This window comes from Peromyscus eremicus, chromosome 19 (genome assembly GCF_949786415.1).
Source record: "Peromyscus eremicus chromosome 19, PerEre_H2_v1, whole genome shotgun sequence".
Taxonomy (NCBI): Eukaryota; Metazoa; Chordata; class Mammalia; order Rodentia; family Cricetidae; genus Peromyscus; species Peromyscus eremicus.
This window is the reverse complement of record NC_081435.1, coordinates 52,127,197-52,408,097: the sequence shown is the minus strand read 5'-3', so window position 1 is coordinate 52,408,097 and position 280,901 is coordinate 52,127,197. Positions and strand designations below refer to the sequence as shown.

The 280,901-nt window shown below is 44.3% G+C and overlaps 3 protein-coding genes across 4 annotated transcripts; all 3 read left to right on the top strand.

The window, feature by feature from the left end:
• Nucleotides 1-37,310: 37,310 nt before the first annotated feature.
• Atp8b1 (ATPase phospholipid transporting 8B1) lies at nt 37,311-165,491 on the top strand. The gene is made up of 28 exons (XM_059246503.1): nt 37,311-37,636; nt 95,309-95,511; nt 115,906-116,003; nt 117,795-117,908; nt 119,982-120,080; nt 120,188-120,249; nt 123,929-124,001; nt 124,122-124,192; nt 125,357-125,439; nt 125,556-125,714; nt 125,997-126,085; nt 129,923-130,113; nt 133,831-134,039; nt 135,569-135,612; nt 136,675-136,831; nt 141,577-141,765; nt 143,389-143,501; nt 144,562-144,726; nt 145,755-145,866; nt 147,101-147,176; nt 150,931-151,063; nt 151,467-151,755; nt 155,979-156,202; nt 157,482-157,565; nt 158,281-158,526; nt 158,797-158,935; nt 162,945-163,075; nt 165,241-165,491. The coding sequence occupies exons 2-28, from the start codon at nt 95,331-95,333 to the stop codon at nt 165,463-165,465; spliced, it is 3,756 nt and encodes a 1,251-aa protein (XP_059102486.1). The 5' UTR covers nt 37,311-37,636; nt 95,309-95,330; the 3' UTR covers nt 165,466-165,491.
• A 12,167-nt stretch (nt 165,492-177,658) lies between these two features.
• Nars1 (asparaginyl-tRNA synthetase 1) lies at nt 177,659-194,081 on the top strand. 2 transcript variants are annotated; one of them, XM_059246346.1, is made up of 15 exons: nt 177,659-177,829; nt 178,859-178,938; nt 181,968-182,033; nt 182,143-182,235; nt 182,323-182,412; nt 183,724-183,802; nt 184,812-184,882; nt 186,044-186,130; nt 188,050-188,271; nt 188,372-188,571; nt 188,976-189,111; nt 190,019-190,132; nt 192,070-192,201; nt 192,536-192,667; nt 193,620-194,081. In XM_059246346.1, the coding sequence occupies exons 1-15, from the start codon at nt 177,787-177,789 to the stop codon at nt 193,749-193,751; spliced, it is 1,677 nt and encodes a 558-aa protein (XP_059102329.1). In that variant the 5' UTR covers nt 177,659-177,786; the 3' UTR covers nt 193,752-194,081. The 2 variants fall into 2 exon arrangements, with proteins under 2 accessions (XP_059102329.1, XP_059102328.1); XM_059246345.1 differs by having other exon boundaries at nt 177,660-177,829; nt 178,856-178,938.
• Nucleotides 194,082-203,941: 9,860 nt separating this feature from the next.
• Nucleotides 203,942-238,418, top strand: Fech (ferrochelatase). Its single transcript, XM_059246267.1, has 11 exons — nt 203,942-204,070; nt 209,403-209,526; nt 217,204-217,323; nt 220,548-220,696; nt 225,128-225,262; nt 228,189-228,295; nt 231,889-231,987; nt 234,342-234,449; nt 234,893-235,057; nt 237,747-237,806; nt 238,246-238,418. The coding sequence occupies exons 1-11, from the start codon at nt 204,004-204,006 to the stop codon at nt 238,378-238,380; spliced, it is 1,269 nt and encodes a 422-aa protein (XP_059102250.1). The 5' UTR covers nt 203,942-204,003; the 3' UTR covers nt 238,381-238,418.
• Nucleotides 238,419-280,901: the final 42,483 nt, after the last annotated feature.

Genomic DNA, 280,901 nt, shown 5'->3' with positions numbered 1-280,901 from the left:
GTCAAAGTCCTGACAGATCTGCTATTTGGGAAAGGCTGGCTCTCATCCTTCAAAGATGTGCCTTGTAGCTGGGTCTTCACATTGTACAAGGGGACAAACCAGCCAAGCAGTCTCCCTCAAGCTCCTTTTATAAGGGTAGTAGTACCAGCCCAGAGACTGAGCACTCCCAAGTCAACCATCTTCTGCAGAGTCTACCTCCTAACAAGGTTGCACTAGGATTGTTCCTCAGCACGAGTTCAAAACACAATAACATAAATGATAAAACAGAGCAGGAAGCAATGCCTGGGAAGGAAAAACTAAGGATAGACAAATGAGAGACAGAAAAATGAAAGGCCCACTGGGAGTGTCTCTGGCTGCTGTGGGGTGATCCTTCTGTATGCTGTGAATATGTATTACTCTCATTGGTTAATAATAAAGCTGTTTGGCCTATAGCATGGCAGGATAAAGTTATATGGGACAATCTAGCTGAGGACTGGGATGAAGTAGGGTAGAGTCAAGAGAAGTGTGAGTGAGCCGCCCAAGAAGCAAGATGCCAGAGGACTGGTAATACATGGGCCGTGTGGCAATACATAGATTAATAAAAATGGATTAATTTAAGTGTAAGAGCCAGTTAATAATAAGCCTGAGCTGTTGGACAAATATTTTGTAATTAATATAAGCCTTTGTGTGTGTGTGTGTGTGTGTGTGTGTGTGTGTGTGTGTGTGTGTGAGTGTGTGTGTGTTTTTTTTTTTTTTGGATTGAGTGGTCGGGACAGGAAAACTCCGACTCCATTTACAACTGGCAGTAGTAATATTTTATTGTAGAAGATGGCAATGGGGGTGTGGATGTTTGGTAGAGTACCCATCTATACCCCTTTACAAATGTCTTTCTTCTGATGCTGAAGATGGAATCCCAAATCTAGCGCATGTCAGGCAAGTACTCCACAAATGAGCTACATCCCTCGGCTTATGAATATTTTAAGTACAGTATTTTAAGTGCCAAAAATTCCCAAAGAATGTGAAAAACAATACCTTACTGGGTATTGCTGTTACAAGTGCTATTTTGGAATAGCTGACTGTAATGGTTAGCATTATTTATCAACTTGATATCTAGAATCGCTGGGGGAAAAGGCCTCTGGGCATGTCTCTGGGGATGGTGGGAAGACACCAGTGTCTGGTTGGGATCCTGGACCATAAATATGGAGAAAGAGCTGAGCTGGAGCATTGCTCTCTGCTTCCTGATCGTGATGACAGGATGCTTCCAACTCCTTTAGTTTTGGTTTTTCTGACATACTGGACTAGACCCTCGAACTCTGAGACTTCCTCCCTTAGGTTGCCTTTGCCAATATGTCTTACCACAGCAAGAAGGAAGGTTAATAAAATTCCCACCAAGCTCATTCAACTAGGCAGGTCAGAGAGAACACTTTAGCAGATGAAGGAAATAGGGAGAGGTGCAATCTCAAAGCAGACAATTCGGCAGCTCCCAGAGTTCAGGAGCTGCCACTGGACCTGTGGATCTCTCCTCCTGCTGCTGAGAGAGGCCTGATGCTTTAGTTTTTCTTATAAGAGATTGGTTAAAGAACCTGGAAAGTCAGTAGGTATCATTCCCCCCACCCTGACAGTCAGGCTAAGCAGTCTCCCACACGCTCATTTTATGAGAGTAGTGATTCCATCACAAAGACAGAGCTTTCACAAGCCGACCACTTTCTAAAGGGTCTACCTCTTCATGTGGGCAGTGGGGGAACTGTGCTTCAGCAAGAATTCAAGGCTCGTCTGTGCTCTGTGATGACAAGATGCCTCAAACAGGCCATTCAAACCCCCTGTGGTAAGTGTGGAAGTCTGGTTCCTCAGCTCTCACTGGTTACGACAATGCCCCACCACGTGGAACACAAATTCCAACTTGGTAAAGTCTCAGGTAGGCCATTCACTTGCAACTCACCCCTGAAAAGAAACATGAGGATTCATACAGAAAGGCTGCATAACAAGGCTTGTGGGCTCTGTCAGGTGATTACATACACAGTCGTGGAGAATCTACTCTCCCGTGGTAATCCAGGAATCTGCCCTGGAGCCTGTGAAATTCACTGGCTGGGGAATCCCTTATGTTGAGATTAAAGGATATGATTGCCACAGTCTAACCTGACAATTGATGTCAGTGTCTTGAGATACCCATCAGGTCACGTAGCTGAATGTTGCTCCCGCCAGCCACAAAAGAAGAAAGGAAACTGAAAGCAGTTACCACTTGAAAAAAAAATGTATTTTTCTGTATTCATTGTGGTTATTGATGCCTGGTTTTGCACGTTCAAAGTTGCTTTTGATGGAACTCTGAATGAGTAAAATTTGGCCTTTGTCCCTCCACCCATCATTCCCTTCCTTAATACTTATTTTCTCTAGGTACAAATTAGTAAGAATACTAGGTTTGCTGCTATGACAGAGAGGACCAATAATACATTGTGTAATATGGAAGTACATTTCTCTGATAGTTAAAAATCCAAGCCAGTGTGGCAATATTAGACACATTATGGATGATTTTAAGGCCTGTAGCTCTTAGCTAGTTCTTCTGCATCTTCTAATATGGGTGAGTTTTCCCCATCTTCTAGTGACCCAGCATCGCCTCCCTTGATCCTGTCAACTCCTCTGTATTCCACCCTGGGTAAAGAATTACAGGGACAAGAAGCATAGTCAGAAAGTTGCACCCATCACTGAATCCAGAATTTTATCATCTGTCCACACAAAGCCACAAGAAAGGGCTGGCTTAAAGCGATGGGCAGAGTTCAGCTTCAGCCAGAAGAGTAATGCAGAGTAATGTGAAGAAGATCGTGTCTGCTCTCTAGATTCATGCAAGGCTGTGCTGTGGAGGGGATCCAGAGGACACGCGTGCACCAGGAAGATGCTGGCAGAGTCAGCAGTGACAGGAAGTGGCCCTCTGACGTGGACAAGGTAAAGTCGTAAGTAAAAGAACTAAGGGATGCCCAGGAATACTCTCTGTTCTATTGACTTCTGACTCACCAGACCTATCCCAAGAGTCTCCACGTGCAAGTGAAATCTGGGATGTTTACATGGCGAGGGAATTGCCTACCATGTTGAGTTCGACCATGTCACGCAGCAGCTCAAACCCCACACTCCAAGCAAAATCCCAGATTCTCACGTTGGTTGTTGAGTTAGAATCGGCTACTCTGCCTGTGTCTGTATCCTGTCTTTTGTGGCCCTATGCCTTCCTTACTCTCGAGGGAAACCACAAGGTGCTCTTTAGTATTCTAAAGCAAGGAGTGCGTATTTCTGCTGGAGAGTTGCACCTGCTGGGTCTTTTGTCTAGCCTATTCTTCCCCAAATATGCGCCATCTGGCTGCCTTCTTCTTTCAAGTCTCCCCTTAGTTACCACCTCTGCGAAGAGCCAAATCCTGACCCATCCAGCCACACTGATGCTACCCAGAGTGAACAGACTATAAAGCTGGGGCACCCCACACTGGCCCCAGGATTTCTATTGCTGTGACAATATCATGACAGAAAACTTGGGGAGCAAAGCGTTTATTTCAGCTTACAGTTCCACATCACAGTCCATCACTGAGGAAAGTCAGGGTGGGGACTCAAGGGGAGGAGCCTAGAGGCCGGAACTGAAGAAGCCAGGAGGAGTGCTGCTTACCGGCTTGCTTCTCATACCTTGCTAAGCCTGATTTCTTATACACTCCAGGACTACTTGCCCATCATTGGCACCATCCACAATGGTGGCTGGGCCCTCCCACATCAATCACTAACTATGAAAATGCCCCAGAGGTTTGCCTACAGGTTGATCTGGTGGGGGCATTTTCTCAGTTGAGGTTCTCTCTTCCTGAATGACTCTAGCCTATGTTGAGTTGACATAAAAACTAACCAAGACAACATCCAAAGGTACAGACAAGTACCATGTTGCTGAGTTCAGGTGATGAATCATGTGGCCTGTATCTTAGTCACGCATGCATGGGAGGGCCACTACTATGCTTTTATAACCTGTTACATCATCATAATCATCATAATTTAAGCTCTCAATCAAGCCCATGTTTTCTTTTCTTGTTTTCTCTGTGCTGGGGATGCAACCCAGGGCCTTGTACGTAATAGGAGCAAGCATGTGTTCTACCGCTGAGCTACGTCTCCAGCACAAACCTTTTTTTAAAATTTTTGCGTGCAGTAATTGCCCAGAGTCTCACTGTGATAAAGCACCAGGACCAAAAGCAACTTGGAGAGCAAAAGGTTTATTTCCGCTTACAGTTTGTACTCCATCATGAAAGGAAGTCAGGGCAGGAATTCAAAATAGTATCCTAGAGTCAGGAACTGAAGAGAAGCCATGGAGGAGCACTACTTACTGGCTTGCTCCTCCTGGCTTGCTCAGTTTGCTTGCTTATACACCCCAGGACTACCTGCCCAGGGGTGGTAACACCCACAGTGGCCTGGGCCCTTCCATTGATCATCAGTTAATAAAATGCACTATGGACTTGACCAATCCGATGGAGGAATTTTTTCAGTTGAGGGTCCCTCTTCTCATATGACTCTAGCTTGTGTCAAGTTGAAAAAAAAAATTCACCCAGGAAGGGAGGGGATTATTTTTGAAACCTTGTGGGGGAATCAGAGCCCTCCTCCCTCAAGATAAGTCAAAGAGCGTGACTTACTCAGGCAGTGCTCAGTGCTACAGTCACCTGCCTTAACTATAGCTGATGTGTTTCTGTAGGTGTTTGATCACGTGCTTCTGGCCTCTGTAATCACACTGTGATTCCATGAGGACAGAAGCACAGGCCTGCCTTCAGATCATCAATATATACTGGTGTTTAGGACACCATGCTGTTTGTCTTTGTGGAGAAAGAACTTCCTTCTTAGATGTGACAAGTGAGGTGACAGCCGGCCAGTGGAAGTTGACCAGATCCCTTCAGTCTCCTGTTTCCAAGTTTCCAATCAGTGAGCACTGCTGGTGCAGCTCGATGATCACACGTGTCCTTACCTATGTGGTTTTGTTTGCATGGTTTTGTTTTGTTTTCTCCCAGAAATCCTGGTAAGAGAAACCATTTCACCCTAAACACAGCATGACACTCACAAATGACTGGATGAGCCGCAGAACTGCTGTTTAAGAATCAGGAAACACAGGTCCGTTTCAGATACAGCTTCATCCAGATTTTGTTTTACAGTGATCTAGAAAACAGCAATCTAAAGTTGTTCATTCTTTCAAGATGTGCGCAACTAAACCAGTCTCTGGGCATCGCTAGAGTGTACTTGCACTACGCCAAAGAGAAAACAAGAGAACGACATTAGTGAGCAGAGCTTCAGAGTGCTCCACACTTCTGAACAGAAATTCAAAAGTAGTAGTCCAGAAAATAATTGTGTAGTGAGGTGGTTTTGATGTAGGTCTGTCAATCCCAGTGTTCACTGGTCACTCAGTGAAGCAGTTGTAAATCCTGATGCCTGGCCAAACTTACTCGTTCAAGTCAGTGAGTTTTCAAAACCTTGACTGTTCATCATTGGTCCAGAGCAGCCCTCCACCAACTTAAACCTGTGTATGTAGCATGTAGGTGTATTGTTAAATGGGAGTTCCAATAAACAGGGCTGGGTGAGCCTAAGGCTACATTTCCTTATACATACATACATACATACATACATACATACATACATACATACATACATATAGTGTGTGTGTGTGTGTGTGTGTGTGTGTGTGTAATGTTACGTATACATGCATGTGCGTATATGCAATGTTTGTGTGCAGGTGAGCATGTATACATGTGCATGGATGTGTAGAGGTCAAAAGTCAACACTGAGTGTTTTCCTCAGCTGTTCTCCACCTTATTTTTTGAGACAGGGTCTCTTGCTGAACCTGAAGCTTGTCAATTTAGCTAGTCTAGGTGGCCAGGGAATTCCAGACATTCACCTGTCTCTGAGTCATTTCTGGTGTGTGTGTGTGTGTGTGTGTGTGTGTGTGTGTGTGTGTGTGTGTTATGTGCGGGTGGGGGCTATAGATACTTGCTGTCATGCCTGGCTTTTATGTGGGTGCTGGAGATCTTAGATCCCCATGCTTGTGTTGCAAAAACTTTACCAGCAGAACCATCTCATAGTCCCAGAGTCTGTATTTCTCACAAGCTGTTCAAGTTGCTGCTGCCACTGGTCTACAGACCACATTTGAGGAACAAAGGTCAAAACTGCACATGGTTGCATAAAGTAGTGATGGTGAGCAAGCAGGTCAGCAGGTGGGGCTTGAAAAGTATCTTCAGACCTACTTATTTTTAGGATTTATTGTTTTATTTTCTGTGTATGAGTATTTCCTATATGTATGTATGTATGTATGTATGTGCGTGCACCATGTGCATGCTCGGTGCCCAAGAAGGCCAGAATAGGGCAATCAAACCCAGGTCTCCCATTGGGCAGTCAGTGCTCTTAACCACTCTGTCATCCACCCCTCCAGCCACTTTAGTCACATTCTTTATTGTGATTAAACAAACATGGCATAGTTTACCACTTGTATCATTCTTAAGTTCTAGTTCGTGGCCATCATACACACTCATGGGGTCGCACAGCCCCATCCATCTCCAGAACTTTTTTTTATCTTCCCAAATGAAACCCTGCCCATTAAACCATTCCCTATATTCCTTTCACCCAAGCCTGGCAGCCGCCACACCATTTTGGCCTCTGTAGATTTGTCTGTTCTAGGTAGAATCCTGCAGGATGCGTCATCCTGTGTTTTGTCTTACTCACTTAGGGTAAAAGTTCAAAGTTCATTCATATGTTGGAATTCCACACCTTTGTGTGTATGTGTCTCTGTGTGTGTGTGTGTGTGTGTGCTCATGTGTGCACACCCCCATGTGTTCGTGCATATGTGGAGGCCAAAGGTCAACCTTAGATGTCATTCCTCAGAAGCCATCCAACTTGTTATTTATTTTTGTCCATAGTGAAAACTTCGAAATACTGCCAACAAAATAGGAGGTCATTGTCATACGCTTTATATAATCAAACGTAATCATATAGTCTTAGCAGAGTAACTGAACTTGCTAAGGCTTTCTGTGAGAGGACACGAACTTGAGACGTTGTAGAGACCATTAGTGTGGCTTGCTTCTAAGTGAACAGCCTTCTGGGGGTCTGGCCTTTCCTCCCATTCAACATAGCTGAAGACTGTGGTGATCGTGTAGCAACCTGGACATTTACATCCGTGAAGTAAGAATTTGGACTTCGCACGGGGCAGTTTCTGTTTGGGTTTTTTTCCTTCTCTCCTTTCCCAGCCAGCTAAAGGCAGGGAGAGCATGGCTCCTCGGGTCCCTGAGGTGAAGAGTGCGGAGCAGCTACTTCTCCATCTTGCTATTATTTTTTTTTATTATTTTTTATTATTTTTATATATTTATATTATTATTATTTGTTTGAAGAAAGGCATTTATTGAGGGGTGAGGAAACATACACATGCAGCAGACACAGAGAAAGGGGGGACTTGGAAAGCCAAAACATCCCCCCCACCTTATTTTGTTTCTGTGGCTAGTACATTTTTTTAATTGAAAATAGGTTTTTATTCATATAATATACTCTGATTACAGTTTCCCCTCCTCCAGCTCCTCCCAGACCCCACCTCCCCTCCCATCTGAATCCACACCCTTTCTCTCTCCCTTTCATTAGAACACAGACATCTAAAAAGTTAAAATAAAATGAAAAATGAAAAACAACAACCCAGAACCTGATAGAACAAAACAAACAGAAAAAACAGAGGTAAAGAAAAAGCACAAGAAAGACATACAGACGCAGACCCACACATTCACATACACACAAATCCTGTAAAAATAGAAAATCAGAAATAATAATACATAAGCAAAAGACCTGTAAGGTCATAAAAATACCCAGACAAAGCATTATGAAGGAAAAAAAGACCCTCCAAAAATACCATTGAGTTCATTTTGTGGTGGCCATCTACTGCTGGACATGGGGCCTGCTCTTAACAGTGGTTTCTATGCCCAGAAAGACTCCATTGGAGAAAACTAGGTTTTTGTTATGTTTTGTTTTGAATACATACCATATCTTGTCTTTTTGGGTCTGGGTTCCTCACTCAGGATGACTTTTTCTATCTCTATCCATTTACTTGTGAATTTCATGATTTTGTTTTTTTTTAACAGCTAAATAATATTCCATTAAGTAGCAGTAGTGATATTGTATAATGTTCCACATTTTCTTTATCCCATTCTAATGTTGAAGGACATCTAGGCTGTTTCTGATTTCTGAATATTATGACTAGAGCAAAAAAGAACATTGTTGGGCAAGTGTGTTTGCAGTAGGATGAAGCATCCTTTGGGTATATGCCCAAGAGTGGTATAGCTGGGTCTTGAGGTAGATATATTCCAGCTTCCTGAGGAACCGCCACACCAATATCCACAGTGGCTATAAATGTTCCCTTTACCCCATATTCTTGCCAGCATGAGCTGTCATTTGTTTTATTGATCTTGGCCATTCTGATTGATGTAAGAGTAAATCTCAATGTAGTTTTGGTTTGCATTTGCCTGATGACTAAGAATGTTGAACATTTCTTTGAGTGTTTCTCAGGCATTTGTGTTTCACAATTGAAAACTCTCTATTTAGATCTATACTCCATTTTTAATTGGGTAATTTTTCTTGATGTCCAGTTTTTTGAGTTATCTATACATTTTAGATATTAGCCCTCCATTAGATGTGTAGTTGGTAAAAAAAAAAAAAAAAATCCCATTGTGTAGCCTGCTGCTTTGTCTGAATGCTGGTGTCCTTTGCCGTTCTGAAGCTTTTCAGTTCATGAGGTCCCATTTATTAATTGTTGTTCTTAGTGCCTGTGCTGTTGGTATCTGTTCAGAGAGTCTTCCTGTGCCAATGAGTTCAAGGCTATTTCCTACTTTCTCTTCTATCAGGTTCAGTGTATCTGGCCTTATTTTGAGGTCTTTGATTCATTTAGAGTTGAGTTTTGTGCAGGGTGATAAGTATGGATATATTTGCATTCTTCTACATGCAGACATCCAGTTTGACCAGCACTATTTGTAAAATGCTATCTTTTTAACAGTATGAATTTCTGGCTTCTTTATAAAAAAAATCAGTTGTCCATAGATCTGTTAACTGTCATAGATCTGGGTCTTCAGTTCCATTAATCAGCTTGCCTATTTTTATGCCAATACCATGCTGTTTTTATTACTATAGCTCTGTAGTACAATTTGAAATTGTACTTTGATTGTTCAGAATTGTTTTAGCTATCCTGGTTTTTTTTTTTTTTTTTTGTGTGTGTGTGTGTGTGTGTGTGCTTCCATATGAAGCTAAAAATTGTCCTTTCAAGTTCTGTGAAGAACTGTGTTGGGATTTTGATGGGGACTGCATTGAATCTGTAGATTGATTTTGGTAGGATGGGCATTTTTATTTTACTAATCCTACCAATTCATGAGCATGGGAAATCTTTTCATGTTGTGATATCTTCTTTAAGTTCTTTCTTCAATGTTTTAAAGTTTTTAATTACACAGGTTTTTTTTTTTCACTTGCTTACTTCAAGTTACCCCAAGTTTTGGTTTTTGTTTGTTTTTGAGGCTATTGTGGAAGATACTGTTCCCCTGCCTTATTTTTGAGACAGACTATCCCATTGGTCTAGGGCTCACTGAATAGGCTCAGCTGGGTAGACACTAAGCCTTAGGAGCTGCTTGTCTCTGCCTCAATGGGACTGGAGTTATAAATGCATGCTACCATGTCTGACTTTATTTCTTCATTTGCATGGAGTGTGAGGATTGAATTCAGGTCATGCTTGTAACTGCAAGCACTTTACTGACTGGGCTTTTTCCTCAGCTTAGAACTTGACCCTTTTACAGACTTTCTAAAGCATTTTATAAAAAAAAAAAAAAAGGTAGGTGTGTGTGTGTGTGCATGTGCATGCGTGCCTCTGTGTGTGTGTGTGTGTGTGTGTGTGTGCATGCCCCCCTCTCTGTGTGTGCACGTGTGTGTGTGTGTGTGTGTGTGTGTGTGTGTGTGTGCAAATGCCTTTAGAGGCCAGAAGGTATCCCCTAAAGTTGGATTTATAGGTAGTTGGTGGTGATCCACCCAACCTGGATGCTAGGAACTGAATTCAGGTCGTCTGTAAGAGCAGTATATACTCTTAACCACTGAGCACCTTCTAGCCCTGAATTCTCCCCTTTTAAAAAGGTTAAACAGCCGGGCGGTGGTGGTGCACACCTTTAATCCCAGCACTTGGAAGGCAGAGGCAGGCGGATTTCTGTGAGTTCTAGGCTAGCCTGGTCTCCAAAGCAAGTTCCAGGAAAGGCGCAAAGCTACACAGAGAAACCCTGTCTCAAATAAATAAATAAATAAATAAATAAATAAATAAATATAAAAGGTTAAATAGATCTTTTTTGTAGTGCCTCCACGGCAGTTATCTGCGCCAAGAGGAAGCTGAATACCTTGTTCCTGGCCACTGGCTGTCAGAAACTCACTAAAGTGGACGAAGAATTGAAGCTTCGTATATTCTGTAAGAAGCACATGGCCACATAAGTAGCTGCTGATACTTTGGGTGAAGAAAGGAAGGATTATGTGGTCCAAATCCATAATGGTAATAACAAACAAGGTTTTTGCCTGAAGCAAGACACCTTGACTCACGGCAGAGTGCACCTACTGTTGAATGAAGAGCATCTTGTTATAGAACGAGGGGAACCTGGAAGGGGAAGGAAGGAGTGCGTGTCTGTTTGAAGATGTATTTTGGATGCCAATCTGAGTGTTCTCAACTTGGCTATTCTCAGCTTTTAAAAAATAAAAGAGAGAAGGATATTCCTGGACTGACAGATACTACTGTGCCTCTTTGGTTGGGGCCTCAAAGAGCTAGCAGGATCAGAATGTATTTCAATCTCTCTAAAGAAGATGATGCCCGCCAGTATCTTGTCAGAAAGCCCTGAAACCAAGAAGGTAAGAAGCCCAAGACCAAAGCACCCAAGATTCAGTGCCTTGTCGCTTCGCGTGTCCTGTAACACGAACGCTGACACATTGCTCTGAAGAAACAACACGCTCGGGAAAAACGAGGAGGAGGCAGCAGAATGTGCTAAACTTTGGGCTCAGAGGATGAAGGAAGCCGAAGAAAAACACCAGGAACAGATTGCCAAGAGATGTAGGCTGTCCTCACGGAGAGCGTCTACTTCTAAGGCTGAGTCCAGTCAAAAATAAGACTTAAGCAAATAAATAATCAGACACTGAAAACAAATAAAGGCTGAGTAATATTCCATTGTGTGTGTAGTATATTACTTCATAGTAAACATGTCTCTGTAAGAAAACAAACTTGGACCATCTGTTTCAATTATAAAAACTTATTCTACCCCACAGCAAAAGGAACCTATTACATAGGACAAAGGCCACTCTTGTAGAAGGCTGTTCTTTGTCATACACAGGTGACCTACAGCCAGGACCCATAACTGGCCATTCCTTTTCCCATTTGGCATTAACTGGGAATACCCTAATTTGTAAAAGAATTATTAATGGCTTAGCTGCATTAGTCAGGAGCCAGCCACACTCAGTGATGAAACTTGAAGCTGTTGGATCAGATCCAGAGGCATGAGGTCACGGATGACTGTGGCTCACGTGCTCTTGTGACCTCAAAATGATAGAGAAGCTTTATATGGAAACGCCTTGGTGACAGCGGAGCAAAGATAGCTGGGCTTTTGGGGACAGCTCTGTGACCAGTTTTTCCTGATAGAGGTGCTGCCTTAAAAAGGAAAAAAAAAATCCCCAAAAGGAAATGAACAGTAAGTGGTTTGCTGGACAAAAATAGAAAGGTTGACACCCAAAAATAAAACAATGTAAGAAAATTCCAGAGGAAGTCCTGAGCTCTCTTTGGCAATTTGAGTGTGGCCTCAACCAAGCCAATGAAAGTGCAGCAACGACCTTACATGTTTCAGTCAGGAAGACCCTCCCACCCAAGGGGCACAGACTTTATGATCTTATACACCTAAGCACTTGAGGGAGACTCTCCCTGGAGAAAACTGCCCCACAGCTTGCTTTCCACGTCTACTCAGGATCAGTGAATCAATAAATCCCCGTGGGAGACTATCTTGATTATATGTTAATTGATATGGGAAGAGCCATCTGAAAGTGGGTAGCCTTGTTTCCTGGGCTGGACCCCAGACTGAGTGAACAAGAGAGAGCAAGCTGACTACTAGCATTGCAGGCATTACATCATAGCTCTCTGCTCCTCTGTTCTTGGAGCTAAAGTGTGTGTGTGTGTGTGTGTGTGTGTGTGTGTGTGTGTGTGTGTGTGTTTAATGCTATGCATGACTGAAATAGTCCAGTGGGTGTGACTTCCAAGGTGCCAAGATAGACATCTTCAGACCCAGCCTCCTCAGGGGAGGAAAGTACCCCTGGCCCTGATCTCTGACCCTGTCCATAGCAAATGAGACAGCAGTGCAGGCAGAGCTCTAAGAAGGGAAGAGAGGGGGCAACTGATTTTTCTAACCGTCTCATTGACACTTCCTTGCTCTATGAATCCGGAAGCAAGATCTGTCTTGTGGCATCAGTCACCTAAAGTACCTGAAGGTGGGACAGAAACTTCTCCTCCTCCTCCTCCAGGTCTCTATTTAGATGTCACATTCTCAAAGAAACCTTCAGGAACTTCCAGGAGCAGTGAGTCGAGTCAGGTCAGGCCCCACTCCTCTGTCTCCTCACAGGCCCGCCCCACAGCAGCTCCTGTGGGGCAGTGACAGCCTGCTCTTGGATCTTGCTCCCTGTGAGTTGCCACTCCTCCCCTGTGAACTCAGAAGCTGGTTCCTCTCTTCTGTCCCCAGCTTTACCACAGGATGAGTGCCACAGAGGCTGGCCAGAGGGAGGTGTGACAGAGCAAGTGGTCACAGGAGACAGAGAACAGGAATCGGGTGCCTGCCCTCAGATGACGTCATGCTTCCCTGGGGCAGGCATCACTTTCGCATTGCTCAACCTTTGGGCATCTCACTTCCTTCCCAGATGACTCCGAGTCGTGCACAGGAGTCACATCCTAACCAGCCAACTCCTCGGCTTCTGCTTGTGTGGGAGGAACAATAATCCACAGGCTGATACTCAGTTATTTTTCTTGTTTTCAAACGAGAGCTTTAGGCTGGTTGAGAATGTCAACTCGACAGGATCTAGAATCACTTAGACAAACTTCTGGGGGGAGTTTCTAGATTATCTTAATTAGGGGGAAGACGCACCCTAAATATGAGCAGTGCCATTCCATGTGCTGGACTAAAGATGAGAAAGTGAGCCGATTGCAGTCAGAACTCATCTTTCTGTGGACCCAATGTGACCGGCTCAACCTCACACTCCTTGACGCCATGGCTTCCCCATGGACCCAGCATGGTACACTGACTCTCAAACTGTGAGCCAAAGCAAACCCTCCTTTCCCTAAATTGTTTCTGAAGGGTATTCTTGTCATGGCAATGAGACAGGTAACTAATACAGGGCATAAATTTCAAGACCCCCCCACCCCCCACCAAGAGATACCTGAAGTCATGGATGTATAAACTATATATACACTGGTATTTCTCTGCATGTTTTTGGTAATGCTTAATACATAAATTAGGCACTGTAAGAGACTAACAGTAATAGGTAATAATAAAACAGAATGATGTTAATAATTAATAATAATAATGTTAATAATGTCTGTAATAAAAGTTATCTAAATGTGGTCTCTGTCTCTCTTGCTCTCCAAATATAATTCCTTATTGTACTATGAGAATATTTTAGACTGCTATTGATGGAGGACATCTGACCATGGAAGGTGAAGCAGTGGGTGGGGAGGGCACTGTGCATTGTCTGCCTCTCTGGGAAGCAGAGTTTACATGAATGTTGTCTTGGGTAGGTCCTTATTAAGTATATAATTATAGTGCACACGTGAGTGCGCCAGTGTGTGTGTGTGTGTGTGTGTGTGTGTGTGTGTGTGTAAAATGCACACATCATTCTATCTGGGAACCAGGGTGCTTTCTGGCCTCATCTGGTTTCCCTTAAGCTCCAAGTGTTCTTAATGCTCACCATCTGTTACAGGGTGTTATTTGGTGTCCTCAGTTGCTAAGAAGCATTTACCCTGACCTGGGACCAGCCACACTCCCTGGTGTTTTAGTAAGGCAGCTGTACCGAGGCCGCAGTGGCTTAAACATATGAATTTTTTCTTCCACAGAAAGTAAGCATAGCAGGAGGTAGTCTGGGCTGATGGAAGGGACCATGATGTCACTAGGTGCACCTGTTTATCTCTGGTACTGTCTCCATAGTACTGGCTTGATGTTTAAAGTCCCCTCAGATCCAAGATGGCTGCCAGCTCAGCAGGTGCCATGCTCACATTGCTGACATGAAAGAGGAAGGAAAAGGATGTATTTCTTACTTTTAGAGTACTCTTGAAATCTTCTGGAACATTCTGCTTACACCTATCTCATTGGTCAGAACTTGGCCATGCGATCATATTCAACTAGCCAGAGATACGGATGTGTGATTCTTTAGCTAAGCACAGTCTTGTTTCTAATAACACTGGGGTCATGACCAGAGAAGGAGTGTGGAACAGATGTCATGGCAGGCAAGGACAGTTCCACCACTGCCACGATTCCCACTGGACAGCTGTGTAGTACAGATGACATTCCAAGTGAGTCAAATTTTCCCTTGTGCCCATGATGCTAGGCCTGGGGGTTGGGGGTTGGTGTCTCTTGCCTCAGAACAATAGACAGTGGCTGCTGGTACCTCAAGGAACTCTGAAAGAACTCCAGCTTCAGGACCTGGCAGGGACTTCTGCTCTGCACACTTGACCCTGCTACCTGGAGAGACACTTAAGAGCTCCACAATCAGGCAGAACAGTAGCTTCTGTTTAAAACAAAGCCACTGAAGAAATGATACCACACAGGGATACAACCTGCCATTGCTTTTGTCTAATGTGAGAGGAGACCGGGGAAGCATAGGCATGGGACACAGGAGGCCCCTGAGGTCCTCTGTGAGAACCAGAGCTCCAACAGGGCCTGCGAAGGTTGTGGGATGCCAGAGGATTTCTAGAGAGAAGGGACAAGCCCAGGATTGTAAACTGTTGTGAAAGTGTAGGATGGGCCCTGGTTTGGGGTGAGGGGAGGGGTATAGGAACATCAGTTGGTTTGGACAGAGACCTCGGTGTGAAGTGGATAATGGCTCCAGCATGGCAGCAGCTGGAAGCAGGCCCGTGCCTCAGACCTGTATCCGGGGCCTGTTTTCAGAATCGTGCCAACCTGCCGATTGTTTCCATGTTCATTCTATAAAGGTCAAGGGTGCCTGAGAGAAGAGAAAAGAAGAAAGGAGGGGAGGGGAGGAGAGGGGAGGGGAGGGGAGGGGAGGGGAGGAGGGGAGGGGAGGGGAGGAGAGGAGAGGAGAGGAGAGGAGAGGAGAGGAGAGGAGAGGGGAGGGGGGGAAGGGGAGGGAAGGGGAGGAGAGAAGAGCAATAGGGGGTGGGACTCTGCAGCAAGTATGAAGCCAACTTTCACCGAGACCAAGGATTACAGAAATGGGGAAGAGGGAGTTCTGTCAGGAAAGAAAGAGAATTTACAAACTTAAGAACATAAAACTAGAGTCAGGCAGATCCCTGAGTTTGAGGCCAGCCTGGTCTACAAAGCAAATACAGCCAGAGCTACACAGAGAAATCTGTCTCAAAAAAACAAAACAGAAGAACATAAAACCAGGCGCAGGCCTTAGAAGGGTCTTAACATTTAAGTGTCATTGTGTTTATGAAAAACTCACCCCTGGGGATGCTCATTGCTGTAAACACACTCATTTCTCCAACGACCATTTCACACGTTTCTTCTGTTTTTAGGCACTGAAGATTTTAAATCATCAACCAAAGATTGAATATAAAAGTGCTTTAAAAACCACTGTTGCTGCCAGGCTCAATGGCACACACCTATAATACCAGCACTCTGGAGACAGGGGGATCTCAAATTCTAAATCAGCCTGGACTAAATAGTGTGACCCTGTGAAAAGAAAAAGGAAGGAAGGAAGAAAGGAAGGAAGGACGTAAGAAGAAAGAAAGGTAAAAAAAAAAAAAAAAGCATGCAAGCCACCGCTCCCAAGAGATTGTTATCTGCCAGCATTCAATCAACCAGTGTTTGAAATGAATTGATTTCAAGTGAGTCATAGAGAATATACTTGCCTAGGACGTAAGTGCTGGGCTCTGGGAAGCATAGTAAGCTGAGACTCACAGATGGGATTAGAGCACTTCTTGGTCACATGTTTCATAGGAAAGTGTCATAGATGTTTAGACTTGAATACAAGTGGATTTTCAATGGATTTAGAATGAAGCAGACTTTACAGAGTGGGGAGGGGGAACCAGGAAGAGAACATGCCGTGGTGCTAGGGATCAAACACTGGGAGGGTCTCATGCAAGCGCTGCTCCCTGAGTTACGTTTGAGCACGCATGTATGCATTTTAAAAGATGGAATTGAAATTTCATTCCATTAGCATATAGAAGCCTTGGAAAGAATTTTTGACATGTGAAAATATTTAAAATGTCTTCATCCTAGGGGAAGAATTAAAGCAATGATTTTGATGTCTGAGCAAATTCTTAATAAGCCAGAAGTTAAATTTCTTCTAGATACAATCAGTATAGGTCTTATTTGTTAGATACCTTTGGACATGTGCTGTTCTTGATTTCTAAATGCCCTGTCCTGAGATTAGGATGTGATTTGTCTCTGCCAAGATTCCTATTGATTTTGGGAGGGAGCTTGAGTTTGAGGCCCTCTTGCTGTCCTGGGATTAAGCTCTGTACCACTATGTGCAGCTTCGTGCTGAAATTTGCCAGTGTGCTGCTATAAAGAGACGGTGGGGCCTTCGAGAGTGTTTGGATGGGTTGTGGTGCTCTACCCTCAGGAAGGCTAGTGTGGTTCACTCAAGATGGCTTCGCTAGCTTCAGGACACGTTGTTATAACAAACCTGTCTCCTATTGTTCGCTCCTCTTTCACTCAGGACTGCTTGGCGGTGCCCCCTGCCAAGAGCTGAAGAAGCATGAGGCCCTCACCAGGTGCAGTTGCCCAACCCAAACTCTCCAGCCTCCACAAGAAGCATGGGCCCGAATAACCTTTGGTTCTTTATAAATGGCTCAGTGCCAGGTGTTCTTAAAGAACAACAGTCAATTCCCAAGGCGCTGGGTAAGATATAGAGCCCACATGCCCCGGCTCTGGACCCTCTTGGCAGAGTATGAAGTAAAGACTTCAAGGCATTTCTCCCGAAATAACCTGTTCTTGATCCTTGCAGACAAAAGGACAGATTTCTCTACTTGGAAGCCCCACAGAGCTGGGACAGCAGTGTCTGGTCCAAGAGTGTGGAAGCTGGTAGAAAGAGCCACATTTGGTTGCTGGAAGAAGAAACAGGCTCCTAGTGTGTGCTCACGAGGTGGTTTCTGGGGATTGTCTGGCTTCCCTGGGGTGGACTTTGGGGCACTCTGTTGTAGATGAATCTTAAAAAGTCTTATTATAAAAAAAAACAAACAAACTAGGGAGCCAGGTATTGGGTGAATTCTGAAAGATCAGAGAAGCAGAACAAGCCACAGCTAACCTCACCTCACCAACTTCTCAGCCGAACCTGTTTCCTCAAACTGGAAGCCTCTGGGTCCTCATCCGAATGGATCTCAGCTGAACCGCTGCCAAAAGCCTAAAAGCTTAAAAGCCCCTAGTTCCTGGTCCTCACGGCTTATATATCTTTTCTGATTCCTGCCATCACTTCCTGGTATTAAAGATGTGTGCCATCACGCCTGGCTGTTTCCAGTATGGCCTTGAACTCGTAGAGATCCGGATGGATCTCTGTCTTCCAAGTGACAGGATTAAAGGTGTGTGTGTGCCACCATTTTCTGGCCTCTATGTCTGTCTAGTGGCTGTTCTGTTCTCTGACCCCAGATATGTTTATTAGGGTGCATAATATATTGGGGGACACAATATCACCACACTCTGTGCTCTGAGCTGAGGAGCCAGGCCAGAGAAGCACAGGAGAGAGGGTTGTATCTTGCTGGAGACTCCAGTCTGCAGTACTAGTTAAGTCCTGTTCCCCAGGGAAAAGACGAAGGAACATTTGAGGGTGTGGCCGCGGGTGGGGTTCCCACGCTCCCGTGGAGACCCGGCATGGAAGTATGTATGGGCAGCGCCAACTGGACTGGGTTAGAAGAAGATAAAACAAAGATACAAAGGAGGTTGGGGGGAGGAGGCTGCATTGGGGCAGAAGAGAAGAGCTGGATGGGGAAGTGGGGTGGCTACGGTCACACTCTGTTGTATATATGTATGGAAGACACTTTTTACAATGAAGAAAAAGGAAGCATCTCTAAAAACATGATAGTCATGTGCCATCAAGAGAAAGAACAGAACCAAGTGCTCTTTAAGAAGCAATTCCTGCTCATCCGGGGACTGGGGACTGTCAAGCATTTCAAGCATAAATAGTTCATCAGAGCACAAAGATATGTTAAACATACATCAAATTAGCTCCTGGGAATTGTTCCACAACTAGGAAAAAGAAGGTGAGTTTTGTATGACTTCTTTCCCCAGTAGCTTTGGATAAAGCTATGGGAAGTGTTTCAACCAACTCTAACCAGAACTGACAAGAGGGGTCATAATTGGACTAGGCAAGGAGAGCGGCGTGCTAAAAAATTCAGAATGATGGATGGATCATCCCTTACTCCTTTGTAATTCCTGTCTTGGAAAATGTGAGCAAATGTCCATGTGTGTGGTTAAGGAAAGCTCCTGAGGTGTTGTGAGTTGTCACCACCTGCTGTGAACTAATTCATCAGACTAGCTGCTTGCCTTCAGAGGTAAGCAATGTTTTCTGATGAGTTTAACCCTGAAAATGAGAGGGAGGGAGAGAAGTTAGGGCCAGGTACCTAGTGGTAGGCTGCTAAGTCTAAAACTCCAGAAAACATAGATAATTCCAAAGGGAGACAGCCTGAGAGGTGTGTCTCTGCTCTCAAGGTCGTCTTGGGCTCACTGCAGTCAGACAGAAGTAAACGGAACTGAGAAACACTAGCCTTTTCGGTGTTCTTAAAATATTCAGTGTAAAAATAATTTTGCTTTGAAATTTTAATACATACCCATCCCGAGGCCCCATTTCAGTAAAATTTTAGAGTCAGAGGAAAAGCTTCCAGGCAGTAGGAAGGTGGTCACTGTATGAATTGCTTTTTAATTGCTGTGACCCAAAACCAGAGCAGAAGCATTTAGGGGAGGAAGGGTGTGATGTGGCTCACAGTCTGAGGAGAGGCCATCTGTTGTGATGTAGAAGGCATGGTTCTGGGAGTATGGTGTAACTGGCCATATATTTCCTCCGCTGTCAGGAAGGAGAGAGAGAGAGAGAGAGAGAGAGAGAGAGAGAGAGAGAGAGAGAGAGAGAGAGAGAGAGAAACTCTGATAAACTTATTATCTCTTTTCTGTTCAATCTGGAGCCCCACCCCAGGGAATGGTATTGCTTACTTTCAGGATTTTGTTTCCTGGGTATGGTGGTTTGAATGGCCCCCACAGGGAGTGGCACTTTTAGGAGGTGTGATCTTGTTCAAGGAAGTGTGTCACTGTGGAGGTAGGCCTTGAGATCTCATATATGCTCAAGCCACTCCCAGTGAGACAGACTACTACCTGTGAGTCAAGATGTAGGACTCTCAGCTACTTCTGCATTGTGTCTACCTGCATGCTACCATGTTACACCATGATGATAATGGACTAAATCTCTGAAAATGTAAGCTACTGCAATGAAATGTTTTTCCTTTATAAGAGTTGTCATGGTCATGGCATCTCTTCATAACAACAGAAACCTTAACTAAGACAGAAATTGATACCAGGGACTGCAGTATTGCCATGATAGGCCAGACCATGTTTAAGTTTGGAGGAATTTGGACTTTGGTACTTTGGGTTAGGAAAGCAGTGGAATGCTTTAAGCACTGCTTAATGGGCCATACTCATAGGAGCATGGAAGACAGTGGTGCTGAGAATGATTTGAATTCATTGATGGCTCAAAAGGTTTCAGGGAAGAATTTCAGTATGCTGCCTAGAAATCGTTTTGTTGTTGTTGTTGTTGTTGTTTTGTGATATTTTGGTGAAGAATGTGACTGCTTTTTGCCCTTGTCTGAATAGTGCCAGAAGCTAAAGTGAAGCGTTTTGGATTAATTCCCTTGTCAGAGGAAATTTCAAAACAGCCTAGTATAGACTCTGTTGTGTGGTTACTAGTGTTAACTCTAATGAGAATATATAGTGAAAAGGAGCAAGCTGAACAGGGAAAAATATTTGAGGAGAAAAGGAGCACCAGGAAGTGGAATGGAGCTAAGTCCTATATTCAAGGAAATAAACAAATTAAGAAATTGGATAAAGGGAGTGGTAACCTCAGGGGAAGATCTCACCCAGCTAAATTTCCAACTTGTGAAAAGGAATTAAAGAAAAATTTAGAGCTGGGTGTGGTAGTGCACATCTTTAATCCCAGCACTTGGAAGGCAGAGGCTGGGGGATCTTTTAGTTTGAGACCAGCCTGGTCTACATATGCAGTTTCAGGATAGCCAAGCTTAGGCAGTGAGGAAAACTAGGGAAGACAGAAAGCTGGTAAAGATGTAATTGAACAAGGAGGGCATGTTCCAGCTCCAGCAAGCCGCAGAACTTGGCAGCTCCGGCCCTGTGGTTCTCGCTTTAGAGTTAAGGATAGAAAAAAGAGGTTATGGAATTTGCCTCTGCACTAAAGAAAACCACTGAGGCCAGGCATGTGTCAGGGTGCTCCTGAATGGAGGCCTAGTAGAGAGGCCATTTCAGGAAGCTGTGAAGTCAAAGTCTGGATTGCCTTGGAGACCCCAAAATGTTGGATATGCCAGAACGGTAGGATATCTGCCGAGGAAAGCTGCTAATAGAGAGTAAAACCAGCCCAAGAGAAAGAAGTGTGTTGCAGTCAACAAAGCTGAAAGGAGTTGGAGATCTGAAGAGCGTTTTGACACCAGGCATGGAGATGCAGAGTATGGAGTTTGCCCAGGTGCTTTTCAGTCTTGCTTTAGTCCTGTATTTCCTCAAAATGCTCCCTTCCCTATGTTTTGGAATGGTAATGTATATCCTGTGCCATTGTATGTTGGAAGTATAAGACACTAGGTATAAGTAAGTATAACTAAGTAACACTTAGTATAACTAAGACACTAGGTGATTCTAGAGCCTGTCAAGTTGACAGTCACTACTAACCACAACAGCCACATGCAAAGGGTTGAGAATCAGAGTATCATCACTCATTTGCTGCAACATCAGAATCTATATCTATCATACAGTGGAATTTAGCCTTCAGAATTCTGAGGACAAAATTCTTTCTGGTCTAGAATTCTATTTCCAGTCAAAATTTAAAGATAGAACTAAGACATTTCCAAATATGCACAAGGCATGACAAGCGCTATCATTGGCTGCCATTCTCCCAGCTTTTTCTTCCATGTTGACAGAGATCAGTTCCCTAATAGATGCTGAAAAGGTGGCATCCTCACTCTCCCAGCCTTCCACACTAGATGCCACTTCTGTCATCATCACAAAAGTAGAGAAAAGGAATGATAAGTTCTTGGGACCTGATCACATCTTGGAGTCACTAACTGGGACTAGAACTCAGAGTTGGAGATGAGACAATAGTAATAATAATAGAAATAACAATAAAAAATAATATTTGGGCTGGCAAGATGGCTTGGTGGATAATGACCTGAATTTGATCCCCAGAACTCCACATGGTGGAGAAAGAGAACTAATTCAGCCAAGTTGTTCTGGGACCTTCACATTCATGCCCATACCCATACACAGACACACACACACACACACACACACACACACACACACACACACAAAATGAATAAACGTAAAATTTTAAAACACTAATGAAATGTTGCTAACAATAGTGATCTCATAAGCACTTGAGAACACTGTTGTCTCCAGTAAAAGATATCATAAGCAACATAGTAGGCCTCAGAAATGTTGCCTCAAGTTCCCTCTTTCAAATGCACCCCCATCAGAATTAATAAACACAACAAGGAAGGGATGAGAAGGAGAGAGGTAGGAATTGCCAGAGGAAGGTGAAGGGTCCTGTATAGCACTCTATGTACAACAGGAAGACAGGAGGCCATAGCTGAAAGTCAGTCTCAAGAGAACCAAATGTAAAGTGATAAATTCCATGTTTGATATACTAAGAAAAATTGTATGATTAGATGAGGAATTTTGTGACTAATGACAAAATCCTGAAAGGTAAAATAAATGAAAAAAAAAAGGGAAATTTTTACTTCAAGATAAAGTCCAAACCTTTATGAGAAAGAAAATGCAATTATAATACACTCCACGGATTAGCCATGGATTAGTATTTCATACTCCTAGTGAAAGTGATCATGAATACTGATCTAATTGTATATATCACTCTAGTTGTTGGAAAACAGAGAGTGCAGCATCCTTGCATGGCTTGTATCCTGGAACCCTGACTAGGGGTGGTAATGGAAAGAAGAAAGGACAGACACAAGGATACAGAAAAGCTGGGATCAGGTGACCTGAGCTCTCAAAATAAGTCACAGCACCCAGGAACCTCAGTGTTTATTATACACAGTTGCACGGGTAGACAAGTGCATACAGCTGAACAGGAAGCAGGTTATTGCACACAGATAGGCAAGGGGTCGGGGTTTGTGGTATACAGATGAATCCAGGAATGGTTTAGCTAATGAAGGACTCTGTGAAAAGGTCTTGAGGCTGTAAACATGTGCAGGGTGGAGAGAAAGCTTTGGTGGACACTTTCTGAACATCCTCTCAGCGTCCACACTCAGACTATGAGAAAGGCTTTGCCATTTCCCATGGGTCTAAGGCATTGGGGTCCTTAGAATAGGTGTGCCCATATCAACAGCACACATTCACTCAGGATTTCACTCTTTCAGGACTTCTACTACCCACAGGAGAGAGAGGAAGAATGTGTGCCTATCAGTCGTCATGAGTGGGATACGTCACTCAGTTCTATGATAGGAAATCCAATGATCTAAGGACATATATAAGCACATTATTCATATGTGAAAGTAAATGTAAGAGCCAACAGAGCTGAAAAAAATGATTTCCTCAATACCATTTGACCATGAGGCTTGGTGGTGGAGACCGTTTCCCATCAGAAACTCTGTAATGCTGTGTGAGTATATACATATACATTGCCAAAATTAATATTTAAAAGGTTTTAAGGCAGCATGGTGAGAAAAAGTTTTAACTGAACAAATATATAGATGAAAATTAGTTTCCTTCATAAAGATGAGTACTGCTATCAATTTCTTATTTATTCTTTCAGTCTCTCTCTCCATACATACATATATAACATTACATAGGATGTTTTGGTTTTTTATTTTAAACAACTTAAGATTTATTTTATTATTTTCTGTATATGAGTGTTTTGCCTGGGGGAGGGCGTGTACCACATGCATGCCTGATGCCTGTAGAGGGAGTTAGATCCCCCCAAACTGGAGCCACTGTGTGGGTACTGGGAATCAACCCAGGTCTTAGCTTTTTTACTCTTTGAGGGCCCAACACAAAGTTCATGCAAATAAATCACACACACACACACACACACACACACACACACACACACACACACACACACAGGCTTATTCTTTCTTATGAATGCCCAGCCTAGGTTGGCTTCTTTCTAGCCAGGTTTTCTTAACTTAAATTATTCTGTCTACCTTTTGTTTCTGGGCTTTTACCTTTCTCTATTTCTGTGTATCTTTTCTGTCCTTATTCTGTGGCTTGCTGTGTAATTGGGAGGCTGGCCCCTGGAATCCTCCTCCTTCTTCTCTTGCTCCTCAGTCTCTTATCCTCCTGTTTATTTTCTCTGCCCACCAGCCCCGCCTATCCTTTCTCCTGCCTTACTATTGACCATTCAGCTCTTTATTAGACCAATCAGGTGTTTTAGACAGACAAAGTAACACAGCTTACAGAGTTAAACAAATGCAACATAAAAGAATGCAACACATCTTTGCATCATGAAACAAATGTTCCACAGCAAAAACAAATGTAACACATCTTAAAATAATATTCTACAATCCAGGTCATTTGCTAGAACTATAAGTGCTCTTCCACATTGAGTCATTCTCCAGCCTCACAGTTGATGCTTTAATGTATATTACATAATGCACATATTTATTTTATATAAGCAGAAACAACAAATATTTAACAAATATTTTTATCTAAACACATACTTTCTGTACTTGGCATTATCATATAACAATCTATCTTGGAGATGGTACAAACATCAGTATCACTAGATCTTCCTAGTATACAAAATGCTGAATTGGCATATCATTATATAGATGGAACCCCTGTAAAATGGGCATTGAGGTCTCTGACAGTGAAAAACCAACATGATACAGTGAACATATGTGTCCATTCACTTATGCATACACGTTCAACTGATTCTTGGGATTAACTTTTGGGACATATTGAACTTTTGATATTTGTTTCTTATCTTTCTTCCAAATAAGTTGCATAATTTACGTACCTGTTACAATGATTAGTTTTCACCTGCTTGACACAAACCTAGACATTTCTGGGAAGAAGGAACCTCAGTCGAGGAATTCTCTCTCTCTGACTGGCCTGTGTGCGTGTCTGTGGGGGCGTTTTCTGAACTAATTGATGTGGAGAGCCCAGCGGTGGTCCCACCTCTGGGAAGGTATGCTATATGGCAGTTTCCTCTTAGATTAAAGCCTTCCTTTTTGGAGAGAAGCTTGTTAAGACAGAGGATGTTTAAAATGAGGTGAAACAACAAGATTTCTAAGGCAGTGGTCCTCACCCTTCCTACTGCTGTGACCCTTTAATACAGTTCCTCATGTGGTGGGGACCCCCAACCACAAAATTATTTTTGTTGATACTTTGTAACTGTGATTTTGCTACTGTTGTGAATCATAATTTGAATATCTGATATGCAAACCCTGTGAAAGGGTCATTCAACCCCAAAGCAGTCCTGACCCACAGGTTGAGAACCACTGTTCTAAGGGGAAGTGAAATATTCCATCTTGCTCATTAAACCCATGAACTAAACCCTCAAAATAGCTTCAGGAAGTCCCTAAAACTGAGCAGGCTCACTAGGCCTCCTCTATCCCCAAGCATATATAGGAAGTAAGTACTACTGAGAGACAAGACAAGCTGCCTAGAAGACTCTTAAACAAGCTGAGCTGTCTGGAATAGGCTCGGTCCAATTGAGCCACCTGGAAATGATGCTCTCCAACCTGTAGAGTTACCCGCAGGTTGTGCAGTATGGTCCAGTTTTCCCAGCTTGGGTGAGCCATCACCAATGCTGGTGTGGGCTTTGGTGATGCATCTGTCTTGAGTCATTTCTGTAATAAGTAATCCCTCAGCCATATTCCTGTACAGAACACCAATAAAGCTCATTGGTTCACCAATTAGAATCCGGTAGTCTCCTTACTTTGGTATGTCATTGGCTCTCTATCTGGGGCGAGGAGATGTTTGTTCTTGTCTTCCCATGAACAGCATCACACAACCAGGTTGACCTGGGAAGTAGAAGGCACACAGTGAATGTGTGCCTGGAGACAACCATTAAGTATTTTCCCCATGGTTCCTGCCTCTTCTCCTGCTTGGGTTCCCGCCTTGACTTGCCTCAATGATTGAATTTAATCAGACTGTATGAACCAAATAAAACTTTCCCTCCAGTCGGGCGGTGGTGGCGCACGCCTTTAATCCCAGCACTCGGGAGGCAGAGCCAGGCGGATCTCTGTGAGTTCGAGGCCAGCCTGGGCTACCAAGTGAGTTCCAGGACAGGCGCAAAGCTACACAGAGAAACCCTGTCTCGAAAAACCAAAAAAAAAAAAAAAAAAAAAAAAAAAAACTTTCCCTCCAAAGTTGGTTTTTGTCAGCGTTTAATCTCAGCAACAGAAAGCAAACTAAGATGGCTGTCAATACTATACAAATGCTTGCTCTCCCACACACATGGGCAATGTGTGGCATACTATGACATATATCACAAACATGTAGCAATTGTATATATATGTATGTATGTATATCTATATTACATATATATGATTTACGAGTATTTGTTCTGTTGTCATCCATGGTTTCTGGCTCTTAACTTTTCGCCCAAAGCAAACCCTTAAAATTACAAGTTTGCTCTGCCAACTTGGGTCATAGAAAGTAATCTTCCCCTACATTTCGGTCTTACAGCTGGCTCTACAGACTGGCCTGGGGCGACTGTAGAACATGAGACCCTCCCACTTCTTGATGCAAACAGGAACCCAGGACCATGGCTGGGAGGAAGACGTACATCACAGAGATGCTAAGAAGGCTGTGGACGGACAGGTCTGGCTGGGCTTCTCCGTCTGCATTAGCATCAGCATGCACGCTTTTGTCCAGTCACCTTTCTACACAGTTGTCCAGTTCTGCTTATGCAGAGGTCTCCATAAGAACCCAAAAGGACAGTGCTCATAAAATTCCTAGATAGCAGAACCCATGGAGGCTCCTGGAGAGTGCCCTAAGACCCTCCCCGCTCACCTTGCCCTATGTATCTCTTTCTTTGTATCATTTCTATTAATAATATCCTCTATAATAAACCAGTCAATTTGAGCTAGCTCTGAAATCTGTTTAGTGAACTCAGTGGAACTCGAAGAATGGGTTGTGAGGCCCCTGATTTACTAGGGCCTGGTCAGAAGCACAGGTAAAACTAAGAGTGTGTGGAGGTATCTCAGGGACCGAGCTCCCATACACTGTCAGAACTGAACTGGATTAGGGGACATCTGACTGATATCCGCTACAGAACTGATAGCTTGTTTGATATTGGGGGGTGAGACCCACACAGTTGGTGTTAAGTCTGATCTGTGCTAAAAGTACAGGAGGAGAAACTGAATTTAAGTTTGCATTAATTTTTCCTTTGCTATCTTTATTTTTACTTATTTGTTATTATATATTTAAATTTTACTTTTTTGAGATAGGGTCTCACCACATAGCTCTGACTGGCTGAGAACCTCCTGCATAGACAAGGCTAACCTTGAACTAGCCATGACCTTTCTGCCTTTAACTCCTGAGTTCTGGGCTTGCAAGCATGTCCCACTGAACCTGATTTCTTTTGCTATCTTTAGAATAATACTAAACTTAAAAACCAAACCAATCAACCAATCAAACAAACAAAAAATCCCAAATGTTGCCAATGTGACAAGTGAAAAAATGGCTTCCTGTTTTTTCTAAAGAGTTATTTCTTTTTATGTGTATGTGTGTCTTGCCTGCATCTATGTGTGTCCATCAAATGAGTACCTGGTGCCCACAGAAGTCAGAAGAAGGTGAGGGATTGCCTGGAACTGGAATTACAGGCAGCTTGTGGGTGCTGGGAACTGAATTGGGATCCTCATCAAGAGCAGCAGTAAGGACTCTTAATTGCTGAGACATCTCTCCAGACCCTACTGTTTTACTTTGCCCTTAATTTGCCTTTCTGTAGATAGGAAAGCCAATCAGTCATCAGACTGTGCGTTTAGGAAAATAGAAAAGGCAGTGTTCTCATGCACACGCTTCTTTCAGAAGCTCCTGGATGCCTTTCTCTGAACTGCTCCAATAATGGCAGCAAGTCTTCCTTGTGTTCCAGTTCTAGTCACACAAAGTCAAACTGGGAACGTCAGTTCTACCTAGAACGAAGTGAAGGGGGGCAAATCACTAGTGAACTAACAGGAACCAGAATGAGATAAGACCTCAAAAACGCCTTCACATAGTGGTGGGTGGTAATTGATTCCAGAGGCCAATCTGGTAAATGAAAAAATAGCCCAAACCAGCAGACGATTAAAGGATGTGAAGGATGGTGGGATGCCCTTCCCAGCAGAGGGGAATATAGCAAGTATTATTCAGAATCCTTCAGTTTTAGGCTAGGCATAATTGTTATTTATTAAGTGGTGCAATGTTAAGCGGTGCAATGTTATTTAAGCAGCGCTGTTTATTGTGCAAGAAAAGCCATGAGGTAAACAAAACCTACTATAAGAGTTTATTAAGGGAATAGATGGGGTGTGCATAGGCCTGTGGAATGATCATTCGAGAAGAGAGGGAAAGAATGGGTGGAACCTGCTTTTATAGGTCTCCCCTCCCCATCGCTCCGCACATGCACATATGGGCTTACATACCTATGCGCATAGATTACATGACCACGCAGTGCATGGATTAGGTAGCATGTAAGGCCCTAAGATTACTAAGCATCTTGCCTGGCTACTGGACAGCTCATGCACGGTCATGTAGCCAGGGGAATGGCTGGGAATTCTAACAATAATAAAAGATGAAGTTGGAAAGATCAAGGTGTGCTGTGAATATGTATTACTTACTCTCACTGGTTAATAAAAAGCTGACAGGCTTGTATCTGTAATTCTAAATGGTCTTATTAAATAAGAAACACAGAGCCAAATGCAGAGTTAAAAGCCCAGAGATCAGAGAGCAATAGCCAAGAGATGAGACCACCTTCTTATCACCCGCTGCCGTCCTTCCCCTGAGAAAGAGACCTACTTCCTGTGTGTCTGTCTTTTTTATTGACTTTATGTTCTGCCTTGTCATTGGTTGTAAACTCAACCACATGACCTCCTCGTCACTGCTTGTCTATATAGGTTGTATTAACCATGTCTCTACGGTTGGTATTAAGATTAAAGGCGTGTGTCTCCAAGCTGGCTATGTCCTTGAACACACAGACTCTGCCTGCCATGTGATCATATTAAGGGCGTGTGCTACCACTGCCAGACTTCTGCTAAATGGCTTGCTATTAGCTCTGACCCCCCAGGCAACTTTATTTATTAACATACAAATAAAATCACATTTCAGCACAAATAAAATATCACCATACAGGCTGGTAGCCAGGCAGGAAGTACAGGTGGGACAGCTAGACCCAGAGAACTCTGGGAGGAAGAAAGGAGGAGTCAGGGGAGATGCCAGTCAGCCACCAGCCGCCCAGGGAACAGGCCATGTAGAAAATGAGGTAACAAGTCATGAGCCATGTGGCAGAGGGTAAATAAGAAATACTGGTTAATTTAAGTGTAAGAGTTAGCTAGTAAAAAGTCAGAGCCATCGTCTAACCGTTAATAAGTAATATTTAGCCTCTAAGTCGGTTATTTGGAACCGGGTGGTTGGGACAGGAAAATGTCCACTTACAAAAGTGTTTTCACTCATCGGTGGGAAGTGATGAAAATGGACCCTAAGATGACAGATTTCTTAAAACTGTATGAGAGCATTGTAACAGGGCAGGCAAGATGGTTCATCAGGTAAAAGTGCTTGCCATGAAGTCTGAGGACCTGAGTTCAATCCCTGGGACCTACATAGTAGAGAAGGAAAGAAGAAACTCTTATAAATTGTCTTCTGGCTTCCTCATGCATGCCATGGCCTAAATACACACACACACACACACACACACACACACACACACACACACACAGCCTACCACCACCACTACCACCACCATCACCACCACACAGATAAACAGATAAATGTGAGAGAACATGACAACATGTAATAACAATGATCATAAGACAACCTGGAGTTTTTTGCTTTGCTTTGTGGTATGTGGATCTCAGAGCATGACATGTATTATGCAAGGGCTCTATCACCGAGCCACACCTCCAGCCCTGAAAACGGCTACTTGGCTATGTAAATTAATTATACCAATTAAGTTTAACTAGTGTTATGTTATCAACACTAGGTCAGCATAACGTTCATCAAGTGTCTATATAAATAGGCACTCACAATTTTTTAAAATCTCTTCCTTATAGAAAAGAAATATAGATGAATACTACACACACAATCACGAACATGAAAGGAAAGGAGGCCTATTTTTAAATACTAATTGTTTTTTATCTTTAATTTTTAATTTAAATATAATTATGTCACCTCCCTCTTTGCCTTTCCTGCCTCCATCCCCACCCATGTCTCCCCCTAGCATTTCCTCTCCTCTCAAACAGATGGCCTCTTTTTTTTTAATTATTCTTGTTATATATGCGTATGTGTGTTTACATGCATAAATAGATAAATATAAGCTGCTGAGTCTGTTTAGTGTTGTGTGTATATTATTTCAGGGATGACCATTTTACATTAGATAGCCAATTAAGGGGCTCACCCCTGGGGCACTGGACAACTCATTAGGGGGCTCATCCCTGCAAGAGACCAATTCTCTCTCTCTTAGCAGTCATTGGCTGTTTGTAGTTCTTTGTCTACAGGTGGGGTCCCGAGAGATTTCTCCACTCTCTAAGAGCATGTCTGTTTGGTCATTGTTTATGTCTTGTTTGGGCAGCCATATTTTTTAGGTATCTTGGATGTAGCTTCTCTGTCTTTCTAGGAGACATGTTCTCCCAGCTGTAAGACAAAGTGCTAAACGGTCTTATTAATAAAAAAAAACCCAGAGCCAGATATAGGGGTTAAAACCTGAGAGATCAGAGGAATAGGAAAAGCCACCGCTAACCTCACCTCACCAACTCCACAGCTTCCAAAGAGACCTACTTCCTGTATACCCTCACCTCTGTCTTTTTGTTCTGCCCTCTCATTTCCTCTCCCCGCCCAGCTACATCACTTCCTCTTTCCGCCTAGCTCTGTCATTTCCTGTCTATCTGTCCAGACCTCCAGACCTTTATGGTTAGTGGTGGGATTAAAGGTATGTACCACCATGCCTGGCTCTGTTCCCAGTGTGGCCTTGAACTCACAGATCTCCAGATGGATCTCTGCCTCCCGAGTGATAGGATTAAAGGCGTGTGCTACCACTGCCTGACCTCTATGTTTACTACAGTGGCTGGCTTTTTCCTCTGATTTTCAGATAAACTTTATCGGGGTGCACAGATTAAATATCACATACCCGGCAGACTTCCCGGGCCCCTGGCTCTTACACTCGTTCCTCCCTGTCTTCTGCAATGTTTCCTGGGCTTTAGGTGTAAGATTTGTGTCGTACATTCATTGGGACTGAGTTCTTCATGATCCGTTGATCCCTGTGTTACAACCACTTATCTCTGCCTCATGGCCAGTTGTGGTTTTCTGTGATGGTCTCCATCTACTGCAAAGAGAGGCTCCTTGGATGAAAGGTGAGAGCCACACTTACCTGTAGTATAAGGATAAGTATTTAGAACGTAGTCGAACATTATGCTGGTCTAGTAAAGAGTCATTTAGGAAGTTCTCCTCTAAGATCCATGACCTCCTTAGCCCCAGGTAGCTGGTTGGGTTTCTAGAAACAGGCATAGTCTTCTTCCTGTTGAGCAGGCCTTAAGTCCAATTAGACAGATGTTGGGTTGCCACCAAGATATATGAGCACCACTGTTTCACCTTGAGAAGTGTTTTGCTGGTTAGTGTTGTGGTTCACAGGCATCACAGCTGAATGGAACTATTGGTTGTGCCCCTCCACTGGCTGCTTACATAGCACCTTCTGGTTTTGTGAAAGCCAGACCACGGGAAGCTTTTCAGAAGGAGATCTGAATAACACACCCGTGTGGTGGTATTGTGTTCCCCAAAATATTGTGCATGCTAATAAACTTATCTGGGGTCAGAGAACAGGATAGCCACAATATTAAACATAGAGGATAGGCAGTGGTAGCACACGCCTTTAATCCTAGCATTCCAGAGGCAGAAATCCAAGGATACAGCCAAGCATGGTGACTCATGCCTTTAATCCCAGAAAGCGAGTCTTTAATCCCAGGGAGTGAGGGTAGAAAGGAAAGATATATAAGGCGTGAAGCCCAGAAACTAGAAGCATTTGGCCTAGTTAAGCTTTCAGGCTTTCAAGCAGCAGTTCAGCTGAGATTCATTTTGGATGAGGACTCAGAAGCTTCCAGTTTAAGGAAACAGGATCAGCTGAGGAACTGGCAAGGTGAGGTAGCTGTGGCTTGTTCTGCTTCTCTGATCTTCCAGCATTCACCCCAATAACTGGCCTCAGGTTTGATTTTATTAATAAGACCTTCTAAGATTCCTGCTATACACCCGGACCTAATATTCTCATCTCACACATTCTATGCCTCCCTACAATCACCAAAATAACTGAGACACATTTAGTTAGCTAATTTCTAGTTTTCTGTTGAGAAGAACGAGGAGATGGGGAGGAGCCAAGAAATTCGAAAGAAAGCAGAAAGCTTTATAACTCAGGAAGTAATAGAACTTTATTTGTGCCAGAGAAGACAACAGAACATATCATCTAGGGCTGGCGAGATGTCTCTGCTGGTTGAAAGCACTCGCTGCCAATCCTGACAACCCGACTTCAGTCTCTGGGACCCACATGGTGGAAAGAGAGAACCGATTCTGGCAAGTTGTCTGTTGTTAGAGTTTTCCTGCCTGGCCCACAGTCAGGACAAATCTCTATCACCTGCCAGTCCCACAGCCGCTCAAACCCGACCAAGTAAACACAGAGACTTATATTGATTACAAACTGTATGGCCATGGCAGGCTTCTTGCTAACTGTCCTTATAGCTTAAATTAATCCATTTCCATTAATCTATACCTTGCCACATGGCTCGTGGCTTACCGGCATCTTCATATGCTATTTGTCATCGTGGCGGCTGGCAGTGTCTCTCTGACTCAGCCTTCCACTTCCCAGCTTTTTTCTCCTCCTTGTCCCGCCTATACTTCCTGCCTAGCCAATGGCCAATCAGTGTTTTATTTATTGACAAATCAGCAACACATTTGCCATACAGAACATCCCACAGCACTCCCCCCCTTTTTTTCAAAAAGGAAGGTTTTAACCTTAACAAAGTAAAATTACATATAATTTGGGAATTTGGGTGTAGCTTCTCTTACTACTTTCTGTTGGAGGGGGGCGCTGTATCTTATGGGGACACAAAGAAAATTTTAGAATTATGGAATAGTCCATGAGGCTGTATTGTCTGAGCCAGTTGCCTTTAAACCATTCTGGATGTTGGATCATCTGGGCCATGGTGTCATCGGAGACCTTTTAGGGGGTCTTGGCTGGTTAAACCTGATGTATCTTAATCTGGAACAAATCCATAGCCTCTGGCTTTCTGTGGGAACAAAAGAGACTCTTTTCCAAAGCAACATATCCTTATATCCAAATTTTGAAGTCAAGGTATCTTTAAAATATGTATATTGGTTTAACTCAACAGCTTTTACAATCAAATTTTTTTTGTAGTTAAAAATCCCAAAGACAACACAATCCAGATTCTCTATGTAATATTTATCTTTATTTTTTTTATATTAATTTTACTGTCTCTTTAAAGACTTTATTTTTTAAAACTATGTATTTATTTATATAACTGTATATATCACCTTTTTGTCTCTTTCAAGCCTACGTATATTTTACACACATTGTAAACTATTATATTTGAATCTATCTTATTGTGAATCTATTGCTTTAAACTGCAGCAGCTGTGGCTGCTGGCTCCGCCCACCTTAGCTTCCCAACATGGCGGTGGTTTACCGCCAGCTCTGGGAGCTATCGTGGATCTATACTTTTATCCAAGCAGCACGTAGCCCAGAAACCTCTTTTTTTGTTTTCTACTAGCAAAGGCTAAATCCACCATGACTAGCTCAGTCGGTAGAGCATGAGACTCTTAATCTCAGGGTCGTGGGTTCGTGCCCCACATTGGGCGCCATTTGTTGCTAGAGTTTTCCTGCCTGGCCCACAGTCAGGACAAATCTCTATCACCTGCCAGTCCCACAGCCGCTCAAACCCGACCAAGTAAACACAGAGACTTATATTGGTTACAAACTGTATGGCCATGGCAGGCTTCTTGTTAACTGTTTTTACAGCTTAAATTAATCCATTTCCATTTATCTATACCTTGCCACATGGCTCGTGGCTTACCGGCATCTTCATATGCTGTTTGTCATCGTGGCGGCTGGCAGTGTCTCTCTGACTCAGCCTTCCACTTCCCAGCTTTATTCTCCTCCTTGTCCCACCTATACTTCCTGCCTAGCCAATGGCCAATCAGTGTTTTATTTATTGACAAATCAGCAACACATTTGCCATACAGAACATCCCACAGCATTGTCCTCTGGCCTCCACATGCAAGCTTGCTGTGTGTGGTCCTCTGCCTCGTCCCTCACAACAAATACATATGTATAAAAAGAAAAAAAAGAATGTGTCATGTGTATTTGCTGTTCAAAATACCATTTAAAGGAAATAGGCAGGTGTTTGAAGTTTCTGCCATTAGGCATTGCAAAGATAAGTTTACATCAAGGTATCTGTGCTTAAAGCATGTTGTCCTAACATGCTGGGTACAGGCTCCTTCACCCTGACGATACCCTCCCTCCAAAAATAAAATTCTGGAGCATGGTTGTGTAGAAATCACCTTCCAGCTGAGTTCATCTTGACTGTGCTCAATGTGGCCTCTATACCTGTCTGTTGTTGAGAATACATGAACTTAAATGCCTCCTGGAGCTAGTAGAGTGAATTCAGGTGGTTTTACCTCCTTTTAAGATGATATTTCACCCCTAAATTTTTACCTTGTAGAAAAAAGAACTATTCTAGAAAAGGATTTTTCAGTCAAATCGAGCTGGTTCTCCTGACACTGTCCCCTTGCGGGTACACGGTGATGTACAAAGGGTAGGAAGAAGTGTGATTTACCAAGGCAAGAATTGGAAAGCCTTACCAGTCTGTTTTCATCACTCTGCCCCCCACCACCTTCAGTGTGCTCAGTGCAGGCCCTGGTTGCGGGGTGAGAGTTCTAAACAACACAGCATACTTGTTCAATGCTACCAGAGCCTGAGGAAAGATGGGAAGACAGGGGGAAATTATGAGGAAGAAGGAAAGGAAAGGACCCTCACCCCAGCATCTAGCTGAAGAGCCTCTGGCCAGCTGAAAAGCTAGGATTCCAGCAACTATACTGTTTAAGCCTTTCTCCCTTTCCTGCTATGAACTTACAAGTTTCTAGGAAACACACACACACACACACACACACACACACACACACACACACACACCCTTTTTGATAAAAGAGAACATGCTCTAAATCCTTGTTCAACCCTAGTGGCTCCTAGGTTTTCTTCATCAGATAATAATCCCATCCAAGGCATCTCCAGAGACAGCCTCACTTACTAAAAAGAGAGGAAAAGGTTTGTATATTGGGTATTCATGTCAATCCTTTGAGATTTATCTGGAGAGCCACCAAAAGGGCATATATAGGCACTGCTGTAACTTAATTGTAACTCTCACTGAGAAGCCCATACACACACTTGGGGGTTATGTTTTGTTCTCTGGACATCTCTCTTGCTCTTTTTAAAGCTTCCATGTTTAAGGTCACCGTTAAAATATCCTTTAATTAACTGCAGCTTATTGGGAAGCCCATAGCCATGCTCAGGTGTGTTTTATCACTTTCCTCGGTGTTTTTGTTTTCCCATTAAAAATTTGTTAACCTTTATTTTACATGTATTGGTGTCTTGGCCTGCCTGCATGTCTGTGCACTAAGTATGTACAGTGCCCATGAGGCCAGAAGAGGGCATCAGATTCCTTGGAACCGGAGTTGTGAGCCACCATTTGGGTGCTGGGAATCTAACCAGGGTTCTCTGGAAAGCAGTCAGTGCTCTTAAACACAGCCATCTCTCCAGCCCCTCTTTCCATTTTTATTTTATTTGGTTTGTTGAGACAGGGTTTCTCCGTGTAGTTTTGGTGCCTGTCCTGGATCTCGCTCTGTAGACCGGGCTGGCCTCGAACTTACAGAGATCTGCTTGGCTCTGCCTCCCGAGTGCTGGGATTAAAGGTGTGTGCCACCGCCGCCCGGAACCTCTTTCCATTTTTAATAAAGCCTGACCACTTCATGTTGGCTCAGCCTGAAATTAGTTTCTGTGTTGAAGCCAAGGGTGTACTTTCTTTTAAGTCCAAGTCTCTAAGAGATTAAGGGAACCCTTTAGGCTGTTGTGGGCAATGGAGTGGAGCTAGGCAGATTTCAAAATTAATCTTTGTTACACGCATGAGACACTCGCAGTGGTTGACCAAATGCATTGAAATGGTTCTGTCAGAAAGGATGAAAGCCAGGATTTCAAGGCGAGGACTCCTTCATCAGCAACATCGGCTCCCCAAGACCCTCCTCCCCAAGGAATAAGGGCTTGCAGGAGGACCAGCACTCTGATCATATTCTCCCCTCACCTGATGGTTTCCAGACAAAACAGACTTTCATTCAGTGTCTCATCTAGGTTGAAAGCCAGCTTTCCTGCAAGTCCTTTTCAGTTGTTTTTGTTTTTGTTTTCCCATAAAGCTTATCATGATTGTCAGTGGCAGCAGAGAAACTCCACACTGCCATCAGCAACTTGAAGAGTTTCTCTTTTAGGGGACCCTCACTTAGGTAAAGTTGGGTCCTTGACTATGAAAGCCATGAATCCAACAAGGTTAGTGAGCTTTTTAAGCAGAGGTAAGAGGTAGTTCGTGCTTCATATTTAAGCGCTGGAGAGGAGGAAGGAAAGGAGGAGAACAAAGACCTCCATGGTTGTCTTCCCTATGCTCTATGTACGTGAGTCTATGGTTGGGTTTTTTTTTGTTTTGTTTTGTTTGTTACATTGCCCAAAGGATGTAATTTACAATGAGACTGAAAGATTAAAGTTTTTAAATTAAATAAAAACACAAGCTAGTTTATTGTTCTTACATTACAGAATTATTTTGCAAAGGAAATTGTAAGGTGGTTTTATGAGGTGCGTTGTTTAGATTTAGGGATGGGAGGGGAGTGCTGAGAGTTAACAGTTAAACGCAGGCAAGCGCCCTACCCCAGCTACCTTTTAAATAAATGCTCCTGTAGACCTTTGCTTGCCCCCCTTCTGACCCCAGCGAATCGACTCGGTAGTTAGGTAAGCTCCGAGAGCCTAAAGGAACAGCACCTCACATAGGTGCCATTCATGCTCCAAACAGCCGCCAGCAACGCTGCACGCAGGTCTGAATCTTGCAACCATAACACAGTTAGCCAGTTACACCATCGCTCCTTCTGGTCCCAAGGTCCTAAACGTGTGCGACTCAGCAGAACGTGTGCTTGCTGCAATTAGTTTCTCGAAGTCTTACAAGTCTTAGCGCCGTCTGTTCCGCCGCCTTTGGTGACTGATCCCGAAACGTGACTTGGCCCCGAGCGAGAGCGGCTCCTCTTACCGAAGGAGTTCAGGTCCCCGGCTCTCACTAACCCCGCCAGCTTTCCAGGCTGGCCCGGTCACCGACCCCGGCCTGCAGCCAAGCCCACAGTGGGCGGGAAAGTGACGCGAGGCTCGTGGGGTGCGCGACTGTGAAGCAGGGAGCAAGAGTGACCCGGGGAGCCAACTGCGGCTGAAAAGGCAGGGTCACAGGATAGACTAAGATCGGTCACGGTCAGGGGTGGCCACCTGCCTCTGGGGCCCTAGGACGTCGCACTAGAGCAGGGCTACGTAAGCCAACCCCAGGCCGGGCTGCCCAGCCCCTCTCCACCCGGGGGAGGGATCGAGGGAGGGCAGACGGCGGGGCCCGCCCCCGGCCCCAGCTCCAGCTTGGTCCCCAAGCCGCGCGCGGCCACGGCCGCTGCCAGGGGGAGGCGAGAGGCTCCTCCCTGGAGCAGAGAAACCAGTTTGTCCGGTCGGGCAGAGCGGAGGGAAAAGGACGGCCGCCGAGGAAGGGCGCACTGACGCGGGGCGGGGGAAGGCGGGGAGCCCTTGGCGAGCCACGAGAGCCGGAGGAGTCGCGGCCAACTGGACAGGCTTCCCGGGGCCCCCGGCCAGCCCCTGTGTGCCATGCAGCGCTAGCGCAGCCGCAGCGCTGGGGCCGGGCGGGAGGCGGCCAGGTGCGCACAAGCCTTGGAGCGGCGCGCACCCCGCGGATGCCCCAGCCGGGGCCCAGTGAGCACTAGGTAAGAGGGGCGAGGCGCTGGTGTTCCCCGACCTCCCGGATCCAACCAGCCGGGCAGGGTCCCCTGGCTCCTTTGGTGGTCCACTGGCTAGTGGAATCCACGCATCCGCGATGCGGTGGCAGCAGCTGTCTGAGCCCTCCGGCCCCTGAGCCTGGACAAGTGGTATTTGGGGGCGGGGGTGGGGGTACGGGAAGCCTTTGCCCCCGCCACGGTCCGCGGTTGGCGGAAGGACAAGCTGAGCGATGATTCCCAGTTCTTTAAGGTTTTCACCTGTTGGGGGTAGGGAGGCGGGGAATCTCCCGGGAGCTGTTTGGGTATTTTGCTATATTTTTCATTGGTTTGCGACACACATGTCTGGAGTTAAGATCCCAGAGTTAAATCAAGAACGGATTGGGGATCTTTGAAGAGTGTCGCTGGCTGTCACGCGAGGACCACCGCCCTTCTGGGAATCTTCCACTGACAGGTTTGGGGCAAAGGCGATCCAGTGCGCCCGAAAATGACCTTAGGGAGGAATGTTTCTGGCCGCGGCGCACCTGCTGGGAAGGATGGAGGGGGTGAGACCCATTGCCTCCAAAGCTCTTTCTGTGCGCATCGGTGAAGGAGGAGTGGGGGAAAACAGTTTTCCGGGTGACTGTGGGGTCGTGCTCACTAGCTCCGACGCACTGCCGCCGGCTGGCTGTCCTTAATCCCCAGTTTGACGCCTGGAGCTGTCACTTCTGGGCGTTTGTTGAAGGAAAACGCGGCAGGAGGCGGGAGATGTGGCATGGAACGGGGCCGGTACTTTAAATCATCTCTTGGCTAACTCTCTCAGCCCAAAGTGAAAGAAATGTCTGGCCAGCTCCTCCGAGGGAGTTGTAGGCGTGTATGTCTCTGCCCCTAGAGGCATAGAACGTAGATCTCTAGACCGCTCTGGGAAGAGCACTAGGGTTCCAGGAGGATGCAGCACAGGAAAGCAAAGGCTCCATTTGAGTCCCAGCAACCTCACTGGACCCCTAGGCCTGCGCTCGGTGCTTTAGGCTGTTCCTCTTCTTCTAGCCCTTCTCTAGTGGCTAGCTCTGTGGAGTCCCCCACGCTCCGCAAATGGCACGCTCTGTTGGAGTGAAGAAAAGATTCCCTCCCATCTTTCTAGTCGTGTTGCCTTCAAAATTCTTCCCCTTAACCACCTAGAAAATTAAACCAGATAACACCAGTGAAGTATGGGAAGACACCATGCACTCCTTGGTCACGGGGGAAGGCTCACTGCCTCGAGGAAGAAAGCCTATTAAAGGATGTATGATGTTTCAAGGTCTCCATGGATAGTAAATAGAGGTCCGTATCAAAAGAGGAAAACCACACAAAGCACGAGGTCAAAGCTCTCTGGTTTTCACCGTCTAAGCAATACCCTCGTGTTAGGTCTAAAGTGCCATTCATTACTCTGCCTTTTGTTAAGACCTTATTAAAACCTATTACAAATGCATAGACTGTGCGAAGGATGATGAGTGGTTATTAGCTGATTAATTTCTGGGGAGCAGTCACATCTGCCTACAATTACTCCTCCGAAGCTGCTAATGGTTTTCTTTGTGTAGAGACTCCCTTGTTCTTTTGAGTGAGAATCCGTAACGCCGTGTTCTTTTTATCATCTTCTAACAGCTGTACTTGGATAATTTTCACTGGTTCTTTGGGTAGGGCCCCAAGAGGGGCCAAAACACTCGGGTGGGTTACTTAGTACCAACCAACACATCTGACATCCATGCCAGCTCCGTGCCCACCACCTTCAAACACTCCTTCTGATTTTTAAGGATAATTCACACCCAAGATTACTTGTCATCTCTTCCTAGTGAGGGGACTTGGGGGAATTTTTCCTTTTCTGTTGAAGATGGTGAATCTTTGGATATAAGTCAAGATCAGGGCTAGCTCCATGGTCAGCCTCACTCACTTCAGGTGTTGGGATCTTGGAGCTGAGGGAAAGCAACACCTGAGCATCCTGAGTGGCAGGCCTTGATCTCACCTTCCTGTCCCTCTTCTCCCCTGCTTTAAAGCGAAGGGTAGTAGGAAACACGTGGTTTTTAGAGTCCATCCGATTTCAGGTATATCACTAATTGAATTGCCAGTTTGCTCATCTGTTAAGGGGGAAAGAGACTAATGTTGTTTTTTGGGGGGTGGGGTGGGGTGGGGGATGGTTGGTGAGAAGGGAGAGGACACGTGTGTCCTTTACAAAAAGTCGATGTTCGAATGTTGTTTTATTTTCTTTATTAGAAGAATGCTGTTTTTATTTTTTATTATCTGTCTTTATTATCATGGTTATCTCGAGGCAGGGTCTCCTTTGTTTATGTTGGCCTCAAGCTTGCTAGTAGCTGACAGTGACCTTGAATTCCTGATCCCCACCCCCTCCTTGGCTTCCCAAGTGCTGAAACGAGTGTACCCCCACACCTGGCTTATTTTATTATGTAATTCTTAATTTTTTCAGAGCTGGGGATAAGCTAACCAAGTACTTACCACCTAGCTTTTCTCCCGGCCTTTGGCAAGGCTTTAGAAAGCCAGCACCAGGGACGCAAGTATTTGGTATTTACTCATTATAATCACTTGATACTGGAGTCTGAACATGTAAAGAGGCACATTAGGTATATTAACATTTTATCATCTTACTAGTTTAAATTCTGTGTTAGTTTTTCTGAAGCAATACTCATGGCCCACAGGCGATCGATCTTTATAACTCCAGAGAGCTTTTAATTCTCCTGTTGGCTTTGCTCTTTCATTTTTAGTTGGTTAGAGAAACCTTTGGACCTTCTGATACAGAGGAATTGGCTCTCTAGGGGCAAGTACAAGTTTTGCTGCGTCCATTCCTGACCCGGGCTCCTACCAAGAGGACCTTTAAGGTTTAAGAACTTGCTTTTAGAATTTGCCTCTACATCTGCTTCTAGATTTATCTCCTAGGAAGTTTTCTTTGTGTGTGTGTGTGTTGGGGGGGAGGGTCTTTGGATATCTTGAGAGAGTGTGTGTCATTTTTATGTCATTCTATTAGATCCAGTGTTTGTTAATAGTTTTTTTTTTAAATGTAACAACTTGCTTCCCAAAGAGGTTGAATTAAGACACATACACAAACAGTTTATCTTTTTCAGCCTATCACCTGTTCTATTCCTGAATCCCATCCCAGGGCCCACCTAAAAGCAATGCCAAATCTAAGACCTTTTGTAGCTCTCCATGTCAAGAAGGCCCTCGTTTTATGAAGGATGATTATAGAAAAGATGCCTATGTGTATATACATGGTTGTGGTACATATGCCTTCTTTCTCATTTTTATTCCTAGAAACGAGGGGACTTATCAGCTCACACTTAGGCACAGATTAGTAAGCCTCCTGACACTTCTGAGTGAACTGCACTTTTAAATAAATTATCACCCAACCTGCCCACAGTGGGGACTATTTTGATAACTGGTCCCAGGAAAGAGTCCGGCAGCAGCTGTAAAGCAGAGATGCTGGGTTCTACTGCCTCGGACCCAGGTTGGTGTCTACACTGCTCCGTTGCTCCCCAGCTGCACAACCCAGGGAACTTATGGCAGCCGGGCCTCTTCGCCTGCAAAGCTGTGATGTAATGAGTCTCAAATGAAGCACTTGGGAAAGCAGAGCGCTTAAGAAAGGGTGGCCGGTCATTGGCATAGCTGTGCGGTTGCTGGTGCTCTGGGTGTGGTGTTCTTCCGCCCATCGCCTTTCTCCTGGGCTGGGGAGGGGAGGGGGAGGGACACGGGATTCATTTTACATGTTAGCATTTGTTTAGCAAACACAGGTGCCCATCTGCACCTGGACATGGAAAGAAAGTTTCTAAGGCTTCAAATCCTCGTCATTGTTCTGGAGTGCTTCCACAACTAGGGAGCTCATTTGACGTCTAACCTTTCAGGAGGATGAGTTCAGTCAGTGACAGCCACAGGGACTCCGGATGTCCTCAACTGGGTGCTTCCCTCCTCCTGCCCAGCAGAGGCTCTTGGGACACTCAGCACACTCGAATGCCTTCTGTACCCCTGGGTTTTGCTTATCACTCATCTCCTTCCTCCTCTTTACTCCCAGTTTAATACTGAGTAGTGTGTTAACGTCATGGTTTGTGGAGCCGGGGTATGTGTTGCTAGTGAAAACTTGATGCAACCTCATTCATTCATTCACGTTCAATTGTGCCAATGGATTACCTCCCTGTTTTAGGGAAGATTGGCAGGTTTATTAAGAGTCTGAGTTAGTTTTCTTCTGTGATAAGAGATCTGGTCAGGAGTGGAGAGATGGATTGACAGCTAAGAGCGCTTGCTGTACTTGCAGAGGACCCAAGTTTGGTTCAGAGCATGGGCGTGGCAGTTCACAAGCCTCTGTAGCTTCACTCAGGTGGTCCGATGCTCTTTTCTGGCCACCAAGGGTACTGCATGCATGTGGTGCACAAACAGGCAAAAACATACATACACAAAATAAAAATAATGAGTTCCAGGACAGCCAGGTCTATACAGTGAAACCCTGTCTTGAAAAACCAGTCAACTAACCAACCAACCAACCAACCAACCAACCAACCAACCAACCAACCCAATCAATCAATCAATCAATCAGGAAAAAAAAAAGAGTTGACCAGGTTCTACACAGTGAAACCCTGTCTCAAAAAACAAACCAACTAGATAGATAGATAGATAGATAGATAGATAGATAGATAGATAGATAGACAGATAGATAAATCTGGAGGGGGGGTGCGGAGGCGGGGAGAGTCGACCAGGTTCTCTCTCCTGCTCTGGACACTGTCTCTACATGGGAAGAGGGTGGTCTTGGATTTGAGGTCTGTATGGCTGTGTGGGGACTCTTCCAGCTCTGTGGGCATGGTTTATCATCAATCTCCAAGTCTAGCCTTTCAAGTGTGAGAGCTGGGCCTGGCCATGATAGCGGAGGTGTCATGCTGGGCCAAGGACTGGACTCCTGGGGGAAGACTGCCCTAAATACTGTCAATGGTGAAGGCTATTCCCTCCCTACTAACACGGTTGAGGAGTTAGCTTCTGCACTGTGTATGTATAGTGCCTGACCTTTGCCTGGTAGCCTGGCTTTCTATTTGCAGGACTGTTGTTTTATGGCTTTGTTTCTTTACTGAGTGGCTTTTGTTCCACCAGAGTTGAGGTTTGTTTGATTTAGGGTACGCTGTGTTTGAAATCAGTTTTCTAACCTTCACCCACACTGAGTTGAGCTGGAAAATCCCAAACAGAGATTCTCTGACACCAGATATTATCCCCACATGCTCCCTGGCAGTCTACCTTGCTCATGAGGACATGTGCCCATGAGCTGGATACGTGATTTCTTTGATCAAATGTGCTGTGATGTACACGTATTCTTACTTTGCCCTCTTGGGACCCAGTGAGCTGAGACCTCTGTGCTCCATCTCCATTCTCCGTGAGAAAGTGGATATTGAGACCGCTCAAGTGCTTTAAATAGTCACTCCCCAGTGAGATGGCATGGGTACTGTCCACTTCCTGGTGGGAAACACTGGCCTTGTCTTTGCATTGGAAACTGAGTGCATGGGTCCTCGAAGGCTTGAGCTAGCGGCTGACAACAAACTTCTAGAACTTGTGGCTCCACATGGAAATCATGCGTAACGGGGCAGCGGGGTAGGCTGCAGAGACAGGATTAGATGAACTCCTGCTTTTGGTAGCAGGATGACTTTGGGAGAAAAAGGGACCTTTGTGATCTCCTTCATAGTGCAAAAACTGATTTCATGGACATTTTAGAAAATGGTTAAATGTACAAAACATCCAATGTGGCCATGTTAGCCACCTTCAGAGTGTGGATCAGTGGCACTAAATACATCCTTATTATTGGGTAGCAAACACCAACATCAGTCCATAAAGTCGTTCAATGTCTCACACAACTCTTTCCATGTCTCTCTATCCCAGAGCCCCTGTCTCTATTCCACTTCCTGTCACTTTGAACCTGATTAGTCTATGGCATCTGATGTCGAGTATAATCATACTTATCCTTCTGTGGCTGGCTCATTTTTTTTAAGCATCGTAGCTTCCGGGTTTGTCCACAGTATGGCTGCCTTCTGCTGTTAGGGGGAATAATACTCCATTATCCGTCTCCACAGTGTGTTTACCCACCTAAGCCATTTGACAAATCCATTGTATTTGGATTGTCTCCACCTCTGACTTGTGAATAATGTTGCTGTGGGCTTGTTTATGTTCTTGTTTATTCATGTAGGGTTTGGAGTGCTTGCTTGGTTAAAATCTTTCTTCCTAAGTAAGGCTGAGGACATGGCACATGAGTGCCATGCTTCCCTCCAGAACCACTGTGGGGAAATCCTAGGGTGCAGGGGGTGATATCAAAAATGCAAGGTAACAACCACCCCCTTCTCCCAGAAATCTACAGCTGCCCTTTCTAAGCGAAGGTCATTTGCTATTGTCTCCCAGCTGGCCTGCTGTGGCGCTGTGGTTGACTGCACTCTATGCCATCCTGGGTGTCCAAGCTCAGGATCTGTGGCACCATGACTGAAATTGCCTGTTAGACATGACATTCTGGGTGGAGAAAAGAATCCTAGCTTCCTTCATCAATTGAAACAAGATTTTTTTTAAAAAATCACTCAATTAAAAAAAATCTTTTAATTGAATATTCAAGTGTCAGATGGTTTTCTACCTTTGGGTGGAATGGGCAGCCTTCAGTAAAAGCTCTAAGGCAGAGGGTCATTTGTATTGTAAAGTATGACAGGTCACTAACTGCTCATCTACTGACCGTAAGAAGATGTTCAGATGGGTCAGGCATGGTCCAGAGTGCCTATAATCCCAGCATTCGAGGAGGCTGAGGGAGGCTGAGAATCACAAGTTTCAGACCAACCTGAGCTATATAGCAAGAGTCTTTCCTAAAAAAAGGGGGGGGGGGGCGATAAGGGGGTATGTGTATGCTGCTCAGTGGAAGAGCACTTGCCTAGCACATACAAAGCCTTGGGTTCAGTCCTTAGTGTAAAGGTGAGAGTGGGGTTAGAGAGTGAATTTATCTCTGTGTTGTGTGTGCCTGTAATCCTAGTATTGAGGGGGGAGGCAAGAAGATCAAGTTCAAGGCTAGCTTCAGCTACCTATCCCAGGCTACATGGGAGCCTGTCTCAAGAAAACCGAACAAATCAACACTCAGAAAGAGGGAAATGTGAACATTCTAGTACGAGACTGTCAAACCACTTTACAGGGAGCTGTGTGCATCTAACATGTCATGGGTCTTTAAGATCATCGAGACCAGGGCATTGAGACAGGACGAGTTTGGCTAAGCTTCAGGGACAAATTAGTCCTGTTTCTTGCGTTTTGACTTCAGTAGCTAAAGTTCTGTGACTGGAGCTTTCTGTCTCCTGCATCATCTCCCAGAGAAGCCTCTTGGATGTGTACAAAGTTTAGAGATCCCACAGAATCAGAGGGTGAGTCCGACACCCCACAGGTCTGTGTGCCAAGCCTTGGCCATGTGTGCCAAGCCTTGGCCATGTGTCAGTGAATTATCAGAGAAACGTGTCCTTCGGGAACTCGAATTCAAGAGGCGACAGATGGTAGTTGTTAAGTATACATAACAAATAGGGTGATTATATATTGCACACCAAGATACCTGCTTTGTGATAGCGGGAGAAAAGGCTGGCAAGGACATGAGTTACCATTGAAAGTGGAGTGCCCTTACCGAGAAGGTGACCCGTGAGCAAAGACTTGAGGGGAGAAGGGAGAGGAGGACCTATGGAGTGTCTGAGGCAGGAGGCAAGGGTCATATAGTGCAGGGCAGAGGTCTTGAAGAAGGAGTGCCTGGCTGGTCTGATAAAAACAAAAACAAAAAAAACAAACGGTACTGTGGGAGTGAATGAGTGAGTAGAGAGGGAGAGAGAAAGTGATGAGCCAGATGGAGCTATGTCCACCTGTAACTCCTCACTCACCTGTGTGCCTGCATTTGACTGAGGCGAGAGGCTATGACTTTTAAGCGGGTCTGCACTATAAGCAGAAGCCTATCAAAAGAAACAAAAATGAGAAAACAAACTAGCAATGTGAAGGTGACAGTCGAGGGCTAGAGGAAGACTTTGCAGGGCCTGCCAGGCTTTGTAAGGACTTTGGCTTTGACTTGTATGAGATAGAGGATCAGTGCAGCATGTCACTCACTGAAGGGGTGTGATCTGACCTGGGTCAGTCAGGTTGCTGTTTATAGACCAGACCAGGGTGGAAGGTCCTAAGCCAAGAAACCAGGCAGTAGGGCTATGTCCACAAGGTGAGATAGAATCCATAATGATTAGATGTCAGAGAGAGAGAGAGAGAGAGAGAGAGAGAGAGAGAGAGAGAGAGAGAGAGAGAGAGAGAGAATGGGATTAATGAGGTGTAGATATATGGATGTAGATGTAAGTTTTAACTTGATAGATTGAAAGGCAATAGGATAGAATTTCTGGGCACATCGGTGTGTGTGCATGCATGCATGCGTGCCTGTGTGTGTATGTGTGTGTGTGTGTGTGTGTGTGTGTGTGTGTGTGTGTAGGTAAGTGTGTAGCAGAAGAGGAGGGGGCAAAGATAACTTCTGTGGCTGAGCCTGAGCTGCAGAAGAAGTGTGAGTTTCTAAGGGGCCGCATCCCCAATGAGCTGTGCTGAGATGGCTGCTTAGAGAGTCTAAAGTCAACTCCTCAGAAATATGTCCATCTGGCCGTGTTCAGAGGACCTGTGTTTACCACCAGTGTGTGTTCCCAGGTCGGTGAGAAAGGAGTGTGTTCAGAAAAGGGGATGGAGCATAGGAAACATTGGTGGAAGCTGATCCATGAGTCATCCAAGAACACCAATGCTACAAAAAGAGCCATTCCTTCCAGCCATCCACCCCTGACCCACCTCTACCCCATATGCCAAACCTTGTGTCCGCTCATGAACAAGGCAAGCATGGTGTTCCTTGGCTGTAGAACTCACAGGGCCACTGGGATCGGGAAAGAAGAGTAAATATAAACAAAATACTGAGATGGTGCCCACCTGTAATCCCAGCACTCTAGAGGCAGAGGCAGGAGAATTGCCCCAAGTTGGAGGTTAGTCTGCCTCTCAGAGTGAGGCCTTATTTCAAAACAAATTTTTGTACAAAGGAGGTATGAAACAGGTTGATATTGTAGTTATAATCTATAGTAACAGTAGGTTACTTGCCTAAGGAGAAAGGAATTCATGTAGAAGGAAGAGTCTTGCAGATGAGAACTATTTTGAGACATGTCTGGGAACCCAGCCTTCACTTATCCTCATCTCTGTCCATAAGACAAGACTTGTGCATTTTTGCTTCACTTTGCACACTTTGTTGCTCAAAAATTATATGCATATTTCACAAATATCAATCCAGTGTCCAAGGCTGATGGCAGTGTCAAGGATTGCCACAATGTCAAGGAGCACCACAGTGTCAAGGATTGCCACAATGTCAAGGAGCACCACAATGTCAGGGAGCACCACAGTGTCAGGGGACACCACAGTGTCAGGGGGCACCACAGTGTCAGGGGGCACCACAGTGTCAAGGGGCACCACAGTGTCAGGGGGCACCACAGTGTCAGGGGCACCACAGTGTCAGGGGCACCACAGTGTCAAGGGGCACCACAGTGTCAGAGAGCATCACAGTGTCAAGAAGTGCTTTCATGGGTTTTCTTGGTGTATCCTTGGAGCACTCAAACCAAATTTGATGTTTTCTAAAAATGTATCTCCAGCCTCAGCTTGTGGCTCCGTCAAAGTGTGACCTTGGCCATGTTCTTGTGTCCCAGGAGAGCAAACTGAACAGGCCCAAAGTAAGATTCTCTATCTTTTAAACCCACTTGTCTGCCTAAGTAACACTGTCATGAGCCATTTGAGTCAGAAGTCAGTCATCAGAAACATCTTTTAGGTTCTCAGAGCTAACCTGTCACTAAGACCAAGAGTCTATTGAGAAGAGACAGCTCTTACCCTCCACTTCTCACCCGACCCTGCTTTCCTGGTTCAAGCCTCCAGGAGCTCTGACCCTGTGGTAGCATCCTAACTGGCCTCCCTGCTTCCACTCTTGTTTCCATCCCTGCCCATTCTCAGCGTCGTGGTCTGGCTTATCAGCTGAAGACAGAAATCAAGTCATGTACCTCTACTTAAAAATCTGATAATGGCTTCTATCAGGTCCTTTACATCTTGGCTTGGCCTGCTCTATCCACGTTTCCCAGACCTGTGCCCCTTTCTCCCAATTCTACTCTCACTATTCACAGACCCCAGAACATAACCCTAAGTTCCTCCCCAGCAGGGTCTTGGCACATGCTATCCTGGTTGACTGGAACATTCTTTACCCTGACTGTGGCCTTCTCCTCCTTCAAGGACAGCCTCCTCCAGGAGACCCTCTTGGGCCTGTTCTCTGTCTCTTTTTGTAAATTGTGGCAAGACACAGAACATAAAACTGGCTGTGGTGCATACTTACGGTCCCAGCACTCTAGAGCTTGAGACAGGACAATCGCTATGAGTTTGAGGCTGCCTGACTGTACTTAATAAGTACCAGATCAGCTGGGGCTACGTAGTGAGACCTTGTCTCAACAACAACAACAACAATAACAAAATAATAAAACAATCCAGCCAAACAGCACTGGCAAAAACCCATAACATTTCTGTAAGTTAAGACTTGGAGTGAATAATTTAAAGGTATTGGGCTGCTCCCACTGACACACAATTACAGCCAGATCTTTACTGCTACTCAACTGCTCAAGGTGACAGAAGTAAAGGATTTTAACAAATGTGTTCTTGCTGTGTCTGGATGTGATCCCAGAGTCCTACTCATCCAAAATCTTCAGGCCAGTCCTTGTGGCAGAGTTGACATTGAAGCAGCAAAATATTTGCTTATGAAAATGTCTTTAGTAGGGGAGGGGAACATAGCTCAGTGGTTGGCGTGCAGCTCTTCAGAGGACCCGAGTTCAGCTTCTGGCACCTACGTTGGTTGGCCCAGAACCGCTTGTCACTCCAATGGCTGTGCTTTGCAAACGCCACAACTTGGCAATGTCTCCCTTCCTTTCTCTCTTTCCAAAAGTTAGTTCCCATTCTGGGAAATTGGATTCTTTTGACATCCTGGTCTGGGTTATGGATCTCTTGACAAGTAGTATTTGGAAATTCTTAGATTGGTCTGTAATTCTGAACTATGGAACATTTGCAAGCAGGGATGAAGACAGCTCTATCCCTCACCGTTGCGAGCATCGTACTGTCAGAAGACAAGGGACAAAGAGTTTTAAGATCATACAGTTATCTTGGGGCCAGTCTAACTCTAATGGGATGGGGCAAAGTGAAGCTCGGTGCTTGATCTGACTTCAGTCAATCAATTTTATGTGCTTGTCCGTAAGAACATTGGAGTAATTTATATAAATTATCTTTATTTTGCTGTAAATCCTTTTAGATTGAGGTTTATCAAGGATTACTGGTATCATGTCCCCAACCTCATCTGAGTAAATTTTGCCCTCAAGGAATACATCAGGCCATCACAACTCAGGGAATGTGAGTAGACTCTATTAGTAGAGGCCAGAGATACTGATAAGCATCCCCCCATGCCACACCCCCAACACTGAAGCACCCTACTCAAAATTGCAGTGGTGTTGGGTTGAGAACTCTTATTCTGACCCACAGATAGGAATTCTCTTCTAGTATTGGGGTCCCTAGGGTGCAGTCCCAGATACCTCTTGCTCCTATTCCTGGCCCCTTTGGACCTGTCAAGAGGCACCTTAAGGAGGAAGGTGGTGTTTTGCTCGTAATTTTACCATCATGCCGGGGAAGGCATGGTGCGGGACTGTGAGGTAGCTATAACATTGTATCTATAGCCAGGAAGCAGAGAGAGCTAGAAAAATGCCGGTATTCACTTGCTTTTACACTTGGACCCGGGCCCATGAAATGGTGCATCCCATGTTCAGGGTGGATCTTCCTTTCCCAGTGAAATCTGGAAACACCACAGCATTCATGCCCAGAGGTGTGTTTCCATGGTGTTTCTTAATCTCATCAAGGTGATACTGTCACTGATCCATCACACCCCCTGACATCCCAAGCCTAGCCTATGGAGAATTGAACTCTGACAATTTTGGAAAATAATGACTCTCTAGCTGATGCTTAAGCCAGAAACCTGGACTTGAATTATTCTAAACTATCCCTAACTCTCTTTGCAGCCCAATGTCCTTTGCAGCTTCTATGTCCAAATGGTCTTGACGCCAATCGGCTACCTCTTTGTCCACTGGTACCTGCTCCATTCAAGCCGGCCTCCTTCCTCCTTGGGATTGCCGCAATAGCATCCTGACTGATGCATACATTTCACCCCACTCCCTCCAACCGAACCACTCAGATCCCGGGACTTTTCTACACCTAGAGGAAAACCTTTTAGTATTGTGGGATGAGGATAGCCACCTCCTCTCCTGTGCTTACCAGGCTTACTCCCATTCCTCCCCTCTTCCTAGTTGCGTCTTTATCCTCTGCAGCTTCAGTGTTTGGAGCGTGACAAATCACTTCCTGTACCAGGACTTTCACATGGTTGTTTTATCCCCCGAAACCGGCTTCCTCAGCACGGCTCCTTCTCACAAGCTTCTGGCCCAAGCATGGTTTCCTTATACTCCTCACAGGGCACTTCAGTGAAAGGAGTCCCCTCCCACACTGTGCTCGTCCCTCTTCCGCTCTGCCGCTGCTGGATGGTTTTAACTATGTGGTAGTACAGACCAAATGGGCCGCAACTCTCCAGGTGGACACAATCCAGTCTCACGAATAAACACGGAGTTACCACTTGTTGGCGAGACCAAAACTTCCCATGATACCTCAACTAAGTAAGCCAGGAGTCCAGTGCTGTCCATTGTCCTTTGAAGTCACCTTAGGAGCTTTTAAAATGGAAGAAATTGGGCGAGTGAGATGACTCAGTAGCTAAAAGCGCTTGCTGAAGACCTGGGTTCGATCCCCAGGATGTACACGGTGGAAGGAAAGAACCAATTCCCTCAAGTTGGCCTCATGTGTCCATTGTCACAGGTACACCCACACACATACACATAGAGAGACACACATGCACACAGTAAATAAATAAATAATTTAAAAATAAGTAAAATAAAGTTGAAGTCACTGAGCATAGTCATGTCTCATGTCATGTATAATCTGAGTACTTGGGAGGTAGAGGGAGGCAAGAGGACCAGGAATTCAAAGCCAACTTTGGCCACACAGTGAGTTTGAAGCCAGCTTGGGCTATATGAAAAATTTTGTCTCAGAGAACCAAAAAACAAACTGGTAGGTAGGTAGGTAGATAGGTAGATGGATGGATGATAGATAGATAGATAGATAGATAGATAGATAGATAGATAGATAGATGATAGATAGATAGATAGATAGATAGATAGATAGATAGATGGAAGCAGAAGTTCCCATACTCTGTGTCTTCTCTTCCTGAGGTTTCCCAGATGACTTCAAGCAGGTGGCTGTACTCAGAGGCCTGCCTTCTGATGTTCTCAGAGATTATTCATATCTCATCAGCTGTGGTTGTGTCTTCAACCCTGTTTTTATGGCCTGTAAATAGCTGGCTGACCCCAAATCATCCTTTGGGCCGTCAGCATCTCCCAGGCCACAGTGCTACAGGTCAGAAACATCGCCGAGAGAAGGAAGTAGTCATCAGTGTGAATCACGTAAAATCAGGGATGTGGCTGTTGAGATTGGACTCTTGACCACTTGGAAGTCATTTCCTAATCACTTAGGGTGCAAGGGAGCCTGGGTAGGCTGGGAAACGAACTCGAGGAAGAAATCTGGACCCACTTCTTCCTTTTGTTTGGATGAATCCATCCGTAAGATAAACAAAAATTTCTCCACATTATGTACAATATTATTTCTACCAGATAATCCCTTCTGGCTAAAGCCAATTAAGAGATTCTGAGAGCTGTGAACAGTAAAAGATCAAGCAATCATATTTCTTGGAGTTGATACAAAATCCCTCTGGCTTTGAGTAGAACTGGCAAACTCCAGAATCCCCCTTTGCCAAGTCATTGTGATTTCCCCTCCCTACATCTTCCCAGAAGCTGCCGGTTTTTTTTCTTCTCCCACCGGCTCTGCAGCGGAAGCCAGCCCATCACAGCTTTAATTGTTAAATTCCCGAAGCATGAATATATGTAAACATACAACAGGATATTCTTCACAGCTGTGCAGAGGGAGCTGGGAGCCAGGCACACTGTGTCTTTGTCAAATCCAGCCTGTCCTATAAAACCTTTGACTACATTTGCAGCAAGAACTTTCACATGTTAAATCTATTTTAGCATTTTCAAGGACTTATACTAGTGTGTAATAGATTTAAAAATTATCTTTAGTCTGGCCTTTCCAACTTCAGCTTTAAAAAATTTTCTCTATGCTTATTGACATCTACCAAAACAAATTTACATTTACAGACAAACTTGTGAAATCTTTAACTGTGTTTACCTGTTTGGCGTGTGTGTATGGGGGGCAAAGGAAGTATAAGCAAATATACATGCGTGTGGAAGCTGGACAACTAGGATTATGTTTCCGCCTTTTGTGTGGGTCCCAGGGATGGAACTCAGGTTTATTGGGCTTATTGGAAAGTGCTTTTAACCCACTGAGAACCATCTCCTCCAGCCCTTGTGAAACTTAAGATTTATAATGATCACTATGTTATGAGAACCATAAGCAAAGGTTTTAGTTAGTTGCTGCTTTATCTGGCTTCTGATGCCAATATTTATAGTAGATTCAGCAGAAAAAGTTTAACATTACTCTCAAATATTTCCTTTTATTATACAAATTGAGGTTTATTATTCATTACCACAACAGGAAATAGTAACGCCATGTCCAACATTGCCAGGATTTAAAAAGTGAACACGAGGCCCTAGCTACTGCTAATTCCAAATTTCACCATCCAGCCTAGATTTAACTTTGCCTCTCAGCAACCTCCCAGTCTGTGAGTTTCTGCACCTCCGGAAACCAGTTTGGGTGACGTGATTTCTCTGTGGTTTTATTTTCTCTGCTAGACTTCTTAGAGTTGTTCCAGAAAAGCCTTCTCGGACTCCTTTTGACCATATTTGGGCCCCACTAAAGCTTCTGAGGATCCTTATGTAATTTCTCTGGCTTTTGTTTTACTCCCAGACCTCTCAGCCTTGTTCTCTGAAGCCTCCGTGACCAAATTTGGATTCTGATAAAGAGTCTACTGGCTCATGCTTCTGTGGTTTCTTGTGTTTCTGGGTAACCTTGAAATGAGTGGAGGTTAGACCTAGTGAGCCAGTCTCATGAAGAGACTGTGGCCAGAGAGGAGGGGTCACATTGTAATCTAATACAATCGATTTATAGCTGGATGAATACAAAGTCACAGTAAGCACAGCTGTGGCATCAAAGAGAAGAGAAATATCTATTGCCTTCAACAGGCAAGAGAACACAGGGGTATTTCCAAAGCAATGCTCTCCCTCAGTAGAAGAAGCGAGGGATTTCACTCAGCGACCCCACACATGTTCATATAGGGGTTGGCCCTTTCCCAAGATGCCCAGTTAAGGAATGCGATAGAGAGCACATTTAGTTAAAAGTCATGGAGCACACGTATACAGATAGGGGATGAGGGCATGCTCAGCCTGTACAACAGCCTTTTAGCCAAATATAAGGGAAGGGACATTGATATAGGAGTCTGCCCCTGAAATGTCTCTCTTATGCGTTAGCTGTTCCTCTGAAGATAGGCTATAGAAAGGAAGCCATTTCTTTTCCTCAAATCCCCTGGCATTCTTTGAGAGAAGGCAGCTGCCATATTGGATCTGCCAGATGGGAGGGATGACGTGGCAAAGACTGGAGTGGCCTCCAGCCAGGTGTCCATGAGGAACTGAATCCTGACGGCCGCCCAGAGGGTAAACTTGTAGTTGGAGCCTCCCTGACTGACCCTTCACGTGACTGCCACCCAGACAGCACCTTGACCGTACCCTGGGCTACGCCCAGCTTTCTGCGTCCGTTCCGGAAACTGACATATGAATTTCTCATTTAGGGAAATTTTGTTAGTCAGCCATCGATAACTAACATCAGGTCAAAGATTAACAAGAAAACTAAAGGGTCCCCCAGCTTTGGAGAGTTCCCTGACTGGCTACAAGCTCTTCAGATGCCAATTATCACTCTCAGCTAAGATGCAACACTGTGGCCCCTTATTATTTCCTGATAAAGGGTTCCGACAAAAACAGTTTCTGACCTTCAGTTTTTAATCTCGTGTTATTTGTTTTTGTTTGCATAAGTTTTATCTATCACCTGTCTGTCTGTCTGTCTGTCTATGTCTTGCTGTCCAGCCAAGGCTAGCCTCAATTTATCTTCCTGCTTCAGCCTTCTGAGTGCTAGAATTATAGTTGCATGGCACGTCATCTAGCCTAATGTTTAGTATAAGCAATACATGGAATGGTACACCCTTCAGAGGCCGGAAGTGGGAAATGAAACGATGTCTCTTTATCATCCTTCTCACCCTGCCTACCCAGCTCCTTTGCCCAAGATCCGCAGCCATCCCACGTCTGTGGGCTAAACTTCTAAAGGCAGTCTTTACATCTCTAAATCTGTCTAGATGCTCCCCAAGGAAATGAGAGTGGACCATGATGGTCACTTTTGCCCTTTTCCGGAGTCTGGCAACTACAGAACAGACTGAAGTCTGGGTAGTTTCTCATATTGGATTCTGCTCTCAAATTACTACATAAGGAGATCGATAGAGGAAGCAGCCTGAAGACCGTCCACAGAAAAGCAGGTAACATGTAGCCTCCCAGGGCTGGAGTGCAGCCAGGAAAGCTAGCTGTTCCCCACTGGTTTGGGCCCTATCTTTGAGCAACTTCTGCAAAAAGATCAGGAGTTCAAGGCCATCCTTAGATCTATAGAGAGTTTGAGGCCAACCTGGTCTACATGAGAGACCCGACCTCAAAAAACAAAAGGCAGAGAGCCATCAGTATTAATGAAAAATTGCTTACTTTTGTATTACAGGGGATGGGGTCCTAGAGCCTTGCTCATGCTAGGCAAGGATTTGAGTTCTGAGCCACAACCCAAGCACCCCATTGTATTGGTTTTCTTGTGACTATCTTCTGGTCACCTGTAAAGACCTAAAGTGACTCCAGTTAGCGGAGAATGAGAAGATAAAGAGAGAACGTAGGTCTTCTGGTGTCAATCATGTTGGCATACCCTGGGCTGCTGAATCAGGATTTGGTCTCTCTCTGACTGGCCCAGAGACTCATGCCACACCTTCTACTCTCTTCTGGCTTGCTTTACTTTCTACAAAGGGAAGATAATTAAGCCTGATTATTAAAATGACTCAAGAATGGCAGAGCTTCGCCATGTGGTGTATGAAAACTAATAAATGCCCAAGGAGAAAGTAACAGAAGAACTGAGGTGGTATCTTTATGGAAATCATTACCTTTATAATTGTAGGTGGTGTGCCGCCCCAGCCACGCTGGAGGGAAGACGTACCTGGGTGGCCCTTGGTGATTACAAATGGCAGTTTTGTTTCCCAGTGTTCAGTATCATCTCTCGGTTGAGTTGAACCTTCGAGTATACTCAACCTGGTTTGATATAACGAAGTAAGTTCAACCAATCCCTTTTCCTTATTGTTCAGAAAACTCTAGAAGAAAGCAGCCTGCAAATAATAACAACCGCTGTTTTTCAGTGACTCACGCTCCCTTTGATGGCATTCCAGGGCCTGTCTACTGCTCTGATTCGGTTGCAGCAACATAGGAGTGGACATGTCTGAAGTGATTGCTTAATTGCTCCATGCCTGACAGACTCTTATTATAGAACCAGATAATCGTGTGTATTCGTGTCTATTTTGGGGACACTCATTTATAATCCTGTTAATATAGAGTAAGAATTTTTCTCTCCCTTCCCTTCCTCTCCCCTTCTTTCCTTCCTCTTCTTTCTACTCCCCCTCCTCTCTACTCCCTCCCTTTTTTCCTCCCCCCCTGTACTCCCCCCCCATTTCTTCTCCCTTTCCAACTATTTGAGTTCCTACCCTTTAGTCATCCCTAGGCATTCTGAATACAACAGCTAATGTTCAGTTTCATGTGGACAGATAGCAGAAACACACTATAGGAGGTGTAGCTCAGTGGTAGAGCACTTGCCCAGTATACACAAGGCCCTGGGTTCAATCCCAATACCATAGAAGGTAAATTACCCAACTATTAATGATAGATGCTGTGGGAGGAATAATGTAAGAGATAGAAAAGAGGCCAGGACTGGTGACTTGATTCTGGTTGCTAGGGGAGGCCTTAATAAGGTGACCTTTCAGCCAGTGGGCAAATATCCTGATGTTTGCTGTGTTTGGGGTCTGTTCTTGGCCTGGGTATGCATCTGAAGGGTAGACAGAAGCAAAGTCTTAACCTCCAAAAGTGTGCATCCTGCAGGGGGAGAGACAGATCATCAAGGCATTTTAAGTTTGGTAGAGGGTGGGAAGTAATACTGTAGTAACATGCTTGCTGTGTAAGCAGGAGCGCCTGCGTTAGGTCCCCAGAAGCCATGGCATCACAGCCCTATAATCCCAATGCTATGGCGGCGGAAACAGGAGGGTCCCTGGGACTTGCTGGCCAATCAGTCTAGCTGAGTCAGCCCTAGGCTCAATGAGAAACGTTGCCTCCAAAAATAAGTTGGAAAGCAATTAAGCCACTTGTTGACCTCTGGCCTCTATATCCACACATCCATTCCCCTAAAACATACATGGGGATGGAGGTGGGAGAGAATAACTTTAAAAAAAAAGAGAGAGATAAATAGCTAGGTGGTGGTGGTGCACGCCTTTAATCCCAGTACTCGGGAGGCAAAGGCAGGCAGATCTCTGTGAGTTCGAAGCCAACCTGGTCTACAGAGTGAGTTCCAGGACAGGCTCCAAATCTACACAGAGAAACCCTGTCTCGAAAAACTAAAAATAAATAAATAAATGAATGAATGAATGAATGAATGAATGAATAAATAAATAAATAAATAAATAAATAAATAAATAAATAATAAGAGATATACAAAAGGGATAGGCAAGAAGGGTTCCTTAAAAGTGTTGTTTATAGTAAGGTTATGGGATTGGGAGACATTGAGCCCCCTGTGGTCACTGGGGAAAGTGGGTTCAGGGACTGATGTTACAGAGCCCCAAGAAACCAACAAGCCAGAGGCTTCTCAAACCAAGCAGGAGGAACTTGTGGTGGGATCAACGAGAGTGTGGGTGAAGGGGATGAGTGGGGAAGAGTGGGTAGACTCGAGGCTGTCCTAGAGAGAAATGGAACTATGGCAGGGCTTTGGGCAGGGGCATATCCCATCCACATCACATCCTGGAAGAGTCCCGTGCCTTCCGTGCTGAAGTTGGACTACAGATGAGGACAGAGGGAAGAGAGTAAAAGCCTACCTTGATGCCATGCGAGACACCTGAGCTTTACCCAGGTGGGGAGCAAGACAGAGTTAGGCTTAAATTCTGGAACTATTGGAAGGCAGAGCTAGTGGGCAGGAGAAGGGTAGAAAGAAGCACACACAGCTCTGAATGTTTGTCTGGAGCACGTGGAAGGATAGTGTTGCCTCCTACTGAATGGAGGAAGTAGTTTTAAAATGATCTTCCTTTGGGAATGTGGGCACAGCAGGAACCACCCTCCTCTAACAAAATGCCCTGTGTACAAAGAATGGGGACACCAAAGGCTTACTGAGGGAGAGGGGGAAGTCTCAGAACTCACAACGTTCAGCTGGAGAATACTCCCTTAGCTCTAGAAACAGGGATCTTTATGTCCTGTTCCCGCCCCATGGAATGATCTGGGAAAGGTGTTGCCTTGTGGAGTGTCTGCCTGCCATGCCCTGTTGCTCTCTTGCGGCATCCTACCTGCAGAGGGCAAGGGGAACTTTCAGTCTTGTTTTAGCCACAGATTAACACTCCTCGTCTGGAGTGGCTGGTCAGGGTGATCATTTTCAAAATGCGTATCTGATTAGGACAGTGCCAGTTTGGATGGCCTCAGGCTCTTTGCACAGAGAATTCCTAGTCATCCTCGTGCCCTGCCTCTCTCATCTCTAAAAGGCTTCAGACATCCACATGTGACTTGCTTGTCCCAGGGAATCTTCTAAGATTCTTTCCTCGTGCTTTGGGTCCTCATTTTCCTGTTACTTCTTAATCACAGTGTAAATAAATATTTCCTTGGGGTTTGAGAGATGGCTTAGGGGTTAAGAGTGTATCCCGCTCTTGCAGAGGACCGGAGTCCATATTTGGTTTCCTAGAACCTACATTGGAAGGTTCACAACTGCCTGTAACTCCAGTTCAGGGGCTATCCAACACCTTCCTCTGAGGGCACATGTACACATACACACAAATGCATGTACACACACACACACACACACACACACACACACACATACACGCAAGCACCCATGCACTCGTTCATGCACACATACATATACACACAATAAAAAATAAAATAAATATCCTTGAGCTAGGTACAGGTCTTCCCTTAGTGTTAAGGATTTAAGACCCATAGAGGCCAGAGCTGTGTTGCTCACTAGCAGCTGATAACCTATCTAATAGGCAGAAGACATTTGTCCCAATCAGGAGAAGACTCTCATGGCTCCCAATTGCTTCCACACCCAAGTTACGAGTGCTTCTAGCCCTTAACACATTCCTAGCCTTGACTGGCTCACTTTCCAGCCCCCTCTTCCCACACTCATCATTTTACCCACAACTAATTACACTTCAGCCACTCTGAGAGCAAGCCCATGTTGTCCACCTTGTGCTCCTAGGGTGTGTCTGCCCAAACTCTCTTCTACATTCTTTCTAGACATGGTGCGTCTTGGCCACTCTTCGCGTATAGACTCCAGGTGCATGAGGATTTGGCTCACATTCCATTTGTCTTTACATATTTAGCTATAGAGACTTTAAAATTTTTAAATACGGGTACTTTCAATGTATAATTTATCTTTTATATATTTATCTTTACTTTAGACATACTTTATATAATTTACCTTTCATATATGTATCTTTATATATTTATATATAATTTGTATACTACTTATAGCTTATCCTTTATAGATTTATCTCTATATAGTTATCTCTAGACACTTTATATACTTACCTATTATTTACAGACTGTATAGTCTCCATCCTTTCTATGTCTCTGTAAACTTCTCACATGATGACCACTTGCTTATCACATTGATTTGCGGGTAGTGGAGGAACACTGGACGTTTGCCTCTGAGAGGCTTCTTTATAAGAGTTCTCTTGTCAAGCACTGATGTAAGGAGTTTGAGCTAGGCTTGGGAAGGCTTTGGTTTGGGGTTTGTTTTTGGATTTTGCATCACTTTAGGGGAGCTTAAGTACCCAGTAGGTAGGTTCAAGAAAATCCATGTCCCACTGTGTGCTTGCCAAATATCCTGTGGTGTTGATGATTGGACTTTTGTTTGTTTGTTTGACTTTTGAGATAGGGCTTCCCCCCTGTAGCCCAGGCTGATCTCTAACTTGTGATCCTCCTGCCTCAGTTCCTCATATGCTGGGATAATAGGCATGTGCCACAGTGCTCGGCTCCTATTACTACGCTGTCATGAACTTTGCAGTAAGAACTCACTGACTGTAAGATCAGACTGCTGTGCCTCTGTGCTGGGATAGAACTCTGGTTTCTTTCTAGAAGTTTCTCCTGAGGTTCTTTGCTTCAAGCTGTGATGCCTGCCATTAGGAATATGGGTATTGTTTATTTGTTTCCTCCTTGTTCCAACCACACTGCTAAACATGCCCATGAACTTACTGGAGCTCATTTATCTAGTTTATTAATATTCTTTTGTTGTTACTGTTTTGCTCATAAGATTCAGCTGTCCTGGAACTCACTATATAGACCAGACTGACCTTAAACTTACAGAGATCCACCTGCTTCTGCTTCCTGAGTGCTGGGATTAAGGGTGGATGCCACTGACCCTGCTATTTTTGTTACTATTCTTTTCTTTGAAAATTGAGTGCATTCTGAGCAGCTCATCAGTTTGGTAGATCGGGGTCACGGTAAGATTTGGACCCGAGGCTCTCCCAGGAGCACACTGCCTCCTTATATGGACTGAATGTATCTCGGCCCTGAGGAAGTTCATCATTTTTCAGCCAGGAAATGGCAATTGGCTTTTGAATTACACTTGTCTAAAAACAGCTCTTCTGCCTGTCTTTTGGAAGCTTGCCTAAGGGAAATTTGGTCAGGTCCTGTCATTTGAGAATTAAAAAGAGGGCGGAACTAAAGGATCCGCACGTCTAGAAGGCAGAAGGAGGGGGATTGGGTGGTAATAATATGCTGCACCATTCCTGAGTGCCAGCTAGCCAGTATGGAGCTTAATAAGACCCCCTGAATGAGGGAGGGAAGGCTGCCCTAACTTGTAAAGTAAGCGTCTCATCCCCACCAGAAATAGCTTTATTCATTTATTTTTGTCTCCACCAGAAACAGCTCCGTTTTGCTGTGATCCAAGATTTCCTGAGTTAATTGTCTTGTCGGTTGCAGCCATCACTCGGCCCCTCCCTCCTTCTGCTAAGAAGTCGAAGTCCACATCTCTAGTCATAGCAAGATGCTAAGTTGCTCCTGCCAGTTGTCTTTTCGTGTTCTACTTGTTGGGATATAGCTTGTACACAGCCGTGATGGGGAGAACTGATTAGATGCTGAGGTCCTGGCAGGGCGGACTCAGGAGGAGACAGGCAATGAGGAGCGAGGAGTTTAGAAGCAGGCAGGACACAAGGCTGTGAGGAAGGGGGATGGCGTGGTCAGGCCCGGCTCATTGGTCGTGGGGATGGGGGTTGGGGGTTGACCAGTGCAGACACTGGATCTTCCTTCTTGTTGAACTTTCCTTCCCCTTAACCTGCCTAGTCCAGAGACTTTTGAATTAGGAAGCTGTTTCCGGCCTGCCTCTGTCTATACCTCCCAAAGCTACCTGTCCTTCACCATCAGGACCGGAGCACACAGCCTGTGGAGGACAGCCCATGCTACTTTCTGGGAGTCTACCCACTGGATTCTTCAGAAGGGCGAAGAGCAGGCTCTCTCTATTAGGACCCTCCCTCCCTTCCTTCCCTTCCTGGGGGACTGGGATGGCAAACCCATGTCTGAGTAGTTGTCTGTGGGAACCGTCACCCACTTTTGCTTCTTGGGCTTTGGAACTGGTCGGAATGATAGCTGCTTGTGGTAAGCCCCCGGTGAAACTTTCCTCTGGGGTGTGTGTTCCACATAACTCATTTCCTCCTTGCATCAATGTCCACTTGTGTCCTTGGCACAGGGCTTGTTCCCAGCTTGGCATGCAACCATTTCTTGCCCTTTATATTTAGAACTTGGGAGTAAGGATTGGCTAATGTAATGTCAGCCCTGCACACTAACTCGGGCAAGTTAAATGCACAATAGAGAAAGCTTTGAAAGCTTAGCTAACACATGGACAATAAACGCGGCCTTTCAGAATTTTAATCTGAGATATGTTTTCCCTCTCTCAATTCATGTGGGGAGCTATTTTTAGGATTTGGGGATAGCTTTGCAGAAAAAGTAAGATTCTAGGATTTTTCTTAGTGGCTTGAAAAAGTGTCTTTCCTTATAAAAGATGGATGAAGATATTTGGAGAGAGAGAGAGAGAGAGAGAGAGAGAGAGAGAGAGAGAGAGAGAGAGAATGAGGAATTGATAATTAGCTTTAGACTTTTTTCTTGTAAGTATAGGAGTACGTGTTGTATTGTGTCTATGTAGTATGTGAAAACCTATTGCTTTCAGCTTTCATACACTAAAACCAAAATGCCGGAGGAGCCTTGGCTCCAACCCTGTAACTACCGCTTCCTGAACCAGAATTATCCAGTAGGGCTTATGTGGTAGAGTGTCCTGTGTGTAGCCACTAGCCACACATGGCTGCTAAGCCCTTGAAATGTGCCGATGCAGCTGAGGAACTGGCTTTTAACTGAGTCTCTGCTAATTATGTTAACACAGCCCCACGTGGCTAGTGGCTACTGCGTTGGACAGTCCCACAGGCCTTGCCTAGAAGAGTGCACAGCTCAAGCCGCAGGGGAGTTGATGGAAACCCAGAACTTACATTTACCTGATTCTAGAATCAGGTGAGAATGTCACCTTCCTAAGCTCCTCAGGCCCTGGGCTTTCCCAAGGACAGCCTAGCTCTAGTCCTTCAGTGTTTTATTGGCATTAGAGGCTGACGGAGCCTGGCTCCCCTTTGTCCTTGGGTAAAGTCTAATCTCCTTAAACCCCTTCATGACCTGCTTCACCTGTCTCTTACCTCAGTCATAACGTTCACCCCATCACCCTCAAGCTCCCCTGACTTGGAAAGACTCAGCTCCCAGAACAAGGGCTATGTGGTCTCCTTTCTAGACCTTTGCAAGCACTGTGCCCGATGTCTGAAATGCCTGTCTCTTCCTCCACCAGGCTCCCGCATGCTCATCTCAGTTCAGATCTCGGTCCCCATGACACCTCTGCTGGGGACAGATGGGTTCTGGGCTGGGATACATCTCCAAATGAATCCCCGTCATGGCTATGAGCTCTTCTTCCTTTACTCACATTTCCTGCTACATCAGAACTTCTCTTATAGTTTTCATTGTGAGCCTAGCCTTTACCAGCTGAGCCATCCTTCCAGCCCACAGGAACGTCCCAAAGGGTGTTTGGGGCAGTAACAATCTGCGTTACACAAGGACTTGCCAGATGTGGGCATTCCCAGGCTCATCCCTGAACTTCTGAATCCAAACTGCTAAGGGAAAGGGTCCAGTAATTTACATTTAAAAGCCTCCCAGTGGGTTCTGAGGTACATAAATGTTTGAGAACCATTGACCTTCCCTGCCCCTAAGCCATGAAGGTAGGGGGTTATGACTCCTGTCTGCTGCCCTATTCCTAGCCAGACACATGCAGCCTGGACTCAGGGAACAGATGCTTAGGAACACATGTAGGCAGAAAATCTGTTACTTTTTAAGCAGTCTCTCTGATCTGGATATTTTTTTAAAATGCTAAAATCAATGTTAATCTCGTCTCTTTTCTCTAGAAATGGCAAAAACAACTAACTTTAAAAATGCTTATATATTATTGAGCCAGTGTGGTGATAGAGGCCTGCAACCTTGGCTGAACATGGAAATAATAAGTTCTAGGATAGCCAGGTCCACATAGCAAGTTCCAGGCTAACCAGGGACACATAGTGAGACTGTCTCAAAAACTAACTAAATAAAATTGTACAGATACCTGCAAACAAATAACTAAAGTCATCATGTGGTAATATATGCATAATATAAAATCAATTCACTTAAATTTTTTATTTTATGTGTAGGGTGTTTTGCTGGCATGCGTGTCTGTGTACCACATGTGTCCAGTGCCCAAAGAGACCAGAAGTGTTGGATCCCATGGAACAGATGGCTGTGGGCTGCCATGTTGGTGCTGAGGATTGAACCCGGGTCCTCTAGAAGGGGGGCCAGTGCTCTTCGGTGCTCAGCCTTCTCTCTGGCCCCCATTTAAATAACTCGAAGTGTGTGGTTCAGTGGTATTAAGTGTGTCCTCACTGTTGTACGACTGTCACCATCATAGAACATTTTTTGTTTTCTCTAATTTGAAACTCCATATCCCTGGAGCAGCTTCTCTGTCCCATCCTTAGTCCTCAACAGTGGTCATTCAACTTTCTGTCTCCAAGTTCGACTGCTCTGGATCTTCATGGAGATGGACTCTGCCGTATCTGCCCTTTGGTGGCTGGCTTGTTTGGCTTCCTATGATGTCTTTGGTTACCTGTGTTATAGCTTGCTTAGGAGATTCCTTTTTTTGAGACGGAACAGTATCTCATTGCATATACCCTGCACTTTCCTATCAAGTCATCAGGGGGACCTTTGGTTGTCTCTGTTGTTTGGCGACTGTGAGCAATGCTGCTCAGCACGTGGCTGAACGAGTATCTGCTCTGCTCACTGCTCCAGGTTTGAGGGTGAATGCCTCCCTCTAAGTGGGGCTGAGAGATGATGTGACAAGTCTATGCTTAATTTTTCCCTGGAACTCTCACCCGTTTTCCATAATGCCCATACTGTTGTCAGATTCCCATCAGCAGTGAGCAAGGGCTCCAACTTTTCCACATCTTCACCAGCATGTAGCTTCCACTTTTTGACATCTAGACACTTGGAAAAGAAAGCTTCATTCAAGGGTAATGTCAGAGGAAGGTAAAGGTCTCCAAATCCTCTTCAAAACATGTCTGGGCTTACTGAAAACCTGTATAGTGAGTACCTATTACACAGTACTCCATCATACTGAAAGAAACAAAGCCAGCAGTACTTATTTTGTTGATTCCATTTGATTCTAACAAAATTGAAAACGTGTATAAAATGCATGTAAAAACACAAATGTTCAAATGTTGCCACTAGCTCTGATATTACTTGTAGACGTGGAGCTCTATCTCGAGGGAGAGTTTTGGATAATGATCCCATTTTTGGAATGTAGGCCATGGAAATAGCTAGGAAGCTGCAGACATGTATGTTCAGGAAGCTACCTTTTTCTCAGTCTGTCTCATTTCATTAACCCCTGATTTTAATGGAACCTGAGGTGTTCATTATCTCTATATAATGAGTTGTAATCTCTGTTGACATCTGGCTTCCATCTTTTAAACTATACTACAAAAAAAAAGTACTATATGAGGCTACAAAGCCACAGAATCTGTGACTCATTGTGTTCTGGAAGAACATTACATCATCAGGGAATAGTTACGAGTTTGGAAGTTTAAATAACAGAGAAAGCATATTTATGTGTTCATAGGGAAAATCAGAATAGGGGGGAAAAAGCATGTTTTCCTGTCTTTGATATTTGGCCATCTTACTGCTGCTCAATGTGAGCAGTTCTGGCTTATGCTCACTTTAGGATCAGTTGGCATAAATAGCCTTCTCCTCACTCCTACTGTCTTTCTGGACACTCCACCCCTCTGTGCACCGTGTTCTTTAGTGGGAAAATACACAGTCACTACAGATTTGTCAAACTGCAGAATGTATAACATCACTGGCAAAACCCACTGTCAACCACGGGCTTTAGTTAATAATCGACCCATCAGTTGTAGTAATTATAGTAACTCGGGCTGCCATTGATAGGGAATACTAAGGGAGGGGCCACAGGAGGTGGTGGCTACATTTATGTCAACTTGATCGAAGCTACAGTTACCTGAAAGGAGGGAATCTCAATTGAGAAAATGTTCCCATAAAATCTATCTGTAGGACGTTTTCTTAATTTGTGAGTGATGGGGAGGGCCCAGTCCATTGTGGGTGGTGCCATCCCTGGGCTGGTGGTCCCGGGTTTTATAAGAAAGCAGGCTGAGCAAGCCAGTAAGCAGCTCCCCTCCATGGCCTCTGCATCAGCTCCTGCCTCCAGGTTCCTGCCCTGTTTGGGTTCCTGTCTTGACTTCCTTCGGTGATGTACTACAATGTGGAAGTATAAAGCCAAACAAACCCTGTCTCCCCCAACTTGCTTTTGGTTGTAGTGTTTCATCATAGCAATAGAAACCCTAGTTAAGACATAGGGGAATCCTCTGTACTTCTTAAGTTTTTTTTGTAAACTGAAACTACAAAAATCAAGCAAACTAACCAACAAAAACCTGGCCTATTGACTTTTAAAGGATAGAAAAAGAAAGAAAATAAGGAAGGGAGGGAGGGAAAGAGAGAGAAGAAATGGAAAGAGGGAGGGAGGGAGCCTTGTAGAATTGAAATTGGGTGCCAGAAGGGGCCTTGGGCATCTTTTGGAGACACGTGGGAACAGAAGCGCCCTGCCCCAGGCCATGTGCAGGGAGGCCGGGGCTCCGCAGTCCACTGTGACCTTGTGTGGGCACCCTTTGGAACCACCGGTCAGGTCAAGAGCCCTCAGAGACTGTGATAACCAGAGCACAGCCAGGAGTGTGGCCAGGTTCAGGAGGCATGCTAGACTACTGCTGTTCCTTCAGGGACACGCCTCCCGCCCTTCCCTCCCTCCCTGTCTGTACCCCTCTCTCCAAGGTCTCCCTGTGTGGACCTGGTGGCCTCAAACTCCGTGGCAGGTATGCCGCCATGCCCAGGTCCTAGTCCTTTGTCCCTCTTACTTTGAGAAATCCTCTTTGGAGTATTGCCTGCCAGTGGAGGGGACAATATTCTGTGACTCCGTGTACTTTTAGCAAAGGCATTCGTTCAGTAATGGTGTTCCTAGGGTTCCACATTTCAAAGTGGCCCTTTTAACTGTTCTTTCTAGAGTTTGAATCCAAGTACTGACTTGGAGAATGTGGCTTATTTCTGTTTCTGTGGGGCCCATGTTCCTTTTCTAGACACAGTTTTTGGACCTCCCAAGTTTGGATTTCACCGTTTTGTTCCCCTTGGTGAACAAAGAGGAGGGGATCGGGTAGCTGTGTTTTCCTGTCACACGCTGTGGCACAGTGAGCTGCATGGGAGCAAAGTCCAGATGGGCATGCCTCCGGGCTGGCTTTTGTGGAAGCCACTGGCTTCCCCTGAATGGAGACCAGTGTTCCATTTAGGGAAATCTAAAGGGAAGGGAAGGGTGGTGATAGACTGTTCATGGGAGGAGTCTCCTCAGACATTGCTGGAGCTGACAGCCCCTGTTGCTAGGCAAGGACCTGGGATCAGGACTTTTCCTCTGCCTGTCCTCCGAAAATGTGTCGGTCAGTTTTCCATCGCTCAGGTAACAAAACACTCAAGGGGGAAAAAATAGTAAAGTAACAAATCACTCGAGTGGGAAAAAATATTAAAGAAGGAACAATTTCCTTCTGCTCACTTGCCTCCATTAATTTGGGCCTGAGACAAGGCCACAGATCACAGGGAAGAGCGTACAGTGGAACAAAACAGGTCATCTATGGCTGCTGATGTCACGGTGGATGGAGGAAGAAGAAATGGAAGGAGAGAGGGAGGATGAGAGAGGGGGAGAGGGGGGAGGGAAGAGAGAAAAGGGAGAAGAGAGGAAAGGAGCAAGAAATAAGCCACCACCTTCAAAAAGATGCCATCAGGTTATGAACGCATCGGAGTCCTTGTGAACCAGTCATTTCCCAAATGCCCACCAGCCGACAGCGGAACCTTTACCACATGCCTTCGGGGGTGTTTGAGATGCAAACTTAACCAACAGTCATGGAGTCAGAAGCCGCTCTGGCCTCGCCTCTGTCTCTGTGTTACTCCGGGGTGATGATGTTCATGAAAAGACTTGGTTAATTATGGTATCATTATTCCTGAATTCATCATTCAGCTTTCTCCCACTGGGGCTGGGGCTGATTAAAACCACTCTGGAACCACATGTGGTGGTAGTACACATCTGTAATCCCTGCACTCGAGGAGTAGAGGCAGGAGGATGACAACTTTGAAGCTACTGTGGGCTATACAAGGAGACCCAATCTCATTATATATATATCACTCAGTGGTCTGGGTAGATAAATTTTAGCTGTTTATTTCCCTGGGAATTTTGTGTATGGGAGAGATTAAGAAAAACCTAGTACCACAGCATCTTCCCCCTTCTTGTTGGCGTTAAGGGGTTTGGAATGTTTGCCCTTTGCTGGCACCTTTGAACTTGGGTGCTGGTGACAAATTGAGAAGACCTCCTGGCAGCTCTCCTCTGTGTGGGGAAGTGTGGGAGAATGGGAGCAAACGGCCCTGAACTGTGGCTGGATTGTAAAGGGCAGGGCAGGGCTGGGAACGAATTACCAGCAGGACAGGTAGATGATTCTGAGTCATCCAGATGGCTTTTTCCCTGCCTGGTTCCTTTTATGACCACTTGATATGGCTTGCCAATTATCTGTCAGGGGGTAAAGGTTCACTGAATGATCCTTTTACTCTATTCCCTGCATGTGAATATTTACTTAGCTGTTGTTATTGCGTATCATATCATAAAACGTTCACTACCTCTGATAGAAATGTTTCCTGGGGAAGGGCCCTGGTTAGTAAATTCTTAGTAATATAATATCAGTCTTGGCTAACTTGAACCCTTGAAGGAAAGCTAGACTTGAATCATATGGAAGTGTAGGTGAGGACTTATTTCTTGGAGAACAGAGAAGGGATGGGAGCAAAATATGGTGGGATTTATAGATTTCTTTAAAAAGTATTTCTAAAATGGCATGGTGGCACATGCTTCTAATCTGAGCACTCTAGAGGACAAGGCAAAAGAATTGAGTGTCTCAAGCTAGGCAGAGATTCAAAGCAAGACTGTGTATAAAGAAAATGATGTCTATAGACATAGACACTTTCTTCTCATAAACAGTTCTTCAAACAATGGCATCTAGTGATTTCCAGAAGTTAATTGAGAAAAGGGAAGTGTAGAGAGTGTGTATGATCTGTATTTGTGAAGGAGACATAAGAAAAAAAACCCACTTCTCTGCTGGCCTTCATATAAAACACAGGAAGGATGAACAGAGCCATCAGTCTCCACACAGAACGGGTGGGATCCAGAGGTAGGACGAGAAGGACCGCTTTTCTAGGTCCTTTTCTTTGCACATCTTTGGTTTCATGGGGAGCGTTTTGTTCCACATTTAAAAGATGGCCTAAATCTGCCAGGTGGTGTGGCTCATGCCTTTAATCCCATCACTGGGAGGCAGAGCCAGGCAGATCTCTGTGAGTTCGAGGCCAGCCTGGTCTATAAAGTGAGATCCAGGACAGGCACCAAAACTACACAGAAAAACCCTGTCACAAACAAACAAACAAACAAACAAACAAACAACAACAACAAAAGATGGTCTAAATCAATGAGAATAGAAAGGGGAGACCCCAAAGCTAAAAGCAAAAGGAAGTAAACGAACCTATTTGTACAGTCAGTGGCACTGTTTGGGGGAAGTGAAGTCATGGGACCTGTGGAGACATAGGTCCTAGCTGACTGCTAGAGACTGCTAGGGACTGGCCTTGGTTGTTGGAACCTGATCCTGTTTGGACCCAAGTTCTGTCTGATCCATGAAGATGTGACACACTATACGTGATTCCTACTGCCATGCATCTCTAGTCACTCCAGGCGCCATGTATTCCTAGCCATGATGGACCCTATTCCCTAACCCATGGGCCTGAGTAAGCCTTTCCCCTTCAGTTTGCTTCTGTTGGGTGGTGTTCTAGTTAGGTTTCTATTGCTGTGATAACTGCCATGACCTAAAGCAATCTGGGAAGGAAGCAGAGAGTTTATTTCATCTTACAGCCTACAGTCCATCAGGAAGAGAAATCGTGGTGATTAGCTCAAACAGGAGCCTGCAGGCAGGACCTGAAGCAGAGGCCACATAGAAATGTTGCCTACTGGCTCTTCCTCATGGCTTGCTCAGCCTGCTTTCTTATAGAACCCAGGGGTAGGACCACCCACAGTCAGCTGGCCTCTGCCACATCAAACATCAGTCACGAAAATGTTCCCACAGGCTTCCAACAGGCCAGTCTGTTGAGACATTTTCTCAGTTGAGATTTCCTCTTCCCAGGTGACCCTAGCTTATATGAGTTGACATAAAAACTAGCCAGGATAAGTGTTTAGTCACAGTGGTGAGAAAAATAGCTAGTCCAAGTGACAAGGAAGAATTGCAAAGAAATACCAACTGTTTTAGGGTGTTACATAGTAATATTGGTAAAGCAATTTGAAAAAAAAATTAAATCCATTTTAGCACTGACCAGATGAGGTTGGTTTGGGGGAGCCATTTTAGCACTGACTAGATGAGGTTGGTTTGGGGGAGCCAAGGAGCTCATTGAATAAGACACAAAGTACGAGAGGGGTAAGAGGATGTTGTAGAGATCAGTGGAATTTAAGTACAGTTGTGAACTCATTTCTGTAAATATGTGTGTATAAAAGCGTTCCAAATATTATATGTTCATACACAGCACATCTGTATAACTGCATATAGTACTTAACCCTGCTCACCACAGGGTGAAGAAGGAATATACTTTGTACTGGCTGGTTTTGTGTGTCAACTTGACACAAGCTAGAGTCATCAGAGAGGAAGGAGCCTCAGCTGAGGGAATGCCTCCATGAGATCCAGATGTAAGGCATTTACCAATTAGTGATCCATTGGGGAGGACCCAGCCCATGGAAGGTGGTGCCATCCCTGGGCTGGTGGTCCCAGGTTCTATAAGAAAGCAGGCTGAGCATGGGAAGCAAGCCGGTAAGCAGCATCCCTCCATGGCCTCTGCATCAGCTCTTGTCCTGACTTCCTTCAGTGATGAACAGAAATGTGAAAGTGTAAGCCAACTTGCTTTTTGGTCATGGTGTTTCATCGCAGCAGTAGAGACCCTAACTAGACAGACTGCCACTAACAGTAGGCACATCTCTCACTGAGATCCTGTCTTCTATTATCGTTTTCCTTTTTAAAGAACCAAGCACACCTAGATTAAGTCCAGAACACAGGGCTGGGGGTATAACTGGAGGCTGGAAAAATCTTGTTAGTGTCCCAAAGTATAGAAATTCTCAAAGAACGATAACAATCTGTTATAGGGCGCACCTTAAAGGAACTCTTACTGACCAAACCTGGGTTGGTTGGAACACCCATGGGCCATAAGGGATTATAAACCATAAGAAAAAGTGGAAACATGTACATTCATAGTGATGGACAAGAGCTGAATAAATACATGGGAAGAAGGGGATTGTGCTTCCAGTGTGGTCCAAGCAGATGAATGTGGAAGGGTGTTTGGGTTGGGTAGTCATCCTCTGTAGCCTTGTTAATACAGATCGGCTCAGGAGAGAGCCACCGATGGATGCCACATGTAATAGGCAATTCTGGAGGCAGAGAGAGGGCTCAGTTGTTAAGAGCATGTACTGCTCTTGAGAGGACGAGAGTTCAGCACCCATGTCAGGTGACTCACAACCACCTGTGATTCCAGCTCCAGGGGTCCCAAGGCCCCCTAGTGCCCCCTTCTGGCTTCTATGGGCTCCTGCACATATGGGCACATACACATACATACACATAAATAAAAATGATTTTTAAAAAAAATTAAGGAAGAATGTGGGGCCGGATGGATGGCTCAGTGGGTAAAGGTGCTTGCCATCAAGCCTGATGACCTGAGCCTGATCTCTGGAACCCACGTACATGGTAGGAGGGGAAAACTGACTTCTGCAGGCTTTCCTCTGACCTCCATGTGCACACATAAATAAAAATAAGTAAATATAATTTTAAAAATTAAAAAATGAAGAAAGGGCTTGGGTGTGGCTCAGTGGCGGTGTATTTATTGTCTAGTATAATGAATACCCTGGGTTTGATCCCCAGTACATTGAAGAAAAGAAAAAGAGAATGAAGCTACTCTTCATTCAAGTGAATGTAAAATTAAATATTTGTGGAAGTTGTAAAAAAAAATTAAAGATGGAACAGTAAAGCTACTGTATTGAAGTGAATGTAAAATTAAATATTTGTGGAAGTTGTAAAACAAGGTAAAGATGAAACAGGGTAGCCAATTGAAGAAATACCCGATTATAGAATGGATCTTGTACTAAAGGAAATTAGCAATACAGATGGCATTATTGGGTACAGGACAAAGTAGAGGTCTTATTAATGTCATCATACCATGTTGAATTGGCTAAAGTTGGTAATTATACCATGCTTATATAAAAGAATGGAAGAGACTACCTGGAAGTCTTTAGGCATAGAAGGGTGTGACTTGACTTAACCTAAAGCCCAGGTGGTCCAGGGAGGAATGTGCAAATGTGTGTGCTGGACAGATCACACAGGACAGGGCAGCCAGAATGGGGCCTGTATTTCTGTGTGTGTTTGTGTGTGTGTGTATGTGTGTGTGTGTGTGTGTGTGTGTGTGTGTGTGTGTGTAATATGTATGTGTATATGCATATATTACACATGCATACAAGTATAAAACAAATAGGGAAATAGTAACAGCAGGTGAATCTAAGAGAATGATCCTTTTTTTTCCTCTCAGAACTTCTAATGTGGAAATGGTCTGGTTACATAGTTCTTCCTGTTCTCTTACCTTTGCAAGAACTTGTGGCTATTTGTAGTTATTACCCACATGCTAACTCGACATACCCTGTGTTCACTACAGTGATCTAGAAGGCACCTTCTCTCTTGCAGATAGACTTTGAAAATTACCAGTGTGTGTGTGTGTGTGTGTGTGTGTGTGTGTGTGTGTGTGTGTGTGTTCTCTCACTAGTAGAGGACAAGTAAGCCACAAAATGTGGGCACCAACACCACCAATTTGGGGGCAAAACAGAGCTCAACTGCAATTCTAGCTGCTACCTACTGGTTGTATGACATCAAGACGTTGTTTTTAACTCCCTAGATGCCTGGTTCTTTGACTTTCAGTTGGGAACAGTAATGGTGCTTGTCTGGGCTTCCTAAATTTAGATCCCTGACAGGACTGAGGAAAATTCAGGCTGGCTGCAGAAGCTCGTGGTCTCTCCAGTACAGCCCTGCCTTAGCTTCCAGGGATGGCTGCCATGAGTGAGTGATGGCGACGTTCCCAATTTAAGAATATTTTGACATCTGGATTCTCAATTTCAAACTGAGCAGACTGTGTTTTAGGACTGATGGCATTAGGATGGCTATATTTCTATGGAATTCATATCATTTCTGAAATATGACTGATGCATCCATATATGTGTATATTTCAAAACAACATTACTTAATGGTAATTAAGTTCCCATATTGTTTATTTTTATAAGGCTTCCAAAATTACATTGATTGCTTATGCATGTTTTTGTGTGCAGCTTGGGTATGTGGAAATCAGAGGACAATCTGAGGGAGTTGGTTTTCTCCTTTCATGAAGTGGGTCCTGGGAATTGAATAAGGTCATCAGGCTTGGCAGCGATTATTTTTCCACACCAAGCCATCTTGCTCCACCCCCTATTTTATATTTACAAATATTGTATTTTATCTGTGTGGGTGCTTTGCTTGCATGCATGTCTGTACACATTTGTGTAGACCCAAAAAAAGGGCATTAGATATCCTGGAAATGGAGTTACAGATGGTTGTGAGCTACCATGTAGATGCTGAGACTCTAACCCAGGTCTCCTGGAAGAGCAGCAAGTGTTCTTAACCTCTGTGCCATCTCTCCAGCCTCAGCGTCCGACTCCCATGCCATGCTACTTTTGAAAATAAGTTTTTTCTTTGTTGTCAATGTCATACATGTCTATGATGTTATTTTAGTCATATTTATACAGTCATGCCCTGCTCTCTTTGACAAGATTTTTAACTGAAGTTAAAACTTAGATAAGAAACACTTTGGTGAGATTACAGTATGCAGCTGCAGGTTTTGTTCACCTGCCGGGTGATGCATGTGTGTGTGTGTGTGTGTGTGTGTGTGTGTGTGTGTGTGTGTACACACGCCCGTATACACGCACACTCGAGTGCAAGGCCCCTGTGTGGGGCAGAGACAGCATCTGGGCACCTGTGAGTTCCATGTAGCTGTCTGTACCTGGAAGTGCCTTCTGTTCCATCATAGCTGGAGATAGGTAAGATTCAAACAGTGCTGTTGTGACTCCAGAGATCTGGGAAAATGCAGGATTCACTATGGTGTGCAAGGGGTTAGATGTTTACCTCTGCCAGCCTTCTAAGGAGCCAGGAGTTCAACTTCCCTTTGGGAGCTGGCCTGTGTAAACAGGTGAGGCGAACACCTGACCAGGGAGGGTCCCTGGCTTGAGAGCAGCAGATAATGAATTAATCAATCATTAAACATGCAGATAATCAAAAATGAGCTTGATTAAGTCATGGATGTGAAGTTGCCAAATCATGGGATATGATATCAAAGACTTTTTTTTCTCAGCTAGATAAAAAAACTGGACAGTCCAGTTTCTTTATAAAAATCTTTACACCCAAAATGTGAACGTGATTATATAATATACAAATTTTAGTCTATAAATGGATGCTGGCCAAAGACAGCTCTGTAAGGCAGTCCTTATAGGAATGTGCTGCATGAATATATAAACACATCCAGCACTGCGTTCTCCTATTTACAATTACACTTTGTTGATAAACAACCAAGGACTATTTTTGTCTGGCCAGTGTAGTGTGTCTCACGCTGGCAAGGTCCACACAGTATATCATGGCAGAGGTGTCACATGTAAAGCCAGTTTCTAGTGCTAAAAAATAATACTTTGTCTTTCTGAAAATGAGTTTATTATGCGAAGATACTCTTAAGATGCATTGCTGGTGTTACACGTTAGGTTCTTGAGTCTAGGTTTTCTGACACATTGCAGAGATCTAAAGGAGGTAGTAATGGATCTGCTGAAGGCAGCTTTGTTCTGAGCAGCTGCTCACCTGAAATATTTAATGTCTCTCTCACTACTAGGGTGACACTTTCCTGCAGCCAGAGCACACAGGTTACTAGTGAGGCATTCCCTTGGCTATTAATGATTCAACAGGCGCAGGGCCATTTGAGCCCGGTGAGGGCTGGAGTAACTTAGCCATTCTAAGGTGTCAATTGGCAATCGGTTTGTCTCTCCTGGTATCCACTCCTCCCGTGTAAGAACAGCAAGAGCTGATATTAACTGCGCCTCTCTTTGAATGCAGCTCTATCTCATGAGCTTCACGTGCATCAGATCATTCCCCCTCATTTCTCCCTTTCAACAGCAAGAGGCAGGTGTATTGTGCTGGGTCTGATGGTGAACACATGTAATTCTAGTGCTCAAGAAGCAGAGGCAGAGGCATCCAGGATAACAGCCCAGCCTGGGCTAATGAGTGAGCCTAACAAAAAGGACAGAGAGACAGAGAGGGGTCCGGGGCGAGGGAGAACATTATCATTTGCTCATTTTGGAGATGGAAATGGAGGATAGCAATGCCAGTTCTCTTGGGACCACACAGCTTTCTGGGGCCTGTATTTCTTTGCTCGGGAGCTCTCATGCTGACCCTGGGAAATGAAAGAGCTTGGACTTGGTTCCAGATTCAGACTCATAACACAGGCCACCGTGTGACCTTGAGACATCCACAGAGCCCCTTCTCAGCCTCAGTCTGGTCCAGTGATCATTTATATGTCACGTTTTGGGGTGGAGTTTCATGTGATAAAAAGTGGGAGCAGTGTGTGAGCTGAAGTGAATTAGTCAACAGAAAATGAACCGCATACAACATCAAGGCCACGCAGAAGGTTCCAGCTGGCTCAAAGTGCGAATGTGCTTCCTGGGAACCACATGGCTCAAGTAACCCTGGTTTGCAAACACTGCTGCTTCCTGTCTTCCTGTGATGTTTGCACTTGGTGAAATGTTCGAATGTGGCTTACTTTAAAAAAAAAAAAAAGGGGAGAGAACCTTTTTTTAGTTCTTTATGAACAGCTCTATTATTTAGTACCCAATTTCTCAAGGTAAGTCTGTGGCTACACAAAGCATGTGGCACTTTCTAAGCTTGTGTCATGAGAAATACACATGTGCCATGTACGGTGATCTAATATTGATAGGATCATGTATGCTGAAAATGGTGTGTTTCAGTGCTTATATGCAGGAAGACTTCAGACATGGAGACAATTAAAAACAACAGTATCTGCCCTCCCTTAGCCATGGCCATGGCCAAACTCTGTTCATCCATATTGTGCCTCTACCCACTTTCTCCCCTCCCCCAAAGCAAACAGAGTCAATGCCTCTTTCTGTTTAATCTGGTTTTGAAATTCGACATGTTTCACTTTTTCAGTCCTTGATGTAACTATGAAAGGTCACTTGCTAAGCAGACTTTGAGGAAAGCAAAAATCCAGCTTCAGTAACTGGGTCACTAGCTGCAACTTTCCCCTCAATGATGCAAGAGTGACCCTGTTCGGTCTGTTTTAACTAGAGTCTTCTGGGTGCTTTACTCTTTTGCAGCCTGGAGGTTGATTTGTATAGGACATGTATAAGGAGACTTAGATGGCCACGATTTTCAGAAAGCTCTCACAGCGGGCTCATAGCGTGATGACGGGGTTTGGGTAGAGCTCAAGAACTGGTTGTTTGGTTTTCTCTGTATGTCAAGAGCTCCAAGAACAGGATACACCACTGAATTCTAAACTCAAAAGTTCTTTATTGATGTCTTTGGCTCAACAGAGTAGAGACATTGCAGAGAATCAAATGTCAATCAAACCATTGCTTTTCAGTGACGTCAAATAGATCAAGGGTTTTGATAGGAGGGGAGTATAATATAAAGGCTACTATTTGATTTTCTGACTCCATTTTGCTTGAAAACTACCAAGTATTCTAAGCTTACAATAAATGGTTCACAATAAACTAAGGTCTACTGAGAGAGAAAACGTTATGAACTCTCTGGTATCATGTCTTACTTCCTCTTTGATTATATTCATCACTTGATTCCTCCCACAGGAGATATCCGAGTATCAGGTTCTATTTATTTTGTTAATTTTCCATGGGGTCAAGATTGATTTTCCAAAGGACCCCACAGAGCAGGCACCATGTCTCATAAATGAGCAGTTGGAGACTTAATAAGGACATTTTGCCCTAAGTCCTGCAGGTGATTAAACAGATGAGCAGAGATTTTTAGCTCCTGCCTAGCTCTTCACCTATCTCCAAATAATCTAGCCCATGCCTAGATGCTCTATTGGGAAGACTAGTGGGATACACATGGCTCTTAGTCTCAGGCTGTGGCAACCACAGTACAAGAAAGAAAAGAATTTTCCCACCTAACCTTATCCTGTCCAGCTATTGGCCAGTCAGCTTCTTTATTAAACCAATCACAGCATAATTTACACAATGTACAGAAGGATTATTTCACAGCATTTCCCCTTTCTTGTCTAAATAAAAAGGAAGGTTTTTAACTTTAACATAGTAAAATTGGGCAGGGCGAGAGGAGTTGCCAGAGAGACACAGAAAGGAAACAGGAGGTATAAGATAAAAGAGGTAATGCCACATGGCAGAATGTAGATTAATATAAATGGGTTAATTCAAGTTGTAACAGCTAGTTAGTAATAAGCCTGAGCTACTGGGTCTTGAGTAGATCAGCTGTTCACTGATGAATATACCCAGAAAGTAGGAGTAACAACTACAGTATTTGAAGGCATGCCATCACAAGTTTAGGCCACAATTTATTTATGTGCTTTTAAAACATGCTTTGAAAATATTTTAATTAAATATGTATATATGAAGTAAAGTTCAAATCCAGGAGACATTGGAGGGCTTTTTCGGCTGTTTCCTTGATTTACATAGTATGCAGTCACCTTGGATTTATTTCTGGCTCCTGTGTCCTGCTACATGGAATACTTAAACCCTTTAATTATTTTTGAGATTCTTCTGTTTATCTTTTTTATTTTTTGAGTCCAGGTCTCATGTAGCTAGTCATACAGAATGGCTTTAAACTTTCTGTATATAGCCAAGGCTGGCCTGGAATTCTTGATCCTCCTGCATTCACTTCTGGAGTGCATGAGCTGTAGGTGTGCACCATACAACCAACTCTTTTCTTTCTGTTCTTATACTAATTCCATTTTCTAACTTGTTTTCAAAAAAGGACTTTGTGCAATCAAAGGGATTAATATATAGAAATATCAAGTTCAGACCTAATTGGAGTTCCTCCTTGTTTGTTTTTTTTTTTTTTTTTTTTTTTTCGGTTTTTTTGAGACAGGGGTTCTCTGTGTAGCTTTGCGCCTTTCCTGAAACTCACTTGGTAGTCCAGGCTGGCCTCGAACTCACAGAGATCCACCTGGCTCTGCCTCCCGAGTGCTGGGATTAAAGGCGTGCGCCACCACCGCCCGGCGGAGTTCCTCCTTGTTAAGCATATATTCCTGGTACTGACTTTTTAAAAATATTTTTCAAAAGATTTATTTATTTCATGTGTATGAATGTTTTGCTCACATGCATGTCTGTGTACCATATGCTGCCTGGTTTTCTTGGAGGTCAGAAGACCACCTTAGATTCTCTGGAACTGGAATTATAGACAGTTGTGAACTGCCACATGGGTGCTGGGCATCATACCCATGTCCTTCACAAGAACAAGTGCTCTTAATCTCTAAGCCCATCTGTCCATCTCCCTGGCACTCATTTTTTTTTTTTTTTAATGGATGGCTGGGGATTTACACATCAGAGTGGAGGTAGGTGGATATAACGGCAATTAACGAGGCAATTCCACATAGTTTATCTGGTAATTAAAAGAGGTTTATTTCAGGGGTAGCTTACAGCCAATAAGGGGTCGGTTACAGGATGGGGGGAGGGGGAGGTGCAGTCCAGCATGGGTCTCTGGAGAACTCTGAAATCCAGCATCCAGGATCACAAGGTGTTAAGAGAGCAAGCACATATGTATCTCGGGTCTCAAGAGGTCTCCTCTCGGCCACGCCCCAGGGGCAGGTCATAGGCAGATGTGGCAGTTACTTGTTGCCACACTAGGGGCAGTGCTTCGAGGTCAGAGCTGGGATGGTTACCCACCACAGGTGGGTAGTCCTTGTGTTGGCAGGAGAACCCAGACCTCCAGACAATCCTGCCAGGACCTGACTCCTCCCCATCTACACACAATGCTAATGAGCCGTGTCTCCTAAATAAAAGAAAGGCCGAGCTTCCTGACTCAGTTTAGAATTCTACTGCATGCCTTCACCAGAATCAGATTCATTGGGGGGCGGGGGGGGGGGGGGGGCAGTATTTTAAGTTAGTTTCACATTCTACAATATTATAAAGACTTATGTAATGGCATTAGTAATAGTAGGATCAGCGTTCTGAATCATTTTAGGATAACAAGAGGGTTAAAGAAATAACTTTTCGCCGGGCGGCGGTGGCGCACGCCTTTAATCCCAGCACTCGGGAGGCAGAGCCAGGCGGATCTCTGTGAGTTCGAGGCCAGCCTGGGCTACCAAGTGAGATCCAGGAAAGGCGCAAAGCTACACAGAGAAACCCTGTCTCGAAAAACCAAAAAAAAAAAAAAAAAAAAAAAAAAAAAGAAAGAAATAACTTTTCAGCTAGGCAGTGGTGGCCTTTAATTCCAGCACTCTGGAGGCAGAGGCAGGAGAATCTGAGTTCGAGGCCAGCCTGGTCTGCAGAGCAAGTTCCAGGTTCATTAGAATTACACAGAGAAACCCTGTCTCAAATCTGCTCCCCCACCAATGACTCTTCCTTGTTGTTTTAGTTACATTCAAGAAAGTCATATTCATTTTTAACCCAGCTGAGTGCTGGGTCTGTCTGTGGAGACAGGGGAGTATGAAAGAATAAAAACCAAAGTCAAACATATTATACATGATTTACAGATTCCTTCAGAGTTTAAAAAACTATATATTCTCTCTATACTTCTGAGTTGAGGTTGGGCACTGCTACATCAAAGGCAAGCCCTCATCACCCCATATAATTGCCTCCCCAAATTAGCACACAGAAATTTAAAGGGGAAGTAGATACTGATTGACAGGAAGAACTACCACAGTAGAAGAAAATTCTAGAATAAACTTGCATTTTTTTTTTTTTGCTATGACCATGTTTTGTTTTGTGTTTTAAGAGGTGGCATAGAAACTGATTCAATTGGCAAGTCTTTGAGCTCTCCAAATATTTGGAAGCCATTTTAACAAATATTGGCTAGTTTTATGGATACATATTTTTCTGTGAGAATGCAAATCAGAATTCGTGCCTGTGCAAGTCCTGCGTTTGTCATCTGGATTTGAGTAACCAGTCATTATTCGCACTAAATATTACTTTTTCCGCTATTTCCTACAAATAACACGTCTAAGGGGGGAAACATGTTTCGGCATCAGTTCGTTAAAAGAGAGAAAAGAAAGCATCGTTGTTTAGATCTTGTTGTAGCATTAGACGAGCTGGGAGTGTTTCCATCTGGGTACATAGCCATGGGGGAAAGTGGACTCCCAATCCAGGGACCCAGACTGACAAACCTGTAGCTGTCACATCCTCTGCTAGCTGGAATTGAGGCATTTTTAAAGCTTCTTGAAATTGGAAGTGACACATTGGAGCTGTGTGTGTGTGTTTTTGAGGCCTCTGAGAAGCAGGCAACTGAGCGGCCTCAGCAATGAAAACGTACTGTCTCAGTTCTCAAGGCTGGGGCATTGGTACACCCCTGATGATTCGGTTGGCTTGTGCTACATCATTCCAGTCTTCACAAGTTTACTCTGTGTCTGTCTGTCCAGTCCTGCCATCCTGGATCACATCCCATCATAATGACCTCATCTTTACCTGATTACATCCGTTACAACCTTATTTCTTTTTCTTCTTTCTTGGTCTGTTTTGGTTTCTGTGGCAGGGTCTTGTGTGCTCAGGCTATGGACTCTGGTGTTCACTTTAGCAATTTTCTCATTTGAAGAACCTTACACGTGGTTGAACCCAAGCTGTGACTAAGCCTAGTGGAGAGACTTCTCCAGGGAGTTGCGCACGTGCCCAGGAATCACCTGACACCCCCTGTATAGTCTCCCCTCTTCCTCAGTTCTGAACAGGTAAACTCTTGAGGGGAGAAATGGGGAAGTGTCAGGGTCACTGGGAAGCATTTCTACCCCTAACACAGACACAACTGTGTGTCTCTGTGTTGCTTGTCTTCCAAGCTATAAACTGGATTAATTATGTTTTATATAGCTTACTCCAAAGTGGTATCATTAGGTACAATTAAAGCGGCAAATGCAGTGATTAAAATCATAGGCTCTGACAAGGAACTGCATACCATGATCAACTGTATGTCCTTGAGCAAAGACTTGGCCCTCTTGTAATGTTAGCTTCTTATCTGTAAAATGGAGACACTAATTCTGATCCCTTCTAAACTAAATAAGATGATTCATGTCAAGCACAGTGCAGAGCCTGACGCATAGACTATGCAGTCAACCCTGTGAAAATGCTCAATACTCCATCACAGGAGAATATCGAGAGCTTGGGAAGCCCTCTCTTGGAAGCATTACCAAACCCCTTCAGTCTGTCAGATGCACAGGAGACACTTAGAAACATTCCTGTTAGTTGCTCCAAACCTAAAAGCCCGGTTTAGGATGGGTAGGAGACTCAGTAGCTCTTTCAAATCAAAGTATTTCTAAGAGACACACAAAGAGCCAACTCTGCGTTTGCAGTGGGATCAGGTGCGGAAGCTAAGGTGTGGATCCTGCTGTTGGAGATGCAACTGTAATCGAAACGGAGTCAGGTACAGCAGATGAGGTGGCAATGCCTATCAGATGTGGCCCTCATCCCTTAGACGTCTGGGATCTGGAATTTCTGAAGGTGCTAACTTTTGATCGAAGAGAGAAATGAGGTCCACAAACGGGGTCCCATGGGCATCTCAGAGAGGCCTCAAGGACGTACACGATTGTGCTTGCCATGTTGATGGTCAGTGGTCATTTACATTCTATGTGTATCTGTATTTTCAGGTTTTTGGTTTTTTTTTTTTTGGTTTTTTTTTTTTGGTTTTTCGAGACAGGGTTTCTCTGTGTAGCTTTGTGCCTTTCCTGGGATTCACTTGGTAGCCTAGGCTGGCCTTGAACTCACAGAGATCCACCTGGCTCTGCCTCCCGAGTGCTGGGATTAAAGGCGTGCGCCACCACCGCCCGGCTGTATTTTCAGTTTTAAGCCACAGTTTGGATGTGAGACACTAAAGAAAGTTGGGTGGGATCACTAAGGAAAAAAAAAATGGTAACTATGTGTATGTGACAGAGAAAGAAGGCGGGCAGTGAACAACCTCAGATGTTATCCCTCAGGCTCATCTACCTTGTAAAAATAATTGTATTACATTTATTTATTTATTTATTTATTTATTTATTTATTTATTTATTTATTTATTTGTGTGTGTGTGTGTGTGTGTGTGTGTGTGTGTGTGTGTGTGTAGAGGTTACGCAAGTACCATTGTGTGTGTGGAGATTAGAGGACGATCTGTAGGTGTCTTTCTCTCTACCATGGAGGTCCTGGGAATGGAACTTAGACTATCCGAGCTGAAGGCTAGTACCTTGACCCACTGAGCCATCAATCATTCCCCACTCCCAATTTTTGCAACAGAGATTCTTACTTGCTCTTGTTACTTACCGAGTCACCTAGGCTGGCTGGCTGATGAGCACCCCTCCCCCCAGCTCTGGGGGTCGAACACAGCATAGTCATTGAGTGGAGGTCAATGGTTTAGGTTCCTCATTGGGCCAGCAAGGTCTCAGGGAGGAAGAGCTGGTACAGATTGGATTTCTATAGCTTGTGATCCTTGGAGGGAGACTTGGATGCTCACGAAGGCACCAGGAAGGTGCAGTACAGAACACAAAGTCTCTTTTCTCCCTCGCCGACCTGCAAGCCAGCCACGATCTGAACACAGAGGCCATCTCTAGATGCTGTTGTTAACCTCCTCTACCACTGTTTCTACTTCAGTATCTGTTTGCAAAGAGGATGATGCTAAGAGAGTTTGGGTGAGCATATGATCCTAATACTCTGGGAGGACTTTGTCCTTGCCTAGAAAAGCACTGGCTTAGTTAGGGTTTCTATTGCCGTGAAGAGACACCATGACCACGGCCATTCTTATAAAGGAAAAACATTTAATTGAGGTGGCTCTCTTACATTTTCAGAGGTTTAGTCCATTATCATTATGGTGGGACATGGTGGCATGCAGGCAGACGTGGTGCTGGAGAAGGAGGTAAGAGTCCTACATCTTGACCCGCAGGCAATAGGAAGTGGTTTCAGTGTCATGCTGAGTGAAGCTTGAGTTAAGCTTCACTTGAGCTAAGCTACCCTCTCACAGTGACACACTTCCTCCAACAAGGTCACACCTACTCCCAACAGAGTCACACCTTCTAATAATGCCACTCCCTATGAATTTACGAGGGCCAATTATATTCAAACTGCCACAAACCCTATGGTGGACTATGAGGGTTTAGGGGACAAACAGACCTATTTGAAATCTCACTATGTGACCCTGGAGAAATCAGTCACCTAGTTTCTCACCACACATGTATTATTCAAAAAGTTACAGTCATACAACACAACTTTGGGCTTTACCCCCCCCACCCCAAATTTAATACTAGTAAGCATTTCCTGTATTTCGACTGCTGTAATTGTTAATGACTATTTAAAAATAATAAGTGTCTAAACACCTGTCCTTTCCCAAGGAGCTCTTGGTAATTAATGTTTTCAGGGAGAGGGAGAGAGATTCTCTTCAGTGGTTTAGCCACTGGTCAGTTGGCAGCGCCCGTATGAATAACCTATCACCTATGCCCATGTAAGCAACTCCAGGTAAACTGAGTCACACACATAAATGTGTGACAATAGAAGAGAGGCTGGCTGGGAAGAGGAAGGAGACAAGAGAGGGTAATGGGAGGTCAATATGACCCAAGTATATTATACACAAACATGAAAAATGTCATAGTGAACTCATTATTATGTATAATTAATATATGCTAATAAAAAGGAAAACTACTGGGAGTAGGAGTTGAGTGCGTACTGATATTGGAGAGGACCTGAGTTTTATTCCCAGCAGCTCACAAAAGACTGTGACTCCATCTGCAGAGGGATCCAACGCCTCTAGGGTCCGTGGGCATCTGGGCTCATAACCTATGCAACTTCCAAGCGGCTGGCTTCTTTTCCTGCTTTTCCACCAACAAAAAATACTTCACACGAGTTGAGTTCTTTTGTCGAACTGTTAGAAGTGTCTCTGAATGACATTCTTGGTGCAAATATATCTTTAGGGTTCCTGATAAAAGAGCGTTGTATTGTTTTACATAAGGGCGGCGCAGATTTCGTTGTGAATAGCCTGGTATATGAGAGAGAGAGAGAGAGACAGACAGAGACAGAGAGAGAGACAGAGACACAGAGACAGAGAGAGACACAGAGACACAGAGACAGAGACACAGAGACAGAGACACAGAGAGAGACAGAGAGAGAGAGAGGGAGAGTTTTCATCTTTACCTGAGAGAGACAGAGAGAGAGAGAGAGAGTTTTCATCTTTACCTGAGCCAGCACTAGACAGCATTGTTAAATATTCAGCATAAAACGGTGTCCCTTGTGGTCATTAGCTTGCCTTCCTGTCATTACTAGCGAGAAGAATCTTTTCCTTGTCTGTTTGTTATTCCTGTTTACATACCACGTCTGCCCTTTTATTGAAACAAGCTGTTCCTGTTGAACCTGGATGGGGAGTGTAAACGCTCTCTGTGCAGATGGAAAGTGTTACAGCTTATGCTTGGAAATCCATGCCAATGATTACATCTTTCTATTGTACTTGCGGCTCAGTGACTTCCAACATCACAGTTTAGCAAACTCCACAGCTCCGTTTCCCCCCCCCCCCAGGTCTTTCTTCCCTATAGCTGCCAATTAGAACCTCCCTTGGACTTTCTATTATTGAAACAGGAATATGATTTTAGAACCTAATTTCAGTGGCACTTAGTAACACATTTAAAAAATGAAACTGTCTTGCCTAGTCAGAAGGACAAAGCCAAAATGCAAAAATCGCAGTGCTTCTCTCCAGATAACTTTTATCATTTATCATAAAAGTGCATCCTGGATTGAGGCTGAGTCTCCAAAATAAACATTTGGGAGAAGTTTAACACCATTGCCTTCTGGGAAGCAGGTCTAGTCTTTTGTATACTTTTCCTCCTTAGTTTCCCAGACAAAGGAATGGCAGCCCCACCCTGTCTTGATTTTTAAACACATTTTTTTTTTTCTAGCTGCCACCACCCTAGCTTGGGCCTTGTTCCCTTTTGTTACAGAGTCAGCTTCCCACACTGAATGTTTTGGCTGATCTCTGCTGCTCAGGTCATTGGTAATAATTGTTAACTGTTACAGACGAAAAAATCTGGGACCAGGGGCTGTTCAGTGTCCTGTGACTTGAACACGCGCCCTGCCAGCCGGCCTTCCCCACCCTCAGCCAGCCCTAGCAGATGGGTGATGGGAGGAGGATCGAATTCCCGCCCTTGGCAGCCCATCCCCAAAGTGAGGCATCATCAAGGCCACATGGGAGGTGATTCCAGCCAACCTCTGAACCTCCTCTGGCTCTCGCCCGAGGCGGATACCTGGCCTTTCCACTGTACTTTCCTGCCTCTGCCTTTCTGTGCTGGTTCGTCCTCATTCCTAAAAAATCCCCCTGCCCCTCCTTCCTACCAAGTTCCTCAGCACTTCTGTGACTCCCATGTTGTCCAGCTCAAACACCGTCAGCATACAGCATGTAAAAGGGACAGCATTTTAACTCTTTCAGCTCGATGGCAGGGGACATGCCTGCTGCAGGTTGGAAAGTCCGGTGCGTTTTTGTTATGTCCTTCATTTCTTTTGCCTTGGCCTTCCTTGTGTCTCATGATGCTCTGTGTAGGGCTGTAGTTTGGCTCTTGAATATCTCTCAAAAGCCGGTATGTGGAAGGCTTGGTTCCCCAGCCTGTGGCAGTATTGGGAAATGGTTGAAACTTTAGAAGGTGGAGCCCTGTAGAAGGAAGTTAGGCCTTTGTAACTATGTCCTGAAAGGGATATTGGGACCATATTCTCTCTCTCTCTCTCTCTCTCTCTCTCTCTCTCTCTCTCTCTCTCTCTCTCTCTCTCTCTCTGTTTTTCGAGACAGGGTTTCTCCATGTAGTTTTGGTTCCTGTCCTGGATCTCGCTCTGTAGACCAGGCTGGCCTCGAACTCACAGAGATCCGCCTGGCTCTGCCTCCCTAGTGCTGGGATCAAAGGCGTGCGCCACCACCTCCTGGCGGGACCACATTTTCTTCCTGTCTGTCTCTTTCACTTCCTGGCTGCCATGATGTGAATGAACCTCCTCTACCCTGTATTGCGGCCACAACGTTCGGCTCACCACGGGTCCAAAAGAAACAAGCTGATCACTGTGGATGGAAACAAACCTTTCTTCTTCCTCAGTTAATTCTCTCAGGCATTTCGTCATAGTAACAGAAAGCTGACTAACCGTTGAGGCTTGGAGTCCTCGTGTGGTAGAGAAGCTCCAGTACTTCCTGGGCAGAGCTTGAATTGCAGTGACTCCTCTCTGCTCACTGTGTCACCCTCTACTGCACAACTCGGGTCTGTGGGGAGAGGACTGAAGTCCAGATGGCCCTACCACTAGGAGCTCAGTCACCTTTGGCAAGTTACTTGGCACTGCCCTTATCTCATTGGTAAAATAACCGTGCTAACGCCTAGCATCGTGCCTCAGAATATTTCCAACACAGCTGCAGGAGTCAATGCATGTGGGATGACACTTGGCGAACTGTCAGAGGCTACCCAAGAAGGAATCGTCAGTATAAGGGTATGGAGGGGAACCAATGACAGAGCTGGACAAAGACTCCTCCCACTGCAACCAGGGGGTGAAGACAACCTGTCTTCTGTGAAAGGCCTGAGTGTGCAGGATTTCCACACCCATTTTTTCCACAGCTGTGACTCAGGGTGAGAGTAGGAAATTGAATCAGATCAGGGGTGGGCTTCTGAGCAATGAGATGGAGCTCCAGCACAGAGAAGCCTTTTTATCGTGAGTGAGGATTGTGGCTGAATTGTGTCCACAGTGGTGATGTCATGGTGCCTTTGTTTTATGTTGGCCCTTTTGGCTTCTAGGTTCCTGGGCTTTGGCTTGGAAAGAAAATAAATGCAATCCCGTGTGTGCTGGTAACTGTAGTCAGATTGTTTTCCTAATAGCATAAAGTTTAATTTTAATCTCTATCTTACATCTATTTTATTACCGTTGCCTCATGTGATTCCTTGTCTAATTATGTCTGTCAATAGGCTTGTCAGCGTCTACTTTCAAGAACGTTAGACATATTCCAAACAGAGTATAATATGTGTCCTGGCTCACCGGGATAAAAAGAGGTTTCTACTTCCCTGTTGATGAAGGCTTGTGATGCTGTTTAATTAATTAATTAATTAATTTTCTTTGGTTTTTCAAGACAGGGTTTCTCTGTGTGGCATTGGCTATCTTGGAACTCTCTCTCTGTAGACCAGAATAGCCTAAACTCAGAGATCTGCCTGCCTCTCGGGTTCTGGGATTAAAGTCATGCACCACCATGCCTGGCTGATGGTTAGTTTTAAATGGCAACTTGCCACAGCCTAGAATCACGTGAGAAGAGAGGTTCATTTGAATTGTCTAGATCAAGTCAGCCTGTGCACATGTCTACGGGGATTGTCTTGGTTGTTAATTGATGTGGGTAATGCCTTTCTGTATGAAGGTGGCCTTGAGCTCTATAGGACAGGAGAATACTAAATGAAAGCAAGTAGGCAAAGATCCAGATGTTTCTTCTCCCTGTTCTGCATGTGATATGATACTTTAAGTTCCTTTCTTGACTTCCCTGAAATGATGGATTGTGACTTGGAACTGTGAGCCAAATGAATCCCTTCTTCTGCTGAAGCCGTATTCTCGGGAATGACTCAGGAACAATGTTGACCAACTAGGCACCCTATTGGGGAGCTGTGACTATCAAGATTTAATAGCCTGTGTTTTCATGGCTGCATGACACTTTACTCCCAAATGTGGCCATTTAAGCAAATACAGGTCAACCATCTCCCAGGTTATGGACAGGTGTCTGGTAGAGCTTAGCTGAATCCTCTGATTCAAGGTGTCTCACAAGACTGCAATGAAGGTGCCATCTTGACCTAGGGTCTCACTTGAAGGCAAGACTATGGAAGGGCGTGGCTACAAGTTCACATGGCTGTTGGCTAACTGCATTTCCTTGGGGATTCCAGCACTTGCTGGCTGTTGGTGATGCCTACTTCATTTCTTGCTCCTGAGCATCTCCATTGGGTGGCCGCTCCATCAAAGCCAGGAAGGGTAAAAAGTTACTGGGCAAAAAGGAGGGCACTGGTTTCCTAACCCGATAATAACAATGACTTTCCATCACCTGTTGCTATATTCTATTGTTTGGAGGCAAGGCACCATGTCCATCTCCCAGTCAGAGAGAAGGGATTATACAGGTGTGGGCACCAGCAGGTGGGGTCTTTGGAGACCATCTTAAGCTGTGTGTTTTGAGATAAAATCCATCCTCTTTAGAATAGAACACATGACAAAGAACACGTGGTGTAGGACACAAAAATACAAAGTGTATACTTATATATCATGATGAATGTTATGTTAAGCAGTCAGCACCGTTATCTTTGGTAACCAAGTGAAGCCAACCCTGGGCTACACAGTGAGCTTCAGGCCAGCTAGGGCTGTGGAGTAGGACTGTCGCAACTATTCCCCCTGTTTTAAAACAAGAAAAAAAGAGACCTTTTCTTTCTGAAAGCTTTATTTTTTAATCCATGAGAAAGACAACTGTGAGTAAGTAAAAAAAAATGAATGTTCTGAGTCTTCCTGTCTGAGCTTGGGTCTCCCTGGACACGAACCAAGTTCTACAATAACGATGTAATCGAGTGGGGCCATGGACCTTCCCTGCATCTAGGTTCCCATCACTACTATGAATGCACACAGCCCATCTTGTCTAGTGCTGGTGAAACCTGACTTTGGTTTGTGCCTGTTTTTCCCCTGTTTAAATCAAGATGCCCGTGACAGCATCAGAAATGCCTGTTTTTATTAAGTCAACTCCGGGGAATTTTTGTCATGAAGGCACAATACTAATCTCTCCTGTCTCGATTTTCTTTTCTGCCCTTCAGCCCCTCCTCCCCTGTAAACAGTAGTGATTTTATCCATTTATTCACACCACAGGTGTATATGTAGTCAAGTGCTTGAGTGCTGGGCTGTTAGAGGGGTGACTATAGAAATCCTGTTGTTTAGCCCTCCTGCCTTCTGGGCTTCGTGACCTCAATGGCTGGATAATTCACAGAGACACGTGGAAGATCTGGAAAACAAGTCTTGGTATCAGTGTAGCAGCTCAGTTTCGACCCCCCCACTCCCCCAGCCCCCAACCCCTGCCTCTCTTTTTGTTTTCTGCAGGTGTCTTAGTTACTTTTCTATTGCTGTGTCGAGACACCATGACGATTTATAGAAGAAAGTATTTCATTTGGGCTTACGGTTTTAGAAGGTCAGAGTCCTTGACGGTAGAACAAAGGCATGGTGGCAGGAAGAGCTGAGAGCTCAGACCTTGTTCTACAAGTAGGAGGTAGAGAGAAGGAGAAAGACATAGGGAATGGCATCCACCCCCGGTGATGTACTTCCAGTGACATATCTCCTCCAACCAGGTCACACCTCTTAATTAGTCCCAAACAGTTCCACCAACTGGGGACCACATATTAAAACGTGTGAGCCTATGGGGCCATTCTCAATCAAACCACCACAACAGGTCTGCAGGCAAGTACAGAGTCAAGTAATCAGCAAGGGCCATTCCAGGTGAGAGGAAGAAGGCTGTCCCTGAGGAAGGCAAGTTCATCTTGGGGGTACTTCCCACATGAAGAAGATAAGGGAGACAGAAACTCCCAAAGAAAGTCCTGAGCATTAAGGGTACACAGAAACCTGTTCACAGTCAACTTTCTATTACAATGATGTAATACTCTGAGTCAGGCTAACTTGTAAGGTAGACAGGTTTATTCAGTATACAGTTCTTGAGGCCAAAAGTCCAAATGGCAAGGTGTAGGTTCTGCTGGAGGCTCCCCAGTGGTCACATGAGTTCATAGTGGATCACACTGTTGATGACTCATGTGATGTCAATGTTCGTATCTCAAGTAGGAAGCCAGAGAGAGGCTGGGTGGCCCAGACTCAGGCCTTCCCAACAATCCTCTTCAGAGAGCTAACTTTAGTCCTATATGAGGACCCAGTGCTCCTGCTAGACCCAGACTCTTAATGGTCTCAGGCTCTCCCACACATGCGTCCTTGGGGAAATGAAAACCCTATCTAAACCACAGCATCTGGTAGGCCTGCACCACCAGACATACTAAGGTCCCTCTCTCAGGAAGCCGCATGGTGCTAAGAGACTGAGCCTTTTGTGGTAGATTTGGGCTTTGTCTTAGAAGTCTTTATCCTTCAAGAACAAGGAAAAGCAGGGAATGAAATTTAGCATTCATACTCCCTGGGGTTTCACAAGCATTAGTTATCTACATTAACTCTTATAGCATTTGAAAGACAACATTGTCCACTCCCCTTTTCTATGGGAAATGTGACCTTCCAAAATGTTAAATTATGCACTGAGTTACAAGCTGGTGAATACTGGATTCAGGTGAAGTCTGAATCCAGGCCCATGCTTCTTCCTTCCCTCCCTACCACTCTGTCTTCTCCCCTCCCTTCTGGTCTTCTTTTTTTTTTTTTTTTTCTTGAAAAAGCCCTCACAGTTTAGCGCAGGCTAGGCTCAAATCTGTGTAGCCTTAGCCTTAAGTGCTGGGATTATAGCCATGTACCACTGAGCCTAGCCCCCATTCTGGCATGGGGTGGAGGATGGTGGTGGGGAGGGAGGGCTATGGCATAAACCTGAAGATCAGTACTTGGCTCGGGAGTATATTTACTGTGGTGTGGTCCACAGCATCTGTCTCCATTCCCCGACACTCAGCTATTTCCAGATGGCCTATTGGAGATCCAGGACATCTCACACTGAGCCTTGCCTTTTGAAAGTGGACATGCCATATACTTCCTGTCATGCCAGTTGGGTATCCTTCATTCTGTGGGAACCAGTGCATCAGGATTTAAACACTCTACTACTGTTCTAACCATTCAGTCCCTTGAGATGGTGACTTTCCGCCACATCTCTGCCTGTCCTGTTGGTATCTGGAATAAGAATTCCAAGGAGCAGGAGGAGGATTTAGGTAGATTTGATCTTAATTAAGTCAGTGTGTATTACTAGTCAGGAAGATTAATTTTTTCCAATGTGCAGTAACTTTGATTTTATAAAATCATAGTGTTTATTACAATGCTGAAATCAACCAACCTTCCCTTATATTTTTGGTTGTGAGCCTAGCCTTTAACGGCTGAGCCATCTCTCCAGCCCACAATCTTCCCTTTTAAGGTGCATATAGTGTGCATTTTAAGCAGTGATGTATTGACGTAGCAATATGAAGCCTGCCCAAAAGACTGTGAATGATTTAGTGGCTCCTTACAGCTAAGCTGAGGGCAGTTTCTAAGGATAGGTGTCCAGAAAATCCCTTGAATGCTACAGCTTATTGATGAGTTAGAAAACAAAGTATAAATTATGTCTATTTGCTGTTTCCATTCTTCCCGTGTGTGTGTGTGTGTGTGTGTGTGTGTGTGTGTGTGTGTGTGTGTGTGTATTTGAGACAGGGTCCCATAAGGCACAGGCTGGCCCTCACTGCTCTAGCTGAAGCTGCCCCTGAATTATTGATGCCCTTGCCCTCTCCTCCTCAGTGTGCTTAGAATAGAGTTGTGTGCCATCACACCCATTTATGTGGTCTTGCTTGTTAGGCAAGCACTCTATCTATACATCTTTAGCCTTCTTGTTTGCTTTTTAAACTAAGTTCCACATAGTGTAGATTAGCCCCAAGCACTATGTAGCAGCCCAAACTAGCCTTGAACTCTTTCTGTGTGCACATGTTCCTGTGTGTGTTCATTTGCTCTCCGTCTTCTTTTGTGGGACAGAGCCTCTCGGTGAACCCAGAACTAATTAATTTGGCTAGACTGGCTTAACCAGTGAGCCCCAGGTGTCTGTTTGTGTCTGCCTCTCCAGCACTGGGAATCTAGGAGCTTACTACTGTTGTATTGGACTGGATTTTAACATGTGTACTGAGAATCTGCACTCAAGTCCTTGAACTTGCTTGGCAAGTCCTTTGTCAACTAAGTCAGCTCCTTGGCCTTGAACTCTTGAGCCTCTGTCTCTACCTCACAGATGCTGAGGTGACAGGTGTGTGTCCCCACACCAAGCTCGGTTTTTCCTTTTAGTCCATGATTGTAATATACAGATTAAGGGGGGAAATGCCATCTTGAGAGGTAACCAGATGAGCTCATTGGTTAAGAATGCTTGTCATCAAAGCTGACAAGCTGAGTTCTATCCCTAGAAGTCACGTGATAGAAGGAGAGAACTGACTCCTGAAGTTGTCCTCTGGCTTCTATATGTGAGCCCAAGTGCACACACACACACACACATACACACACACACACACACACACACACACACACACACACCAATGCTTGTTAATAAAAATATCGCCTTACCGTCTTATTTGGTCGTGGGTATGCGGGAAGGTTCACAACCACAGCATCCTCACTTCAAGGGGAGATGCTAGTGTGCCATCCTGTTGGCTGTCTGCTGTACATCTTTTCTGGTTTACATACCTGTGAAATAGCGAGGGAAATAATACCCCCCAAATCAAAATGGCAATTCTTGTTATTAAAGGACCTTTTCCACCACTTCACCTGGTAGTTTATTTCACATTCCCAAAGTGTGTGCTATTTACCCAGTTCATTGTGAATTTTATTTGGCTTTGGACATTCAATGTTGTCCAGTTGTTTTATTGACTTTATTTGCTTTCGTTACAGTTTCAGGGTCAGCAGACTTTTTCTATAAAGGGCCAAAGAGTAAATACTTTAGGATTCGAGTCCTCATCATCTCCATAGTGAATACTGTAGTTTGCATGTCTCCTGTAGTACTAATGTAGCCATACACAATACTATCTAGATGAATGAGCAAAGATGTTTTAATAGGACTTGCAGAAAACAGGCAATGTGCCAACCCGAGCCCCCGGGCTATAATTTACCAACTGCTGTCTAGACTACTAGCCCTATAAGGACAGAGCCAAATTGCATCCTCTGTGGCACACAGCGAACCTGGCCTGGGATATTGTGATGAGCACGAAAGGTTGGTCCTTCCATGCAGTGTCTTCAGAACCTTACTACACACCCTGCTGTATTTACTATGCATGCTAAAGTCTTGAAGGAACCAGCCTCTAGAAAAGCTCCATCTTTCTGGGCTTGTGAACTTGGCTATTTTGTTGATTTGTTTTCCTCTTTACGGAGCTTCAAGTTTTGAGCCTTCATCCAGTATTGTTGGAATCTGATACCAGGCAGTAGGTATGAACTAGGAGGAGGGGGTGATAGCCAAGGATGTTGATAGCAGGAACTTCTCAAAGCACTCTTTGTCTCCAGATCTTTGAATGTCAGATACGTGGCTCTGGGTTCCTGTAGACTGTGGTCTAGTCAGGTTCCTGTGTGTTCATAACTGTGAAAATGCCAGGCAGGAACAAATGATAATGGTAGCGGCAGAGGTGGACAGCTACCGCCTGTTCTATGTCATCAGCAGATGGGGACTTCGATGTTACAGTATAAAGAGTGAGAACTGCTCATGCTTAGACCAAGGGGAGAGCATTTCAGCAGCAGGAAGAACATGATCAGAGGCACTGAGGCAGGGAAGGTGTGTTTGATTAAGAAACTGAACAGCCCTGTGATGTGGATATTGTTATCCCATCTTACAGAGGAGGGGACTGAAGTTTAGCTGCTGAGTGTCAGTCAGGACCAAACTCTCCTTCAGGGAGTGTATAATACTAAAAAGTGGGAAACCACCATCTAGAAACATTTTTAGGTGGTGAGATATAACAAATGTTTCCACTTCAACCATTGCCATGTACAAGTTGATTAGTAATGGATACAGGAGTAGGTAGCTCACCCAGAACAGAGAGCATATTATGCTTCTGTACTAACTAAAGCATAGATGTTACTGTAGTGTAAAACCAAATAAGGTTAATTAAAGTACAAGTAACATCCCAGGCATTGATAAACCTACAGAAATCTAAAAAGAAGAAACCACGAACTCCACAATGAACATCAAAACCAACCCAAACCAAGAGCTGTTGTGTCTGCTGGCCATTGACATGTGTACCAAAGAAGGAAGAAAGCATGCTCAGTGGACCCAGAGAGGAAAGGGTCATACCCGTGCTTGACCGTACCAAGCAGACTCCGTTTTTAAGGGAAATGGTAGTCTCCAAGTTTTACTTCCCAATGAGAGACGGATACATTTTAGAGATAATTTGGGGCCAGGAAGAGCTTGAAGTCTAGATGGGCCCTTCTATTTGCTGTTGTAAATAACACTTATCTAGTGATGAAAATAATCGCTAACAGCAGTACCAGCTAATGTTTACGAAGTTGTTGCTTTAAGTGTTCTGCCAACTTGAATGCTTGGCATGCATCATCCACTTACAGATTTATTTTTAGCTATCTATGTGTATATGAAGACATGCTTGAGGGTGCTCTTGGAGGCCAGAAGAGGGCATCTGACTCCCTGGAGCTGGAGTAACAGGAAGCTGTGAGTTACCCGATGTAGGTTCTAGGAACCAAACTTGGATCCTCTGGAAGGGAAGCCAGGGCTCTTAACCACTGAGCCTTCTCTCCAGCCCCAGTCTTCATACTTAAAATGGTGCATGCCAGGTGTTGACATTTGTGTGAATAACTATTCTGCATATATGGACTTAAGCTCACTTTTCCCCCACAGTGCATTGTGGTATCACTCAATGCTTTCTCTGCTTGTCACGGTCTATATTGATGTACACTATTCCACAGAAGGAGGACCCTGATTTATTTGTATAATTGACACTCTTTAGATAGACACTGGTTTGCTTCCAGTTTTTATTGTTTTAAGCCACACTAGACAAAAATCTCCATATAAAATTTGAAATTTTTTTTATACCTGTTGTTGTAAATACTAGTCTAGGTATCTAAGATGCTGGGCTTTGTGTAAAACATTCACTCATGCTGGGCTGTGGTGGCACACGCCTTTAATCCCAGCACTCGGGAGGCAGAGGCAGGTGGATCTTTGTGAGTTCGAGGCCAGCCTGGCCTACAGAGCGAGGTCCAGGAAAGGCGCAAAGCTACACAGAGAAACCCTGTCTCGGAAAACAAAAAAAAAAAAAATGCACTCATATAAAGAGTTCCTCTGCAAATAATTTGTACCCAATTAAAGTACATAATAAGCAGCTGGCTGATAGTGGCCATGCCTTTAATCCCAGCAGTTGGGAGACAAAGGTAGGCAGATCTCTCTGAGTTCGATGCCAGCCTGGTCTACAGAGTGAGTTCCAGGACAGCTAGGGGTACACAGAGAAACTCTGTCTCAGAAAAACAGGGGGAAAAAGTACGTAATAAGCTATACCACAGAAGTAGAGTCTAAGAGCTAGTTCTTGGAAAGCAATTGTTTTAGTCCCAAGGTTTTTAATGTTCAGGATTTTGGTTTCTTCTCCATAGAGAACTAGCAATAACACTTTCATCAAGCTGCTATGAAACTTTCAAAGGAGCAGTGTTTCTAGAACCCTTAGTCCAGGGTCTGGTGTATAATTAATACTAAGTGAATGTGGGCTGCTTCTGCTCACAATGCTAAGCACATGACAGAGTGACACATAGGTAAATGTCAGGTTGTATGACTGTCTTCAAGTAACCTGAGGAATTTGTGTCAATATTTTCCCAATGTAAATATAGCCCAGGGTGTCCTTGTTCCTGGTGTACTCACTTTATGTAATGACATACTCACAAACAGATTCTAGGTGGAGAAAGTGGGTGGTGGTAGGGGGTAGGAGATCGAAGGAGTGTTTGCTCCCTGAAAACTTGGTCCGAGGTTATATTTAAAGTGTGCCACTGATTAAAGGCTCAAAGTATCAGCATTCAGGAAATAGTCCTCTTGAGGGAGCGGTGTTCCAGCTCTTCCAACAATCTAAAGTAAGACATAAAATTCCATGAATACACATTAATATAATGCAAATCAATGTGTGATTCTCGGTACTATAAAGCCTTTTTTTTTAACCAGAGAGCACTTATTCTTGCTACATGAATCATTACTGTTTAGCCTATTTCATTTTTATTTTAACATTATGACCCCCCTAAATTTATTATGCTGGGTAGAGTTGAACAATTTGAAATATTACTTTAAGGTTTGTGCGGCCTTCCAGAAAGAAAGTAGGATTGAGAGAGATTGAGTCTTACGGTTACATTTTTTTTTCTTTATGTGTATTATATGTGGGTACATGTGTAGGTGCAGGTACATGTACATGCGAGGGGACCAGAAGTGGCAGTGGGTGTCCTCCTTAGGTCCCCACGCTCTTGCCTTTATAAACTGAGTCATGTCCCTCGCCTCCTTTATTTCTTAGTCCTTGTCCAGCACTTTACTGATAATGTGTTTGTTCTCATTGCATGTCAAGTTAAACTTTCAGATCATTATTTGTGGATAGTTGGCATGTCGGTGAGGAGGTGTTCTGGAAAAGGGGTCTTAGGACAGGATTCATCAAGATACAGCCCAACCTAGGAAAGTCCCCATTCACTCTTGCCTCTTCTCTTTCTCTCCAGGTAGTTCCAATCTGCCAGCAGAATGACCTCAGAAAGAGACTCAGAAACAACATTCGATGAGGACTCCCAGCCCAATGATGAAGTGGTTCCTTACAGTGATGACGAAACTGAAGATGAACTCGATGATCAGGGACCTGCACTTGAACCCGAACAGAACCGTATGAACAGAGAAGTAGAGGACAAGAGGGAGACATTCCGGAAAGGTGACTGGGTGAAGGGTCTGCTGGTGCTGTATCTGTGTGGATGCTTTATGGGCCATGGGAAATGTACCAAAGTCGACTGGTCCATTTTGTGTGGTCCAGGAGGGTATCTTTCTTCTTTGACGCCCTCCTAGGATGGGACTCAGCAAGACCCATCATTCCCCATGTGGTAAGGCTGGGAGAACATATTTGACAAGTTCTGTCATGAAATTAGAAGGTTTGGCTAGTGCATATATTTTAAAATGGAATTGTGTGTAGGAAGAATTGGCTTGCTGCTACATTCAGGAATCTAAAACGTATACATGCCAATCATAATAATAAACACGTTTTTTATTTAAAAGATTTGCCTTGCTAAATTGTCAGCATAAAGTCAGTAATAACCAGTGGATGGATATGTGATACACACGTGTGTAGGAACTGATGTGGCTCCATTAAGAATTTATACCTGAGGCTGGGGAGATGGCTCAGTGGGTAAAAGCACTTTGCTGCATAAACATTAGGACTTGAGTTCAAATCCACAGCACCCTTGTAAAAAGCAGGGTATGGCCACTCGCATGCCTGTAACCCTAGTTCAATGTTGGGCAGAAGAGCTGGGGGCTTGCTGGCTGCTAGCCTAGCTCCAGGTTCAGTAAGAGACTTTGTCTCAAGGAAATAAGGCAGAGAGTGATTGAGTAAGACACCTGATGCCTTCCCCTGGCCTCTGCATACCTGTACACGCACACCCGTTGATCATACACCATACACTTATGTGTCAATGTGTGTTGGCTCACGGCCCACAAATAGATTCACAAGAGCAATATCCACGTGCTGTTTTTACACTGTGCTGAAATAAATGTGCTTTGGTGAATCTTCAGCCTGTGGGTACCACTCTTTGAAATGCTTTTTTTTTCCTCTGCTCATCAGAGGTCAAGTGAGGGCAGCTTCCCAAAGAGCTCTCAGAGTCAAGGTCCTTTCGGAGGAGTGGTGTTGGAATATCTCATCACCTGTACATTTTGGGGGATCAGGACATAACTCTGAACCTCTTATAGTCCTCATCAACTTATTCTTTCTATTGCTTCCTGTCACTTTTAGGGGACCTTGAAGTCCCTATCCCTTTTCTTCAGTTACTTTGGCTCTCCAGAAAGAATTTATGTTGATTACGTTTGCATGTTTGTTTTATTAATTCTTTGAGAATTTTATACAATGCTTTTTAACTATATTTACCCCCAGTTCCTTCTTTTAATTCCTCCCAGTTCTACCCCCACTTCCCTACTCCCTCAGTTTTATATCTTCTTTTTCTTCAATTTAATAATCCTGTGACTCCAACTTGTGCTATCCACATACCACTGGGCATGGTGCCATCCACTGGCACATGCATGGTTGGTCGATCTACCAGGAATCACACTTAAAGAAAACTGACTCTCTATCCCTCAGAAGTCATCAGCTGTTTGTAGCTCCTCAGTTAAGGGCAGGAGCTTCTAAATCCATTCCCATTCCTTGCTTGAATTTGGACTGGCTTGACTCTACGCCAGCAGCCATAGCTGCTGGGAGTTAATGAGCACCTTGGTCCTGTCAAATCTAGAAGATTCTTTTTGCTCTGGTCCTTTCCAACCTCTGGCTTTTCCAATCTTTCTGCCATCTCTTCCTTGGTGATCCCTGAGCTTTTGGGAGGAATGTGATATGGATGTCACATTTGTGGATGAGCACTCTTCACTGCATTTAGCAGCAATTAATGAGGCAATTCCACGTAGTTTATCTGGTAATTAAAAGAGGTTTATTTCAGGGTAACTTACAACCAATAAAGGAGTTGGTTACAGGATCTGGGAGAGGTGAGGTGCAGTCCAGCGTGGGTCTCTGGAGAACTCTGACTTGGTCTGCAATCCAGCATCCAGAATCACAAGGAGCCAAGAGAGCTGGCATGTATGCATCTCAGGTCTTGAGGGCTCCGGTCTTGGCCACACCCAAGGGCCAGGTCATAGGCAGGTGTGGCAGTTACCTGCTGCCTCACTAGGGGCAGTGCTTCAAGGTCAAAGCTGGAACAGCTACCCACTACAACTGCATTTGGACCAGTTGTAAATTTCTGCACTAACTGCCATCCATTGCCTGAAACGTCTCTAATGAGCTGAGGGAGCTGCACTAAACAATGGGTAAAGAGATACAGATTTAGAAAACAGTTTCATCACTGTGTCCATTCGGGAAAATAATAATAATAATAATAATAATAATAATAATAATAAATTCACCCCTGTAGGCTGTAAACTCTTCAACCAATGGTTCTTGGTTTGATTTGCAGTTCCAGACACACATTTCCATCTGTGGAGTCGGGCCTTAAATTCAAGCAGAAAGTGGTTGGTTACCAGCACAACATTCATGCCACTATTACATCCTTGGTCCTATCTTGCCACGCTGGCCATTATTGCAGTTCAGAGTTCACAGCTGAGTAAGACTATGGAAGGCTTTCCCTACCCAGCAGCCTTCAGAGCACCTTCTAGTATTAAGAGAGCTAGCCAGTAGGGAGGAAGCTTCCTGTTCAGTCCCAACCTGATTTCTCCGTGTCCTGTAAGCAATGTGTGTTAGTATCATAAGGAATTTTTTAATAGGTCTCTGCTTGCCACGAGGGGCCAGTCTGCAGCAGCCTAGGCCTCTTGCCTGAACCAGGCCAGCTTCAGACACAGGCGTGCAGATGGGGAGCTTTTCACACGGAAGGACAGACAGGAAACATTTCAGGCTTTGCAGGCCACACAGTCCTTGTGGCAACTGCTCTACTCTGTCTGTAAAGTGGACAGTGGTCACTTGGGGCTGCAGAATGTGGCTTACTTTCATCCTTATACTTTGCCCTGTGGCTTTATTGGTTCCTGCTGCTTGCCCCACCCTGACAAGCAAATGTGATCTTCTTTTGTGGCTTGTCTGCTCCTGAAAAAAACTGGGTCTTTGGAACCCAGGCTTCTCCGGGATTCAGATTAATTTTTTTTCCCTCTCTGGCCACCCAGATGCTAGCAGGAACAACAATTTTTCATGGCTGAGTGTGCCTCGCTATGACTTCCAGCCTTCCAGATGGTCTCCCAGCTCAGCACAAGAACCTCTGCTTCCCCTGAAGTCTTGCCCATTTCACCCTCCAGGTTTCCCACAAGCCCTTGTTTTCTCCTCTGCCACTCTCTGGCCCCTACTTTCCTTTTTTGTGGTCTGTACCTATTTAAGCCTCCCCAGCCCCACCCCCAGCAGTTCTCACCTGTAGAAAGTAACAGATGCTGGGGGCAGCAGCCCATATCTATAATCCCAGAACTCAAGAGGCCAAGGTAGGAGAATCACAAATCCAAAGCCAGTCAGTCCCAGGTCAGCTTGGGCTGCATACCGAGATCCTGTGTCCAATCAAAGAAAATAAAGGGGTGAGCCTGTGATCCCACTTCTATAATGGTATTTCTTCCTAATTCTAGTGAGACTGGGTCACTCTCCATCCCCTACTCACCAACTGTGGTGGAGTACAGTCTCAGGGGTGTGTGTGCGTGTGTGTGTGTGTGTGTGTGTGTGTGTGTGTGTGTGTGTGCTGTCTGTCTGTCTGTCCATGTCTGTGTACAAAGGGATTGAAAGAGGCCTCTCCCACCACAGCCTCTGAGACCCAGGGAGGCCATCTGCTCCTGTGGGTTACCAGCTCTCCCGCTTTCACATCACTTGAATGGGTTGGATCTGTGGGATCTCCCCATCATTTTACACTCAAGCACAATGGGCTTGCTGCCCCAAGTAGAAAGTCTGAAACTCAGAATCTTGATCGAAATTAAGATGAAATCACATTGACCCGAACAGGAAGGTGGCCTCTTGTTTCAACAGGTCCAAACTGGTACTGGTGGAATGGGGACAAAGCTGAAGTAGCCGGACAAGTTCACAGGGAGTTCTAGCTGATTGCCCCGTGTGAATAAAAACATGCTTCTTCCTCATTCCTTCCCCTACTGCCTAGCCTGGTATCCTAGTCTCGGAGTCTGTGGTGTGTAGATAGATATCTTGGGAGTTGGCAGGAGTTTGGTATCTGTAGGGTGAAGGGCAAATGCTTGCAGTTTGTGCCTGGGGCCACACAATCAGATAAATGGTCCAGTGAAGGGACTGGGGTTGGATGCCCACAGAAATGTTGGGAAAGCACATCAGGGCTACAAACATCTCCTCTGGTTTTTTCCAACTCAGCCTGTCCTTTGTGGTGGTTAGAGCCCTTTACTGATCATTTGATGACGGATAATCTTTTTCATAGATTCCTTTCCTTGTTCTATGGGCATTGATGGAGCTTGGTCTTCTAAAAATAAAAATTGTTTTAACATTTAGTGTATGTGTGTGGTATGTGTGTATGTATGTATGCGTGTGTGTGTGTGTGTGTGTGTGTGTGTGTGTGTGTGTGGTATGTGTGTGTGTGGTGTGTGTGTGTGTGTGTGTATGTATGTATTGGTGTGGTGTGTGTTCATGTGGGTATGTGTACATGTGTGTCCACATGGTATGTGTGTTTGTGTGTGTGTGTGTGTGTGTGGTGTGTGTGTATATTGGTGTGGTGTGCGTACGTGCGTGCGTGGGGTATGTGTATTTGTGTGCATGTGGTGTGTGTGTGTGATGTGTGGGTATGTGTGTATTGGTGTGGTGTGTGTTCATGTGGGTATGTGTACATGTGTGTCCACATGGTGTGTGTGTTTATGTGTGTGTATGTGGTGTGTGTGTGTGTGTGTGTGTGTGTGTGTGTATGTGTGATATGATGTATAATCATGTCACAGCATACCTGTGGAAGTCAGAGAATAACTTGTGGTAGTCAGTTCTCTCGTTCTCTCACATGGGTCCAGGGGTTCGAGCTCAGATGGCCAAACTCACTCAGTTGCCTCTACCTACCGAGCCATCTCTCTGGTTCTTGGTTTTTCATAGTCTGGTTTATATTCCTAGGGGGATTTTATTGGTTCTCGTTTTTCAAAACTTCTTTCAAATGACTTTACCTGTGAATTGTAAAACTTGCCTGCCCTTTGTAAGCACAAAGGGACCTTCAGTAGATGCCAGATCTCTTTGTGGCCATTTCATGGCTGCCCTGCACCCCTATAACTAGCCAGCTCCCCCTCTTCCCTTCCTCGTCTCTGCCCCCCCTCCTTTTTTTCAATTCTTTCTAGGGCATTTTCTCAGTCACATTAATGTACCTCTGACCTTCCTTCTCTGTTGTGGCTTTGTTTTTCAACTCCCATCTGTCTTCCTTGACATTGTACCTCATGGGTTATTTACCACAAACAATTCAGTTCTTAAGGACACATGAGTAAACTGTGACCCTCCAGAGAGCCGAGTGGCACCACAGCCCAACTCCAGTGGACCAGCACCTCAGTGTGCATGAGCCAAGGTTATTTCTTTAATGACATCACGGTCACACAGTCTGCTTTCTTGTTTGGAATCAAGAGAATGCCACAGCTGCCCAAGCCTTCGTGTTAAACTCATGTTAAACAAGGGTTTTAAGAGACCCATTGAAAGCTCCTTTTCTTTGAAGAGCCATTCTTGTGCGCTGCAGAAATGGGGAACAAGTGCTAACGGCTGCTGGAATGTGCCAGGAGGGGAGATAAGCTCGCAGTCCTCACTGAGGTTCACTCTTGTTCACCTTGGGCAAGCATAGACAGCAGCCAGTGGATGCTTGCTGACGAATGCATGAGGACACCAGATTCTGGGGGACAGAGTGTCAGGACCCCAGCCAGGCCTTGGTTGCCTCTGATACTGGAAAGATGGGAACTCTTATTCCCTCTGAGGTTTCGGCTTCTTCGTTAGCAAAAGCGGAAAACAATTTAACTTTGTGGAGCCAGAGATTTCTACCATTCCTTGGCTGCAGGATGCTGGGTTTTAGCTGACCAGCTTAATAGTCCTGATGTCCCCAGACCGACTCTTTGGGTAATAATTCTTTCCCTTCTGGAAGTGCCTCAGAGAGAGCCTCGGGAAAGAAGATGCTCTGGAGAGAATTTCTGGGTTGATGCAAATGTAGGCTTTCTGAGTCTAGGAATAGGGTGTGAACACCGCCTCCTGCCTCCTTTATAGCTGACTTACTTATCTAGTAAAAGCTGTCTTGCCTTCCAGCTCTGATGGCTGCCCCAGCTACACAGCATCTATGCCTCAGGCCACATTCCGACTAAACTCCACCTTCTGCATGGGACGCTCCAGGCTCCAGTTCTCACGGCCAAGTTTTTAAAAACCACTCTCAGCTATCACACCCTCCCATCCCACTGGGTTCTTCCCCTCTGTGAGCTCCCTGCCGCTACAGATAATGCTTTCTGAAAGGTCACCAGGCCCACTGAGCTTGGTCCCAACCATCATCTTCCCACCTCCAGAGCTTTCTAACACCCCCCCCCCGCCCCTCAGAAAACCCTCATCTTCCTCCTTCTGTCCTTCTCCCTTTCCATTCTTTGCATGTTGCTGTCCATGACTGTAAATGCCTGTGACAAACTAAGCCTTTCCACCCACATCATAGGGTCAGTTCAGCAGGTTAAGGTATTTGCCAAAACCCACTTGTGGCAAGAGTAAATGGACCCCCTCACTTGTCCTCTGACATGCTGTGGCACATGAATACACACACACACACACACACACACACACACACACACACACACACACAAATAGATAAAGTGATTTTTAAAACACAAATAAAAGATGCTTATGTAATCGGCCCCAGTGCGTGTCCCCGAGAAGGCCAAGCGTGTGGTTGAGAGGGAAGACCCCAGACTCAAGCTGTGTAGCCATAAGTGTTGACTTCACTCTTTTCTAAATGCCTGGCCTCAAGGAACAGACTTTGCCTCCGCGTGCTTTAGGGCCCTCATCTGTAAAATAGGTTAGATGTCAGGACCAGTTCCCTATGGTGATTGTGAGAATTAAATCAGAAATAAATGTGAAGGACTTTAGGCCTAAGTGCCCAATAAATATCAGCCATTGTCACCTCCTGGAAATCACTGTCACCTTTCTTTCTCTCTCTTTAAATCCGAACTACCTTCCCCTCACCCTCAGCTCAAGTTTTCTATTATCAGATCTTCGTCTTGACCCTTCCTCTTTCCTTCAGGGTGTTTGACTTCTCCTGGCTTCCCAGACTAAAGTCACTTAAGAATAACACTCACCTCCCCACACACGCTGCTTTCCTAGGGACCACTTCCTCATATAGGGAACGTTTGTTATTTGGGGTCTTCTCCGCCTCTTCCACTCTGAAGCTTTTGCTTTCACATAGACTCCCATGAGAAGGCCACCAACACACACACACACACACACACACACACACACACACACACACACACACTATGACAGGCCTAACACCAAAGCCCTCAGGGAGACTCAAAGTGTCATTTACGTAGTGACTTGTCTTTTGATGGATTGACCTGTAGCAGGGAATCTGTTTCTGATGGGTCCTGTGGGCTTGCTTCCCCCATGATACCCACATGTCATCTGAAAGATGAGGAGTTGGTCAGGGGAGAAGTGCTCACATGGAGATCACATGCAGGGGGTATGGCAGGAAGGGAAGTCATGATGTGGCGCATGGAGGAACTGAAATCCAGCCTGTGGTGCCACAGGAAAACTACACACTCGCCTCCTCTCCTATTCAGCACCTGTCCTGGGAAAATTCACAAACTGAGATGAATGGTTGGAGATAGTAGATATCTGCTAGCCAGTCAGGGATGCTGTTGTGGCCTGGGGTCCCATCTTTCTAGTCTGACCTAGTTCTAGACCCCCGCCCTATGCTGGCATGTGAAAAGGGGAGTTTGTGAGTGCATCAATATGGATCAGCATAGGGGTCAAACTGAGCTCTACCAGAGAAATCTCTGTGTACCAAAGGCTTCCTGGAGATCAGCTCACCTGAATGAGGCAGATGACTGGCTCTCTGCATGCTCCAGAATGAGGCAGGTGACTGGCTACCAGCACGCTCCAGAATGAGGCAGGTGACTTGCTCCCAGCATGCTCCAGAATTAGGCAGGTGACTAGCTCCAGCATGCTCCAGAACGAGGCAGGTGACTGGCGCCCTGCATGCTCCAGAATGAGGCAGGTGACTGACTCCAGCATGCTCCAGAATGAGGCAGGTGACTGGCTCCAGCATGCTCCAGAATGAGGCAGGTGACTGGCTCCCAGCATGCTCCAGAATGAGGCAGGTGACTGGCTCCCAGCATGCTCCAGAATGAGGCAGGTGACTGGCTCCAGCATGCTCCAGAATGAGGCAGGTGACTGGCTCCCAGCATGCTCCAGAATGAGGCAGGTGACTGGCTCCCAGCATGCTCCAGAATGAGGCAGGTGACTGGCTCCAGCATGCTCCAGAATGAGGCAGGTGACTGGCTCCAGCATGCTCCAGAAGGAGGCAGGTGACTGGCTCCAGCATGTTCCAGAACGAGGCAGCAGTGATTCCTAAAGAATGAAGGCCTCAGAGGAGCTAGGGTTCCAGGCACTGAATGGAATCCTTGGAGCCTGAGTGATGGGGAATGGGGTCAGGCAGCCATGTTTGGCTAGTGTACATGCCACCCTTGAAGGCCTTGGGAGCTTCTCAGGCTGAAAATAATAGGGCAAGATAAGCAGAGGCTCCCTTCTGTGGCTGCCTCTCTGTGGTCATACCCCTTCCTCTCCCTGCCGCTCCTATCATGGAGAAGTACTGTACTGCACATGGACTCCCCACTAGCCCTCGTCCTGGCACTTGGTGTGGTTTGGTCTTACCCACAGCTGGCAGCCTCTTTCATCACATTGCAGCCAGCTGCTCTGTCTGGTTGGTTTGCTCTTCTGTATTCAAAAGTATACAGTTATAGGCCAGGCATGGTGGTGGCTCGCACCTTTATCTCAGCCCTTGGTAGACAGAGGCAGGAGGATCTCTGTAACTTCACAGCCAGCCGAGTCTATATGGTGAATTCCAGACTTGCCAGGGATCAATAATGAGACCTGTCTGAAAAAAATAATAGTCACAAACTATATTTCATTAAAACTTTCTTCTGACTTGCAACTTTGTTCAGAATTCTGTTCTAGTCCAAACTGGCCATTTAGCAGACAATATTTGTGGCGAAATATTTAATCACTGGGTGGACGATATTTAAGGTGGAATATTTAATAGTCAATAGATGAACAATATTTAAGGTGGAATGCTTACTAGTCAAGAACATAAGCTCACAGGGAAGATATATCTCTGCTCTTGGCAGAAATTTAGAATAGATGTAATGTTCATGAAATTGGCAACAGCTGGACAGCTGCTGACAGGAACACCTGCATGAGGGATCTGTATCTAAAGATGCAGGAGTGTAGGGAACCTTAATTAATTTTTACTTGGATCCCAAATACAGATAAAGCTGGCCCATGGAAACCTGAAGATCTGAGGAAACTCCACCAAATTAGATGTATTTTTTTTTTATTCTTTACATATTCGCGTGTGGGAATTTCATACTACCTACTTGACTTTCCTTCTCTGATCATGGGTAAACCAACATGAGAGGCACAAGCCCTCAGCTAGACCCATCTCCCCACACTCTGTCAGCCATGTTCTTTTCTTTAAAATAACTTTGTCTATTTGTGTGTCTGTGTTTATTAATGTGTGTGAGCATGTGGGGCGGGGGCGCACACACTGTCAGAGGACGGCTTGTGGGAATTGGTTTTCTCCTTCCATCTGTGAGCCCTGGGATAAAACTCATGCCATCAGGCTTGGTGGCAAGGACCTTTACCTGCTGAGACATCTCCCTGGCCCCAGGAATAACACTGTCATCTCCCATTCAAGTACTAACCATGCCGGACCCTGCTTAGCTTCTGAAATCATGGAGGATCTGGTGGTGATCAGGGAAGTGTGGCCATAGATAACATTGTCACAAAAGTTCATGCTCCAGAACTGCACAGTCTAGTTGGATTTTTTTAAATCACACACACACACACACACACACACACACACACACACACACATACACACACTGAACTGCATAATGCTTACATGTTTAAGTGTAGGGTTTTGTGTTGGGCAACTTTCCTGCCTTTCCAAGGCTGTGTGCTGTTCAGGCCTCTGAGTCTAGTTTGTCCTTATTTTTTATTCTTTCTGGCTCTACTGCAGAAAGAGCAAGAAAGCTCTTGAAGCTTTTTCCTCTATTTCTAAGACCATAGCTCTGGGGGGGGGGGGTGTCCTTGTTCATGCTACCTTTAATGATGGCCCTGGTCTTCTGACTCTAGTCTTGTTCCCTTCAAGTACATCTTAGTGCTTGTGTGACTGATGTCAAGTTCAACTGGACCCTGTCAGTTTCCCCTCTGAAAGATGTCTGTGGTCTTGCCACGGAGTTCCAGGCCCCACCATCTACTGGGTCCTGGCTGTTCCCTCCCTGAGTCACTCTGTAGTCCTGCAGTGCCCAGATTTTCATTTGTGGGCTGAGGCCAGGCTTTTCCAGCTGTAGGTTCTTGCTAATAACATCCTGTTTCCCTCAAATACCCTTGGACCTTTTTCCTCTTCCTTTACTGGCATAATTATGAGCTTCTAAGAATCATAAGCCTGGGTGGTGGCTCACGTAGTCCAGAGGCTAAAAAGGAAGGATGATAAATTCAAAGTTAGCTTAGCCAACATGGAAAGACCCCACCTCAAAAGACAAAAGCCAAACCAGACACAGAATAGTCAATACAAGGAACATGTGTTCCGAAATGTGTTCCTACCACACCCTGGCTGGACTAGACTTCCCACACCACCAAGTATCCATCATTACATTTAGTACGTGTTCATCTTATTGTCTGGGTATGTAGGTATCTCTGTGTTCCCTACTTTGGCTGAACAGTCAGGCTTTTGGAGGTTGAGATTAAGCTTGATCCACAGATGTTTCTCTTTGGATCTGACTCACACAATATCCCTGCTTTCTGAATTTGTATGTCCAAAAGATTCACATATATAGCTTGTGAGAAACACCACTGACCTCCAGCTACAGCTTCCACTGCCATGGCTCTGGGGTGGGGCCTAAGAGCTGACATTTCTAACAAGTGCCCGTGCGTGGCTGCTGGTGGTCTGGGACCCTCGCTCCCAGAATTACAGCTGTGGTCATTACTCTAGCCAATCTGATCTTCATCCATCCACAACTTCAGAGACTGTGGTTGTTGATAGAGGTGAACCTGGTTTAGGAAAATGAGGAGACGAGTTCCACACCTTCCTTGGTGAGGATCATTCTGTGACCTGATGGGCATCTTCTCTTCCACCCCTTGTGGCCTGTTGGCAGAACAGCTGCTTTGCCAAGCCCACACTGGAGCAGAAGGACCATAGTTGGGCTCAGAGACCTGAGCGAGGCTGGAGCCCTTCCTGCATAGAGAGGACAGGGCTGTCTTCTCTTAACTCCCCCATCTCCCACCCTGGGTCACTTTTCCTCCCTCCTAGGCACACAGTCAGAGCCCTTCAGAAGAATGTGGCTTGGTGGCACTGTTAAGTTGACATTAGGGAAGTTCCGTCACCTGTGCCCGTTTCTTCTGGCCGTCAGAGCCGAGGCTGCTTTCCTTCTGTCTCTGCTTTTCCTTTCTGTTTACCTGCCTGCCTGCCTTTCTTCCTTCTCAGGTTCGGTTTTGTTTTCTGTTTTTGAGTTTTTTGTTTTGGTCTTGTTTGTTTGTTTGTTTTTGTTTTGAGACAAGGTGTGACTATGTAGCCCTGGCTAACCCTGAACTTGCTAAGTAGATAGACCAGGCAGGACTTAACCCTGCCGCCATCCTTCCGCCTCTGCCCCTCGAGCGCTGGGATCGCAGGCAAACACATCTGGTGCACATCTGGCTTTGGTGTCTTTGTATGTTTTCCAGTTCTGAAAAACCACAGAGAACACAAGTACCTGGCTAAACAGTTATTCCGTGAACATGTGGCAACGTCCCCATGTCAAGCATGAGCATATGGCTGACCGCCAGGAGAGCTTACATTTCTTCCCTTCCTCCCTGCTCAGAGGAAAACTCCATCTTTTCCTTTAAAATTTTTATCACATTTATGGATTGATTGATTGATTGATGATTGATTGATGATTGATTGTGTGTGTGTGAGAAAGAAGGGTGTGTGTATGTGTGTGAGAGCACATGTGTGCCGAGGCCTACATGTGACAGTCGAAGGACAACTTGTAGGAGTCAGTTCCTGTCTTCCACCGTGTGGGCCTAGGGCTCAAACTCAGGTGGTCATGCTTGGCAGCAGGCATCTTTGTCCTTGGAACCATCTTGCTGGCCTCGACCCTATTTTCACAGCCATGGGTTCTTTCCTCTTTGCTGTTTTGCTCTCTGAATCCACGTCTTTAAATACTGTCGTTTAGTTCCACATGCTTTTAAACTTTGTGTTTATCTATATGGATCTATGCAGTATGTATTCTTATTCAAAAACATTATAAAGATGTATTTATACTTATTTCCATGGCTATGCCAAATTTTCATCTTTTCTAGTATTTCCCCATCCCACCCCCAATGTTAGGGACTCACACATGCTAGGTAAGCATTCTACCACTGAACTACAACTCTAGCCCCATGTATTCCACTTTTTATTTATCCTTACCCATAACCCCATTGCCTTTAGAATTTATATATACAAATGCATATGTAATAGTAAATAGAGTGGCATAATGACTATAAACATTAAACAACCTGCTGGGCGGTGGTGGCACACACCTTTAATCCCAGCACTCAGGAGGCAGAGGCAGATGGATCTCTGTGAGTTCAAAGCCAGCCTGGTCTACAGAGTGAGATCCAGGACAGGCTCCAAAGCTACACAGAGAAATCCTGTTTTGAAAAAACCAAAAAAAAAAAAAAAAAAAAATAAACAACCTGTATATTGCTTTTACATAAATTGAGAGAAGTAGTAGAATCACATGCATATTTTAATGGTAATATATGCAAATTGAATCCACATTTGCATGGGTAGAGAGTGAAAATAAATCCCACATCTCTGGCTCTTCCTTAGCCATGAATTTTCCTTTTTGGGAAAGAACCTTGCTCTTCCTAGTTTCTCATAGATCCTTCCAGAAGTATATAGTGCACACATGTATATGCACAAACACTTATACACCTGTTGCTCTATGTACCCACGGATGTGTGTGTGCATATGGTCATACCATGTATTGCTTCTGTGCATCTCATAGCATAATATAATAGATGCCCTCTGCCTTTGTCAGTTGGCCATGTGATGTGGAGAATTTCCCTATCATCCATATGAAGTCACCTCATTTGCTTTATTTTGTTTTTACTCTTAACTTAGGCTTTTATTATGTGGATATTTAACCAACTGCTCCTAGAAAGTGTTTGGCTTCTTTCTAATCCTTGGAAAATTTGGCTGTATTCAGAAGCTCTGCACCATTCCATCTTTCCCCTGCAGAGTAGTTCATGCACAGAGGGTGACTCCTAGAAGTTGGAGCATGCTACAGTGCACTGCATACCAGGTTTTTGAGACATGGTCAAACTGCCCTCCACAGAGGCTATCTATCCACAGGACCAATTCTTTACTCCTTTTAACTCCGTGTCATTAGATTCTTTATTCCTTGCCAAAATTAGAAGATAAAGAATGGTACCTCTGTGGACTGCATTTCTCTTTGATTATCTCCAGGGTCTTTTCTCCTGTGAAAGAACTGTCTGCATTTTATTTTTATGTGACATGCCTGCCTGTGTCCTGTACCCATGTTTCTATGGGATGATTCTTCTCTTCATATTACAATTCTAAGATTTTGATGTTTCTAGTCTCCTGCATCTGTCACAGCTTGCAGCAACTGATCCAGGCTTTTGGTTGTTGGTGGCTTTGTAAATGAGAAATCAAAACAGCAAAGAGGATGGGGGACAAGGCCATGCTCATTCCCTCTGCCAGATGACACTCATCAAAGCACTTGGCATCTGTGGGAACACTCTGGACATCACGTAGCTGTGCTCAGATGTATCAGTGACACAAGCCTTTAGCGGAGCGTGGCGTGATACTGATCCACATGTGGCTGATGTTACATGCATCCCAGACATGTGCCTGGTTGGTTTGTTGCTGCAACTCTGGTTGAGTATCTTTCTAGCATACATAGATGTATTTTGATGTAGTTGCTGATATGTTTATAATTTCTCCTCTTTACTTTGTCATTATTCCTATTCTAGCAAGTGGGACAAGGTGCTTTCTTTGACTGAAACTTACTATTGTGGTGTAAGTGTATAGTAAAATGTATCCCAAAGGCAAACACCTCCAAGAATTGCTTTGCTAGCCTTCCTAAAGGCATGCACGTTAGCACAGCATTTCAAACCGCATTCGTAAGTCTTCTCTGATTTTTTAGTTTTATGTGTATGAGCACATGAACTGGCATGTACGTGTGTGCACCGTGTTTGTGCAATGCCTACAAAGTCAGAAGAGGTCACCAGATCACCTAGAACTGGAGTTAGAGGTGATTGTCAGCCACCTATGGGTGCTGTGGACTGAACCCAGGTCCTCTGCAAGAACAAGAAATGCTCTCAATCTCTGAGCATTTCTCTGACTATGTTTCTAAATGCTCATGGTCACATTAATTTTTGCAAAAGCTAACATAAATAAATATTTATTTATTAAGGGTGTTGGAAGAGAGGTATTTCAAGTGTTTTCTGTAAGTATTTGAAATCTGACCATAGATCACCATCTTCAGATCTTTTTATGGTCTTTGGCTGTAATACTGCTCAAATCTCCAACGATAAAGAGACACCAATATGCTTGTCCATACAGGCCAACCAAGAGCCTTGACTACAGGCAGGTTTCTGTAGTAGGAGGAGGTGAGGAGCTCTTGTAGCTAAACTTCAGATACAAACACACGGGGCATTTTCTCCAGGCCCCTCAACATATTGATCACACATATAAAATAAGAGACTACGGTAATCTCTGGCAACCCTAACTGCTTCTATGGGGAGTTAGAAATTGTCCTTGGTTTACAGCTTACACATGAAAACAGGCTAGGGGAGGGGATAAGGAAGCTGCTTTCTTGGATGGGGTGGGGCTGGACCAGATACACCAGGGGAAGGCGGGAAATCTCATTCTGTGCAGCTCATTCTCAGAATGGCTTATTCTTTCCTCCTAGGCTCTTTTGCTGGTTTGCCTTGTGATTGGTTGGTTGGTTGGCTCATTTTTGTGGGTTTTTTTTTGTTTTGTTGTCTTTTTTAACAGGGTATCACTGTCTAGCCCAGGCTGGCCTGTGTAACTTTTTTTTTATTTTTAAAGATTTATTTATTTTATTTTATGCGTATGGGTGTTCTGCCTGCATGTATGTATGCACACCACATGTGTCCCTGGTGCCCACAGAGATCAGAAGGTCTCTTTGAATTCCCTGAAATTAGAGTTATGGATGATTGTGAACCATTATCTGAGCGCTGGGAACTGAGTTCAGGTCTTCTGCATGAGTTACTGTGCTCTGAATTGCTGAGCCATCTCTCCAGCCCTGGGCTTGTACCTTTTGGTCTTCCTGTCCCAGCATCCCTGGTAACTGCTACAACTGAAGGTGTGCACCCCTCTTACACACCCCTCCTGGGTGTTTCTGAGACTAGGGTTCAGTCCTTCACACTGACCTTTTCTTTCTTCTCTGGGATCCCTGTCAGCTTCTCTTCCCATCCTGGAATAAGTGTAGGGCAATGGTTCTCAGCAGTGCCGTGGAATACCGGTGCCTAGAATGTGTCAGGTCTTCAGTAAGCTCAAACAAAACTTTTAAAGCATGTGTCACTGGGTGTGGTACACACAACTGTACCCCAGCTCTCTGGAGGCTGAGGCAGGACGATAATGAGCTCCTGGCCAGCTTGGGCCATGTCGTAAGACCCTGTCTTAAAGAATAAAACAGTAAAGCCGGACGGTGGTGGCACACGCCTTTAATCCCAGCACTCGGGAGGCAGAGGCAGGCAGATCTCTGTGAGTTCGAGGCCAGCCTGGTCTACAGAGTGAGCTCCAGGACAGGCACCAAAACTATACAAAGAAACTCTGTCTCAAAAAAATAAAACAAAACAAAAAAAGAGAATAAAGCAGTAGGCGCTGGAGAGTTGGCTTAGCAGTTAAGAGCACTCTGCTTCTTGCAGAGGACCCAGGTTGAATCTCCAGTATCCACATGGCAGTTTACAACTGTCTGTAACTCCAATTCCAGGGAGCCCAAGGTCTCTTCTAGCTTCGGTGGGCACCAGGCATGCATGTGGTGCATATACATACATGCAGGAAAACACTAATACACATACAATAAAAATGAATAAATTCCTTAAAAAATAATAAAATAAGCAGATACATCTGCAAATTGCTACAAATGGAATGGATTCAAGATTATCCTAAGAAACACGCCCCCCCCCTTTATTTTTTGCTACTTTCCTTCAGCGCTCTCCCTTGAGTGGGGAAGAAGTGTTCTGATTGCAGATCTTATCACAGTGCTCATGGATTGTTTTATACTTCCACTTCCATTTTCCCTTTTGATGAAATTGCTCTTGAGCTTGGGAGATGCCAAGAACATTTCCACTTGTCATAACACCACACTTATGATTACCTGATGAGTGGCAGGCAAACCACACAGGGAAACACTCAGTAATGGTATTGTGATTTTCAAAAATGTAATCAAGTTCATTATTTGCATCCTCTGGCAGCCTGCACTTGATCTCTTATACTAGTATCTGTGTTTCCCAAGGAGTAGGACGATGAAAAGTGAGTCACTGAAAAAGATGAAGTATTTTCTTAAGTACGACTTTGATTTTTGCAATTGCTGCACGGTTGAGCGTTTTATGATCCCTTACTCATAGATTTTCCTGTCTCTAATTCCCCTTCCAAAAATGGCATGTCACACTCATTGGTTTTGTTTTGTTTTGTTTTGTTTTTTCAAGATAGGGTTTCTCTGTGTAGCTTTGCGCCTTTCCTGGAACTCACTCTGTAGGCCAGGCTGGCCTCAAACTCACAGAGATCCGCCTGGCTCTGCCTCCCAAGTGCTGGGATTAAAGGTGTGTGCCACCACTGCCCGGCTACATTCATTGTTAATTTCACCAAAACTGGACCCACCCACTTGTGTGCCGCTCAAAGAACGGTCATCACCCTGCAGGTGATGCAAATAATCCAAGGCTGGGGGATGCCGCCTTTGGCCTAACTCCTAACTGATGACATCCATGTTTTGAGCTTGGGCTGTGTGCTATGGTAATAGAGGAAAGGTGACCGTGGTCTCATAAAGGATCTTCCCAAGTTGGCTTTTGCTGGCAGAGTGGTATAGAGATTGTGTTCCAAAAGAAGGGCCTAGCCAGCAAAGCAAGGTGCGGGGGAGGCTATACTGGAAGCTCAGAGAGATCAGCTAGATTCTGAGTCTTATGCCACTGGTCCTCTTGCTGATCCTACCAATGCCTCAATGTCCTGAGCTATGAAATATAGATATTAACCCCTAAGCACCATGCCCAACACACACAGAGAGTGGAACATGGTATCTATAAAGCTGATGTAATAGAGGGCAGTAGGAGCCCAGTGTGGAGGAGCAAGACAAAATACAGGAGATACAGTCTCATGGCCAACTGAAATCACCTCTGTGTTGGAAGGTCCCTTGAGCCTAAATTTTCACTGAGTGCTGGGCTTCAGCAATAGGGCACCAGTTAATATAGACAGGGAGCAAGCTGAACTATGAATTTAGCATTTCCAACTCATTCTGAAGATACTTTTGGTGCTAGTGTGTTTGGAACACATGGAAGACCTGTAAGGAATTCAAGGACAAGCTTGGCATGCTCCAGGCTCCCCTGGGAACCAGTCTGGGCAGGGAGGAGGACACAGTTCCCACAGTAAAGTGTAGATGGAATAGTAATGGTCAATGCTGTCCCTTTGACTGGCTTGGCTACAATGTAGGATGAGTGTGAAGGAGGGAGGTCTAACTTCTGTCTAGCCTCATGAGAATATGTTCATTTGTATGTCTCAAAGTGTCTTTCTTACCTCTGCTCTAGGGTCAGGGTCAGCTCCATCACTTGAAGACCCATGGAGTGGCTCTGGCCAAAGGGGCAGCAGACAGAAGATAGAGTAAACTGTGTTCTTTGGGAGTGGCACTGATAAAGGACATGTCACTGAGGGTTTGAAAGGTTAAAAGCTGCCATATAAACAGGGATTCGATTGGGGTAACTCTGCCTGGAATGTGATGGCTAGTTACATTCACACCTTCTACCTAAGGATTGTGATTTTCAATATTCAAAGACAGAGTAGCCAAATGACAGCTGTCAATGAGCTTGTTCCCCATGTCCGGAGGGGACACTCTCCTGGAGGGATGGCTATAATCACACAGCCATCAGTGTCTGAGCAATTCTGTCCATACTGGCACAAGAGTAGGCATGGCCAGTGTACAACTGAGGCCACAAGGAGAATATGGTCCTCAAGTCTACTGCTGGAAGTCATGCTGTTGGCCCAACCAGCCATTGGCTATGCTGAGCATGAATAAGCCACTGGAGGAGGCAGCCACAAGTCTCCAACAACTTCAGAGTGACCCAGACTCCCCTGTCTTCACTCTGGCTATGACTATGAGAAACATCAACTATCCAAGAAGCTTGCCACTCGTTAGCTTCCTGTGAAGCCGTGCGTCCCTCCAGGCGTTGGAAAAGATATCGTGGGCTACAAGGGAAAATATATGCGTCTCATGAGGCTACCATGAAGAACCTCATCAGAATTTAGGCTGTTCCAGCTGTGCTCACCCACGGACATGCCTGTATTTGTAGCAAAGGTGTGGAGTCCTACAGCTACAGGACTTTGGGGAGATCGGGATGTACTTGGCACCAAGAGCCTCTAGCAGGCTTAGGAGTGACATTGGCCACAGGGTGGGAAGAACGGTGGCCTAGTCTCACTTCTGTGATGTGATCAAGATGCCCTGACACAAAACAATGACCTGGGTTTCTACATACTGTTTTTTTATCTTTCCCATTTAAGGACTGCACATGGCAAGTAAAAGCAAATGATTGAAGGTCCCACAACCAACCCCATTTTATCAACATGAAGTTATTTCATATTAAGGAGAGCAAATATGTGACTTGTATTTGCTCACAATTCCAGGTTACAGTCCATCATAGCAGGGAACTCAAGGTGACAGGAACTTAAAACAGCTGGTCAGATCATATCCACAGCCAAGAGCACAGAGAAATGGATGCATGTATTACTCAGATGCCTTTCTCCATTCTTATACAGTCCAAGACTCAGATTCAGGGAATGTTGCCACCTACAGTGGACATTAGTCTAATAAAGACACCCCCCCATAAATATACCCACAGACCAAACTGATCTACCCAGTCCTTGTTGAAACTCTCTTCACAGGTGATTCTAGAGTGTGTCAAGCTGGCAATTAAAATTGACCACTTCAGTTGGAGAGATTAGTGCCCAAAGATATATCTATCTGTACAGGTTTCAGCAGAGTTGGAAACCATGGTGTCACTCTGTCAGTGACCTCAGGGATCCACCCTAGGGAGAATCAAGTTAGCATTATGGTATAGTGGGAATAAAGAGGTGTTTAGAGAGACAGCTGTTGGAAAAGAATGTTCTCCCTCCTCAGCATCAGAGATACTATGGACTTTCTAAAGTTTCCTGGAGTTCAGACATAACAACAGCATGAAATGAACTTGAGAAGGTGACAGGCGTTAGTCACCAGGGAAAGGCATGCACAACGCCAATCCATGATCTGACTCCGAAGTGTGGGGTGAGGTGATACCCTTCTTATGACTTATTCATTCACTAAATGTTTTTAAAAATGTAAATATTAGAAACCAAGTCAATGAAATTGAAAATTTAATGTATCTGTGAACTTCTAGATCTTTGGTGTTTTTGTTTTAGTCATGTTTAGAGATAGACTGCTCTTTTAGAACATGAGGACTACAAGTGGTCATTTAAACATCTGACATGTACTCTCATTGGCCCCTAGTCTAAATGAAGCTGTTGGCAGGCTTGATTCTTTCTAAGGATTGTGAGGTTGGAATCTGTCTTATTTACTTTTCCTATTGTGATAAAATACCTAAACAAAGGGAACTTAATGAAAAGGGGGTTTATTTTGGCTCAGAGTTCAAGGGTACAATCCATCACGCAGAGAAGTCCTGGCACTAGGAGGTTGAGGCAGCCATTCAAGATGCAGCCACACTCATTAGGAGGCAGCTGGAGATGAACACCTGTGTTTGGCTCTCTTTCTCCTCCTTATTCAGGTTAGGACCTGAGCCCATCTGGTGTGCTCACAGTTAAGGTAGGTCTGCTACTTCAGTTAATGTAATCAAGATAATTCCACACAGGTTCACCATGAGCTCTGTCTCCCGTGTGATTCTGGACCCCATTGTCAATCCAAATTGACAATGAAGATTGGCCATCACAGGTCCCCCCAAAGCTCTATGACGGTAGATTTCCATCTTCCACAGATGACTTCCCACCATTCTCCTTCCTTGCTGGTATCCCAATGGCCTCTGTGAAGAGGTCATCATACACACAGTGGATTAGGACCCACTCTACAGACTTCCCTTCAATTTGATTCCTTCCCAGTGACCCTCTATTTACAATTCTCTCTTTTTCTTTTAAAGATTGCACCTGGCAAGTCAAAGCAAATGACCGGAAGTTCCACGAACAACCTCATTTTATGAACACCAAGTTCTTTTGTATTAAGGAGAGCAAATATGCGGTAAGTTAATGACAGAATTGTTTTTATACTAGCCCAAGTTTGCCTAGTCAAGTCATGCTTCTCAGCTTCAAACAGTATCTTCCACCTAGGTAATTACTAGCCTGGGGCTATTGATAACCCTCCCCTATTCTACAGAATGTCATTTTTATTAACATTTAACTACCCTGAAGGTTGGTAGGGCTGACTTGAAACAAAATAGAATTATATTAATGGAAATGTCCCCTGTATAGTGACAGAGTTCTTGCTAAAATATTTTATGAAAATTATAAAACATCATCCCTGAAAGCCTTTTTTTGAAAGTAACAAGTTGATTCTGCCTCGGATGGATTTAGAGATATCAGAGAGATTTTCACCTAAAAAATTGTTTATTTCTTTAAAACATGATAAAGGATATAGATCAGTAGAGCTGGAGAGATGGCTCAGTGGTTAAGAGCACTTGCTTTTGCAGAGGACCCAGGTTTGGTTCCCAGCACCCACATGGCAGCTCACAACCCTCTATAACTCTAATTCCTAGAAGTACGGCACCCTCTTCTGGCCTCTGCAAGGACCAGGCATGCATGTGGTACATATACATACAGTCAAAACATTCATACACATAAATAAAAATCTATAACCCTATAAGACAGGGTTATTTAGTTAAAAGCAGAGAAATGAATTTATTCATTGTGGCCACATTGAGAAGTGTAACAATTAAAGCTATCAGTGACTTCCCAATTCCATCTTCCAGACCCTTCTGTGAGGTTAAAGACAACTGGAGCATGAGAAGTATGCATAACTAAGCTGTCCACCTACCATTGACCCGTCATCACGATGGTCTAGTCAGATCTACCAGGTGATCTGACAAGTTGTTATTACTGTGTGAAATCTCTTTCCAGGAAAGAAATTCCTCCTCTGGCTGGCATGAGGTTTCAGCCTTTTTTTTTTCTCCCAACATGAGAGTGTTGGGACAATTCCAATTTCTTGGGGACCACTGTTTCAATAGTTTGATAACCAAAGAGAAGGGTTATTCTTAGACTCTCTTTTCTCCTGTGGACCGTTAGAGTACCACAGCTTGTGGCTTAGGAAGCAGAACTTTATTTTCTAATAGTTTGGGAAGTTGGAAGTCCAGAGTCAAGAGGTTGACAAGGTAGGTTCCTTATGGAGAATCTTGGGACCAGATCCATGCCTGGCCCAACATCTGGTGCTTGCCCACAAGTCTTACCATTCTTTGGCTTGTAAATATATCATTCCAATCCTTGCTTCTATCTTCTCCCTGTGTCTCTGTATCCAGTTCCCCTTCCTATAAAGGCACCAGTCCTTAGCTTAGAACTCACCCTGATCCACTGTGAAGTCATCTGGATTTCACCTGCCAGGACCCCATAGACAAGTAAGATCTTGTTAAAAGGCATTAGAGTTAGGGGTTAGTATACATTTTGGAGGACACAATCAACCTGCAAAATGGCTTTTGCTCTTTCGGACACAGTGGCCTTCATCTTCCCTTAATAAAAGGTACTTTCTTGCTCTGTTCATGTTGACATCAGTCTTTGCCCCAAGTTCTAAGAGGTCCTGTGGCCCAAGAAGTGTATCAGCAGGATCCATAAAGTCACAGTCTGGTGTCTGTGTCTTATGATCTAGACTCTTAAAGTCATCCCAAGCCTGGCTAGAATGAAATACTTTAAGAAAATCTCAGCATTCTTCTGACGAAAATTATGGCCCTGGGCTTTGACAGGCTGTGGGAAATAGTCATTTGTGCAGGTGGGTGTACTTGTTGTATGGTACCATTTAGAATAATTCTTTTTTTTCCCCCAACAGAATAATGCAATTAAAACATACAAGTACAACGGACTTACCTTTCTACCCATGAATTTGTTTGAACAATTTAAGCGAGCAGCCAATTTCTATTTCCTGATCCTTCTTATCTTGCAGGTAATGCCCTTTGATGCCTTGAATCTGTTGTCAGTGATGTACGCTGTAGGTGTGCAGAAAGTAGACAATCTCTAACGTGTTTTATATTTATATCAGGGCTTTCTACATAAGGGATCTGTGCCTCATGTGCAGAACCAGCTCAGTGAGTTAAGAAAATAAATGAGGCAGATACTATTCTGATTCTGTTTTACATTTTTGTTTCAGATATGGGGGTTGAACTTTGAGCCTCATACATGCTCTACCCCTGGGCTACATCCTCAGCCCTCTTTTTCACCTTTTCAGTTTGAGGCAGAATCTCACCTACTCACCCAGGCAGGCCTTGAACTTGTAATCTTCCTGCCTCAGCAACCTAAGTATCTAGGATAACAGTCCTGAACCAACAGACACGGTCTAACTCTGTTTTCAGAAAACTGATTTTGTACTGATGTGAGTGATAAACTGCATCCCTAAAGTAAATAAAACTAAAATATTTATAAAAGTATTTGTACCTTAAAATTAATTGGGTTTTTGTTGTTTGTTTTGTATTTATCTTCTTTTTACTTAGTCACCTGTTTTTCCATAAGGATACTATTGACTTTTTATTGATAATTTGTTCATAAAGCTTGTAAGTTATTTTTGTGAACTGGTTTTACATTAGAAAGAAAATACTTTTTTTTTTAAGCCAAGGAGTCCTTATCTGGAGCGTTAGACTTTTATCTGTATAGAAACGGTTACTATAATCAAGGGGCTCTCCACGTTTTAGTTAGTGCTCAGAATCGACCTTTAGTACCTGATATGTGGGTTATAAAGATAACTTAGTCAGTTGGCTTTATCAGCTCCTTTATCACAAGGGTTAGATGGGAAAACACAACTGCGATTTACGAATGAAGTTCTAACATGTAGCGGATGTGCATCTGAGAGGGATGTAGGGTATGCGGAGCAGAAAGTATAGACAGAGCAAACACATGAGGAAGAAGTGGCTACTCAGCAGATGTTGGCAGACAAAACGCCTGATAACTTGATCGGAAAGGGTGTGTCACCGGGCAAGTATACAGGTGTACACTTCAAATCATGTTAGGTTTCTCTGTGGTCAGTGGGCTACTTTCCCTTCATCGACTTCCAGAAGGAAGAAGGCAGATTTACATGCTCGTTATAAAGCTGCAGCCCATTTACTTTCTCTTAAGACACAGCAATCTGCATTAAGGTGACAGCAACAGACAGGCTGTTTGCCTGCTTACTTGCTCTCTGTGAGGTAAACACCAGCACATACTCCATCTTGCAGAAAAGAGCTGAGGCTTAGTGTCGTAAAGTAACTTGCCCAAAATCTGAAAGCCTGCATGTGTAGAGCTGAACAGGGCTGAACCCGGGAGCTTAACATCAAAGAACCAGATGTGGTCCAAAGATCAGCAAGTTTCTGACAGATCTTTGTTAAAGATGTATCCCTTGCACCTGAGATACTATCTTGATCCAACAAAGGAGATTGCTTTGTTGCCTGAGCCAGCAGCAAGGACCATGATGGGAGCTTTGCCCAATCAGTTGCCTTCAGAAGCAGCCATATCTATTGCCATCTTTTGTTGCATTGAAGGACCCACAGTAACTGGCTGGACACATTGCAGCTCAAAGTTAGGGGCTGCTCTCTCCCCACGCCACCTGCTTTGATTTTTTTTTTCCAAACAGGATTTCTCTGTGTAACAGTCCTGGCTATTCTGGAACTCACTTTGTAGACCAGGCTGGCCTCAAACTCACAGAGATCCACCTGCCTCAGCCTCCTGAGTGCTGGAATAAAAGGTGTCCAACCACCACCACCCAGCCCTACTTTGAATTTTTACACAACGGTTTAGATGGTCTCCCTTTGATGCCTAGTTAAAGCCACAATGAGATAATTTCTGGGGCCACTGTCTGCCAGACTGTTCAGAAGCCAGAGAGAGCCAGCAGAATGGTTCTTAAATGTCCTTTCCTTGACATGCTCCAGTATGTAGACTTGTTCAATGATAGACATTAGGATTAGCAAACTTAAAATCAGGTCTCCACTACCTGTAAGTTAGATATGTTTTCATGGGAACATGTGTATGCAAGCTTTTCCTTTTCTTTTAGGCAATTCCTCAAATCTCTACCCTGGCATGGTATACCACACTGGTACCCCTACTTCTGGTGCTGGGCATCACGGCAGTCAAAGACCTGGTAGATGATGTGGTAAGGACTTCTCAAGCCACCTTCTTCTTATTGTTCTGACCTTACTAACATTGGTGCTTTATATTTTGAGATGATTCAAATAATACTTCCTCATCTTCCTTCCCAAGGCTCGCCACAAAATGGACAAGGAAATCAACAATAGGACATGTGAAGTCATTAAGGATGGCAGGTATCCATTTTTAATTTAGCTACAAAGATTTCATGCATAAATGTCTAGAGGCATACTGAAAGATAATTCTATTAGAGCCTAGAAGTCTATGGCACATTAGCTTTGTGTGTGTGTGTGTGTGTGTGTGTGTGTGTGTGTGTGTGTGTGTGTGGACATGAGTGCATGTGCACAGGGTGCCAGAAGTCAATGTTGGGCATCTTCCCATGGATGCTACTGCCTCCCTTTTTGAAATCATGTCTCTCAAGGTTCTGGGGCTCACCAATTCAGTTAGACTGGCTGGCAAGCAAGCCCGGGGTCTGCTTAGCTCCACCTCCCTGACACTGCGATTACAAGCATGTACTGTCATTCCTGGCTCTGAGGATCAAACTCAGGTCCTCAAGACTTCATTGCAAGCACTTTACTGACTGAGGCATCTCTTCAGCCCAGTACATTTGTATTTTAATAGTGAGTCATCTCTGATAAAGAGAGATGTTACCTCCCCTTCAGGACAGTGTAGCTACACCCAAATTGGATTATATGTAGTTGCGGATTGGGCTTGTGCTCCCAGAATACCTAGCACTTCCACGAGCCTGCTGCCTCCAATGTACTGCTTCTACTTTACCATTCCCAAATGTGTCCCCTTCAGGGATTTCCTCATACAGGATGTCCCCATACCTTCCCTAGTTTGCCACCTAAAGTGATTTCTCCCCCTTCTCCATTTTCAGAACATTTAGTGCTCATTTCTTTTATGACATAAATTGTATTAGAATTATTTGGGTAGGTGTCCCATCTCCTGGTCCAGACTATGTCCTGCATCTCATATGCAGAAAGTATTCAATAGACTCTTGTTCAAGAAACACAGAATGCAGTCAGCTCTGGCCAAGTCAACCAACTGAGGGAGCAGTAATGAGTTGTTTTATGAGCAAGGTCCTCAAGGAATGAGTCCAAAGTCAAGTGCTAAAAATGGGAATGAAGGCCCAACTCAAGAGACTGTTTAATGTGTTCACAATTAGGAAAGGAACCCAACTTACAGCCACCATTTACTGTGCTTAGTTCAAAATAGGTGCCACCAAGTTGTAAATGTTGACACAGGTTTTCTTCTTATAAATAAATGGATTCTGGGCTGGAAGCCACCTCTGGAACCCCCTAGAGTCAATATTGTGAAGAGAGGGTAAGATTCATTGCCATCCCACCTCACTGTTTAGTGTGCATCAGTGATGTTGGTAACGAGTAGTCCTGAGGCTAGGGAGGGAGCTCAGAGTAGAGCACTTGCCTACTATGCCTGAGGCCCTGGGTACCATCCTGAGAAATACACACGCACGCACGCACGCACGCACGCACACACGCATACACACAGGCTTTACCTTGAACTTGGGCTGAGAAGCATCTCCAGCAGCTCCATGGCCCTGGCAGCTTGTACAGTGGAACCTGTAAGAATGAGGGCCATCAGTGAGGTAGGACCTAGAAGCCTCCTCCAGGAAAACTGTCACATCACTCAGAGAGCCCACCAGAATGACCTCTGCTGTTCCCAGAGTTGGGACATAAAGTTGCTAAGTCCCTTTGTAAGTTGAGATTAACACATGCATTTCTAAATTATGATGTAAGAAATATTGCAATATAAATTAAGTATAAATTTCTCTTCACTTTATGTTTTGGTTTATGTTTATATTTTAGTTTTATTATTGTTTTTGGTGCTGGAGCTTGAACTCAGGACCTTATATAATCCTAAATCTGCACTCTATCACCAAGCTGCAGTTACTGAATGATAAGCCAAGATTATTTGTAAAAGTTCTGGCATTGGGGATTTAAATTCTTACAAACTGGAGAAACTTGATAATAGCAAATACTTAAAATGTATTTTAAATTTCAAGTTTTCTGTCATTTGTGAGCACATGAGAGGACAACATAGTAGTTAAATGTCTGTGTTCAGAAATTGGCTTGCTGAATCCTGTAAGGTTGTCACAGCCAATAACAAAACACATCTGACACTTTTGCTTCTCATGACTCCTTTTTTGCCTGAGAAATTTTTATGAAGCCTCAGGTATATGGGTATATAAAATATAGATATAAATCTATCATTGTCTGATAATAAATCATAAAAATCATTTTAGAGCAATTCTTTGGTATCAATATAATTCTTTGCCATTTATTAAAGATGAAAGTACATTTTCATACTAATGGGATGAATGTGTTTGTGTATTTTTATATAAAGAATTAAGTCTTGGCTGAACATTTGACATTGCAGGACTTAGAACAGCTTTGGGACTTTTCAGAACTGGTCAATATTTTCTGTAAATTGTTGTTGCTAGCAACTCTGCTCCATACAAATACATAGTACAAATGGCAGAGTGAATTTATAGCCACTGAAGAAATCGTTGCAAATTGTATTCCAACCCCAAGCCAGAATTTACTTTTTTTTTTTTTAACAAAATTAAAGTAAGCAACTCAAAACCAACAAATTTTTTATTTATTTTTTAGGATATCATACGAAGTAATGAACTTCATTATGGCATTTTCATCATATCTGTCATATTTTGCTCTCAACAATTCCCTTCCAGCAATTATTAAAATCAAGCATCCTAATGTAATACAAAGATGTACTATCTTTCTGAGGAATATGACAGGAAATATTAAAGTCTTTGTTTCCCACAGTTAAAGAGTTATGTCTCAGCCAGGCATGGTGGTACATACCTTTAATCCCAGCAGGGGGGCAGAGACAGGCAGATCCCTGTGAGTTCAAGGCCAGCCTGGTCTACAGATTGAGTTCCAGGATAGCCAGGGCTACACAGAGAAACCCTGTCTCAAAAAAAAAAAAAAAAAAAAAAAAAAAGTTATGTCTCTGTAAGAACATAAAGCATTGTGTGTACAGTGTAAACACCACACTCTGTAACAGGTACTGTTCTCAAACCTGGGCCAAGGCATCCCGGCCAGTGTTTATACAGAACCACGGCTGCAGTGAAGTCCTGTGATACAGCTTGGATAAGCACTCCCAGAAACACCTCAGGCTCATTAAGCATTTGATTTTGGGTTTTGAGTTGTTGTGTGTTCATAAATCTGTTACTGTTGCCAAACATTTGCCAACCCCCATGGTTATGTGACCTCAGATGAAATAGTAAGCCGGGGTTTCCGAAGCCATGACTTAGTAGTACACCTTTTGTGTGCGCGTGCGCAAGACTTTGGGCCTGAGTGTTATAGTTTGATGCTTTGTGAACATGGATTCCTTAGAAAGGGAAAAAGCCTGTGGAATTTAAAGAATGAGAGGAGCCTAGCTTTAAGGCCATTGGGGGTTCTTGGTGGCCTGTGGAGGAATCATGCATTCCTGTCCTTGTATTAGCACTGAGCAAGTGATGAGTGACAGAGGGGAAGGAAAAAAAAAAAAAAAACAACCCAGGGAGGGACAGCAAGCCCTGAGCATAAAGAGAGGGGTGGCCACTGTCCCCACTATGTGGAAGTGCCCCCTGGTGGGTTCTTCCTTATGTTGGGTAGGGTAGAAAGAACACAGCAAAGTCCCTCTGCCATTGCCTCCCAAGCAGGGTACGGTGACTCTCGTAACATCAAGAACTCTTGTGAAAGGGAGAACTTATAGCAAACACTTTCCTGTAATCTGCACATTTTTTCCAGAACCTTTACACCCAGGAAGAACGATAATTTCTTGGCCTGAAACTTAGAAACCCAAATTGTTGTTATTTTTGATGCTTAGGTTCAAAATCATCAAGTGGAAAGACATCCAAGTCGGAGACGTCCTTCGTTTGAAGAAGAATGATTTTATTCCCGTAAGCGAACAACTTCTGCTTCTCTTATTCTCCTCATGCGTACCTACCCCATCCCCCACCTCACCCATGTTCCTTCCACTTTGGGGACCCTGCGTGATAGGTGCCTTTTGTTTTGGACAGGCTGACATTCTGCTGCTGTCCAGCTCAGAGCCCAACAGCCTCTGCTATGTAGAAACGGCTGAGCTTGATGGGTGAGTGTGTCTTAGGTGGACCTACGTCAAAGGTGGCCTGGAAGGAAACGTGCGTTGCATATTCTGGGTAGGAAACCCCGAGACTTGACCTTTGCCTCAGCCACTTGTTGGCCGTCTGACTGTCCAGAGTGAACTGAGACTAGGTTCTTTGTCAATAGATAATTTTTAATTCGCTGATCAGTTTTAGAATAAAGTGCTGTTTTTTGAGCCATTTTTGGTAGATTTATTGAGTTCTTAATTGCATGTAGATATTTAATCTTTTGAACAACTATCTAATTATTACTCCATGAGGAAGCTGAGGCCCAGGGAGGTGAAGTAGCCTGGCTAAGGTCACACAGTAAGGGACAATCAGAGCTCTGTTCCTTGTGGCCCTTGTTTCTCATAACCCAGATATGGACCCACTGCTTTATGGGGGTCTAGAGTCACAGGGATGAACATCTAGCCTTCCCTGGCTCTGTAGATCAGCCAGTCGATCGTCCAGTCTCAGCAGTGACATCGCTCTTATTCCAAATGCTGGGAAATTCTGAAGTTTTCCAGAGACAGAAAGTCCTGTCATGCCCTGTCATAACCAAATGGTGGAGCTGGGCTCACCAGTCAGCTTCCTAATGAGTGGAGACTTGTGTGACTCACAGCCTGGCTCTCCTAAGTGGATGAGCCTGCCTGCCCCGCATGGAGCGCTAACACTTGTCTTCCTTTGTGCTGTGCTTGGAGCAGCCTTGTGGTCTGGGCAGCCTATGTATTCCCGCCACCTCCTTTCCTAGATAGCGCTGCCTTCCAGAAACACTTCCAATTGCCTGCTCCAGAAAGTACATGGACAGGGGGTGCTGAGCAGAGTGTCTGCACTGGGTTGGTATGCATACCATTGTAGTGTGGCAGCACGTTGGAGACCAGGTTGGGGGTGAGAAGTTCATTTGAAGAGAAGGCTGTGGATACTTCATCTTAAGTGGCACAGTGGCACACTTTAGGTTTATAATCTTGCTCTAGCATCAGATTGCCCCATCTAAACTTACAATTAGAGTTTGAAAAAAGAACGAGTTAACAGTTAAGCTTCACTCACTCCCAGATAGGTCCGATGTTACTTTATGGAATTTTCTTTTTTGTTCTTTTGAGCTCCAAATTGTGTTCCAATTGTGTTTAATTCTGCCTGCCTCCCCTTCCCTGTAGAGAAACCAATTTGAAGTTCAAAATGGCCCTGGAAATCACAGACCAGTATCTCCAAAGAGAAGAGAACTTGGCAGCATTTGATGGTTTGTACAGAACTACCTCACTTGTTTCAAATTCTAGTTGTTTTATTTGGCGTCCATTGGGTAAGCCTGGGTCTTTTGTATTTGACTGACTATGTGAATCACGCCTTTTGAAAAAGGTTTCATCGAATGTGAAGAACCCAACAACCGGCTAGACAAGTTCACGGGAACGCTGTTTTGGAGGAAACGGAGCTTTCCTTTGGATGCTGATAAAATCCTGTTACGTGGCTGTGTGATCAGGAACACTGATGTCTGCCATGGCTTGGTCATCTTTGCAGGTACTTCCCGAATGTGCTTCTTGTTCTTACGATTTCAAGAAAGAGCTGAGCTGCCCAGGCTTGACATCCCAGCCCTAAGGAGGCTGATGCAGGAGGACTGATATTCCAGCTAACTAGGACTGTGTAGCTAAACCATGACTCAGACGTGTTTGTAGAGAATGAGGGGTGGGAAGTGCTTTTCTGTTCTTTTTCTATCAAAAAATCACAGAAAGAGTAATTTTATTGACATTCTTATCAGTCGAATTTTTTAACTATTCATCACGTTGAATTTTCTATTTTTAGGTGCTGACACTAAGATAATGAAGAATAGTGGGAAAACCAGATTTAAAAGAACAAAAATTGATTACTTGATGAACTACATGGTGTACACGGTATTTATTTTTCATTCTAGTAGATGAGAGATTAGATGAGACTGCTGTCTTTTACAATAATTTTGATGTATGTTTTTCTAATGCAAGGCAATCTTACAACTTTAGATGGAATACAAAGAGGCCTGGATACACCAAGCCTAGTAGGATGGATGTAAAGGGAGTCCCATGCCTTTTCTGAGAAATTTCATACTTCAAGCAGGACAGCCCCATTGGGGAGAAAAAAATTCAGAGGCTGTCCCCAGGTGTTTTCATGATTAGTTATTGAGTAGTTAAGAACCACGGACACTACCATGGGGCCCTTACTGAGCTGCTAGGGTCAGAGCCCAGGTCCTGGCATCCCCAACAAGCTGGGCTTGGCCACCCAACCTCATTAGGTCAATGAAACAGGCAAGTACTAGTCAGAAACAGAGAAAGGAAATTTCCTCGGCGTGGCCACACTGGGACAAGAATTCCAAGCCTGTTGTCAGGGTCATGGCATGAGGTTCAATCTCAACTAGAGGGAAGGAAGTGTCCAAAAGGAAGCAGCCTTGGTTAGGTTGGGGTCCCACCCATCACTGACCCATCATTGTATGAACTCCAGTTTCAATCCTCTGGCTGGTCAGGCTTTAGCCTTTTCCTTTGCCTGGCATTAGATTCCTGGGAAAATTCCAATTACTTGCGGACCATTGTCTCAATAGACTGATAGCCAAAGGGGTGGACACAGACATTTCTCTTTAAAATATCTCCCCTCTATTAGCCAGGAGTGTTAAAATTCTAGGAACTGGAAAGTGGATTCTATTGCTGTTAGTTTCCATAGTAGTAGTTATCATAAATGCAGATGTGTCTGTGTATGTGTGTACACATGCACTCATGCGCTCTCATATACATGTGAGCTTGTACACTCACCAACCTAAGGCAAGGCTAAAAATAAGGCTTGTTGAGGGTCTTCAAAGCCATACCCAGGCTCAAGATTAGGCAGATCCATGGGGTTTGGATATACAGGTGCTCACACTGTGTCTTGCCGCGGCCCAAGGTTACAAAACAAGATGAACAGAAGGCTCATGAAACGAAATCTAGAGGAAATTTGTCTAGACCCCACATGGAATCACACCAGATAGGCACTCAGTTCCCTCAGCAACAGTTTGTGACTGTGTGCGTGCCCTGTTGTCTCCAATGAAGCTTCTTAGAGACTCTTTTAACTGAGGGCTAGGTGTGTAGGCTCCACTTGCCCACCATGCTTCAAATTCCAGATTTCCTGTAGGAATACAGGTGGTCAGCATAAATGGTGTTGTCTGCCCAAACAGGCACACTGATCTGTTCTTATAGGGCAGTGGCTCTCAACCTATGGGGTCAAGACCCCTTTGGGGAGGTCATATGATCATTTCACAGGGGTTGCATATCAGATATTTATGATATGATTCATAAACGTAGCAAAGTTACAGTTATGGAGTAGCGAAGAGAATAATTTTTATGGGTAAGGGTCACCACAACACAAGGAATTGTATTAAAGGGTTGCAGCATTCGGAAGGTTGAGAACCACTGTTATAGCAGAATCATACATAAGGAGCTGGGAAACCCTCCCCAAACCTAAGTTTCCATATGCCAGCCAAGGAGAGTGGGCTTAGGCCTGCACTGTTAACTCTATTCTGCATACCCTGAGAACTGCATTTCCAATATTTAGTTCAACCTGAATGCATAAACGCTTCAGAATGTATAGTTACAGTTTGTTCAAGTGTGTACATACTTACAGCCACAAGAAGTAATAAAGCAATCCGAAGACCAACCCTCCCACCCCCAATTTCATAAAAACATTAGTTGGATTTGGAATATTTATATCCAGTGCCATTGTAATCATCACAATGAGAGCACTCACAGATTGTTCTCTCTCTTCTGGGACCATTCATTTCAAGGAGGTACTTTGAGAATCTATGTTCAGAACTTTACGTTTTCCCTGGAAATTTTATTACTCCTGGAAATATATAAATATTGCTAGGAAAACTGAAAAAAGAAATTGAGACAGGGAGGCTGGCTTTAATTTTTTGTTCCAAAAACATACGCTTCTCAACTCCATCACATGGTACCTATTGTACCTCAGACAATCTTGTGAGCTGTATTAGTTACCTTTCTGTTGCTATGACAAGTACCATGACCAAAAGGAACTTAGAGGGAAAAGGGGTTCCCAGTAAATGAAGTCTGTTGTAGCTAGAGTTTTCCTGCCTGGCCCACAGCCAGGACAAATCTCTCTCACCCGCCAGTCCCACAGCCACTCAGACCCAATCAAATAAACACAGAGACTTATATTGCTTACAAACTGTATGGCCGTGGCAGGCTTCTTGCTAACTGTTCTTATATCTTAAATTAATCCATTTCTATAAATCTATACCTTGCCACATGGCTTGTGGCTTACCGGGATCTTCACATGCTGCTTGTCATGGTGGCGGCTGGCAGTGTCTCTCTCTCAGCCTTCCACTTCCCAGAATTCTTCTCCTTGTCCCGCCTATACTTCCTGCCTAGCCAATGGCCAATCAGTGATTTATTTACTGACCAATCAGCAACACACTTGACATACAGACCATCCCACAGCAGTCTGTCCCATGAGAAGACATCACTTAACCAAAGAGGAGTAAGGTGGGCCCGACAGTCAGGAACCAGAGACAGGGAACAGGAAGTGGAACCAAGCTCTAGAACCTCAAGGCCCACCCCTCAGTGATATTTTTCCTCCAGCAAGGCTCCACCTCTTAAAGCTTTCACAACCGTCTCAAACAGTACTTCCAACTGGGGGCCAAGTGTTTAAATACATGAGCCTAGGAGATATTTCATCCTTCAAATCATTGCATTTACAATGTCACACAACTCCTATAGCATTGAACCTGTATAAATACCCAAATATGGAGGACATTTCCTCACCTTTCTTAAAAGCAAACAAACAAACAAACAAACAAAAAAACAAAATAGAAGGAGATGGTGGCCCATCCCTGTATTCATAGCACTTGGCTACTAAAATAAGCTTGAGAGTTCAGAGCCTGCCTGGGTTACACAGTAAGACCTATCTCAGAAAACAAAACAGGGCAAGCAATATAGCTCAGTTGGTAGAGAATTTGCCTAGCATGAATGAAGCCCTGGGTTGGATCCCTACCACCTAAGAAACAGAGTATAATGACACATTCCTTTATTCCTAGAAGTAGAGGCAGGTAGATCAGAAAGGCTATAGTCATCCCCAAGTATATAGAGAGGTCAAGGGGTACATGGACTATATGAGACCCTTTCTCAAAAAATTGAAACAAAACAATTTCCATCCAGTATTTTCTATGATTCTCTCAACACAGCGTTCTTTGAAGTTGCTTCATGCTATGGTATCTTCCCAAACAATATGCACTGTTTGAAGTAGTAATAGTTATGAGGCTGCCCTGTCATATAAATGACTTTAAGGATAAGACATCAGCTCCTCTTCTGAAAGATGATTTTGTGAAGAAAACCTAGCCTTGTAAATATAAAGCAGTCAGTCACAACCTTATGGACTTTTTTTTTTTTTTTTTTTTTTTGGTTTTTCAAGACAGGGTTTCTCTGTATAGCTTTGCACCTTTCCTGGAACTCACTTGGTAGCCCAGGCTGGCCTCAAACTCACAGAGATCTGCCTGACTCTGCCTCCTGAGTGCTGGGATTAAAGGTGTGCGCCACCACCGCCTGGCGCCTTATGGACTTTTAAAGCATCCTTACAGTCTTGTTTTTTTTTTAAGAGTAATGTTTTTACAGTTAATTAAAAGGTCATATGTATGTAAAGTGCTAAATAATGTTATTAGAATCTTTGAAAGGTATGGAGTTGGAAATTCTGCTTCACAATGCATGTCTGTCTTCTAGATCTTTATTGTACTCATCCTGGTTTCTGCTGGCCTTGCCATTGGCCACGCTTACTGGGAAGCCCAAGTAGGCAATTATTCCTGGTACCTCTATGATGGAGAAAATGCCACACCCTCCTACCGGGGTTTCCTGAATTTCTGGGGCTACATCATTGTGCTGAACACCATGGTGCCCATCTCTCTCTATGTCAGGTAAGCCTGGCCTCCCCTTGACCTCCTGCTTCCAGGCAAGAGTGCAGTACATTTTCCCAGTGAAGTACCTTCATGTTTAGCAATAACTGTTTCAAAGGTCAAAAGGAAGAAGAAAATAAGTTTCAATTTGGAACTGAGAGCGAGGTAGGAGAAGGGCGTGTGAACTTTAAGTATCTCTTCTGTGCCAGGCACTTTATCTTGTCCTCTGTGCAGATAAGGCCAGTGATGGTCCACAGTCAAAGGTGACAGTCATTTGCTTGGTGAGCCCTTCCCAGTGGGTTCCAAAGCACAGGGTTCACAAAGAGTCTGGGAGAAAGTGGAGATTCGGGATGCCATGGGACATTCTTCCTTTTCCAGAGCCTCTGTTCTCTCAACAGAACCTTCTTTACTACAGTTGCTCCAGCTTTGCTCATCCGTCGGCCTCCTGCTTCCTGTTGCTTCCTCTTGGTAGGAAAGGTGTCCCCTGCTTTCCCTCAGCCTCTCTAAAACGCTCTTTCTCTGTGCAGTGCCAACCCCAATAAAGGTCAAGGTCAGAGCTGTCTGCTCTGTAATCGTCCCTCCTTCTCCTCTTTCTTCTTCCTCTCATATCAAAGTTCACGGTTATTGACCAGTTGGATTTGGGACTTTTGGGACTGTGCCTTGGAATGCATAGAGTAATCAACCAGTCAGTTATTACCCCAGTGACCAAGAACCCAGAGGCACCTGGGATCTCTCACACTCGTGTCATTGGAAGTTTTCACTTAATTTAAATTTTATTGCATGTGCATTTGTTTTTATTTTATTACATGGTAGTTACTGGTGTTCTCTGAGTAGGAAGTAAATCCTTGGGCTGCCATCTGTTCAATGGCCACTTTAACAGAAACCAAGATGGCGAACCAAGATGGCCGTGCTAAGGAGATGGACGGCTCGGTGGGTAAAGTGCTCATGGCAAAAGCAAGAAGATGAGTTTGGATCCTCAGCACCCACATGAGAGCTGGACACGCTGGTGTGTGTCCTGTAACCCCAGTGCTTCAGGGAGGGACGTAGTGGTAGGGTACATGGAGACAGGCAGATCCCTGGGGCTCACTGCCCAGCAAGTCTTGCCAAAATGGTGAGCTCCCGGTTCAGTGAGAGACACTATCTCAAAATACAAGGTGGAGAGCCATAGAGAAAGACCCTTGATGTTGACTTGTGACCTTCAGATGCACATGCACGAGCAAGCACACCAGCATACCATACATTGCCCTTCACAGTACTTTTTAAGACAGGCTCTCTCACTGAACCTGAAGTTCACCAGCTGGGCTAGACTGACTGATGGGGAAGCACTGGAGATCCTCCTGCCTCCTCCCAGTGATGGGCTGTAGGCTTAAATTGCTGTGTTCTTCTTTTTATGTGGCAGCTGAGGAATCAGACTTGGGTGCTCAAGTTTGTATAGCAAACACTTTACCGATGGAGTGATCTCCCCGTTGCTGTGTGTTGTTGTGATTGGGTCTTTCTTTGTATTCCTGGCCTGGAGCTCATTGTTCAGAGGAGGCTGGCCTTGAACTTGTGGCAACCTTCTGCCTCTGCCACCCAAGTTCTGGGACCACACCTGACTCTACCTGCACCCTTTCATTTCCTTCAGGCCTTGGCTCATGCGTTACCTTGTCTCCCTGAACTCTACCTCACTTGATCTAAATGCTCACATCTCCTTCTTATTTGTCTTTATCCCATGTTCCTTGCTTTGATTTTTCTACATAGAATGTGCATCCCTTGAGGGTTTACATTTGCTGGATTATTTTAGTTTGTCCGCTTAAGGGCAGGGGGTTCATCTGCTTTGTTCTCAGTGTTCAGCACCAAGTAGGATTGCCACTTCTAAGGGACTTATTTCCACCTATAGAACTTGTACAGCCATGTGTTACCAATGGAACAGTTGCCGGGTGCACAAACAGCCTTACATCTGAGTTTTAAAATCAACATGATCCTCTCAGGATATCTCCTTTTGGACACTGTGTCATTTCTAAGAATTTAGAAAGCATATATGCTTTTCCCCAGTGTGGTAAGCAACTAAAGTGCTAATGGCCAAAAAGACTTGACTCATTGGAGACATGACGGTATGTCACCTAGTGGATCTTAATTCTCTTTGTACAGGTGAACTTGGCCATCCCAATTGCTCCTAGGTATGAGGGGCAGTGAGGAAGAGAGTGGGTTGACTGTATCCCTGGTTCTGGCCGTAGTGTCACTGTGACTGTTCCCACTGGGCTGTGTGTTCTGAGTGCAGAGTTCCTTAGCTGTGGCTAAAGTGCCTAAGAGTGAGTAGGAAATGACACTGATGAGGTCTCGTGAGGGGACACCACTGACCCTGAAGCTGGAGAGTGATAGGTTTGGTCAGGGGAGCGCAGAGTGGCTTTTAAGCTGGGTGACTTTAACAGACCAGAACTTGATTCTTCATAGTTCAGGAGGCTGGGGAGTCGATGAGAAAGGGCAGAGTCCTTGCTAAGTGGTGAGAACCCATACTTATGTCACAGGTGGCCCCTTCTTACGTTATCTCATGGCAAAAGAGGGCAAACGAGCTCCCTCAGGCTTCTTTAATGCAGATGCGAGTGCCATTTGTGACCCCTTCGCCATTAGGACCTAACCATCACAGAAGAGTCCTACCTTAGTACTATTGCGTTGAAGATTAGGTTTCACTCTAAGGGCAGTGGGGGAAGGGGGTAATAACAGTTGCTATTTTCATTGGTGTAACAATGTGTCTGATAAAAGAAGCTTAAAGAAGGAAGGATTTCTTTGGGTTCCGGGTTAGAGGGTACACAGTCTATCATGCTGGGGAAAGCATGGTGGTAGGAGTGTGAGGCAGCGGGTCACATATGCACTCAGGAAACAGAAAGGGATGCTGATATCCAGTTCGCTTTCTCCTTTTTGTTCAGTCTGGAGACCCCAGCCCATCATATGGGGCCGTCCCACCTCAGGTAAAACCTGTCTTAGGAACACAATAAGAGGTGTGTCTCCTAGGGAATTATAAAATCCTGTCAAGCCGGGCGGTGGTGGCGCACGCCTTTAATCCCAGCACTCGGGAGGCAGGGCCAGGCGGATCTCTGTGAGTTCGAGGCCAGCCTGGGCTACCAAGTGAGTTCCAGGAAAGGCGCAAAGCTACACAGAGAAACCCTGTCTCGAAAAACCAAAAAAAAAAAAAAAAAAAAAAAAACAAAAAACAAAAAAAAAAAAACAAACCTGTCAAATGGGCAATCAGGATTAACCACCACGGGGCTGGTGAGATGGCTTAGCAGTTAAGAGAACATAATGCTCCGAGTTTGGTTCCCAGCCCCTGAGTTGGGTGATTCACAGTCTTCTGTAACTTCAGCTCCAGGAAGACTGGACATCTGTGTCCGTCCTTGAGAGCACTTGCTTTTATATGCACATACCCATACAAAGACACACACACATACACCACACACCACACAGACACACACACATCACACACACATCACACACACATAAACACACACCACACCACACACACACACACACACACACACACACACCACACAGACATGCACACACACACACACACACACCCACATACACAATTACGAATAAAGTCTGTTTTTAAGGGATGATCAGCCATCACAGGAGTGGACGCTAACTTAGAAACCAAAGCAGCAGATAAGCAGCTCACTGGCACACGCACAGGGAGGTCAGACCCTATCCGCAGCCAATCCCCTCTCTGCTGACCGTTGAAACCTTCTTCTGTCCTGCTAGCGTGGAAGTTATCCGTTTGGGGCAGAGTCATTTCATCAACTGGGACCTGCAGATGTATTATGCTGAGAAGGATACCCCTGCAAAGGCGAGGACCACCACGCTGAATGAGCAGCTAGGGCAGATTCATTATATCTTCTCTGATAAGACGGGGACACTCACGCAGAATATCATGACCTTCAAAAAGTGCTGCATTAACGGGCAAATCTATGGTGAGTGTGAGGCTTGTGGAGGGGGGACGTCGGAGCACATCGTTTTTTCTGCAGAGCAACTCCAGAGACATTCTTTCACTTACCAGGATCAGTTAGGTTTTGGGTCTGAAATAACAGGCGTGGTTGGCCGTTGAATAGGTGTAGAAACAGCATTCCCTGGGTGATGTCTGGAGCAGAGTCTATGTTCCTATGGTTATTTGTGTCCTCCCTGTGTGGAGTCCGATTGCCAAAGAAACATTATGGGCACTATTGAGGACAGACAGACAGACAGACACACACACACACACACACACACACAGAGAGAGAGAGAGAGAGAGAGAGAGAGAGAGAGAGAGAGAGAGAGAGAGCAAAATCAATAGTTAGAAATAAACACCCTTCAAGCAATTAAAAGCTGAATTACCACATAGTCTAGCAATTCTGTGTCTAGGAATGTATTGTGCTCAAAAGATTTGAAAAGGAGATACCCAAGGAGATACACGTTTACTCATGTTCATGGTAACTTTATGCACATTTGGCAAAGGGTAGGAATAGCCTACTTGTTTATCAATGAACGAAGAGATGAACAAAATGTGCTACAACATGAATGAGCCCTCAGGACATTAGCTTAAGTAATATAACCTCAAAAAAGCAAGTGCTGTATGATTGTACTTAGAATAGTCCAAGTAACCGGGACAAAGGAGAGTATTGTTAAGTTAGTAAGTAATGCTAGAGCGTTCAGTTAGCACGATTAAGACGTCTAGAGGTAGGTAGATAGCGGTGACAGCTGCATAACGTAACTACACCTTGTCACCAAGCTGTACAGCAAGAAATGATTACAATAGTTTATAGTTGACTTCCAGCCTATTTTTCTGAAACATTCTCCACACACATGAATAGTATTGAAAATAATGTTGCCTTAAAATACAGGGTGTTTTTAAAACTTTTAATTTTTTTCAAGGAATACACACATGCACATTTTCCCCCTTTAGAAAAAAAATGTGTAGTGTCTATAAGTTTACCCAGCATTGAGGAAGATGGGACACTATGGGCTTGAGGGATTTGTCACCATGGTGATGGCAGACTAAAGCATGTCAAAGGACACCATGCTGGTCCCAAAGGAGTAGAGTGGAACAGGCACCCGTATTTTGGGCACCTTTTTCCATATAGAGCCAGATAGTAAATATTGTAACCTTTGCAGGCCACCTAATGGTTTCCACCAAATATTCTTCATTCTTAGAATGTATTTATGTATTTAGTTAGTTAGTTTATATTTCACCCTAGAGCCCAGGCTAGCCTTAACTCATGGCGATTTTCCTATTTTAGCCTATCAAGTACTTGGCTTATACGTATAAGCCATTGAGGGCCTAATATTCTATTTTTCTTTTTCTTTTTTTTTTTTACAACTCTGAAAAATGATTCTTTACCCCAGAACCATCCAAAACCAAGGATGACGGTAACATCGGACACTACAACTGTGTTTGCAGATCCAGGCAGGAGGGGGGGGCTGTACACACACAAACTCACCTTGTTTTGTCCTGTTTGTTTCTTAGGAGACCATCGGGATGCTTCTCAACACAGTCATAGCAAAATAGAGGTGAGTGGTCCACACAGGGCAGCCGTCTGCCGTATATTTGCTACCTTGGGCTGCTGGATTGAATGACCGCAGACAGGGGCACGAAGCAGCAGAACTTATCTCTCCACAGTTCTGGAGAGTGGAATCCAGACGTTGGTCCCTCCAAAAGTTCTAGAGGAGGCTCCTTCATGGTTTCTCCCCTAGCCTCCGGTAGTTTCCAGTGATCCTAGCTTGTAGGCAGCAGGCTACAGTCTGCTTCTCTTGTATGTGGAGTTCTTTCTCCTCATGTGTTTGGCTCTCTCTGTATTTTTCTCTTACAAGGACACCTGTCCTTCCATTCTAAACCATGTGACCTCATCTTAACTTGATTACATTTGCAGACCACGTTTCCAAATAAAGAAATTGGCAGGCACTGTAGGTTGGGGCACCAGCATACCTGGGACAGAGACACAATTCAGCCCCCTGTAGTGTGACTTTTGTTTTAAGCAAAAGCTTCCTAAGGCTTAGGACAAGAAAGTGGGTGTTTTAGCAGGTAAGAGCAGTTGATGCTCTTTTCAGAGGACCCAGGTTTAGTTCCAGCACCCACATAGCACTTCACAACCATGGGCAACTCCAGTTCCAAAGGATCAGATGCCCTTCTGGCCTCTCTGGGCACCAGGCATGCACATGGTCCACATACATACATGTAGGCAAAACACTCAGACAAAGATAATAATAAAAAAAATAATGTAAATAAAAAAGGAATGTGCTAAAATCTCAAGGTGATTTTGACGTAATGAAAAACTTAGCTACAAAGAAGAGGTAATATCAATGATTGACACAGATTTTTAAAACACTTCCGTGTGTATGTGTGTATATGCATGTACACATGTGTGCTGCCACAGTGCACGTGTGGTGGTTAGGGAGCAGCTTGCAGGAGGAATTGATTCCTTCCTTCTAATCTGGGGATCCCAGGTATCTGTATCACACTCAGGTTGTAGGGCTTGTTGGTAGCAAGTGCTTTTACCCCATGGGCCATCCTGCTGGCCCTAATATATATGTTTTTCACCAATTGCATTTTTTTTCTCTCTCCATTTCTCTCAGCTAGTGGATTTTAGCTGGAATACATTTGCAGATGGAAAGCTTGCATTCTATGACCATTATCTGATCGAGCAAATCCAGTCAGGGAAGGAGCCAGAAGTCCGGCAGTTCTTCTTCCTGCTTTCTATCTGCCATACGGTCATGGTGGACAGAATTGATGGTGAGTGTTCCTCTGATGTCTCAGACACTGGAGGCCAGTCTTAGAGTTGGCAGGTGACTCATCTTGTGACTCAAGTGTAACAAATGCTAAGTCTGTCACACACACACTCAATGGCCATTTGTGAGCCCTGACACTAGATTGTGTAAAGTAACACAGCATAAAACACCTTATTATTGTTTTTTTAATTATTTTATTTCATTTCATTTTGGTGTGGGACTGGGCTTGAAAAGTGCTTGTGTGCTAGACAAATGCTTCTCACAGCTCCAGAAAAATTTCTTACTTCTTAAAGTAATTGATTTAATTATAGCTCGGAATGGGTTATCACTTTGTAAATGAAATTCTGTTAGAAGATATGGTTGGTGATCTGGTGAAATGGCTCAGCAGGTGCTGTCAAGCCTGATGACCTGGATTTGGTCCCCAGGACCCACATGGCAGGAGAGAACTCTCATAAGTTGTTCTCTGGCCTCCATATGTGTACTGTATCATGCACAACACATACAATATAATAATAATAATAATAATAATAATAATAATAATAATAATAAATGGTTTTTAAGTGGTTGGCTATTGAATAAAATAACCTAAATCTTTTCATTGAACAAATGTTCATTGGGAATGTATAATCAGGCCTTAGATCTGCATCATGAATGGATGCTAAACTTAAGCATTATGGTCTACAAAATTCTCTCATTTGTCTGCCTTTGTTCTCTAGGTTAAAATCTTTCGAACTTGAGTTAGGTCAGCTAAAGCCTAGGCCTCCTTATGGTGCCTTTCTCATTTGATGGAGCAAAATTAATGAGAATTCATGAGTGAGCCCCAAGGAGTTTGGGGTCTTTTGCAGAATTCTAAATGCAGCTTGTGCCTGCTTTGTCAGAGGAAATCTGTCCAGTGTCAACAAAAGCTAGTTATCGTACCGTGTGTGGACATAAACTCTCTAGTTCTCTAGATAGACAAATGGACTGTGGAAAGTGTGAGAGGAATGCTTTGGCTGTGGCTCCAATGCAGCGTCCGCCCGCGTGCGTCACTCATCCACCTCATTCCATGCTCTTTTTACTTCAGTCCCTACAGAACAGGAAAGTGCCTCCGGTTGGAGTCCCAGCATTGAGGTGTCACATGCCGTGATATCTAACACTCCTGAGAAGGCATATGTGTAAACATATCTCTCAGCAAGTTCCAAAGAAATCCATTCTCCAAGGCTGAAATGAATAGTTCAGAAAAGCAGAATAGCAGAGTTCAGACGGGAGGGGTCTGGGGGAGGGGTTGTCCGTGGCAGAGTGAGGGATAGCAGAAGGGAGAAAATTGCCAAAGCGGGGTTCAGAGTCTGATTAACCAAGCAAATCTGACTTTCCTAACAAGAGTAATGTAGGGTCTTTTGAAGCACCCTGGTTCTCTTCAGTCATGATTCTTTGGTAGGATTCCTCTTTGAATGTGTGGTGATACTTCAGGAGTTAACTGGGCCCTTAGACAAATGTACACTAACTGTACAGTCTGTTTCCTTGTCCTCCCTGGACTGACAGGCAAAGCCTTTGGAGTGTGTACCAGAGGTGAGTCAGTCCTGGTTTAGTCCCTATCCGGCCACCATTTTCCTCAACATGCTGGAAGAAGGGGGCATCTTCAAAGTCCCCTCCAGCGTAATCCTGCAGCTATTTGCTCCACAGTCAGCTGAGTTGGAGGGTCGAACATACCAAGCAGTTGTCTATGTCCAGCAAATGACAAATAAAAGCCACTAAGAACCAAGACAAGTAGTATTTTGAGGTGCAGGATATTAGAGAAGAAATTGGATTTTGATCCACGAGAGAACCGTAAGAGGGTTCTTTGGAAGGGATCTTAAGGACCATACCTCTAAATTTTGTGATAAACAGATTCAGATGTAGAAAGCGTCCTGAGGTCATCCAGCAGGGGTCAGTTCAGTGTAGTCTTTCACCATATGGCTGTCTCTTTGGCTACCTTCTTCTGTCTCTCTTTTATGAGGATAATGGAAGGTAGGAATATAACCCAGTGAGAGAGTTACTTGCTTGACATGTGCAAGGCCTTGGGTTTGATTCCTAGCACCACAGAATAATGGAGACTGACTTTTTAAAATTATCGTTGAACGAAGAGGAAGAAGTCTTTTTATATGCATGGCCCTGGACATTTGACGTCTTCAGAAGACATGCTGGGTGGTGATACTTCCATGAGTTTTCTCTTTCTCTGTAATCAGTTATTGCAGCAAAGGCAGCTTGAAACATCTGCTTCTTATCTCCTAATTCTTGAGGTCAGACATTTTATGTCACATGACTGGCTTCTCTGCTCAGCATCTCACTACGATCACAGTGGGGCCATGTTCTCACATGGCGCTCAGTGTCTTCTTCCAAGCTCATGCGATTGGGCCAAGCAAGATTCAGTTCCTTGTAGTTACAGGTCCGATGTCCCCATTTCTCTGTGAGCTTACAGCTGGGGTTGCTCTTTGCTCTCAGTTCTTAAGAATTGGTTCATTTTCAAAGCCAGGCTCTCTCTTCCCAAGCAAATTGCATCCTTTCTAGTTAACTGCAGAACACCTGGTGTTCTGTTTGTTTGTGTTTTGGTTGGGAGTTGTTTGTTTGTTTCTTCTTTCGCTACAGTGTGGAGGATCGAGCCTAGCGTATGTTAGGCAGGTACTCCAGTACTGAGCTACATCCCTGGTAACAATCTCTTTTTTAAAGTCGGTTGATCAGGACCTACTGTTAAATCTACAACATCCCTTCAAAGTAATGCCCAGGTTAGTGCTTTTTAATGAATGACTAGAAGAGAGTGAATGGTGCCACTGGGATGGGAACCTTGAAGTCATAGAGACTGTTCCCACAGAGGCTGCAGGAGGGCAGAGCTCAAAAATGCTGTGGAGCCTGTCTCCCCGGTGCTCTTTAATCTAGTGTTCACAGGAGACATTAGCATCCCTGGATGTGATACTACGGGAACTCTGGGGTCAGGATGGGGGTGTTCTACTATTGTCAGATGCTCACAAAGAACGAGAAAGTCATGAATGCTGGAGGCATCCCCTTTAAGAATTTGAAGTGGTGAAAGAGTGGGAGGCCTCTCTGAAGCTGGTGACTGGAAGGTCTGTGGTAGTGTTGTCAATCAGAAGCAGCTAGAAAATGGAGACCATGTGAGATGTGAGATGTTGAGTGCACTCGAGAGAGTGTGTGTGTGTGTGTGTGTGTAATTTTTAATTGAGAAAGGTAGGGAAGGAAGTGAGGGAGAGAGAGAGAGAGAGAGAGAGAGAGAGAGAGAGAGAGAGAGAGAGAGAGAGAGAGAATACAGTGCCCACAGAGGTCAGAAGAGGGCATTGGATCCTCCAGAACTGGTGTTAAGATGCTGTGAGCCACCTGATGTGGGTGCTGGGATCTGAACTCAGGTCCTCTGGAAGAACAAGAAGTAGCTGGAGCCATCTCTCCCGTCCCACACTTTTGTTTTGCTTGTGACACCATCCTAATCCACAGATGAGTCTGTTAGGAAAAGCTTTTGAGTTGCCTCTAGGTGTGCAGTTAAAGTAAGTTTTCTTCAGAGAGGTGTTTGTTCCTCCGAATTTTTCCTGCAGATGGAAAAGGAGGGTTGGATCGAGCCTCAGGTGTTCTTCCCTTCTCCGTTAATTGCCAAGTCTGTGATTCCACAACTGGAACACTTTTCCTTTGGCAATCAAAACATCAAGGTTTGGGTTGAAGTTAGGATTGTCCAAACCATGGAGACTTTGCCTTTCATTATTTTGTCTCCTTTCTCTGTCAATATTATGAAAGATGTTTATGTTCCAGCTAAGTTAAAACGTTGAAGGGAGGTGGTTTGTTCTCAGGGCTGCTTACATAGCACCCAGTCCTGGCATTTGGGTCTTTATAGAGTGCTTGGATATAGCGAGCACTCCGGTGACTTCGAGTGCAAGGCTTTCTGGATAATGCCATCTTTAATTACTAATTGGAAAGTGAGTAGTACTGGCATAAGCAGGCACAGTGGTGTCTATAGTTCCAGCTGCTCTGGAGGCTGAGGAGGGAGGCTGGTGTGAACTGAAGCAGCCTGAGGAACACAGTGACTGAAGGGAGAGATGCTGTCAGCACACCTGTGCTCTGCATTCTGGTTGGAAAACTAAGTGCCTTGTTCTGAAAACTTCATCTGACTGTGGAAATGCTTTTAAGTCTAACATAGGACAGACATATACACATTGTACAGCTCAGTAAATGGGTCCTTATAGTGAACACCCAGGTTTATAAAACATGCACATGTTATTTACACGCACACTCGGTGATTGCAACAATTTTATTTTTGTGGGGCAGAAATTTTGAAAAGAAACCAAATGCCCATGAGAGAAGAGAATAACAGTTTTATACTCAGTAAAATAATATTTGTGAAGAATCTTTAAAGATATGCCAACAGCCTCAAAACATGACACTAAAAAAAAATCAGGTCATAAATATCCACCCAGTGTATTAGAACTGCAGTCACATTGCAGAGTCCTAAGGGGACAGTGAAATGTTAGCAGTGTTCTCCTCTAGACGGTGGAATTCTGAGAATCTTCTCCTCACACACCCATTTTAGAGCAGTTTTATTTGCAGTTTCTATTACCACTTTCCATTTTGAAGGAAATTTAAAGTTTATGACATCTTGATTTCTGCATAATCTTATGACTTGTTCTCTATACGATGTGCTTGGCCGTGCAGAGGACCCTCAGTACAGCGCTCAGGCATGACTCTCACGCCTAGTCCACAGCTCTTTTGGCATTACTCTCTTGCTTCCCTCCTCAGGTCAGATCAACTACCAGGCGGCCTCTCCTGATGAAGGCGCCTTGGTAAACGCCGCCAGGAACTTCGGCTTTGCCTTCCTTGCCAGGACGCAGAACACTATCACTGTCAGTGAACTGGGCACAGAAAGGACCTACAGTGTGCTCGCCATTTTGGACTTCAACAGTGACCGGAAGCGGATGTCTATCATCGGTGGGTCTCTAGGACTCCTTCAACGCTATGTGCCTTTTTTCCATCTTATTAGTGATGCTTGAGTAAATGAGGACGGATGGACCACTGTCTGGATTTACTGGAACTGGTTTTTCTCTGTTCTTCACTCTGCCAACACTCACTGTGACCTTCCTGAATCCTGCAAATACTTTTGACATTCTGTAGCCGTTAGGCCTTGAGCTGTAGTCTGTCATGGCAGAAGTACACCCAACAATGCTGCCCTGACCTGGTCTCCATTAATTTTGGGTCCCCTCCCAACACTTCTCTGCCTGAGGCCAGGAAGGGAGGCCTCAGCAGGAAAGGCTGGCTGTGTCCATGAGTCCCAACCTTACCTTCAGTCTAGGCTCTCAACAGGCCACCTGGTGAAGATGAGGATCTCGTTCAAGAGTTGAATTTCTTTCTCTAAGTCATTTGAAATAATTTTTGACCTACAGGAAAATTACAAGGATTGTTGGGGTGCTTTTGTGTTTTCTCTAATATCCATTGTTTTTTTTTTAACATTGTCTACAGTTTCATGATAGATACATGAACTACTTGAAAGTAAATTACAGGTACAATATTCCTTTCCCATATACACATTAGAGCTATTCCCTCCCAACAAGAACCTTAGATGTATGTGAGTGATCAGAGTTAGAAACTTGCACTGGTACAGCATTATCACCTGCCCTCTATGGCACTGACCTGCAAACATTTTCAGATCTTACCAGGAACTCTCTCATGATTTAGTCTGTTCCTCTTTGTCTCCATCTTCCTCCTTCCATTTGTATGAGTTTTGGGCTCAGAGATCAAACATTGAATTAGATAATCATGATTCTGAATTTAAAAATAAAACAATTCTTCATCCTTTTCTGGATCTTTCATATATTGGCATTTTTAAAATTCAAAGGCCAATTTTACTATAGAATGTCTCTATTCTGGGTTTGTCTACTGACCCTTAATGTTCATATCCTGGTCATACATTGTTGGCAAGGAAAACCTACGTAGTGACACTGTGCCCTTCTCAAAGGCCACCCTTCAAAGGCACCTGGTGTTTCATCTCACAGATGGTGACGTTAACTGTTGCTTGGCTTTGGTGTGTCCATAAACTTTCTCACTGGGATGCTGAGTTTTTAATGAGCGAAGTTACGGTTTACTCAGTGCTTTCTGGGTGCCCAACCAATATGGGCTGGTACTCAAGCCTGGCACCTACCGCAGATAACTTAAAATGTAGTTAGCGATGGATCATATCCTGTGCTTATATTGCTGTACAGGTTAAACAATATTAAGAAAGTGGTCACAGAAGCCTTATTAGAGGCAGTAAATGGTACAAGCTCGAAGACAGGTAAGGAAGATTGCTATCAGTTAGTGTGGACAAAGAAAATTCTATGGAAGACATTGCATGTAGTATGGAGCCTACAAATACTTGTTAAAATGACACAGAAAACTGAGCTGACCGTGAACAAATGTTTTCGTATTTCTATGCTGCATTCAATGCGGGCAGCCGCTGGCCAACTTTGTTGAGGGCAACACTTCAATTCACGTGATAAATGTAGGTAGGGGTTTTTTAAATATATATATTAAGAAACCAACCTCACTTCATGTTGCCTTCCCTCCCCTTGCTGCCAGTGAGAACCCCAGAAGGGAGTATCAGGCTGTACTGTAAGGGCGCTGACACCGTAATTTATGAACGGCTCCATCGGATGAATCCTACGAAGCAGGAAACACAGGATGCCCTGGATGTAAGTCTCACTTTGGCTCTTGCTGCTGGAGATTCCCCTCTTGCCTTCTGGACTGTCTCTCCAGCCACGTGAGAGCTCTGCTTGCTGATAGTTAACCCTCCCTTGCTTTGCTGTCACGGGCTGGGAACACCAAAGTCGGAACATGATGGGCGGTAGTCCTGCTCTTGCTGCCGACGTCCCAGACGATGATGGTGACGTCCTTTCTTAGCATCCAGGTCTTCAGGGCCGATACAAGGGAATCATGGCTCATTATTAACGGCTTCTAGGGAGCTTGAACAAGCAGCCAGCACCTTGAAGTGTAGGCTTAATATCTCTGTGGTCACCAAGAGTTTTACCAAATTCTAGATATAGAGTGAAGGAAAAAGAGCATTTCTATATGTCAGGGTAATTGAGGGAAGTGTTGGGTCACTGAGCTCGGATGCCTTTGTTGTAGCCTACTTAGTCTGTAGCTGCCACACACACACACACAAACACCACATACACACACACCACACAAACACACACACACCACATATACACACATACCACATACACACACACCACACACACACACATATACCACATACCCACATACACTATAAACACATACACCATACACACATACACACCACACACACACACACACAAACACACCACATACACACACACACTATAAACACAAACATCACATACACACCACACACACACCACATACACACACATACTATAAACACATACACCACACACACATACACACCACATATACACACACCACACACAAACACACACACACTCCACATACACACACACCACATACACACACACACACCACACACACTCCACATACACACACATACCAAATACACACACCACACAAACACACACATACCACATATACACACATACCACATACACACATACCACATACACCACACACACACACACACACACCCCACACACACCACATACACACACACCACACACACAGTATAAATGTAAGTATGAATGTAATTTTAAAAATGAATCTTCTGGAAGGTAACTATTCTTTGCATGGGTGGATTTTATCTTGTAAATAAAACAGGTCTTTGCTAGTGAAACTCTCAGAACCCTGTGCCTGTGCTACAAGGAAATTGAAGAAAAAGAATTTGCAGAATGGAATAAAAAGTTTATGGCTGCCAGCGTGGCCTCAACCAACCGGGATGAAGCTTTGGATAAAGTGTATGAAGAGATTGAGAAGGACTTGATTGTGAGTTCAGCATTAATAACTTTCTCTTTGACATTCTGAACAAATTAAAATTTGTGTTTTATTGTGCCATTGATACAATGGTTTAGAGAATTCTTTGATGGGTACAGTTGGTACAAATAGCTACATCATTTTGAATTTTTCTTGTTCAGCAAACAGAATAAAATTTGATAACACAGAGCGAAAACCAAAAGAGAGAACAAAACACCTTTTTTCTTTTTCTTTTCTTTTTCCTTCCTTCCTTCCTTCCTTCCTTCCTTCCTTCCTTCCTTCCTTCCTTTCTTCCTTCCTTCCTTCCTTTCTGTCTGTCTGTCTGTCTTTCTTTCGGGTGGGGGTGTAGTGCAGGCTTCTTGCTACACTGGCCTGGCTGTCCTGGCACTCACTGTGTGGCTCAGCTTGGCCTTGAAGTCATAGCAGTAAAGACATTTCATTTCCTATTAAAATGGCAAAAGCACCTAGCATTTAGTGACTTCGTTGGGAGAATTACTAAAGCAATTTAATTTAAATTGTGGTAATCAAAACAATTAAAATGTTTTGAAAGTCATACATGGTTTTCTTGAATTTATATTAATGGGAAATAATCAACCAAAGGGTAGTACCGCCTTTAGCTTGAGAAAGAGGCTTATATTTGCACAGCCCCAAACACAATGAAAGTGGGTCTTTAACATCTTTTTGTGCTTGCACTTTTCTGTTTTGAGAGAGAACTCAGCATGTAGCCCAGGCTAGCCTCTAACTTATGAGTGAGCCTTCTACCTCTGCCTCTTTAGTGCTAGATTTTTCAGGGTGAGGCCCCACGCCCAGCTTCTGTACTTGCTCTTTCTGCCTTGGTAAATTAAACCCTAAAGAAACACATTTTTTGAACGTTTTGGCTTGCATCAATTGTGCAATGCCCCAGCCTTTGATAGTGGTACCCAGCCATCACCATCAGAGCACTAGTTCTCTTTACATGATTATGCTCCTTCTTTAGAATAGTCAAACTGCCTCGAAAGACACTTTTGATATGCTATTTTTTTTTTTAATATCTATTCCAGCTCTTGGGAGCCACAGCTATTGAAGACAAGCTACAGGATGGAGTTCCAGAAACCATTTCAAAACTTGCAAAAGCTGACATTAAGATCTGGGTACTTACAGGAGACAAAAAGGGTAATCCATCATGTAGGGGGGTGTCGGTTAAGTCACAATATTTATAGCTGCTATTCCTTTGCCTAAGATGACTTTCGTAGGCTTCCCACCCTGTGGGAATGGAGGTGCTCCCTCCTTTTAAAACCCCTCCTCCTGGTCCAGCCCACACAGACCATCTCCTTCCCCGAACTCTCTCAGCAACAGAGCTTGCTTCTTGGGATTTAAGCCTACTTTTGTCTTATCCCTCCAGCCACAAGTGAGCTCCTAGCCTGGAAAGGCCATGCCCCTGTCCCTGCTTTCTCTCCAGAACTCTTCCATTTGTTGAACATAGACTAAAACAATGCAAAATGTTGCCACGGCAGCTTTGGTTTCCCTGCCTATCTCATGTCTCGAAAATTACGACAAATATTTTATGTGCTAGGAAATTGTTTGGCATTTAAACTTAGGGCTGGGTGAGTCATTGTTCAGTGTCGATGCTTTGTCCTCCAAGCCTTCCTTGGGAAATTACTGTCTCTTGCTCCAACACTCTCCCAAGAGAAGCACAACCCTGGCCTTTGACAAACACCAAATGGATGCTAATAGAAAGAAGGACAGGATGTCTTTAGTAGCAGCCCCATGTGAGAGTTCACGGAATCAGTCATCCTTGCCCAACCCTTAGCCTCATGATTAAGCCACAGGATCTGAATGTTTAGTATTTTAATGGACATTGATTCATTATACAACCAACTTCTGGGTTGATGACACAGTATATTTGATTATTAAGAGTATCTCAAACTAGACTTTGACTCCAACTTATTTCATTACAGAGAAAAAAATTTTCTTTTTTGTGTGGTTTCTATATATTACCACAGAAAAACAGCATATTTGGTTGAATGTGGTTAGGATCATGAATTGAAAATGCCATCAAGGAATACCTCAAATGCTTAAAATCCGAAACTCTTTGAGCCTTGATACGATGTCACCTGACCTTATGATACACAGGTCATGGTCAAAACACATGTGATTTGTATAAAGTTGTATAAGTGATTTATATAAAGTTGCCCACAGGCCTCAGGCTGTGTGTAAGGTTCATCTGGAATACAAGTGACTTCATGTTTACACTTACATTCCATCCTCCAGATATCATGATATGTGTTTACACACTCCAAAGTCCCAAATCTCAAACACTTCTGGTCCCAAGCATTTCAGATAAGGGATACTCAACATGGTTTAGACAAGTAGAAATAACAGTTGGCTTAATTTTAATCTGTTGTAGAAACGGCAGAAAACATAGGTTTTGCCTGTGAACTTCTTACAGAAGACACTACTATCTGCTATGGAGAGGATATAAAGTAAGTACCCACTGTGGGCACACATAAAGTAAGTACCCACTATAGGAGGATGTAAAATAAGTACTCACTGTGGAAGGATGTAAAATAAGTACTCACTATGGAAGGATGTAAAATAAGTACTCACTATGGATGGATATAAAGTGAGTACCCACTGTGGGCAGACATAAAGTAAGTACCCGCTATGGGAGGATGTAGAGTAAGTACCACTATGGGAGGAAATAGGTAAGTACTGGGCCTCCAGTGTGAGAGCATATAGTAACTTGAGTTTTTTTGTTGGTTGATTTTTAAAAAAAAAAAAAAACAAGTCAAGACTAGATGCAGAAGGCAGAAAATAGGGAGAAATTGGAGCTAGGGTATGTACTTGAGTCTCTTTTTCATGTTCAAATGAAATAGATAATCCCATGTTACCATAGTTCAGCTCATTTTATACATATTTCAGCCTTAGAGGAAGCCAAGAACTGTAAGGAGCCATTTTTCTTTATTCTTTAGAAAATGTCCTTATTTGTCTACTGGAAAAAAGTGAGACAGCCATACCCAGCCTTTTGCATGGGTACTGGGCACCCAAACTCAGGTCTTCATGCCCATATGGCAGTCACTGCTCACTGATCCACCTCCCGAGCCCCATTGCCAGCAAATTAATATGAATTATGTGTATATCCCTTTTCTAGGGACTTCATCTTTTGAAACAGACATAAAAGAGAAAATAAAAATTGTCCCAGAATGAAAGTGTTAGTGCGTTATATCGTGTAGATAGGTCATTTATTGGCAGTCTCTAAAGAGAGCACACTTGGTACTTCAAGCCTTGGCTTGTGCTAGGCCATTCATTGGCCCCCAATCAGTTGTGGCAGACCTGGAAACGTGTGATGTAAAGGCGCAGTCTTGTTACAAGCTATACACTTCCTGTGATGCGTTTACTGGTAGCTTAATCGTTCCATTTATTCCTCAAGTTTTTTTTTTATCACAGTCTTGTCTAATGGCACAAAGTCAAATTAAGCTGTTAATACACATCTGTTGTATGTCCTAGCACAGGATGGAGTTGATGGGCCTTCCGAATGCAGTCAACTCTGCAAACCATTCCAGTGCATTAGGCAATCTGCTGTTACACAAAGCTAGTAGGTTTGTGATATAAATCATTTCTGCTTCGATAAAAGCACATAAACCATGCCTCTTTGAATTGGCAAGTTTTTTTAAATACCAATAAGCGTGTTTACTTAAGTAGTTTTTAATTGCAAGCAATTTGGTTAAGTACCATATGGTTTTATTTACTTTTTATACATGGGGCAGGGGACTTAATTTTCCGATCTCTCTTTTGAAAGTGTCAGATTGGGCCTAAGCCAAACTAAACAAGAAGTTTATACAAACATCAGATTTTATGAACATTCTCTCAGCCAGCTTTCCATTTATAGAGATGAGCCATCTTTCTAGATGGTTCTTTGAAGTGATGGTTCCTATCAAATGGTTTGCATAGGCAACTTCATGTTCTGCTCCAATCTTTTAATGACCTATATACTCACTCATTTTTGAGCTTGAAAGTGAGAATTAAAATGATGTGGAAGGCCGGGCGGTGGTGGCGCACGCCTTTAATCCCAGCACTCGGGAGGCAGAGTCAGGCGGATCTCTGTGAGTTCGAGGCCAGCCTGGGCTACCAAGTGAGTTCCAGGAAAGGCGCAAAGCTACACAGAGAAACCCTGTCTCGAAAAACCAAAAAAAAAAAAAAAAAAAATGATGTGGAAGGAAGTTAATAAATACCCAATCATCTTGACAGTGCTTCTACGTTTTATTTGTTTGTTTTATTGTGCATGCCATGGCACATAAGTGGAGGTCAGAGGACAACTTTGTGGAGTCAGTTCTCTCCTTCCACTGCTACGTGGGTTCTAGGGGAAGAATTTCAGGCTTGTACAGCAAACGTCTTGGCCCACTGAGTCATCTCACCGGCCTGGGAGCAGTGGTTCGAATTAGGATTGATTTTCACCTTTCAGGCATTAGTGGTAGTGTCTGAAAACATCATTGATGAGTGTCACAGGGGAAGAAGGTCCTATCAGGTTCTAGTGGGCAGAAGCCAAGGATACATTAAACCTTATAAAAATTATATATTCTATAGTAAGTGGCCACATAGGATGGAGAATTATCTGGTTCAAGATCCCAATAGTGCCAAGGTCGAGAAACCTGCTTCTGAAAGTGAAGAATGATGGTGGTGTGTGTTGAATGGAGAAAGCCTCAGGCTGGGTATGAAGACCTGAATCCTTATACTAGATTTCCCATGGACTCCCTGCAAGTAAAATCACATCGTCTCCTTCTGCCTTCATTTTCTGATTTGTAACACGAGGAGACTAGCCTTTTCCACTCTAAAATGCCATGACTCACTTTCCCCATCAGATGGAAGCATCATAATAATTTTTTGGTTTAAAGCAATAAGAAGGCTGGAGCAGTGGCTCAGCAGTTAAGAGTACATCCTGCTCTTGCTGAGGACCCGAGTTCGGCTCCCAGGACCCATGTCAGGCAGCTCAGGCACCCACATATGTGTGACAAACGTTCACACAGACACATACTTTTCATAACTAAATATAAAAATAAATCTTAAAAAAAATCAAGCACTGAGAATTTTGAAAAGCAGATATAATTTTGAGTATGTGGAAATCAGCTTTTTTTTCTGTCATACAGTAGAGTGGGGAAATTCACATCAAGACTGCGTCCCTTCTATTGCCTATGTTACCCGCATCATTATTTGGGTCTTTGACAAATGGTAAAGTACCAAGGACATGGTGCCCCCCCACGGTCGAGGAGCCAACACTTAGACATTTCTTCACAGTGGAGGCACTGTGGCTAAGGGCCATACAGAAGCGATCAGCATCATGAATTGTCAGGAACATGCAAATCAAAGTCACAGAATATGACTTCTTTCTGGATGACCAGAAAAGAAAGAAAAAATAAAATAAAATAACAAATGCCAGTGAGGCTAAGAGGATCAAGACTCTGTGTGCATCAGTGGGATGAAATGTATGTGACTGCTAAGTTCTGGGGAGGCTTGAGGGATCGGAACACTGGTGTGTGTTGATGGGGTGAAAAGCACATGGCCACAGTATGGGCCTTCCTTGAGAGCATTCAAAATAGAATTTTCATATTGTTCAGTAGTCCTACCCTGGGTACCTACTCAGAAGAATGGAAAGCAGGATTTTGAAAAAAAAATATATGCCCAACATAGAGCACTGTTCGCAATAGCCAAGAGGCAGAAGCAACCCACGTATCCATTAAGGTATGAATTGGATAAACAAAAAAAATCAACATATCCATACAATGGAATATCACTCACCTTTCACAAGGAAAGAAAGTATAGCACATGGTCTAGTACTGATGACCTTGAAGACATCAGTGACATTGAGCCAGTCACAAAACAAGTGAGCTTCCCAAGACAGATTGGCTATACAACATGTGACTAGTTTGAACACTACTGAGCTGCACACTCAGCAATGTGATAAATGTCATGCTGGGTACTTTTGTAACATGATTTTTTTTTAAAGTGATGTCAAAATTAAAGTCTAGAGCCAGGTGTGGTAGTGCATGCCTTTAATCCCAGCATTTGGGAGGCAGAGGCAGGGGGATTGGTGAGTTCAAGACCAGCTGGTCTACATAGTGAGCTCCAGGCCTATCAGGGATACATAGTGAGACCCTGTCTCAAAAAATAAAATAAAATAAATTACAGTCTAGTGCCTTTTATGGTTGTATGTTTTACGTACTTCAATTTATTTTCCCATAGTTCTCTTCTTCACACGAGGATGGAGAATCAGAGAAACAGAGGTGGCGTCTCTTCGAAATTTGTACCCCCTGTGTATGAACCTTTTTTTCCACCTGGAGAAAACCGTGCCTTAATCATCACTGGCTCTTGGTTGGTGTGTATCAGTAGTGAGTCATCAGCTGTCACTCAAACAAGTCCCTTGGGACCATTCTTGATGGCTTTGCATACTAACTGCCTATCAATCTACAAGTCTTAGTCTATAAAAACAAGTGTGATTCTTCTAAGTTTGAGTCTTAGTGTTAGAGGATATCTGGAAGGGATTAGAGCAAAATGGTGAAATTGGTAATCCAGGTATTTTGACAAGTGGGTCATTTCCACTTTTCTCTTAAAGATACACATATTTTCTATATGCTTATTGTAAGTCTTTTTTTATCAGAAGCTAAATAATCAATGTTAAAATGCTTGAACTTTGCTTCCCATGACTTGAGTCTTGGGAGCGGTCCTCTTGACGTAAAAACTAAAGTGATTGGTGATGCTCTCTCCCTCCGATGTCACAGAATGAGATCCTTCTAGAGAAAAAGACCAAGAGAGGTAACATCCTAAAGCTGAAGTTCCCAAGGACAGAGGAAGAGAGGCGGATGCGGACCCAGAGTAAGAGAAGGCTGGAAGAGAAGAAGGAGCAGAGACAGAAGAACTTTGTGGACCTGGCCTGTGAGTGTAGCGCCGTCATCTGCTGCCGAGTGACCCCCAAGCAGAAGGCCATGGTGGTCGATCTGGTGAAGAGGTACAAGAAGGCCATCACGCTGGCCATTGGAGACGGGGCCAATGACGTGAACATGATCAAAAGTGAGTTGTGCGTGAGTGGTCTGTGGCACCCCACCTTGCTGGACAGGCGTGGTAGGAACAGGAGGGAGTTGTGTCTTCAGGTCCCATGGCTGAGGCATCATACGGCACGTAACCCTGAAGGCATTTAGTCATGCCCTGCCTTGACTTACCCTCAGGAAGCCTGCAGTATGTCCAGGAGGCGTGGGACTTGCTGAACGTCAAGGAGGAGATGAGCTGTAGCTGGGAAAATTGTAGTTTCTTTTATGTGCAGTGTGGCTTTTTTCCCTCTAGATGGCTCCTTTCCTGTATTTTTAAGGGCTTATCAAAAAACTTAATATTTTTAACTGTTGTTTCCATCCTGATTAAAAACTAAGGAGCACTGAAATTAAAATTGATTTTTTTTCTTAATGCAATAAAAACCCTTGATATGTAATAAATTTTGCAAGAGATTTTGCTGTACTCAGCATGAACTGTTAACTCTGGTATTCATTTTTGAGGATATTATTCTTTCTTACCTAAGTCCTGAAGAAAACATTCTACCACAATCTCATGATCTTGCTCTCCCTAGCACAGTCCATGATCTTTTCTCCAGTTGGAGGATTCTAGCTCCTCACCACTGAAAGACTGTCATGCAGAGACATGGTTACACAGAAGTTAGAGCATGTGGACCAGACCTCTGGTCCTCACTCGTGTGTCCATTCCTGGTTCTTTTTTTCTGCCTATAGTACTATTAGGTAACATAGGTGGATTATCTTCTAGCCAAAGTGTTTCAGGTTTTGGAGATATTCCATTTGGGGAAAAATTGCATGGATTTCACTTTTTGAATGCTGCTCAGCTGTCTTCACACACTGGAGCACTTTAGATTTTCAAATTATGGATTTTCAAGTTCTATAATGTTATAAAAGCACCCAAGCTGTCTTGACCTGAGGCTTCTCTTCTTACTACCAAACTCCCATGTCAGCTGGGGCTTCATTTCAGACCCATTTTCTCATCTGAAACAAGAAAATTATCTTCTCTGTCCTCTAACTCTGCGATATCGCCTTGTTGCGGTTAAGGTGAATTATGACGTGACTATACACACACATGCCTGAACTGTTGTGCTGGGGAACTTCAGCACATCACATACGGCCAGATTTTAATCCAGCCTGTTTTATGACTCACAAACCATCTCTTTCTTTCCTCAGAGTCTTCTCTTTTCCTCCTTGGTATGTGCTAAGAGCCTTCCAACCCTGTCTTCTTCAGCAGGAGCCATCTGTAAGACGTATGTCTTCTTGCTTTTTATCAACACGCCTATCTGTTCCCACTGCCAATTTCATCCCCCTCCGCTATCTGCTCTGTGCCCAGCCCACCACACAGATGCCACTGCCTGCTCTGAGTTAGATCGCTCCTTCCTCTGTGGCCAGCTCTGGATTATTTTCCCCATCATGTACCCTGACATGACTGTAACTACTTGTGTCAAAGGAATAACTCAAACGTGAGTTTTTTCAGTTATGATATAGACCTCTCGATGTCCTGGAAGGTTAGGGGCCTTACAGACTTGTCATTTTATTAATGATGGAGCCTTCCAAAGTTTCCTTCCTAGGTTGGCCATCTGCCTTCAACAGAGCAAAGCAAGGGAACATAAGTAAACCTCATGTGAGCCCATTTTTCTGAAGTTATTTTAAACTTTTATTTTAAAATTTTCATTTACTTATTTAGTGTGTGCGTGTGTGTGCACACATATGTGCATGTGTATGTGTGTGGGCATGTATGCATGTATATGTGTGGGGGCACGAGTGTGTGTGTGTGTGTGTGTGTGTGTGTGTGTGTGTGTGTGACCAAGGTTGAGAGCAGCACCAATCTATGGGAATAAACACAATTATTTAGAAGGCAATTCGAAAGCACCATCTTTTAGCAAAACAACAGTACTAGGCTGTGTTTTAGATTTTAGGGGGAAACAGTGTTGCCTTAGAGTTTGTTCGACCTCAGTTACCCTGTGAGCTGTAACAATGTTCGGTTTCACACACTGCTCCATGGAAAAGTTAAAGGACTGCAGACTGGCCTAAGACAGAGTGCCTCTTCCGCAGGTCTTGGCAGACCACTGGGAATCTCAACGTTTCTCTCTGTTGCCAGTTCAGAGAGGAAGGAGGCCGTGGTTTGGTAGGAAAGCAGTTTGGCAGCCACAACTGCTTGTAAGCACTATTTATGTGTTTTGAAAAGGGTTGTAAATCACTAAATGGGATCACTTATTCTTCCTCCCTTCCCCTCCCCTCCCCTTCCATTCCCTCTCCTCCACTCCACTCTGTTAGAGCTACAAAGTATAAGTAAAACATAGGCCTGGACAACTAACTTCCTATAGTTATGTTTTAAATTTTACATACTTTGGCCTCAAAATTGGGGTTGGATTTTTGAAGCTTCTTTTTTTTTTTTTTTTTTTTTTTTTTTAGATTTATTTTTATTTATTATGTATACAGTGTTCTGTCTGCATATACACCTGCAGGCCAGAAGAGGGCGCCAGATTTCATTACGGATGGTAGTGAGGCATCATGTGGTTGCTGGGAATTGAACTCAGTACCTCTGGAAGAACAGGCAGTGCTCTTAACCACTGAGCCATCTCTCCAGCCCCTTGAAGCTTCTTTCTATTTGGAAACTGTAGAGTGTGAAGTCACTTCTTGAGGTCGGAGTGATGGCTGTGTTCTCCAACACATTTTCTCTAAAAGACCTCACTATCATCGTTTATGTTAATTTTTAAGACCTGGACAAAATTCCAGATTATCTAACTTGAAAATGTATTTAATGACTATTAGATGGATTAACAAAGTTCTGGAAATCTTTTCCTCCTCAGTGCATGTGTGTGTGTGCATGGGTGCCTCTGTGTGTGTGTGTGTGTGTGTGTGTGTGTGTGTGTGTGTGTGTTAAAGCTACAGTGGGCCTTTAAAAATTGATTTTAATTAAAATTATTTTAGTTAAAATTATTTTAATTAGGAATGTTAGATAAAGCTGGCTTAAGAAAAAAATTAATTTAAAAATATATAAAGAGGTTGAGAATGTAGGTCAGTTTATAGAGTCCTTGCCTATTGTGCCCAAAGCCATGGTTGATATCCACAGCACCACATAAACCAGACATGGGAGAGCAGAACTCCACCAGGCAGGTGGAGTCAGGTGGATTGGAAGTTCAAAGCCATCCTCAGCTACATAGTGAGTTAGAGACAAGCATATGAGCTACATGACACAAAAGCTCAAAACAAAATCAGTTAAAACAAACAAGCAAACAAAAAATGTAAAGATGTCTCACTGTGGCTAAGAAGCCAGGCTTCAGAAAGACATTGAACTCAGGACCTAAAATTACATGAGGAACCCAATGCCTGTTGGTCTGTCTGTCTGCCTGCCTGTCTATCTGTCTTACGCTCTCAGAGACCTTCAGAAAAAAAGAAATCCATTCCATACTTAATAATTTACATGATAAAATTCTAGACACTAGCACACCTCCATGCTAGTTCCAGGATCCCAAAAGGAGAGATGGACTGGTCCAAACCTAAGTTTTCTCTCAGCTAGCTTGTTAAGGGCTATAGGTGCCTTCAAAAGCTTTTAATGGACTGAAGAAGTTTCTAGGCTGAATCTCTAGCCTCTGGACCACTCACTAGAGGAGCTTCTACCTTTTAGATCCCTCTGAAGAGCTTCTCAATTGAGAAGCCTTCATGGTTGCCTATCAGTATCTGGGCAGCCAAAAGTGGATATGAACTCTGCTACAGAAATATCAAAAAGGGGAGGAAAAATCTAGACTCCAGGTCACCTCAGTTTCCTAGTCATGAGTGGATCTAAACAGTGGGCCCCAATGAGACCAAATACAGTAGTCTGGGAAAGTATGCCAGGTTGTATACTCTTGCCTTCTCTACTTACAACAAAGGGAGAATGGAGGTTGACGGGGCTAGTTTTGCAGTATCTACCATAAGTGACGTGCAGCTGACTCATCTGTGGCCCATGAGGGTGCCTGGGGCTCACCCTGTAGGTGGAAGAGATGGCTGATGTATTGGGCAGATAATCCAAATGGAATTCACCACCCACCTGAGATCCTGTCACAAGTATTTATGGAGTCCCGTCTGTGCTTGGCCTAGCATACCTGTCCCTGTGACAAGTATGGGGTGGGCGGGGTGGGCAAGAGCTTTTGTTTTTGTTTTGCTGTGGAAAGTCTTGAGTTGCTCAAGGCTTGGACTTAGAAGCAGTGTCTGACGCCCCCCCCCCCTTCTTTTCCCTCTGCCCCATAGCTGCCCACATTGGTGTTGGAATAAGTGGACAAGAAGGAATGCAAGCTGTCATGTCCAGTGACTATTCTTTTGCTCAGTTCAGATATCTACAGAGGTTGCTGCTGGTCCATGGCCGGTGGTCTTACATAAGGATGTGCAAGTTCCTCCGATACTTCTTTTACAAGAACTTTGCATTTACTTTAGTTCATTTCTGGTACTCCTTCTTCAATGGCTACTCGGCACAGGTAATGGAACATTATTCCTTTAAAACTATTTGTTCAGTAGGACTTTTACACGAATAAAATGCTAGTTCTTTTTTTTTTGTTGTTGTTGTTTTTGTTTTTGTTTTGTTTTTTTGAGACAGGGTTTCTTTGTGTAGTTTTGTGCCTTTTCCTGGATCTAGCTCTGTAGACCAGGCTGGCCTCGAACTCACAAAGATCCACCTGCCTCTGCCTTCCGAGTGCTGGGATTAAAGGCGTGCGCCGCCACCACCGCCCGGCAAAATGCTAGTTCTTTTAAGCATTTTACTAAATGGTTGATTGTATGTGCATCTGTGTGTGTGTGTGTGTGTGTGTGTGTGTGTGTGTGTGTGTGTAGGTGCACACACACCACGGTGCCTATGTAGAGGTCAGATAAACAACTTTGTAGGGTCAGTTCTCTCCTTCCATCTTTACCTGGGCACCAGGGATCAAAACTCAGGTCACCAGGCTTTTGTGGCAGGCCCTTTGCCTACTGAGCCACCTTGCCAGTCCTTCTGAACTAGTTCTCATATTCTTTTTTTTAAGTATTAAACAGTTTTAAATATTCCAACTGAGTTTCAGAATTCTAATGCACTCACAAGGGATTTCAATACTGATGACCGTGGCTGGAGAGATGTCTCAAGGTTAAGAGGACATACTGGCCGGGCGGTGGTGGCGCACGCCTTTAATCCCAGCACTCGGGAGGCAGAGCCAGGCGGATCTCTGTGAGTTCGAGGCCAGCCTGGGCTACCAAGTGAGTTCCAGGAAAGGCGCAAAGCTACACAGAGAAACCCTGTCTCGAAAAACCAAAAAAAAAAAAAGAGGACATACTGTTCCTACAGAGGACCAGAATTTGGTTCCCAGTACCCATTGTCAGGTGACAATTTACTACCTGTAGCTCTCATCCCAGAGGACTCAAAGCCCTCTTCTGACATTTGTGGCACTTACACTCATGTACACATACCCATACACAGATGCACACACATAACACAAGATATAAAATCTTGTTTTTAATGAACACTGACTTTTCTAGCATTACCCATCAGGATAGAGCCTTTTAGCAAAACCTTCTTGTAGCGTTCTCATGCATACATTTAAGGAGAGGAGGGGAGGGGATTGTTGCCATGAAAAGGTCTGTGGTGCTACCTACTGCATAGACTAACTCGTGTTTTGTGCAGGGGTGGCTGAGGGGTGCTTTCTCTTCAGGATGGGGTCCCCACTTGGAGAAAGCAGACCTGCAGTCTGTCTTTGTGCATGACACAGAGCCTCTGTTCTCCCTTTGCAGACGGCATATGAGGACTGGTTTATCACCCTGTACAATGTGCTGTACTCCAGTCTGCCTGTGCTCCTCATGGGGCTGCTGGACCAGGTAGGAACCACGGGCTGGGGTGCTCTGGATGGATCCATCCACTGCCAGGGAGATTCCAGCAAACACACCAATGCATTCTTCTAGCTTTACTCACCCTGAGTAAACCCTAGCACACCTGTCAAGCAACAATAACTGCTTTATGTTCTGCTAAGAAAAGAATTTCTGTAACTTGTTGTAGGCAAGAGTGCTTATATGTTTCTTTCAGACATCTGGCTGTTCAGACACCTGAGAATCCAGCAGGTTTTTTTTATTGACAACTTATTGATTTAAAAAGTAAATTTTAACACTTTCCAAAGTTGATGTATTTAATTCCTAAATCACATTTTATCTGACAAGCAATTCCTAGGAAATGGATAATTAATAATAAATAAATGGGGGTAATTAAGCGTTAATTTACCAGTTTCTATGTGAATTTTCTTTATCTCAGGAGGTTAAAAACTATTCTCCACACATTTTTTGACATTATTAATTGATTGGCTTTGCTAGTACCAGGACAGAGTCCCCATTGCTATTCTCTGTAAACATCAAATGCTGGTAAGCTAAAGCTGCATGGTTGACCTCTGCACACAGAATTAATGATCTGGATCCCTGCTTGCCTTCCAAAAACACAAGGGCAAGTGGCAGCTGTGTGTGAGATACAAGATGCAAATTGTGACACACCAACATCTTTGACCTCATAGACAACACATCATTCTGATTTTGTTTTCTCTTTAAGGACGTGAGTGACAAACTGAGTCTCCGATTCCCTGGGTTGTATGTAGTGGGACAGAGGGACTTGCTATTCAACTATAAGAGATTCTTTGTCAGTTTGCTGCATGGGGTCTTAACATCCATGGTCCTCTTCTTCATACCACTTGGCGCTTATCTACAAACAGTTGGACAGGATGGAGAGGCACCTTCAGACTACCAGTCCTTTGCCGTCACAGTGGCCTCAGCTCTAGTAATAACAGTCAATTTCCAGGTATGTGGCTTTCCTTGCCTACATCCTATATCTGTTGTTACCTGTACCTAGCCTCTGTCACTTTAAAAAATAAGACTGTTCTTTCTGTCTCTCATCTTCGAATAGTTCCTCTTTCTTGCTTGAGCCAAGGATGGTTTGGTTTCGGGTTGTTTACTGTTCAAACCAAATCAGACCCAAATCGCCAAGTTCCGTTTTCAGAATTCTTAGATCCTTTCTTTTCCTGCTACATTCCCCAAATGAGTACTCTGTTTTTCTCTGGTTTCCCGACAGATTGGCTTGGATACTTCCTACTGGACTTTTGTGAATGCTTTTTCAATTTTTGGAAGCATCGCGCTGTACTTTGGCATCATGTTTGATTTCCATAGTGCGGGGATACATGTTCTCTTTCCGTCCGCATTTCAGTTCACAGGTTGGTATTTCTCAGATTCCAAAAGTAAGTGTAGATCAATGACATCAGCTTACATTCTGACGTAATTACCGGGTAAGTACAAAAATTTTTTGCTAGTAAAAATTAATATTCTAACAGGAATGGATGGAAGTAGCTGTTTGGAAGGGTCTAAGCAAGTTAAAGTCATATTAAGATATAACCGTATATCTGTTAAATCGATAGCAGAAAGATTAAAAGGCTTGGGCCATCGAGATGAATCAGCAGGTTAATAACGGTGCCTGCCACCAAGCCTGTGGCAATCTGTGGGGCTCACATGGTGGAAGGAGAGAATGAACTCCTGAAACAAGTGGTCCTCTGACCTCCACCTGCAAACTGTGTTCACACTGACACTTATACATATGCTCACACACTCACACACTCACACACACACTCACACTTACATGTTTACACATACTCCTACATACACACACACACACACACACACGCTCACACACTCTCACACACACTCATACACTCACAGTCATACACACACATGCTCACACACTCACACACACACTCACACTTACATATTTACACATACTCCTACATACACACACACACACACACGCTCACACACACATGCTCACACACTCACACACACACTCACAGTCACACACACACATGCTCACACACTTACACACATTCATACATACACTCACATACACACACTCACACACACAAAATAAACATGAAAATCAACTAAGCTTCTTTAAAGAAGAAAAGACAGGACTGGAGAGATGGCTCAGTGGTTAAGAGCACATACTGCTCTTATAGAGAACCCAAGATCGGTTAGTTCCTAACACCCCACATTGGGTGCCTCCTAATTGCTGTAACTCCATTTCCAGAGGATCCATGTCCTCTTCTGGCCTCTTCAGGCAACACACACACACACACACACACACACACACACAATTACACAATTTTAAAACATAGTTTTATGCCCAGCATTAGGTGGCCAACACTAAATGAATTCAATGGCATTTTTGGAGGTTCTTTGTATCACAATGCTTTATCTGGGCTTTTTTCTTTTTAACCTTACAGATCCTTTTTGTAGTTTTGTGTTTTCATGAAATTTCTGTATATACGAACATGCGTTTCTTGTGCTTTTTTCTGGAGCTCTTTTTTTTTCCTTGTTTGTTTTGACCTATTCTGGTTTGCTTGTTTTTATTTTATTATATTTCTAGATGCCTGTTTGTATTCTAATGAGAGAGGGAAAAGAAATGGTGTGGATTTCAGTGGGTGGGGAGGTAGGGAGGGTCTGGGAGGAGTTGGAGGAGAGGAAACCTTAATCAGAACATATTATATGAAAAAATCTATTTTCAATTAAAAAAGTAAAATGAAATTTACATTATATCCAATAAAAATAATAAATAAAACATATTTTTAAAAAAATAACAAAAAATTAAATCAAAGATTAAATTGCTAGAAATGGTAGCATATGCATTTAACCCATCTCATGAGGACAGAGGAAGAGCGCTCCAAGTTCAAGGCTGGCCTGGCCTGTATAGTGAGCTTTGGGCCAGCTGCGCTACATAGCAAGACTCTGCCTTTAAAAGAAGAGGTGAAAGGAGGAGGAGGAGGCAGCAGCCAAGTAAAGCCTTTCCTCCACCCCACAATACCTAATATTGATAGTTATGAAAATGTGAGTGCATATGTATTTCTGAAAGAACTGTAATGTAATTTATTCTTTCCAAAATGCTATCTGAAAGTACACCATGAATTATAGAACTCTTCATGCATTTTGACCAGTTATTTCTACTTTAAGATTCCTTGTACAAAAACTGCATTACTATGACAGTTTTAATTATTTTTTAAATGGGGGGGGGCTAGAAATAGGTCAAAGAGAATATTAAATTAACTAATCAAATGATAAAATAATACCACCATAGAAACCTAGAACTCAAAAGTTGGGTCCATCTTTTGAAATATGTATGCGGAACAACAGTTCAATGAATGATAAACAAAAGTGAGAAGACTAATGATTATAACTATATAAAACATACAGCTTAAGCTCTGGAGATTGGGGCTGGAGAAATGGCTCAGCAGTTAAGAGCACTGGTTGCTCTTCCAGAGGACCTGAGTTTGACTCCCAGTACCCACATGGTGGCTCACAACCATCTGTAATTCTAATTCCAGGGAATCCGATGCCCTCTTCTGACTTCCAAAGGCACCAGACATGCCCATAGTGCACAGGCAGGCAAATCACCCGTATACATAAGATTTAAAAATAAATATATATATTTTTAAAAAGCCAGAGGTCAGGGAGGAAAACCGTGTCTTCTGGATCTAACAGGACTACTGGACTCCTAAACTCACCATAGCTCTGGTTACCTACCCAAGATCAAGCCAGTCCGTATTTCAGCATGGAGTGGGAAGGGGTTCATGAGCTCTCTGCCTTTAACAGGTGACAGTTAATGGCTTCTGAGGGAGAGAGAGTAGGTTTCTTTAATAATGTCACCCCTGGTAGATCTGCCACACTCTAGTAAATGCCCGACTCTTGAGTATATGAGTAGCACAAAGCAGACTTAGTGGGTTATTTAAAAAGGAGAAGGAGGAGGAGGAGGAGGAGGAGGAGGAGGAGGAGAAGGAGGAGGAGGAGGAGAAGGAGAAAAAGTTGTTGGGGGGATTGATCTGGAAAGAGGTAGAGTGGAGTTTGAATATAATCAAAATTGCGCCACCACCACCTGGCTAGTTTTCATGATTTTGTTTTGTTTTTTCTTACTCTTTTAATGCTTACTTAGAATATTCCCATGTGAAGTATTTTTAAATCTGATTTATATTTAGTAGTTTAAAAATGAAGACTGTTTGTATACATGTGTGTAAATATGAGTAAAACTTTTAAAACTGGAAAGGAAAATGAGAGGGTGAAAACAGATAACAAAGAGGGTGGAAGATGAACAGACGGTTACATGGGATATGAAAGCGCCAAAGATACCAGGGGGAGGGGGAAGGGGTTCTGGTGGGAGATTAAGAATGGCAGTGGGGAGGTAAGGGGGAGGGAGACTACTAAAGCACACTTTGTGTCAAAAATGCCATAATGATATCCAATACCTTGTGTGCCAATTTTAAAAAATAAAAGAGTTTACATTTTAAAAAATTAATTTTATAAACTCATATAAATACAGAAAGTGTTGTGATTAATTGGGCTCTAGGTGTTTGCTGTTGGGGAAATGTATATGATCACCTGTTTATAAAACCAAATTGCTACTTCTGATGTAAAAGACTAGACAGTAAACCACCAATTTTCTATGGAGAAAGCATGGGTCCAGTCACAGAATGGGTTTTGATCTTGGGGCGGCCATGCCTAGTTGTGTTTTTCTTGGGCAGACTTACTAAGTTCTCAACTCAGTTTCCTGATGTGGCAAAGATGGCAGCTCCCACCTCTCAGAGTAGACTAAATGGCATGGCCAATGTAAAACACTGTGGGCTGCCAATATTCGGGACAAATGTGTGGAGTTTCCAGACAAAACTAGAAGCTAGAAACTGTTTTGGTTTTTTGTTTGTTTGTTTGTTTGTTTTGTTTGTTTGTTTGTTTTTTGAAGTCTCTACTGCCGAATGATCCCAGAGCCTGGTGCTTGCTCGGCACATGCTCTACCTGTGAGCTACTTCCCAGCTCCAATTTTCCATTGTTTATTGGTGCAGCATTACTAAAAGCATCTTCCCCCATTTTGTTCTTGTGTATCTTCTTGTAGCAAACAACTGACCCTTTTATTTGGCTTTGCTGGGTCTTGGCTTTAAAAAAACAACAACTGTGCATTCATGATTGGGTGTGGTGGATCTCACACCTGCTGTCTTGGCCCTCTGAGGGCCCCAGGGGGAGACCCTGTCTCAAAAACGAAAACAGAAAACTGGCCATTTCTGGAGCAGTTTGTGGAAGTAAATCTGGTTATAAAGTGTGAGCCTAGGTCGTCTGCTCGACTGTATGGAAGGCAAACTGTGCCCTTAGGATAAGAATGCCTCTGTGCGTCACTCACCGCCATGTTCTTTCCAGGTACGGCTTCCAATGCCCTGAGACAGCCATATATTTGGTTGACCATCATCCTGACCGTGGCGGTGTGCTTATTGCCCGTCGTTGCCATCCGTTTCTTGTCAATGACCATTTGGCCATCAGAAAGTGACAAGGTACGTAAAGATACAGACCTCCTCTCCTACCTGAGTATCCCTTCCTGGAACCAAAGCATTTCCCAATACTGCCTTTCCTGCAGGTTTCTCAGTTTGTGCAAAGTCTGATCAGAATTCCATTGTTTTACCGTTTCTCTTGAATTCCATCTTAAAGGACAGTGAACCTTCCAGCATTTGTCTGTACAGCGTAGCATGTTTTGTCCCTTCTGTTTTACAATTATCTTAACCCTTTGCCGTTTGCCGTGCAAACGGGTTGGGTCCCCCCCCTCCCCCATTATTTAAAGCAAAAATTCTCTCCTATCATACAATCAATGTCCCCAAAACAACATGTCATCTCCCCTTGCAAAATGACTAGCAGACTTCAGGGCCGGTTGGTTGAGCTATTTAATGTTGCTTTTCCATCATTCTCCTGAGGAGAATGTCTTCAGTATCAGTTTCATCTTGTGCTAGAAGATGGCCACAGCCGTTCCTGGCATCACATCTGACACCCATAAACAGGGGGAAAGAGGAGGCTTCCATCCTTTCCTTCAGGACCCTGGGAACTTCAACACACACCTTTCTCAGGTCTCATTTGTCAGAATTAGGCCGCATGCTTTGTTGAACTAATACCCAGTCAGGAAAGAAGCTTCGTGTCTTATGAGGGATGTTACTACAGGGGGAGGAGTACCTATCTGTATAAATCAGCGTCCTGTAGAAAGGCGAGACGTGGATGTTGGGCAAGCCCCCTTTAGTGCCCAGGAGAACGCTGACAGTTGGCAGGGTTCAGGAACTGAGAGGAGATTGGGGCCCGTTGGTAAAGAGCTTACAGGGCGAGCGAGCGTGAGGACTTGAGTTCGGGTTGCAGCACACACATAAACAACTTCACCTTGGCACCCTGCACCTGTAATGCCGGAGCTAGGGAGGTGGAGACAGGAGGATTCCCGGGACTTACTGACCAGCCAGTGTAGCTGAATCTATGAGCTCCAGGATTGGCTCCTTGAGAAATCCTACTTCAAAAATTAAGGTGGGAGTGATTGAGGAAGACGGCAGACATCCATGTCTAGCCTCCATAGCCATGTGTATGCACACACACACACACACACACACACACACACAGAGAGAGAGAGAGAGAGAGAGAGAGAGAGAGAGAGAGAGAGAGAGAGAGAGAGAGAGAATGCCCTAACATGCAGGAAAAACCTGTAGAGGGTTTATCTTCAACACATGCCAGTCTGCCCCGGGACTCACAAAGAGTGCTCTTCTATTGTTTTCTGTTGTTCTGATAAACACCATGACTGAAAGCCACTTGGGAAGAACAGGTTTATTTCAGCTTACAGCTCCTACCTAGGTCACAGTCTATCACTGTGGGAAGTCAGGGCAGGAGCTCAAGCAGGAACCTGGAGTCAGAAACTAAAGCAGAAACAGTGCTGCTCACTGGCTTGTTCCCCATGGCTTGCTCAGCCTGCTTCCTTTCACTACCCAGGATCATTTGCTCAGAGGTGGAACTCTCAGTGGGCCGGGCCCTCCCATATCAACCATTAATCAAGAAAATGCCCCATGGATTTGCTTACAGGCCAATCTGATAGAGACATTTTCCTAATTAACATTTTTTTCTCATATGACTCTAGATTGTGTCAAGTTGACAGAAACTAACTTTAGGAAAAGTGAGGGACTTTATTTTCCTGGAACTTGCAATATAGACCAGGCTGACCTCCAAGACACCTTTCTTTCTTTCTTTCTTTTTTTCTTTTTTTCTTTCTTTCTTTCTTTCTTTCTTTCTCTCTCTCTCTCTCTCTCTCTCTCTCTCTCTCTCTCTCTCTCTCTCTCTCTCTCTCTCTCTTTCTTTCTTTTTGGTTTTTCAAGACAAAGTTTCTCCATGTAGTTTTGGTGCCTGTCCTGGATCTCGCTCTGTAGACCAGGCTGGCCTTGAACTCACGGCTCTACTGGGATTAAAGGCATGTGCCACCGCTGACCAGCCACTTCTACCTTTTGAATACAAGAATTAAATTCATGGGCCACCATGCCTGGCCATAGTTTTCCAGTTTCCACCTGTGGGATGAAAGAAGTCGGACATTTGTACGTGCATAGGGGTGTGCAGCCTCTCAGCCGGAACTAGCTTCTGCCCAGTTCCTGTTGGCCAGGCATCCTCTGTATCTCAGACCTTTCTTTCCATGGTTTCCTTTACCCAGATCCAGAAGCATCGGAAGCGATTGAAGGCTGAAGAGCAGTGGAAACGGCCGCAGAACGTGTTCCGGAGGGGAGCATCTTCCAGGCGCTCGGCCTATGCCTTCTCGCACCAGAGGGGCTACGCGGACCTCATCTCCTCCGGCCGCAGCATCCGCAAGAAGCGCTCACCCCTGGATGCCATCATCGCAGAAGGCACCGCGGAGTACAGACGCACAGTGGAGAGCTGAGCGCTGGGGGAAAATGTCTTTTTTTTTTTTTTAAATGAAAGACTCAGGACCTTTTTTTAAAACAAACAAAAACAAACTGAACTTGTCACAGAGGACAATAACCTTAATAACAAACTTCTAGGGTTGAGCTGTTAAGCAGTAGAAAAGCCATGCCACCACCTATTTTATTCAGCCACTATGTCTGCTGAGGTTCAAAGGGAACGTCTTAATCCAGGCTCAATCGAGGACAACAGAATTTAGAGAAGTCTCCATTTCAGCTGAAAGGATACTACGGCACTATAAAATTACAACGACGCTGTCCTATCTGTGGCCTCAAACATGGATTCTTTTTGATGCACTTCCCGTGGCTTGTCACTTTGTTAAAAAAAAAAAAAGTCTGTTTTTAATGTATGAATGTAGTAACAAAAGATTCGTCGTGTTTATCACCTGACACAAAGTGGTTTGGTGACATTTTCGGAGCTGGTGACTGGCTTCATGTTGCTTTATACCAAGTTATAAAATTTGAAACAAGTTTCCTTGGTTCAATGCTTAAGTGCAAAGTTTCGTTCTGGCTCTGATTTGCTACCGGGTTGAGAAACGCATTACATAATTTTACTATTTCATGTTTTAGCATTTTCCCGCAGTACCAAGTGGTTTGACTCCCTACTTAAATTTTCCAAAATTGACTTTTAAAAGCCGAAGACGGTATCACCTAGAATTAAGTAAGCTCCATTTAGATAAGAGAAATCAGTTGTGGCCTTTGTTGCGCAGTAGAGGACAATGGATAATGATAATGGAGTATATATTTCTGAGATGCTAGATGAAAGGGATTGGAATGTTTTCAACACAAAGAAGTGATACTGTTTGAAGAACTGGACAAACCCGGATGTCAGCATTGTGCAGTATACACATACCCCATGGCGGGCTGCCTTGTGGCTTGGTGGTAGAGCCAGGGCCTTAGGTCCCATCTCAGTACCAAAAGGAAGAAATATCACATGGTGTCCCATAAATGTGCACAATTATGGACCAATTAAAATTAACTATTTGGAAAAGAACAGGAAATTGCCTACTGAAAATTTAGTTGTGGATTCTTCTAGAAGACACCACTTTAGCTCTTATGAGCCACTGGAGGCATTAGGGGGCAGACACACTTTGTCATCGGGGCTTGACTGTTAACTGGTGGGAAAGTCCTACTACTACACAGAAGAGGTAAGAGCGACATTGTACAAAGTCTACAAAATGTATTCAGACTGCTGCCTGCGGCCGTACCCAGCCAAGGGTAACTATGAGTGTTGCCCAACGCAAAAATTGTAAAGTTCCTTAAAACGTTATGAGGTTGTGTGTACGCATTCACGTGAATGATTCCATTGCTTGGTTCTCTAGTGAGAGCTTTGTACAAATTGTCTGTCACATGTCTGTAGATTGGATGTACCTGGTAGGGAGCCTGGGTGGGGGGGAATTTCCTCTGTGTTTCCTGGAAGTGAAGGGGAGGTCTCCTGTTCAAAACAGATAAGTTTAAACAAAGAAACCAAAAGGCCAGAGAGGGCACTGACGATACGTTTGGCACTATTTTACAGAGTCGTCTGTTAGAAAGAAAATGTTTGTGTATGCCCCTTCCTACAAAGTATTGTATGCGAGTCTTTCAGGAGCCTCAGGCTGGCATCTGTCTTATGTCTAAGACAAAAGAACAGTATTTTTTATTTTGAAAAAAATTGGGTAATTAAGGAAAATATCCTTGAAAAGGTAACTTATTTTTTTTTTCATGGACTTTTCTTGTTTTTATTTCTCACAAAACAGTTTTCCTACTCTAGTCAAGATATAGATGGGTTGCAGTAGGTTATTTTTTTCCCCTTGCAAATGTTTATATCAGTCTGTGAACTCCCAAGAGGAAATCATGTGTATAGTTCATCTTCTGTACACAGGACAGGACAATTTAATTGTAATTTTATAATGCATTGTCTAGGTATGATGAAAGAATGTATGCCTATCCTATGGAGGTAAATTTCTGAAAGTTTACAACTTTACCTTGTAAATAAGAAGAATTGTATGTTTCTCTCTCTCTCTCTCTCTCTCTCTCTCTCTCTCTCTCTCTTTTACAGAAAATTTAGCTTGTGAATTTTGTCAGTTTCAAGTTTCACTTTCTTTTTTTTTTGAATGGTGGGAAAGGTTGACAATGCATATGTGTCAAAGACTTACACTGTTGGGTGCAATATTAATAATTTTAAAATGCAAATCATAAATTATTTCTATATGCTGTAAATCTGAGATTTAATGTATATTTTTGTTTAAAAAAATAAATGCTTTAGTAAAATATTTGGAAAGTGTAATTTTATATATGTATGTTTATGTATGTATTTTGTGTTTGTTTATTTGCAGGGCTGGGGTTTGAACCCAGGGCCTCATGTATGCTAAGCAAATACTCTCTACTGAGCTGCACTTTCCAGCTGTAAAATGTTTTTTCCAAGTTGGGTTGTTGTTGTTGGTGGTGGTGGTATGTGTATGCCATGTATGTACGGGTGCCTGCAGAGGCCAGAAAAAGTATCAGATCTCCTGGAGCTGGAGCTGCCTGTAGTGGAGACTGGAAACCTAACTCAGATCCTCTGGAAGAAAAACAAGTGTTCTTCATGGCTATCTCTTTAACCCCTACATTTTGTGTTTTATTGCCTTTGTAAGATAGGCTTTCATAAACCCCAGGCTGCTTGAACGCCTTGAAGAGTCGGGGATGACCTTGAACTTCCAGCCTCCTGTCACCACCTCTCAATGCTGATGCTACCAGCATGTGCCACCACGTTTGCATTCGTTCATTGTTGGGCATGAGGCTTTGTGCATGCTGGCAAAGCACTCTGTTGAATTACATTCCTGGCTCCTGTTTTTTGGTTTTGGTTTTGCTTTGCTTTGCTTCGCTTTTAAATGTGGAGTACGTGACAGATGAATCTAGTCCTGTGGTGGTTCCTGAAAGAATTTAGGGCTTCTCTGGCAGTGAGGAATGTTAGAGATGGCGCAAAATGCTAGAGAAGATGTGGCTGAGGGAGGTGATTAGACTTTCAAGGAAGAGGGAATGGCTTTGATGGTGAGACAAAGGCTCTTCCGGGCCACTTTCCCTCAACTCCTTGGAAGGACAATAACAGAAAGGAGAAGTGAGCTGCTATTCTGGAAGTTCCTGCCAGATAGCTGGCAGAAACTTGAGCAAGTGGGAATGAGTGAGGAAGCTAAAGAGGGAGAGCTGTGTATGAGCTGGGGCGAGGATTAAGTGTGATGACTTGGCTAGTGGGCAGGGGGTAGGACCCGAAAGGAAGAGGTGATGCGTCTCAACCAGCAAAGTGTGGTTATGTCATCAGGGAGGAGATTCTCTGGGTGAGGACTTCTTTGGGAGGCATGATTAGCAGTGGGTGACGAGAGAGTGTCAGGCTGTGGGTGTGTGGGGTGAGAGGAGAGGGGCAGGCATTAGCTTCCTCAGAGAAGATTTCTGAGCAGCCTGTGAAACTGAAGGCTAGCAAAGCCACAATAGAGTTGGTTGGAATATTTTCAACCCAACAGCACCACCTAATGGTACTACTTAGTCACGTCCTGTAGCAGAGCTGCTGTGGAACGACATTTGATGGAGAGAAAATGACCCCTGAGAGTTGGCAATGTGATCACAAAATGGACCCTAATGGAATCTAAATATGTTTCGAGAGGCACTGCCTTCCTGTGATGGGCACGAAGCTTTAGAACACTACAAAACGGCTCCTAAAACGCCTGTCGGAATCTGCTAGCAAGTTATGCGTGCAATAAAATTTTTGATGCAGTGGTAAGACAAAAAGTCCTGTCGAGACACGGAAGTAAATCTCTGGGGGAGGTGGAAGTTGGAATTCCCAAAACAAAGCACGGCAGAATAATTTTCTAGGGAGCTAGAGCTATGGCTCGGTGGTTAAGAGCACTGGTTGCTCTTCCAAGGGACCCAGGTTTGAATCCCAGCACCCACATGAGAGCTCACAGCCATCTGTAGCTCCAGCTCCAGGGGATCCGAATCCCTCTTCTGGCTTCCCAAGGTACTAGGCATAGAAGTGGTATATAGACATCCTTGCAGGGAAAACACCCATACGGATAAAAAGGGAAAATTATTTTCTAGAGCAGTTACTTTGAGTGTCTGTGTAAATGGTTGATAAGCATATGGAAAGATAGTTTAGCCACTCAAAAATAAAAATCAAAATGAAGGCAGGCATGGGCAGAAGAATCACTCTCAGCAGCATGGTGAATTTGAGGCCAACATTAATCGGGGAAATCCTACCTCGAATAGATGAATAATCAAAATGAAATCCCACTTCACACTCAGTAGCATAGTCACGATGCTAAGAGAAAATGGAGAAACTGAAATCTCCACCCTTCTGGGGGACATGGAAAGTAGTATAATTACTGGGGAAGACAGTTTGACTTTGACTCAGCAGGTCCGTTCTGAGATACATCCTTGACTGTATTAGAAACAGGCTCTCAAGCAAACACAAACCAGTGTTCTTAGCAGCCCAGAGGTAGAAACATCATCAGCATCAGACACTGCATCAGCAGTGGAGGAATCAATAGATATGAGATATATATATATCATATATATATATATATATATATGATATATATATGATATATATATATGGTGGCATACAATTTGGCCACAAAAGGAATGACATACTGATCCATGCTATAACAAGGATGAACTTTGATACACCTTAAGTGGAGGAAGCCACTGTCAGGCAGGGGTGGAAGTGCGAGAGCAGAGAACACATGTGTATGTGAGACGGGAGTGGTCAACAAAGCTTTTTTATAAATGATATTTTTGTTCTTTGAAAAATCCATACATGTGTACACTGTATTTTGACCATATCCGTCCATTACTATCGCCCTCCAACCCCCTCTAGTGCCCCGACCCTATCTCCCTTCCAACTTCATGTCTTTCTTTTTATTATTATTGTTATCAATAACTCCCTGAGTCTAATTAGTGCTACCCATATACCACACAGTGCATGGAAATACAGCCATCCACTGGGGCATGAGCATCCTACCAACAGCCAAATCCCCAAAGGACAGTGACTCTCCTTCCTGCAGCAGCCATCAACTTCCAGTAGTTCCTCCTACAGGGATAGGGTCTTGGGGACCCTCCCCCATCCGTGCTGAACTTTTGATTGGCTTGATCTTGCACAGTTAACCACAGCTGCTGTTAGTTGATTGTGAAATAGCCACAGCCTAGAAAGTAACAAATTTTAAGGAATTAGCTTATACAATAGTGGTGACCTATACGTGCTTAGTGCCAGCAGGCTGCATACTGAAATTCTGGCAGGAGCCTGACATTGCAATCCTCAATCTGAAAGCTGCAAGCAGAATTCTTTACTCTTGGTGGACCTCCATAGAAAGATCTAAATATCTGTATACACCGTCAAAGCAATGTCTAGACTTGTTTGACCAAGCAGGCACCACAGCCTAGCAAAGATAGGATGCAATTAACCACCAAAATGGCTACCGGAGGCTCTTGAGGATAATGAAATGTTTTGGAATTAAACTTTGCCTGTAATGAATTTAAATGAAAATAGGGGCTGGGATTATAGCTCAAGTTGGTAGAATGCTTGCCTCGCTTGCATGAAGCCCTGAGCTCCTAGCCCTGGAATTAAACACCCTGGTATATGGCCAGGCATGGTGGGTCACTGTGGAATATTCCTTTATACTGTGTGAATATATGTCACTGTGATTGGTTTAATAAAGAAGTTGACTGGTCAATAGCTGGACAGGATAAGGTTGGGTGGCAGAACCAGACTAAGGACACTGGGAAGAAGAAGGGCGGAGTCAGAGAAGTCACTAGTTAGACATGGAGAGGAAACAGGACGTGCAAGATGAAAGAGAGGTAACGCCATGTGGCAAAATGTAGATAATATAAATGAGTTAATTTAAGTTGTAAGAGTTAGCTAGTAACAAGCCTAAACTATTGGCTGAGCATTTATAATTGATAAGAAGTTTCTGTGTGGTTATTTGGGAGCAACTGCCAAGACACAGAGAAACTCCACATACAGCACATACTTTTAATTTCAATAGAGGCAACTAGATCTCTGTGAGTTTGAGGTCAGCCTGATCTACATAGCAAATTCTAGGCCAGCCAGTGCTACATAGTGAGGCCTTGTCTCAAAAACGTAACAACGAAAACCAACAACAACCAAACAAAAATCCAATTGTGGTAGCAAATGCCTGTGGTAGAGGCAGCAAGGCTAAAACTGCAAGGTTATCCTTAGCTACATAGTGAGGTCAAGGCCAACCTAGGCCACATGAGCCCCTGTCTAGATAGATGGATGGATGGGTGGGTGGGTGGATGGATGGGTGGATGGGTGGGTGGGTGGGTGGATGGATGGATGGATGGATGGATGGATAGATAGATAGATAGATAGATAGATAGATAGATAGATATGATAAATAGATGCCTTACCTTCACAAAAGAGAAACAGTTTGGCAAGGCTTGGTAACCCACTGTTGAGGCTGTGTGCAAAACAAACCTTCTGTTTTATTATTGACAGAACTATGAACTGATGAAACTCTGATATGGGCAATTTGGAAATATCCATTAAAATCTCAAAGCTGTTACCCTTTGACCTAGTCATCACACTTCTCAACTTCATCGTGCAGATATTTCTGCCCATAGGGGAAACTACATGTATGACTACAGCACTACTTCAGTGTTTCTGACAAAAACATTGGCGAATCTAGAAAGCAACGAGCAGGAACTGGTTAGATGAAGTTAGGTGTCTTCTGATGACACTAGAATGGAAACCAGGGGAGGCTATGAATGATCTACATGACTCATTGTGAAGACAGAAGGACCAGGCATAGAACTGTGCCAGCTGGCTTCCTTTCAAGTGAAAGCAGGTGGGGTGGGGCTGATGGACAGGAGCAATGTAATCTCAACCCAAATCCCATAGTTTTCCTAAAAAGTTCATGCTGATTCTAAATCTCATCTGGAAACGCAAAGACTCGCAAGAAGGAAAAATGAAGTTGGAAGGTGTTACCGGTGGGATCTGAAATGTCTCTAACGCCCATGTGTTAAACGCTTGGTCCCCAGCCTGTGGCACTCTTCTGAGGTGGTGCAATCTTTAGGAGGTGGAAAACACCGGGAGGAAGTTAGGTCACTAAGGAAATGGCCTCGAAGGAGATGTGGGGACCCCATATTCCTCTCATGTTTTCTTCCCGGGTTCTGTTCCACCACATAGTCCCATCACGATTACATCACCACAGGCCCAAAGTGACAGGTCTAAGTGAAACTATAAGCCAAAGTAAATCCTTCCTTATAGATCAGCTCTTTGGGGTAAACTGGGTGTGGCGGCACAAGCCTGTAATCCTAAAGGCAGTCAGGATGCTAAGGCAGGAAGAGCATGAGTTCCAGCCCACTGGAGAGTTGCAGGGGATGCTCAAACTTGGGCTTATAGCTACGTAAGTGGTTGGTCCCGAAGCTTCAGGATGTCGAGGGCCATGTTTATCCCATGGGCCTAAAGTATCTATCTGACTCAAGTATTCATCTCCTGGTCCACTAACCAAGACAGCATCTTGAAGTGGCTCGTTTGGTAGTTTAAGTTATTGGGGTTGGAAGGGGGCAAAGACCATCTTCTTTCTTGTTCACCAACACCAAAATGCAATTTCTTCTTTGCTACCTCCACTGTTCTCAGTGGCAGCTGTGCTGGGGTATCTTGAGTGGCAGCTGTGCTGGGGTATCTTGAGTGGCAGCTGTTCTCGGGTATCTTGAGTGGCAGCTGTGCTCGGGGTATCTTGAGTGGCAGCTGTGCTCGGGGTATCTTGAGTGGCAGCTGTGCTGGGCTATCTTGAGTGGCAGCTGTGCTCGGGGTATCTTGAGTGGCAGCTGTGCTCGGGTATCTTGAGTGGCAGCTGTGCTCGGGTATCTTGAGTGGCAGCTGTGCTCAGGCTATCTTGATTCCAACATCTTGGTTCTATGAAAGCATTTTCTCTGCAAGCCAAACAAACAAACAAACAAATAAACAAACAAACTAAAAAATAGCCCAGTCTTGGAAAAATCTGGTGAAATTTCAAGAGTTCTTTTTTTAAATGTTTGTAGTACTCAAATATTGGCAGAAGTTTCTGTTCTGCCAACAACTCCCAAATACCCAGCAGCTGCTTCCCAAATCACCATACAGAAGCTTATATGAATTATAACTGCTCGGCCATTAGCTCAGGCTTATCACTGACTAGCTCTTACACTTAAATTAACCCATAATTCTTGTCTATGTTTAGACATGTGGCTTGGTACCTTTTCTCAGTTCAACATTCTCATCTTGCTTCCTTTCATCTGGCTGGCGACTCCTGACTCTGCCCTTCCTCTTCCCAGCATTCTCCTAGTCTGCTCTCCCTGCCTACACTTCCTGCCTGGCTACTGACCAATCGCATTTTATTAAACCAATTCGAGTGACAAATCTTTACAGTGTACAAGAGGATTATCCCACAGCACTCAAATTTTGTTGTGAATTCTCCAGAAATGGAAACTAACACTCTAATTTCAGAAATAGTTCTTTGTATGCCAGGTGGTGGTGGCACATGCCTTTAGTCCCAGCACTCAGGAGGCAGAGAAAGGAGGATCTCTGAGTTCCAGGACAGCCCAGTCTGCAGAGCAAATTCCAGGACAGCCAGGGCTACACAGAGAAACCCTGCCTTGAAAAGCCAAAAATAAACGGTTCTTTATGTTATTAAAAAGAATATCACTGGGCACAGAGTGTTTACATTGGTCAAACAAACTGAAACAAAGAAGCTGTAAATAAGTGGGGATCCCAGAACCCGCCCCCCATCCTATTTTCATAGACAGTTTATCATTATGCAGTTTGGCGGGGCAGCATTGTTTGGTAATGAAACTGTAGATGACTCTTGATGGGCAAATTGACCTCTAAGCTAGAGGCTGATTTTCCTCCCCTGGGAGAATTGATTCCTGATGTTAGACAATGGATTCCTCTCACCTTAGCTGCACAAGGATGCAGTGTCTTTAATCCCCTCATGAAAAGAAACAAACAGACCTTCCAGGGTTTACAGCAACTTTCCATAATGATTCCTGTGATTGGAAAGCATCAGGAGCCTGAGGAAGATTAATCACCTTTCCAACAGGAGACCACAGGCTGATCTTCTGGAGTAAGGAACCTACCTTGAGTTTAGCAGAGTGCCCCTGGGTTGTTTTATTTGAAGATTTGTTCATTTTTATGCATATAAGTGTTTTACCTGCATGTATAGCTATGTATCATCTCTGTGTGTGTGGTTGTCCATGGAGGCCAGAAGAAGACTGTCTGATCCCCTGGAACTGGAGTTACATATTGTTGTGAGCCACCAGCCCCGGGTCCTCTGTAATACAGTCAGTGCTCTTAACCATTGAGCCTCCCTGCCCCCATATCTTTAAAAGGTTATCTTTACATTTAGTTGGTATACAAATAATGGGTTTCACTTTGACATTTTATACATATTTGTTTTTGTATGTTGCTCATATCCCCACTTCCCACTGTGTTTTTTTAAATCCATCATCATGACTCATCAGGAGGTATTTATTTCTCTTCACATTAAAGATCCCCCTCCACTCCTACCCCCCAACCACTTTACCTTCCTTCACGCCCTCTTCTTTCTTTCTTTTTTTCTTTCATGTGTGTTTGTACATGTTCATACATGGGAGGTGCATGTCTTTTTGGAGGCCAGAGGACAGCCTGGGTTGCTGTTCCTCAGATGCTCTTTTTCTTTTCTTTTCTTTTTTAAAGATAGGATCTCTCACTGGCCCGGAACCCACCAAGTAGGAAGGACTGGTAACTACTACAACCAGGAGAGCTGCAGCTGGAATCCACATGCTCAGACAGCTTCCCAGCCATTATTACATGCACACATGCACATATGCACTCAGGCCACTGGCCCTTCCAGTGTCATCTGTGTGACTACTCTTTCTTGAGATTGAACCACATGGCCCGGCACATGAAACTAGATACACACACACACACACACACACACCTGATGCAAAACTGACTGTGGTGGGTGCAAAATTATATGCTCTGCCGCTTTGCAAATTATGACTGGTCTTTATTGGACCCTGAGGATAGGGTTGGGCCATGTGGACACAATGTGGGGCTTTTCCTCATACCCACATGACTGTGACAATACTTTCCCTTAGCCCTGTCCCCATCATTGACTGAAGGCCCCAGGAAGAAGAAAACAGGAGCCTCTTTGGCAAACTGGGGTTTTTGTTTGTTTGTTTGGTTGGTTGGTTGGTTTTTTGAGACAAGGTTTCTCTGTAGCTTTTGGTGGGGATGTTGAGGGATGGTGAGGAGAATGAGGAGTCCACCAGAACCCTCAGAAATTAGGTTGAAGGTTTAATTCACTCAGGATCAGGGAACAAAAGTGTACCAAATGTCACTTCCTAATTCAGATTAGTGTGGATGTCAAACACATAGTAGGCATTTTTGTATACTTGGTCACTTTTAATCTTTGCTTTTTGAGAGATGTGTTCTTATCATTTTACAGGGGAAATATCCAAGATTCAGGAGGTTGGGGTCTGGATCAAGGTCACAGAGCCAGAAAACTGTAAGAGTGGTGTTATTTTCAAGTGTATCTGGCTTCGGGGTCCCAATGGCTCAAATTCGTCCTCCTTAATGAGATATTAGTTTTTAAATGATTTTATTTCTTATTGCTCCTGGCTGATCATAGACAAGGAGCTCAAGAACTTGAAGCAGCTTGGGGATCGCCAAAGAAAAAGGTCTCCAGGAACTAACGAACTAACTTCTGCTTAAATTTCACTCTCCAATTCGAGAGGGAAGTTGAATCTTCAGTTCCTTAAAATAATAGTCTCATAGTGATATCTCCACTGTTGTCTGCGGTTACAGATTTTACACATTACTTACATTTTCCATACACTACACCCCGTCTCAGGCTGGGACCGGGTAAGAAGAAATCACAGTGATTTTTCCCTCTTCTCGCTTCAAAATTTGTTTTGTGGAGCAAAATAGTGAATGCACATGAACCCTCCTGGAAGACATCAGTGGGTTTGACAGGACCCAGGAGAGGAACCCGGAAGCTGCCCGGAGTCAACATGGCGACGTCGGATTCGTATGCCCTGAACCTAAGCGGGTGACTACGGTGAAAGTTAAAAACAGACAAACCTTTTAACCGTGCACGGCAAACCAAATGGACCCTGTAGAGATAACAGAACAATCCGGAAAACAGAGCGAGAACACGGTGACCAGAAGAACAGAGCACCTTTAAACTGGCCACAGCCTGAACAATGCCACTAATTATACAATTCCGTCGATAAAGGGCGCTGGCAAATTCCAGCCTGTTCCTGGAAGTGACTCTCAGCCATGCATCAAGGAAACGTCAGCTTCTGGAAGATCTGATTAAATGAGACTGTCTAGGAGAGTTAACCAAGCGCTTCCTGAACTCCAGCGCTAAACCGATCCTGGCCAGACACGATACGCATAAACCGACTGGTGACCTAGAAGTTCCACCGCCAGACACAGGGAGTACGGTCGTCCCTTGGTACCTCAGGGAGACTGTTAACACGCCCCCTGCAAATAATGAACTAGCGGACGCCTTATATCAAATAGCACAGTGTCTGCAATAAAACTACATAAATCCTCTTGCATATTTTAAATCATCTGTGGATTAGTACATCAACTAATGCAATTAATGCTATATAAACTGTTGTTCTATTGGGGAAGCAGGTAGATGGTCAGCTCATCACATTTTCTTCTTCTTCTTTTTTTAAAGTATATTTTAGGGGGCTCAGCGGTTAAGCGCACTCGTTGCTCTTACGAAGAGATCATCTGGGTTCGCTTCTCAGCTAACAACCATCCATAACTCCGGTTCCAAGGGATGCGATGACTTTTCTTTTACAAGGGACGCACCTGGTGCACGCACATACATGCTTGCAAAACATTCATACACTTAAAAGAAAATAAATCTAAAAAAAAAAAAAAAAAAACAACAACAACAACAACAAAAAACCCAACCAAAATCCTTTTTCCATAGTGGTTGAAACAGAACCTGCAATGCGTACAGCTAGGCGCAAAGCCAGGAACGCGGGGAGCTTGACCTCAACTGTACTACCCAACCCTGGGAGACCCAGTTCCGCCTCCGGAGCCCAGAGAACGCCGCACCCCGCCCAGCGTCTTCGAACCGGAAGTGTTCTGTTCCCTGACCAAACATGGCGGCCTCTGAGTCGCTTGCCCACCTCCGGTAGCCAATGGGTGCCCGCCGTTCCGCTGACTCATATCCGCGACGGCTGCTCTGGGTAGTATGATGCAACGCCTCAGTCAAGGAAGCCTTCTGTGCACGTTGGGGTGACCAGGTGGCGGTGGGGGTGCAGAGTCGATGTCCTCGGAGGTGATCAGGGCGACCGCCGGGATGGTCCTAGGTGAGTGAAGCCCGGCTTGTGGTCCGGTACGGAAATGTTCCGGCTGGTCCCGAACTCCCTTTAGTGCTGGGCGCAGCGTGGCTGCACTCCCAGATATTTGTGGGATTCTGGCCCTTCGCACCAGACCCTCAGACCTGGGCCACCTGGGCCACCTGGGCACCGGACTCGGTGGCCCAGGTCCGGTTCTGATTCAGCCCTGTGGGTCCCTCGGCCACCGCCTCTCTGGCCCTGCCCTGCTGCGAAAGTCCCGTGATTCCGCAAAGACTGGGGCTCTGCAAGGCGTTCCGACCTAGTGAAGCCTCCAGATAGGCAGTTTCTCCAGTTGATCTTCTGGGAAAGATTTAAGACTTTTAATTATTTTTCGCACAGCCTCATTTTTCTTTTTTTCTGCTGAGATTTGCAGCCGTAAAAAATAAAGGTTTTAGAGACCGAGGCGATGTCACGACTAGACTTAGCAGTTGTGAGGCCCTCTGCGGTTTCACCTCTGAGTTTTGAGTTTGTTTTGGAAAGCAGAGGGGACGACGTTTTCATTTGCTGTCTGTGCACTGTTCACTGGGATGCCTGATTCACATCTTGTTCTCTTTCATTCTCAGTACGTACAGCCCTGTAAGATGTCTATTGGTTTCCTTGTTTTATAGCCAAAGAAATAAGCACAGGAAGGTGAAATAAATTCTCCCCAGGTCACTCTGGCTTTTCAGGTGCAGCATCTAATCAAGATAGGATGAATTTCAAAACTCTGGCTTTATTGTTTGTGCGGTCAAGTAAAGAGAAGGGCTAACAGATTAAAACAATGAAAAAGTTCACTTAGAAAAGTCAGATTTATAATTCATTGTGTTAGGAGGTGGGATAGTGTTAAAAAAGGAGATCGGAAAAATAATACGTTGATTCCTTTTGGACTGTGGGAATTTTTACAAATCAAATGCTTTTTCTGTTTCCAAAGAGAGAAAATGGATAAAGCAGCCGCATTGTAAAGTGACTGAGAGTTAGTGGTGACTGATGAGTAACTTTTCATCTTTTAAAAAACAGCAGAGCTGTATGTCTCTGATCGAGAGGGAAATGATGCAACGGGAGATGGAACCAAGGAGAAACCATTTAAAACAGGCCTGAAGGTAACCTCATTAGGGCAACCGCTCCACGTCTAGGAATGGCTGTTGGTGATAAATGACTTGTCAGGAATTTCATTTCATTCATCCTTTAAGAAGAAAATACTACCTTTGTTCATGGGGTGGGGAGCGCAGTATTTGTGTGCCTCTGCATAGATATGAAACCCCAAGATGACCCGAGCCATTTGTTCTGTGTTCTGTGTCGTGGTCCCGTGTGTCGTCCCCCCCCCATCCCCTCCCCCAGTGAATGCTGGGTACCAAACTCAAACCCAGGTCGTCATGCCTAGTGGCAGTCACCTTTACCACTGAGCCATCTCCCCAGCCCAATAGTTTTATTTCAGATGCTAGCGTTTGAAAAGAATCTCCCCAAAGGGAAAGTAGAGGGTGTGTACACACATGTTGATTTAATAGTGTTAGATCAACGCCCAAGCTTCGTTTTGAACATTTAAAGCCGATACTTTCCTTTTCTCCGCAAGGTGTTCATCTCTGGACTTTTTCCTCTCTAATTCGTCAGATTGTCTGTTTTTCAGCTCTTGTAACAGTAAAAGTTACCTCTGAGTCACACTGAGCTCGTGCCTGGTTGAGTCTAAAGAGAGATCTCTTGATGTATTTATTTATCACGGTACAGAGATCATCTTGACCTTGAGACTGAAAGACTTGACATATCAGCAACCCACCCATGGGCCATGTCTCAAAGCAGACTCGTGACCCTGAAAGTTGAAGACAAAAATGCCACGATGTACTGTTATTTCGGGGCCTAGGAGCATCCTGTGAGGTTAGCTCATTCTAAGTGGACTGTTACACATGTCTCAGGAGTTCTTCAACTCACAACTGATTTCATCAGGTTAAGGTGTGGTCCAAAGTGTCCCCACCATGCTGTTTATTCACTGACAGACCTGTTGAGCCAGAATGCTGGAATTCAGCCACCCTCTAAGTGGGGAGGTTAGATGTTTCCTCTTTGGAAGAGCAAGACCCTGACACTCCTCTTTTTATGCATCTGTATCTGGCCATCTCTTGTTTTTATAGATGCCTGATAATATCAGTCATCAAATCCTCTTAACCTGGAAGTGTTTTCTCTTTAGGTCAGGCCAGGTCATACTTTAATATGTCATACCGGGGTCTTGTTTTTTACTTTTAAGAGGGAAGTCTTTTTCAATTGAGACGTCTGCTGTGACTTTCCAAAACCGAGAACACTAGGTGACCTCCAAAGAGGAATGTTGCAGTTTCAGGGTATGCCCTTCTGTTATGGAATGATAGGCTCTTTTCATCCTGACATAAAAAAGTGAGTATCAGTGTACACAGTCAGGAAAGAAGCGAATTCCCAGGGCTCTGCAGATGCAACTGTGTGTTAATGAGAGGTAGAGAGTCCTTACAAAAAATGTAGGTCGCCACAGTGCTCCTTCCCACTATGCTCTGATGGGGCCATGGTTGACCATGCAGTCCATCATCGATGTGGTACGAGACTATAATCCTATGATAATTCACTGTGAAGCTCTTGCTGTTTTTAGAAGCTTCGCACATTCCTCCCTGCTCTACAGCCGGCAGCGAGGTGGACTAAGTCACACCAGAAGGTTAAGGTTTCTGTTGCCCCTGGTTTTGGAACAGTGAAGGAAAAAAAGGTGACAAGTAGTAGAAGTGGGAGATAAACTCACAAGCTAGCTCCTCGGGTCTTGGGGATTGGGTGGTTTAGAATGTGAGGGAGGAGGATGAAGGAGTTATGGAGTGCTTTGTGTGTCTTTTCTGGGAATGGGTGGAGATTTTCCAGGCATTTGAGCATTCCTCCTTTTGTTCCTTTTATGTATGTGGGGGATGTTGTCATTTAGTATGCACAGGGGCGAGTCTTAACTAATCTTAAATGACTGTTGTTAATGTTTCCTCCCAGGCCTAGCTGTTTATACACCCAGTGACTGTCCTTTGTAACTTTATGGCCCCTAGCCTTTCACTGAAGAATGAGACCAGACAATTGAGGACATGTGACTCAAAGAGCAGCTGGAGCAGGACAGCTCAGTAGACCTAATGGGGGCTAAACAGGCAGAGACTAGATGTTTGGTAGGATCCCCGAGGTCAGGTTTTATAAACTTGAGATTTTATCTCCAGAGAGAAGACATTTCTTTTCCTGTTTGATGTAGTCACTGGAAATTTTTCAGACAGTGCTTGAGGTTCCTAAGATACGCCTCTTTGCCTTGAGCCTATAATTCCAGCACTTGGAAAGTAAAGGCAGGAGGATCAGGAGTTCAAGGTCACCCTCAGCTACTCAGCAAGGTCAAGACTGGTCTGAGCTAGAGACCCTGTTAAAAATGAGTTTTGGGGGGCCATTGAGATGGCTCAGTGGGTAAAGGTGATTCTGCCAGGCTTGACAGCCTGAGTTCAGTCCCTGAGACCCACATGTTGGAAAGAGGGAGCTGAATTCTCCTAATTGTCTTCTGACCCCCCCCACCACCACCACCCCCACACATACATACACACTAAATTAGTAAAAACATAACAAGCATTTTTTAAATTCATTTTTTATGTTAACTTAAAACACAAGTGAAATACAGTAATGACTGATATACCAGGATTGGTGAGGAAAGAATATATAGCCTCCTAAGAATTTTTCAAATTAAATGGAGCTTAACCTTCTGTGTAACTTGGCTGTTATTTTGTTGACAGAGTTTCAGACCTGCCTGTCTTAGGTCCCTTCTTTGATATTTTACAGGTCACTAGCCTTTCAGATATTGTTTGCAAAGGGGTTTTTGCTCTCTGCTGCCTCTTGCTGGCATGGCTGTGCTTGTCCCTGTGTCCGGTTGACCCTGCTCTCACGGGAGGCCGCTTACTGTGTGCATGAACTGGTTGGGGTTTTCTGTAGTGTGACCTGGATGTTCTTAGAGTCAGCTTCTTCTGAAGAAGGTTCAGCCAGTCATCCTGTTGCCTGTTGGGTCTTGATACTTTTCTAGGCTCCTGGTCATATTCAGATTCATAATCCAGGTGTGGTTTTGGTTACTAAGCTTTGTATAATATTAACGAAATCTTTTCTCTCTCTCCCTCTCCCCAAGGCTTTGATGACAGTTGGAAAAGAGCCATTTCCCACCATTTATGTGGATTCACAAAAGGAAAACGAGGTACGATGTGCCAACACCTTTTGGGATCATGTTTTGTGAATGATAAGTTTTTCTGTGCACATAGAGGTGTTGAAGATGATGCATATCTTTATGCTCTGTCCCTCTCTAGCGGTGGGATGTCATTTCTAAGTCACAGATGAAGAACATTAAAAAGATGTGGCACAGGGAACAGATGAAGAATGATTCTCGGGAGAAGAAAGAGGTGACTAATGAATTTGCCACTGTGCACATTTTTATAGTTAACTACACCCAAAACTATGTTTACTAATTGCGTTGTTTTCAAAATCAGGCAGAAGATAACTTACGAAGAGAAAAGAACCTGGAGGAAGCAAAGAAAATTATCATTAAAAATGACCCGAGCCTGCCAGAGCCGGCATGTGTAGGTGTCTGTCATTTCTGGTGCTGTGGGTGTGGCTGTATCCGAGATGCTTCTGTGTTTGCAAGGCATACTCATCTTTTGTTCTAATGGTTTTGTCTTTCTTTTGGGGGGAATAGAGACACAATGTTCTGAGTGCTGAGGTTGGCTTTTAGAAGTTCATTTTGTTGCTGAAGTTAGAAATTGTGTGAGGAAGCCGGGCGGTGGTGGCGCACGCCTTTAATCCCAGCACTCGGGAGGCAGAGCCAGGCGGATCTCTGAGTTTGAGGCCAGCCTGGTCTCCAAAGCGAGTTCCAGGAAAGGCACAAAGCTACACAGAGAAACCCTGTCTCGAAAAACCAAAAAAAAAAAAAAAAAAGAAAGAAATTGTGTGATGAGTAGATTCTGCTCTGACTGATGGGCATCAGATGTGGAGTACCACCTGGCTTTGCTGGGTAGTTTGAGGCAAATGATTTTGCCTTCTGTAGTATCAGTTTCCTCACCCAAAGGTGGAAAGGTTGAAATCTGTGATTTTTTGTAAGTTTTACAAATACATAAGAAGCATTTATGATTCTTTGAAAGAAAGTTTGCTCCTGCTTTTTTTCTGGAACCCACATAGATGGCTGACCCAGGAGTAAGTTGGCTTGGCTCCATCAATGTTCTCGCTGGCTAAGTGTCTGTCACCTTCTACTACTTCCACGCACCACCCAGTTCCTCTTTGCATTTTCCTCTCTGTCTTAGTTTCCTGGTGTGTGAGTGTTGCAGAGGGACTTGAGAGGCTGGGATTGTTGTTGCCGTGGGGGACAGGCACATCGCTTGTGACAAACTGAATTCATTTATTAACTGATTTTCTTCAATAGTTTCTGAAACAGTTTTAGGTATCTCTCATTGTCAATTTTACAGTAATAGAAAAGGACTTCTTTTTTTTTTTTTAAATCCGGCATAGTAAGGTATTTGATTCTGAACACGCAGTAGAATGACAGCCCACAATTTTGTATTTGTGATTTTTTTTTTTTTTTAGTTTTGTTTTTTTAGTTTTGTTTTTTTATTAATTGTTGTGGTAGAGGGTGTTTTTTGTTTGGTTAGTTTAGTTTGTTGGTTTGGATTTGTTGTTGTTGTTTTTTCTGACAAAAGGTCTTCCTATGTATCCCTTGCTGGCCTAGAATTCATAAAGATCGACCTGGCTTTGCCTTACAAGTACTGGGATTAAATGTGTCTACTAGCACACCCAGCAGTGATTGTTTTTAACACTTTACTACAATCTATGGATCTATGTGAAAATGTTGCTATGTCATAAATGACATGATTCAGATAGTTGTCATTTAAATCCGGCAGGTAAAGATTTGTGCATTAGAAGGATATAGAGGCCGAAGAGTGAAGGTGTTCGGCTGGGTCCACAGGTTGCGTAGGCAAGGTGAGTGGGGTAGTTTTTCTTTCCCTCTTTTCAATCTTAAATAAACCTGGTCTTAGATGAAGAATGACATAAAAACATTTCTCCGGGTTTGTTTGGGTTTTGCGTATACTGTCTTTTTAAATGATATAATAATTTATATCCTAGATTTGTTCCCATGTAATATGACTATGAAAGTTTGAAGATTTAGCTATTACTTGAACTGTTAGTAATCACAGTGACCAGAGATGTATAATAAGTACATCATCCTCAAATTGAAATTTAATTATTTAATGAGAAACAAGGTTTGTGTTATAAGGACAGATCCTGCCTGAAATGGAATGTGATCATAGATGTGTGAGTGTGTGTGTGCGTGTGTGTGTATGTATCTGTATCTTATTTTTTAGGTTAGTATACTAATTGGTTCCCCACTCCTCCCACCCCACATGTATTGTGTGTGAGTGCATGTTTGAATGTGTGTGGCACACATACATGTGGACATGTGCATGTGGAGGCCTGAGATTGATATCTAAAACTATCCAGGATCTCTCTTCCACCATGTGTGTTTGAGGCAGGGTCTCTCACTCAAACCAGAGCTCACCGATACAGCTGGTCTAGCTAACCAGGTTGCTCTGGAGACTCCCAGTCTCTTCTGAGGAGGCTGGGATTACGGGGGAAGAAGTATCACACCCACCTGGCATGGTATTTATGTGGGCTCTGGGATCTGAAATCTCCTCACACTTACAAGGCAAGCACTTGAACCACATAACTGTCTCCTCAGCCCAGCATCTTAGTTTTGATTTTTATAATTGACTCATCCTGACCTTTTTTCTGGACTGACTTGCTGTCCCACAATAGTGTGGATCTTGAGGATCATGTATGGTTAGAACATAAAGTGCACAGAGACCAGGCTTGGGGGCGGAGGTCAAAGGAAGAGGGCATGGAGAGGTCTGAACTTCGAACTGACCTTGGGGCTGCTTTTATGTGGGGGATTATGAGGTACCAGGGCTGAATTTTTGTCTCTCATTTCTAGGAAAGAATTTGATGTTTCTGGTGTTGCGGGATGGTACGGGCTATCTTCAGTGTGTCTTGTCAGATGACTTGGTAAGTTTTTATCTTACATATGACTGAAGATTGTGTTGAATAGGGTCCATTATTGTAAGTTAGAGAATTTTAGGATCTATATACATACTTTAAATTTTTACTGTATTATCCGTGGATACCCATGTCAAAACCATCGTGTATCATAAATGTAAAGAATTCTGATTACACTTTAGCAAGGCTAGAGAGAAGGCTTTTGTCATGAAAATTTTCTGAAATAAGAAAACAGAACAGTGTAGAGTCTGTGGCCTGGCCTGAGTGACCACCAGTTTATGGAGGGTCCTGGCTTTTTCCCTGGATGTCATATTCTTAACAGGGACCCCTTGTCACTCATTATCTTTCTTTCTGCTCCCAGTTGATTTGTGGGAGGAAACTCCAGAAATTCTGGGGCGTCTCCCATTACGAGCTTGTTAATTCCTGCCGTGATGTCACTAATGTGCTTCCGGCTGCGCTGTCTGGTAACGGAAGTTGGGGCTGATGGTGTTTGATTTTTTTGTTTGTTTGTTTTTGTCCCTCACGTGACTACTTCGTGTGCAGAGCTCTATTCTGGGTATGTCAAGGGGCACCTGATGCTCACTTGTCTTTGTGATTAGTAGCTTTAGGTGTAAGCAGCCTTGTCCCACAGTTGTCAGATTGCCCATCACTTTTCTCCTGATGACTTCAGCATAGTGTAGAGGGTCTCTGTCCGTGTAAGTCAGGTGAACTGTGTGGATATGGAATGAGACCAGTGTCTTCTATGCTTCTGTATTCATGGAAAGGGACTTAAATATGTTTTTATATAGCCATCTGTTACTGAATGATAGCACCACAGTCTAAGAAATACATCAGTAAGCTATCTGATTGAGCACAGTCAGGGTGTATTTTGCTATGATGTCGGTAGGTAATATGAGTTACCTAGTAGGGAACAGGTACCACTCCATTGCTAATAGAAACATTATGTGGTGCATGGGTACATTGATACTTCTGCCTCCTCCAAAAATAGCGCTTGTGCGCTCTCTCTCGCTCTCTCTCTCTCTCTCTCTCTCTCTCTCTCTCTCTCTCTCTCTCTTAATCCTGACTTCATAAATACTTGACCAAAGAACTTGTTTGTGAATAATTCCCTTAACTGAATTAGAATATTGAATATCAGCATATAGGCTAGTGTGACCTTTGACATCTTTGCAGTGCCAGTGTTACAATGGAGTGGTGTTGTCCACGGAGAGCAGTGTGGCAGTGTATGGAACCTTAAACCTAACTCCCAAGGGCAAGCAGGTGAGTGAGGCGAACTCAGGGAGTGAAGCAATGGGTATTTATTTACTAGTTTGTTCCCCAATGTATTTATTGGTGCTTTGGTGTTTGGCATATAAATACACAAGTGTGAAATACTGTAGTGTCCTTTTCCAGTAAAATATGTATGCTAACATTTCCGTCTTAGTCTGCTTTTTGTAGCTGTAACAGAGTCTTATGGACTGGGAAATTTATGAAAAAAAAAAGAAATTTTCCTGTAGTTCTGGAGGTTGGGGAGTCCCACGATAGAGGGGCTACTTCTGGTGACAGCTTTCTTGTTGTGACATCCCACTACTTACTACATCAAGGCTAAAGAATGCATTCAATAGATTGGGATGGGCTGAACTGGCTTGTGTGTGTGTGTGACAAATCTGGTCTCGCGATCACTAGCAGCTTACTCACCTCTGAGCTCATTCACGGGGGTCTCCCAACCTGAACACCTCCCCTTGCTGCAGCACTAGCAAGTAAACGTCAGTGTGACTTTGAGAGGGAGCAGGACTCAAAAACAAATCAAAATAATGTGGTGGCCCACATCTTTTTTGATCCCAGCACACAAATTCTGTGAATTTGAAGTCAGCGTACTCTACATAGTGAATTCCAGGACAGCCAGAGCTACATAAAGGAACTTAGCTTTTCAACTTAATTCCTTACTAATCCTCCTGGTTAGTTGTGGAGCCACTTTGCTGTGGGTATGGGGATAACTTCAGTGAGGTGGGAATAAAAACTAAAAGCTTGAGCGCTCAGAATTTCAGAAAACACTAGTCTAAACTGAAACCCTTTGAACAGGAATTGGTAGTTTGTTTTAAAAAAGAAAGTAGAAAGAAAGAGAAAAAATGACATAAGGATGTATTTGTGCTTTAGCTAAGGGCAGATAACCCATTCTACGAACAGTTACCTGTCGGTAATTACAATTCGAATAACGACTGTAATTGTTGCCTAGGAAAGAAACCTACAATTGTAGCGTATCAACCACAAGAGGGAGCAAAGACTCCTGGTTTCAGAGTTGATGGAAAGCCTGCCCTGTCATAGAAAGGAGTGTCTGAGTGAAGTTCGCCGAGCTGTCCTTGAATTGATGTGATTGTAAATGGAGTGGTTGTCATGGTGTTCCTTGCTGTCCAGTGTCTGGCAACAAGATAATTACATGTTCCGTGAGCTGAGGCTTTGAGGAGGAATTACTGTGTGTGGAGTCAGTAGGGGAAATTTTGATTATCTTTTTCCAAGTAGACAAATAGATAAGCGGCTTTTAGTAAAACTTTGCCATTTAAATTTAAGACTTTATTTTTTATTACTTCAGTTATGTATATGTGTGTGTTGGTGTGTGCTGTGTGCACACGAGTACAGACTCCCTCAGAAGCCAGAGGTGTCAGACCCTCTGCAGCTGGAGTTAAGGGTGGTCGGGAGCCACTCCGTAGGTGCTGGGAACTGGACTCAGGTTCTGGAAGGGCAGTGTGCACTCTTAGCTGCTGAACTAGCTCTTAAGCTCCACATTGAAGTTTTGGAATGTGAGTAAGTGTGTTGACTAACTGTTCAGGCCAGTGCTAAGGAAATAAACCATGATGCTAGTAGTTGTTAGTGATTACTCCAGGTCCTGGAATTAGAGGTGATTTAATTCTTAGTATGTGTCTTCTTGTTTATAAAGTGAGTGTGTGTGTGTGTGTGTGTGTGTGTGTGTGTGTGTGTGTGTGTGTCTGTCTGTCTGTCTGTCTGTGTTTACATGGAAAGAAGTAGTAAATGTAAAATTTTAACATTGAATTACTGGGTCTCCAATTTTGGAGGCTGAAACTACTAATGATGTTCTTAAAATAACACCTTACTGAAAATTTGGGCAGAAGGTCTTCAGTACTGTCGGTTTAGTGTCTGTCCTCACTTCCTCGGCTTTTCCCCCCTGCTTTTTAAAACCACAGGCTCCGGGAGGCCATGAGCTGAGCTGTGACTTCTGGGAACTGGTGGGGCTGGCCCCAGCTGGAGGGGCTGACAACCTGATCAATGAGGAGTCTGACGTAGATGTCCAGCTCAACAACCGGCACATGATGATCCGAGGAGAGAACATGTCCAAGATCTTGAAAGCACGCTCCATGATCACCAGGTGCTTTCGGGATCACTTCTTCGACAGGGGGTACTGTGAAGTAAGTGCCTGTTACAGGTCATCTTTTGCAAGTGATTCCCCATGCTGTTTGGAGGAGGGACGGCCACAGCAGACCTGTTTGCTCCTTCTCACCCTCACAGGTTACCACACCGACATTGGTGCAGACGCAGGTCGAAGGTGGGGCCACACTCTTCAAGCTCGACTATTTTGGGGAAGAAGCCTTTTTAACCCAGTCTTCCCAGTTGTACCTGGAGACCTGCCTTCCGGCCCTGGGGGATGTTTTCTGTATTGCCCAGTCATACAGGGCCGAACAGTCCAGAACACGGAGGCACCTGGCTGAGTAAGAAATTGTCCTGCCTAAGCGGCCCTTTGGGCTGGGGATAAAGTTCTCATAGAGTGAATGCTTAGCCTACATAAGGCTCTGGGTTCTGTCCACAGCACCACATAAAAGTAGTGGGCATGGTTACATGGTTACATGCCAGTAATCCCAGTTGGGAGGTGGAGGCAAGAGAATCAAGTTCAAGGCCAGCCTGGGCTATAAGACCCTGCCTAAGAAGCAAGAAAAGGCAGCTGGCTCCTTAAGCCACAGCCAAAGTCCGTTCTCTGATTTTTCCGTGACCAGTCAGTGAGGGTTGCGAGAGCAGGGCATCGGTTCCTTTCTGGACAGTTCCCCCAGGTCCAGACCTTTGCTGGAGAGAACGTCGTCTAAAAGAAGAGCAGGGCTCAGCTGTGTCTCTTCTTCAGATTCACTCACGTGGAAGCCGAGTGTCCCTTCCTGACCTTTGAGGACCTCCTGAACCGCTTAGAGGACCTCGTGTGTGACGTGGTGGACAGAGTCTTAAAGTCACCAGTGGCAAGCATCGTGTATGACCTCAACCCGGTAGGTGCAGTGTGTTCTCGAAGTGAAAGGATTCCAGTCTTGATAGAGGACAGAATCACTCTCAATTTGTGTAGGTTTGCTGAGCTGAAATAATAGGTAATGTTTTGAAGACCTAAACTTAATAATTGCCAGTAACTGTATTTTAGTTTATAGAAGAGACGATCAGTAAGTACTTCTTCCTCTCTTTCATATTAATGATCTGGAGGACTGGTTTTTTTTTGGGGGGGGGGGTTGTTTGTTGGTTTGTTTTTTCGAGACAGGGTTTCTCTGTGTAGTTTTGTGCCTTTCCTGGATCTCGCTCTGTAGCCCAGGCTGGCCTCGAACTCACAGATCCTCCTGACTCTGCCTCCTGAGTGCTAGGATTAAAGGCGTGCGCCACCACCGCCTGGCTCTTTTCTTTTTTTTTAAAGAATTTATTATTCTGTATGTGTTTATGGTGTGTGTGGGCCGGCTCGTACCATGACGGGATGTGGAAGGCAGAGAACAGCTCTGTGGAGTTGGTTCTCTGCTTCCACCTTTTCCTTGGTTCCACGGGGCAGACCCCGGTCATCAAGCTTACCTGGCAAAGGCTTCACCCGCTGAGCTGTCTCCAGTGTCGACCCCCATCCCCTACTTGCACTTTATTTTATTTTATGTACATGGGTGTTTTGCCTGCTTGTGTGTCTGAGCACCACATGCATGCAGTGCATCTGGAAGCCAGACCAGGATGTTGGAACTCCTGGAACTAGAGTCACAGGTGGTTGTGAGCTACCTTGTGGGTGCTAGGAATCACACCCGGTCCTCTGGAAGAGCAGCCCATATTTTAACCACTGGAGCCGTCTCTCCAGCCCCCCTTTTTGTTTCTTAATAGACATTTTAGTCTGGGTGCTTTCCTTTATACACAGTTTTTTTCTCCTTTTTACTCTAGAACTTTAAGCCCCCTAAACGGCCTTTCAGACGGATGAACTATTCAGATGCTATCGAGTGGCTGAGGGAGCATGATGTAAAGAAAGAAGACGGAACGCTCTATGAATTTGGAGATGTATGTAGCCTTTTCTTGTTGCTTCGGAGGGTGTTATGTGCTTAAGCAGGTTGTTGATGGTGCTCCTTGATGCTGGGTGCCTCGACTGGTCTTCAAGACAACAGTAATAGCAGAAACTACCTCTTAAGAGTATCTGGATTCATGCTATAGTGAACTGTAGAGTACTGTCCTTTTTGTGCAATTCTAAAACAGCGTTCCTTCTTTCTGTCTTATGTGATCGTTCCTTGGCCAACTCATTCTCAAGCCTCCCTGGCTAGGAGCCGAGCATGCATTGGAAGTGTAGTTATAACTGATTCAGACCTGTGTATTTCACTATTCCTAGCACACTGTGTGTGTGTGTGTGTGTGTGTGTGTGTGTGTGTGTGTGTGTGTGTGTGTGTGTGTTTACAGGTGAGATGTGTGTACCTGCTACTCAGCAGTTTGGCTTGGGAGTAAGAAGGAATTTATGTGGAGAACAAACAGCATGCCAGGGTTCCACACATCGCTCTTGCTGTCTTGTAAATTCAGTTTATGAGGTATAGAGTGATTTTGAACTCAAGTTTGAAGTACTTTATTTTCCCTAGTACGTAGTGTGTTTGAGCGGAACAGTGACCAGCTGTAGAGCCCAGAGGTCCCAGTCCCCCAGGTGGGCTTCTCTCTCAGCCTGCTGTGTGACTGAAGGCTAGTGACCCAGATGTTCCTCTTGTCTACCTGGAAGTGACACCCTCTTCTACCAGATGAAGTGGGCAGGGCCCGTGGCACAGGAAGCCCTCGGTGCATGCCGGTATATATCATGTGTTTCTGCCATCCCACAGCATGAGGGCTCTAGAGCTAGGGACTAGTTTGCAGGCATGTATTCACCTGACACAGAGCCCCCAGTGTGGGAGGCAGCTGCAGGCTGAGAGATCAGGTGGTTCTCCATGCACCCTTGTCTCACATACGTGAGGGCATAGGGCTTCAGGGACCAGAGCCAGTGAGAGTCCAGTTCCGTTTCAGCTCTTAAATCAATGAGTCTTGTCCAGTTCTCAGTCAGTTTTTCTGGGACAGGAGTTTTCCGTCTTGGTTTGAATAAGGTTTCCTGAAGGATGTTGGGGAGAGACACTGCTTCACTTGGGTTATCACCGTCTAATACTTCTTGACTGTTGTTGCAGGTATGGTAGGTAGCACTGAAACTTGATGTCGGTTGTTTACTTTATGACTGTTTGTACCATTGAGTGAGTGGTTTTTGTGACAGGAAAGGAGTGCAGGTAACAGTTTAAAGATGTGTGTCATCAGTACTCTGCAGATCAGTGGTGTCCTGGAGCATACACTGATGGTCTTCTGCTCTGGCGACTAAGTGGGCCATACTCACTTGACAGCTTGGATCTGGCTACTGACCAAGATACCAAGCAGTACCTTTTTAATTACTTACTTACTTTACTCACTTACTTACTTACTTACTTACTTACTTACTTATTTATTTGTTTATTTATTTATTTATTTATTTATTTAGTTAGTTAGTTAGTTATTATGTGTCCGGTGTTATGCCTGTATGTATTCCTTCATGCCAGAAGAGGGCACCAGATCTCATTATAGATGGTTGGGAGCCACCATGTGGTTGCTGGGAATTGAACTCTGGACCTTTCCAGTGCTCTTAACCTCTGGGCCATCTCTCTAGCCCAACCGAGCAGTATCTTGTCACAGCTGAGAGATGTCTGGGCGGTGGGGTCATTTGCTAGCAGCACTCAGCACCTTTCCTGGGCTGTGTTAAAAGAAGCAGATCTTCCTACAGTTCACTTGACAGCCTTGGTCGGTTTTATTCCTTTTGAAAAGAAATTGTTCCTATATGCATGTCTGAGGTTTTAGGTCTCTGTGTGTTCTCTACTGTGCTGTAGGAGCATAGCAAGGGCTGACTGATGGCTGAAGAGCTGCTTTCTGTTAGCAGTTTTAAATGTTAATGAAATCTGGTTTAACCTCAGGATATTCCCGAAGCTCCTGAGAGACTGATGACAGACACCATTAATGAACCAATCCTGCTGTGTCGGTTTCCTGTGGAGATCAAGTCCTTCTATATGCAGCGATGTCCTGAGGATCCTCGACTTACTGAATCTGTCAGTTTATGATTCCATGAGTATTAGAAAATTTGCTCTTTTAAGGGACCGGGTGGGAACTGTCATTTGGGATGAGATATATATAGCTCATGGCAAGTATTTCATAAATCTAGAATAACAGTAATTAAAGTAAAAAAAAAAAAGTTTACCTCCCTGATCAGGGTTGACATTTCTGATAAAGAATTTGAGTAATACTTGAATTTTGCATAGTCACGGGGCTTCCTTTCAAGTTAGGAGCTTAATTGTAGTTTTCCTTAAAGCCTTGCAATCATGTCTGATAGACTGGCAGTAATTGTGATGGTTTTTTATTTGCTTTCGGACTTACTATTTAAAGGTGGATGTGTTGATGCCCAATGTTGGTGAGATTGTGGGTGGCTCCATGCGTACTTGGGATTGTGAAGAAATTCTAGAAGGCTATAAAAGGGAAGGAATTGACCCTGCTCCTTATTACTGGTACACAGATCAGGTAAGAACAATTGTTTAAACTTCTTCAAGTCTTTTCACTGTGATACTTTTGGCATACATTGAAGTGTATTGTATTGTATTGCGTTGGAGGCCAGAATCCTAGGTAGTCCGTGAGTATACAGGCGAACTGTGTTTGCTTTGTAGTGTTTGCATATTGCCCTTTTTTGTTGTTTTGGTTGGTTGGTTGGTTGGTTGGGTTTTTTTGATTTTTCGAGACAGAGTTTCTCTGTGTAGTTTTGGTGCCTGTTCTGCATCTCACTCTGTAGACCAGGCTGGCCTTGAACTCAGAGAGATCCAATTGGTTCTACCTCCCGAGTGCTGGCATCAAAGGTGTGCCCACCATTGCCCGGCAGGATATGCCATTTTTGTCTTTAGCCAAGTTGTAAGTCAGTTTCATTACTAAAGTTCTTTATCCGCTGCAGGTTGTTTTTGGTTTTTTGATGTGTGGGGGTGTTTTGTGCACATGTATGCTTCACATGCAGTGCCCCCGGGGCCAGGAGAAGACTTCAGCTCTCCTGGAGCTGCCATTACAGTTAGTAGTGAGCTACCATGTGGGTGCTGGAATTTGAACCCAGGCCCTCTGGGAAAACAGCCAGTGCTCTTAACTGCTGAGCTACCTTACCTTGCTAGCCCCTGCTGCAGTTTTTAAATACATTATTAGGTCCTACCAATATCTAATACACTATTCTTCATTCTCCTCTGATAAATCAGGGTAATTAGTTTGAAAGGTGGAAATCATCTCTTCCTTTTAGGGTGGGTCTACATCCCTGATGTATTTTTATACTGAACTATCCTCTCTGCATGGTTTATAAAGGCATGTGGATTTGAATTATTACTCCAGTGAGTTAACCGTTACATTGTGGAAGTTAGCTCATTGTAGTAATTTAAACATGATTGGTTATAGTTTTAAAGTAAGCATACATTCTTTCTCTTTCTTCTCATTTATTTAACAGAGAAAATATGGTACATGTCCTCATGGAGGCTATGGCTTGGGCTTGGAAAGATTCCTAAGTTGGATTCTGAACAGGTATCATATCCGAGATGTGTGCTTGTACCCTCGATTCGTCCAGCGCTGCAGGCCATAACCAAGTGCCCCGGAGCACCAAGAAAGGGAAAATGTTTATGAAAAGATAAGACTGCCTCTGCAAAAGAACAAAAATTCAAAACCATCCCTTGACTTCCCATTGGATGTAGTAGCTTTTTTCTGTCTTCATGTTTTTCCTTCCCATTACCATAAAAAGCAGTAGGTGTGACTTGAACATCAAGCGACATCAATGTCCCTTTAATAAAAATACTCATTTCAAAATTTTGAGAAAATACATGGCATGTCACTCTTTAGTTGGGAAGACATTTTATTGTACTGTAGGGTACAATCACTGTATTAAATAAACCATATATGATTATATAGTTTTTAATTATGGTCTGATATTCCATCAACTTTATATTTTTGTCCTTTTAAATGTCACTGGAATTATTTAATTTATTATATACATGTTACAGCAAACATCTAAAGGAGAAATTGGCCATATGACTTAAAAATCTAGCATAGTACAACAGTTGTAGATACTGGAATTGAATACATAGTCCTTTACGTTTGCTATTAATCTTTTCTAAATCCACACAGTGCTTCTGATTCTGAGGGGTATGAATTGATAGAGAAAAATTTATAAAGGGGAACTGGGTTAAAATTTGCATTAACGTGATTTGGATGATGGGTTATTTAAATGATTCCAGGTAACTCCTTAGTCTTAAGTTTAAGAGTAGGGTGCAGGCTAAGCTTCCCTCTTCTGATGTAATTCTGAGTAATAAAAAGTAAATACGTTCCAAAAGGATTTACACCTGGAATCTTAGCCGCCCTAGGTAGCTAAGTCACGTCTGTCATCCATGGGTGAGTACCATCTGCGCGGCCTGGCAGGCTCCCAGCAGGTTTATGGATAGCCACAGTGCACAGTGCACGGTTGATTCGGTCCTCTCCCAATGCATGCCATGTGTTCTGATGGGCTGTGTTCCCACCAATCAATAAACGAACACTTGTCAAACCGCTTCTCTGCCTTGTTTTCTCAGAGCTGAACATCTCCTTCTCACAGTTCATACCTTAGGCGGTTTTTAATCTATTTGCCATGATTATTAGATACTGAATTTAGTACTAGTAGAGTTACATGACAGTAAAAGAATGAGTTTTTAAAATTAGATGCTTGGGTCCTAGTTACAACTGGTTTTGCTCTCTTTTGTTGTTAGTTTTAAATCCATTAAATTTTCTCCTGTTTTTCAAGTAAGTAAAATGACAGGTGGAAATGAGGCATTTGTGATCGAGAACCTGGAAGAATGTCAGTAAGCTGTACTTAGCTTCAGTTTAGCAGGTGATGAAAGTTTAGAGGACGAGGTTAGACTCAGTTAGCTTGAGTTTTGATTGTATAAATAGGTTGATAGCTAAAATACTAAAACAGAGTTAGGTGAGATAAGGGCGGCAGGTTGTGGTGGCCTGGGACCGAGCAACAGTATGACCACAAACCCCATTTCTCTCACTGTGTGACTTACTCTGTTCTAAGGATCACAAATGCCATCCTTCCTCCTGTTCAAGGACCAGCTTGCAGACACCTCTGGTTCTAGTTCTGCTCTCCCCACTAGGCTCCCATCTCATGACCTTCCTCTCAGAAGCCTGTTGATGTTCACAATTCTGTAATAGACCTGCTCGGAGAAGTGAGATGCTAATACTGTAGCAATTTGGATTACAAATAATGCCCAATTTAGGATAGTTCCAGTTTGACTTTATGCAGTCATATGAAAGATTAGCCTAGAAAGCATTCTGCTTTTCATCTTTAATAGTCAACAAATTTTAGGTGTTAAATACTTTATAATATGCCATATGTTAGAGGATTTTGCCTGGCTGTTAGCTCAGTGCTCTGAGTATGTTTAAAGTAGGCTAGGCCACACACTGATTTATAGAAAGTGTAGAAAGTGTACTTTTTACCTGTGGTATTTTCAGCTTATGCTAGGATTATGTGGAATATGCCAAGAAGCACCTCGACTTCTTCTCAGTTTCCCTTAAATGTCCTTCAACCATTTTTAGTGATTCAAATTTCTCTTCATCTCCTTCCCACCGTGTTATGTGTAGCAATTCCTAAAAGTATCTTTTTAAATATAGAGACTAGTTCAGCTCTCTCATGAGTAACCTTGGATGCATATTGTAATTACCTGATGATTTTATAAGTAATAGTGCCTGGGTTTTACACTAGCTGAAACTGGATTTCTGGATGACGCCAAGATATTTTTTTTTGAAAACTTCCCAAGTAAGACTGGCCTAGGGTGATGCTGACGGTTTCTAAAATGAACCTTAAGGCTCTCTTACTATAATACCTAACTCCTTAATGATCCTTGCTCATCTCTAGTTGAAATGGGAATACTGGGGAAAGGCTGGGTTGTTTCAGCGGTCAGCACCGTGCATGTCTTTCAAGCCTTCTAGGAACAAAGGTGCCATGATGTTCAGGTCCCATAATTCGTACCATCTGGAAATCGTTCAATGTAGTGACTCTTATGCAAAAGTGTTTTATTTTGGGGGGTGTTAGGCAGACTCAATCAGAATTAAATGAAGTCATGAGTGTGGACATGGAGTTCTAGAGTGAAAGTTCATCTGATGCAGCGTATCAGCTTCGAGACATGGAAGTTGTCAAAGTTGAGCTTAACTTAAAATTGACCTCCGTGTTGCTGGACCACACCCTCATTGCTTCGCTTTGGAGGTAGGTCATCTGTTCTCTGGGAAACAACTGCACTTTCCCATCCACACCCTTCATGTCTCCATCTTTCCAGCTCCGTTAAGTTGTCATTTCTGTTGGCTATGTAGTGAACTGGAACTACTTTTCCTTCTGTGCCTTTTCGTTTTCCTTACAATTAGTATCAGGTTTCATTCCGTTGATTCAATCCCAAAAGACATTCCGACATACTTGGTAATCTTTGTTACATCTTCCTGTAAAAGTCCCCTGGGCCGTCTGCCGCTTTTTCCTAGAACTTTCGAAACTCATCCAGGAATGCCATCTTCGTCTTCAGTTGACCATGTGATGGGGGAGCTGTGCCCCACTGCAGAGTGGGGACCTGGGCATCTGACAACTGCTTTCACAGACTTTCAATCCATCTCATTATAGCATGTTTTTCTCATCTCCACTTCCAAAGGCACCTGCTGCCGCCAGTCCCAGCCACTAGGGATTCTGTTGTCTAAATCTAAATGGTTCTTATTTTAGAATGGCCAGCTTACAATTCAGTTTTTCTTCGGCTGGCTGAACCATGAAATATTGATTCATCTGCCCTCTAGCTTGTAAAATTCTGTTGCTGTGGTATTCTTTCCTTCTTATTTTTGATTTGTGCTTGAAAACAAAAAGCACCTCCACCCCTTCCCCACCCTCATCATTCTAAGACCTCTGTGGAGATATTGGTGGGGTTTGGGCCAAAGAGAGGCTAAATCTGTGTGTCTCAGCCCCCTCTTTACCCAGAGGTCACAGTTCTGTATTTGAGCACACAAATCAGAATGAAGTAAGTAATGGGAGGCATCTGCAGTCATTAGCTGTTGGGAAAAACAAGTTGGCAAGGAAGGAAGATGAATATAAATGAACGTATGAAACTTAAAGATTGTAGGTAGTGTTTGAGTGGGTCTTGGGAATCTGAGAGGCTTTATCCTTGGACTGTGATTTTTGAATAGAATTTCCATGGTGCATCCCAGCTCCGCCATGCGTCTGAATTCATAGGTTCTCAGCTGAGGTCGGCAGCTCTGATAAACTCATGACACTGGCCATGAACTCCACAGTGCTCTCTGGCCCCTGCCCCTGTTAGAGTTTTATCTTTTGAGTTGTGTTTTGAAAGAATGGAACAACCTCCACCATGGGAATGGAGCACCTAGGTTCAAATACTAGCCTTGCCCCTGGCTGTGTGGCCTCAGGCAACACAGAAGGCCTCTGCAAATGTATTTTCCTCCTCTGTGGAATAGGGTAGGATCACCTTTCAGAGAGTGTTTTTAGTGAATGGAGTTAATGATTGGCAGGGTCTAGACACTCAGTAATTCCTTTTTCTGGTGGCTAATGTGGGTGTGAGCCACGAACTAGGCTAACTTTCCTTACCTCTGCTATTAACATCCCATGTCTGTTGACTTGCTCAGGAAGAGCCCTGTGATTCAAGGCCAGGTTGTGGGAAGGAAATTGACTCATTGGGTAAGCCAGCAAATCCAAGATGGTGGGTCCTTCTCTAGGCAGTGCCTTTCAAGCTCCTTTATCTAAGTGACAAGTGGCTGGGGACTGAAGAATGCCGTGTCTCCCCAGTAGTCAGACCAGGATGTTGCAAAATCCAAATAGTTGGTCTGTTGGATTTTGTGTAGTCACACAGAGGTCCTAAAACCTGGTAGATCTCAAGACCATCTTTGTTATGTTTGCTTTGGTGGCAAGCTATTAGAATGGGGATGAGGTGGAGCGTTGAGTAAATGGACCTCGGACTGTTAGTTTTGGACTGTTCGGACTGTTAGTTTTGGACTGTCTTTAGATGATTACCAAGGGCAGTGTGCTCATGGAGACAGGCGTTTTCTAGAAGAATCAGAGGAATCGTTAAAGACAAGACAGGGCTTGTCTTTTCCCTGGGCTTCCTGCCTGTCCCTAGCGTCTCCTCGGGCTCCGCATGTTCCAGTCTTCTCTTGTAAAATCATTTCTGAATTGGGGATTTAGCTCAGTGGTAGAGCGCTTGCCTAGCAAGCGCAAGGCCTTGGGTTCGATCCTCAGCTCCAAAAAAAAAAAAAAAGAAAAGAAAAGAAAAAAAATCATTTCTGTAGTTTGTGTTTTGAGATAGGGCCTTACTACTGTAAGCAAAGCATCCATACAGAACAGTGCACACATCCTTCCCAAGTATGCTGCTCTGTGTGTTCACAGGCAAACATAGCTTCCAGGATACCCACATAAAAGCAGGATGGTGGAGCTAGAACCCCGTGCAAAGGGGCTCAGACACCTGTTTCTTGTGTAGAGACATCCAGAAAGCAAGCTCTCTAGCTTATAGCAAAAGAAGCTCATGGTGTGCATACTTCTGGGAGGGAATGAAAATCCCTGGGAAGAGGAGATTGCAACTTTACACACCTTCAAAGAGCAAGACTGAAGCCAAGAAATCTTGCGTCTGTGTAACAGCCTTGGCTGCTGTCCTGGAACTAGCTCTGTAGACCAGGCTGGCCTCGAACACATACAGACCGGCCTGTCTCTGCCTCCGGAGTGCTGGGATTAAAGGCGTGCGCCACCACCGCCTGGCTTGTGGTATGTGTCTTAGTGTTGGTCCAGGTGCTCCCATTTTGTCCGTGTTACTGGGAAAAGGAACGTTTAGGAACTAAGTGTGTATCACAGTGTGACGGGGAGAGCATTCAGAAGGTCATGTTAGAGACCCTTCCTCACCTGCAAAGGCCTCCTACATCAAGAAGCCTTGGTTTTACCTCGCCTCCAGTCTCACTCTGCTCAGGTCATGTGACCTCACCAGTCCCTCGTGCCCCCTAAAAGAAGGTGGTGTCTTAACTCCTCGGTCCTGCATGTGTGTGTTTATTTGCAAATGGGGTCCTTACCTATGTACTCACAATTGAACTTGGAGGTAGTTGGTTCCAGTATAACAGGTATTCAGAGCCCTGCCAGTCACGACCAGAAGATAGGGAGAGACCAAGATGGGTCAGGGGGCATGCGGCCCTGTTGACAGCTTAGTGAAAGGTTTCTAAATTTCAGAGTTGGAAAAAAAACAGCAAAATTTCAAGACTTTGTCACAGTGACAAAGGAAACAGATAGAGGCTTCAGACGGGTCCCCATCCTTGCTCGTCCAAGCTCCGGAACCCCTGCTCAGGTTTCACTTGTAGAGTTCTACTTGCCCCAGTTTCACCTTCACAGAATTCATGTCTGACTGTGCTCCAGGAAGTAGCAGTGCCAGCACCTTTGCTTCCCCCCTGGCCCCTAGCCACACCTGGCTTCATGTTATATATCTTTGTCTTTGTTGTAGACAGTTGCCCAAGTGACTTTCTAGAACGTTCCATATGGGTACCAATTATGTACGGTGTCTGACAGTCACTCTGCCTTCATACTTGTCTCATAAATTGAGCTACATGCAAGTACAAGTTCCTTTAGAACTTTTTCACACTTTTATCCTCCCTCCACATTACCTGGGGCAGCACTGTTCTCACTGTGGACACACTCAGCAAGTGTGAGCACTCACTAGTGGGCTCCAGACTCCTTGTGGTCTTGTAAAGACGGTTTAGTCAAAGCGTGCTGTGTTTGGGTCTGGGTTCGGTGGCTTTGGTCTTAATTGTGAGGACAATGGCTCAGATTTCCCTGAGTGATGATTCTGAGCTTGCCATTTGTCACGTGGGAACCACTGTTTCTCTTGCACGGAATCCCTTCCCCCAGTCTTCTTCCGATTAAAGAGACCAAGTCGAGTAATCTAAATTTAGTTTGTGTAGCTCAGAGGTGCCAATCACTGCAAATAATGAATTAGGGTAGTCTCCCCTTCCCTGAAGCGCTGGGCTGAAACCAACAAATTCATTTTATTTAGAACTACAGGCTGAACTCCAGAGTGTTGTCTGTGACAGGCAAGTGCTTTATCCACTAATTAAGTCGCAGGGGCTCAGACAAATCTTCTCCCTTGTGGCGAGTGCTGCTTATCTCGGTCAACACGAAGCCTGTGTCTTTCAGCCTTCTGTTTGCTAATGGAATTGGTATAGAATTTTGCTTAAAACAAGCTGGGGGAGAGGGGAAACATATACGCATACACACACACACACACACACACACACACACACACACACACACATGCAAATATATGTAAATCTCAGGGGAAAGGAGAAGCATTTATGTATATATGCAAATATATGTAAATCTCCTATTTCTTTAACCTTTCAAGCGCTTTTTAAATTTTCTTTAACCCTGAATTCAGAGTTCACAACTTCTGATCTAAGAACTATATTTTTTGTTTGTTTTTAGTTTCTTGAGACAGGATCTCTCTATGCAGCCCTGGCTGTCCTGGAATCACTATGTATACCTGGCTGGCCTTAAACTCACAAAGATCTGTCTGTCTCTGAGTGCTGGGATTAAAGGCATGTGCACGATGCTCAGGAGGAACTTTTTGAAGCCAGGTATGGTGGTATATGCCAGTGCTTAAATGATGGAGGCAGGAGGATCAATGAATTCAGGATTATCTCAGCTACATAGTGAGCTCAGAGCCATTGTGGGCTTCAGGAGACAGTCTCAAGATGATAAAAAAGCAAAATACACCTGTTTTTTTTCCTATCAGCTCTAGCTGTCCTGGAAATTGCTCTGTGGACCAGACTGACCTTGAACTCAGAGGTCCACCTGCCTCTGCCTTTCCAGTGCTGGGATTAAAGGCGTGCGCCGCCGCCGCCGCCGCCGCCGCCGCCGCCGCCGCCGCCGCCGCCGCCGCCGCTGCCGCCACCACCACCACCACACGGCTTTTAAATAGAGTTCACATGAAGTACATTTTATCTGTTTTTATTTCATAATAATAAACACTCACTGGGAAGCTGTTGTATTTGATGTAAGGGCAACCTCAAATAATATGTTTGTTATCAGAGTCAAGAATTAGCAAAGGGGCTTAGCCTAGTGACTCAGTCCTATAATTCCAGCTACCAGGGATGCTGAGGCAGGAAGGTGGCAGGTTCAAGAGTTCAGGGCCTGCCTAGACACAAATTAGAAGAACAACTCAAAACCACAAAGTTTTGCTTGTTTTCTAGTGTGTGTGTGTGTGTGTGTGTGTGTGTGTGTGTTCCCACTAATTCATGCTATGGTACATGTGTGGAGGTCAGAGGACAGCTTTCATGAATTGATGCTTCCCTTCTGTCATGGGTGGTGGTTGGGCTTGCATAGGAAGCACCGGACCTGCTGAACTAGCTTCTCACTAGCCCAAGTTTTGCCTTTTTTAAACCCATGAATCCACAGTATGTGCTGTGCATCAAGGAGCTTTATACACAAGAGAATTTTGAGTGAGTTTTTTCAGAGTCTGTAAACAAAATGAAAGGAATGATGCTCATTCAATTTTTGAATAAAGCATTTTGTTAGTTCTTTTCTGCTTTCTGGTCACATGTACGTTTACCCTGTCTCAGCGGCAGATTTGGTGAGGATTGGCCGAATTTTGCCTCATCACTAATCATCACCATGTTTCTGGGAGAGGCCAAGCAACCCCTGTTATCTCCACTTAGCAGGAGTGCTTAGCACCCAGGCTGGCTTCCCAGAGGTGACAGAAGAGACATTGTAGACCTGTGACCCCATCTCTACATCATCTAGCACAGCATTTCTAAGTGTGTTGTGTAGCCTCTGTAGTTCATTTTCTAAATGAACTTTAGAGAAGGTCCAGCTTTAGATGGGCAGCACTGTTGTCCATAAAGTCATCTTGTGATGGGTATTCTGGGGTTAGGATCGATGCAGGCATTTTAGAAGAGTCCTGGGTCCTCCCATCTCTGTTATCATGTTGTCCAGATGTTTGTCCCTGCTCAGGCATTTTCCCTCACCTCCACCTTCTCACGAGAAAGGAAGTAGCCCCCACAAGAAACCAGTCTCTGCTTTATCTGCTTCTATCCCCTAAGTTTCTCCCAGTCTCTCTGCAGAGCAATTTCTAATACCATGTTGACATCGAAGTCAAGAATTGGCAAACGACTTGGCCTGATGGCTCAGGGTCGCAATCTCAGCCACTGGGGAGGCTGAGGCAGGAGGATGGCAAGTTCAAGGCCTGCCCTGGCAACTTACAAAGCCCTGCCTCAAAATGAGATGTAAAAAGAGGCAGGCCACATGCTCATGTGTGAGACCCTGGGCTCAGTCCTCAGTCCTCAGCGTGGGGTGGGGGGGGTGGGGGGGTTGGGGTGGGGGTGGGGAATGGACAGGGAGGTGGTTTAGAACAAGTTTTACTATCTTTTTCTCAGGGAGCATGCTTGAATTTGAAGTCCTTGTCAGTTACATGAATTGTTATACGTGTACATTTTACATCTGTCTCGTAAACACAATAAACTAATAAAGCCAAGAGCTCGGATTTTAGCCACAGAAAACTAGTGGTCAGGTTTATCTGGACTCCTGCCTTCCTCCTTCCCTCCTTCCCTCCCTCCATCCTGACCCCAAGCCTCCAGGAGGACTTTTGCTGTCGGCCTTACCCTACCGTTCTCTCTTCTTAGTGCATGCTGAGTCTTTCAAAATGCTCTGTTCTGCTTATTTTCAGCCCCTTCTTAATCCGGTCTGCATCTGCCTTCCTGAACTCCCCCCTTCCTAATGCCCTCACACCTGCATCTGCCTTCCTGAACTCCCCCCCCCTTCCTAATGCCCTCACACCAGCAATATTACTCTATACCTGTGGTGATATATTATGTCCCCCAATATATTATACATCCTAATAAACTTATCTGGGGTCAGAGAACAGAACAGCCACTAGACAGACATAGAGGCCAGAAAATGGTGGCACACACGCCTTTAATTCTATCACTTGTGAGGCAGAGATCCATCTGGATCTATGTGAGTTCAAAGCCACACTGGAAACAGCCAGGCATGGTGACTTACGCCTTTAATCCCAGGAAGTGGTGGCAGAAAGCAGAAAGGTATATAAGGCATGAGGACCAGGAACTAGAGCTTGGTTAAGCTTTTAGGCTTTTGAGCAGCAGTTCAGCTGAGACCCATTTGGATGAGGACACAGAGGTTTCCAGTTTGAGAAAACAGGATCAGCTGAGGAACTGGCAAGGTGAGGTAGCTGTGGCTTGTTCTGCTTCTCTGACCTTTCAGGGTTCACCCCAATACCTGGCCCTGGGTTTGTTTTTATTAATAAGACTTTTTAAGATTCGTGCTACATATAGCTTCTTTGTCTTCATCTGCTACAAAGAGGTGCTACACACACGCCCACGCACACACCCTCTTTTTGCTCTGGAACAAGTCGGAAAGGGTCTGCACTGGCGTAAAGCAACCAAACTGGGAACCATGAGCACATCTAAGGACAGTATGGACACGTCCAGAAAGTCTTTTGCTGAGTCATGGCTGTCGTTCCAGTTTCGACCAGGTTGCTAGATCCCACGGGACGGTCCTCCAGCGCCGCAGACCTAGCGGGCCTCCGGTGCGCTGACCCGTGGTGGCAGGAGCCGATCTCCCAGCCACAGGCCTTATCTGGGCCGGTCCAGCCAGCAGCATCTGGCCACTCGGGCCTACAAGCCCCGCCCCCGGCCACACCCCCAGGGCGGACCTCCCGCCGGCCCCGCCCCCGCCGGCCGGGGACTGCGCGGGGCGCGGGTGCGGAGCGCTGCCTCGTGGGCGCTCCCCGGCCTGGCTGTCGCGCCGCCGCAGAGGATCCCTGGCCGTCCCGGAAATGCTCTCGGCCGGCGCCAACATGGCTGCGGCCCTGCGGGCTGCGGGCGCGCTGCTCCGCGAGCCGCGTAAGTGGGGTTGCGTCTGCGATCGCGAGCGCTAGGAGCGGCCGGGAGGCCGCGGGTTCGAGTCTCAGGGGCCCGCTGGGGGGGGGGGGGCTCGAGCAGTAGCTAGACTTAGTGATTACGGGAGGGAAGGTCTCTGAAGAACCCGACACCTAGAGACTCGGGTGTCGGTTGTCACCATCAATGCTGGCATCTATCTGCCTTGCAGTTTACTCTCTGCTGGTGGCGATCACGGTGCCCACTGATGCTCCGCCCAGGTCAATGCCATGGCTTCTGGGTAGAAGGACCCACCGTGGGGAGGCCCGGATTAGAGTTTTCGTGGGATATTTAGGGAACGAACGAGATCTCAAGTGTTGCTGATACACCTCATTAATGTAGGGTGTGCCCGCTAGATGAGCTGTTGGGGCCCTGGGTAGGACACACCTGGTTGGACCGAGTTGAGCAAGGACACTTTGAGCCAGGGTCCCAACCTCGCCAAACTCGCTAATATTTGCTGTGAAGATTAGGACGCAGGTGAAGCAGGCAGCGTAGAGCCTCTCAGTTACAGATGTAATAGACTACCCCAAATGAGGCGCTCATGAATTTGAACGGTGACTAGACCTGACCTATTTCAAAAGAGTTTCCTAATCTGTCAATGTGGCACCTACTTCGGGTGGATATTGCGAGTGCCTTTGTTACAAGACAAATACGGTACACTGAAGATCAGCTCCCGAAAGACACTGGGAAACAAAAAGTGTTATCTTTAGAGATAAGGACAGTGCCAGTAAAGGAAGTACCTATTCATCTTTTCTTTCACCATCCTTTCCAGTGGCAAATAAAGTCTAACAGACCCAAGATTGGAGGTCATGAAACAGTATGAGAACTGAAATGATTTTCTGTGTAAGTCAGAAGTAACTAAGTGAAAGGATTCAGAAGCCACAATATATCTCAATTCCAACTATGTTACAGGCTCCAACGCTTTGAAAAAGTATTTTTTTATCCCTTGAGAATTTCATATATGCATACAGTGTATTTTGATCATATTCACCCCCAACTCTCTTCCCTAACTCCTTCCAGATTCATGCCCACTACTCACCCCCTCTCAACTTCCTGTCTCCTCTTCTCTCTCTCTCTCTCTCTCTCTCTCTCTCTCTCTCTCTCTCTCTCTCTCTCTTTTAACTGGTAAATCTAATTTATGCTGCCCATACACCTATGGGTATGGAGTCACCCACTAGAGTAGTAGTTCTCAACCTTCCTAAATGCTGAGACCCTTTAATACAGTTCCTCATGTTGTGGTGACCCCCCCCCCAGCCATAAAATTATTTTTATTGCTACTTCATAACTGTAATTTTGCTACTGTTATGAATTGCAATGTAAATATCTGTGTTTTCCAATGATCTTAAGTGACCCCCGTGAAAGGGCCATTTGACCCCCCAGGGGGTTGTGACCATTGCCCTAGAGCATGGTCAACCTGTCAGGGGCCATGCCTTTAAAAAGAACCTAACTCTTCCCTCTCCAGAAGCCCTCAATTGATAATAGCTTCTTAGCTAGGGCTGAGGGCTCAGGAGCCCCTCCCCACGGCATGAGGGGCCATTACTTGATCTTGTGCAGGTCTTGTGAAGCAGCCACTGCTGCGGTGAGGCCATGAGTGCAGCAGGCTTGTCGCATCCAGAACACAATGTTCCGCTCTGGTCCTCCACAGTGTCTGGCTCTTCCAGTCTTCCTGCTTCCTCTTCGGCTGTGTTCCCTCAGCCTCTTGTGGACAGGGCCTGTGATATGACCGTTTGTGGCTGAGCGCTTCAGTCTTGGCGCTTTGACTAGTTTCTCACACTCCAGTTTTTAAGGTGGTATTATAGTACTTTTATCGCTTGAGTGGACAGGGAAAGATTACTATTATTAGCTACGAGAAAATTGAGTATTTTCTGCAGTTGAATTCTGGAAATTAAACTGGAAAAAGCTGTTCTATGTTCAATTTTTTTTTTTTTTTACTCATTTAGAAGTAGTAAGATGCTTCCTCTAATGTGTCATATACTGCAACACACACACACACACACACACACACACACACACACACACACAGAGAGTTCTGTATTTTCTTATTCAAGAATTCTATTAGGTCTATGCACATTTTCTTTTTTGGTTTTGTAATTTGTGTTTTTAAGATTTTATGCAGAAGTTAAACTTTTATCTTTCATGTAATCACTTTTTTATTTTGCCTTGTATATTTTGCAATATGTAAAATTATAGTTTGTTATGTATTCAGTGCTTTTCTGTTCTATTCCATCTTTTTAAAAAATTATTTTTATTTTTAATAATGTGTCTGTGTGTGGGTATGTGAATATGACTACATGTTCCTGCAGAGTCCAGAGGGGTCAGATCCCCTTGGAGCTGAAGTACAGGTGTTTATGAGCTACCTAATAAGTGCTAGGAACCAAACTACCTAATGAGTGCAAGAGCGGCAAGGGTGCCAACCACTGAGCCATCTCTCCAACTCCCCATCTTTAATTTTTTTTTCTGTGGGTTTAAGATACAGATACACATCCATAATGTCTTCTGCTTCTCTTATGCAATATATGTAACAGCAGCCTGTCATCAATTTGATGCATGGACATTTTTTTTATGATATCCTCAAAGTAAAATTTCTATTTTTTTTTTAAGATTAAAAAAAAAATGTGTGTATGTTTGTGAGTCTCTATGGGAATATGTGCATGTGAATGCAGGTACCCCAGGCATGAAATCTGGAACTGGGGTACGGGTGTTCTTAAGATACCAGATGTGGGTGCTGGGAACTGAACTCAGGTCCTCTGCAAGAGCAGCCAGTGCTCTTAAACCCTGAGTTCTCCAGCCCCAGTATCTTGTCATTTTACATTGGTTTTGTAAGTTCTCCTGACGTGGACTTACAGTGTTGGATGATGTATGGTGTCAGTCCTTTTCCTATTCCTTGTTAGAATCCTTTGGAACAACAAAAATCAGAGTAACAGGCCAAATCTGGGAAGCAAGTCCCCATACTCCCACAGTCCCTGCGTCTAAGGTAGTGCAGGACCCATTTAATTCCAGTTAGTACATGTCATTTGTACAATTTGTGTGGGTTGTTCTGTGACATTTTCATACAAGCATATCACACGGAGCATACTCACCTCCTCTGTTATCTTCTCTGACCACCTGCTCCTCCTGCCCTTCCATATCTCTAATAGCCCAGTAGCCAGAGAGGGATGTTTTAGAGATGTCCTTGATGGGTATGTTAATCCTAAGTCACAGTAGGAAGGATCCCTTATCAGGACCAAAATTTGGTTCAACAGGAGACAAGAATTTTGTAAGCCAGGGCATGACAATAGCCAGGAAGCTTGGAAATTGTACTAGGAAACCATAATGTACTAGCTGGGGGATCTGGTCCTACCCCCTCTTCCTTTTGTTAGGTTCACAGAAAGAAATCTTATTTATGACCATCAGCTAGAATTCTATAATCATATCCCATAGGATCTGGTGGAATCTCATTCGTACAGGGACTTGGAGACATTGCACATGATTGAATACCTGGTTAAATCTCATCATGTAGTTCATAATTAAACTTGTGTGAAACAAGGGGGTGTGTGTTGTTTTGAGACTTCATTTGAGTGGAATTGAACTTATTACATCAATCTTTCCACTCTGCCTTGATTTAGTAAAGCTTCCCCAGCGTAAGCTCATGGAGTGGGCTCTGCTGGGGAAGTTCAAGGTCTGCTTTTATTTATTGGTTTTGAGGCAAGGTCTGGCTCAAACCTCAGCTGGTCTCAAACTAAAGATCCTCCTGCCTCAGCTCTCTGAGTGCTGTGGTCACAGACATGCACCGGTGTGTCAGTGTGTACAATCTGGATAGAAAGAAATCTAGGCGACCTGGGGATGCCATTTTCTTTTCTTTTGTTCCCATTTGGGTGATTTAAAGAAAGTTAGAGCAGATGTAGTTGCTTTCTCTAGAAACTTACAAATGAAACTATTATACTAATATTATATTAGCCCCTGTCATGTGGCAGATGCTGCAGAGTGCTTCTCTTGATGTTTCAACCCTCTGAGTTGACCAGCAAGGACTCGTCATATTACAGAGGGGGAGCTGAGGCTCTATGAGATTGTAGTCTGACCCAGGTCACACTGTGAGAAGTGGAGAGCTGAAGTGGGTCAGACGTATTTGATCCAGCCTGAACTTTGCCCTCGGTCCGACGTAGTTGATCCAGCCTGAACTTTGCCCTCATCTGGCCACTTAGAAGAGAATATAGGTAGAAGACAGGTCCCAGACGAGTTTCTAACCTGGTATTAGGAGAAGGAGGCCACACAGTAGCTACCACCGTCCCTTATTATCTTCCTCAGTACTAACGTGTGGTTTCAATTTAATTTTACTGTTATTTACAGGCCAATACTCCATGTTAACTCAGCATGGCACATGTACTCCTTGGTTCAGCCCCTCCCATTTCTCTTGTGAAGCCCTGGTCAAGTGTATCGATAGGGATATGTGTCTCACACACAGAATAGCAAGTCCTGTCCCTCAGCCTTAACTAACAGACCCTTCTAACCACCTGGAAGGATGGAGTCTTGAACTCTTAAACCCCTGCAGGGAAGAGGCCTGGAGAATGTTGTTTCGCAAGCTTTCTTGCTTCTCTTCCCGCCAGCTCTTTCCTACTACCCCTTGGCCACCCTGAAGGTCACCAACTGCTTATATGGATGGCAACATCTGCCCTCCAGAGGATAGATGCAGGGAAGGAGCCTACATAGACTCTGGGATTAGCTTACAGGAGAGGGAATTCTTGAGCTCTGGGCCCTGGGAGCCTGGTCTGTCATGTGGAGTACTGGACTCTGAGGGACTCTACACCTCGTGGGTGCATTCCTGCAGAAGAGAGTGTTCCCTCTTCTCATTGTCAGAGCACAGGACAATTCTGGGATTCCCGTCACTGATGCTTTACCCAGAAGGCTTGCAGACAGAAATTAGATCCACGGTTGGGGACTGGCTCAGTTTCCACTCTAAATGACCCTAAATTAGTAGTTCCTCACCTTCCCGATGGTGCCCTCACATCACCTGAGTACTGCCCCATGGTTGGAAATATTCTGAGTGTGCAGAGGTTCTGAGCAAAATTTGCAGCCAGGGCAGAGTGAGAAGGTGTGTGTGGCTTCTGAAAAGATAAAGCTACCCTGGAGGAGGGAACCTGCACCCTGGCCCACTAGAGAAAGGAGTGCTCGGTGCTTCTACCTGCCTGCAGAGATGCTGGGAAAATCACCCCTGCCATTGCACCTTTTTAAAATTTAAAGCCAGGAATTATGCCCTGAGGACCTCTTGAAAAGAAATTACTTTCCAGCTAGATTTCATGCTAGCACTTTAATTTTGTCACAGTGGTGCATGGCGGCTCGAGGGTCTGTCCGCCATGGAGGTGCCAGTCGGGTGCAGCGGTGGCAGCCACCACAGAGAAAGCGCGTCAAGCCAAGACTGCAACACCTCAGGCTCAACCAGAAAGGAGGTAACTTTAGGCTCAAATAAGGCTTTCTTCTCGTTTTCTGTTGTGATAAATACAAGTGGGTTCAAGCAACCTAGGGGGAGAGGGACTGGAAAAATGTAATGTATTTATTAGCAAAGGGATGTTATTTTCTTGGTTTCCTTTTAACAGCTATTAAATAATAGGTTTTAAGGACCAAGAAAGGACATATAGTTAAATATAGTCTTCTGTTGTGAAAGGATGTGGCCCTAGTATATGTCATATATGAAATCAATTGTGTGCATACTAAAAATCTGTGTATGAACTGGACATATTTACACCTGTAAAATGTGTACCTTGTATAGGATAAAAAGTAGTTAACCTACCAAGAACTTCTCTGGGAGATTCTCCCATTATTACTTTTAGCTTTTAACATAAAGAACATCATTACCAATGATGTGCTATGGTTTATACTTTATTAAGGAAACAAAGTGTACTTCACTCTTGGTATTTATGGGTATAGGTGGTAGCCATTGTGTAACTGAGTGTTTTCTTCAGCAGCAGAAACCACAGACTCCCTCAGGGCATACAGAGGAACAGGTTTTATGCAGGAAAGAAGGAAAGTAGCTGTGACTAAGTGACATCACGACTTTCCTGCCAGACAAGACAGCATTCTAGAGTTGTACAGTATGGTAGTGACTTTTCTATTGCTGTGATAAAACACAACTCAAAGATGAGTTTGCTTGGGCTTACAGTTCCAGAGGGTCGAAAAGGCATGGCAGCTGGAGCAGCATCAGAGAGCTCACATCTGAAACCATGAGCAGGAAGTAGAGACAAAGTGGGAGTGGTGTGATTCTTTGAACCTTGAAGCCCAACTCCAGTGACACACTTCCTCCAGCAAAGCCACACCTGCTAAACCTATCCAAATAGTGCCACCACTTAGGGACCAAGTATTCAAATGCCCCAGATTATGGGGGATGTTCTCAAACCACCATGAACAGTCACCATGTAAATGACATGTTTTCATTTTGTTTGTTATTTTTCATTGTGATTGTGATATTTTATTGATTGAAGGCTAAGAAACGGAGGTTGATTTAGGATATGGCATTAAGGATGGGTTCCAAATTCCTTCCTCTCAACTCTGTCTTCCTTGAAGACGTAGTTAGTGGTTAGGGTAGGAAGCACAGGCATCTCGGGCTGGTGGCATGTCAGGCAGGACATGGGACCTTATGGACTCTGTGGTTCCTTAAGACTTGGAAAAAGTATTAATGTGAGCGGAAGAACTGAGGAACCTGGAAGAAAAAATATTTCATTGCTGTCTTAGGGTCTCTATTGCGATAAAAAGACACCATGACCACGGTAACTCTTATAAAGGAAAAGCATCTAATTGGGGTGGCTTACATTTTCAGTGGTTTAGTCCATTATCATCATGGTGCAACAAGGTGGCGTGCAGGCAGGCATGGTGCTGGAGAAGTAGCTGAGTGTCCTGCATCTTGGCTTGCAGGCAACAGGAAGTGGTCTGAGACACTGGGCATGGCTTGAACATATATGGCACCCCTCCAGTGACACACTTCCTTCAACAAGACCACACCTACTCCAACAAGGCCACACCTCCTAATAGTGCCACTCCCTTTGGGGGCCATTTTCTTTCAAACCACCACAATTGCTATATTTTGCAGTGACAAAAGTCAATAATATAAATGGCCTTAATATTACATTAATTGTTAAAATTAAATAAAAGTATGTCTTAGGTTCTATTAAGTAACTTTATATTGTAGCTGGAGTTTTCCTGCCTGGCCCACAGTCAGGGCAAATCTCTCTCACCTGCCAGTCCCACAGCCGCTCAGACCCGACCAAGTAAACACAGAGACTTATATTGGTTACAAACTGTATGGCCGTAGCAGGCTTCTTGCTAACTGTTCTTACAGCTTAAATTAATCCATTTCCATTAATCTATACCTTGCCACATGTCTCGTGGCTTACCGGCATCTTCACATGCTGTTTGTCATCGTGGCAGCTGGCAGTGTCTCTCTGACTCAGCCTTCCACTTCCCAGCTTTATTCTCCTCCTTGTTCCGCCTACACTTCGTGCCTAGCCAATGGCCAATCAGTGTTTTATTTATTGACTAATTAGCAACACATTTGCCATACAGAACATCCCACAGCACTTCCCCCTCTTTTTTTTTTTTTTTCAAAAAGGAAGGTTTTAACCTTAACAAAGTAAAATTACATACAATTTGGGAATTTGGACGTAGCTTCTCTTACTACTTCCTGCTGGAGGGGGGCGCTGTATCTTATGGGGAAACAAAGAAAATTTTAGAATTATGGAATAGTCCATGAGGGTGTATCGTCTGAGCCAGTTGCCTTGAAATGGTTCTGGATGTTGGATCATCTGGGCCATGGTGTCATCAAAGACCTTTCAGGGGGTCTTGGCTGGTCAAACCTGATGTATCTTAATCTGGAACAAATCCATAGCCTTTGGCTTTCTGTGGGAACAAAAGCAGAGTCTCCTTTCCAAAGCAACATATCCTTATATCCAAATTTTGAAGTCAAGGTACCTTTAAAATATACATTTTGGCATAACTCAACAGCTTTTACAATCAAATGTTTTTCTGCAGTTAAAAATCCCAAAGACAACACAATCCAGATTCTCCGTGTAATATCCATTTTTACGTGGCTTATTTTTTATACTACCTTTACTGTCTCTTTAAAGACTTTATTTTTAAAAACTATTTCTTTATATAACTGTATATATTCCTTTTTCTTTCTCTTTCAAGCCTACGTACATTTTTACACACATTGTAAACTATTACACCTGAATCTGTCTTATTGTGAATCTATTGCTTTAAACTGCAGCAGCTGTGGCTGCTGGCTCCGCCCACCTCAGCTTCCCAACACGGCTACATTTACCACCAGCTCTGGGAGCTATCGTGGGTCTATGCTTTTATCCAAGCAGCGTGTAGACCAGAAACCTCTTTTTTTGTTTTGTACCTGCAAAGGCTAAATCCACCACACAGCTTAATGTGCCACTTGCAGAGGCCTCATTCCCGCGCACACTAGGAACCCACAAGTAGCTCAAACCGGCAGCTGCCGCTCATTTGAGAGAGACAATTAGGAACTGTTTTTAGCTTCGTTTTAGAATCTTTTTTCTCAGTTTTTAGGTGGAAACTCTTGCCACCACGTTGGACGCCATTTGTAGCTAGAGTTTTTCTGCCTGGCCCACGGTCAGGGCAAATCTCTCTCACCTGCCAGTCCCACAGCCGCTCAGACCCGACCAAGTAAACACAGAGACATATTGGTTACAAACTGTATGGCCGTGGCAGGCTTCTTGCTAACTGTTCTTACAGCTTAAATTAATCCATTTCCATTAATCTATACCTTGCCACATGTCTCGTGGCTTACCGGCATCTTCACATGCTGTTTGTCATCGTGGCAGCTGGCAGTGTCTCTCTGACTCAGCCTTCCACTTCCCAGCTTTATTCTCCTCCTTGTTCCGCCTACACTTCGTGCCTAGCCAATGGCCAATCAGTGTTTTATTTATTGACTAATTAGCAACACATTTGCCATACAGAACATCCCACAGCATTATATAATATTTATATAAAACACTAGAACATTCAGGTGGAAGGAGGATTTAAAAGTCATAGTAATCTTAGCATCTAGTATTTTATTATCCACTCATATGTACTTACTGACATGTAAACAGTACAATGCATATTTTACATTTTTCTACTGTCACCATGTATTTATAAATATTTTCTATGTTATTTTAGTTGTTTTTCTTGTTGCTGTGACAAAATACCTTATAAAGTCAACATAAAGAAGGTTTTATTTTTGCACACAGTTTGAGGGTACGGTCCATCATGGTGGCAGGAGTGTGAGGTGACTGGTCACATTTTAATCTGCACTCTGGAAGCAGAGAGAGATAAATGCTGATGCTCACTTTACTTTCTCCTTTTCATTCACTCTGGGATGCGTGGAATGGTGCCCCCATAGTTAAGGTGGATCTTTGCACCTCACTTAACTCAGACCAAAAATCCCCTCACAGGCGTACTAAAGGTTTGCCTACTGGTTGATTTTATGGACTATCAAGTTGACAGTCAATCTCAAAGAGTTTAAGAGTAGTTTAGTAAATCACAATTTATTTATCTAAGCCTACATTCCAGGCATCAGTTAGGTCTAGTTTGGGATATTTGAGATGCTAAAGTAAGGAGCATCCTGGGGGGACCATTCTGATGCCAAGGTCTCTTTCATGGTGTGGCGTAGTGCTTGGCTTGAGCTAGGCTACAGTGCTAGGGAGTCCACAGGCTTTTGTCAGGAGTTTGCTTCTTATTTTATTTTAGTTTTAGTTTTCATAGGCCACAACATCTCCTTTGCTGCTCTTTACCTTTGCTGCTACAATGTCAAGGCAGCCATAGATTAGACAAACCCAAGAGTGGAGCTGTGTTCTGACTGTGTGTGTGTTCTCTGTCTGTCTGTCTGTCTGTCTGTCTGTCTGTCTGTCTCTGTCTCTGTGTGTGTGTGTGTGTGTGTAAATTCGGTGCAGATTCTGTTGTTTACTGGCTTTTGTTCTAGAAGTAGCATAGATCTTTGGGTCACTGATATCTTGTAGGTTTAATGAAGAACTGAGATTTTTATTTCTTTTCATCAGCGCTGTCTAGATGCCATAGAATAAAGTGACGGTTTGCTAACTGATGAGTTTTAGTTCCTATTATGCACATTTCAAAGGAAAAGCTTTGTGCTTTAAAAGTCCCAGAATATAACAAATGCAAAGTGTTTAAACTTTTCCAAGTAGGTTTTAAAATACATGTTGCTGCGCCTACTTTGATGTTCAAACAAAGGGAGGCTTGGCCAGTGAGACCTTGGTCTCAGGTGTGGTCTGTCTGAAGGGGAAGAGAGACAGAGACCCTTGATTAAAGCTCCGCACTTCGTACTGGGAACACAGCAGAGGCAGACTAATGCAGCACTCATCATGCACAACACAGTTTGGAATTAAGCGTTAACGTGTGTTGGGGCATTTTCAAATCATATGCGACTCTTTCATGTATAAAATCAACACGGGTTTGCAAAACGTGAGCAGGGCCGAGTGACATCCGCTTTAGAGCCACTCTTGTTCTGAGCTCAGGTGTTATAGATGGGAAGCACAGTTCTAAATCCCGTTTGCACACTGATACCCTTTGTGGCTTAGGTAAGTCTTTTAGCCTAGGCTTCCTTAACCAGTAATCTGCTAACTGGCAGCAATCCACGGGAAAATGCACTTAATTTATTAGGAGTCACAGATTTTTGAGGGCGAAAGACAAGAACTTGGGGGAAGATGGGTGGTCTCAGCAGGAAGATTAAGGGAGACGGCAGTTTCACCAGGTGCTGCATCTGGCATGTTTAGGTAGCAAGAAAACTCAACAGGCCCGTTAGTGTCATTATAGCATTTTTATGTGAAAAAGTTTTGCAGGGGCTGGGGAGATGGTTCTGGGCCAAGGGCCTGCTGAGCAATCATGAGTTGAAGTCCCTAGACCCACATAAAATTTGGACACAGCTCTGTGTGTCTGTAATCCCAAGGCTGGGGGGTGGGGCAGGGGCAGGAGAATCCTAAGGGCTCACTATCCGGCCAGTCTAGCTAAATTCATAAGCTCCAGGTCAGCGAGAGACCTTGTCTCAAAAAACAAAATAGAAAACAATAGAGAAAGACACCAGACATGTGAGCCTCTGGGCCTCTCCACGTGCACTGCTGGGTGTATGCACCCCCACACGTGTACGTACACAGGTACCGAATATCCACACACAAAGTTCTGCAACATCTTAAGTATAATTGCTTGGTGTAATCCTCTTAGTAAAAATGGATTAGACCTTCTTTCTCTAAGGTGTGGAGGCATCTTTGGTCATCACAGCTGAGGTGAGGAATTATGCTGGTTTGGTTTCTGTCGCTGTGACAAAGCATTGACCAAAAACAGCTTGGGGAGGAAAGGGTTTATTTGGCTTGCGGGTTACAGTCCGACATCGAGGGAATCCAAGACAGGAATTCAAGGCAGGAACTGAAGCAGAGACCGTGGAGGAGTGCTGCTTACTGGCTTGCTCCCCATGGTTTGCTTACCTTACTTACATACTCCGAGACCACCTGCCCCGTGGTCACACTACTCCACGTCAATAATTAATCAAGAAAATGTCTCACAGACATGCCCACAGACCAGTGTGATAGAGGCAATTTCCCTCGTGAGGTTCCCTCTTCCCAAGTGACTCTAGTTTGTGGTCAAGTTGACAAAAACAACAACAACAACAACAACAACAACAAAAACCCTAACCAGAACAGGTAATACTGCACCCAGTAGGTGGAGGCTAGGGCTATTAGCAAACACCCTACATTGTGCAGGAGAGTCCTCTATAGTAAAGGATTATCCCACCCAGAATGCCAGTGGTGCTGAGGCTGAGAAACACTGGCCTAAGACAGTGAAAAGTGGTCCTACTTTATCTTTACCATGGGCTCCAAGTACAACATCAGTTACTCTAGTAAGAAATGGTTTGATGCAGTGGGGGTGTAAGCATTCATAGTAGTATTTGAGGTGAACTTCGGGCTGGTTATTTCTCAGCCTTTTTTTTTATTATTATTATTATCAAGAGTGAATAGAAGGAGGAGGTGGAAATAATGTCAATGAGAGAGGAGGGAGAAGTATGTTGTGAGAGTGTCCAGGCATGACATGACCATTCCACTCATGAGCTCACATCCACATTGGCTATCCACACAAGACCAGCTCAAAATTGCGCTCATCAATATTCTAGCACAGTTGGTAAAGGGGTTCCTGAGCCCCACCCCTCCCTGAAAGTAATTGGCCGTTAAAGTTAGTGGTTCCTAGGGCAGAGGGAGTCATTTTCTTCAGTAGTGTAACCAGGGGTGAGCGAGCTGCTGAATCTCTAGTGAATAGCCCACCCATGCTCATGCAAAGAATCCAGATAGAATTCTGTAGGTCACAAACAAACTAAAACCCCACGACAGTAAGTCAGGAACTTCTTAGGAAGAAAAAGGAGGTTCAGTGGGAGTGTGAGGGAGTAAAGCACATTAAATACATGTATGAAAGGGATGTGTGTGGGGGGTGTCACTAAGAGGGCACTGAAGATGGGCTGGTGGCATGTGCTGGGAAAGAAAGCAGAGTACTAAGACATAATTTAGCTTAGGAATGGCTTCCTGTGTGACTGAAGAGACGGGGTGCAGATGAGTGAACGGTAGACTCACTGGAGTGTTGAAAGGGGAACACTCTCGGGGTGACGGAATTTACTTGGTGGTGGGTTATGTTGAGTCTATGCTTTATGCACTGGGTGCCCCAAACAATGTTTTAAGGTAGAACACTGGACTTTAATTTTAGCATACAAAGAAACCTTAATCTGTGGAAAGCTTGACCTTGTGTACTCAAAGCCCCGGCACTTGCAGATCCTTTGCCCTCTGAATCATTTTTGGTTTCTAGAACTCTATCCCTGAAGAATTGGCTCTTTGTTCAAGAGTGACAGGATAATAGGGAAGTTTTGAGTTCAGTTAATGCCAACATCAGGGCTGGAGCCTCAAGGCAAGGGTCAGAGTCTGAGACGGGTCAGTGAAGAAGTGGAGGCCCTCTGTGTCTCCAAGCAGCCAGCCAGCCCTGTGATGTCACCAAAGGGCCTGTGGGTTCTTATCAGCTGAAGAAATATCTGCCCTGGAGCAAATGAAAGTGTGGCCAACGAACTGTTTTTCCTTATGTAGGAAGCCCAAAACCGGCATATTAATGTTAAACATGGGGGGCCCCGAAACCCTCGGAGAAGTTCAAGACTTCCTTCAAAGACTCTTCTTGGACCGAGACCTCATGACACTTCCCATTCAAAAGTAAGATATACTGTGTAAATAGAACGAACGCATGGTGCATTTGTCCTCTGTGTGGCTCTGGTCGGTCACGACAACACTTCTGTCTTCTGTTGGAAAGGAGAAGGAAGGGGTATGGGGAGACTTGTCAGTCAGTGAGCTCTCTCCTCGAGCCCTCTCCTTCCCAGAACCCCGGCAATTACAGTTGTCTAAGCACAGCTGAGGTAACTTTAAGGTTTTCAAGATTTTTAAAGATGTGTTGGTGCTCGGCGCTTACCTGCTGATTAACGTTCAGGAAGCAATGCTTGTCACTACCTTGCCCTTAAGGGTGGGTTATGGCTTCTCGCCTCTTCCTTTCATTCTTATTTCCCTACCCCTTTGCTCTAGTCTTCTTTCAAAAGACGTTTTGCAATTAAAAATTAATACATGTATATGACTAAAATGAAAATAACGTATTTACACCAAAAAGCAAACGTCCCCACCACCTTGAATTCCAGCATCAGTTAGCCAGATGTAAGTGCTGGAAACAATGCATGCATGTGAGTGTGTATACATCTGTACATGTTCTTCCCCACTTCAGTATACAGATGTGAATGGACTAATGCACCTTATTTGGCACTTAGTGATTTTTGTTCAAGTATTTTGTCTCATAACATATATAGATCTATCTCATTTTCTTCGTGACCATTTAGAATTGCATTGTATGATTATATTAATTTGTACTTCATTGGTAGACACTGTTTACAGTGCGGCAGTAAACTCTGTTTTGTGTATCTCACTGCCCACATATGCAGCCGTATAGGATCAACCTTCATTTTGTTACATTAAGAGCAAGCTGGACTGTGGAGACGCCTCAGAGTTCAAGCCCTAGAACCCCTGTCTTTGCCTGTTTGTTTGTTTGTTTGTTTTAAAAGGCAGCTGTAACCCCAGCACTGAGGGAGTAGAAACACACAGATCCCTGGGGCAAACTGACCAGCCAGTCTAGCTTGCTCAGTGAGTCCCAGACCAGGGAGAGTCCCTGACTTAAAAAGGTGGTTGGCGGAGGAACGATGCTCAAGGTCATTCTGTGGTCTACATACACACACAATCAAGCACATGTGTGCGCATGCACGCACACACACATACACATCTGCACCTAAATGCACATGTGCCTCCCAAACACAAGCACACACACATAAGGGCATACATACATACATACAAATGTATTAAGAACAATGTTTGACACTGAAATTGTAGCTATGGTAAAGAATAAATTATGCTAAGAGTGATTTCAGCTTCCGATTCATGGACTCATTTTGTTTGTTGGCTTGCTAAGTCAGGTCACAGGAATTCCCTCCCTTTGTCCCAAACTCTGTTGTCTTAGAATATTATTAACTCACTTGCCAGCTGAGAAACGATTGAAACGTTTATTTTCAAATAATCTATATTGTCCATTTTTTCTTACTGTTTGGTGATGTGCCAGAAGGCCGCTGACGCTGGTGAGCTATTTTGTGTCTTAGGAAGGTGACTGTGTGGAGTGAGTGCCTTTTCAGAGTCCTTCCAAACCATCCCAACCACAGCGTCACAGTCACCTCAGCTTGGTTAAATAGAGCAAATGGCAGGTTACAAAGTGTTCTGAGGGCACTTTGAGAGTAGGAAGGCACTGTCTTTGGTCCAGTTATAGATAAACTTATCTTAGCCTTAGCATAGAATCTACCGGATACTCATGTAACTACATTTTTCTGTGCAATAGTGAGAGGCTTTTTTTTTTTCCTAAGATTTTATTTTAAACTGGATAGTGGTGGTGTACACCTTTAATCCCAGCACTCAGGAACCAAAGTCAGGCAGATCTTTGTGAGTTTGGGTCCAGCCTGCTCTACAGAATGAGTTCCAGGACAGCCAGGGCCACACAGAAGAAACCCTGTCTCAGAAAAAAAAAAGAAAGAAAGAAAGAAAAAAAAAGATTTTAAGTTATGTGTGTAAGTGTGTGTTTGTGCATGTGTGGAAACAAGTCCTGAGGAATCCAGAAGAGGGTGTCAGATCCCTTGGAATGGAAGTTACAGGGGGTTGTGAGCTGCCCAACATGGGTGTTGGGAACAGAACTCTGCTAGAACAGTACATGGTCATAACTGCTAAGCCATCTTTCCCATCCAATAGTGAGGTTTTGATGCCCAAGAGTTTTGGAGTTTAATCCCTGAGGCCTGTTTGATTCCCTGCTTTCTAATCTCTTCAGTTCTGTCACTGTTGAGAGATGGTTTCTGTAATAAATGATAGCATTTGAAGTTGTTTTAGAAAAGAAAACATGGCAAGAGCCACGTATTATTTCCTGAAGAACGGACTTAAGATTGTACCCAATATTTGATAGATGTGTCAGAAACTGCTGTTTGAGACTTAAGCTTTACGTTTCTCCACTGAAACCCCTTTCATAACACGAAACAATACTTTTCTTTTTACATTTTGTTTTTTTAGCGTATGTGTGGGTGTGTACATGCCATGGAGGGACCCACGTGATAGAAGGAGAGAACCAACTCAACTCCTGCCAGTTGTCCTCCGACCATCACATTTGTGCCAGAGTGCATACACACATGTGCATTTGTGCGCGCACACACACACACACACACACATACACACACATACACATACATACACATACATACACATACACACACACACACACACACACACACACACACACACACACACACACACCCCAGATCGTAAACATAACAAAAAATGCTTTTAAAAGGGCCCTGTGTGGGGCTTGGTGATGCTTGAAGCAGAAGTAGGTACCCGGGCCAGGCTCCGCAACATTGCGAGTTCAAGGGCAGTCGACGTAGCTTGGTGAGAGTCTGTCTCAAAATTAAAAATGAATCAGGATGGTCCTGGAGCTTCAGCTCAATGGTAGAGTCCTTGCCTTGCGTGGATGAGGACCCAGATTCAGTCCCCAGCATCAGGAAACCAATATATGCTCCCTGTGCTTTCCCCTCTAGTCCTTGTTCGGTGCAGAAGCAGCATGTAGGTTGGTATCTAGCAGCATCCAGGTCAGGGGGCGGGTATCCAGAGTGTGCAGGATGTGTTCCTCAAGCACTTGTGGAGTGCAATGGTGAACTCTCAAGTCCATGCTGACTTGTTAGGGACGTCATGGCAGTATTCCTAACGGCTGATCATGTTAGGCTCTTAACTTTTACTCGTGTCTTCTTTATTAGTAGAAAGTGTATCTCAGATTACAAAAGTGGAATAAAATCCTTCTTATACGTTTAATGATTTAGTAAGCTGGCGCCATTCATCGCCAAACGCCGAACCCCCAAAATTCAAGAGCAGTATCGCAGGATCGGAGGTGGATCCCCCATCAAGATGTGGACTTCCAAGCAGGGAGAAGGCATGGTGAAGCTGCTGGATGAGCTGTCGCCTGACACAGGTGTGTATTCTCCTTACTGCAGTGCTAGGGTTGCTAAAGTAGATAGAGTCAGGCATGGTGGTGCAGTCCTATAATCCCAGCATGCAGGAGGCAGAGGCAGGACAGTTCTCTGCATGAATAATGTGTGTGTGCGCGCTCATGTGCATGTGGAGGCCCAAAGTTAACGTGTTTTGTGTCTTCCTCAATTTTTCTCCACTTTATATACTGAGGCAGGTCTTTCAGTTTAACCCGGAGCTCACCAATCCAGTTAGTCTAAGCTAGCCAGCTTGCCCTGGGATCTCTTACCTCTGCCTCCTATGTGCTGGGATTACAACTGGCCACCTGACTTGCCCAGCTTTTTTTTTTTTTTTTTTTTTTTTTTTGGTTTTTCAAGACAGGGTTTCTCTGTGTAGCTTTGCGCCTTTTTCCTGGAACTCACTTGGTAGCCCAGGCTGGCCTCGAACTCACAGAGATCCGCCTGGCTCTGCCTCCCGAGTGCTGGGATTAAAGGCGTGCGCCACCGCCGCCCGGCCTGCCCAGCTTTTGATGTGGACACCAGGGCTCTGAGCTAGTCTTCATGTGTGTGCTGCCAGCACTTTTGCTACTGATCTGTTTCCCTGGTCCAGGTACCAGCAACTATTGATTTGTGAATATCTATAATATATAATACCTGGTCACTTGACTGAGTTCTCCAGACATTCTCCTCTGACTGTAGTAGACCCTTTTAAAATTACTTCCAATGTCACAAATACGCTGAAAAGTTGGGCAGTGTTTCAAAAGGAAGTTTAAAGTTACGTTGAGCTAGGTTGTAAAGAGGAAGCAATACGCCGTACACAGAAGATGGGTTAGGCAGTTGCCGTGGCTGTTTCTTCTAGCTGGGCAGCTATTAGCTGAGCATTTAGAGGAGTAGCTAGCTGTAACTCAAAGTGTAAGTCACTTGAGCAATCTTCAGCCATGCTTTCAGCTCAACAGCACCACCACTGTGAGGCAGAGAGTTGCCACGTTGGCCTGACTCTTAACAGCACACATCTGGTAACTTGTGAGAACCTCTGCATAGACTGAGACACTAAATGCAGGAATGAGCTACAGGTGCTGCATTTATTCCCATCCAAGGTGCACGTGATTGTAGGACACATAGTTTCATGTAATACGAAAGCATGGGCCAGTATGAGAGTCCTAGTTTGCCTTCTATCCCTGTGACACCGTACTGACCAGAAGCAGCTTGGGGAGGGAAGGGTTTATTTCATTTTATATTTCCCTGTAACAGTCCGTCCCTGAGGGAAGCCAAGGCAAGAACTCAGGCAGGAACCTGCAGGCAGGCACGGAAGCAGAGACCATGGAGGAGTGCTGCTGCCCTGTTCATTTCCATGGCTTGCTCAACCTGCTTTGGGATGCCATCCAGGACCTCCTGCCCAGGGGTGGCTCGCCAATAGTCAGCTTGGCCCTCCCATATCAATCATCAGTCAAGAAAAGGCCCCACAGACATTCCCACAAACCAGTCTAATGCAAGCAGTTCCTCAAATGAGGGTCCCTCTTCCCAGGTGACTCTAGTTCGTGTCAATGAGACAACATCAACCAGCATAATGAGAAGTGTTAAAATTAGAAAAAGTTCAAGTTAGGATGTATGAAAATATGTTCATTGTAAATGCTTTCTATGGCTTCAGACTCAGGACAAGAGTGTGATCCTGGGGCCCTCAAAGAGAACAGCCTATTAGGCAGGACCATAAGAGTTCTCTCTGAGAAAACATCACTGAGCATCGGCTTGAAATGTTCTCAGAATCTCCCAGTCCCACTGCACAAAGGAGCCTACTCCCTCAGAAGACCATCTCACTTAGAAAATCGTTCAGCTGTACTTCTGACCATCAGGTGTGCATGGCTGTGGCTCCAGGGCTTTTCATGTACAGTTCATCCACATAGGCCACAATGCATCTCTTTAAACATGGCAGAACAACTTAGCTGTCTCTACCCACTCCTCCTTGGTAGAGAATAAACACTCTGATTGTTGCCAGTTTGTCATGGTAATAAATCCAATGTGCAAATTATTTAATGGAAAGAAGAATTAGAAGGGCGCCAGTCTTTTGGGTTTTTATGTTAGTATAGCATCCATCCCCATGAAGAGCCCGATCAGATGTCAGACTGGAGAAAGAAAACAGACAGGAAAGCCTGGAGTAGTGGTGCACACCTTTTTTTTTTTTTTTTTTTGGTTTATCGAGACAGGGTTTCTCTGTGTAGCTTTGCACTTTTCATGGATCTCTCTTTGGAGACCAGGCTGGCCTCTGTGGTGGCGCACGCCTTTAATCCCAGCACTCGGGAGGCAGAGACAGGCGGATCTTTGTGAGTTCGAGGCAGTGCACACCTTTAATCCCAGCACTTGGGAGCAGGGGCAAGCAGATCTCTGAGTTTGAGGCCAGCCTGGCCTACATAGTGAGTTCCAGGACTATAGAGAGAGACCCTGTCTCAAACAAACAAACAACAACAAAAACAGATAGGAATGCATTCTTCCCATCTTTCCACTTTCTCCTTCTCTGGTCACTATGGAAAGGCTGTTGAATGCCCAGACTTTCTATGGCTTCAGTCTCTGAGATTGGTTGGACAGTGTCCCAGAGCATTTTCCCACCTACTGTCAAATGTCTTTTCATTTTATTGTATGGCCATATAATGCAAAGATGGGAATTTACACGTGGCAGGTTCTGATATTAATTCTCTGCTTTTATAAGCCGTCAAAGAATCATACACTGACTTCATACTTGAAGTTGTTGGGAAGGTGATTTTTTAATTAGTTAAGCATTAAGCATTCTGTCCTTGGGAGATTTATTTTTAAAATATCCAGTACTCTTTCATCACAACTTTGGGTCTAAGCTCAGTGGCTTGCTAACAAGTCATTAATTCACTCAATGTGGCATAAAATTGTCTTTTCTCCTCTGTTTGTTCTGTTCATTTGCCTGCATATTCACCTACACTTTTACCCATCGATTCCTATACCTGTGTGTCCTTCATTCATCCATCCAACCTCCAGGTCTGTGTGTGCACTGAGCACGTGACATACATACAAGAAGACTATGGGCTAGCTGCACTTACCCCCCCATTGGAGCCAACGTGTGTGACCGCTGTCACTCAGGCATCATTCACTTCTCTTGGGAGCTACCTTTTGTTTCTCTGCATCTCAGAAGCTCTACTTGAGTTCCTAGCCCTTAGTGGGCCTTGATACTCATGATCCTTTGACAAATCACTATCCACTTGTGTGACACGATTCTTTGGGAGACATGAACAAGCATCTCCTTACCCCAGATAGGGAACTGATGGCAGACCAAAGTAGGGCTATCACCAAAGTCCAAGTTGGTGACCCAGTGAATTTCAGTCAGGTTATTTACAGGAATGGGTAAGAGTTACTTACAGGAACAGAAATGTCCCAAAGACAGCTACATCACTAAAGCCCACCGTATCATGAGTGACAGCTCACAAAAGTTGGGGAGCTCAGTGCACAGGTAGCAGACATCTCAATGGCTGGAGAACGTCTTCACCAGCTGGCCTGAGCCTCTTCCAGGCAGCTCAGCTGGTCTCTGTCTGTTCCTTCTAGGCATTTCTGCGGTTCCCTGCTTCCTCCGGGCTACGGGGCTAACTGAGGGTGATTCTCAGAAGTCTTGGCTGTTTCTCTTTCTTTTTTCTGAGTCAGGGTCTCACTTTATATTCTGTACTGGCCTTGAATGTGCTGTTGATCAGGCTGACTCAATTTTCCTGCCTAAGGCTCCTGTGTACTGTGATCACGATCATGTTCTACAATGCCCCTCCAGCCCTTGTTTGTTGTTTGTTTGTTTTGAGACACGGTCTAGCTATGTAACTCAGGCTGGCCTTGAACTTGCTGTGTAGCCCCAGCAGTCCTTAACTTGGCCTCCTGCTCTTGCTTCCCAAGTGTTGGGGATAACATGCATATGCCACTTTGCTCAATTAAGACAGTACATGTCAAGAATGAGTACTAAATTTTCCTAAGAAGTTTGAGACAGGGTCTCACTATGTAGCCCTGGCTGTCCTAGAACTTGCTATATAGACCAGGCTGGCCTCAGACTCACAGAGATCTGCCTCCTGAGGGCTGGGGTTAAAGGCTGTGCCACCTCATCCAACTAGATACTAGTTTTTTTTTTTCCCTCCCTTTTCTGCAGTCTCCTTATGTCTGATGAGAGCAGATAATTAAGAATAAAAGCTTGCATTTTAAAGATGATCATATTAATAAAAGGTAGGCGGGTAGGATTGTTGATCTCTGAGAATAACCAAGTGCCCCTGTGCCTGCCAAAAGATGGACAAGATGCCAGGAATATCCTCACTTGCTCACCGTATCAGCATTGTAGAAAATTAGGTTAGTCGTTCATTGTTCTGGCCATTACATTACGTCTGGTGACCCTGAGGAATCCATATAAAGATTAATACCTTCTCCTTCCCACTTGTGTTTCCTAATAGCACCTCACAAATACTATATTGGATTTCGGTACGTCCATCCTCTGACAGAAGAAGCAATTGAAGAGATGGAGAGAGATGGCCTAGAAAGGGCCATTGCTTTCACACAGTATCCACAGTATAGCTGCTCCACCACGGGTAAGGACATCTCTGAGGTGGCTAGAGCCCTGGCAGAATTAGCCCAGGAATCTGACCGTTGAAGAAATTTGCAATTTGAATGGCAGATCTGGTCAAGTGTCTTCTTGACACTTCAGAGCTCAGGTCAGTCGCTTTGAACTCGCATGCTTCGTGTGCTTCTGGAATTATTGGTCTGCCAGCTGAGTATTACAAATGGTGGGTGGAAGGTGGTGGCTGCGCTTGGTTGCTACTCTAATACAGTTGGTTAAAAGGCCAGCGATGAACCTTAATCATTTTCTAGGTTTGTTTCATAACCTTATTTTTATGTCTACCCTGAAATTCTTATTAAAGAAGTAAGTGGATGACTGTTTCCATTCTGAAAGCAGAAGTATTCATATGGAAATACGGAAAATACTGCTATTTCATTTTTGTGTCTGTCTTCAGTTATGGGTTAGTTACTGGTTAATTTAAAATCTATCCTGTCCAGGTGTGGTGGCTCACACCTCTCATCCCAGGCAGAGGCAGGCCTGATCTCTATGTATTTGAGACCAGCCTGATCCATAGAGTGAGTTCCAGGCCAGCCAAGGTTATATGGTAAGAGCCTATCTCAAAAAACAAAACAAAAAACCAAACCAAAATAAACCAAGAAAAACCCAACGTGGGGACTCAAATGAACATTTAATAAACTGCTGTGTTCTTGGATTTTGGAATGCGTTACTCCTTGCTGATCTCTGGACATTTGACTGAAGATGAAATGTAAGCTTGGGAAACTGTATATTCTTTTTTGTTTGTTTGCTTTTTGCTTTTTTTTTTTTTTTTTTGAGCCAGGTCCCACTCTGTAGACCAGGATGGCCTGAACTCACAGAGATCCACCTGCCTCTGCCTTCTGAGTGCTGAGATCAAAGGCATGTACTGCCATGCCCTGCTATTCTCAATTATAGGTAAAGCTTTATTATTACCCACAAATATATTTGCATTCTCTCAAGGATTTGGGCCAGTGCATTTGTATTCCCAGTTTGCCTTTGAATATTAATGTTATTATACCTATAGGGAGGAACCAAAGGCTATGGAAGAAACATTCCAAGTGTTGTGTGCCTTAAATACTGAGGCACACACAAGTGTGTGTGTGTGTGTGTGTGTGTGAGAGAGAGAGAGAGAGAGAGAGAGAGAGAGAGAGAGAGAGAGAGCACCTGTTAAAATGCTCAATCTTTCACATACACCCAGAAGTTTGAATTGTGATTTGCTTTGGAATAATCTACAGTTTTAAAATATCTGCTAATATATTATTGGAGAATGAGTCAGATCTTAGAATTGTCAAGGCGTATTTTTATCTTGCTTTGCAAAATGTCCCTCGACTTACAGATGTCTGCTCTCCAAAGTCTGTAAGTTACAGTTGTTATTGGTGTGGCACACAACAGATGCACTCTTTCCCTCCCAGATGGGTCTAGCTGTGTGGGCAGGGCTCAGGGCACACGCGGCTTTTCTCCAGTGCACCGCATGTGTAAGGACCAAGCATCTGTACTTCTAAGCTATGAATGTTTTAGGAAACACGGTTATTCTTTGAGGCCAATGCTCTCCTTTTGCTACTGTGTCTTTTGAACATGCACCGTGTGGTCTGTGTATTTCTCATGGCATCTTTCTCACTTATAATTCCCCCTTCCTAATTACTTCTTCCGGTAGTATATTGACTGTTGTCCAGTGACACGAGGGAGCTAATGTGGCTCCCAGAAGCCCTTTTGTACATCAGAAAATGATGCCCAAATGAGTGCCCAGTGAGACCTGCAGTGTGAATATGATGGGATACCGTGATTTCTATGGAGATTATTTTGTCCCTCAAATTTAGATTCTCTTACATCACTGTTTCTACTCATTGAAATTGAGTCCATTGATTTTTCTTTTTAATGTAAGATGAATCTTAGCCTGAGCAAACAGTACGAGTTAAACTGTGGCTCTGTCCTGAGTAAGCTTTTTAAACTGGCGACTTAACTATGATCCCTATGGTAAGGAACCCAGAAAACTGGTGACAGGCAGCACACAGACATGGTGGAACTTGCTGTGTGTGAGACGGAGTAAGAGGCCCCGTTAGGGGTGGTTTTATGGGCTTCAGGATTCGACCCCAGTGTCAGCTTCCTGGCTTCCTCCTGCTGCTCCTCTCCTGGACTTCAGGTTGTCATCAAATCCCCTTTCACTTGGAAACACAACGTTTGTTAGGTTACCTGCCAGAGGGCAGCGTTTGTTTACTTTATTCCGGGGAATGACACATTTTGTAAGAATTGATTAAATGCAGGGCTTTTAGACGTCTCAACAGGCTGCTTACCCTCTGATTGCACCTTTGGAAAGGATGGCCCTACAGCTTTCATTTGAATGTGAGAAATATTTAACTTGTAATATTGACTGAAAATGTCCAAAAATGCTCTAGATATAGAATAATGCATATTCTACCATGAAAACCTTGGGAAATGAAGCCGCTCTAAAGGAAAATACCAGAAAACGGCGGTGTTAGAAGGACGGACACAAAGCAGCGTCAGCATGCTGGGATAACAGCCCACTTCTGTCTTTCTCTCTCACCCCCTACACTGTCTGTAATAGGGCTGATTCCGGCCATAATGGGAGAGCTTTTCTTCACATGCTCTCAATTTTAAGACTTGGTCCCTGCAAATTCACAATGGCCTATATTTCATAAACTCGCAGCCCTCGCGTCTCTCAGGAGAAATGGCCTCAATAATCTTTGAAGGTCTGTTGAAATTGATTGCTCTTTAGTGATCTTCGTTTGCAGGGTAGTTAAATCTATATGCATTTTAGAGTATTGAAAAGATCGTAATTAGACCCGGTCTCTGTATAGACACAGCTGCCTACTCTGAACTTAACAATTATTGTCCTTTACCAGTCTGTGCTGTATTTTCTCCACAATCGAGTGTGTCTGCTAAATGGCTCCCTTGTATTTTAGGCAGCAGCTTAAATGCCATTTACAGATACTATAACGAGGTGGGACGGAAGCCCACCATGAAGTGGAGCACAATTGACAGGTGGCCCACGCATCCCCTCCTCATCCAGGTGTGTATGCCCGCCCGCCCGCCTGCCGGCCAGCAGCCTCGGTCCCCGCAGGTCTGGTGCGAGTCAGCCTGCTCTGTCTGAGACGCTTTCCGAGCTTGCTGGTCCTTGCTCACGTTACATGCTGGGAATGAAAGCCACGCCATTGGATGTCTGACTTACCGTGAAAAGTGACAGTAAACGTCAGGGTAGGATGGTGAGGCTCTTCTTTCTGCAGATTTACATTGGTATTTGTATTTTTCAGTGACCAAAAGACTATTAAAGATTATATGGATACATAGTATTTCTTTTAACTTATAGACCTAGATTGGATGACCAACAAATAACTTACATCCTCCATTTTCTAAATCCTTTAAAATATCAAAGGATTAAACAGTAAAGATTGTATAGATACATAGTCAGACACATGAAAGTAAACATTTCAATGGGGGAAGTCTCATAGATCAAAAGAAAATTCTCTTTTCTCCTGTACATTTATCTTTGTAATATTCTGTCAGTAAACACTTTAATTTAGAAGAATCAGTTAAAATTACAACTCTAAAGCCAAAAGCTTTGAGTTGGTATTATTTTATTCTTTTTTTAAAAAACCATGAGAGTGGAGTTGTTTAAAAAAAAAAGTCTTGAGTCATTAAGATATGTTTTTGAGTCTGTAGAAGTTTCTGCTTTTGGGTTATTTAAGTAGGGAAATATGAAGTGATTCGGACTGTCGTTCGATTTATTTTATATTCTTTGATCATTCTGTGATCGCTGGCAAAAGTACCTGGAAAGATTGGCAGCACTTAAAACCTGTGACCACTAGATGGTGCTAGACGGCATTAAAATCAGGCTGGCTTTCCCCAGAGCCCTGTCCTGTGGGTGGGCAGGGAAAGGGTTAACACTTGTGCTGGAGTGAAAACTGGAAAGAGGTCCCCTAGGGATGGGTGTCTGTGGGCTGTGTGTGTCCAGCGGTCACCGTTCTCCCGGGTCCAGCCCGGGGTAGCTGGAGTGCCTAAGGCCGCGGCGGCTGCTGTGCCTGGGAAGGAGGGGTGTTGCAGGTCTGCGCTGACATGTGGCACAGGAAGAGGGGTCTGCACAGCATCTGCCTGCCCTGATCGAGGGAGTAATTAGATTTGCATTAAAATTCAGCCCTTTGAAAAGGAGGAAGCAGAAAGATGGCAAGGTCTCTTAGCCGAGGAAGTCTCTGTTCATAAAATGAAAGGGAATTTTAGAGGCATTTATCTGCCCTCCTGGATGGTGTGATTGAAGGCTCTGAGAGGCCTTGCTGCTTTCATTTTGCACAGGGGCTGTCTGTGCACAGAAAATCCTGCAGATGGGCTTAGGTGAGTTAAGTAGCACTTCTTATTTGCCCAGGCCGCTTGAGTTTTGAAGATGGCTTAGTGACTCTTGCAAGCCCCAAGGAATTGTGTTCTTCCTTGCAATTTTACAAGCTGAGGAAATGAAAGGAAGGGGGGCAAACCCCTAAAAATCTAGTCTAAACTCAACAAAAATATAGCCTTAAATCCACATTTCTGCATGTTATCAGTACTAGTTACTCAAAATAGTCCTTTTGTTACCGTTTCTCTAGTACTGCTATTTATCCAGCCGCTGGAGTCGTTGCAGTAAATGTATGTTCCGGGCTCCTACGTAAACTTTACACTGGCTTCTTTATGTGCAATGGCTGCTCTCTACAAATAATCCTTTCTGAGAAGTCTTGCTGTCTAAACATCATGAGCACGATAAGAATAGAGCTTTTGTTTTTATCACATATTGTCACACTTACAACATGGAGATGAGAGGGCGAAGGAGGAGAGGCGAACAGAATTCTAGGTATCTTTTCTGATTCAATAAGGTATTTACTTACCAAAATTTGTGAGTTCTGGAATGATAAATATCTTAGTGTTCTTAGGGACTAGTGTGGAACTTACAGTAGTGACTGAACACTGATGTATATCCAAAGACATCAACTCCAAGTTGGTATGATTTCTGTTAAGTTGTCCTTTAAATTTTTTATTTGGACATGCAAAAATAGTTACAAGGATGATGTGATTGGAGAGAAGGCTCATTGGCTAAGAGCATATACCGCTACCCCAGTTCAGTTCCCAGCAACCACTTCAGGCTCACAACCGCTGCAGCTCCACCTCCAGGGGACCTGACTCTCTCTTCTGGATTCTGTGGGCACCTTCACCCACTTGCACATTATTGCCCCCCCCCTTACACAAATATATGTAATTAAAAGAGAAATAAGGGCTGGAGAGATGGCTCAGTGGTTTAGAGCGCTGCCTGCTCTTACAGAGGACCCACAGTTTGAGTTCAATACCCACGTGGCAGCTCACAACCATTAGTAACTCCAGTCCCAGGGGATCTGACGGCCTCCTCTGGCTTCTGTGTGCACCAAGTGTGCACATGGTGCATAGACATACATGCAGATGAAACACCCATACACAAAAAATGAATATCTTAGGAAATGGCATAATGAACTGCCGTCTATGCTTTACCTGTATTCACATGTTAACATGTTTTACTTGATCTATCGTTTACATGTTCTCTCTATGTGTATGTATGTATATGTCTGCATATATTTTTTTCTGAACTACCTGAGAGCAGATAAACATGTACACATGCACACACACACACACACACACACACACACACACACACACACACACCTTAAGATCAGGGCTGTTCTCTTAAGATAACTACAGTGCAAAAATTCCACAGCAGTTTATTTTGACCCCGATGTTCCAGTCCTGTCTAATTTCCGGTCACATTCCAGCTTTACCAACTGACCGACTTCTGTCTTTTGCTACATTTTCCCTATAAACCAAATGGCCAGGAATGATTCAAGTGTAAGATGAAAGAAAGTCTCTTTAGATCTGGTGTTTCAGCACCTACCCACGAGAATCGGCAAGTGCCAACGAGAACCGAGAAGGAGCTGGTCTGGTGGACAGAGGTTTGAAGGCAGCAGGACCTGAATTCTAGTCCACACTCACACATATGGCTCGCCAGTCCTCCCATCCCCACATCTTTTCCCCCTCTGCGTGTTTAATGGGGGTTGTTCAGCCTGTCATCTGTCATCATGAAGCTTGTGAGGAGGATTGCTTTGCTACAGATCCTGGACTCCTAAGAAAGATGTCATAAAAATAGACGAGTATTTTCTTATTTCTCTCCTATTTCTGGCTAATGTATTTTAATGTGATGTGCCTGAGAGCCAAAGTAAGGGAGATTTAGAAAGACCCCGTAAGCTGTTTTCCTGCTAACGGCGCAAATGTGAGTCTTAAAACAACTTCTCCTTCCCATCTGTGTTTCCTTTCCATCTGGAAGTGTGCCCTGCTCTTCCCGAGGGGAAGCAGATCCTCAGCGTTCATTTGCAGAGAGCCATTAGTGAGCTTTAGAAGTTTCCCATCAAATTCCCTAGGCCCCTGAAACCATTGCCATCCATTCTGAAGCTGTACCAAATCAAAGAGACTGTACTGTTTGCATTTTTTTAAAAAAGAGATAGAGTTCCCGATTTGGAAGATTGCTCTGAAATTTTTGGTATAGCTCTCATTTCTGAGACCCTTCCTTCCCTTCTTGCTCTCTTCTCACTACCTTCTCCCCCATTCTTGGGGTTCCCACAGTGCTTTGCAGACCACATTCTGAAAGAACTGGATCATTTTCCACGGGAGAAGAGAAGCGAGGTGGTCATTCTGTTTTCTGCCCACTCCCTGCCAATGTCTGTAAGTAAGAACATTTCGTTCGGTGACCTAGTGGTAAAGTATTGGGTTGTTTCACTTTCTAAATATGTAATATGTACCTGGCTCCATTCTTTCCCCAGCATAGTGCAAGAATGAATTCTAAAATCCCAGCCTTAGCTTGCTCAAAGACTCACTTTCTGAAACCTCCCAGCAGTTAATTCAATGCCCAATATTACAAATAGATCTTATCAATGACCTTCTTTAAAATGATAACTGGAAGGTTCATTCAGATATAAGAATTTCTAACAATGGGGTTGTGGGGTTGGAGATTTAGCTCAGTGGTAGAGTGCTTGCCTAGCAAGTGCAAGGTCCTGGGTTCGGTCCTCAGCTCCGGGGGGAAAAAAAAAAGAATTTCCAACAAGTGTATCAGCTAAAAGAAGTGTGCTTTTGCCTGCTCTATGGAAGGAGGGCAGTGTGCAGTTCCCATATACTGAGCTGTGCAGCCAGCTCCGTTCACACTAAGCCGAATTCTGTCTTCAAGACTTAGCGGGAACCTGTGCATTCCGGGACTCAAATTTGCTAAAACTAGGGACCACAGTGTGACCAGAGAATATACAGCTTATGACCCTTGGTTCATCATATTATATTGGGTTTGTCACTGAAATGCCATCTCCTATACGATGGCTGTTGCCCTTTGGGAAACATGGCGATACCATGCTAGTGTGCCATATGGTATTTGAAAGATCTTGGACTCAGTACCAGTTTTATCTGCTCGGAACTAGAATCCTGTCCTATGAACACTGTTTTCCAAGACATAGAGGTGGGAGATTACATTTTCTTACGTGTGATCAGTCTGAACCACATGATTAATGGAGCAAACCAGCCTCAGGTGGAGGGTACCATGTTGCTCCTTGATGGTCACCAGAGTCAAGGTGCCGCTCACCTGGAAGATGCAGCCACTACATTAGCAGTAGATGGCTTTGGAGATGAATTTCTCCCACTGGAAGCCTGTCTGTTTCATTTCAGTGAGATCACATCTCCTTTCTAGTGTCGTGCAAATCCTTCCAAGGATCCATTCTAGGTGTGATGAGACCCGAGGATCCATTCTAGGTGTGATGAGACCCGAGGATCCATTCTAGGTGTGATGAGACCCGAGGATCCATTCTAGGTGTGATGATGAGACCCGAGGATCCATTCTAGGTGTGATGATACCCGAGGATCCATTCTAGGTGTGATGAGACCTGAGGATCCATTCTAGGTGTGATGAGACCCGAGGATCCATTCTAGGTGTGATGAGACCCGAGGATCCATTCTAGGTGTGATGATGAGACCCGAGGATCCATTCTAGGTGTGATGAGACCCGAGGATCCATTCTAGGTGTGATGATGAGACCCGAGGATCCATTCTAGGTGTGATGATGAGACCCGAGGATCCATTCTAGGTGTGATGATGAGACCCGAGGTGCCAGAGTGAATCTCCAGAGAGGGCAGATGAATGTTTATGCTGGAACATCGAAGGAGCTGCCTTACAGTGGATGTCCTGCCTGTAGCAATTATTGTTATACAGTGCCAAAGGCAACTTTGTATCTCTTTTATCCCTTCTACATTTGTGTTTCTAATGATTATTTCATCACCAGTCATGTTATAATATATTTTCTTAGTATTTCATTTCATCAATACAGTATTTATTGGGCACCTGTTATACACATCAGATGTGGGGATGAAGTAAATAGACAAAAACCTTTGTCCTTGTACAATACCAGGAAGAGACAGTTAATATAATATGAAGGAAAATAGCATGGTGGGTCAGGAGGTAATAAACACCATAATGCAGGGTGATGGAGTTAGGGAGTCAATACACCACAAAAGATGAAAACAATTAAAATAAAAATGTCGGCTGAATATCTTCAAAGGTTCGTATTCAGCTTTCCTGTTGGGAGCACGCGCCTCACTGTTCACAAATTGTCTGCTGTCACTTGTTGGGGAAGGGTGGAGAGAGAAGGAGGAGGAGACATCGATCACCTCGGGTGGGAGGAGCTAGTGCTCTGAATCAGGAACTGCATCCTTCTGCCTTTTCCCTGTGTTTACCATCAGCTCAGCTATTCTGCACTCTGTCCATCCTGGAGGGAAAGAGAACCATCTCCGTGGGTAGACCTTGCCCATCTTCCACAAACAGCATCTTCCTTGGGATCTTGTAGCTGACGGATACAGTGGTCCCTGGCCAGTGAATGACTGGAACCAAGGGACTTTCCTAACAGTGCTCCGATCCGAATGTCATTAGTTCAGGGGACAGCCAGGGAGGGGTGTGGCTCATGTTCATCCTGTCGCTGCATAGCCAATGGCTCTTGGTATCCTTCACAGTGTTGGTGACTGTGTATCACTTTGTCACTACTGCAGGTTGTCAACAGAGGGGACCCCTATCCCCAAGAAGTAGGTGCCACTGTCCACAAAGTCATGGAAGAGCTAGGTTACCCCAACCCCTACCGACTGGTTTGGCAGTCCAAGGTAGGTATCTTTCATACATTTTCAGGCCATCGTCTCATGAAAATCTGCTTTATCACTTTTTTGTGAATGGGAATTTGGATGCTTCCATGCCAGCAAGCTATTCTGTAAGTCAGCTGCTTGCTGTGCGCCGAAAGAACTCTGCAAAAACAGTAGATAGAAGAGGAAATTGAGCGACTGGTGGAGTTCCATCAGTTACTATCTGACTTTTAGCTTTAATGGAAGAAACTATTATTTGTATTATTGGGCCAGCCTCCGGAAGGACTCAAGCTTCCGTGTGAAAATCCTCAAACCCATTCAAGGAGGTGTAAGAGGGGCTCTCACCAGGATGGACAGATGTGTGTGCTCCGTGTGTGTTGGGGGCGGGGCGGGGGGCATGGCGATAGCATGTTAGTGACCTGTCAGGAGAAATGTTCCATCTCTGCACTGGTCTTCCTTTCTCCTAGGTTGGCCCAGTATCCTGGTTGGGTCCTCAAACAGATGAGGCTATCAAAGGGCTTTGTGAGAGGGGGAGGAAGAATATCCTTTTGGTTCCAATAGCGTTTACCAGTGATCACATTGAGACACTTTATGAACTGGATATTGAATACTCCCAAGTATTAGCAGAGAAGGTAAGTGTACCATATGGCTTTTAGTCCCATCATGACTTGTTTTAACAGGAAATTTTTTCTGCAATTATCAAACTATACTATTGAAAAAAAATCACTGTTTATGGAAGTAGGTATGTTGGAACACTCCTTTAATCCCAGCTCTGGAAGACAGAGGCAAACAGATCTCAGTTTCTGTGAGTTCAAGGCCAGTCTTGTATTTAGTGAGTTCCAGCCAACCAGGGCTACATAGAGAAAGAAAGGAAGAATACTTTTGGTGTGTTTGTGTGTACTCAGTCCTCATCATTTTGAATAATACTTTATAAATTAATTCCACATCAGCAGTAGAAGAGGACATTTATACCTTTATCAAGTCATGTTGCCCAGTATCTCTGAAACTAATACTTGGTTCAGTGTGAGTTACTGTACTGTGTGAAGGTGAACTCTTAGAAGAAAAGGAATTGAGTATCTCACCAATTCTGAGGGGAAATGTTTATTACTCTATAATTCATTCCCTGCACTTACCACAGCCGTGGTTCTTGGGTGGTTATACTGTTTCTGGTTGGGTTTGGGGCATACGCGTCTGACATTTCAGAGAGAAGCACAGAGCAAACAGCAGCGGGGTGTGTTATGATGTCACTGACCTCGTCTATGCACTCACTTAATTAGCTGTTTGCTAACAAGTTGCGATCAATCTGACTATTGAAATAACAAATACCACTGTTGGCATAAGATGGATGTGGTGTGTCCCGCAGGGTGGAGAAAAACTGTTGCTTACCTATCTTGTAGCTTCTGAGGGCTAGCCTGAACCCTTCAGTGGCTTACTGCTTTGTTTCTGTGGGAAGTTGGAAATGTGGGGACTCAGGAAGCCCTTTTCTCCCTCCAATCTTGGATGAGAACTCATGGCCTCCCCATGTGTGACTGATGGAAATCTGACTCCACAGAACACTGCACACCTTCTGGGACTGGGTGGTGGTGAGGGGCAGAGTAGAGGGTGAGTAGGGGCAGAACTGGAGACCACTGTCAACTCCTGTTATTTGTGTGTCTATGCCGGCCATCAGTCAAACGTGGATGAATTAAGGAAAGCCGGTGTTTTTATCACTAGTAATTTATGAGCAAGTTGTAATTGGCAAAGATGAGGCTTCATTGTTGCCTGTGGGTTTCATTTATTGATGCCTCTGTATCCCTACCATGACTTTGCCTACCTCTATACATTCTAGAAAGACTTCGGTCAAAATAAGCCTTACCTAGGACAGGGTATTTGAACATAAATTTTTATCTGTGTTGAGTGATAGTTTCTATTCATTCGTATTACAAGCAGAGGCTGTTAATAGCTAGTAACCAAGATGATTATTAGTGATCGATAATCCCTGTAGGAAATAAAAGAAACCATGTAGTTATCATTATTTTGATATGAAAATATAACATGCTTAAAACAACTAACTTTAAAGGTTAAAAATGTTTTCCACAATAGAAACGGCTTTTTTGCCTTTTGCTGATAAAAATAATAAAGTTCTCAGATGGTGCTAAGAAGGTGCTGGGTCAGGGGTGGGGCTTGCTCATACTCTGACCCTAAAATAGGCTTTTCCGCATTTAGCGAAATGATATTCTATCCATATTTTTTAAATCCCCATTTTCTTTTCTTAAGTATGTATTTTGGATATAAGTGAGTAAATATAATTAAATGCCTATAGCCATTTTTAGCAAATCCTTGATTAATAGTCATTTGAGTTGTCTTTTTTTTTTTAATTTTTACTATCATATGCTAAGTGACTATAAATGCTTTCACTTTTCCAATAATGTTCTGTGGACGATTCATTGTTGCTGCGTCTTCCTAGCCCACCCCCTGCTGATTACTAATGCTGCTTATTCTGCTGCCATGGATGGTTTGTGATTTTTTTTTAAGTAGAACCTCCTCCATGTTGAGGTCTAGGTGTTTGCTGAACACCAATGTGCTTCCTGTGTGGGCGCCTCCTTTAAATGCCAATGTGAAAGGTAGCGACTGACCGTGTCTCAGCATGGATGGGAAAGAGAAGATCCTGGCTATGGAGTAAATCATACATAGTTCTCCATTATCTGAGAAGAAGTAGCTGTACCTCTTGTTGTTTGTTTTGTTATTTAAGATGGGAAAAGAATGGTACTGAACAATACCCAGATTTTTTTCTTAGATTTTTCTCTGTAAGAGTTTATTTTAAAACCCAGTTCTGCACTGGATTCAGTTTAGAGTCAATATGACTTAGAGTCCATAAATGAATTTCCTTCACTTTGGCACTTACTTGGGATCAAAGCAAGTAGGAAATTTACTTAATTACAGCCACATTGACTAGATGGAGTCTGTAAGGCTTGCCTTAGAGAGGCAGAATAAGAGCAAGAGTGGTAAGTGGACTTGAATCAGCGGTGAGAATTCCATCCAGTACGGCTGCAAGCATGGTGTGGAAGCATGGCACTTGTGGGAGGGTGCTGGGGTGGGGGTAGCACAGGAACAGAGGCGTGGTTTCCGGTAACCTGGTCAGCCTGCCCATCCACCCCATGACCGACCTTCACGAGCCGTCTGCGACCACTCGAGGTCAGACATGAGCAGTGTGTGAGTAGTTTCTGCGTGTTGATTCTTTTGTAACACTCGGTGTCTTAAAAAAAGAAGAAGAAGAAAAAGAGGGAGAGGAAAGGAGACTAAAACGAGTCTGTGTTTTCTTCCCCTTCTCCTTTGATTCAGTGTGGAGCGGAAAACATCAGAAGAGCGGAGTCTCTTAATGGAAATCCATTGTTCTCTAAGGTACGCAGTGTTACAACCGTTTTAGTAGAACACAGCGCAGAGTAGTCCTCTGAGAAACTCCTGCGCAATATTGGTTTTCTCACATATTAGTACATTTGGAGTTCCAATTAATTACAAAACTAAGAGCGAATTCCTTCTCCTCCTTTGTCCTTTAGGTAGCCCCAACTCTCCTTATTTTGCCCACCTACAGCTGCCTAGTTTTAAATCTGCTTTACAGTGAGGAGGTGCCATGGGTGGGGTAGGAAGATCCATTTCCTAAAGTCTCCATTTTGACTCTGCCTGAGCTGACGTTGCTCCAGGACGGACTGTGTTTTCCAGTTCTGGTCCACTCCATTGAAAAGAAACCGCAACCAGAGCAGTTTTCCCGGGATGCGCGTAGGACTTGCCCACAGGGCCAGCAGACTTCTCCCCTCAGATGGCTCTACTCTGTGTCTTGCAGGCCTTGGCTGATCTGGTACACTCACACATCCAGTCAAACAAGCTGTGCTCCACGCAGTTGACTCTGAGCTGTCCGCTCTGTGTAAATCCTGTCTGCAGGGAGACTAAATCCTTCTTCAGCAGCCAGCAGCTGTGACCCTGCCTGAGGACCCGTGGGATTTGCAGATGCACAACCTCCAGTGGGGATGGAAGCCACGTCAGCCTGTGCACAGCCTTTGGGCACAGACCATGATTTCTTTCTTGCCTTGTTTTAGTTTAGTTTACTTTAGTTTTTGCTTCCCCTTGTAGTCCACGCTGGCCTCCCGCTCTCATTTCCTGAACGCTAGCTAGTATCACAGACAGGCAAAATTGTGTTTCTTGGGGAACAGACTCTGAAGTTCTTACTGAGGTTTCTGTTTTCACACACACTTACCGTGAACACTCACAACCCTTTCTGGGGTCACTGTGACATTCCAGGAACGAGCTGTAAGTTTTTATCTTATGAGACTCACACAGATTCTGCACTGACTGCCCCAAACAGCCTCTTAAAATAGTATGGCGAGCCCCCTCTATGTGCTACCCATGGTGACTGAGATGTCTACAGCCTCCTGGATGTAGCTGAAGTGAAGATAGTTAACGTGTGAAATAGAATTTGTTGAAGAATTGGGCTGAGGGCGCAAAGCTTAGTGACTGTGTGCCTGCCTAGCATGCATGGGACTCCCAGTTTGATCCCCTGCACTGCATGTAGATACGACGTTCCCTACTCTTTCCCCAAGTCCGCGAGTACAGCATGCTGGTGAGTTGGTGCGGTCACTAACATGGCCTCTATTGCCAGAGCAACTGCCACTCCTTGGCCACTGTGGTGTCTGTGGGAGAGTCTCGCTCTCCTCCCCTGGAACTAAAACAAGTGTGCATTTCAAAGTGCTCTGAGATTCCCCAGGCACGAAGCCTAATAAACGTGTGGAAATTCAGTCTTTGCTGTACGTGCCTTAGTTTGAGTTCATGGTGCCTCAGGGAAGGTGGGTCTTCGTCTGCTTCCTGTCTCCCAGGACCGTGCCACCAGGAAATGCGGCTGATGGATTTGGTCTCAACGGGGCCAAGGAGCCTCGTAGCATCGCGCTGTCCTTGGTTGAGTGCCCCTATTTTCTGCTCACTTGTTTGAAAATTGTTTTGTAAAGTCGACTATGTCTGATAACCTTGAATTTTCTTCATTAATAAGTTTTTATTAAAAAATGATGTAGTCATAGAATAGGTCATTTGTAAAACACAAAGAAGAGAAATAACCACTCTAATGTAATAATTATCCTTTTATTCCAGCCTTTTCCCGTGGATATTGTATATATTGATTCTTTGAGAATTTCAATGTAGTCCATCATCATCGTCTTCCTTTCCCTCCTCACTTGTTGCTGCCTGAATGGGTAATGAAAAGTTGTTCTAAAAGTGTAAAAATTATGTCAGAGCAGAGTCTGATAGTCTGTATTTGGATTTAAATGGATTTCAAAGTCGCTGGGATCCTTGAAAGATTTGTAAGAATCGCTTTCTTGGAGACTTTGTTCTTCAAAAAGAATATTTCTTTGAGCTTTTTTTTTTTTAAATAGAAAAACAGTCCATAAAGTGGAAGTAATTAGGAGGATACATAGATATTCTATACTGAGGATTTACTATTAATACACACTGTGGCTTTAGTCTGTTTGATTTGTGCTCTCTCCTAAAGTTGATCCAAAATGACTAAACATGGGGGTTTACTTCATAATCCAGCAAAGAAACACGCTTTCCGCTCGCTCTAAGACTGTTCTGACACTGACCGTGGCTTTCAAATTGGAGTAACGTCTACTTTTTGTTTCTAATTTGGTTTTATCTTCATTAGTAGGCAGTTGATAGAGAAAGATCAAAGGTCTGGGTCCTTTGGAATGTCCCCGTGTCCATTTCATCACCTTCCGGGGATTAGGTCTAGAGCCGACTGTGAGTCCCACAGTGAATGGACGGACGGACGTCTCAGGGTTAGTGGCCCCTGTTGGCAGGCAGGCAGGCACTTAGGCTCACAGCCATTATCCCCGCTTCAGGGAACCTGCTTGTCATCAGTCTTGGCTCTTCAGCAGTTTTTCAGATGAAAACACGTTGGCATGGAGATATGGCTGGAAGTGCCAGTTCAGAAGTCCCTGCTAGGGTATCGGAAGCGCCCCCCTGCCCCTCGTTTGCAAAGCCAACTTTGAATGAGTTGTCTGGAATTGTATCACTGGCCCTGACTTGGGAGCAGACTGCCCTTTGAGAGGCAGTTCTGGGGATCACGGCCTGTGGCACCTTCAGCCCTTAAGTGTTTCCTTCGACTGTTCGCCATACATAGGTGAGGGTCACATTCCGGGGCAGCGTTTGGCAGGATGGAAATCTTTTTAGAACTGATGAGTCTTTGAGAGCTGTTATCCTGTTTGTCAGCTTTGAAGTACAAATGTTCGCCCTGGTAATTGGCGATGAGCGGCCGGCGCTGTCTTGAGCTGCTATCTGTACAGGGCCTGGCTCTCAACTGATCCAGAAGATCGGTGGGTGCCGAGAAGGTTCAGTCCGATGGTGGAATTGCTAGAAGCCAAGAGGATGCTCTCCCACAGACCTGGGTGAAGGAGTCTGCCTCAGAAGTGAACTCACTGTTAACTTCAACCTCACATCAGGGCTGCGTTAGTGTTGATGGTAGAAACCCATGCCTTTTGATACCAGTGTTTCCTCCAAGTGCATATGCCTGCTCACATCACCCCATGAGCAGAGTGTAATGTTTCTGTGGGACTCTTGCTATTTTCGTTATGCCTGAAATCAGCAACCATCACTTATGAAGAAAAAGTGAGTTTTTCCATCTCAAGATGCCCAAGCTAAGCCTGTCAACAGCTCTAAGGTAATAGTAGGACTTTTATATTTTCAGGTGATCTTGAAAATGCATTTCCCATTCTTCTTGACGTGGTAGAGTAGATCATCTAGAATAAAGTCCCTGCATTTGGCTTCTCCCTTTAACCTGTTCTCAGACTTTGGCCTATGATTCAAGAAGCCAAAGTTAAAGTACATGCTTGCTTGGTGTGAGTAGATTTATCTAAACTATGTTGTCACACCACGAGGGGCAAAGGGGCATCCTGTGCCAAGTGCCCAGTAGGGTCATCAGAGAGACCCCCAGCCTGCTGGAGTGAGGGTGGCCAGGTGGCACCTGCAGTCCGAGGCTGTACTGTTTGCTCCCCTGTCCTAGGGAGTGAACTTGGGTTGCTTCATCTGGAGGGCCAACTATGAAGCTGGCAGCCATTAAAAAAAGAGAGAGAGAGAGAGCAAGGATGTGTGTATTCACTCTTTGCTCTCGACCATGGATGTGATCCCTGCCTTGGCGTCCACTCAGTCATGCACTGTGACCTGCAATTGAAAGCCAATAAAACCCTTTCTCGACAGAGTTGCCTTTGTCACGGTATTTTGTCACAGCAACACAATGAAACCAACACAAGCGTGCGTCTGTGTGCACGGGTGCAAACATGTCTGGCCTCGTTGTCAGGTCTCTGTCCAAATCCTGAAGACAGCACAGCCTGGCACAGCCCAGTCTGGAGGGCAGGAGAAGTTCGTTAACAAGATAGAGCGGACACTGTAGGGGTATCTTTCCTCACAGTGCTTCTCCTTTTCAGTTGAACGAAGAGAGGGGGAGACATTTCTCAGAGTACGGCACTCATGAACATTGCGTTCACTTGTCTAAGGGTCTGTCCTAGAATAGCTTTGTGACTGTTATTCACAGGGCCCTCCTTCCAGGGGCCTCGTCACTGAGATTCCCTGAGAGCTCAGCTCATCTTTGTAACTCCTCCCAGTCCAGGAGGTTTGCAGTGATAGCCAAGTTCCGTTTATAGAGGCCAGGATCACAAGGTTTCTGAGTACGTATGCCGAGCGGATTAAAACAGAAGTGGATTTGGCTCAAGAAGCAAATCACTGCCAGGTAAAACGGCAGTGGTGTCCCTCACTTATGTTGAAGCTTTTTGTGCCTGCTTTAACATGGCTGCAGTTGGCTCAGACTGTGGTACCTGGCAAGTTCTGATGCTTTGAGGGGTTCCCTCCAGCTGCCCACCTGTGTGCCTCTTCTCAAAATGCATTTCTTTGGGAAATTAGGAAACTGGGAAGTTACATAGCACTAGGCTGAGAACTGGACGTCCTTGATAAGAACTTGCTGTGGCTGCCACTTGCGGTGCATCTTGTGAAGAGAGATTCTGGGAGGCATTTGCCTCTTGAGAACACAGGTGTAACATTTTGGGGTCCCAGGAGAAGAAGGGATGCTTTTTTTTTTCCTTTGATGTGGAAGCCTTTCTACAGGGAAAAGTTGAAGATAATGATTGTATACTGAGATAATCAGTTTTGTACATTTTTCTTTAATAGTACTTTGTGGTTGTTTTTTAGCTGAGTTATTAGCTTCCATTTTTAGTACATAGTCTATAGTAGGTGATTATGATTGAATGTTGGAATTTTTTTTAAGAATTTATTTTTGTAATTTTTAAGTGTGTGTGTGTGTGTGTGTGTGTGTGTGTGTGTGTGTGTGTGTGTGCATTCCCACAGAGGCCAAAGGTGTTTGATTCCTTGGAGCTGTAGTTACAGTGTAAGCAGCCTGACGTGGGTTCTTGGAATCAAACTTGGGTCTTCTAGAAGAATAATATATACTTTTGGCCACTGAGCCATTTCTCCAGCCCCGGATGTTGGAATTAAAAACCTGTGTGGTGGAGCTGGGGCGATGGCTCAGTTGATCAGCACTTGCTGCTCAAGCACGAGAACCTGGGTTCAGAGTCCCAACTCCCATAGCAGAGTCAGGTATGGCTGTGCGTGCTGATATGGCTACACTGGGCACAGGACAGAAACAGGCCAATCCTAAGGGTGGAGGGTTGAGGATGGTATCCCGTTGTCAACCTCAGGGCCACATGGATGAGTGCTTCGACACAACATGTGTAACACACACACACACACACACACACACACACACACACACACACACACACACGAGAGAGAGACAGAGAGACAGAGTTAATTTTGTAATAAAGCTTGGTTTGAGCCTTTATTATAAGCCCATGGGCAGGGATTTAGGTCCCATTTCTGTGTCTTGCGACTTATCACTCTGCTGTTCTATTTCCAGACATTCACCCTCAGTGGGCTGCTTCTCCCTACATACAGACTGTCCCCTCTAGTCTCCCTTGTGACCTAATGTCCACCTTCCCATCATGTGACGACAAGAGGGCTGGAGTGTAACTCAGCCGTAGAGTGGAGCCTGGTGGGTACCAAGAAGGCCCTGGACTCCATCCCCAACACTGAAGAAAATGAACAAGAGGAAGAGGCTTTCATAGATTTCACCCCGAGAACTCATGATATATCGAGTATTTCTTTTCATTTTCTTTATTTGAAAGCATTGGTGTAAGGCGTCAAAGTGACGCACACGCTGGCGTATAGCCAGTTGCCGCATTCTCCTATGACCTCCAGTTAAACAATAGTAAGAGAAAAGGTAGCATTCAGATCCCATCACTTCTTGTTTATTTTACTATATCTTCCTCGTGCCTGTGACGTGACAGAAGAGAAAGAATTGTATCACACATGCTGAGGTGTGGCTCAGGGTGTTCAGGCATGAGTCCCCGGCTTCAACTGCCCATGTGTGGAGGGCACCAGACAGCAGCCTGTTTACCTCCCTCATAACATGGCCAAACTAGAGAACTCTGCAGTCTCCTCACACTTCTCAGCTTTGCTGCAGGAGATGAAACTCCTGCATTTCTGAGATGCTTTCTTTTGTTTCATGAAACAGCATTGTCCTTCACCGCAATCCCTTGATCGTCTGGAGCTAGGAATATCTCCAGGGTTTTATGCCTGATCTCTGCCATAGTCCATCAAGGCCAAGTACCAAGCTTGAGCCATTATGGTGTCCAATAGAAAAAGTTAACCTGGCATCACCTGCCCGAGAGCCAAATGTCTCTTCAGGAGCTTGATCAGACATTTTGTAGCAGCTGGGGAGCATGAGGTACAATCTCTTTTTGAAATACTTCAGTGGGTTCCCACCACCACCCAGACTAGGGACACACACAGCCACATTCGCACCATCTGAACCAAACTGTCTCTCCATCGTGTTGAACTCCCAGCGACGTCATCCTCAAGTCCAGAAAATCTAGAGATGTTTGTCCAGGAGGGAGGGCTCCCAGGACTGGGCAGCTTCAGGATGGAAGCAAACAAGCCTCCCAAGGTCTACACTTGAGCAGCCTCACCTGGCCACAAGGCTGGAGGTGGTCTCACACAGACATAGGCACCTGCCTCTGGTACCCAGAACTCAGTTGTCTTGCTCTGACCGTGGCCTTGGAGCCATCAAGTTTGGATATAGCCTAGGTGTACTTGACAGTCTAAGACTCTGCAGAGGTACCAGTTTTCTAAACAAGATGTCACATTTTAACTCATGTTCATAGTCCACTTTGTCCTGCGTACCTCAGGAGTCTGGGTAGGTTGGCCTTTGTTTCAGTGTGTAGACTTTCCTTTCTGAGATCTCCAGTGGGATCCTAGCAAATGTTAAACACCTGGCTCACTCCTTCTGGGAGAAAAAAAACCACCCTGATCTGTAGTGTGTGCTGATTTCCGTCATGTAAATACCCCCACTGGAGCTACTCTAGGTTCCCAGACACAGAGTTGGGATGAGATGCCATATTGGCTTTATGAGCCAGCCCAAGGTAACTTCACCCCACTGCTGGCTCAGTTCCTCATCAGAGGCCCTTCTTTGTATGTGTTCTTGAATGTTCCACCATTTCATTGCCTGGCTGTCCTAAACAGAGCAGAACCTTGAGAACCTATAGATTAGTGGGGGTGGTAGGGAGCTAGAGAAGGAGTAAGGCAAAGCTGCTTTTGGAAACGTTCAGCTCTATCCTTTCTTGTGACAAGAGAGCTTAGAGCAGCCTTTCTGTAGCTGGTGACCCAGGGCAGCCCTCCTCAGAGAGGCCTGGGTGTTGGTTGTTAGGGGCCTTCGTGTGTGTTTGGGGAGGGGGGAGCTGCATTGTTTGTACGATTCCCTTCAATTTTTGTGTGTGTGTTTGAAATTTCTTAGAATTATAAAATAACTGTCCTGCCCACCTCCTGAAAAGGTTGATGTGAAAAATCATCTGAGACGATGTGTCTAAAACCACAGTCCAGACTAGAATGGGCTTTGTGTGTGCAAGGGGGCTGTTATCAAGTTCTCTGTACCCACGAATATTTGAACACATTCCTGGTCATAATGTAAAAATATGAGTCTAATTTTATACATACTTTGTACATGCTTTACATACTTTATACACACTGTACCCATGAATATTTGAATATATTCCCGTCATAATTTAAAAATATATAAACCTGAGTTTATATATATTTTATACATACTTTAAACTTATAAAAATGCTCATATTGTTCTTGTTCTTCAAAGGTCTATTTCACTGACTAATACCTCCTAGACGTAATAATTCACTTGTCATTATATTTACAATACACTTTTCAATGGCTACAGCAATATTACATGACTATGACTCAGTTACTGAGACTGCTTATTATTTTCTTTTTCACTTATTACTAAGCAGTGGTTCAATAAACATCTTTATTAAAAAAAAATAAAAAAACTTTAGGTATATCCTCAAATGATTTCCAGAGGAAAATTCCTAAAGGTGAGTTTTCTGGATCAAAGGGTATACTTGCAGATTTTTTTGCAGAAGGATGAACTGTACAGTGTTTGAAATGTGTGTCTGTGTGTGTCTCTGTGTGTGCATCCTTCTGTACTTGTGTGCTCGTGTGTACATGGTAATAGACCATTAAAAAACAAGCCCAATGACTTCTTTTATTAATTTGGCTAGTGGAGTGCTATAGTTTCCAGTGACGACTATTCCAGAAGGTGGACTTCTTTGGTTTTTAAGAACATTCATGAGGAGCCTGGAATCAGGACACTGTATGTTGCGTGCACAGGCAGAGCTTCCAGCAACCTAGAGATCAATTCTTTTGTCTTGCCCTTTCTGTTCCTTATTGCCACTTACTTTGCTCACTTGCCCTGGCTGTGTCGTGGGCAGAAATAAAAGACTCTAATGCTGGCAGTCTTCAGTCATCAGTAAATTTGTGAAGATTTTGAATGCTGGGAGAAATTGGAAATTCAGGTTGGAAAATTTGGGGAAATTGCGCGTTGATTTCACTTACCCTTTACAGATCTGCAGGTCCCCAAGCATTGCCTGTGTGTGTCCCTAATGCCCTTCTGCCCCCGTGGGGCTCTGAGCTGTCCATCACAGCCAGGCATGCCTTGGCTCAGGTAACCACTGTATTAACACAATTGTCCTCTTACAGAAGGTCAGCAGGGAACATGTTCCTTCCTGTTTCTACCCTCCTGAAGGTTTTCATGTCCATGCTAATCCACAGCGGGCCTGGGCGAAGGCCAAGATGCCCATCAATATTTTAAAGCAGCGGTGTTATAAAATTTATGGAAGACGCACAAAGGACAATTCCCTGAAGTGACGAGCCCGCTGAGAAGGGATATTGGCTAAAAGGAGATTTCCCACTTTGAAACAGTGTGAGATCGAGTGCCATGCTGAAGAGGCCCTTTATATGCATGGGGCTCAGAGCCGGGTGTAGAGTCTGACCTGGTTTCCAATCCCACCTACAACTGTTAATTTATTTGGTTATCTATTAACGGTCTCCTGGCAGCTTACTTTTATGTTTAAAATTAAGTGCTTGATTGATTATTTTCTAGAAGCGTGATGGGCTGTTGTTCTATGCTTAAGCCAATCCATTAGTGGGCTCTCTCATTACTGATCTTTCCTTCCTTCCCAGGTTCATTGTGCGTGTGTGTGTGTGTGTGTGTGTGTGTGTGTGTGTGTGTGTGTGTGCGCACACCCGAAGGTGGTGGGGTTGTGATGGAGGGCAGAGTAAAGATATCTTCATTCTCAAAGTAGAAGAAATGGTAGCATTTATTTCAAAATCCCAGTGGAGTTTTCAGTAATCAAGGAGTAATGTTCATAGGAGGAAGCAGTGTGCCAGAGGATTTTATACGATCATGACTTCATTTATCAAAATTCTTAGCAGAAGTTTCTATTATTGGTCAGTCTCTCTCTCTCTCTCTCTCTCTCTCTCTCTCTCTCTCTCTCTCTCTCTCTCTCTCTCTCTCTCTCTCTGTGTGTGTGTGTGTGTGTGTGTGTGTGTTTGGTTTTGTTATAGATCCAAGGCTAGCCTCAAACTTGTGATTCTCCTGCCTTAGCCTGATGAATACTGAGACTCCAGATATACATCACATCTGGCTGTGCATTTTTATGTTTAAAAACCTCTATTGTCTCTTGTCGGTATTGGAGGCAGTTGATGAATTCCTGTCTTTCCAGGTTTTGTTCCACAGCTCAAAGGTCCATTATGTCTTTTTAAAATTTGGGGCTTACTAGGTATCAAATAGATAGAAGAAAAGCCCATGACATTAGGCAGAGCTTCTGACTCTGCACTTGAGTAGAATTCCCAGTAACTTGAGAGCTTCTTGGTTGCCTTCAGCCCTCGGGACTGTGAGGAATGGCATAATGTCCCCTGAGCTCCAAGCTGGGTCATCTCTGGGCACTCAGAACAACAGCATCACAAAGTAGGATGTAACCCGCATTCAGCTTGGAAAATTTGGGGAATACTGGGATAACAGGTAAAGGATCAAGTATCAGGTCCTTTTTTTGACTGCCAGCCCCTGAATAATGACATGGAGACTTCTTATCAAGTATGAAAGCTTGGCCTTATCTTAGGCTTGTTCTCAACAAGCTCTTAAAACTTAAACTAACCTGTTTATATTAATCTACGATCTGTCACATGGCTTGTTAACCTCTCTTCCATACCGTATGTCCTATTTCCTCTGCACCTCACTGGCAAATCTCTGCCTCTCAGATTCCTTTCCAGAGTTCCGATCTCTGCCCAGAAGTTCCGCCTATCCTCTCCTGCCTAGCTATTGGCCGTTCAGCTCTTTACTAAACCAATCAGAAGGTGCCTTAGGTAGATGAGGTAAAACAGAGACACATCTTCACACACTGTGATCAAATATCCCACAACAATCTCTTCCCCCAGGTCATAGCTAATGAGTGGATGCCAATGTCACTCAAGGCAGTAAGTGCTTCTCTTCAGAGTGTTGGCTGATTACCTCTCATCTTGGCTCATCTGTACAGGGAAGCTATGGGTAGACACCACCATCCACATTCTTAGGCTGGGCTTCCAGTATCAAATGAACAAGGGAACCCTAATTTAGTCCATCAGTGTGGAGTGCAGAGACATTCTTCTCTCCCATCTGCCTGTTGATGCTCTTTTTTGGAGCCAGCAGGCCTCTTTGGGGAAGTTCACTTTTGTCTCGTAGTCTAAGGGCTCATCAGGAGCAAATATGCATCTGTGTCAAAGTGTGCTCCTAAAAATGTCCATGGAAATAGAAGCTTTATCACTCTTATTACAGGGACTTAGGCTTGGGAGGAGGAGGGATTTTTAGAAAAACTTTACTAAAGTAACAAATCTTTCCTTGGGCTGGGCTTTCTCTGGGAAGATAGTTCGTTCAGTAAAGTAGTTGCTATGTAAGCATAAGGACCTCTGTGATGCCAAGAACCCACATCAAAAGCTGGGTGTGGTGGTGTTTGTTTGTAAGCCCAGTGTTGGGGAAGCAGGAATAGGTAGATTCCTGGAGTTTGTTGGCTCACCACTCTAGGTCCAGATCCCACTGAGAGGCCTTGTCTCCAAAACCGAGGAACGGCATCTAAGGTTGATTTCAGGCTTGTACACACACACATCTACACACACACACACACACACACACACACACACACGCCCCTACACAAACATACACAAACACAGAGACACACAAAGAACTTTTTTCCAACATGCTCTTCACTTACCAAGTACATTAATTGAGATTTTAGTCTCAAACTAGAATGTCATAGAATAATTGCCAAGCTCATACTCGCTGTATATGTCTGACTTTTCATTTCTGTGTCAAAGACCTGAAAGAATCAGCTCACAAGATGAGGGATTATTTCAGTTCAGAGTTGCAGAGGGGGCTGGCTCCATCACCATGAGTTTGAGACAAAGCAGAATGCCATGGTGAAGAGGAGGTTGTTTACCTCATGGCAGTCAGATGTCAAAAGAGAGAGACAGAAAGAGGCTGAGTAGACCTCACCTTCTCATTTCCAGGACTTCCTCCAATAACGCCAAGTCATCAGTACAAGAGGCTTTGGGGGTACTCATCTTAAGAAAGTGGGTTCCATGAGGCAAGGCCCTTCTATTCCCAGAAGCTCTGTTAATGGTGATGAACATGGAAGAGATGGGCTCCAGCTGGAGCTGGTGCCAATTTATGAGGTGGCCTTTCTGTTCCTCTTACTGGGAGTGGGAAGATTTGTGGTTCCAGAAGTTAAGGAAACTAACTCCTCAAACCTGACAGGAATGGCTATGATGAAGCTGCAGATGGGATCAGTTGTATCTAGACCCACACCTAAACATGCACTTGACCATTCTGAAGGCAGACCCACTTCCCACCTCTTTGTTCCTGGGCACAGTTGTGATAAAGAACCATAAAGTTCATGGTTTAAACCAGCCTATGTTTGTTCCACACAGTTTTGGGGGCTGAAAATCTAAATGAAGGGTTCAGCAGGGTCATGTTCCTCTCCAAGGCTCTAGGTAAAAATACCGTTATTCATTACTTTTTGTTGCTGTGATAAAACATCATGACCAAGATAACTTATAGAAAGGAGGTTTTTATTTGTATGTATGGTTCCAGAGAGATAAAAGTCTGTCACGGTTGGAAAGCATTTCCGCAAGCAGCAGGCTGGAGCAGTAGCTGAGGGCTCATATCTTGAACTGCAAGCAGGAAGAGAGAGCAAACTAGAAATGATGTGCGGCTTTAAACTCTCCAGAGTGTGTCCAGTGACATACTTCCTCCATCAAGGCCATATCTCCTAAATCTACCCAAACAGTGCCACCAACTGGGGACCACATATTCAAACAGCTGAGCCTATGGGGGACATTCTCCTTCAAACCACCACATCTCCCTTGCCTCTGACAACTCTGGTAGCTCCAGGTGTTCTTGACCTTGTAGCTACATCACTCTGGCTTCTCCCTTTATCTCTACATGGCCACCTTTGGTTTGTGTTATGACTGTTAATTTTGCATAAGAACACTTGCTGCTGGATTTTGGTCCCACCTACACAATCCAGTATGACTTTGTAGCAGAATCCTTTGTGAAATCTGATAGGTCTCATCCCTGGGTTTTGAGTTATACAGTGTGGATAGATGTCATTCTCTGTAGTTCAGAGATGGGGAGTCAGAACTCTGAAAGCTATGCTGACTTGTCCTAATTGCAGCTGAATTGTGAGGAGTTGAGCCGGGTTTCTAGGTTCTGTGTACTGTAGGCCTGTGCGGGTTACCGCTAAAGCCTACTTCCAAGACCCATTTCCACACACTACACATCCCTTGGTTCCTCCTGGGCAAGGGATGGGAGCCTTCCAGAGCCTGAGAAAAGTATGGGGATGATCCTGGGGAAGGCCAGAGGGGTTGTATAGTGAATTTAATGCAGGTACCTGAGTTGGAGAAGGAAGAACCTGGGCTTTGGTCCTGATGGGTTGGTCCTAACCAGAGTCATTCCCCTCACCTCTCCTATATGTTTTATTGTGAGCCTAGCCTTTAATGGCTGAGCCATCTCTCCATCACCCCCTCACCTTCTCTTCCCCTGTATCTTAGAGTTTCAATTGCTGTGAAGAGACACCATGACCACAGCAGCTCTTATAAAGGAAAACATTTAATTGAGGTGGCAGCTTACAGTTTCAGAGGTTCAGTGCATTATCATCATGGCGGGGAACATGGTGGCATGCAGGCAGACATGGTGCTGGCTACATCTTGATCAGAAGGCAACAGGAAGTGGACTGTGACACTGAGAGAAGCTTAAGCAAAAGAGACCTCTAAGCCTACCTCCTACAATGACACACTTCCTTCAACAAGGCCACACCTACTTCAACAAGACCACACTTCATAACAGTATCACTCCTTATGAGCTTATGGGGGCCAATTACATTCAAATTACCACCCCCGCCTCTGGCTTCTGCCCTTCTGAACATCTGCCCTTCTGGAATATGAAGAAGCAACAATTGGACAGAACAGTTTCTCAGCCTTCCAGCCACACTGCCCTATGCCTTCACCGGGCAGAGGCTCCTCCTTTGCATCAGCAGTAGCACAATTCGTATGTGTTCCTGAGACCAGGCTTCCAAAACAGCACAGAAAAACCTTCAAGACTTGCAAAAACTTGCGTGTGTTTCCTGAGTATCACTGAAAAACACATGCTTCTTCCGGGAGATGGCTTTCAATCTCTGAGAATGAGACAGATGATGAGAGTCTCCAAGTGAACAGACAGGGGGAGAGAGGAACCCTTTAACCCATTCTCTTGTCTAAACGTCGTGTTCCTGAAACACAGATGTGACAGATTACCAAGTCTTCCAGGAAGTGGTGTGTCCTGGAACCTGGACAGCACCTGCGCAGAGGAGCCCCCGCCCCCAAACCAAGTGCAAATGAATGCATGAATGAAGGCAGAAAATTTCAAAAAGAGAAAGTGACTTTTTTTCTAAGGTCACTCAGAGCCAAGCTTTGGATGCTGAAGAGTCTTTAAGATTTTTACTATTTTTAGCCGGGCGGTGGTGGCGCACGCCTTTAATCCCAGCACTCGGGGGGGCAGAGGCAGGCGGATCTCTGTGAGTTTGAGGCCAGCCTGGTCTCCAAAGCGAGTTCCAGGAAAGGTACAAAGCTACACAGAGAAACCCTGTCTCAAAAAACAAAAAACAAAACAAAAAAAAAAAAAAAGATTTTTACTATTTTTAATACTACTCTGGTACCCCACTAATCATGGTACCTTTTTAAAAAAATATTATTTTGTGCATGTGAGTGTTTTGGTTGTATTTATATCTGTTCACCACATGCTTACCTGGTCCCCACAGAAGCCAGAAGGGTGTGTCTGGTCCCCTGTAACTGGAGTTACAGATGGTTGTGAGCCACCATGTGAGTGCTTGGGGTTGAACCCAGGTCCTCTGGAAGAGCAGTGAGTACTCGTAATTGCTAATTTTTCTCAATGTAACACCTTCATTTCGGGTTTAGGTCTCAGACATACTCTTCTGGTTCGTCATAGACAATGGCGTGTATTTTGTTTGCATACTCAGTCTCCATGAAGAACTTTTTCTTACACAGACTATTGGACAAAATTCTCAAGACCCATTTTCTGTCATCAGCATCTCCCCTAAGGATCTAGATACACACTAAAGTATTTCTTTTAAGATGTGAAACAAAACAGATTGGCATTGTCGTGAAAGAGAGGAGTTTGCCCTGTTCAGCTCTCCAGCTATTCGAAGAGTATGGCTCATCAATTCAGAAGTTAGGCTGACCTTTGCCCTGGGAGCATGTGTGCTAGGTATTAAGGACAATTGAGGGATAATCTGTGTAGTACTGGAAGGGACATCTGTTCAGCAGAATGAGATTTTCAGAGCCTCCCTTCCACATATATAGCAAGCTTTCCTCCTCTTCCTCCTCCTCCTCCTCTTCCTCCTTTTCTTTTGAGACTCACATACCTAAGGCTGACTTCAAACTCTATGTAGCTGAGATAACCTTGAAGTTCTGATCCTCCTGCTTCCACCCCCAGCGTGCTGAGATTACAGGGATGTTCTGACGCACCCGGTCTATATAGTCCTAAATGTCAAATCCAAGGCTTCATGATTGCTGTGTAAGCATCCCACCAACTGAGCTACATCCCCAAATCCTCCTTTTTCTTATGGCTTCCTCGAGCCTCTGCTTTTCAGCCTATCACTGAAGGCTCCGGTGGCCAAGGAAAAAAACATGTGGTCATCCAAAAGCCTTCTGTACCTGTCCACAACAAGCTCAGTTACCAGGCAGACCTTCCAACAAGCCTCATTTTCTGGTGGTGGTGTGGTATCAGTGGTGTGTACACACGTGCTAGTGTGTACAGGGGGCAAAGAAGGGGAGGAAAGACAACTTATAAATCACTTCTTGCAAATCCTTCCATTCGGAGCCAGTTGCAAACTAATTTCTCTGCTTTTCTCAAGCTTTGATTTATGTATTGGGCTCCTGGGGTTTGTGTTCCATCTCATGGCTATAGGTTTGGATTTAGCCGGGTGCACCATAAAAATGTTAGGTGATTTGCATGCTGTGTGCTGATTGAGTTGCATTCTTTATAGGATCATTTTGAGATGGATTGTCTCTGTGGGCCTCTGTTCTTTTGTTTGCTGGGGTTCAGAGGTTACATCAAAAACCTCCAGGCCTGCTGCCTGATGTGACCTTTGAACTCCAAAGGGCACAAGATCAGGAGGCTATAAAACAAGGCGCAAACACTAAAGGTGTCATTCTGATGGTCCTCAGAGGACAGGAGTTTAAGGCTTGGTCACGTGACGCAGCATAGAGGCAATTCAAGCAGCCAGGAAGCCAGAATTAGCACATCTTCATCTTAATTTCTTTTTTTTTTTTTTTTTGGTTTTTCATCTTAATTTCTATACAGAGGGAAGCAGAAAAGCCTCTGGGACTACCCTGGGTGGATTGCTAAATACGTTGGTTGCGTCTTTCTTTGTACGGCCATGTTGGATAAAAATGTCCAGCAAAGCTCAGTCTGCAAAGCCACAGTCTGTGAGGCCTCGTTTTACTGTGTCGCCATAAGCGGGTTCATTTTTCTATCTGCTGCAGTGAGCAGCACTAAGACAGCAGAGGTTGCAAGGAGGGTCTGTGTGTGTGGCCACCTTAGGGTTCAGGCTCACAGGAAGGACAACAGAGCACAGCTGAAACCTGAGAGCCGCGGCCACCGTGGCTTGGGAGAGCTCTATATTTGCTGCTTTTGTGTTTTTTTTTAAGGGGAAGAAGTGCTGGCTGCGAGTCAAACCTCCAAAGAGCATGTCATTAGAAAGGAGAGATCTATTTTGAATAATGATCAAAGTCTCCCGTGCCTGGCTCTCACTGCAGGGCCAAGCAAAGCAAACGGGCTGAGGAAACACAGCCAAGCCTTGCAAGAACTGAGTGAGGTAGAGCGGTGAAGCCACGGACTTCGGATCTTTCACGCCAAAGAAACAATCCAGAATATTCCCAAACCGTAAATGAACTTCCACTGATTTATGCAGAGGTTCCCAAGGTCTTTCAAAAGTGCATTGTGAGGACAATTGCTCTCCCTGGTGGCATGGAAAATGGCCCGTGGCAGCAGAAGCAAGAGAAGGCAAGCCAGGCTGAAAGCCTTCAGCTACAGATAAACTGTGGTGTGGAAAAAAAAATTAAGTCCATCAACAGGACCCAATGTCGAGGAGGGCTAGCCTTGGAGAGAAGTCAGAGTCCACTGTGGATTGCACAGAGGGAAACAGAGTCCCATGTAGGGTGACTTGGACACATCTAACCCCAGAGGCTAGTCTCATAACTGATTCAAGTGGAAGGAAAAGGCATATTTTTTAAATATGTATTTCGTGTGTGTGTGTGTGTGTGTGTGTGTGTGTGTGTGTGTGTGTATCCCATGTTTGCCAGTGCCTACAGAAGGCCAGAAGAGGGTGTAGGGTCCTCTGGAGCTGGAATTATAGGCGGTTGTAAGCCAACGGACATGAACACTGAGAATCAAGCTCAGGTCTTCTGAAAGGATAAGGAGCAGGTGCACTTGGCGGCTGAGCTGTTCTCCACAGCTCCAGGAAAGGACACATCTAAAAGTGAAGCCCATAGGTAGAGATCTGAACCTCCCCAAGGAAAGCGGATCCTCGTCACTGGAAGCTTAGACCCAAAGCTGTGGCTTGAAGGCCTGAGCAGGGTCTACTAGAGAAAACACTTGAGGGTCAATGGCATCCGGAGAATAAGGGAGTCTGGGTAGGGATAGAAGAAGGGATGGGGAGGTGAAGGAGTCAGACTTAGAGGAAGGTAGCTGGTACTTCTCAAGCCAGGGAGAGGTTAGCCCGTGTGTAGGGCTAGAACTAAGGAAGGACTCTTTCTTCAGGATAACTGGGTTTTATACAGTGTAAGTCCTCAGCATTCAGAACTAGGTCCCGAGAAGGTCTGCGCACATGGGCAAAGGTTGTTGCCTACTTTAAAGGGCGGTGGTGGCGGGGGGGGGGGGGGGGGGCGGCAAGAGGCCTGAGGGTTTCCAGTGTTTGATGTACCTGTTGTGGAACGGTGACATTGTGGCAGAGATGCGCCCAAGCCTCCTAATGTCCTTAATCACCTTCCTGTCTTGTCCCTAAGCAGATCAGGGATCCTTCCTGAGTTTTTGTGTGTATTTGGATTTGAGCTGGTGGTCATTTAGGTCTTTTGTTGTCTCATCTTCATGAGGAAAACGGAGGGTGAGAGCCCCAAGACAGGGTCCCTCCACGTGAGAAAGCTGTCAGCATCCCAATGCCTTGTGGGGGAGAAATGAAGGGAAAACGTTTGCAGGGTGGAGAGGCAGAGTTCCTAGAAGAGAAGCTGTTCACAGCCAGTGAAAGAGTCTCTTCTCCTTCACAAATCCAAAGAACTGGACTGTCCATCCAAGGGTCTGGGATTGCCTGCCTCCTTCCTCCACTCATTTGAACTCATTTAGCTTTGAAAGGTGGGGTTAATCTTGCCATCTCCAGAAAGTCTTCCTGGACCAGTCTAGCTCAAAAGGGCCTTCTCTTTGGATCCTGTCGAGTGCCATTCATCTGGCATATCTTGCTAGACTTCCTCTTCTTCTTAACCAAAGAGCATGCACTGTGCATATGCATTTATATATTTAGATATACCTACAGCCACATCCAAACGCCCTCTCCAGCTAAATTACAGACACTATCCTCCCATTCATCTCCTTCACTAAAAATATTTCTTGCTTAATCGATGTATTGACTTCTTGGGTGCATTGCTCATCTTCTTTTGATGGACATTCATTTTATTAGAAGTTTAGGTGGAGAACATTGATTAAAAATGCCCCCCCAACCCCCACAATGCCATGTTCCATGCGTCTGTGAATGTATAGACTATCTATAATAATTTCATCACCATCCCTTGTACACATCAAAATAAGATAGTTCAGAGGTTGTGTTGGGGGAGGGGAGATGGGACCAGCCCCAAACAATTCAGTTTTGAGGTGTAAGAACGTTGAGGCAGTCTTAGCAAACCTATTATGTCACCAGCGGACTCTAATGAAAGGTGCCTGAACTGGAACCCTGACTTAAAAACTCCTCAATGGCTGGACTGTGGAGCAGACTTGGGGTCACAGGTCTGCATGGTAAAGGCAGGCTGTCACTTGATTCGGGTGGTCTCTGAATCTCAGCCCCTAATTAACTGAATGGGACATCTGACTGGCTGAACTGAGTACCAGGTGTCCACCTTTGGGGTAGCAGAAGCATGAATGATTAATCTGGCTATTGAAAACCCTAGCCCTTTGTATTTGCGGGATATTTCTCAAGAGTGAGATGATTGTGTGTTTGGCAGACATTGCCAAAGGTGACTGGAATAATTCCTCCTGTCATCACGATATCAGACCCTACTAATTGTTTGTTTTGAGGTCTGTGAGCTCTTTAAAAGCAGCGATGATCATTTTTCTGAAACACTACGTATTAATCTAGTCTCTTGTTTTCTAAACTTTATGATGCTTTGACATGTTGGGACCCTGGGAGGAATAGTCGCTACCAGGCTTAGCATATGTTTGGAATACCAAGCAGTTTATTTGCAAGAACTCTTTTGATATGCAAACTAGCCCATCTCCACCCTCATCCACCACCCTTTCATCCAGTTCAAGTAGCTCTGATAACATCCTCCAGCCCCAAATCACCTAGAGAAGATGCTTCTGGGCAACTAGATCACTCCTTTAAGCCAGAGTTCACCAAAATTCTTCAAATTATCTATTCCCAAACATGCTCAGCGACAACACTGCCTCATACATCTTTCCTTGTGAGTCCCCATAGCAAAGGTTTCTGCTCTTGCTTTTCCCTTCCTTCTGCAACCTCCAGAATCAACCTGGTGTGGCTCAGTGTGGCTCAGTGTGGCTCCTTCTCTTGGTAGCTATAAACGATGAACTAGCACACACACACTCTTCTTTTTTCTGTTTTGACATGGTCTCATGTATGTCAGGCTGACCTTGGATTTGCTATAGAGCCAAGGATGACCTTGAACTTCTTATCCTCCAGCTTCTACCTCTTGAGAGCTGGAATTACAGATGTGTGACATCACACTCAGTTTCTATCTACAGTGTTAGAAATCAAACCCAGGGCCTCATGCATGAAAGTTAGGCAAGCACTCTTCTTAACAACTGGGGCATATTCTTAGCCCCTGGACTAGCGTTTCAGTGGTTATGTCCTAATTTTTTGGCCATACTCTACCTGAATGCAAGCAAAATTCCAAGTTTATTTAAAACCAAACCAAAGCAAAGCAACAAACAATCAAACAAAAACCCCAACACCTGACACAGAACCTACCACATACAAGGCAAGTGATAAATATTTACTAAATTAAATAAGTGATGGAGGAGATAAGTGGGTGATTGAATGTGTGCATAGATGAATGGACGGATGGATGGATCTTTGAGAATTTAGTAGGGGAAAGGTATGATCTTATGCCTTTGACTCAACTCTGGATGTTGGATGCCTATGCCTCATCCCACACTCCTTCTCTGTTATAAAAGAACCAGGAACAGTTATAGTAGAACAATAGAAAGGAAACCCAGATGACTCCCCAAAAAATAGCAATCAGATTGAAGACTCAAAACAGAATGTGTGAGCTCCACATCCCTGCTTTTGTGAGAGCCCTTCACAGTGTTTGTAAATAGAAATGATGAATGGGCATGCTTTGACATTTCTGTCACCAGGCCAGGACTTTCTTTCCTCTTTTCTACACATTCACACTGTCTCTCTAGTGTAAAAAGACTGAGTAACAAAGAACTGTCCCTTCTAGTAAAAACTAGGGGAAATTGACAAACTCAATACTGGTTCATTAGACCTACAGATGAATTATGGGACATGGAGGGAAATCGTGCTTGGCACACACGTAATGAACCCAGGATCTCCAGTGATGGATGGATGGATGGAGGTGAACATTAATCTACTCTCACTGGCTAGATGATGTCATTTTTAACCAACGGTAAGCTTCACCCAGAAGCCAGTCTGGAGATAGAGCAGCAGCAGTAATGGGGAGTGAGATTTCTAAGGGAAGAATGTGGGACCAGAGTCCAGAATCCTGACAGTCAGTGCTGGTACGAGTTCATTTAAATGCTCTGTTTAGCTCTTTCTCGAATTAAAACAAGACAGGGCTAAAACTTTAATCAATCCAGTTCAGCCACCACACTCAGGCACGAGCAGAGAATAAAATGAAGGTCACGAAGAGAAGTCCAGGAGAAAGAAGCTGACAGTCTCTGCAGATGAATGGGGTTATGCCAAACGGCCTTGGAGATGAAAAGGAGGCTGGAAGCCATAGTTCATTTAGAACTGGAATAGCCATCTGTCTATGGCTGGTGCCAGATTCTCGATCCCTGTGTTTCTTGGGGGTCAGGAGTGGAAGGGAGATGTATGTGTGCTCACCTGCCAGAGAGCAAAAGCAGGTAAGAGGCTGCCACAAAGGAAAATCTCTGGTCCATTCATCAGTTAGAGACTTGTTTAGGTTAGTCCACGACTGACATCTGCAGAGAGTTCCTTTAAAATGAGTGTAGATGTTACTTTACACAATGGTCCTTTGCTCTCACTTCTTGAGCTCCAGGAAGGGGTGGGAGCTAGCTAAGCTCAGCTCATATCCATCCAGTGGTCTTAGGTTGCAGTGAGGGGACAGACATGGGAGAAGGTATTATAGGTGTGAATGAGAGCACCTACTGGGATTCTCAGGGATTTCACATGGGGAGTGATAGAAACAGAGACAATTTATTAAGGAGAAAGGAACTCCCAAGAATAGAACTGGGCTAGAGAGCTGGTGCAGGTCTAAAGCTCAAGAGTATCATGACCTTTTATAGGTTACCTACCCAGCACTGTTTTCTGGTGTTTGGAGATCACAGGACTTTTTGCACATGCTCTGTTTTGTCACATGTAGCCTGTATTGGGGGCCTAAGGGGTGTTCCTTTCTCCCTCTGGCATTGGTTACTTGTATATGTTAGTCTTGACGCCTTGTTTCTTTCCCCACATCCTACTATCCTGGCCCAAAAGGAGTAAAAGGGTCCAAAGATCAGCTTCTCCTCTGAGATTTTCTTTGCATCCTGTAGGCAACCCCCACAGGATCCAGAGAAGGCTACTGCTGGCTGTGTGCATGTGCTCAGAGGTCAGCAGAGAAAAGGGAGCTGGCTAACAACCACAGAGAACTGGAGACCTAGCAGCTAGGTTCCTATGAAGTCATCTCTGACACTCTCCCGGACTGGACACCCTACTCTCATTCCTTGGCTCTCCAGAGTCCTGTGGGACTTTGATGAAAACCTGAAGAAAGATCAGTATTAGCTATGGCTGCCTCCATCCTTTCTGCCCAGACAGCCTGCTCCCTGGTACCCCGCTCTCTTCTCTCCTTTTCATAGGTGCTATCACACTGGCCTCCTTACTGAGCTTATATTCCAAGACACCTGGCTTCCTCCAGGCCTTTGTGCTTGCTGCTCTCACTTCCTGAAATGCTCTCTGCTGAAGTATGCTCCTGGCTCCTTTCCCACGTCACCTGTCAGTGTCCAGAGAGGCCTTCCCTGACATTATTTAAAGAAACACTGCCATCCCTCATTTGTCCTGTTTAATTTGTCTTCTAAGCACTCGCCACCACTGATGTTATATATGTCTGTATGAATGCATGCATGTGCACACACACACAAACACACAGGCAGACAGACAGACAGACAGACAGACAGACACACACACACACACACACACACACACACACACACACACACACATATACACATTTAAGGGTGATTCCAGGATCTTGTACAAACATGCAAATCCCCAGATGCTCAAGTCTCACGTAAAATAGCCTTGTACATGCACACAATTTGTGCACAACCTCCCATACAGCTTAGCTCATTTTTAAGCCACATCTAGCACCTAACAGTACAATGTAAATGCTTTGTAAATACCTGTGAGGCTATAGTATGTAGGTAATAATGGTAAGTAAAATTCTGCACATACTCAATCTAAATGTGCTCCCCATCCATCAACACACAATGTTTTTGATTCCTGATTAGTTGGTTAGGTGGTCGGTTTCACAGACGTGGGGCATTCCAGTGGCCTTAAGACGCAGTGAGGGGACAAGCATGGGAGAAGGTGTGGATCCGAGTCCAGAGAGCACCCACTGGGATTCAGAGAGCTGACTGCACATTTATCTGTTTGATTCTGTTTCCCTAACACCATGCTGTTCCGCAGGAGCCCCACCTAGGACTTTTCTAGTTACTGCTGTATCCAGAGTGCTCACCACATAGTAGTCTGTCTTAGAATCTTAAGATAGACGAGTCGTGCACAGCCCTCTTTAGCGTTGTGTGAAAGCGTAGGGAACACGGCTTCTGTCCTCCCTTCTCATCTCCTATTGCATCCCCTGCTTTAGAGCGTTATTTCCTCCCCTGATTCTCCACAGCCTCAGTCCATAGCAACTTCATCTAGCCTGAGGCAGAATGGCCTGACTCAGACCGATCAAGTATTCTTCCAAATCTATTATTAATGCCTAAGCTGTTTGCCCTGAGTCCTCCAGCCCTGAGGCTTCTTGTGCTCAAATGCCAGGCTATGAAGCAACGAGACCTTCTCCTCCTCTTTACACCCTGTCTCTGCTGGGCTTCCAGAACCCTGTTTTGTAATGTAGAAGGGAAAACTTGATTCTTTTTATTGCGTTTTTGCGGTCATCACTTCCTTAAAGCAGGAAGTATGAATATCCCTGCAGCTGCCTAAGGGTGAAGGAGGGAGGGGTTGGTGGGGTCAAAATACTATCTGCCATGCACTTTGTAGTGGAGGAACTCCCGCCAAGCACTGCAGTATGAATGCCCTCAGTGAAATCTCCTTAAAAGCATTTCTAATGGGTGCCATAGCATTAACAAACTAAAAAGAAGTGAGCTCATTGTTGCTGGGGACGGAGGCCCTGCAGATACTGCTGAGGTTGTACTCATTGGCCCCATGTTCCTGGAGAGCAGTCTTCCCATAGGGAAACAAGAGCTACGAAACAGTCCGTCCTCCCCCCGATAATGCTTTGGTAATCCTCCCCGCCCCCGCCTCCCGGTAATTATCCTTGGGGAATATGTTCTGTGAGCCTAAGCCGGAGGAGCCAATGAAAACACGTAACTAGCTCAGCGATGATTATGGAATTATTTAGAAACAACAAGACTATCCGAGACAGGAAAGTTGTTATTAAGCAGAGTATGGTCTGATGAGATGGTGCTTAAGGCTTTGGTCTCAATTGGAGCAGAACTGCTTCAACAGCCTCAGACTTTGCTTTGCATCATTTGATAGTTTATTCCTTGCCCACTTCACAATTCAATGTGAGACCTTGGGAAAAGGGATTCTTTCCTCCCCCTTGTCATTCAGGGATCCATGTTTCTACATCTGGAGGCTCCATCATTTCCCTTCTGCGTCTGACAGTGACTGGGGAAGGAGAGGGAGAGCAGGAAATTGCAAGGTCATTTTCCAGAACCAGAACCGCAAATCTGGAAGCAAGGGTGTTTCTACCTACATTGTCAGAGCAAGAAGCTAGTCATTGGTCACACCTGACTGCAAAGGAGCCTGGGAAATGAGTTTCACTGTCTGTCTAAGATGAAGAGGGAACAGTCTGGAGAATGTCCAGCAGGGATAGATTGACACAGTACTCACATGATGTGCGTGTCTGTTATAGCGACACCTGGGGATTTAAATATTAAATACATTAAGCAGAAAAGGCAGAACAAAGCACTAACTGGGGCTCTTAACTAATAATCTTGTAATCGTAATTATATATATTGACCAATTCAGAAGAGATTTTAGATTCTTTCAGACTTTGTAATTGTTTGGGTTATTTTTGTTTTTCCTCCTGTGAGAGGAAAAAGTGTAATGAAGGTGGTGATGGGGGGGAGCAGTTGGAAAATCACTGGACTGTAGGGTGAATTTCATGGTAATTTACTTTACTAGGTTTTTTTTTTTCCATTAAAAGTATGAATGCTTATTTGAAACCCCATGGATGAGCCCGGAGGATATTATGTTCCCTGAAAGAAATCTGACGTATACTGTGGGCTTCTACTTTTCTGCAGCGTCTGAGAAGGCAGAGCAGGGGTAGCAGGGCTGGGGTAGGCTGAGGGAAGGGGGAGATGCTGCTTGAAAGGGCTCATGCTTTCCAGCTCTGAAATGAGTAAGTCTTGGGATTCGAGCATGGTGCTGATGGACTGTGTCAATTGCTTTGATCGTGGCAATCATTGTGCATTGTGTAGAGAAATGTCACGTTATACACATCCGATATATTTCATCTTTACTGTCAATTGAATCAATGTTTAAGCTTTTGTTTATTTATTTGGTGTGCGCATGTATGCGGGAGAAGGGGCATTTGCATGTTTGTGGAGGTCCACTCTTGAGAATCATTTTCTCTTCTGCCACCTTGTGGGATCTGGGATCAAATTTAAGCTATCAGACTGGGCAGCAGCAGGATGACCAAGAGGAGTCCCAGTGAGGGCCCAGCATCAATAGTGTAGCAGAAACCAGAGGCTTCGAACCAGATCAATGACTTTCTGCAATGAACACTTGCAAAAAAAGACGTATGGATAAAAATGTTTACTTTGTGACTCACTGTGTCACACTGCAGCCTCCATAATGAGATTGATTTTTCCTTCTTTCTAAAATTTTATTTTCTCGTATTTTGGAGGGGAGGTTGCAAGGGCAGAGGGTAGATACGAAGGGACAGAGAAATGTATGGGATGGAGATGCATGATGTGGAAGACACAAAGAATAAACAAACAAACAAAAATTTAAGCCATTAAGCCTGCCCACAAAGGCCTCCATCTGCTGAACCATCTATCCAGTCTTATCAATTAAACATTTGAAATTAAAAATTAAAATAAACGTGATGTTAATATTAAAAAAAAAACAGATTTTCCTGAAATTCTTTCTTATTATAAAACAGTGCTTCTTGTACAAAATTAGAAATAAAAATATATTATTATTTTACTCATTGATGACCACCTTACTTTACCAGTTTTTCTGCTAAGCAAATGCTCATACATTTGAGATCCTGAGATCTTATACTATACACAATTTTGTAGCCAGCGGGTTTCACTTAACACTGTCCTAACAGGTGTTTCTCCTTGCCACTAAAATTACTTTACTATGTCTTTCTGATAGTCGATGCTGGCAATCCAGCACCGTCCACACCACTCTCTTGGTTGACCCTGTCTCCATATTGTAGTGATCTAACCCTGCTCTCTGAGATCTCTTACAAACATCTCAGACTGTATTTCTGATTGCTTTCTAGGATAAAGTCCTTAACGAAGAATCAGCAGATCAGGCAGCGAGTGCTTTTCCAGGTTGTGCGGTCCAGCCAGCCGGGCTGCCTGTGCCGGGAAGGACTCAGGCTGTACAGTGCCGCCGGGCTGCCTGTGCGGGGAAGGGCTCATGTTCACATTCCCCTCTCGATTCACCTCGGTGCTGTCTGTTGCTATCGATATTTCTCTTTTTCTTTTTTACCGGTTTGATAAGCAGGAAGCTGTACCTGGTGAATTTACGATTCATTTCTTTGGTTATTTTTGCGACTAAACGGCTTCTTAGATGTGCTCGGTCATACACGCATATTTCCTGTTTTGTAAATTATCCATTCATAGCCCTCACCCATTTTTTTTCTATTTCTGTCACTTATTGATTTGTAGAGAGGCCTTACATAGTAAGAATATTAACCTTTTGCCTGTCAGGTGTGTGGCTAATATTTTTTTCAGTCTTTGTTTGCTTTTATTTTTTTACATCTAGGTGTTTAAAATCTTTGGATGATCTGCTAGTCTGCTCTGTGACTTCCTGTGTTGTTTTATGCTTTCAACACATGGGTCAGATAAATGTTTAGCTGCATTTTCTGATCATTTTCTCCCATTTAAGGTATTCTAATTTCGATATTCTTGGAGTTTATTTTGTATTACGATATGAGATGAGGACTTAGGTATTTCCCACCACCAGAAGATGCACAGTCAAATGACTCCTCCTCACTGACAGATGAGCCTCCTTCATGACTGGTGCTTACTTTAGAATCTGAAAGATAGGAATAACCACCTCTTGCTGACTACCTAGTGTTCTCACTAAAATAGAATGTGATAGACTTCATATCTATGTGAACCTGTGTCAAACTCTGGGACACACAACAAGAGCTTTGGTGGATAACAAGAGAAGAAAAAGAGAAAATGAACACCAAGGTGATTATTGTTGGCATTCAGACCCACTTCTTGGAATCCTGGCCAATAAGAAGATAATACCCTGCCCACTCAGTGCCCTGATGTCATCCTATATTCCTGTTCCCTTTAAGAAAGGACTCCCCCCCTTTCCCTCCTCCCCCCCTCTCTTTCTCTTTCTTCGCTCTTGTCCCCAGGGACCAGTCTCTGCCCCCTTCTCTCCCCTCCCCTCTGTAAACTTCCCATGTGGGCCCTGTTGTATGGTATGACTCCTCCTTACCGCTGTTTTTAAAATACAACAATGATCATTTTCTTTAAGAAAATATGAGTGAGGATGCGGTTGGGGTTGATCACCTTGGTTCTGAACTAATGGGAGCGTCGCAAGTCTTTCTATTTACCTTGTCCTATTTCATAACTGTGTCTCTGCTCCTACACACATCACAGGCTGTTCCCCCACCTCCCCCAAGTCTTCTAAACATGGGGAAGGAACTGGTTTCTTTTACCAGGACTGGGTGTATGTATAAGGCAAATGGTAATGAAAACAATGAACACGAATTAAAAATTGAGGCCTTGCCGGGCGGTGGTGGTGCATGCCTTTAATCCCAGCACTCGGGAGGCAGAGCCAGGCGGATCTCTGTGAGTTCGAGGCCGGCCTGGGCTACCAAGTGAGTTCCAGGAAAGGCGCAAAGCTACACAGAGAAACCCTGTCTTTAAAAACCAAAAAAAAAAAAAAAAAAAATTGAGGCCTTATCTAGAAGTTTCGGTCTCTGCTTACGGGTTGTCTCCAGACGAGAGATAGTGCTCTGCAACGTCGGAATGGACTGAACTGTGGTTTGGGGAGGTTCTGCTGAGGCGGTGGCTCACGTAAAGACTGTGCCCAGGAAGAAGGTCTGTGAGCCAAGGACCACAGCGGGCAACCACCAAGGGCCAGATGAGGGGAAGGGGAAGACAGAAAGATGAATGTGTGATCTTTCCGGGAGACAGAAAGACAGAGGGGGTCACCGTGGACACCCAGCTGGACATTCTGCTAGCTCTGTGTTGTCTCTCTGACTAACTTCACCTGCCACTTCCCTGGGACTTTGCTTCACCTGGATAGAAAAATACCTTGTTTCTCTTTGCCCACGGCTCTCCCTACATCTGCAGAGGTAATGCAAATCCCCGGCTTCTTGTGTTCACAGCCTTCCCATTGTCCTGACTTTGTTTCTTCTGTTTTGAAACAAAACAGTCATATCACTTGGTATTCAGAAGGCTATGTCTTCAGACAGGAGATTATTAAGTGGGCTTTTAAATTTTTTTTTTCCCCAGTGGTGAAAGGGCTAAGACCCATTCCCTAGCCCCGAGTGATTTTTTTTCCTGTCATCTTTAAGGATGATGCGCAATGTGTGAATATGGCCCACAATTGAGGCTAATTATGACTCTCCAGCGGTCGTGCTGTGTTTTGAGGAAGTCCTCAACGAGCACTTAAGCAGTAATGCCTCTGAGCACACTGCTGTGGATCTGACAGAGCTTTGATTCCCGAGCCAGGAGCAGCCTCCTCCTACGATGCTCCCACAAGCACTTTTATCACCAAGTTATTAGACCATTATGGTCAGCAATTGTCTTTTGCCGCCTTTGATTTTTTTCCCCTGTTGTCACACATGAGGAAAGTGATGTGTAATGTGATCCAAAATGCTCTTGTTTGTTTTAATCCGCCGTTTTAATATATTATGGCTTCCTGCCATTCTCCTTCTCCGGCTGGACCCTAGGGCCCCTTGGAGATGGCTTGGGCCTGGAGTGTGCTGGGCACTTTGGGGCTTTAGTGCAATGCAGGCATGTGTTCTCTTGCCAGGTGGGAACTCAGACCCAGGAATGGACCCAGAGGCCTTGGTAGTCTGGAATACAAGAGCAGCCTAGGGACTGAACACGTGGATATGGCCTTCCAAGCACTCTTTTCTGAGTCCCGATTTCCAGGAAGTACTTGTGTAGGATCGGAGTGCAAGCCCATTTTCTGTTGCTATAACTGAGTGCCACAGACTGGGTGTCTTATAAAGATGCTAAGTTTATTTTTCATAGTTCTGAGGGCTGAGATGTCCAATGTCTAGGGACTGCATGTGATGAGACTTTCTTAAAAGTGCAGTCTCTCAGTAGAGTTTCACAGCAGGAAAGACATCATACAGCATGCCAGAGTGAGCTTCTGTTTAACAGACACACCCCAGAGTCAGAAAGGTGACCAAAAACCTTAGAAAGGGACTGGAGAGATGGCTCAGTGGTTAAGAACACTGGTTGCTCTTCGAGAGGACCAGAGTTTAATTCCCAGCACCCACATGGCAGCTCACAGTCATCTGTAACTCCAGTTCAGGGACCTCCACCCATCTTCTGACCTTCATGGGCACCAAGCACCCATGTGGTGCACAGACATACATGCCAGCAAAACACCCACATACGTGAAATGAACAAACAAACAAAAAAACCCTTTAATCCCCCTTTAAGGGTCCTTCTTGATCACGCACTTTAATTCTTCATGACGGAGATTAACTTTTTTAAATGTTTTTTTACATTTATATGTGTACATATGTGTGTGTGTGTGTGTGTGTGTGTATGTGTGTGAGAGAGAGAGAGAGAGAGAGAGAGAGAGAGAGAGAGAGAGATGCTCCAACTGGTAGAATGCAAGTTGTGAACAGAAACAGGGGAAGGCAACAACTCTGGTATAGCTTTCTTCATTTTAGTTTTAGGAGTTAGTTTTGTCTTCTTCTGCCGTGGGTCCCAGGGAGGGAACTGAACGAAGGGTTTCAGGCTTGGCAGCAGGCACCTCGCGTGTTGAGCCTTCTTTCCAGCCTTCCTTTTACTTCCAGATGAGAGAAGAGATAGGGTGTAAAAACAGTGCAATCAGTGCCGGGCGGTGGTGGCGCACGCCTTTAATCCCAGCACTCAGGAGGCAGAGGCAGGTGGATCTTTGTGAGTTCGAGGCCAGGTTGGTCTACAGAGCGAGATCCAGGAAAGGCGCAAAGCTACACAGAAACCCTGTCTGGAAAAACAAAAACAAAAACAAAACAAAAAACAAAAACAGTGGAATCAAGACAAAGGGTTGTGTATGTATAATTTAAAAGCACAGAGGTATGTATTTTACTTGAGAGGATACTGACAACTACTCAAAATATTAAGCACAGTTGATACAATTACCAAAACTAAGAACAGGCAGAGGTGGTTGTGACTGTAAGTAAACTGAATTCTGTCAGTAGAATGGAAGTTTCTTGATATTACCTATTGACGGTGAGTCAAGGAATTGAGATCTCAACATGTTATACAAAATGATGGTGGTAGCTTAGTATAGTGAAGTGTGCTAGTTATCTGAGGCAGGAGGGTCTCAGGTTCAAGGCCAGCCTGGGCTACAGACCTGATCTGAACAAAAGAATTATGGTGGTAATGTCACAGAACAATTAAAATCGAAAGATTATTGGGACACTCTCTGAAATATGGAATTGGGTGGGGACAGACAGCTTCTTTAACAGCAGCCTACACAATTTGAATGTCTTAGCTTTGTGTATATCACTTTATATCTAAATTTTTGGAAATATATTTGTGAAAACTCAGTGTTAACAATAGCTATAAAGAAAGGGCTAATTAAAAAATAGTTCTTTTCTGCTGGTGGCATCTGCTAGCTTGAGTCTTTAGCTAATGATGTATCTACTTATCCTTTGGGAATCCCTTCCCTGCGGCTGAGTTCCTGTTCTTCGAATGACACAATCCATCATTCTAAATCAGCGTGTGCACTTAACAGTGCTATTTAAGCCTTAATAAATATTGTATCAACATTCGCAGGGGATGGTATGGAGAGAGACAGGAGCTTATATGAAAGAGCGACTCTTCTTGTTAGGGCTGGTGTGTGTGTGTGTGTGTGTGTGTGTGTGTGTGTGTGTGTGTGTGTGTACATATATATGTCAAAGAGACGGACTCCAAGAGGAAGCAAAATTTCACTGGTACTTTTAAAACGTTGATGGAGAAACTCACAGCAACTCTCTGCCTTTCCTTAGGAACGGGGAAAGAATCAAGGGCTCTCTAGACTGCCCAGGGCTTGTGCCTCGGGTCCTACGCTTCTGCCTCAGTCAGTCTATTTTTTCCCCCGTTTGGTTTGTGGTCTTTCTAATCTCAGAGGCATAGTTCCCTAGAGGACCCAGTGTCTAGGTGCTCCTCAGAGCTTTTCCATGAGAAGTGAAGCTCTTGTCACTGATGCCCCACGTTACTGGGGGTTGGGACCTGGCCATGGTGTTTCCAGTTTCTTATCTACACAGATTGGTGAAAGTATCAAGATACTGTTATTTAGAACAACGTGATAGTAGCATATACTGCCAAGGGTAGCAGTGGGCCTCATGAATGAGAGTACTCAGAGGCCCCAGAGGATAGCCTGGGCTCTTTTTATGGGACCTAAAGGAAGGAGAGTCTGGTTACTATGGAGCAGAGTTTGGGTGACTCTACTTGGATTCATAGATTAGGTCATACATTCTTTTTTTTTTTTTTTTTTGAGACAGGATTTATCAGAGTTGGCTCATGTACATCCAGGGATAAACAGAGCATTGGTAAGAGCCTGGGAGACCAATGGTTGGAACCTTGGAGCGGTGCTGTTTCAAGGCTGGAGAAGGATGTCCCAGCTCCAGGAGAGACAGTAATCCCCCCTTTTTCTAGGCTTTTCATTCTTGCCAGGACTCTAGCTAATTAGACAGTTCCCATCCACACTGAGGGTAGCTCTTCCCCATTGAGTCCACTGACTCAAATGCCAGTCTCTCCCAGAAACAACCTCACAGAAGAACCCAGAAATGACACTTTACTAGCCAGTCAAGTTGGCATCTGCATCTCAAAATGTGTGTGCTCTTTTTTCCTCTGCTTTTTTAATTTAAACAATATTTTGGGTTTTGAGAATATAACATATCATTTCCCTTCTCTTCCCTTCCTCCATCCCTCCCACGTACCCCCCTCTTCCTCTTTCTCAAATCCATGTTCTCTTTTTGCATATCCATTTATTTATCCCTCTGTACATTTCCTTTCCTACAGTGCATTTGTTTTTAAACATTCACATGCCCAGTTAAACATGGACATAAAAGAATAAGGTTACTAGAGGACACAGTTTTGCCTTCCTGCAAGTCTTAAACCAGTTCAGACCAGATTGGCCTTTCTAGTCTTCATGCCTAGATACACTGGGAACACACTTGAACCGACTCTATCTAAATTTTAATGTCACCAAGGGTTGGGAAACACATGATTGCTCAGAGATGAGAGTACGTGTAGTCCAGTGCACACAGGAGTTTGAAGGATTCTGAGGTTGCTAGATGCATTGTTTGGGGAGGGGTGTATGTGCATAGTATGTACTGGTGAAGGAGCTAGGCTGTGGAGTGCATTATTAAGAGGTGGGTATGTGCATAGCCCAAACCAAATGGATATCCCAGAGGACTAAACTGTCTCCTAGGTTTGCCTTACCACTGGCATCAGGCTTTGCCTTGGGTGTGGAAAAGTGTGCTCCGGTGGTAAGCAGTTCTCCACAGCTCCAACTGCAGGTGCAGGTCCCACTTCTCAACATCAGGCTCTTGCCAATCTGCAAGTCTTTCAAACATGTGCGTGCATGCATGTGTTCACACACACGTGCGTGTGTGTGTGTGTGTGTGTGTGTGCACACACACACATTACAGTAGAAATCTTAATAAAGCATGAGCACACACGGGGAGAAAATTAATTGTTAAGGGGACATCCAAGCATCTCTTTCAAAGGCAAACAGCTTGAATTTGTGCCTCTGCTTCACTCCCATTATTTGTCTTAAAGCCTACTTTTGAGTTGATTACTATTACCCCACTTTTCTACCTTATTGTTAGGGGGTCTACATGCTTTTCGATTCACGAGAGGCTTCTCTTGATATCCACCATGAACTCTTGACTTATCAAAGTCAAATGCTGACTCCTGGATCCTGAAAAGCGTGTCTGTCTCTTTGGTTATATGTAGATCGTTGGACTTGAACAATCGCTTATATAAATACATATGACCTCACATGATTTTATCTTCTTCCAGGGATGTTGGTTTGCCTGCTTCTGCTCTACTCCTTGGAAATGCTTGTCGTATTCTGGGTAAACAACTTTAAGGCAAATTCAGGGCTTCACATTTCCTTGGCTGGACAGAGAGATGACCATTTGAGGACTAGTTTACTTTCGGCTCTCTGACTGACTGTCCTGTAGTCCACAGCTTGTCATTGACTAGTGGGGTCCCACTTGTCTATCTTTGGTCCTTTCAGCTTTTGAAAGATTTCCAGAATCACAGACCAGCAATGTAGCAGTCTCTTTCACACCAGCAAAAGATGCAGGGCGGAAGCTACAGCAAGCAATCTGCTCCCCACTGCCTTGTTTAGGTAGCTGTTCCTCAACACCTCTTCAGGGCTTTGACATGCTTTTAATATGCCGGTTTTGCATTTCATCCATGTTTCTAATTATTTCCTGAAGAAAGATTCATCTGAACTGCTTGCTCTGCCTCTGTTGGTAGACCTTACTTAGTAAATGAGTTCTGAAGGGTATTCCAGGCAGTGGACAAATCGGGAACGTGGTGACCAATCTTGGTTGTCAACCCAATTAGACTAAGAGATGCCTAGGAAATTACTAAGGCACATGGAGACAGAAACAATTAGATCGTAAGGGTTCTGACCTAAGGAATGGTTTAATTCATTGGTGGATTTGAAATCTGAGTAGGCTACTGGGATACAGTGGAATTACAGAAGGTGGGGCCTAATTGGGAGAAGTTGGTCTGTCACGGGAGGCTGTCTGTCTCCCCTGTTCCCTTCCTATCTGTCTGCTTCCTCCATGAGTCGAGTGTCCTCCTCCCCTCCACCTGCTTCTCCCATCGCCATGATGTTCAGCCTCAAGCTGAGCCTAGAAACAATGCAGCTGACCATGATAGACAAAGCCCCCGAAACTGTGAGCTCAGACAAACTCTTCCTCCCTTAGTTTGTTTCCGCCAGGCATTTTGTCACAGTGGCAGGCAAAGCAGTGAACACAATGAACAAACACATGGCATTGAGAGGGTACATAGAGATGTTTGGAGGACTGAAGGTATCGTTCACCTCAGCATTTATCCTAGCATGCCCAAGGCTGTGGGTTTGACTTCCCAGCAGGACAGAAGCATTAAAAAAACAGGAATGGCAAGATGGCCTGGGAGGCAAAAGTGCTAACCCCTCTACCCTGATGACCTGAGTTTGATCTCTGAGTATCACAAAGAGAACTGACTCCGTAAAGTCATCCTCTGACCTCCACATGCACACTGTAGCATGTGAAACTGTATGTGCACATGTATCTACACATGCACAGTGTGATAATAATCATAAATAAAATTTAAAAATTATAAACCATATAATATATAGATATATAATAAAAATAAATAATACATTGAAATTATAAAAGAAATTAAGAATTTAAAATTAACACATAAAACAACAAAACCCACCATGAGAGGGTCTGGGTGAGATCGTGCCTTGAACACCAGGTTCAAAATACAAGAACTCTGGAGAGCAGGAAAGGGTCACAGTCAAGGGCTCCAAGGAATAGTTCATAGCCTCAAGACTCTACATGGAGTTGACTTAGGGAAATGGAGAGAAGATGAGAAAAGAGTGAGACCTGTGCGGAGACTATTTCCTAGTATTTGATGGTAAGCAAGGGAGAGAAATGGGTCAGTGAGCAGAGGCAGGAAAAAGTCTTAGAGGAGGGAACAGGATTACTTCATGGCTTCCAGAAAATTTCTTACTGAGTATCAGACGTGAGTGCGAGGTGGCTGCTGAGTCCTAATACCTACACAAAAACAACAGGGGGAGCTTACAGAATTACCTGTAATCAAATCACCCTGGAACCTCGAATAGACAGAAAAATTAGCTCACTCAAGCTCTGGGGCTATAGATATCAAAGCAGCCATGGAGGGGGGGGGTGCAGGGAGAGCAAGGGCCCCCACTCTCTTGGGAGAGCATAGAGGTTTCTGTCATAGCGACAAAGATTTTTTTTCTTCTTTTTAATTTGGAAGTAGAATTTTTTTTCCCCTTGGGTAGTGAAGCCTGAGAAAAGTGAATTTAGTGTTCTGTGATGGAAGTAATTTCCAAGCTCAGATAGGAAAAAGCAAAAATCAATCGGAAAGTTAGTTGTCATGAACTGGGGCTTAGAACCGGGGCCGACTCCCCTTGACCTTAGAAAGAATTACCCTGATCGAATTCCCAGCTTTCCTGGCTTTTGCTTCTCTCAAATCTGGGTCCTTAGAGAGGTCATTCAGCAAAATAATTTCAGATGGCACCTTCAGTGCTCTTCAGGGGCTGTTTGGACTTGATGACAGGGGCTGCAAGCAGCGTGACATCATCTGTAACCAATAATTCCACAATGGTGCTCTCTTCATAGGGAGCAAATCTGTGTTGGGAGCTCTCTCGGAATCATCTTTCTAATGACTGCAGCCCAGTGGGACATCAGGCAGGTTAGCAGAGTGCCTGGGTGCCATCTGTAAGATGGGAGATAACAATAGTCCTTCTCTTGCAGGTCTTTGGTAATAATTTAATGAGATACTCCATTTAAAGGGTTTAGGGTAGAGCCTGACATGTAGTAAATTCTCTGTAAGTACTGGCTGTGATTCCCCTTTAAAGGTCTTCAGCATCACCTAATCTTTTATTTAATTCAACAAATACTTTTGAGAACTAACCGTATATTAGAAAACATGCTAGAGTCTGGAGACATAAAAAGGGGTACAATTGAATATTTGCTTCTAAGCAGCTCCTGGTAGAGGGAGGGAGTCAGTGAGTAGATTTCAGGCAGGTAGAAACAGAGGACAGCATGGATGGGCATGTAAGAGACTTCCAGTCCAGTGAGTCATCAAGGATTTCTCAGACCAAGCAATTCCAGAAAGAAGATTATGTATGAAGAACTATAGGCAAAAAAGTCGATGGGGCCCCGTAGGACTTCTTCCATTCTGATTGGCTGCATCATGAGAGGCTGGTGAGAAGCAAGGCTGGAGAGTTAAACAGATCCTTGATGAAGAAAAGCCTTGAGAGACATGATAGACTTTGGACTTTATCCTAAAAACACTGGAGAACCACCGACCTCATTAAGTAAAGAAGTAACAGAAATAGACTAGTGATTTAAAAGAAGTGAACTGGCTACAATGTAGGTGATGGGCTGGAGAGTTCTCGACAGTTCTAGAGGTAAGATCAGTTAGACCTTCTGTAGGCAGAATATTCTGTCCCACCAGCCAGCTCCCAAATAACCACATGAAGACTTCTTTTAAAGCTCAGCTGATAGCTTAGGCTTGTTACTAACTAGCTCTTACACCTTAATTTAACTTATTTTTATCAATCCACATGTTGCCACATAACTATTGTCCATTTAGCTCTTTATTAAACCAGTAAGAGCAACACATCTTCACAGTGTACAAAAGGATTGTTCCACAACACTCTTCCTTTCCTCTCCATCCACTTCAAAACTTCTGACTGTGGAGACTACTACCAAATCATCACTCAGTGAGTAATGTCAACTTTCAGTTTCACCTTGAATGAAAGCTAGTAGCCTCCTCCTTACACAAGCCATCTCTTTAGGACCTTAAGAAGTCAACTCACCTGTGTTGTACTAGAAAGCCCAGTTGAGACCTTTTTCTTAAAGATTCGGTAGTGAGGCATCTAGAGAGATGCTCAGCAGTTAGAGAACTTGCTGCCCTATCATGAGAACTGGAACTCAAACCCCAGAATCCATGTTGGGTAGCTCACAAACACTCATGACTCCAGGAGATCTGGTGTGTCTTCTGACCTCTCTGAGCAGACATACTTGCACATATAGATACACACACATAAGTAAAAAATAAATAAATAAGAAATGGCTTTGTTTTAAATTTTCAATAATGAAATGATAGATATGGAGCCTTGAGCTAAGTCAAAAGTGATGGGAAAAAATAAGAAGATTTGAAATACATTATATAAGTGAAATGTTATCAATTAGTAATGAGATAAAAGAAAAGTCAAGGATGAGTCTCAGATGAGGGTGGTGATACACTCCTTCTGCTTCCATCATTTGGGAGTTGGAGGCAGAAGGGTCAGAAGTTCAAAACCATCATTGGATACATGGTGAGTTTGGGACCAGCCTGACCTGGGTGAAAACCACCTCACAAAAACAAAGCAAAATAAAGAATCCTAAGAAACAAAACAATGAAAAACATGTGACTCCAAGTTTGTGGTTTTGTATTAGATGGTACTATGTCCTAGTGCTATTCATTATAAAGAGGAATTAGAGCCAGTTTTGGAGAAAGCGATAAGTTGAGTTTTAAGTGAGGCTTAGGTATCCACAGACAAATAGATATATTTATATGAATCCCAGAAGATACGAAGATTGATGAGTTATTAGTATGTGGATGATCCTTTGGTGAGACTGCACTGGAGGTCCCCTCTAGCTGTTTCCAGGAAGATGAGCACTGGGAAAGACAGAGTAACCATGGTCAGAGATGCAGGTGTCATGGGAAAGGATGGTGTTTAAGAGAGGAAGGAAGGGTAGTGTGACAAGGATCACATAAAGAGCATTGATCATCATGAAAGAGAGCTGCTCAATTATTCTAGGAGGGAGAAGCATTTGGACTTCTTTCCAGGGATGTTCTGAGGATGCTGATCCTGATGGAGTGCAGTGTGATAACAGAGGAATGAGGGGTCAGGCAGTGATGATGTAAGAGTAAACTGATGCTTCAAATACCTTCATACACAGAGAAAAACACATATTCTGCTATGCTGATGCCAGGGGGGAGATCCAGGACAAGGAGAATAGAAACAGACTTGTAGCTAGAGTTTTCCTGCCTGGCCCATGGTCAGTACAAATCTCTCTCACCCGCCAGTCCCGCAGCTGCTCAAACCCAACCAAGTAAACACACAGAGACTTATATTACTTATAAACTGTATGGCCATGGCAGGCTTCTTGCTAACTGTTCTTATACCTTAAATCAACTCACTTTCTATTAATCTATAAGTTGCTACATGGCTCGTGGCTTACCAGTATCTTAACATCTTCTCATGGTGGTGGCTGGCAGCATCTCTCTGCCTCAGCCTTCCACTTCCCAGAATTCTCCTCTCTCTCTCTCTCTCTGTCTGTCCCGCCTATACTTCCTGCCTGGCTACTGGCCAATCAGTGTTTTATTTATTAACCAATCAGAGGAACACATTTAACATACAGAACATCCCACAGCACAGACTTGTAAAGATGGAGGCAGCACCGAATGAGAAAGGACTAGCAAACACAGCTCCTGGTTTAGATGATTAGTGGAGTATAATAAGAAGCAGAGCTGGATAGAGTTCTTACTAAGCAAGCCCAAAGCCCTGGGTTCAACCTACAGCATCCCATAAACTGGGCATCGTCGGGCGGGCCTGTAATTTAGGTACTTGGGAGGTAGAGGCAGGGGATCAGGAAGTCCAACATCATAGTGAGTTTGAGGCCATCTTGGAAGGGTTATGATAAACCCTGACAAGGTGTGGGGAGGGAGATCTCCCAGCATGGGGTGTAGTGGAGAGTGACGGCAGATGTGGTAAGAGTAGCAAGCAAGGTTTGAGTGGCAAGCAGATGTGCAAGGGGAGCAAGCGTGTTTGAGGAGCCAGGAGCAGGTGGATCTGATAACAAACAAGGAGACGTGCCTTGTGCTATGGTTTGACTGTGAAATGTCTCTCAAAGGCTTATGTGTTGGAACACTTGGTCCTCAGCTGGAGGAGCTATTTGGGGAGACTTTGGGACCTTTAGGAAGTATGGTATACCTGGAGGAAGTGAGTCACCAAGAGGCAGGCTGTAGCAACCATCCAGGTGTGTGGAAATATGAAAGCGGGAATGCATACTCCTACCACATGTTCCTGATGCTGCAGAGCCACCCATTACCACACTTGCGCTGCCGTGATTGACCTCCCATTGGGAGACAAATAAAACCTTCCTCCTTTAAGAAGCTTTCTGTTGAGTATGTCTTCACAACGAGTGTATAGTTAGTTGCTAATAACCAATGCACTGTGCCCCTGTGCAGAATGCTGATTTGGGAGCCCCTGAATCAGTGTTGGTACATACTACTCTGACGTGTGTGCTTTCTGCTTGAGCCCAAGGACTCGTGTGCATCAGAAGAGGACAAAAATGAGAGGAACTGTGGTGATATTTTGTTTGTGCTTTAACAAATAAATCTTGCCTGGAGATCAGAGGGTGGAGCTGACTACTAGTTAACCATAGAGGCCAGGCAGCGGTGGCACACACCTTTGATCCTAGCACTAGGGAGGTGGAGACAGCAAGTGATATGGCTGGGCAGAGAGAGAAATATAAGATGTATGGAAACAGGAGCTCAGACCCCTTTTAGCTGAGGATTTCATAGAAGTAAGAACCAGTGGATGGCTGCTCTGCTTCTCTGATCTTTCAGCATTTACCCCGATATCTGGCTCCAGGTTTCTATTATTAAGACCAATTAGGATTCATGCTACAAGGAGCTCCAGGCTGACGGTGTGAGGTGTGTGAATGGAAGGCAGCAGAAGCAGGGGGATTGGAGATCTTAGCAATGCTGTCACAAGGAGGTAAGCTCGTTGTTCTAGGCTGGGTAGAAATCCAGATGGCCGGAGACTGGCAAATAAGGAAAACAGAGGAAAGAGGCAAAACATCCAGGAGAACGGACAAGCATTTTGATCCCAGTGTGAGATAATTTCCAGTCAAATCTGAAGAAGATGGGCTATAAAGCAGGAAACTGCAACAATTAAAATCCACCACAGAGCCAAACTAGGGCACCGAAAGAGAAGTTGGTTCCCTTCCTCTGTGACTGTTGACCAGCCCAGGAGTTAGTCCTGAAGATCCACAAGCCACATTGCTGGGAGTGGACATGGAAATTCTGGAGAGTTTGCTTAAGACGCAGTTACATTACTTAAAAAATATTTTTAAAATGAAAATATAATTACATCATTTTCTCCCTTCTCTTTCCTTCCTCCAACCCTTCCCATGCACCCTCCTTCCTGTTCTCTCTCAAATTCACAGCCTCTATTTTTTAATTGTTGTTACACACACACACACACACACACACACACACATACACACACACACACACACACACACACACAGTGTATATCTCCCAATTATATAAATAGAACCTGCTCAGTCCACATAATGCTACTTGTATGTGCATGATTTCAGAGCTGACCACTTGGTATTGGATAACCCGTTTGAAGGCTTTTCCCTGGGGAGACCATTTCTCCCACTCTTAGCATTCCTTAGCTGCCTGTAGTTCTGTGTCTAGGGTTGAGGACCCATGAGATTTTCCCCCTTTCAATAGTAGCAAGGCTACTATTGTTGTCCTTGTTGAGATCCAAATAGGCAGCCATATTAATGAGCCTTTGTGGATGTAGCTTCTCTGACATTGATAGGAAACAAAATCTCACAGCAAACTCCCTGATCCTCTGACTCTTATAATTTTTTCTGCCCCATGTTTTGTTATGATCCTTGAGCTTTAGGTACAGGAGTTATTTTGTAGATATATCAACTGGGGCTAGGTACCACATGGTCATTCACTGGTTCTCTCAATTTTGATTGATTGTACTTTTCTGTAATGATCTCTGTCAGTTACAAGGAGATATGTCTTGAATGAGGGGTGAGACCTGTACTTATCTGTGGGTCTAAGGATAAATATTTAAAATGTAGTTAGGGGTTATGATAGTTTAGGAAAGTAATGCTTATTGGTTCTCCACAATCCATGACTTTACTAGCTAGGTTTTTTGTACCAAACATGGTTTCCCACTTGTCCAGTGGGTCTTAATTCCAATTAAAGAGCTGTTGGTTGTAACTGGAGTTTTCTCTAGTCCTGCCGGGGGGCCTGCAGTCGCTCAGACCCAAATAAACACACAAAGACTTATATTACTTATAAACTGTATGGCCATGGCAGGCTTCTTGTTATCTAGTTCTTATATCTTAAATTAACCCATTTCTATTAATCTATAAGTGGCCGCATGGCTTGTGGCTTACTGGTATCTTACATCTTGCTTCTCATGGTGGCAGTGGCTGGCAGCGTCTCCTGACTCAGCCTTCCACTTCCCAGAATTCTCCTCTCTTTGTCCTGTCTATACTTCCTACCTGGCTACTGGCCAATCAGCACTTTATTTATTAACCAATCAGAGCAACACATTCACAGCATACAGAGCGATATCCACAGCAGTTGGTTACTGCCTAGGTGTGCATGCCACCACAACACCCTTAGAGTTATGGTGCTGTGCTGGTCATTGTTGTGTTTCATAGGCATCATAGCTGGGTATGATTATTTTGTAGTGTTACTTAACCACAGTATATGTTTTCCTCGAGTCCCAGTTGGATTATCAACTTCTTCTCTTAAATATTTGTATGTGTGTGTGCATGTGTGTGTGCATGCATGCATGTATGCGTGCATGCGTGTGTGTGTGCGCGCGCGCGCGCATGCGTGCGCGTGTGCGTGTGCGTGTGCGTGTGTGTGTGTGTGTGTGTGTGTGTGTGTGTGTGTGTGTTGGATGCACGTGGGCAGGTGTGCTTACCCATGTGGAAGTCAGAGGTTCATATCAATATGTCTTCCTCAATTGTTTTTCCACTTTATTTTTGTGAGACACGGTCTTCCTGTGAACCTGGAGCTCATCATTTCAGCTAGACTGGCTGGCCAGCAAGCCCCTGTCTCCATCCCTAGTGCTGGGACTTCAGATGTTCACGACCATTCACAACTCGAACTTTACCTGCAGAGCCCTAGCCCTAGCCCCTCTGAAATATTTTGTTTGATTTTGGTTGCAGACATAGATGCTGAACCCAAATGAGAGTCCTCGTAATTGTGAAAGAAAAAAGGAGTCAGTGCATGTCTTGAAGATAAGTAGGTGGTGAGTGCTGCGCTGTCTGGACTTCTACCAACAGGATAGCTCTGGGAGTGGGCGTTTTGATACTCTGTACTGCAATCATGGAACGAATCATTGAAATTCAACTGCAGTACCAGCACATTTGAAAGCGGTCTGATGAAAATGCAAAGTTTATGCTGTCTCCAATGACTTCAGCTAAGTAAAATAAGCCTAGAGGGGAAAATAAACCATTTTCTAAAACTTCTCACAGGGAGAAAGCAAAAACTTTCACAAGTCACAAGCAATGACTAGCATTTCCAAAATGGAGTTTGATTAGGACCACGAGAAGCCAGAGGTGGTTATGAAAACTAATGGGGCAATTGGGAAGTCCTGGGTACTGTAATCAGCTCTGGAGAGGGAGCGATAGAAATGCAAATCTAATGCTGCCCCTGGATCCCCTGGCTAAGTGCGAACACCTAGAGGCAGAATCAATTTTTCACTGTTCAATGATAGCTGCCTTTTCTATAGGGTGAAGGCAGAGGGGTAGGAAGCTTTCAAAGTCCTCAGGAAATAACAGGTAAGTAGATGATGAGCAATTACTGCCGTTACTAACATACACCCCCTAGCTTCTTTCTCCCTCTGGAGAGAGGCTGGCATCCACATTCACACTTCCTGTCTTGGTCACAGTTGGCTACCCCAGCTACTAATTAGCTGTGATTGTTTCCATGCTCAGGAGGGACAGAAGACATCTTCAGCGTTGGTCTGGGGACCATAGGGGACAGTCTGAAGGGGCAAGCGAGAGGGTTTTAGTAATGCTTGAGAGTTTTGCTGAGCTCGTGCTCTAGATCACACTTTGTGTGTGTGTGTGTGTGTGTGTGTGTGTGTGTATGTGTGTGTACATGAACAATATTGACCTGATAACTATGTTTTTTTCTCTTTCAGGATGAAAGCAGATTTAGGGATTGTGGATTCTGTTGTAAGAGAGTCAGGTCACTTTTTCCCAAGACAAAGGATCTTGCTCCCTTGGCCAAGCTTGAAAACTCCTAGGTGCCAGAAGGAAGCAGAACATCTCCTGCTCACTGAAAATAGGCTTTCCCTCTCAGGGCAGAATTACAGTGCTGTGAAGATCTGAAAAATTCAAGCTAAAGATCCTGAAAACATGGGGAAACGTAGTACGAACGGTGGGCAAGAAGGATGGTCCCTTCCCGTGTGAAGGCTTCACATGGAGACCTCTGTGCTGAAGGCACACACAGAACGAGGAGAGAGTGACAATCTCGTCAAAGTGAGCACAGTTGTGTTTAATTGCGTGTGATACAGTCTAGGAACAGGATTGTCTTCTCTGCCAATTAAGGAACTAAAAGGTTTAAAAGTCAAGCAAAGACAGTATTTATTCCAAGAGGACAGTTTTATTAGTTGAAAAGATAAACTCCAGTGCTGCATCCATGCATGTTTGCAGGGACTTGGACCTGACTGGGGAGAGACAGAATGAAAAAAAAAGGCAAACGTAGATGAGAAGACGGACAGAGTTGGGGTTGGTGACCTGTGCTCTCTGCTGGAGAAACCACAGCCCCCTGGAAGCTCGGTGTGTTTATTATATAGAGTTGGACCCAGCATATAACTGAACCAACAAAACAAAGTTGTT

Bases quoted from the DNA above. Each gene is read 5' to 3' on its own strand.
- Fech (XM_059246267.1), top strand. From the start codon at position 204,004: ATGCTCTCGGCCGGCGCCAACATGGCTGCGGCCCTGCGGGCTGCGGGC. The intron at 228,296-231,888 runs GTGTGTATGCCC...GGGTTCCCACAG, and splicing joins CGCATCCCCTCCTCATCCAG to TGCTTTGCAGACCACATTCT. The intron at 231,988-234,341 runs GTAAGTAAGAAC...TCACTACTGCAG, and splicing joins CCCACTCCCTGCCAATGTCT to GTTGTCAACAGAGGGGACCC.
- Atp8b1 (XM_059246503.1), top strand. From the start codon at position 95,331: ATGACCTCAGAAAGAGACTCAGAAACAACATTCGATGAGGACTCCCAG. The intron at 151,064-151,466 runs GTGTGTATCAGT...CCGATGTCACAG, and splicing joins TCATCACTGGCTCTTGGTTG to AATGAGATCCTTCTAGAGAA. The intron at 163,076-165,240 runs GTACGTAAAGAT...TCCTTTACCCAG, and splicing joins GGCCATCAGAAAGTGACAAG to ATCCAGAAGCATCGGAAGCG.
- Nars1 (XM_059246345.1), top strand. From the start codon at position 177,787: ATGTCCTCGGAGGTGATCAGGGCGACCGCCGGGATGGTCCTAG. The intron at 182,413-183,723 runs GTAGGTGTCTGT...TAAATCCGGCAG, and splicing joins GCCTGCCAGAGCCGGCATGT to GTAAAGATTTGTGCATTAGA. The intron at 188,572-188,975 runs GTAAGAAATTGT...TCTCTTCTTCAG, and splicing joins ACACGGAGGCACCTGGCTGA to ATTCACTCACGTGGAAGCCG.